Genomic DNA, 230,601 nt, shown 5'->3' with positions numbered 1-230,601 from the left:
AGATAAGAGAAATGTACCAGAAGTCAATAAGTTAGAATACTGCCAATATTTTGAACATTTGCTTTCAAATTACTGGACAATTCATTTTTTTTTGTTACCTGAAGTGTTATGAGTCACATCGTTGTAGGCTGCAGAGTTATTTAGGCACAGCATCGATTTTTTTTTTCCGTAACTCCACAGACAAAAATGTTTTCTTATTTCTACCATAATTACTAGAGAACGACAGTGCAGTGGATCAATAATAACAAAACTGAGCTTCTGATACTTCGTAGATACTCGTTGCCTGAACTTTGAGCATTTATAAAGTAAAGTTCTAGAGACCGACGGTTTCGAAACGATGATTACGCTTTTTTTTGTGTCGTCAAATTCGATTATAAACTTCGGTGGCGGGGGGGAAGAAATAACAATGCGAATGAAATTGAGACCAGACGCAAAATTTGTGAGCCTTTATATCGCTCAACAATGACTTGACTCGATTGGAAAGTCATCGATCACGAATTATAATCGCGGAAAAGGGACGACCGATCGTCTTGTCACAGATACGAGAAGAGAGGAACATACACGAGCGATATCGTTGTAAAATTTCAAGGAGTGATCGATGGCCTTTGCCGCAATGAAATTGGCCTGCGCATCCGTCAATATCGACCGTACATACGACCGCGTGACCTCTCCGACTTATGGTCCGCCAAATGTAACCAAAATTTTCATTTTTTCTCCTTACCTTTTACCTTCATATTTGAATTTCCGAAAAACTGCAATAAACCATTTTCACGATCCACGCAAAAATATTATTTTAAGGTAAAAATAATATCAATTGAGTTTTTATCAGAAATTGAATTCTGCCATCTTTTTTGTCCGAATGCGTGCGAAATTTTGTTATTTATTTTTCACTAACATTTTTATTTTTTTTCCTGCATGTAAATAAAAATGAAATTAATGAGGAATATTTCAATGAATTATGATAATTTTATAAAAGAGAAAATGAATAAATTCGAGTTCGATTCGGTTGGATTTCTGACCTTTTGAAATTGGCAAACGAGAAGCTCAAAAAAACTTATAGTTCATTAGAACTCGGGCAATACTTTGACGAGTGAAAATTGATGAATTTTACGGTTTGACCGAGCCCCGAAATTACGTGCAATTGAGCTGTACGCAAACGTAACGCTCTGTCAAACATTCTTGACAGACGTCACTCATTAAAATCAAAAGTGAATAAAAATAAAAGTAAAAAAAAAGATTTTGCGCCGAGGGGAAGTCCAGACCGCGAGCGGGCTCTTCACACTTTGTGTATTGCTCACTTGCTTGTCCGCCGAGTTTTTTAGTGTGTCGAATCGCCATGACGATTGAGGGTCGTTGGATTTAAAATGCGTCGCGCCTGTGAGGGAGCAAATATACGCGATTTCAATAGTCTGCACAATTCCCAGGCTCGAATAGACTTCGACTATTGTCGGAACACTTTTTTTCAACTTCACTATTTTCCAGAAAAAAATGCCATTTCGATTGTGCGAGTTGAGGGTTCGTGTTAATCGACTTAAAAAAAAGTCATAAAAGTGGAGGAGCAAGTAGACGTCGTAAGAATTGAAAAACTATTTTCCTACCACTGCGTACGCTTGGAATATGATTCATTCAGGACATCGTTTCGCAAAAATCCAATAATTTGAGCACAATAGTTGCAACTTAACCGATTCATATATAAACAAAGCGAATTTTTAGATTCTTTAATGAAAAAAATCTATTTCCGCATATTTATCTGAATTACTAAAACAAATAAAATTAATCACCGTTTACTTGGGGTACTCGAAATACGAAAAGCTATTGTTGCGAAAATAAAGTACATTATACCATTGTTCACTTGACAACGGTTTAAGAGTATGTGGGTCAGTCGATATCCTCCCGCTGCCGTGGGTGTGAAAGGAATAGCTGCAAATTTTGGAAGTGAAATGTTTCGACAGGGTTCGATCGATTACTGCAGCTGTCATTGATTTTTTGTGATCGCCCTGGGCGGGCTGGCAGAGCTTTTTTATCGCGGGTCAAGTTGTGTCGAAAAACTTGAACTTCAAAAATTCGACGTGGGTCAATCCAAGTCTCAAAGTAAGGTTACTATTTCATGGGAAACTTGCTAACAGTCTCTGATTAAAAGGGCGTGAAAAAAGGAATTTCGTCACGTTTTCAGTCTTAATTTAATGTGCAATCAAGATTTAATTGAAGGACTAATGCGAGGGAGTTGCATATTTGAGGTTAGGAGATTTGAGAACGCGCACGAAAAATTGGGCAGAGCAACGGATCAGACCGTTCGGAGGTTCAATTCATTCGATGGACTAAGAGCAAAGGCACTCACAGATGGTCGAACAGCAAAGTTGAGGTTTTCCCCTCGAGGAAATTGGTGACTTGACGAATCTCGGAAGCTCGAGTATCCAGGGAAAATCATTGGCACGTACAAAATCACTTAATTGGAAGCAATCGACGTAGGAAAACGTTATTGTGTATTTTTCCGATCGTTTGTTTGAAATCAGCTTCGCCACGCCCACGGATCATGAAACGTACTTTTTTCTATAATCCAACAATGAACTTTGCACGAACTTTCAATAACCGAACAATTCAGAAAAATTGACTCACGATAATTCGTTAGGAGATGATACTTTTTTCTTGAACTTTCACTTTCTATCGAAATAGAACAAAACTGAAAGTCATGTTCGCCCGAAAAAAAATCAGCACTCGAATTCCCGGCGATTTAATGGCGGAACAGATACAACTATTATTACGAACTCGAGATAATCATCGACGATTCTTTTTATGGATATTATGAACAGATCAACGCGAATATCACATATTCGCGGCTCCTGCGTTTTTATTTATTATGAAAATTCACTTCGTGCTTGTTTCGACAATAAAAACCGCGGGCCGTTGTGAGAGGTGACACTCATTTTACCGTTTCGCACGCCACCTGCTTGTTTATCTCTGAACTTTCGTTGCACACTCTTTACATACTTGGCGCTCTCGTCACTAAGGCAGTAGAAAAGTGAAATAACATTATTTTTGTCGGAGAAGCAAAAGTTCGTATCGCACGAATATAGTCGTATGTTCGATTCATTGACTCTCGTATATCTTGAAAAATGGCTATTCCATGACCAAATGGTCATTTTCGTAACACTTTGGCGAATTTACGATGGACAACACGAGCAGAGCACAGATGAGAGTGACCATTGGGAATAAAATCGAAATATGTATATATAAAGATAATCGCACACGCGAGAGTCCGGAGATAAAATATCGAGTAGCAAGTAACATAATCGGTGATAAATTCATATTTGCGATTGTGAGGCGTCGGCGTGATCGAGAGAAACAAATCGTAAAGTACGAACATAAGTGTATCGCGGTTACTGGTACGCGAAAGAAAATGGGAAACTGTCCGGCATGTTCTCTGAGGACAATAGCCCAATTATCGCGAAGAATTGTGTTCCCACCAACTGTCGATAGGGGTCAAGCGAGAGTTTTTGTGCGTAAGAGTGACCAGTGGACGTTCATCCGAACGAAAAACTTGTGTATCTATCTATATCTATATACTGTTATGTCCACTGACTACTTTGGCCCTTCCTCACGCCCTGACCAAATGTTTTCGTAAGAAATGGTGCAAACGCTCTGCGGAACTGGTCGTCACGTGTTGTATCATGCGCACCTACACTGCAGACCTAATTCTCGCCGTCTCTTTTCATTATTCGGACCCCAATTCTTTCGAAGTCGAACACAGAATGGCGGAGTGACATTTCTCGTGAATTGAATCCCAAAAATTCATTACAGTAATTTAACATACGCGTTTTATTATATTTGTATGGATAAAATTCGAATTTTTGAATACGAAAAGTGGGTCGAATTGAATTTTCTTTTGCATTTTTATGTTTTCTATTTCGGGCACTTCGGCCAAACTTAAATCCTTATTTGCACCGCTTTACGATCGTCGTCAAATCGAATTAAGCTGCAGACTTCGTTGTCGTCGATCTGGATCTGTGGCGGCCATGTACTCCCACAATTTTTATGCTTGTTGGACGAAATCGAGCTGTCAGTGTCGGTGCCGCAGAATCGGAACCCCGATATTTACGATTGTGAATACGTAATGTACGCGTGTTTACTTTATCCATACTGGGGCGTCGATATATGCAACGGTACTTCAGAGATCGACGATAGATATATCCACACACATATCGAGAGAAACAAGCCTCAGCAGTATGTTTGTCCAGAAACGGACAACCGGTGCGACAAACGCGCTCACTTGACCACGAATTCATACGCGTTGCTTGCATAATCGAATAGGGATTATGAATAAATATTTGCAATTCGTTTATTCAAGGATTCGTCCACTTTCACAAATACGAATAGGGCAGTGCGTGAAAAAAAAAAAACAAACGATGGTGATGCGTACAACAAAAGCATCGACAAACGAGGATTAGCGGTGTGAGGTTAGAAAATATATAACGCGCGATGATATCGCGGATTGTGAATCATTTCAAGGCAGATAATGGGTTATTTGTGATTAAAAAAAGCTGAACTTTTGCTCTTTTCATGATCAAAGAAACGATTCAAATTTATTTTCAAAATTATTGAAGTTGTGTGTAACTTATTTGTTGAGATTGAAAAATTTTTAATACTTTCGTAGTAAAATCGTCAAGCAAAATGTGACAACAGCCAATTTATATTCATACGCGTATAACCTCAAATAAGTGTTGTTCTTTTTCCATTCCCAAGTGTTTTTCACCGGTAACAAGGGTGTCTCAAGACATCATTTATATTTAAAAACATTATATTTTCTTATTCTCGTTTTTGGCTCAAGTGAGCCAGCCATAAGAGCCTATGTGTAGGGCTTCAAAAAATGTGATTTTCGTTAATTGTTTTCTCGACAACGGCAGATACTTCAATAATTCCGGGAATAGATGCACGGTGTATATTTTTATTAGCATATTTCAAAATTTCAACTCTTAAAGTCGGAATCTTCGATTTCCATTAGTCTGACTCAGTTCGACCGATTAAAAAAAGGCTCTGACAGCCGATTTTTGCCATCGTCCTGCGTAGGCTGTCAGAGCCTTTTTGGATCGATCGAACAGTGCGTCGAAGAATTTCGATTTCGGAAATTGCAAGTGAGATTAGTCGACCGATTCATACTCTTAAGTTACTTTCCAATTCTTTTCGTCCCCGTTGCGACGATATTACCACGATTTAAATATAAAATCCGCCAAAACGAGTGTAAATATTTTTTAGCATTTTTGAGCCTCGACGATCGATCGTACGCGAAGCCAAAGCTGTACTTGGCTTTGTCTCGAGCTTTTTATCGTCGATGCGCTCTCATATTATTGCGTTTCGTGTTTATTTATACCGGAAGTCCCTATAAAAAGTGTGACCCGACTAAAACTCGATGGCGTCGTCATTTATTTCCTCGATTGGATCCACCGACGGAGCCATTTTTAAACTTATATATGTACGCACGTATCTTTTATTTGTACAAAGAAAACCGAAGTGGGTATGAAGTATTATAATAAAACGCAACTCCGCGTGCGTAGATCCACGAAACGTGTGGTCACACGCTTTGCACACGTCATTTCGGCGCGATTGCCACGTGACTTCACGTGCATAAGTCGCGTGCGGACCGGAAGTGCGACGCCGGATGACTTAACGCCGTCCCGTCCTCGTTCTCAGCCAAGCCCGCGAATCATCCATTTTCATCGGATAACTTTTCATTTTTTCCCCTCCCTATTTTCTTTTCCACTCCTTTATTCTTTCCTATTTCTTTCCAATCCGTACAAATAAAACAACGAGAAAAATCAACTTCTCGCATTCTGACGAAATTTTTTTATTCCCCTAGGAAATTGTCTTGAAAAATTCCTCGAACTTTTAACAATCCAAATATCGATTTGTTTATTTGATAATGTATCGTATGTCTACATATTGATTGCTGATTCCATTTCTGAACTTAATTTTTATCTTGCTGCCCTTGAAAGGGGTGAAAATCGAGGGTTGAGGGTGAAATTGTTAGATTTTACAATGGAAACTTTTGTTGCTACATTACATAAAAAATGCATGTTTTTTAGGGCACGAAACTCTTTTATCGACGTAAAACAAAATTCGCTAGCCCCAGAGATGTGAAAACTGCATATTTTTCGTGTCGTTTACCAATTTCTGTCAAAATCGATCGACAATTGATTAAGTTTTTTCAATTTGTACATTGTACAATACAGATTAACTGACTGAAGAGGGAATTGATTTTTTTCTCTGAATAAAAGTGTCCAGTACTTTAAAAAACGAAGAGATTCTATGAAAAATTGCACAAAACCTTCCCATTGATAAAACAACCCATTTAACCAATTTTAAATTTAACATAATATTTAGTCATTAAATTATATTATGTATAATAATATAATAATGAAAATTATAATACAATAAAATAAAAAATAAAATACAAATCTTCATTTTTCATCCCTTGGAGAGCGACGAATTTATGATTTTTCGGAAAAATGAGTCCAGTATGACAAAAAATTTAGATATTTTATGAAAAATAGCATATATTTTTATTTTTCACCCGTTTGAGGATAGCAAATTTCGTTTAATTTCGATAAAAGAATTTAGTATTCTAAAAAACTTGGAATTTTTGTCCATCACGACATAAAAACGTGCTATTGAAAAATCTGAAACTTTCACTTTCAACAACTGTCATTTTGCCCCCTCTCAAGGGTGGCTAAGTGAAAACTAAGTTTGAGAATGGAATCAGCAACCTCGAAAATCGGGAGAAACAAATTTTCGTGTATTTCAGTAACTGGTTGGCTCGTACCAGTGTTGGCACGAAAACTGAAAATAAGCTTATCAGGCAACCGATTAAAACTCTGTTGGAATATTTTGTTATCGCAATTCGTAGCAATATGACATTATTTCCCTTTACAAATCGTTTAATCAATACAAAAAAGTGTGAAAAAAATGATGAGCCAAAAAATAAAAATCGAAAAGTGTCGAAATACGAGTTGCTCGTTGAATATGAAAAAGCGTATGAAAAATTCGCATAATTCGAGACTACAGAAATCGAAGTACGCAGATGGTGGCGTAAGAGAGTCACGCTCCAGGAGAAATGTCGGCGTTCTCAAACAAGCATAAATAAGGGTCTTGACTCAGTGTCCAGGTGTACTGCTGACTTTTAATATGAAAAATTTGCATTTTTTTCCGAATAAAATTGACGACAAGCGTGTCTCCTGAGGTCTGTAAAAAGGGGTCCGTTCGGGAACGGTCAGCTTCGATAAATGCTCGAGAAGTTTGAAAACCCGGAAAATTCGATAACTCGCAGATTTTTAATCGAGTCGAAGGAGATTTTCCGCACCCCCTGATCAGTTTTGGCCTCGGTAAATCGACTCATTTTTCGTTATTCCTGCGTGGCGTACACGGAGAGACTTTTATACGAATATTTCGGATGTTTTGTAGCACCGCTGTTCTGTATCGCCATTCTATTACATTTCACAAAAGTGCATAGTAATTTTGATGCCGAAAGCAGTTCTCTCAAATTTTACTATGTACGACAGGCAAAATTTAGGTCTGCGACATTCTTACATCGAACGATGTATCGATATCCGAATGTCACTCGTGTCTTTGGCGAAATGTTAAAAATTGGTGAATTCGACTGGACAAATTGCTGGAAATTTTACTATGTGCGACTGGTTAATTTTCGTGTTTATACTCGCAACGCCCCATATAATTTTTCTATGTTATTGAGCAAAGTTCAGTGCGGTAAAAGGGAAAATACGAAACTATGCAATTTTTCGTACAGCACAGAGAAACGACTGCTATGTTATCTCCTAAATTTTCATCAAATCATTTCACTATTTACTATCTTTTTGATGAAAATTCGCTCGGTGTTAATTTTTGATATAGTACACAGCGCGTTATTTACCACGAACCGTGGTAATGGTTCCCCAAACTTTAGCACTATTTGACACACTCTGTAGCGATTATTATTATAATTATCGATGTGGTCCGACGTTACTATAAACACAGTAATTTTTGCTATAAAAGTCTCTCCGTGTACGGAGCTCCACGTGTCTCAGGTGCCACAGCACTCGCTAATGCTCTCCACGGGTGCAAAGTCTTATTGATTGTTCGTGAATCTGCGTGCAGATGCTCGACTCGCTTTTAGCCACGATCCTTCTACATATATACAAACACGTATTCGGGCCGCCGGGAGGTTCTCTTTCTTCGGCTCTGAATGAAGCTCCTGCAGGCTGGGGAGGGTTCGAGTTCTCTTCATCCCTCGTGTTCGCTCTCGGGGAAGCTCCTACCTGTGGGAACTTGTGACCCCGAGAAAAAAAGACGAGAAAACAGTGTTTTTCTCGCTCTCGCTTCGGTCCTTTTGTTTCCTCTTTCTCTCGCCTCGTGGAGATCGACGAGGCACCGCGCTCGCGGAGCTACGAGAAGGCCGAGGGAGACCGGGACGAAAGAGATGGAGAACAAAAGAGTCAGAAGGAGATTGCATCGTTTCAAGGTCAATTACATGCGAGCAGCGACGGAGGAATCGAATCGTAGATTTTTCCGTCTCAACTTGTTTTTCAAGCGACGTTTTTTGGCCTGCTGTTGCTGCTGCTGCTCGAACGTGTGGCGGACGTGTGTACGCGCTCTTGAAATCTCTTGCAGCCGAGGATCGTACTCGCTTCACAATGATGCGTGTCGTCAGCGAGCATCCTCCGTTAGGATTCTTATCTTTTTATTCCAATTTGCGCGCCAAGAAGGGGAATTTTTGTTGAACATTATTTTTCAAGGGAGCGTCGAATCGCGAGGAACGAAATTGACTCTGTCGACTAGACAAAATTTCGAATCACTCAATTTTCGTTTTGATTTTAAAAATTGGTGAATAGCCGACGGAAGAACGATCGAACAACCAAATCTCATTTCGTTCTTCACCGTTCGTTAGCGAGACAAACATTTTATTGAATCAACGATTTTTAGTCGGCGTGAGAAAAAGGAACGAAGCTCGATCGTCGCGGTCGCACAATCGGATCAAATTTCCTCGCTAAAAACGCAAAAATGATAAGCAAAGGCAGATGGTCGCGCAGGTTCATGGGAAAGGTGGTGCCTTTGAAAGGAAAAAGTAGCGGGCGATTTGGCGAGTAATCTCGAGCGGTTAATCAAGGCTGAAAAGTTAACAATTCGATTAGTCAGAGCCAATGTAGGACAAAGTTTCCCAGGCTCGCGGGAGCAGGGCACGCACGTCGATAATCGTGTGAGCGCGTGCTACGAGCGATTCCTGTGTGAATTTTATTGTGTACACACCCCCACGACGAGCGACACCCCCCAACTTCAAACTTCCAACTCCCTCGCCCCAAACTTTCGTCCTCTCATTCCCCCCTGCACTTTCACTCGTTTTTTTACTCACTCCAATCGTCCACCCTCCATTTATCGACGTGTACTACATACCCGCGTGTACGTACATCCACGCGTCAAAATATACGTAGAAATGATTCGAGCGAGGGTGGTAGGAGTGGTTTAAGCCTCGTTTCATGGTGGCCTATGGGCTCGAGCTTCACATACGACTTCATCAATCCCAAGAATCTGATACGCGCCCAAAAACGAGCTTACAAAAGACCTTTGCAAATTACGTGCACGAAATTCAACAATACTTTCATATTTTCTATTCCAACTTTAAGTTTCAATTAATCAAGAGTTGTAATTTGCATATTATTATTATTATTATTATTATTATTATTATTATTATTATTATTATAACAATTGTTATTATTGTACAATTATTATAACAATCAATTAATAATGATAAATTCTGAATTCATAAAAAGTTGTTATTTTCATCAGAATTTATAATTCTGATGAATTGAAACTTGATGAATGAAAAAAGTTGGAATAGAAAATATAAAAGTATTGTTGAATTCGAGCAATTGAAAAAAATTTCTAACAATTATTTTCTAAGACGAGCGAATGATATTGAAAAAAAGCGAAAAATTGAACTTTTATTTTGCAATTAATAAAAAGATAATCAAAAAAAGTGGTGTTCCGGGCGCGGCAGAATTTCTGGCCAATTGGACTTTGATCGGACCGATAAATGGCCTCTAATCGGAGTTGGAAAAACAAAGATTGGTGAGGGTTTTTCGAGGACGAGCGGGAGATGATTGAAACGGGGCAGAAATTCTTGTCGGGGCGATCCGAGCGGTGTCTCTTGGAAGACTTCGCCCCGGCGAGTATCAATCTTGGTCTCTTTTAGTCAGATCACAAGTTCATTCGCTGTTTCTTTCCGGTCGCCTCGGGGGGTCTTTTTGCCGAGTACGGAGGAGAATCATCCCCGAACAATGAGCAGCGTACCGAGTACACACGACCAGTAGCAGTGCCTCAATAAAGTATCATGTATGCGTTCCATACTCCGGATAAAAACGGCCGCGTGTGTGCGTCTACACGGGGAAGCGCACACATCCATTCGTGCCTTGGTATTATAACAGAGCGACACGCGTTCCCACGGAAATGTTTCGGCGCCCTCCTCGCGCTTCGATTCCGCGTGTGCTGCAATGGCCCTTCCATCCCCTTCGCACCATCGGCCAAATCTCCCCCAGTCGAGCTTACCAGTAACGGAGCGGAATAATATCTCCATCTTTTTTACACGACTGTCGATGACCACTCGTTGGCTGCTCCACCCTCGCGCTTCACAGAACGAGATCGAGGAAAGCTAATCACTCGATCTTCGCTCCTTGCCCTGTGATTCGGCTGAACGGAATTTTTTATTCTACTATTCTTGCTCCTCTCATGGTCATCATTACTATTAGTCTGTTTTCACTACGATAATTATAAACTCGGTAAATCCGAGGCTATTCGTCGTGGATCACGAAAATGTTAAATTTCCTTTATGAAAACTTAATTCTCCGAAGCATTTTTTCGGTTCTTTAACAAAATTGGAGCACCGAATTCATCCGAGAAATGGGAGTTCATCGTTGAACAGTTGTTCCTTCGTTAAAAATAGACCCGAGTCGAAATTTTGAGGCTATTTTAAGGAGGCTGGATCGCGCAATCAAAATAATAAGAATTTATAATCAAATTTGGTGATAAAATTCTTTGGCATCGAGTATACAAATACAATTTTTTTCAAAATTTTCTTACCACATGCGGCTATCGAATAATTGAGCGTTAAATCAAAGTTCTTATGCGCGAGATGTACAACTGTTTATATGTAAACTGTATGCTTATACGCGTGAACTTTAATGTTCAATTACTCGAGAGCTACGTGATAGAAAAATCTAAAAAAATGTATACATTTTTAAAGAATACATTTACCAATTTTTATTAAATTCTACGACGCTGAAGTTTGCAACGTTGGAGTTCAACGTAATGAACGACAAAAAGATTTATAATTCATTATTTTTTTATTTCACGAATTATTGATGTGGCTTGAAAAATGACGAATTGGAAATTCGGCAGGGAACAAGATTGGAGATTTACTGGAATTATTTGAGAGTTTTTTTAGATCATTTCGTTGGACTCCAACGTTGGAAACTTCAGCGTCATTAAATTCTTATAATTCAAATTCTTAATATTTTCAACATGGTTTAGCATGGCAACATTGTATCATCGTGATCCATCCTCCTTAAAGACATTTGACTTCATTTAAGGAGTTCGGTACAGGCGATACAATGTTACCATGCTAAACCATGCTAAAAACATAATAAATTTCAAAAAGTTCAGAATTTTATAAAATTTGGTGAACATATTCTTTATTGCCAAATTTGACAATACACATTTTTTAAGATTTTTCTTTTACACTGTTATCGAATAATTGATCACTAAAGTTGACGTGTATAAGCATATACATTCCGGGCATAAGAAATCTGCTTTAATGCGTAATTACTCGATAACTGAGTAGAAGAAAATTTTGAAAAAATTTGTGTTTTCGCACTTGATGTTGAAGAACATTATCACCAAATTTCATCAATTTCTTAATATTTAGACTTCTGTATCGAAACTCCTTAAAAGTGTCGCCCGGATAAACTTCTCCTCCTCCTCAAGCGAGGCCTGCCTCCTCTGCAAAACCTTATTCTCCTCTGGACTGAGTTTTTGAGTAGCCCCAAATCCAATTTTGATTGCATTTAAATCTACAGAGCGCACGTATGTTTCCTCATCCACAACACTTAAAGTTTATTTCTCAGGACGATTTTAGGTGTGGCAAAAATCAGCCAGAGGACTACGCGGAGCGCTCTTGCACCAGCGGAGCACCGCCTTTCGGCTTATAAGCCTCTCAGTCTTTCTCTTCTTTTTCTCCTTACTAATAAAGGAGCACATAAATTATTGCTCAACAATCAAGGTTTCTTTTATCGAAGCACACTTTTGCGAGGCCTCGCCTGATTGCATTACGATAAAGAAATGCTTATAACGAGTATTTTTAAATTCAACGATCGTCATAAAAAAACATTATTAATAAATGGCTCCATTGATGTGTGCTGTCATCTGAGCAGGCATGAAGCGGAGAAAAGGGAAAGTTGGCCCTGTATTGGGCGTTAAAAAGGAGTCCATTTTACATTATTTCACGTCCTTTTACTTCCTACCAGAGGAGCATCGAAATAGTCTCAAAATTTCGACTCGGCAACAATAGAAAGTATTTCGCAGAATGATTTTCGAGTTTTTTTAAATAAAGTATGAACCGATGGTGGCAAAAGAAAAATTTGGCATCGTTAATTCCAGCGAGTTGAGTGATCGTCGGATAATTTTCTTCAGATAATTTTTTATGCAATCTCTTAGTTTTTTGTACACTCAAAGAAAAAAATGGTTATTTCAACGAAATCTGTGCGACGATGAGAAGACTTGTTGATCCAACAAGAGCCAGAAAATTAAGTGATCGAACGAATCGAGTGTTGAGACAACAAACTTCCTTCGATTGCCACGATATTCCTCAGTTGAACAATCTTCTTACTTATTTAGTGCACGGAGAGACTTTTATAGCAAAAATTTCTGTGTTTTTACAGTGACGTCGGACCATATCGATATTATAATAATAATCACTACAAAGTGTGTCAAATAATGCAAAAGTTTGCATTAAAAAAAAAAAAAAATATAAAAAATGAACACCGATCGAATTTTGATTAAAAACATAGTAAATAATGAAATGGTTTGATGAAAATTTTAGATTTGAAAAATTGCATAGTTTCGTATTTTCCTTTTTACCGTACTGAATTTTGCTCAATAACATAGCAAAATTCATGCGCCCACCAATTGTATGAGGCGTTGGGAGTATAAACGTGAAAATTAACCAGTCGCACATAGTAAAATTTCAAGCAATCGCTTCGTTCATAAGCGGACTTTGTCAAGTAAATCTTTGTCGAAAATTTACTTCTTTTCGGACTGTGCGACTGAACGATACAAAAATTTTCGACATTTCACCAATTTGTCCAGTCCAATCCCCCAATTTTTAACGTTTCACCATGCAAAGACATGCACGAGTGACATTCGGATGTCGATGCAGCGTTCGATGTAAGAATGTCACAGTCCTAAATTTTAAATTAGAAAGTACTGCTTTCGGCATCAAAATTACTAAGCACTTTGGTTAAATGTAATAGAATGGCGATATGGAACAGCGCTGCTACAAAACATAGCAAATTTTTCGAATTTTTCTATGCATTCATCCGAAATATTCGTATAAAAGTATCTCCGTGTGCAAAGCCAAAGTTTCTTTGATCGTTCAGGTGAAACAATTTCTTCCTGGGAATGGAGTTTGACCGGTGAACGTGAGACGCGAGCTCGGGATCCTGATGCATTTACAGGCGCACACATTTACTCGTGCTGGGGTTGATGGGGGGCTACTGGGACTGTGCGCCCCACTACGAGGACCACGTGGCGGCAGGCCTCGTTCTCCCTCCACCAGGCTTCGAGACTTAACAAAACGGATAGGTCGTGTGTCGTGTTCGTCCTCCCGCACACGACATACGTTCGCCGCCACGCGACCAGTGCACACGCATCGAGAGCGGAGCATCGGGGATCTGCACTTTTGTATCGGAGCATTAAAAATCGTCGGAGATATCTGAGGAGACTCGGAGTGTTCGATAACGCGGGCTGTACTTATGTATTTATTGATGTGATTGCGACGCACGTCCAAGAGAAAGAGAGAAGCGCGGTTGGGTCGGCCATTTCCTTTTTTCCTTCCGGACGACGAGGACGGTTATCCGGAAACGGTGCGTGAGCCAAGTGTCCGTTGGGTTGTTCAGAGTCCGGATTTCAGCGTTGCTTCGAAGTGTCGATCTTTTTTTATTGCTCCGCGGGGATAATCCTCGGAATGGATTTTTCAATTTTTTCCATTTCCCAAGTGTTCGTGCTCAGTGATACGCTCTTCGGATGACGATAATCGGCAGCTTACCGGCTCCCTCGATCGTCGAAAACTTGGATAGTTCGCGAGGAGTTTCCTCCTCGTCGTGAGAGCGGTTGATTTTCGAGGCAGTTTCGAGCAATCGAGCCGCTCTTTGGAGTTTCATTATTCAAAGTGAGTTAGGAATAAATAATTGAAAATGTGGCGCGTCGTCGTTGCGAGGAGCGACGAAAACAGCACTCTCTTGTCGTCGGAAATAACTCCGAGCGGTGTCGGCCCCGCCGGTGGTCACATTTCGACTCTCACTGCTCCGGCGACTTCCCATCACTGGGGTTATCCTCCGCCTCCTCATCATCACTCTCCCTATCAAGCTCCCCCCGGCCCGCATCAACATCCGGATATGCGCCATCACCACGACATGCGTGGACCGGACTTGAGACACGCCGATTTGAGAACGAGCGGCGCGATCGTCGAGCTCAGACACGACATGCAACGAACCGATTTACGCGTCCACCAGCCTGATATGCAGAGACCGGAAGTTCGCCACGCTGAGATGCAGCGAGCGGAGTTGAGACACCCGGAGATGCACCGATCCGAAATGACCACCAGGCAACAGCAGCAGCAGCAACAACAGCAGCAACAACAGCAGCATCCTGAACTGAGACATCAGGAGATGAGTCACCAGGACATGAGCGTCATGAGACCGGACCTCGCCGAGTTGAGACCCAGCCACGAACTTCCTGAGCTCAAAATCGACGGTGCCGAACTTCGGACCCGCGAAAATCAGCAGCAGCAGCAGCAGCAGCAGCAACAACAGTCGAGCAGCCATCAACGCGCCAGCCTCAAAAGAGCGATGAGCGACTCTGACTGCGATGACGTTTTCTCCGAAGAGAGCGGCAAGGAACCGTTAGTACACTTTTCCAAATACCAAAATCGAGTCGATTTCGTAATGGCACGTTGACAAAGATGTCATTTTATCCGAGCGTTTAGGAAAATCTTCCTTCTGCCAAGGGACAAAATTACTTTATTTATTCTCGATTGAACTATTCACTCGTAACACTTTCATCGAAATCTATGCGAAACGTTGTGGAAGGTAAGGCGTGCGATCCTCCGATTCGAGTTGGACCTTGATTGAGCCTACTTTGCTCTTGGAAGAGCATCGATGTGTCCGCAGCCATGGAAGTATAGATTCGACGACATTGAGATTCAAATTAAGGAGGCTGGATAGTGACGATGCCATGCTAAACCATGTTAAATACATTTAAAATTTCAAAATGATAAGAATTTAATCAAATTTGGCGAACATATTCTTTAGTGCCAAATTTGACAATATATTTTTTTTAACATTTTTCTTCTGTACAGTTATCGAGTAATTGATCTCTAAAGTTCACGTGTACAAGCATAGCGTTTCCATGTATACATTCCGAGCATAAGAAATCTGCTTTAATGCGTAATTACTCGATAACTAAGCAGAAGAAAATTTTGAAAAAATTGTGTTTTCGCACTTGATGTTGAAGAACATTATCACCAAATTTCATAAATTTCTAATTATTTAGACTTTTGTATCCAGCCTCCTTAAGATGATGGATCAGTCGGTAATCACACCTCGAATTTTTGAAATTGAAACTTCTTTGACGTCGTTCGTCCGATAAAAATAATAAAAATGTCATCGTACGCAGCATGATCGCAAAAATCCGATGACATTTTTATTTTCTCGATCAGACGAACGATGTGGAAAAATTTCCTTTTCAAAATTTGCGGCTATCTCTCTCGCACTCACGGTTGTGATTACCGACTGATCCATCATCTTAAGGTAGATCATGCCTAAAGGATCGTATTTATGGGTGTCTAAATTGTATCGAGTTTACTCCTTAATTAAAGATATAATCACTCTAAATTAATGTCAGAGTTATCAATTCGAAATAGTAAATACATTTTTTCAACTTATATTTTGGCGAATGAAATTACAAGCCATTGATTGATCGGGGATCCATCACTGACCGAACCCCAAATTTCATTCGTCCCTGCCTCCGAAATACTGTAGTTTTTAGTGTGAAAAATCGCATTAGAGAGCGCAAAAGGAAAAACACAAAGAGAAATGGATCAAGAAAAGAGTATTAATAAAAAGACAGAAGGCTACGACGGGAATGGGCCAAGCCAAGAAGAAACGAAATTCCGAAATAAGCTAATGTTAGGTTATACGAGTGCTCATTACCAATTTCGTTCAATCTTTAACGTAATATATCTTTATGACTAGTAAGATAATCTTCTCGAGTTTTTTGCTAAACCTTCGTTACATACTTCATTGTAATCGTGTACTTTTTCATGAATTTCGTAAGAAACGTTCATTCGTCATATGGAAAGATAAACGATTTTTTACGCGCAGCCCCGTGTATTTTCTTCACATTTAAGCACGTTTATCTCAATAACCAATGAAACGAACCATTTAAACGCTTTATAAATTTCAAGACGTTTTTAAAAACATCGTTTCGTGCATAAACTACCTTAAAATAACATATTTTTGCCATTTTTCTCTCATCAGGCTATAAATAATGATAATTAGTGAGGAGAAACTGAGATTCAATAATTATCCTGTTTCACAACTATTGGGACACTTCCCGAGCCCTTTTTTGAGTCTTTTCTTAGACAACGAAATCCCTCCTAGATACGTTCGAAAAAAACACTTTTGATAAATCATTCACAAAATTGCCTATTTTATAAGTTTATTTGTATCCGAATCGTGGGGTCGTCAATCAGAGACATTCGTTCAATTAAAAAAAATAATAATAATTATAACTCATGAATGAATAATAATTGGATGGAAAGAAATGAGTCATTTTGTACGTTTCATGGCACACACAGGTATGATTCGATTGTTCAGTACAAATCCGATTGAATTTGACCGGTATAAACATTCGTGTTGTTGCTGTGGAAGTTGGGCTCATTGAAACCGATGAATATTCATGATTTTATTGGAGCGGGTACGACGGCACGATCCTTCGAATGCCCAGGCACATGCCGTTTGTGCCCTTAGTCCTGACAGTTGCTGAGCTCGATTGAGTCGCCATTTTAAATAATTTGTGAGCCTTGTTTCGTTTTTCTATACCGCTCAATTCATCAGAGAGCGTGCAAAACTGAGCGTTAAAAGCGTACGAGAGAAGAACAATAGGATTAATTGAAAGAAAGTTCGAGCAGCAAACGTATTTATTCGTTTTTAAGAGAAAGAGTTTGCTTTCGGTGTCGAAAAATGACTGCAATTGCCGAAAAATCGTATCGCAAACTCACGAAATTTTCCGAAACTCAGGCGACCGTGCGTGTTTTGTAATCGTTACAGGTGCAACTCCCCAGGCGGTGACTCTTGTCAACACGCTTCGAGGAAACGTCGAAGAGGAATGATCGAGAAAAAACGACGAGACAGAATAAACGCATCTCTCGGTGAACTCCGGAGGCTGGTACCAGCCGCAGCGAGAGATCCTCACAGTGGCAAACTCGAGAAAGCCGAAATCCTTCAACTTACCGTCGAGCATCTACGAACCCTCCGTAACAAGGGTAAGTCGGATTCTCTAAAGTTTTCCCCAGTTTCTCGTGTAAATATGAGTCATTCGGCGAGATTTATTTATCGAGATTCGTTCCCGGGAATGACTATATGATGGAGTATTTTACACAATGTAAGAAAAAATATAAAAATGCGCGTCTATGATAGAATTGGTAAAAAGTAAACGAGAAACGTCAGTATTTATTCATAAAAATGGAATTTTAATTTTATAACTCAATTTTAAAAATCGTCTTTTTTCATCTGTTTTTCAAATGTCTCGTGTCGCCATCCGCCATATTGGATTCCAACGTGACGTCACTCCTATAGTGAACAATCTAGATTTTTTCGTGCGCTTTTTGTTATCTCGAAATTTTACAAATTATCATCACGTTTGTGGACTTTTATCATTTATTTTATTAAAATCGCATCGTCGAAGACAGTTTTGTGCGAAAGCGGAAGGTACAAATCTGCGAATGATAAACGCGTCTCATTATTTTCACAAATCGTGTTACTTGGTCTTTCGCAGTCGCATTGTTTACCAACGGAGTGACGTCACAAACCGAAACAGCACGGCGGGCTAGCTTTTCCGCACGAAAATTCAAACTCACAAATAAAAAATAGTTTTTAAGACACTTTTCGGTCTTATAAAATGAAAATAAAAATTCTACCGGTTCATTACGATCTGAGGATTATTTTAAAAGAGTTTCCAACGAAAAGGTGCAATATTGTACGTGAACTTTTGGGAGCATCCAATTTCTCACCATTTGAGCGAAAAATATAACAAAAAAGGAAGAAAAGCGAGGAAGAACGCAACGAATAACGAGAGCGCTTTCATTTTTCATTCGTTTGTTTTTAAATTCAACTTTCCTCGGAGAAAATTTCTTGTTCAAACCGTTAGTGAAAGCTTTTCAACAACATTTCATGAGCTTTCAATCGAGCGTTATCATATGCAACATTGCAATAAATTCCATGCATTTTAGCGATGTTATTGTTTCGTAAACAAGTTTGGAGCTGGTGTCACGAAAGATCGGAACAGATGCGAGGATTTAAGGGGAGAGAGTGGAAATTCGTAACGGTCAGCGTGAAGATCCGTTCTCGTGAGAAAAGAAGCGGAAGTAACATTCCGCACATACATCCGTTAAGTGCCTCAAGCCTCAAATTTCTTACGCATTTCGTGCAACTTCCTCGAGTCGCACGATGGGAATTCTCGCGTCCTGTTTTGCTCCGGACCTTCGTACACAGATCCTTTCGCAGTCTCGGAGACTCGAGCTTTACAAACAAACCCAGCACGTAACCCTTTTCCCAGCTAAGGGAATGCGGAGAGAGAAAGATGTTCAGGAATTACGCAATCCTCGAACGGAAGTAGGCGGCTCTGGAGCCGAAACGGGACCCGGTGACTCATCGGCTGAGTTTTTTTTTTTTTTTTTTTTTTTCCATACATCGGTCTTCCTGCTCCAAAATAAAAGTGCGAAAGAACGTTTGAAAGAATCAGCCCGATACCGAACGTACATTTGTGAACGTTTTTTTTCATTCATCGAAATTTTTTAATATCATTTTCTGAGCGTCGGAAAAAAATGAAGAAAAATCTTGTTTCTTCGTTCGACGTCGACTCGCTTCACGATCGTCCTCGGATTTTTGGCTTCGCGTCAATAATTTCATGATTTTTCGACGAATTTTCGTCGAAGATTTCAAAGTGTGACGATAACACCTGATTCCTCGTTTCGGAAAAAAGTCGTTGAAAATTCCATTCTATCCGGATTTTTTCCTCCGCGCGGATTGAATTTTAATCTGTTTTGATGATCAAGGCTCCATCGAGCTCCATTCGAGATTCAAAGGGACGAACGAACTCTCATATTCATTCTCGTTTTCACGTTCACTCTCGATCGTTGACTTTCGCGCCCGGAAGACACCTGTTGACCGCAAGGCTGGCAAGGGTGCATGCAGCATGGCTAACTAACTGTAACCTAATAACCGAAGGCCCATCTGTTGCGAGCCCGGACACCGAGGATCACACTTTTCCTTCGAACCTTCCACGCTGTTTACCTCCAAATATTTAACGTCGTTCGAGATTCGTTCTTCCACGGCTGTCGACTCCCTTCGTTTCACTTTTGCTGTCGAAAAAAAGTGTCGCGCAAGCGAATGCGGACGGATGAGGAAACGAAGGATTTGGTCGGATGTAAAACCCTTGACGTTGGAGCCAATCCTGGCAAGATAACAAACAAAGTGTCATTGACAGGTTTTTCTATTAAAGTAGTTCGGCCGTTCGATAAAGCACGGTGAAGGTCCACTTTTTTGTGGTAAATGATAGTTTAAGGTCCCCTGATAACGATGAGCACGTTCCGGGGCCTCTTACGACGCAAAATTGTGAATTATTTCATCTACAATTTTGAGTTTTTAACACGGTGCCCTAGGAGAGAACTCACAGTAATATTAATTATATTACTTAAGGGGCTTTTAAGAAAGAAAACATGAAAAAACTTGAGTTTTTGACGTGTCGGAAACGGATGTCAGTCATTACTCTGGACTGCTGCTAACAGCTGATTGAGCTTCGGGCAAATTCGGGAATCGCGGGAATTTCATCAAATTTCTTTTAGAGACTGACTCGCGTGCTTTTATTCGTCTAGTAGCTTCGCTTTTTATTAACGAATTTACCACTCCTTTTTCTCGGTGCCGTTACACCGATATAAACTTTCTTTCGCACAATAAAAATGTTTCCTCGGTTGTGTGTATTTAAAGTGTCACCGCGCTACCGACTCAGTCATCAACTATTCAAGTTGAAGTACAAATTTCATCTTTTATGATATTTTTAAAGCATTTTATTATTTTTATTAAAATATTCTCAATGCAAGTGTTTATTAATGTTATTAATAACTTAGAGTTAAATTTAACCAGCATAAAGTAATTGCAAACTTGACTGGTCATAGAACGACCGAAAGCTGTGAAAGACCACAAATTTGGTTCAATCAACGAATTCCTTTTCTGACTGGATCGATGACAAAGTCGGACGAGCGAATGATATTTGTGGAATGATACGACCAGATGAATATTGAAAGTTCGTAGGTTTTCTCGAAAATCACATCAGCAAGAATTCTTTCATACGGATTTTGTTTCGAGCCTAGACGTAGGAGAGGGAAAGAAAGAGAGAGAGAGAGAGCGAGGAAGAAAGGCTGGTGCAGGAAAAATAGAACGAGGCAATACCGCTAAGCTGGGTGATGAAGCAGGTGGCTGTGGACCCAGCTGAGATCCTGTGGGAAGCTCACAGGAAGTCAACAACTCTTCCGAGTAGAGTTCCCACGATTGACGTGGATTGGCAGGGGAAGGATATTTCCAGAGAGCGAGACAGAGATGAATAATTTCGAAATGTTTCGAGGATCCTCGAGGGTCCCTACGCCTGTGTTCACCCCTCGTCGCGAAGAGTTCCCGCAAGAGAGCGAGCGAGAGAGAGGAAGCATAGGAGCGCCATGAGGCAGATGTGAAGCTCTGTGGGAAACCAGCAAGGATATTCCTCCCGAATTTCACCACTGATTTCCATCTGGTTGTGCCTGTTTGTCCATAAAAATTAATCTTTTGGACGGGTCTGGAAGGGGAAGCGGTTCATCCTGGAGCTGGGGATGGGTGGACACCCAATTTTCCTTCGCTGTTCGCACGAGGTCAGCGAACAGAGAAATCTCATCGGAGAAAGATGTTGAACAAAAATTTCTACCGAATGCGAAAAAATTTTGTCTGCTTATCTAAAAATCTTGTTTTTCAAAGGAACTGTAAGGACGTGAAAAAGCAATTTTAAAACAAAATCTCGAGCAATTTTAGACGATTCTCTACCAAGAAAATCACTCCTCAGCGTACCACCCGGAGAAAAGAAATTCGTTCACGTCCCCGATAATGACTCAACGAATCAAAGTAGAACCGACTGAAATGCGTCGCGATTAGATCAAACTTTTATTGACCCAAGAAACCGCAAGTGCTTGAATCCTTCGAATTTCTCGATTGCGAGATCGAATTTCATTTATTTCGTCGTGATTTCTTCGTCCAACTAAAAATTCTCTCCAACGAGGTCATTTCTTCTCTCGTCCCAGTCCGTTGCAACAGTTTTCATAAATTTTCACAAGATTTTGGTTTTCGTGGCAAAAAACTGGCCCCGCTCCAAGCGATGGTCCTCGTCGTCCCGGAGAGAGTCAATCCCGCCACGGGAATTTCCTCGTGGAGGGGTGAAATTCGCATAATATTACGTGACATTGTAAGCCACACTGCACCCTCGTGATTCTACACACATGGATCCATAAAAATAGACACAGACGTACAGCGATATATATAAAGGCGTGTGGTGAACGATGGACGCACAAACACGGGGCTTTACGGGGGTCTAAACGGTTCCCACGCTACCTGTCCCGTTCATGGTGTTTATGCACACGCATATACACGTCCCATGAATTTCACTGTTGAAGCTGACGGCTCGTGCAGTGTGAGAGGCCCCTCCCGAGCCGGCTGTCGGTGAGCCACCTTGCCAGGAACACACGCACCACGGACCCGACATCGATAACTTTCGCTCTCATTTATTATCTCGACTCTAATTACTCGTTTTGCTAAAAACGAGTGAAAAAATTCTGGAAATGAACATTTGCAAATTGCTTCCTCAAGATGGTCAAGATGCACGATGCTCAAAGCTTACTTTATGAGGTGCTTTATTTTTCATTTTGGCTTCCTCGTAGAGGAAGCTTCAAGCACTGTTCTAAAAGTTTGAGAAAGCAATTTGTTACTTTTCATTTTTTTTTTTTCAATCAAATTTTCACTTGTTTATCGACTTTTAACTTTTCCAAATTAATTTCCAAAAGTTAAAGCGGATTTTTCGAAAAACTCGTATTTTCGTAAAATTCCAAAAATCATAAAATTTAAACCGCTCAACCGATATTTCTCAAATTCAATACCAACCTTCCTGTTATGATAATCTATTTGTTGAAAAAAAAAAATTAGTAATAAATCTTAAAATTTCCGGAAGTTAGAGCGTCGACACCCTTTTTTTAAAATTTCAAAACGTCGTAGGATTCGTATCTTTTTTCAACTACTGACAAAATTATCAGAGAATGAAGAGCTTGTTCAGATTAACATCTATGCAAAACGGTAGCCCTGTATCTCAAATCGTTTTCGAGTTATAAGCGTTTTAACTTTGCAGTGCCATAACACACACACACACATACACGCACACATCCGGACATTTTTTCTAGATATGATTTTTCGATGTTTTGGACATTTTGAGCACATTGACATTGAAAACTGGAAAAAAAAAATTTCATCGTCACATAGCTTCCTCTGTGAGGAAGTAAAAATGAGGAAAACAAATTTTGTTGCCTCTCGTCGAGCGGCCTTCGTGAGGGTCAGTGTTGAAAAGATTTATCGTTGTCATTGGACGAGAGCAGGGATTCGACCGTATTCGACGCAGTCGACAGAAACGTTTCATTTTTCTTCTTTGCGTTGCGCGCATTTGACACACATTTTGAGAATAATTTGCAACTTTCTTGGTCAAAAAAACAATTAGGCAGAAGAATTCGCTTTTTTATTTTGTTGTATTTTTTCAAATGTTTGTCTTCCTCGTCGCTTCTCTGGGTTGGTGCTATACGTGCCCGGGTACCAGCGAGCCTGCTGCGAATTGTCGCAAAGCTAACGGCAACGAAATTGGAGCTCAGGAAATGAGGATCTTGAATGAAAAACAAACGAAATATTTTTCTGAAGGGAGAATAATTGATTTTCAAAAAAACCAGCTCGAATGCGGGCCTTAATTTTGTTTGTGAAATTTTTCTCGCCGAAACACTTTGACGTTTAGTCAACGAATTAATTCGTTGTGCCTGTTTAAACAGTATTTTTTTTATACACAGAAATGAACTAATTTGTTGAATATTTTTTATTTTGTTCAAGGACCCGAAGGTTACGACAGCACAAAATTAGCAATGGATTATCACGCGGTTGGCTGGGGCGAGTGCGCAGCCGAAGTCGGACGCTATTTGGTGACTATGGAAGGTCTGGACGAGCGTGATCCTCTCCGATTGCGTTTGTTGTCACATTTGCAGAGTTTCCATCGAGAGCACCCTACCAGCGGTCCAGGAGGGGGGGCCCTCGGCACGTCCACGTCTTTGGCCTCGTCCTCACCAGCAACGAGCTACGAACCACCCCCGAGTTCCGTTTCCGGGGGTATGGGACCCGGTACCGGAAGTATGCCACCAATATTGGGTGGCAGTGCTCTCGGCTGGAGCCAATATCCAGGACAATATCCTCAGCAACAACACGGAAAACCGTATCGACCGTGGGGTGCCGAATTAGCCTACTGATGATAACTTTCATTTAAAAAAACAAAGAAAATTATCATTTTTCACATTTCCGCTCTCAGAGTTCCACAACCCAATGAAAAACTTGGCTTTGCTTTTGGAATTATTGAATTTTACGAAAAACATGCTCACCCTAAAATTTCGCAGGTTTAAAGTCAAGTGTTTTCCACAGCTTTTACTATTCTCGTAAAATTTTCTCCTCTCGATTATTTTGCGAGTATTTTCGAGCAGTTAAACTCTGACCCAGTCCCATTCTTGGCTGTTGGTTTCAGTTTTGTTGAAAATAACCTGAAATGTGAGGAATCAAAGAAAGTTTGAGGGCCGCGGAAGTGAGAAAACGACAAAAAATATTTACGAGTGATACAAAAGCAAAATAGTCATCAACCGAGTACCTTATTAAAAAGAATGAAGATACATTTATTTATTTCATCGTGAATATACGAAACATTAAGTTATTTCTTACTTTTGTAATTTGTAGTACGTGACGAATCGAATCGCAGACTATTATTATGTGTACAGTGTAAATATTCTCTTTCTGTAAATAATGTGATCACATACTTTGATAAAAAATGAATGATAAATGGAAATAATGCGACGAAAACGACGTGCCATCGACATATCGAAGTTTATGCGTGTGGAAAGAACGTTCGATTGACCAGTAAGGAAGCAAACGTTCGAATATTTTTGCAATACGAATAAAAAATTAATGAATAAAATTTATAATTCTCTTACACGAAACTCGTTGTGTATTTTTCTTCGTTTGGTTTACCACCTCTTTTTATTATTTTATCGCGAAAGTTAGCATATTTATTTGAAAAATATGCAAATCTACCCACTCAAATATTTTTCCAACTCCGAGAGGTTTTGCCACACCTTTCATGTGCACGATTCTTTTCAAAAATTTAGCGAAACCCTTGACGCGTCGGTCCCGTTCAGCGCGGGGCTGCAGGCAGCAGGAAAACTGGTTTTTTCTCCTCTTTCACACTTTCGTTTTTCTGGTGACTCATAAGAATGCTAAACTCGCTTCATTGTTCTGGACTTTGAAAAATATTGCAGCTGCCACCAATTATTCTCTTTTTTACATAATTGACGGGCCTTTTCGACAAAAAACATTCTTTTTGGACACGTGTACTTCAGGATTTGTACGAAACATCATTTTTTCACGTTTTTAATTTCACTTTTAACCCCGGCTCAACGAACATCACGAGAACTCAAGTATCGTAGGAATAATGTGCCGGAAATATAGAGAAGGAAAAAAAATCGTACTCGATTTTCTTGATTTTCGACTAAAAGCTGGGCAAATATTTACAATACTTACTTTTGCTAAAAATGGGCCTAACATTTTTTTGCAGCATTATCATCAATAAAAAATCTTATGGGACTGCATTTTAGAGAGCAGGAAAGTACAAAAACCAAAAAAAAATAGAAAAAATCCTAATGAAATTTCAGTTTCTTCGCTATTGTCATCAATGAAAAATGGTCCAAAAATTTTTGGTAACGTCTAATAATGCAAAAAAATATATTACCATTAATTTTAACAATGGGGAAGGTAAAGAAAAGACAATTTTATTTTTATGAACGAAATTTCAATTTCTTAGCCACTGTAATCATTCATTATTTCAGTATAAGACGTAGAAGTGGTTGAATGGGTCTGGAGAATCTTTCGATGCGTGTGCGGAATCGTTGGACGGGTCCGGCCGGAACATACATCTTCCTTATTTCGTATTTTGATTTTCTTACCGTCCCCTTCGTAATTTTTTTAGCTTTAATAAAAAGAAAATTTTCAACAAAGTTTTTACCTTCTCTCTTCCTAAAATCAATCGCGGCATCATTTTTCATCATTGATAATACTCAAAAAATAATTTGACATGCTTTCTAGCACAAGTAAGGATTGCAAATATTTACCAAAAGCTGTAACGGTCCCCTGGCACGATTTCTGGTTTCACGAAAGTCTGCCAGAGGGCTTCGGATGGAGCGCTCTCGCGTCAGCGAAGCACCACCCGTAAGCCGATAAACCTCCGAACCTTTCCTCACTCCTCCCCCTTATTCTTACCAAAATTGTACAAAAACAAAGAAATAACGAAGCTAAAACAGGCTTTGCCCGGTCGCGTCACAATAATGCAAAAGTGAGCGCTGGATGCTTCCATACAAAACGACGAAAGTATCTGTTCTTGAAGGGTTGAAGGGTCGAGCAAAATCCACCGGTCAGTGCACGGACCTGCACACTTGACACGTGAGAAAGAGAATCTAAAAATCCTAAGTTTTTCCAATATTTGGAAAATTTAACCACCTCTCGAATATCGTCGCGAAACGTTTCAAAACATAAATTCGATTACAGCAATATAATTTCCGGAGCGAATTTTAATAATTGCAACGCGATGATAACGAATTTGATGTTCGTCATTTCAATAATAATTGGTAGAGTCATTGTTGTTTCAACGAGTCGGGATTTGGGGATTTCTGAAGGTTATTTTTTCGATGGAATGTTGTCGTCGATTAATGTAGAGTCTGATTTTTTGATAGAATCGTTTTTCTTTATTATCGTGTGCCACTCGAATAATTCGCGACTCACTTATTCACAGCCTTAACTTAATCGTTACACTTTCGTAGCATTTTTCATTTTGAAATATATTTAAATAGAAATCTGGATCCCGCAGAGTTGATCATATGCTCTTATTTACAAAATGCCCATCACGAAGAAATTCTTCTGTCAGTTACAGCCCTTTTTCCTCGTTCATATCTCTCTCTCTCCCTTGCTCTCATTCTTTCAAAAAAGCTCACTATTTTCATTCGTTTTTCATCAGCGTCGTTCGTAAAAGAAATAAATGTTTGAGCAAAGATCGGCACTTTTAATAATTCGTGCACGTATAAATCCATGTAAATGTCAAGAAACTTGCGATTTAGTTCCAAAGTACAAATTAAGTCGATTATTTCGTTGGACGTCATCTTAGTTTTTATTGCTCGCGTTACTTTTTTTCCCCCACTCATTCCGAAGTTACTAGGAGCGAGTTGTCGAATTGACCTGGTTCGTTGTGTCTCGATGAAGGATAAGCAATGAATAAGAAAACATCGAGAATGCTCATAACGAACGTAAAATACTAGAAAAAACTTTTCAGTTTCAATCTACGACAAATCAATAGTTCGAATCAATTTGAACTGGATCTCCAGCTACGAATATTGACATAAATATCTCTGATTGAAATTTTAAATGAAAAAAAAAATAAACCATCACGAATCATCATGAATCGAATGCAAAAATAATCATTTTTCTTGATCTTTCAAACGGTACGATAATAAAAATGCAACTCGATCGATTACTTCTCGAGATAAAAACAATCGTTTGTCTCCGAAGAGACGAGCCTCTCAGCCAGGACGATATTTCTTGAAACTTCTTCTTACAAGAGAATACGTCACTAATCCGAGATAAAAATGTCTTCCGAGCCTACTCGGAAATAAGGAAGACTACGAATGGAATTTCGTTATAGTTTCTACACGCGTTGCAACCTAACGATCGATCGTAATAGTGAGTCCGCTAATGCTATAATTAGTGTATAAATTTGATGTGTACTCGTAAATGAATTGAGCCACGCTGACTAGAATGAGATTCCGATGAGAAAATCAGACGAAATAAACGTGCTAGGTTAAAATAAAAATATCATTGAAGATAAAAAATCTAAACACCATTTACACTCACGATATCGTATATAAATACGTGTACATTCAGAGTATCGAAAATAATGAAAACTAGAGTATTTCCTTTGATGCCGCGGCCTCGGTGCTTTATCGCGATTTCTTTTCTCCGTAAATAAGCAAATGATTTGCAACCTGCGCATTCACTCTCGTTAGATAATCATCTCGTTTTCGCGGTTTTCATTTCGCTGATTCTCATCGTGCTCGCGACAGTAACAACACATCGAAGAACACTCGTCCGTGCTTTCGGTCACATAGGTCAAATAAGTGTCGACGCTTCTCGTATCGAGGGAGGGCAGCGACCAGGACAACGAGACGGAATCCGGGTCCGGATAACTGGGTGTCCAGTTGTTCGTCGCTCTCAGTGGACTCTGCTCGTAACTCGATATTTCCTGAGACTTTTTCACCACCCTACTCCGAGTCGAGAGCTTCTTTATCGCCTGAAATAAAAGAAAAAATGCTCCAATAATTGATTTGCTAAACAAGAAAAAAAGTTTTCGCTCAAAATGAGCGGAACGAAGAGGGAGCGCTGACGATGAATCTTCGTTCGAGTCTGTCAAACGAAACCGGAAAGTAATAACGAGCTCAAAGAACGTAAAACTCGTGATTCGTAATTCTTCACAGATACTTCATTGCCCTGGAAGTCCATAATGAAAATGCTGCCATACGAGCCACGAGATGTTTCCAAAGTAAAAAAATAATGAAAGACCGTGCGTACCTTCAGTATTCGCCTGCCAGACTTGGTCAGCACTTCCCTGAACATTTTTCCCCCGTGGTGGCAAAGGGATTGAGGAAAGAAACCGAGAAATTTCGAGGGCACCGCGTCTCCGAATAATTCGAGGTTGTTCCGAAGCGGAGTTCGAACGAGGGACCAATTTTTTCCGGCGTTTCGAGAACCGCGTGGAAAAAGTTGATGAAACGGTGTGCTCGCGGTGAGGTTCTGGTTCGCGATAATCGCAGGGAGCTCGTCGCGTACTTGGGAAATCGATTCGAGGTCGTCGTTGTCGACTACGTCGACGGTGAGTCGTGGAAAACCGTCGCGCTTTTTCCCTTTTTTCCACGCTCTCCCCCTCGCCCCTTTTCTACGTCTCGTCAAATTTCGTCTTGCGCGTTGCCGTTTCGCTCTCCACTTCGACGTTGCTTCCTCCGAAGCAGACGATGTTCGACCCGCAATGTCTCGACTCGCAATGCTGCCAGCACGTCTGGTGCACCCCCTATTTATAACTTCTCCCACCCCCGCGCTATCCTGGCTTATCAAAAGGCACCAAGGGAGGTCGTAGTACTAGTCGATACAGTTATAAAGCCCCGGCAACCCTTGGAGAAAAGGGCGGAGGGGGGGGGGGGTGGGGGCTGTGTAGTCGACCCAACACACACTGCGTACACATACGGGCGATTCATGCAAAACAACATCAATCGCTATAGAAACTTTTCCCTCGGTTGTAGTCAAAAGCAGAGTAAACGAGCCGCCGTTTTTCTCGACAAACTTTGCAACGCGACTGATCATTGAATGATTTTTCATGGTTTTTTTTATTATAGAAAACAAATGAATTTCCGGCTCGAATCGTTGGCTCGCGATGCAGCGGAACGTTCCCGTATATTGCATGCAACTTTCGCACCGAGTTCCTCGAGTCCAGAACCGATGTCTGTGTCGTTGCCTTGGCTAAATTTTGTTCCCGATGTCCAGAAGAGAACTGCACGTGAAATCGAAGAAATTGCGATCCCGAGAGTTCCGAATTATTGCGAAAAGCATCCGTGACCAAACATCGGTCTCGGGCACAATGGGCAGAATAACAACCGTCCTCTTTACGTCCCTACTCAAAAACAACTCCGCTTCTAAAATCTTCACTCCGAAATTCATAACAACTCTACGTCCACTCATGTTGTATAATCCACGATTTCGATATCTCTACTCACGATGAGACATGATCTGAAATCATCATGAGTAGAGATATTGGGGATTGAGGAGGGTGGATCGCGACGATACAATGTTGCCATGCTAAACCATGTTAAATACATTAAGGAGTTTCGGTACAGGCAATACAATGTTGCCATGCTAAACCATGCTAAAAACATAAAGAAATTCAAAAAGTTTAGAATTTTATAAAATTTGGTGAACATATTCTTTAGTGCCAAATTTGGCAATACAAATTTTTTAAGATTTTTCTTCTACACAGTTATCGAGCAATTGATCACTAAAGTTCACGTGTATAAGCATAGCGTTTTCATATATATAGGTATACATTCCGGGCATAAGAAATCTGCTTTAATGCGTAATTACTGGATAACTAAGTAGAAGAAAATTTTGAAAAAAATTGTGTTTTTGCACTTGATGTTGAACAACATTATCACCAAGTTTGATCAGTTTCTTAATATTTAGACTTTTGTACCGAAACGCCTTAAATATTTCAAAATGATAAGAATTTTATAAAATTTGGTAAACGTATTCTTTAAAAGGATATAAAAAAATATCAATCTTTTTAGATTTTTCTACCACATAGCTCTCGAGTATTTGAACACTAAAGTTCACGTGTATAAGCATAGAGTTTACATATATACGGTTGTACATCTCGTGCATAAGAACTTCGATTGGACGCTCAATTATTCGATAACCGTGTGGTAAAAAAATTAAAAAAAAATTGTATTTGTATGCTTGATGCCAAAGAGTGTTATCACCAAATTTTATAAAATTCTCATTATTTTGATTTCGTGATCCATCCTCCTTAAACACGTATTTAGAAGAGAACTGTTCTTGAATACATTCACCGAGAGTATAATTGTTGACTTGCTGCAACATAACTCGACTCTTAAAAATTAACTCGATAACATTTCCACTCTAAAGATATTTATTTTATGCATGAATAACGTCTCTACTCTTTAACACGTCTAGACGGATATCAGAGATTATTATTAATGACAAAATAGGAGACATTGCATTGTGTTGGTTTTGCAAATTTGAGAGCAGGGCTGTTTGGAGCAGCGTTGTTTTTAAGCAGAGCCGTAAAGAGGACGGTTGTTACTCTGCCGCCCAATGAGCATGGAACGCCTCGTGCACGATGATTTATATATTCAGTGGCAGACGAGAAGACACTCCACGGTAGACTAGGGGAGGCGATCCGGTCCAAGATCTGTGCGAGTCCGAGGCTCGATGAAATGAGTTGTATCTGCGATTGAAAGAAAAAAACAATCTTTTCATGAGTGCAAGATCGCTTGAGCGTGGATTTTGTAAATGGACTGGAGAGGAATATCTGTGCGACGATTCGTCGCTTTTCGAGCCTATTATTTCTATCTGCATCATCCAAAGCCCAAATATTTTCGATAAATTGATTATATTAAATAGCGCGTTGTATAATTAGAGAAAAAAAAGGAATGAAGTGGAGGAAAATCGAGGAGGAAAGGGCAGTGAAAATAATCGCGATAATAAAACGAACAATCGAGGAAAATGAATGATTTCGATCCGCAGCCAGTGAGTGTGTCGAGCTTTCATTTCATCTCCATTGTCGGACGGCGTGCACTCGATCATTTTTAATTAACCATAGTGGTAGAAAGTTTACATCGAAATTGCCACAATTCCATTATTTCCATTAGCTCCATGAAAAGTTTCGCGAGGCAGAGGCATATTCATATGTGCGCATGGGTTCATGGTGAAGTGGAACATTATTTCGCCTCCCCTTCGCCCTGATTCTCCGCGTCCAGGGGTCGATTTAATATTTCTGAGTGAATTTACTACAACTTATAGTCCATTCTAACATACGACAATACAAAACGAATTGCTGTCTGTAAATGCGATCTGGACGAGCGCACAAAGACGCTCGTGTGTGAGGGAGCTCTGCAAATGTGTCGAGCCCCTCACGCGAGTCGCGTGTCGAGGTGAAAGATGAATAAGTGACAGGGTGAACTGTCGCGAATTGTCCCACACTCCACGCCGCCGCAGCATCGCTTTAATATCCTCTCTAGCAATAACAATAATAATACTAATAATAATCGCTTATAATAATACGCATCAGAGACACAAGTACTTTCCCAAGCTCTCTTGTTCCTCCGGGACTTGGAGACAGTCCTCAACCACAGGAACGGCTTCATTTTTGTGTCGATTCAATCGCGACGTTGTACCGAAGTTAGTTCAACTTGGTCGAAACACATTGTTATTGCATTGTGAGTAACCTGACAGCAAACACGCGGTCACTTTCTGCATGTGTTTGGACGATTTTAATTCGTGTCGTTGATTCATAGGTGAGCGTTTCACCGCAGGAGAACTTCAGAACTTTTGATAGTAGTGAGACGATTCTGAAGGACTCTGCCCTTTTTTAGCATACCCCCCCTTAATGGGTCTCCAGGGAATACTCCAATCTCTTGTTTCGTCGATGAAACACGTTCATACGTTGGGAGGAAATCGGGATTGAATTGGGAAACGGAGTCGATTCGATCCAGTACCATCCAATTGATCGTTTTTTTCCAATAACTGGGACCAGTTATTTCCAGGGAGAAAACACATTGTGCAACAGTCAGTGGATAATCGAGAATACGAGGGGAAAACGAGGCTGTAATTCGTGAGAATTATGCAGCGAATGCAACACTGCTCGCGGCGAACGAGGGTCGCGCTTCTAATCGAACGCCCGTTACTCATTGATTTATTAGCGCTCTGGGACTGCAGGTTATTCGGAAAGTGTATGCATGGAGTCTCGACAAAAAGAATCATCGGTTTTTCGACAGGAAACCACCCTGCCATCATCGTCTTTGCTGTTTTGATATTCAACGCCAAATTTAATCAAACCAGCTCAGGCGCGCGCGTTCTAGTCGAGTTTTCTAGACAAATATATAATCACGTTTGTCAAATTGTTAAGAAATAAAAATTCAGTCGAACTTACACCAGGTGATTTTTATAAGAATCCTCGTGGAATTTCAATCAATAAATGCTGCTTTTTAATGTATTTTTATTATCGTTTAACGAAGTTTCTGACGAAACAATTTAAATAAATTAAGTCATAGATTGCATCCAACTGATTGTACATCAAATAAGCTCTCGAATGAAATGGAAGTTTATGATCGTATGAGGGAACCATTAGAAACAATTTTCTAATGAATACATACCATGAAAATTATAATTAATATGTGGTTGTTTTAATATTGAAAAACTATTTTATTCCCGTTAGCTGTACTTTTCGGGCACTTTAAGGAAGTTGAGGCATTAGAATGAAAATGATGTCACCGCTTTCAAACCTATTGCATCTTATAAAGTGAAGTGTAAAAAAAAATCAGTTAAATTTTCAGACAGTTTAGGAGCGTCGTTGCTGAGAAAAATCAATAACAATTTCGGCCAAATAACACGTAATCTTATGGAAGTCAAGACACATTCAGTGATATCTCCGTTAAAAATGATGCTAAAAATATGAAATTTTTTGGGTAACATGAGCAAGGCTTGCCGAATAATGTCAATTCTTTTCAGATTTATTAGGAGATTTGCTGAGATTATATTAATAATAATCTGTTTTCCCTGCAGTTTTTTGAGGCTAGGATCGTCACTGTTCGTGTTTTCGACTGAGCTTTCACCAGTTTTTCGTCTTTTTTTCCCCAACTTTTCTTTAAAGTGTATGCAACATTGCCAAACTGTAAACTGGCCTAACTTTTGAAAGGTACAGGTCATCACTTTTGGGTAAAAAAATGACTGTACAGCCTCAACTTCCTTAAAAGACGAAAAATAATTTCATTACGATGACTAAATGTTGGTTTTTTCCCACGTGTCTGTCATTTTCGAATAAGCGTATGGAATTTTACAGGTTATTAAGGATCACACATTTTTCAATGTGTCTATGTTTATCCAGAATTTTCGAATCACCAATTAATAAAATTCCAATCGAATCCAGTGAAAAGTTGGGGACTGAGATTCTATGTTTAAAGTACTTTTTAAACAACATTAACCAATAAAATAACCTTTCGTATCGATATGTAAGAGTATAAGGATCAAATGAAATGAATGTTTACAAATCATGCTGACTTTAATGATAATGAACCGTCACTTGTGACCTTCAGTGTAGAATTGATATATTATTTAAATATTCTGTAGGCATCAACGCGTTATCGTCTAAAAAGTTAATTCCATGCCGAAGAAATAATAAAAATCATTTTAATAAGAACGTCATTGACAAGTTTGGTGTTGAGATTACCTAAAAGTTTAAATCTGAAATAATATTTTCACCGAGAATAAAACAAACGACTCCGTAATTGCCCTTCGACTACGGGGATTCTGTGCCGTCGCTTTCTTACACAATTTAATGTGATATCGGCCAGCCAAATTCGATTTCGCAAAATTCTTCTCTTCAAGTCGTATTTGAAGTTAATGGAAACAAGCTCCCCTCACTTTCAATTTTTTACGAACTTGCATATTTGTTTCTAAGTTGGAATCGTGGTTAGGGAAGCTGTGGTTGGTTACAATTCCAAGCATAAAAATTATAATTCGACCAGATATATTTTCAGTTACTATGCCGTCATTAGTACACATGTGATCATCAAAAGTCCAAAGCTATATGTAAATAACAGCATATTCAAATTATATTCATATACGACAAAATAAAACTCGCAAAATTCGATATTGCGCACACGGATGTTTTTAGTCAGGAGACCTTTTGCTCGTTTTCGAGAACGAAGGCTCGGGAACTGGAGGGAGGAATCAAACCGGTTACTTTTCCATTTTCTTCAACGTTTCTATTGAGTTATTTTTCACTTTTTTGAAGTCGAATACAAACACTGATATTACAATCGTTCGAGCAAGGAATGGGATTCGAATTAAAGAAACTTCCGCGTCCAATTCGCGCCTCCATTACGTGCTCTCCAAAACTGTTACAAACTCAGAGAATCGTCAAATGCGGTTTTACAGAAATATTGAAATTAAATCAGCAGATTTGATGGCTTTCAGTGTCGATTCTGGTCCCGGCGATTCCAATGATTTTCGATTTCCTCAGCCAAGCGTACATTTTGGTTCATCGCACGTCTAGCCGCTTCTCGGGCCTCGGCCCTTTGTCTTGTCGGTTCGTTAGTTTGTCTCGCAACATTAAGATTCCTTGTGGCCTGCTGTCCTATCGCTCCTTTTTCGGGAGGAGTCATCATTCTTTCTCTCTTCACCCTGTTGTTGTTCTCGCCGCAATTGACCATTTCAGTATATGGATCATAGAGTGGCTTCGACTCCTCGAGGGTGCTCTGAGCGTAGACCTCATTGCTTTCCTGAAAAAGTTGTTCGGAGAATCGAAACATAAAGAGAGAATCGTAAGCGAATGTATCGTCATTCAAATCGTTTTGTCTTGGATTCCCACCTGATTTTGACCCACGACTTTGACTGACTCGACCACCGGGGACGCTTCTCTTCCATCGGGCTGCGAGGAAAAAAGTTTAAGTTTCGATCGATCGGAGAGAGATTAAAATATGGAAAGATTTTGCGCACTTACTTCGGTTCCTCGCACATACGCGTTCGCTGCGGCAGCGAATCCAAAAATCAAGAGCAAAATCGCCAGGCAATGACTCTTCTCCATCGTAGCTGTCGGCGAAAAACGGATTCTTCAAGTCACTCGGTATTTTGGGTGAGTTCTGTCGAATATACGAGAGCCCGGTGCTTTTATATACCGACTGGAAGCGTTAAGATTTTATATAACTGGTGTTAAATACGCAATCATCAACCTGGTCAGAATGCTCCTTCTGCATCATTGACATCACACAGTTTACTGAGAAAAAAATATGAATTTCTGGAAACTTTTATATACTAGTAATTAAGCTCTTGTCTCTCACTCCACACCGCTTTTTATCGGGGACTTCGAGCATTCGATTAAGGTGATCTATCAGTTGCGTCAATGCGAGAGAGATGGCTCCAAAATGACGTTGTACGGTTTACTCGACAGCCTTGATTTTTTGAGAAAAATACAAGCTACGCCTTGTTCTTTGATAAAAAGTGAATAGCGTGTAACTTCTCTTTTCTTTCGAATACTAAGCTACTCGGAATAAACCGTGCAGCAGGATTATTCTTACACTGAGAAAAAAATGTATTGATTCAATAGAAATTGATGCTATTGGAAGAGTTTTCTTCGTTCGCAACTGCAATGTTTTCGAAGAGAATGAATCTGTAGTTTGAGCTAAAACAATTTGGTCATTCAATCATTTTCAATCTTGTAATGATTAAATATTTCATTGGCACTCCGTAATGCCACATTTCGTTGTTGCAATGACTTTTTTCTCTCAGTATGTATCGGCTGATAGATCACCTTAAAATAGGAACATTCGGTTTGAGGAACTGGAAAATCCGTGTTTAATTCAACCGGAATGAATTAATGAATGAAATCCGCAGCTGTTGAATTTTTGTTGCACAGAAAATCTGCTGGATCGTGAAAAGAAAAACAGCTGTGCACACAGTAATTTGAGCGTCTATGCCCGATGATTATTCCACTCGTTATGTCAAACCATTCGAATTTACATATCTGAACAGTCCGATTTTTGAATCGTCTCGATTACGAATTCTTAACAAAAAGATCATCTTCGCAAAATTCATCGTTTCATTGATATCGCAAAGAGTCCTCTTTCAACGTTTCGCAGTAATCAAGATTCTTTATTTTTTTTATACATAGGGATAAAAGAATTCAAAACTGTCATTCTTTGCACGAAGAGTCGCGAAAGTGGCTCGACGCGAAGTACTAAAATAACTGAATACTTTTGGTTCGTTAAAATCGATTCTTACAGGAAAATGTCTCTCGTTTTTTTTTCTTTTTTTTTTATTCATTTATTTTTCATTAAGGTTAATGGGTGACGGCTACGTGATTTTTGCAACAACTATATTTTTTGAAAATTTCACAAGACGAAACTTCCTTGAAAACAATAATTTTATTATTTTAGAAATATAATTGGTAAAGAGCCAACATTTTTATACAATTTTATTATTAAAAAAACGTTTGTAGAATTCATTTTGACTAGCGTGGTGCAGCAGCTGCCGCTGCTGTTGATGTCACGCTGTCAGTTTTATTTACAAATTTTATAGGTTATGAAGTGAGTTTACTGTCCAAAGTAGTATTGAAGTGGAGAAAAATGAAAAAATGAACGATGAAAAAGTTTACCGGGATAAAAATCGTCGTTTTGTAAAAATTTACAAACAAAACGTGGCGAACCTAACGAACGACGAAATATGACCAAAAGGTCGAACTGACTTGACATGCGAACGTATATTGAATGCAGCGTTGTCAAACGTTACTGATCCATTTGTCGTGTAATCCGAATGATTTCTTATCAAATATTTTTTCATATTTCAGCCGATTTTCAATGGTAAAGTTTAAAAACTAAAATACTCATGTATTCTTGAATCTCCACGAAAAACAACGATCGATTTTTTTTTTGCGAAATCTTGGATATAACTAACGAAAAAATTCAATAACTTTCAATGTGTGTACGGCTTTCATATGCCGGAGTGATAAGTGTCAGAGAAAAGTCGATATTCAATAATTCATTTGCTGCTAAATCATATCATTTATCATTTTCATTAGCGACGTCAAATATTTTTCGAATAAACCAGCTGTCATTACATCGTATTCTGTTTTTCGATTGTTGCCATTGCGCGTGGATCGATGAATTCGATACTTTTTTTTTTCTCTTTATTAATTTCTTTGTCGAAAAATGATAGGTTTCCTTAAGGTATTCCTTTCGTATGAGCATATTTTTTGGTGGCGCAGATTGGGGCGCTCAAAAATTGCCTAACCTTTGAGAAGTCCGGTTATATTGAAAAAGCTTCTGTTTTTGTCCCATTTTTCCAACTTCTATCGTTAACGTCTCTTTTAAGGATTCGGTAACCCTTTATTTTTATCGTCACATTGGATTCCTTACATTTTTTTTTCTATCTGTGAGACAGTTTGTAGCAGGAATTTAGAATTATTTAATATATGAAGTATTAAATGTAAATGTGGTGACGATGGAATCTTCATAAATTCTCGTATAAATTTTACGATTTTTCAAGTTTTCATTCTTTATTAAATGTTCGATAACCTGACCTTAAATTGCTCATCTAATCTATTCGCATGCACTTTTACTTTACTGTAATTTAAAATCAGTTATTTGTATTCCTCTCGGGTTCGTGAGAGGAATACCTTAAATTTTCCCAACGATTCCGTGAAGAGTTTGGACACAAACTTTAATGTCCGGAGTGTCCAAGAGTCTCAACTGATTTTGGGTATTAGATGGGACTGTAGAAAAGGAATGGACGCAGTAAAATATGAAACCAATAATTCATGATTATCCGTCTCGTTGGTTGAAGCCTCAAGTTTCTCTCAGACTTATACTTTTGTGCAGGTTTCAAATATTGAAAATTTTGATGTTTTTTAATTTATTGATTTTTGATTTATTGATACTATTATTGATATTATGATAATATTATTGAAGTACACGTCGTAAAGAGACTTGAATTTAAATGATGATGACGAACGCGATCGCTAAAGTTATCTATAACGCCAGGTTATTCTAGCAAAATGAAGAGCAAATTTTCGGGAAAATGTGTCAATTGAATCGGGAACATTAGACGACAATTTGAGCTTTGTAATGGACTTGAATTTTTCAACCGTTTTGACACATATGTCGACGAAATAATGCCAACATTTTCTACGGTCACCATTAGTGTTTTGCAGATTTCAATCTATAGATTATTATTAAGGAGTTTCGGTACAGAAGTCTATATATTAAGAAATTGATCAAATTTGGTGATAATGTTCTTCAACATCAAGTGCGAAAACACACATTTTTTCAAAATTTTCTTCTACTTAGTTATCGAGTAATTACTCATTAAAGCAGATTTCTTACGCCCGGAATGTATGGAAACGCTATGCTTATACACGTGAACTTTAGTGATCAATTACTCGATAACGGTGTAGAAGAAAAATCTTAAAAAATTTGTATTCCCAAATTTGGCACTAAAGAATATGTTCATCAAATTTTATAAAATTCTGAACTTTTTGAAGTTTTTTGTGTTTTTAGCATGGTTTAGCACGGTAACATTGTATCGCCTGTACCGAAACTCCTTTGCAAATTTTTTGCAAAGTAGAAAAATCGATTTCAAGCACACGAAGGAATACGAGGGAGAGGAGTCGAAGGGACGAGAGAAGTATTTTGGACGAAGGTTGGACAATAACAAAAAAGACAAAAAGAATCATTTTTGTTGCTAAAACAATCGAATCTCTTTAATAATTTCAGGCTGAAGAAAAATTTCCTCAGTACATCAGAAAGTCAACGTTCACCAACAGCTTATTTAAAACGAAGATTTTTGCGGACAGCAGTTACAACATTTCTGTAATCGCTGCTTCGAGGTTGCGAGTTCGGGAGGTTTTTATTCTCGAATTAAACTGGTTGATCCCTCATAATGCGCCAAACCGTCGCTTACGCTGTTTAAAAATATATGAAATTTTCAATATTTTTCTGATACCACGACATATGAAATTGACAAACTTTAGGCGTACGAACCTCTGCGGAGTGTCGGGCAAGCCTTCCCGGTCATGAGATCTAACGAAGTCTCGAAATTGGTCCCTTTGCTCTCGATGTCGTTCCAGTTCTCTTTGCCTTGGAGCGTGAGCTTTGTCTTGTCTGTGGTTCAAGTGCAAAATCTCTTTCTCGCTCAGACATTTTCACCGACGAATCGCCATAAGCATCAGGTTTCGCATCTTTACTTATTCTTCCGTCTTTTTTTTTCCAATGTAATTCCAAATCCGAATAATCGTTTTGTGTATTGCGAATATACGTGGGTCGGATCGAAAAAGCATTTAACTAAATAAAAAGAGTGATTGAATTATCGAATTTCATAGAAAGGAGAGAGACACATGTTCCGTCAATTATTGTTCTGCTCAAAAAATCATCGGGTTCGGTTGGAATGGTCGGAGGGATTGGAACGACCTTACACGATTTGACAATCTCGAACGTACGATCGACTCTAACGACTCTTAATTTATTTATTTTTTCAACCCTCATTTCCTGATGAATTGCGGGATAACTCACTTCTTCGTATTCAAAATCCCGATGAAACTCGAGCCCTGGGAACGTATCTGCAAACTGGAAAAACGACTTGGATGTAGGATGATGAGTTTTTCTGCGAGATAATTAAAGAGAATAATTCCCATTGGCGAAATAAAAACCAGGTATACAATCTCACATGTTCGCTGCACAAAGTGTCATAGTTTTCGTTGAAATGGAATCGAAAATTTCTCGCATTATGTAGGGGAGACCAAACGGGAAACCCGAAAAATTCGGGATATTTTTTTGACTTTTTTTCAGCTTTCATATTGTCCCGAAATGAACAAAAAACATCTTTTTTTCCAGAACATGTTTTTTTTTTTTAATGTTGGATAAAAAAAAAACATTCATTTTTTCAAAATTTTTTTCAAAAATTCTCTTTTTTATATAATTTTCAAAATGAAACAGTATTTGTACGGAAATTTATGTATTTTCATTACTGTCCACGAAAGTAATCGCAGATTTTTTTACCGAAGATTTTTAATTCCGAAAATTCAACATTAATTACCGGTTTCCATTGTTCTAATGCTTATTTTGACCTCTCAATTTTTTTCCTCTAATCACATAAATTTCGTGGTTCCATGTAAATAGGAGTATTCATATTGACATTTCAAAAGTGTAGGAAAGATCAATGAAGTTCAATATAAATCCATTCGTTCCATAAAATTCCAGACTTACTTTGTTCAGTTGAGGGTAAGAATAACCCTCGATGATCCCGAAAATGGTTAATAAAGTTGCGACGTAGTTAAGTCTCCACATAATTGACGCGTTCATTAAAAAGCAAGTCAGTGCTGAACGCTCGATATCTGATCACTGGATGATATCGGTGATAACTGCTAAGAGCTGGTAGAAAAAATCAAGAGACACGGTAGCGGCAGGAGAGTGTAAAGCCGGCCATACACGCTACGGTACACCTGACAGGTTTGCCTGTGCAGTTGTGCCTTGTGCCTGTACAGGTAAACCTGACGTCGTAGCGTGTACGGGGCACCGAAAGACATCCACACAAGCTCAGGCAGCGCGAGCCCTGCCGCACTCTTATATAAGCGAATATATCGATTTATGACGTCATAACGTTTTTCGAACCGTTCTCACGGACAAACCATTGCAGTTAAAAATCTGATAATCGGTGATGATTTTTTTTCGATTTTTCTCTTTCAATTGATCCCTGTTGCAAGTAAATCCGTTCATTCGACCCCGAGCGGGAGAGACTGGCTTAAATATTTCGATGCAACAAGACGCATTTTGAAAGGAAGGCATTTTAGCTTTACTTCGGTGTATTCGAAAAGTCTCTATGACTTTTATTACGGGTACTACGTCGTTTCGAAGAACATTGCATGATATTTTGGTTCGTTTGATTTCTTTTTCAACTGGGCCGCAGGTTCAGATAAAACATTTTGTCCCCTCAATTTTCCGATATATTTTTATTTTTATTTATTTTTCAGCGGAACCTCGAGTACATTGATCGTGGTAACTGCAGTAAAACAATGGGGTTTTTTGAAAAATTTGGAGAGAAACATTTTTTACTTCTTCAATTCCAACACATTCAAATTTTACCAGATTTTTTGCAAATTTTTGTCAACCAAAAATTTCTACTTTGAACGTTGATAAATTGATCTGGGATTTTCGAGAACTATGGAGCCGTGTTAGAATATACAGAGTGAAAAACGTTTCATTTTTACATTCGATTTTTTTTTCATTATTAACCGCTTGACTGATAAGGTTTTTTTTGGTTTCCGTGCCAAAACTGGTACGAAAACTAAAAACTACTTGTCTACATATTCATATACTGGTTCATTACAAGTATTTTGTATCCCATTCGTTGATGTATTTGTCAGATTATCCATTTCTTTTATTCATAAAACCATGCTTTCTCCACATTCTATTCGTTTGTTGATTCAATAATTTAATCCATTCGCCTGATAATGATTCTTACAATTTGTACCATTTTAATAAAAATCTTCATGGAATTCGGTTGAGCGAAAATACGGTTGGATTCAACTCGATTTTTCGTCGCAATGACAAATTATTGAGTTTATTATAAAAACAATCCGAGTCTGTTTCGATATTGATAGAGGTTCGATCTTGTTGACCAAAGTCAATAACGATTTATGCTGTATCGAAGTAGTTGACCTGCCAGAACTGGATTCTCTGCAATAGTGCGGTCAATAGCTGCAGCTCTGCTTAGTCCTTGCCTCAAGAAACCGTCAATAATACGTTGGTACTCGCGCGTGACATTCTGACGATCCGCTATTTCCCGTTGTCTTGCCTCATTCGCGATTCTCGCAGCATTGGCAGCTCGCAATTCGTCAACTGTGCGGGTTCTCGGTTGGTGTTTTCCTTTTATGGCCTCCTTGTCAAGTTTATTTTCTCTTTTTTTCCTTCCAGAACGCTCTTGGTCGGATAACACCAGTGGCGAATGGGACTCACGAAGCTTGAAATTTTTGGCGGTTTCTATAGCAACTTGAAAATTGGCCTGTTATGAAAGAATCAGCCGAACGTTAGTACCGTAAAATTTGGTAAAAGTAAGGTAATTTTTAAATGAAATCATCGGTAACGTTCAAAATATATTTTGATCTTTACAAAACATGAATAATTCCGTTCAAATATAGACAAAGAATTATGAATTGTTTAGTTTCTGGAGAAGATTCTCGTGCACTTTCGAAAATTTATTACTTCTAAATTCACCTCAACTTCGTCAAAAGTTGAAACTGATCCGAGCGACGGAAGCCTTGCGCTTGTCTAAAAATAAAGACACGTATTCGATACAAAATTTATTGAACGATGAAAAACGCCACGAAGGGGTGAAATTCATGGTCGATTCAAATGAATCAAGTTCTCTTTGAGTTTTAGTAGAAAACTATTGACGAAAGTTTGATGAAATTCGAGCGAAACTACAAGTGTTTATTAAAACCGAACTTACCCGATCTGTTTCAGGATCACAGTAAACTCCAACGACCCCAAAAACACAAAGTAAAATCGCTGCACAATTACGCTTATCCATAACTGATTTATTAGAAGAAAATCAAGCACGGAACGAAACGCAATTTCTTGTAGGCGAACGGTACGTTGAACTGAAGACAAATCGGAAGAAATGCTGCCTTTATATGTTGTTAAAAATCTTGCTACCAAAAGTGTTCGATACTTTTCAACACTCGCGATCGTTGAGTCGATAAAAGTATGCTAATGAAGAATGGAATGCATTCATTCGGAAGGGATTTTTCTTCTTCAGTGGACGCAGCACGTTCGAAGAATCAGCAAAGTGAACTAGACGTAAGCCAATCTGGGGCGGGTACAAAATTTCGAACTTAAAATAACCAGAAAGCTCAAAATTCAGTTCAGTTCGATTCGAGTATCATTTATTGCACACGCAACGTTCTCAACTTAAAAAGTTCTTATTAATATTCGTTTTTAATATAATCAACTCCACACCCATTCATTCAACTATTATTATACAAATAAAACAACAATTTCAATAGAAATTGTATTCAAACACGACAGCGATCGGTCTGGCCAGCCGATCCGAAGCCCGAGGTCTGACCCTCGATAAGAGCCACTTCAAAAGTCCATAAGAATCGAGAATCATCTCCTCCTCGCAATCACTAAAGTAGTCGAAACTAATTTCCTCCTAATCTACATCGAATATCTCGACCACATTATTATTCACACCACTTATAATTTTCAATTTATTCATTCTTGTTGTATTTAAACTGGTTTAAATAAATTGCATTTTTTATGCCTTTAAAGGCTTTTTCCCAAACATTGACTTTATTATCTCATTTAGAGAGAGTGAAATAGTATGCTATATATGTTACCCCGATGCGACGTTACCACGGTTTTGTGAGCTGTCGTGGATTACGAATTTCGTGCAATCTTTACGTAAGATATCCTTAAGAGTACGGATCAATCGACTAACCTCACTTAAAATTTTTGAAATTGAAATTCTCTGACACGGTTTGACCGATTAAAAAAGGCTTTGTCAGCCTACGCAGAACGCAGAACGATGGCAAAAATCGTCTGACAGAGTCTGTTTTTAATCGGTCAAACTGTGTCAAAGAATTTTGATTTCGAAATTTTCAGCTATCTCTCTCGCACTCACGGTTGCGATATACCGACTGGTCCATCCTCTTAATATAGCATATTTCTGCTGAGTGTACTGATGCGCGGCACAGTCAAAATTTCACTGTATCAACGCAGTAATACGAGTTCAGAAAGACAGCAGGTCACTTTTTAATATTTAATAGACCGAGCCGAAGTCAATTGGCCAAATAATGATTGTTCTAAGTTAAAACGAAAGTTCGATGGGGTACTGCAATCAAATCTCATTCCACGCGTCGCTGGTCCATGTGTTAACAATCTTCGAATATGATTTTTCGTCCAACCCTATCGAGCTATTTTGATTCGGAAAAGCAGAAAACTCGGCCTTGCAATAATGTTGACGCTGATTACCGTTGCACAGTACACTTAACACAGTAAACTGTTAGCTTTGTCTCACAGAAGCAACATTGTTGCGAGGTCTGATTTTTCTTCTTTTTCTAATCAACAATTTGGAGATTTTCAAGAATTTCGCAAAGGGCGAATATCTCGGAAACTATGAGATTTTTACTAAGGCCATATTTGGTTTTTCTGCATCTCTATGACCTGCCCTGTCACCAGCAGCAATATCATCGTTGGTTTTTGGGACACCCTGTATACTCAACAATTGTTATTGAGCACTTTTTTATAAATTCCGTAAGGCTCATTCATTCGTTCGATCGAAAGATAAACAATGTTTTACGCGCATAATCCCGTTTATCTCAATAACCAATAAGCGAACCCTTTAAAATTTGGTATACGTGCGAGTCGACTAGCCATTTGAAATCCTGTCGAAATTTTAAAACTTTCCGAAGAAAATCGTTTCGGGCATGAACTACCTTAGTAGCTATACAAATCAACACAGTCTTCGTTATATTTTTTCACTACTTTATTTATTTATTTATTTTTTTCTTGCATCACAAGTTCAATGGATGAAGAAAATACAAGAACTATTGAATGATCATTTTTGGCACATTCAATGGCTTCCAGGATACGTCGATATTGACACGAATATGGCATCAAATGGATCGCATTAAAAAAAAGCTCTGCTTCATTTGTGAGTCCGATTCTTCGGTTTGTTCTGATCTGCCTGAATTGTATTCTGCTGGTTAATCGACTGTTCTTTTATCCGGCGTATATAAACTCCTGTTCTAATTCATATTAAAAACGAGAGGCTTATGGGTAGTCACGTCATTCAATTCTCCTTGTTCATAAGCGTCGTGCAAATCGTCCAAAGTTCCATCGAAGCCGGATTTTATAAGCTGAAATTTGTACACACATGTTCCGAGTATTTTCATTCGAACCTTGTGAAAGGGAAGAAGAAACTCGTACACGAAAGAATAATTTGTTTCCAACGTTGTTAATATTTCTTGGAAACTCGATATTTTCTAGGATCGTTCAGCATTAGATTAGTCATTATTGCAATAATTTTGGTTTATGAAAAAGTGAAAAAAAATCACTGTGAAAAAATGTTTTTATCCAAGATTTTGGGAAAGACTCGCATGGACCGCTCTGATTTCTGAACTCGTGATATTTGTTTTCCTAGCGACGTACGTTTTCCATGTCGAAATTCTCTGCGAATCGTGTAGCTGGAGGTCGCCTTCCGAACGCGGATACCTGCGCAAAAAAAGTCGTTCAAACATCAACCAATGACCTCCTGAGATACTTTACAAGTTTTTCATTGTTTCCACGATAAATTATACTAAAAGTTTGACGTTTCTTACCCCGACAATGGCGACGATGAGGAACCAAACGGCGACGTACCGAAGTTTCTGCATTTTGTGTTTTTTTTTCTCGATTGAATACTTTCACAATGAAATAATAACTGAAAGTACTTGGTGCCAGCAATGAGTGATTCAAGTCTGTTGAGAAAGACGAAAAGTTCTTTCCTTTATACCCACCGATTGCTTCACAAAAAATTCTTCAGAGACTAACGTCGAACAATTTTTCGAAAAGATTACACCATCAGAACGAAAAACAACTTTCTGCGTGTACGAAAAGTTTTTTTCTACGCACCTGTGTAGATATTTGATCAGAGTTCGGTCTTAATCTAACGAGACGGAATAGAGCTATTGCGGACGATCTTTATTGTCGCAAACAGCGAAGAACGATCGCGATATAACGATAAAATTTAGAAAATACTTTTCGAATATTAGCGATTTATCGAATAAACGAAATTGTGAGTTTTTTTGTCCCGCGAATAAAATTTTACGGATCTCATGGGAAATATGAAAAAAAATTCATTGTTCGCTGATTATCAATTCTGTAGAATGTTTGATTTTAGCCAACGTAAAAAGTGCGTTTTGTTGAAGCATTATTTATTGTTCTAACGCGGCATCTAAAATGCTGAATAAAATCCATTTTTTCACAAATCAATTGGGATCAATTTGGGCGATTCCCATGAACAACTAACTGGTTGGCCAGATCAGGGTTTTCGTCGATGGCGCGTCGAATCGCTGCGCCTCTGGCAAGACCTTGCTGCTGTAAATTCTCAACGTAGCTTCGAAAGCGCTCTACTCGTTGACGATTCTCTTCGATCCGTCGTCTAGTTGCAGCGTCTGCCTGTGCCGCTGCCCGCCCGAGTTCGGTGATTTTCGCATTTTTATCAATCATTTTTCTCAATATGTCCGAACTTTCGTCTCTCTTAACCCTTCCGCGTTCGAAGACCGCAGCAACGTCACGCGAGTCAGAACTGTCGTTCTCACCCACCAGGTCGGAATTTCCCAAAACTCGATCATTGCTCAACTAGAAAGAAAGATAAAAACTTCAAGATGGCGGATGCAGAAATACTCGAATTAATTTCTCATTAATATCTTTTGTCGTCGCACATTCTCACATTTTGTGAATGCTGCAAACAAATTGTTGTTTGTTTCTACAAAAATGCAGTACACTGGGGAAAAAAATCGTTGCAATAACTAAATGTCTTTAGTTGATATTTTTGTTGCTTGATTTAATATCCGCTTGCGATAAATATAAATAAGTTCATTTATTCGAATCACTAAATTGTTGTTTACGTGAATTAACCAAACGAGTGAAACCAAATCCTTTGTTCGAAGAACTCGAAACATTTGTTTATTTCTTCTTAATTCACATACACTTTTATGATATATTGATTCGAATATGAAGTATCGAATTATCTAAACGGCGTTGTTGAGAATAATAAATATTTTGTAAATCAAATCATACTGGTCAGTTCAATATAACTCAAAATTCGTTGAAATTTATTGTTACTTTATCCAACATGATTTGTGGAAAATAACAAATAATTTTGATAGTCGGATTTTTTCTTCACGTATCAAACCAAATCAATTGTCTATACATTGTTGTGGAATATGAATTTTCGTTTCGATTAACAAGTTTGCTATCATCCAAGAATCATGTTACTCGAAGTAGCCGAACTGTGAGAGAGATTCAGTTCTTCTCATTGAAATGAAAATGAATTTTCACGTCAACGAAGGTTTCGATTAAGCAACGTTTAAAAACTGCAGTTTCGAAGGATCTTGACGCGGTGGACTTACTGCTGATATTCCATCAGGCCTGGAATGAACTGCAACGATCCCGAAAACGAGAAGAGCAGCGACGGTGGCCAAACGCTTTACCATGCTCGATGAATAGGTTGAAATATGTATGACAAACGAATTGAAACACGATCGAACAATTCTTCGGATTCTTTGCTAATATCCCAAACTGATACTGTATCTGAACGTTATTTTGCTTTTATACCTTTCCGAGAGTCTCAGTTTGGGATTGGACCATCCCTTCATCACGTGCTCGCTGAAATTTCGCATTTGGCGTTGTTACACCTCATTAATTGTAATTGTGTTTCGAATTCGAATGATCGATTATTTCCACTTTATTAATCACGAGGAACATCATTTCTAATTGTCAGCTTCGCGGTGACTTCAGCTTCGCATTTTCGACAATAAACTATCTTGATAACGAGAGCGATTTCACACCGCTATGACATGAAGCAGAACATAATTGAGGGAGCAGAAAAGTTGTGGAGCTGGAATCAAAAGCGAAATCATGAGACAAAAGTTTTAACTATTTGCTTTGTGTTTTCTAGAGCAATCTGATGTCGGAGTCACTGCGAGTCTGATCGCTTGCCTTCCATTCGGTTTTTCACTGCACTTTGGAATTCTCCACTGAAATATCGGCTGTTGGATGAAAAATCACACGTTTGTCTTACGTCCCAATAGAAGATATAGAATTAGTAAGGAACGCAACACGGTATTGACTCTCTTCTTTCGGGTCAAGACACTCAAATCCTTTACCCAGAGACGAGAGCCACGTCTGTTGAACATGGGAGCGCGAGAATGATTTTTCCGAGTTTTATTGATGTAGACCCCGATGGCAGGCAGATGAATCTTCTGAGGTGTGGTGATATATATTTTTATAGATATTTTGAATGTATGTGTTCTCACAAGATATTGATTGGTCAATGATTGTGGATTATTTATTGAGTGGATCTCTTTGTTCCCTCTTTATTTCCTTTATTCCTCTTGTTTGCTTTCGAAACGTCGTCGTAGGTGGAGAAATTTCGTTGCGATTCGAGCGGTTACGATAGCTCGTTCCAAGATAAGTTACAATAGTAGTTGTAATATATTAATGTTTATATTGATTTTAATCATAATAGGTTTTGGAGTTTGCTTTCGTTGGGTTAGATTTTATGAGTTCGTGATTACTTCTCGAAATGTTCCGAGTTTGGATTGAGCGATGGGAGTCCGATGTGAATTCTGACATTCTGACAAGGTCTTTTTATTTAATTATTCGCGAAATAATTGAACGTAGGCTTCAGAAAGACTGCGTAAAGTGGCGACGTAAAAGAACGACAATGTCTGTCCAGCTTAAGGAGGGTGGCTAGCGACGATACAATAATGTTGCCATGCTAAACCATGTTAAATACATGAAAAATTTCAAAATTATAAGAATTTAATCAAATTTGGTGAACATATTCTTTAGTGCCAAATTTAACAATACAAATTTTTTAAGATTTTTCTTCTGTACAGTTATCGAGTAATTGATCACTAAAGTTCACGTCTATAAGCATAGCGTTCATATTCCAGGCATAGAAATCTGCTTTAATGCGTAATTACTCGATAACTAAGCAGAAGAAAATTTTGAAAAAATAGTGTCTTCGCACTTGATGTTGAAGAACATTATCACCAAATTCGATCAATTTCTTATCGTTTTGACGAGTGTAGCCACCCTCCTTAAATAGTGCTTCCCACGTCTACTTCCTTTCTTTCGATTGGTTAAATCAACTCATGAGATCAAATGCCGTGGTTTTGTACTTAATGAGATTGCGCTTAAAAGACGGATTTAAGGTTCCTCGGTCACTTCTTCGACCTATCCGGGAATGATCGTCGTCGTCGTTGATCACGCAAAATGCTGTTGTAGGTGCCCGTGATGTCCATTGCTTCGGTTACGATAAGATTAATTTTATGTCTTTACCGAGAAATCTCCGCCGTGCATTTTTCTTCTTATATTCATGATCCGCAAATTTTACTGCGGTGGTCCGTCTGACGAAAGCATGAGGCCTCCATATTGCGTGGTATCCATTGCTCTCTTGTGATTGGTTCTATGGTCTGTGTGAAATCTTTGTTACGTATTGGGGAGTAATCAGGTCACGTGGCTCTGCTGCTCAGTATGATGGAACAAGATGTCTCTATAGTTATAATGTGCAGTGTCCGCTATTCGTGAATTGTGAGTTTTATTGCGTTGAATTTTTTTATGCTAGCCTCTCCGCTCCGATAATTTTTTTATAAATTCGTCCCCCAACATTGTATTAACTTGACAAGAGTCTTATTTTTACGTTTACTGTATTTTCTTTTACCTTGTGGTTACTAATTTTTTTTCTATTATGTCAAAGGTTACTGATCAAGATGTAACAAGTGACTTAAAGAACGCGTATTATTCGGTAACGATAGACCAAGATAGTCAAATACTGGTACGATTCAATTTTAAGGAAAAGCTATACGAATTCACATGCTCGCCAAACGGGTCATCTACAGCCCGCACATATTTAGTAAGATTTGAAAACCGGTGGCTAGTCCTTTAAGAGGATGGATCAGCCGGGTATCGCAATCGTGAGTGCGAGAAAAATAGCTGCAAGTTTCGAAATCGAAATTCTGTGAGAGGGTTCGCTCAGTTGAAAAAGGCTCTGTCAGCCTTTTAATTTTTGCCATCGTCCTCCGTAGGCTGACAAAGCCTTCTTTCAATCGGTCAAACTGTCTCAAGGAATTTCGACTTCGAAATTTGCAAGTGAGGTTAGTCGACTGATCCATACTCTTTAAGAGAAAGAGCTTTAGTATTGTACGCGTTAGTCAAATTAATTGAGTCTTTTTTACAAAAGGTTTTGTTTCAAATTATGAAAAAAGCATTTTAAAACCAACACAAGTTTGCTCCTTTTTGGAATTTAACTCTGATACAATTGAGATGACGTTAGAACTCCCAGACGAAAAGAGGGACAGTGCGAGAACATTAGCTCAATCATTTTCACAAAAAACTGTATGCAAAATTCGAGAATTGTCACGTTTTGTGGGAACGCTTGTTGCATATAGCCCAGCTTTAATATATCGGTGCATATCTCAAAGCTTTCCAAAGGGAAATTTATCAAGCGTTATTAAAATGCGGACAGAAAAATTACAATGATCGAAAAGATCCATTGCGAGTCCCGAACATTGTTGTGAGATTTTTTTTTATCTATCTCTGGTTGGGGAGCTTATCGCAATGGCAAAGGAACGCGCGACTTTTGGTAAGAAAGTGAGAAATTTTAACACGTCAATTTACCTGGAGCTCACAGTGGCATTCGTGTCTTTTCTCCGATGTCTTTGCTCTGAATTATTGCACGGGGGGGTTCAAGTTCTTACGCGTCGGTAACGCGACCGCGATTTCATAGATTAATTGTACAGGCGGGGTTCGACACCCAAAATTAATTAGTCGTGCTAAAGAATTATGGAAATGGTGCGAGGCACGAGAAATTCGAGTTTTTGCATCATACGTCAAGTCAGAAAATAATGAGAACGCGGATCGGGAATCTAGGAATCGGAGCGTAGACACAAAATGCTGGGAACTAGCGAAATTAGCATTCGAATAAATTGTTAGAGAATTCCGTCTTCCCTCGATAGGATCTTTTCGCGTCAAGAGCCAGTGCAAAATGCGAGGTTTTCTGTGCCTAGCACAGTGATCCCGAGGCAATATCTGATGTCACGTTCTACATATGTAATCTCGAGAACGAGACATCAGATATAATTACGATAGAACTTCACAACAGGTAAGTTCGTTTAATCAGTTAACGATTGACATAATTATAGTTGAAATATTCATTGAGAATTTCTTCAAATAAAAAAACCGAAATTTTGATGGAGTATAGTTTTGTTATTAATTATTTTCTTGTTTATCCACTTTTTTCTGTATATACGAGTTCCCGTTTTGCTTTGGGAAAATTTGTTTAAAACAATTTTGAAAAAATCGAAGTTTAGCGGCCAATTCTGCGTGTTCGAGATAAAGATTTCGTGGAACCAAAAAACTTGTCGTCACACTTCAAGGCATTTGATGTGAGTGGCTGAAAAGTGTCTATAAGAAATATCACAGAGATACTAAGATTCATACTCATCGAAGTAAGGAGAGGATTTGAATAAGATCTTGGAACGAACGTTGGTGAAGATCGCTGAATTGGCAGCTGTATCCAAAACTCTTTTATTCACGTTAAATATTAAGAAATTGATCAAATTTGGTGACAATGTTTTTCACCATCAAGTGCGAGAACACAAATTTTTTCAAAATTTTTTTCTACATAGTTATCGAGTAATTACGCATTAAAGCAGATTTCTTATGCCCGGAATGTATACCTATATATATGGAAACGCTATGCTTATACACGTGAACTTTAGTGATCAATTACTCGATAACTGTGTAGAAGAAAAATCTTAAAAAAATTGTATTGTCAAATTTGGCACTAAAGAATATGTTGACGAAATTTTATAAAATTCTGAACTTTTTGAAATTTTTTATGTATTTAGCATGGTTTAGCATGGCAACATTGTATCGCCTGTACCGAAACTCCTTAATTCGAATTTTTTAAAAAATTTAATACGAGCTGAAAGATTTGCAGGCTTCAATATTTCGGCGCGAACGTCCTTTCTCCTGTTCTTCAAAGACGTTGGAAAAAAGGTGAGAGAGTTGAGTGAGGTCATTGAAACGAAATAGTACAATATTCGTAAGCAAATTTGATTTTATTATGCAAACAATTTTCCTGGTTCGACATAGTGCACAACGGTGACTTGTTTTTCTAATCTTTCTTTTACCAGCTCGAACGTTTATGAGGGATTTGTGACTCAGTGACGACGAGCATTGTTTCCATGGCGCATGATATTTACAGTCGCCTCTGGATTCTGCATTATCACACGCTCCGTTGCGTTTCGCAAATTCATGCCTTGTCTTTGAAAATTCATTACTTGATTCACAAATTGATGGGCTTGCTGTACTGCGCGGTCGTGATTAGCATCCGCCTGCCTAGCAGCCAGCCCTATGGTTGTGCGCCGATCATTTTGCTCCTGTTTTTTTCTTCTTTCTTCCATAGTCATGGCTTTGTCTCTTTTCACTCTGTCGTTCAGGATTACGATAGCATTGTACGGATCTCTCGTTTCTTGCAGGTTTGGCAGTCCTTTTATTTGTTCACCAACCGTGTTAGGCTCTGGCTGTGAAATAAACAAATAATTGTTTCATTATTCATCAATATTCAGGTTATATTATTCGTTTTTATATCGCCCTTTGGACACTCAACTCTTCGTTCTCTAATCATCAATTCAACTTGCTTTTATTTCTTGTTACTTACCCCTTGCCCATCGAGACTTCCGACGACGTTTACTCCCTGCAACAAAAGAAACAAAAAACTGCAGTTCCAATACTCGTTCAACGAGATATATTTCGTCGGAGGAAAGAAAAGTTGGATCCTTTCAAAAAATTGCAGTATGAAGAAACTTGGTTATTATTCGTTGATTCTTCAACAAAATTCCTGGCTCAGTGTTAGCAAAGTGTGATCGATCGAGTACAAAAAAATTAATTAACCTCGAGGTTTTGTGGGAACGAGAATGCCCCAACGATCCCAAGTGCCAGAATCCAAATTGCGGAATAACCGAATTTGCTCATTTTCCAAGTTAAATTACGATTATGTTACGATGAAATAGAAACAACAGAAATGGAGTTCTCTATCGAACGAAACTTGACAGGAGCTGTTGAAAACCCAAACGTAAAGATGAGTCGGATGGTTCGAGCTTTTATACGAAAAGTATGGCCTCATTAAAAATTCAGCACACTCTTGTCAAATAAAATTTGTCGAATATTTATTAGTATCCAGATCATTAGTTAGCTTTCTCGGTTTTATTTGTATAGCCAGCACACTCGTCTGCGATCGATCAAAGTAGCTTCATTCTTCGAATGGAATAATTTTAAATAAATTCAAAAAGAATATATTCAAACCCTCCAAATCCCCGAGCAAAATCGAGCGGGAGTTTAGCTCGGATAATATAGCCCGGAGCTGATAAAAAAAAATGTCTATCTTATTTCTCGATGAGCTACATACTTGAAAAAAATACTGAAATCGAAAGAGGACCGTGCTCAAAATAAAATTTAGCATTTCAAGGCTGTTTTGCTCCCTTAATTCTTTTGATCCAAGGAAAACCCAGAAACACGTCAATTTTATTTTTTCCACTCTACAAAATGGCGTTTGTTTTATTAAAGTCAGATCGTAAGTTGTTGTTGTTATACGAAAAAATTCTGAATGTTCGGAGTCGGTTCACCCCTGTGCAGTAAGGGTGCACAAGAAGTTGGACACGTCATATAGGTGATTTGACATGCAGAACATTTTGCAATTGGTTTCGTTTCGATCGGTCGAGTGCTTCTATACGAAACGATCTACCAGACGCGAAGCATGCCCAACTTTGGGGGCTGATTTCACCCCTTAAAAATAACTTTCGGCCGATAAAAAAAATACCTGTCTCTTATTTTTCGATGGACTGTAACATATAAAAAATTATCAAATAATCGGAGGCGGACACTAAAGTACCTTTCCTTGTGAGTGCACACGATTTAATGGAACCCAACGACATTTCAATCCAGAATAAATCAATCGAATCAAAGTGTCATTAAATTGTGGAATTTTTCATTATTATTATTATTCCATTATCCACACGACAGCCGAAAGTACAAACGCATATATCTGTAGACACGAGTCCCGAGTGTGTGTGCGCACACGCCGCATGCGTATGGACGTCGTTTCACGTGCGTGTGACGCGTGTGAGCGACGCCGTTCTCACGCGGCGCCACGCGCCGCCCTCCCGGTCTCCTCATCCCCGTTCCGTCCGCGCGCAGCCGATCGCCCCTCTCGCCGAAATGCAGCTCAATGTGTACAGCGAACGACGTCACTGCGGCTTCGTATGTGTTCGTGTATACGTACAGCGAACAGTGAGTACGAGATCATAGCACGTGCCGTTTCATGTACCCCCGGAAAACTTATAATTGTCATAACATCTCCCTGTAGATATAAAATAAACTCGACCACTTTCTACCATTCTGTGGATGCGCGTGTGCACTATAGATTTCCAGAGACGCAAAATACTTTTTCCGGAATGATTTCACGGCTCCGAAGCTTCTAGTCTTTTCCTCCAAACCGCACTTGGCATTTTTTTCGACTAGAAAAGAGGGATTAGAATCGTCGGAAGTGTGTTCATCCACTGAATTCGACGAACGAATCTGCTTTGCTGGGACCGGAACTTGTTGAAATATTCAAATATTTATAGTGGCACTTCATCGACGAAACAAACGATTTGTTCGAATATGACGCAACGGCTATTCTCATCGGTCTTTGAAACTATAAATGAATCGAATATGCGACAGCGAAGCTGTTAGAAACGAAAGTTCATTGGAACGATGAAACGAAGAAGTTTCGTCCAGCGTATTAAAAAAAAAAATGTTTCTATATTTTTTACACACATTTTGGGACAATTCGTCTATCGGAGTGTAGACACGTTTTTCGAGCGAATACACTTTTGGATGTTTACCCAAGTGTCTCATCGTATGGGCACACGAACGTTGATCTTCGGCTTCTGTCCTTCTTTCCTGTCAAGAGTAAAAGGTGAAAAACTAAGTGAAAAAGAATGAGAGACGATGTGAGAGTGTTTCATAATGGAATACAAATACGGAGGTTATCAAGGGCAAATAAAGAAACTCCATTCGCCATCGCTAAAACTGTATCTTTCTGGATATTCACGAGTTTTCCATATTTCTTGCTGTTTTTTTTTCACGTTTTACTAGTTTCGAGCCGCTTCGTTTTTTTCACAATTAACGAAAAGAAAAATAATTCTTTCATCTTCGCTAGTTCCGTTTCACTACTCGTTTTGTTGTTCTAATTGTTTCTTCGAGTTGCAAAATTATGTACATTTTCGTCGCACCCCAAGTCCGAGCTCTCACCGTGCTCCTCGTTTTACCACGCGTCTCTTTTTTCTCCTCTTTTCATCTCGAGCAAGCTCGGTAACCTGAGTAACTAAGTCGACGTGGCACGTGCGTTCCTCTTACCACGCCACAATGCCTCGTTGTATACTGTTTGAAAAAGCAGCCGAGTTTTGTCCAGTTTTTAACGAGTTGAGTCACCGTCGCGCTTGAAATAGTTTTTTCCATCGCCACGCGTCCCTCGCGACGCTGATCATTAAAACAAAAATGAAATAACCGAGTATCCATTTTTGACGTTTCTTTACTCGGGAAAGCTCCTCGTGCACGACGTTCTCGCACGAGAAAATAAATCCTCTTTCAACATTATTGATCATCGTAGTTGTCAGCTCGGATAGCGCCTTCACTTTTACATTTGCAGCGTAAATCGTTTCCCGGCCAGTTCGTTTCTGCGCAGTCCCATTCACTCAAAAACACCCTCGAAATTTGGCGGAGCAGACCCAGAAGGGGAGCATGAAAAAGTAGCGCCAATCGATCGAAGCTTTGGCAAAAGTTTTGAGCTTTTCCGTATTTTTTTATCAGCACTCTCGATCGAATTTAAAGGGATGAGAGCACACGAATGGTTTCCGTCAACTACAGTATTTCCCGTGGGTTCTCCGAGAAGCCACTTTTCGAGGAACTTTCGAAAGTTTCATTAAAAACCAGAACGAATGGAGCAGGCTTCTCATCGCGATGTAATTCGTTCGAATAAAAGACCGCGAGTTGTGTGAAACTCATAAAGCAGTTGAATATTGCAACGATCGATAAGCTCCTTAATAATGCAATGAATCATTCGAAAACGTGCAACAAATAAAGCAAATAGAGTGCGGCGAGGAGGTATTGACGATTGAGAAAATAGTTCTCCGCTATAACCGAGCCAGTGCACTTGTAATATAATTTTTCAAGGGAAACAATTGCCACTGGCGATGAAGTAACGATCGACGCGTGGCGTTCACGTGGCCAAAATGCGTTCAAACATCGCGAGCCGAAAGAGAGAAGGAGGCAACTGCGGAGACAAGGGATGAAGCGGCTTTCTGGACGCTCCAGTTATATCGTTCTCCTCTTTCTTCTCTCCTACTTGGCTATTCAAACAGAGAATAAGCCTCGCCTAATTGCGTTGGAAGACCCCGTTCCATTAGAGATTAAACTTCAAAAGAGAAGCTCCGAGTAAACGGGACCGACTGCGCGAGAGGGAGAATAAACAGGGAGGGAAAAGAGGCCTCTCGACACGAGTAAAAGCGACGTCGTATCAAGTGTTCTTTAATTAATGCACGCAGAATAATACTCGAACATTATCTCGAGAGTCTAATCATATATCCAATAGGATCACCAGTTTTTCCAACTTCAATGGATTCATTTATACTTCTATGAACACCAAAATCAATCGAAGATTTTCAATAAAAAATCGAATGGTTTTCATTGATATTTTTCGTTCTTCGCATCATTGAAAACCGCATCTTTCGCTTTCGGATTTTCCGCCACGGTTTTAGTGTCTCTACACTGGGAAAGAAAATTGATTGAAACACTTGTAAAATGTTCAATTTAACTAGAATATTTAGATAATGATTCAGATAGCGATTTGGATTAACGTCATATTTTGTTGCTACGAAAATAATTGTATACCGAATCTCCGTAGATTGTGTTGTGATAAGAAAACGTTTCGTCATCGCGATAGGTTTCGCTCATGCTACGCGAAGAAAAAATCCGACGACCAAAATCATTTTCCACAAATCGTGTTGGCTAATGTAATAATAAATTTCAACAAACTTTGGATTATATTGAACCGACCAGTATGATTCGATTTACAAAATATTTATCATTCTCAACAAAACCGTTTAGATACTTCAGTACTTGATATTCAAATAAATATATATCATAAAAGTGTACGTGAATTAAGCAGAAATAATAAGCAAATGTTTCGAGTTGTTCGAACAAAAGATTTGGTTTCGCTCATTTAATTAATTCACATGAACAAAAATTTGGTGATTCGCATGAATGAACTATTATTTATTTATCGCAAGCGAATGTTAGTTAGATCGAGCAACAAAAATATCAGCTAAAGACATTTAGTTGTTACAACGTTTTTTTTATTAGTGCATTTTGAGAACGGGATCAAGATTCATGTGCTCGGACCATGACAATATTCACCGTTCAACGCGTCGTCGGTAGCTCAAAGATTTTTCGACGGTTTATCAACAGAGAGTATCAATATGGGATAAAATGGATTGTCATTTACTGCGATATCGAAGACGGACAAGCAATATGAATAATTTCGATAATTAGTCGCAGCTTTGCAACGATTTTTGAATCGGAGTCTCCGCACCGTCGAATCGAGGCAAAAAAAGTGTTGAAATTTCTACTTCTGTTCTAAAGTGCTGCGAGAAAAGGGAGAAATGGGAGGCAGAGAGTTTGCCCTCCGGTACAAACCACAGCTTGAGTCCGTTGAAAGTGCGCAGAGTCTTGAATGGTCCGAACAAGCCACTTTCGTATTCGTGTGCGGGTGAGATTGCCGACGGGGGAGAGCTCGCGTTAATCCTTCGGAGTGTCAAACGCGTGGGAATCACTTGGAGCCGGGCCTCACACGCGACCTCCGCGCGTGTGTATTGCTCGAGTGGCGGGGGAATCGTTTCGAGACCCCACTCCGGACGGGGTTTGCAGTTATTTGGGAAGGGTGGCGCGAGGGAAAGAGAGAATATAATAGAAAAGGGATAATAAGGGATGGAGCAAAAATGGACTATTTTTCTGCCACAAAACGTTGCTCCGGAGCTCGTAAAATCCAAACTTTGTTACTATTTTTTTTCCTCATTCTTTTTTACAGCATTGAGAATCGTAAAAGATTCCTTATAATATTTTTAACGTTGCTCAATCAGTTATGAAGAGCATGAATTTCATTGAAAAAGAAAACGTAAAAAAGTACTTTACAAATAAAAAAGTCTGAGCTCATCAAAAGAATGAAGCGGATGAAAAAAATTAATGAAAAAAACAACACAGTCGAGAGCAGAAACGAATTCAATTGTCGTCGTAAATGTGAACGTCGAACGTCACTGGAAAATCTCGACGGTTTCTGACATTGAGATGCGATCCGACACAAAAGAGCAATAAAATTAGCGCGCTCTACCACATCGGTAGGTCCCGTTTACGTCCATTAATCCAACCCCCAGAATACAATTGATCTCGATTCTCAACAGTCGATACAAGAGAAATAGCATCGGGCGGTACATGCCAGTTACCGACTGGTGGTAAGTTTTGTCAGCTGCTGGACAGATGGCACCAACGAATGGTAACCCCGAGTTCGAGAGTCTCCGATGATGAAGTTGAACTTGAAATGCCGAAAATTTGATATTCAAATGAAAAGAAATTTTGGTCGAACAATGTAGAACGAAACAAAGTGACAGATTTCTGTTCTTCGGTGAAATCTTGCACTTATTTGACCTCGTCTCTTGCGAGCGTGAAACGATGATCGAGATATTTTCATGGTGTTCAAAGGCGAACCGCAGCTGCTAAATGAGTCGAAAAATACTGAAAACAAAATATTTTTTCAGGTCTAATATGTTGACGGGAAAAAGTTTCGTGTCCCGAGGAATTTGCTTCAATTGTCATTCTCCTCGAGATAAAATGAAGATAACGCTCTTGAATAATGGAAGAGGTAGAGCGACACGCTTAAAAAGAAGTTCGAAGAGGAGAAAAAAATAGTGGAAATTTAGCGGTGCACACGTGTTACGAATGACCGATGGAAAACGTCATTACACTATTAATCATTCTTAAAAGCTTCGTGGTTCGTTGGGTCGAAGGATGAAACGCTAAATAATTGATCGTCTAATATCGATTTTCGCGTTAATAATTGGGTCAGACATTAAAATAACCGATCCATATGTACATGAAGCTGTCTCTTTGGAATGTTTTATTATTAACGAATACGTGGCCGCGGGAACTCCTCGAGGGTGTCGTCAAGTCTCTTTTGTCGAGGTGCACGAGTGACGCCAATAGATCGAGCGTAATTCAACAAAATGAGGGAACAGTACGATCGGTGAGGCAATTAAAGCAAGCCTAATAAATGAGAATTTATAAAAATGGCCCATGCGAACGGCGCTTAGGTGGAAACAATCCAGTTGCATTATAGCGCATTTTATAAAAAATAATCGCTCGTCGAGTCGATATATCGAGCGATCACGGCTTCGCGATCAGCCACCTCGAGCGCAACTGTAACTGTTACAAAGAATTTCCCCAGTGACGAATTACCATTAAATTAACTTGGGCGACACGGTGCGCGCGTAAATGTGTTAGCACATTTACGATATGCCTCCGAAGCATGGCTAAAACGATAATTGACTTTGGTAGCTATACCTTGGAATAATAGACTGAGTGAAAGATTATGAGATGTGAAAGAAACGGGGGAAAAAGCAAAAAAAAAAAAGAAAAAAGGGAGTGTTAATGAATAATTAACGGATGGGGGCGATTACTTATCCGAGATGGATAATAGCCGATAAGAAAATGATGCATCGATCGATAATAGGAATAAGAAACGACTCGCGTGTTTATAAGGAAGATCTTGCGTTACTTTTGTGATTCAAAAAAGCAACTGAACTTTTTTACTCTCTTGATGATAAAAAAAAAACGATGAAAATTTATTCTCCCAATTATTAAAATTTTGTGTAACTCATTTGTTAAGATTGATAAATATTGAATATTATATGATAGCGGTTAAAATACTTTCGTAGTAAAATCGTCAAGCAAAGTGTGACAACAGCCATCTTCCATTTACATACGTACGCACATCTATATTTTAAACCAGCTGGCTCATGGGATTGTCGAAAGTTGCGCTGTTTATGCCGTTATTACTCGTTAACCTCAAAAAGTGTTTTTTCTTTTTCCATTCCCAAGTTATTTTCAACGTTAACAAGGGTTTTTTAAGACATCATTGGTCTCTAAAAACATTCCACTTTCTTATTTTCGTTTTTGGCTCTTCAAAGTTGGGAGGATCCTGTTACATTAAATTCAAATCATCACACAGGGAGTGTACCCGTCATAAGGGCCTACACTGTAAATCCAAGTATGTTATTGCCAACACACGTAAAGTGTGTTCTGTACTTAATGCCGTAAGCAAATTGTAGATTTCTTGTGGTCACTTTTTACACGTTTTATGGTGTGTTAAAAATCTATAGTTTCCTTATGGCGCTAAGTACAGAACACACTTAATGTGTGTTAGCAATAACACACTTGGATTTAGAGTGTATGACCCTTCGAAAAATGTGATTTTTGTTGATTGATTTCTCGATAACTAGACATTAGATCCTCTAATAATACCGATAATAGACGCATCGTGTATATTTCTAGCGTATTTCAAAATGTCAAGTCTTGAAGTTGGAATTTTCGATTTCCATTAGATTCGCGTTAACTTCCTTAAGGGAGTTCATCTGGTACCGAGTTAGTCGAAAGAAAAATTATTGCGACTAGCGTAGTCGATCCAGTGAGTTTGACAACGCCGCGACCTCGTAATCTGCTGTACTGTCAGCTGTTAATGACAGAATTTTTCACCCGCGTTCACGTGACAATCGGTGATCGAACGTTTGGCATAATTATAACATGGCAGAAACGTCTAAAAAAACAAGTTTTTATTATTTACATCAATATTTTCACACCCATCTTTCATATTTTATTGGAAGTCCCTAGTGTGAGTTGCGTCGACAGGAAAACGTCGTCTCCGGTTTCAAAAAGCGCGCGGTTGCAACGTTGCCATCGTGAAAGTGACACATGGATTATCCTCGAAATAATCACGATTTTTGGAGAAAAAAAATAAAGACGGGAAAACCACTGAAACCCGTAAGAGGCCGTGCTAATTTGGAGAATCCGTTTGAATTGTTTTCTCACGAACAAAGTACCTTATTCGGGCCTTAAAATTTTGACAGGAAATCTTTTTATTATTCGTTGCGCTGTGCTCAAATTTTTAAATCTCAATCTCTTTTCTATTATCGGATGAACTTCCCCAATTGCGGAGCTAACTACCCGAAGAGAAGTTTGCAAAGTACAAAGAAGCGTGCATATAACTGAAAAATGGGCTGACAAGATTTGTGATTCACTTGGTGTAGGAATGAAAATTTAATATACGAATCTCCATATTTGGAAATACACAATGGTGAAATCGTATTAAGGAGTACACGCGAGGACGCTTTATGCGCCAGCTTTTGGTGTCCTTCTGGCTCGGTGACTGCCTGCAAGAGGATATCGTGACACGGATGAATAATCCTCAGAGCATTCAACCGGTTCGCCCTCGAAGCTCTCGCCATTATCATCTTTTCCTTTCTCTCTCGCTCTCGGTCTTACAGTCTCGGATGTTCGTTATATACGCGGGAGTGCGAGTGTACGTCGGAGAAGCGTTCGAGCACGTGCTGTGCATAGGAGCAATGGATCTTCTCGGTTCATGACGCTCCGCTGGCTATTCAAATACTCCGGTTATTGGCCAGCTTTTGATAATCGAATTCCTGGTTGGAGGGCTCAATGCCGGGGATTAGAAAAGTTTGGTCGCGATGAGGAAGCAGAGCCGGAAGCTTTATCTTCCGGTTTGGCAGAGCCAATTATCAGTTTTGTGGGCTCAGTAGCCCGGGGCGCTCAACGATTTCTCACAATCAGTGATTTTCTTGCTTTCCTATAGCTGAGCAAACGTTTTTGCGGAACTGGAACGAGGGAAGGATCTCTTCATTTTTTCCGATATTCCTAGAATCAGTATCCCGCTTTCGCTGTGAGGAAAAGCTGTACTTCGAGTCAGTGGCGCGTCGGATAAAGGTGTCGTTCGCAATTGCCGCTACGTGGCAACCTTTCACCAGGATCAAAAGAAACTTGAAAAGGCAGAAACGGTTGAGATGAAGAGGCATTCAGGCGAAAGGGTGGAGCGGTGGCTCGACGAGAAAGCTGCAACCGGGGAGGCAGACGAAGAAGAGGCCGTCGTCGGGGTCGCCGAGGCGCCGAGCACTCGCTTTCTCTCTTCTTCTGCCTCCCTCTCGCGCCCCCCACCCTCGCCGGGCTCCCTCTGACCCGCGCGCGCTCCTTCTCCGTCGACGAACACCGGCGTTGAACTCGAACTTTGGCGCGCGCGTTCGTTCGACCAAGAAGAGGGCGGCAGTGGTGGCGGCGGCGCGCGTTCTCCCGAGAGGCTTAGTGCGCCGGGCCGAATGATCGTGGGCTTGGTTTCGATATAGCGATCGCAATTGAGAGTAGCCGCGACGACGGAGCGACGAGCGAAAGGATGGGCCAAAGTGGAGCGATCTCAATCGACAGCCAGCCAACGTTTCTCCCAGCATGAAGTCCCATTTTAGTCGTCGCGGTTCGAGCCGCCCCGAGACGCACGCGCGATCGACTCCCGACCTCGCGAGTCCTTCGTTAGGAGACCCTTTGAACCGAGCTTAAACAGACAATTGCACTCCCTCGAGTTTCTTCCTGCTCTCGGCAAATACGATTGGCCATTTTACAAGAGCCATTGCCTACTCGCTAAAACGATTTCTGGCCCTGTCGCACTGTTCCGACGAAAAGATTAAAAAAGCGCTGAACCGTGCGAGCCGCGGACTCCAGTTCCGAGCAATAATCTCCAGCGAGGCTCCACACCGGATGCCGAGCCAACAAAACATCGTCGTCCCAACTGAGCCTGACATAATCGACGTCGCGTTTGAGAGGAAGAAAGTGTCCTTGGTCGAGGAACCCGCGGGTATATCGGAGCGGGTCCCCGAGTGCCGGAACACGAACGCGCGTTCAGTCTCCTGCGCTTCGTCAATTCGGCCCGATTTTCCGCGCTACAGTAGCGCGCAGGGCGGCTGGCGGATAGCGAGGAAAAGCGACTGGGTAGTGACCGACGTGGAGTGCGGGAAAATCCAGCGAGTGAGAGAGACGCCCGGGAGCAGGGGGATAAAGCGACGGCGGAAACGTCGTTCCGTGTTCACTGGAAAACGAGAAACAAGGAAAGTCATCGGAGTCTGCGCGAGATGAAAGCAGAGAGAGACGAGTTTATAAGAGGGTTTTGAGAACGCGGGAGCAGAGCACGGGGCTTTGGGGAGAAGATGAAGGAGGATGAGGAGGAGATGGAAGCTTGGAGATATGTGAATGGAGGGGCTGAGAGGAGAAGGGAGGTTGATAGATCGAGAGGATAGAAAGAGCGCGATACGATGAGAGGGTAGGTTCGCTCGGGTGGCCGGCCGGCCAGCCAGTCGTGCTCTGGCGGCAACGACTCTCGGCTGGCTCTTGAAGCTTCGCCGTTGCCGTTGCGCGTTTCGCGTCTCTTCTTTCATCCCCCACCTGTCAGCCCCCTTGACTCGGAAGGTGCTCTCGCGATGTTGGCAAACAGAAAACGCTCACGTTTCTCAAGACCATTACCGCTGGGGCCAATCCTTAACTTCCGATTGTCACGTGTGCAACTTTCGTCGCGAGCCAATTGAACGGCGAGTCGAGTGCGAGAGAAGCAACGATCGCGTGCCACATTTTCGACACTCTCGATCGCTAAAGAAACGAGAGATTAACAAATACGTTTACGACAGCGTACCAATTGGCATTCGCGACGAATCTCGGTCCGACGTCTTCGCCGTCATGATCGAATTATGAGGGCTCATCTTTTCGCTTGGAAAAAAACGAGAGTTAGAGATGCACGTAAGTTCGAACATCCTCTTTAACGGGACAGCTATCGCTTCACCCACTTTTATTTCCTCCTCATAATTAAGGGCTAATTGTGTTCGGAGCGTGATCTCTTCAGCTCTTGCTCCTTCCCTCCCCCATCTTCCTTGTATTCTCAGGAGATAATAATTTCTTGGCTACCCCCAATCCCATTGTGTTCTCCCGTTTATGAGATTCCTCGGGGCATTTATTCACCGCAAAACCGCCTGGTTTTCGTCCAATTTTATCTCCGCGGGCCTCCTCCTCGCTTTCTCCAGATATATTTAATTAACTAAAAGTGCGGGAATACCGAGCGGAGGAGGTGGGGAAGCGGCAGTTATCGATTCGATATTAGCAACGATATCTTCTCGGCTCAGCTGCTCAACCCAGTCTTCCGACGTGTTTCCTTCCTCCGTGTGCACGCGTTTCATCCATGTGTCCGTGCCGGGGCTTCCTGCTTCCTCATTCTCCGCGCAATGTTTGTACGGAGATATTTAAAAGCGCCGAGGAACCCCGCGCTCCGTCCTCGAGCTGGCTCCGTCCTCCCCATTAATTCGTAATACCCGTTTAATATTTAAGTCGAGCAATGAGCCGTCCAAGCTCAGCATGAAAAAGCTCAAGAATGTCGTCACCACTCGCTCCCGACCGAGACTTTTTCGAGGGTGAAGATTTTCCGCTTCCCTCTCACGTTTCGCACGAAAAGCCAACATTTTCGCGCTCGTCCCTTCGCTCCTACTCGCCTCTCACTTTTCCCTCAAAAAGCAACCGGTATGGGAGGCGAAAGTACAAAAAGAAAAGACCGAGAGCCTGCTCACCAAGCCGGCTCGCCAACTCCAATTTCCCTAAGTGATCCTCGTGCTGCATCTTCCCAGATACGTTGTGCACCGCACAACCTCGTTTCCCCTCAACGTTCGTCCGGATCCCTCGTGCTGTAACTCTCCGAAATATTTACTCGTCCCTCCTCCATACCTCCCCGATCCCTTTTTATCCCCTTTTCTCACGATATTATTCGTGACAAATTACCAGCGAGGAAACACTCGGAGCTTCGGACCAAATATAATCAGCAGCTTCGCCAGGGAACAGTGATTCAATTGCCATGAACAATGCCAAATCGTTATAATAAACTAGCATGAAATAATTGATGAACTTGCATGAATCGAGATTTAACGAATGTGCGAGAAAGCCGAACGGCGCTGGAAAAAAAAAACCGATGGAAATACACCGGTCACGTTCACCTTGCGAATTCGTACGAAAGAGCCAATTATTTTTTAATGAAAGTTTAATGGAAGGTAAATCAACGTGAACCGAGAACTTTCCGAGAAGCATAAATGAATAATGCAATTAAATGGATTCCTCTAAATATTTTCTTTCCACGTTCATAACTGGACGACAAAGTTTTCGTACTCTGCACCAGCGAACGAAAAAATAGGATTAATCAGTCCGAAGCTGGATGAGTCACTGTTGAGCTTTAAGGGTGAATGATACAAAAGTCGAAATAATTAGAAATTGATCAAATTTGGTGATAATGTTCTTCAACATCAAGTGCGAAAACACAAATTTTTCCAAAATTTTCTTCTACTTAGTTATCGAGTAATTACGCATTAAAGCAGATTTCTAATGCCCGGAATGTATACCTATATATATGGAAACGCTATGCTTATACACGTGAACTTTAGTGATCAATTACTCGATAACTGTACAGAAGAAAAATCTTAAAAAACTTGTATTGTCAAATTTGGCACTAAAGAATATGTTCACCAAATTTTATAAAATTCTGATCATTTTGAATTTTTTTTATGTTTTTAGCACGGTTTAGCATAGCAACATTGTATCGTCTGTGCAATATATCCTTAAATAAATTGTTCTTGTACTGCGAATGCCCGAGTTTTCTTTATAAGCGAAACAGACTAACAGCCTATTTTACGTTGCACACGTATGTGCTGGGAGAAAGTGCATTTAATGATCCTGAAATGGCGTGTATGCGAGCCATTCCGATAAGGGAGGGATCGTCGTTTGTAAGGTCGTTACAACGCGTCTAATGGATCGTGTCGTCGACACGAGTCATTGCGACGAGAAACTCGACGGAAATTTTCAAAACGCACCGAAAGAAAATCGTCGAAATTCGCCATCGGGCGAGTTCTCAGATCAGAGGATTCCACAGACTTACATTTCCTCTATACTCGAGCAAAAAATCCCTTCTTTCTGACAATTAGTCGAATTCACGAAGCAACAACGGCAAAGATTTACTCCCAGCTCGAAACGCTTTTCAGTGGCTTCGGGCCCGAAGAATAAATTTCCCGGTTATGGCATCGCGGCCACGCCGCAAATTTGGAGCTGCGGGCTCCCAAACGTTGTTCACGAAATCTCGATAACCACTGAATTGATTCGAATGGAGATTCAAGGGGAGATACACGAGATTCTCATTCGCAGATCGCAACAGCCGATTCTTTGCAACGATTACTTTTGCTTGCAAATCGATACCGAGAATTGCCTCGAAATAATTGCACTCGGTTTTTACAAACTTCGATCGAAATAAAAATCCGGCTTCAGCTGACCCCCCCCCCCCCTTGAAAAGCGTCCATCGCATCTTCCCTTAAGGAGGGTGGAGAGCGACGATACAATGTTGCCATGCTAAGCCATGTTAAATAGATTTAAAATTTCAAAATGATAAGAATTTTATAAAATTTGGTGATCTTTAGTGCTAAATTTGACAGTACAAATTTTTTAAGATTTTTCTTCTGTACAGTTTTCGATTAATTGATCACTAAAGTTCACGTGTATAAGCATAACGTTTCCATATATATAGGCATACATTCCGGGCATAAGAAATCTGCTTTAATGCGTAATTACTCGATAACTAAGCAGAAGAAAATTTTGAAAAAAATTGAAGAAAATTTTGACAAAAGTCTAAATAATTATAAATTGATCAAATTTGGTGATAATGTTCTTCAACATCGAGTGCGAAAACACAATTTTTTTCAAAATTTTCTTCTGCTTAGTTATCGAGTAATTACGCATTAAAGCAGATTTCTTATGTCCAGAATGTATACGCTATGCTTATCGACGTGAACTTTAGTGATCAATTACTCGATAACTGTATAGAAGAAAAATCTTAAAAATTTGTATTGTCAAATTTGGCACTAAAGAATATGTTCACCAAATTTTATAAAATTCTCATCATTTTGAAATTTTTTATGTTTTTAGTATGGTTTTTAGCATGGCAACATTGTATCGCCTGTACCAAATATCCTTCATTTTTTACTCAAATTAACCAGCAGCGATTTTTAGGGTTTCGTAAGCTTCGTGCCTAAATTCGTATTTTACATAATGAGATAAGAATAAAGAAAAATATGAATATTTAATATTGAGTTGGGTTCTATATCGTAATATTTATGAATTCTTACGAACACACATAGCGATTTTTTTAAAGCGAGAACTCGATGAATATTTCTGAGTTCCTTAAGTCTGACTACGTTCAACTGTAAATTTCGTTTGTGAAAACAGTACTAACCACAGCAAAAGGGCATTAATAATTCTGCTTTACGCAGTTCGTCATCGAATAAACGTGAATTTTACAATGTCCCTCAGGGAACTACGTAGGAAAAAATGGCACAGTTTAAACCTTTGTCAGAGCAAAATATGCAATTTGAAAGTTTTTGGTGTGACAGTAATTTTTACGATTTTTTTTTCTCCGTGTAAATATTCAAGCGGAAATGAAATTCTGCTATGTACTCAACTGTGAAATAAGCAATTCAGAAATTTGAATTTGGAAATGACACGAAAATTGCAACGTTTTTGGTAAAAATCTCCAAAATGAGGGACATAGAACCCTAACGCTATGGTGGCACAGTAATGTTTACTATTTTTTTCTCTCCGTGTAGCAAAAAAGAGAGAGTTGAGAAAAAATTCGTCGTGAAACTCAGCAAAAGCGAAGTCACTCGCGACGCACCAGCATCAAATTCGAATCGATCCGTTTGGCAGTCTCATCTCCGTTGCGATTTAGTAAGCACGTCATCGCACAACGTAAACTCAGTTACATATGAAAACGTCGAAATAGCGTATCAGCGAGCTCGCGTGTCGCGGATAAAAATCAGATTGTGGATCGCCCGTCGCTCGTTCCTGTGGCAATTGAGCGACCGCGAAGTGAGTTTCCCTCTAGCTCAACTTATTGATACTTTTACGACTTATTTGACCAAGTTTTTATGCCCGATAATAGACTGAAAAAGAATAAAAAATTAAAAAAGTTGAGAGAAAAGTATCGTTGAAAAAAAGGCGTCCGAAGCTCGTTACTCGTATTGAGAAACGTTATTCCGTTTGTGTAGATTCTTCTCACTGAAATTTCCTCGTCGCATGTGTGTTCTGAAAAGGGACATTGGCAGCGCAGCTCTCGAACGTCATTCGATTAGTCGTCACCGACGTTTGCTCTTTCCACTAACCGACGAGTAGCTCGCTGCAACGAAGTTCCATTTCTCCCAATCCAAATTACTCGTTCTCCTTATTTCCACTGAAAACTCACGAAAAGTTATTTCAAAGTTGAAGCATCTAAAATCTCATGAAGTCGCATGTAAAAGGTACAAATTTTCGTCGTCGAACTGACCTTTGTACCTACTCGAAAAACGAAATGAACGACGACGAATTGGACGCCAAATTTCGTAAAATCTTCGTACGAGCTCGCTAATTGATTCCCCATCGAACAAGACGTGGAAAAATAAGTCTTTATTCACAGAAGAAATGGTATGCACGAAAAAGGAACACCCTCAAAGTGCCTTTGCGTGCTTTCACGATTAAATATTTGTAGCGACACTATTTTCCTGTACTGTCAGCCCCTGTTCGGTCTCTCCGCCTCGCTCCCGGCGAAGGAGTCGATCAATTTGTTTTCGTTACCCACGAGACCGACTGGTCTTGTGGGTTAGGCGAATTTGAGCGAGGACTCGTCATTGTCATAGTGGGCCATGGCTTCCGGTGACGAGGAAGAAGGATCAAGCACCCTCTGTTCTGCCACAACATTCTCGAGTCGGTCTCCTGCCCCGGTCGAACCGCAGTAATCGAATCATAAGATTGCTTGACATCTTTTTTCCTCGTGTTTTATAAAAGGATTATCCATTTTTCTGTTATGTGATTACCTTGTTTCACAAGTATACATTCACCCCGAGATATGTTCCGAAGGGAGGGCCAGTCTCGAGACAAAAATAGGAATTGAGCAAGCAGAATTTACAATGAACTCACGTGTTTGAGCTTCAAATAGAATTCACAAACGTCTACAAGCACTCTGTCAATACTCACTGCATGGATACGAACAACCTCGAATCATCTTGAAAACACCAGCGTCGGTGCGATACGAGATGATGGGTTACTGAAAGTGTTCGTGTCTCATAAAAATAATCGTTAAAAAATAAAAATTTAACCGAACTTACAGCAGGTGATTTTGACAAGAATGCTCGTGGAATTTCAATCAATAAATGCTGCTTTTTAATGTATTTTTATTATCGTTTAACGAAGTTTCTGACGAAACAATTTAAATAAATTAAGTCGTAGATTGCGTCCGACTGATTGTACATGAAATAAGCTCTGGAATGAAACGTAAGATTATGATCGTATGAGGGAACCATTAGAAACAATTTTCTAATGAATACATACCATGAAAATTACAATTAATATGTGGTTGTTTTAATATTGAAAAACAATTTTATTCCTGTTAGCTGTACTTTTCGGGCACTTTAAAAGACGAAAAATAATTTCATTGCGATGACTAAATGTTGGTTTTTTCCCACGTGTCTGTCATTTTCGAACAAGCGTATGGAATTTTACAGATTATTAAGGATCAAACATTTTCCAATGTGTCTACGTTTGTCCAGAATTTTTGGATCACCAATTATTAAAATACCAATCGAATCCAGTAAAAAATTGGGAGTATATAAAATATGTAAGAGTATAAGGATCAAATGAAATGGATGCTTACAAATAATGCTGACTTCAAGGCTAATGAACCGTCACTTGTGACGTTCAGTGTAGAATTGATATATTATTTAAATATTCTGCAGGCATCACCACATTGTCGTCTAAAAAGTGAATTCCATGCCGAAAAAATAATAAAAATTATTTTAATAAGAACGTTATTGACAAGTTTGGTGTTGAGATTACCTAAAAGCTTACATCTGAAATAATATTTTCACCGAGAATAAAACAAACGACTCCGTAATTGCCCTTCGACTACGGGGCTTCTGTTCCGTCGATTTCTTACACAATTTAATGTGATACCGGCTAGCCAAATTCGATTTCGCAAAATTCCTCTCTTCAAGTCGTATTTGAAGTTAATGGAAACAAGCTCCCCTCGCATATCCGCTTCTAAGCTGAAGTCATCCTTAGGAAAGCTGTGGTTGGTTAGACATGTGGCACTTCCAAGCATAAAAATTATAATTCGACCAGAAATATTGCCAGTTAACTTCATATCTGTCAGGTACACTGTCAGGTACACTGTAATATGTGATCATTAAAAGTCAAAAGTTATGTATAAAAAACAGATTAGAGGCCAATCAGAATACCAATAAAACGACACCACAATGAAACTCGCGAAATTCGATATTGCTCAGAGGGATTTTTTTAGTTAGGAATCCAAATAGTTTCGATTAATTCGCTGTTCGTTCTTTCTATGGATGTGGAGCGTGAAAAGGGTCCATTCTAAATATACGAATTCGCTATAATTGCTTCGATAAAATTGAGGCAATTGGGCGATTCGATGATCCGAAGAGTTTGAGAATAAAACGACTGGAGTTGAGCTCCGATTGTGCCGGAGGAATCCCAAAATATCGAATGGTGCCTTGATAGCGAGGTCTCGTTTGGATCTATTCGTGAAACAAGGCGGTTGCTCGTACGCGTGAACGTTATACGAAGTAAATTCGGTGCACAAACGCGTTGAGAGCTTTTGTAAGCAGAGAAGGCCATGCTCGAACTTGGATAAAGTTTATGGAAACTTGCCGAAAAATAGTTGAGCAACACTCGAGCGAAACAAGTAATCGAATATATAACGTGGTCGAACTAAAGCGAGGAACAATGTTTCCCTGGAATAATGAGTCGTTGAGATATCCTCGGTCCCACGCGCTTGCTGAATCTTCACATTTATTTATTCAATGAAAAATGCATTGTTTTAGTCAAAATGAAAAGAGTTAGCATTGCATCCTCTAGGAAAAAAGTGCACGGAGAGTCGTCAAACGAGAGCATTATGCTTGGCCTCGTTTTTCTTTTGCAATATTTCCTTTCTTTCTTTCTCCGCTCTATCCTCATTACGTGTATGGAAGCTAACACGAGTGAGTTTTTTACGATCCTAGCATAACTCCGAAGAGTTCAACTCGTCTTGAGATTCGCACGATTTTTCGTGGAGCCGGTGGTCGGCTCTAATTCTCCCTGTCGCGCTTACAACACCTCGAGACTTTTTAATCAACGTGGCAATTTAAAGTGAATTAAGTGAACAAAGAAGGTATATCGTAGGCAAGGTAAAAGCCTCGGTAACGGAACGCGCTACTCGAGCCCCACCGGAAGTAGAAACTCGCGGGGGCTTCAGCCAGAATCATATTCCCTCCCCCTAGAAATATAACATCGTAGATGGATTTAGCGAGCAAAATGAACGAGAAACGCAGAGTTCCTCGGAGAACCGGGAGCAGGAAAAAACTCGGGAAGAAAAGGCCGCGGAATGGCGCGACGACGAGGAATACCCAGGAAAATCGAGACATTTATTTAGCGCTCGAAGCGACTAAATAAACGGCGAAGCAGTCGAGGCTCGAATTAATAAGCCGCATCGATACGAGCAATTTGGAATTTGCATAAAGAGGCGATGCTTAAGTCGAGGGTGAAAAAAGGAGGAGGGCGAGAGCTACAGCGGCTCACGGGGAGGCTGAGTTGAAACATCCTCGTTTAGTAGAGTGTCGAACGCTGGATGTCGGAGTACTCGCGGGGTGATACTTTCCCCGAGTATACACACCAAGGTTAGCGAGGGGTGGTGAGCTCCCTCATCCTCGAGGCTTGGGGCCAACAAAGGGAAGGGGTCGGAGGAAGAAACAAGGAAGGCAATTGGCATAAATGACTCCGCATGCTGCTGGCGTGACCTTAATTTTTCCTTTTCTCTCATCCCGAAGACACGTACGCGCGCAAACTGACACAGGCTCGTGAACAAAGTGACCCGACACATTTTACCTTCCGAATTGTCCGGCTTCAGGCCCTTCTTTATTCACCAACAACATTCGCGACGCCCTTAATCTATATCCGCCCACGACGTGTACGACGTATCTATATATATAATATATACGCGGTATTGACGATGCTCAAGCGGAGCGAATACCCCGTGCAAAATTTGAATACTTCTTCTACTTTTGCTTCTTCTCCGGGAGTCAGAGTTGTGAAGGACTTTCGAGTGGATCCTGAAGCACTCTCGAGGATTCTCCCACGTTTGATTTCTTCCGGTTCCCCGTTACGGTGGCTTCGCTCTTTTCATTCCCTGTGCCCAGAGATATTTTGCGTCTCTATAGATACATTTTATCCGGATCTCTATACCTCGACGCGTACATACAGAGGTGGAAATACGCGCGCGCGCGCGAGGGAAGAAAGGAAATCTGGCGATGGAGCGGGCACAGGGAAAAACGCTTGGGCGAATTCCACCTTTGATTAATAAAAGTGGTCGCATTATCATTCCTTTGAACCCGGGAATATACCCAACTTGTATATAAAGACCGTTAAGCACTCTGAAAAGAGACCAAAATAATAGCTCCGGACGAAATAAAAATCGAGGCGCACTCTCCCCGAGCTGAAATTCCGCAGTCGTCGGCTCACGCCCATCAATCATTTCTCTCGTTCCTCTTCCCCATTTTTTCCCTGCTTGATCAATAAAACATTTATAATCTCGATTACATGCTATTGGAAAGCGGGAATTAACTTTGAGATTAAAATGGCGAACACGTGTTCGGCGTCCCCTCTGTCGAGGTCACTCGGATGGCTCCGTGGAATAATGTATTAAATGTCGTAACGTACCGCATGCCTTCAGCCGTCATTTAATCCCTGCTACGCGTACAAAAAGCAGCCAATTTTCGGAGGCTCACCTCCGGAGGTTCGGGCGCGTGTTCACGCCCCGGACGAGCTTATATCGCTAACAAAATGTGCAGGTTGAAACTGAAGAGAATTCAGATCTTTGTGGCTCTGTAATCTCGGGATCAGGGCAGAAATCTTCTTTATGCGTTCTGGGAAGATTCGGGATTTCTGGGAAAAAGATGTGTTTTTTTTTATGAAGAAAACTTTTGCGATCGAGCAAGCCTGCAAATATGTATGAGAACAAATGCGTTTTCGCATAAAGCTTCATTTACCTTCGTGCGTGTGTGTATTGGTAAAACTCGGCAGTGGGATAAATGTGGAGAGATAAAAATAGAGCGAATGAAAGGCACATTCGGTTGGGAAAGCTCGGGGAAACTGGGATGATCGATTTAGCAAAAGCTCGGGGCCTGAACGAGGCACGGTTTCCGGTCTGTGATTACAGGAAATGCGAGTGATAATCGAAGAGGCGCTAGCTAAATACTCTCGCAATCCGTCGAGTTCTCGTCTCATCTCGGTCTCGCCTTTTCTCCCTCTTCCTCGGAAATCCAGCAGCGTCGCGCAGTCGAGCGTGGACGTTTATATTCCCCAAAGATTCAAACGAAATATATCCCGATTAGTGTGAGTATCAGCGCTACTTTCTCCCCAACTGGACGGATCAAAAAGCTTCACAGCATAAAAGCTTCGCCTCGAGAGAGCGTACAAAGCACCCGCGGAGAATGTGAAAGATTCAGCAAAAAGAATTCGAGATATTTATACCTTAAAATGCAACAAGAACCCAGATAGAGGAAACAGAGAAGAGTGAACACACGTCTCTGGATGGCAGCTCGAGCTGAAACAGAAAAAAAACCAACAAACATCAATAAAAGATTCCGCACCGTCTCACCCTCGGATTAGAATAAAACAACGAGAGTTCTCGTTACAACAGTCCCATGAATCTTCCGGCCAGGGGAGAATTAACTGCGAGCCGCGGAGTTGCGGCAGAGCAAAAGGTGAGCCGCGACCGATCGTTGCTCTTATGGTTTCGTAGCATTATTTTTGAAAACGTTCTGACAAGCGCATTTCCTCGCGAAGTGAATTTCGCGAGAAAAGCGTTTTCGAATAATTTCGGAAGAGAGCAGATCGATGGGCACTTTCGATCACTCGAATCGGTAAAACCCCCTTGTTTTTTTAATCCGTCAACGAACCCGAGAGACGAGGAGTAACAATTGGGGGAATAAAGAATAGTGAGGAGCCCTCGTTAAATATTATGAAGGTGCGATATATTGTGAAAAAGGAGAATGAAAGCTTCGCGACGAGAGCACTCTTCCCTTGACGCGTCGCGGAGGACTTTTGTTCGTCACTACATCAGGACGTGTGACACTGACGAGGAGAGCGCGTTCCTCCGATCTCTGTAAATGATGAATGAACCGCGCGAACAAATTCTTCCTCCTCGATTTTTATGTCGTTGTCGCCGCGGCGTCGTTCGAGTTTATTTCCAGGGCTCGACACAGCGCGCGGCTATCGAAGAGAAAAAAAGGTGTGACACGGATAGAATGGACGTTCAATCCCTTCTATTTCTATATGTGTACGGGGGAGAATGAAGAAACCGTAACATTGTAAAGCTGGGATTGTTTCAAGTTTATTTGCGTGGGCAGGCAAAGGACGCTTTTGCTATCGAACGAGTGAAAGCCGAAGCCTCGGTTTTTAGTCCTCCCGGGCCTCGTAAAAATGTCCAGAAGTTTATCTACTTTTGCTTCTCGCTGAGTTCTCGTGTTAAGTCGAGCTTTTCCGTTAAGTTTTTACATTCAAAACGCCGAGGGCCCTCGCCTCTGCTCCCGTTCCTCCGACTGCTGCTGCTGCTGCTCTCATCCCTTTTTCTCTCTCGGCGTAATTTAGTACGCGCTCTCCTCGCGGCAAAGCTGGGCACAATAATGATTAAGCGAATTTAATGCTCCCGCAGCTGAGCTTTTCGAAGCATTTAAAACCACCAGTTTTATCACGCTCCCGGGGAGTTTCACCAACTTTGAAATCGTGCTTAAATCAACGGTCAAAGCTCGCCCCTCTCACCCTCGTTCAATTCACGGCTCGTCGCATGCGCGTTTCGTCAACCTCGCAGAGTTACATTATTACTCGTTGGAAGCATGTAATTAAATCGCCAAACACAGTTTTATGAAATGAGGGAATTTCCCAGGGCCTTTCTCTCCCGAAAGTAGGTGACCGCAACTGCGCTTGTTGCTATCGCCGCTCTATCTCACGTCCAATTTAATCGTTTTTTATTCGGTGAAGTTCCAACAACTAGATTTTCCGATTTCACAACTCCTCCGGAGATCCATGGCCCTGGGGATAAAACGCGAATTTCAAAATTTCCGGATTGCCTCCTCGGAATTCGGTACACATCTTCGGCCGCGAATGTTTTTCAGCAGCCGAGACGAGATTCGATTTGAACGCAGTAGTCAGTTTTTTGTTACGGCCCGTAAGAGCGCGATGATCGGAAACACCGAACGCTCCCATTTTTCTGCTGGTTTTGGCTCACTTTTTCGCGTTATTGATGTACGAACAAGGATACTTTTGGTCTTTTTCGGATGTCTGGAAGACCCGAAAGGACCACACCGCGATTCTTTTTCCGCGCAAGAATCAATAAACCGGCGTGAAAATTGTTAAGTTTCGTTCCATTTAGCCATGGCTCAAGTCCGTACTTTCTTTCATCTTTTCTACGCGCTGATAAAGAATTTTCAAATAATTCAACCCGCGTCGCACTCTCTGTGGCGATCAGCTGCTAAACTTTTCGTCCGAATTTCGGTTTAATTGAAAATTTCGTTCAAACATTATTCCTAATGCACATGAATATTCCACAAAAACGTGACGTATCCATAAAAGTGAAGAAAAATAAATAACGCCAGCGTGCGTTTACGTAATTGCTGCTCGCTGTGCGTTGATATAATCTCGCAATGCAAATATTATTCCGTGCTGGAAAACGCGATGCTGCTGCTGGCAAGAGTCCTCGTGGCATTGAACAGTCGTATTTAAAACTTTGTGCTTCGCATTTCATGCGTTTTCATACGTTTCTTCATTTTTCAGTATTTCCGGATGATTTGTTGAATTTCCCGACTGATTTGTCTAGCAAACATCATGTTCCATCGGATGATTAAACCGAATTGAGAAAGCTTTTAAGGGGTCTACCCTAATCAGAATTTTCAAAAGATCGATTTTTTTTATTCCATCTTTCCAAAGTATACATATTTATTAGTATTATAATAAAATTTTATAAAGATCCGAGCAGTCTATGTGCACTTTTGAGCGACGTTTACTTGGCTGAGCGCGGTATACGCACTGCGCAGTGCAGTACCGCGTACCATCCGTTCTTTAGACGCGTTTTTCTCAAAATTACGTTTTTCGACGGCTCGTTGATAAAATCTCCGAAACTATTCAACCGATCCTTACCAAAATTTCAGCGCATGTTCTTCGGGACTATAGCGATAGCGCGTATCATACCAATTTTCTTTTTTTCTCGAAAAAACGATTTAAAAAAACGTGCTTTTTCGTAGTTCCTGGAAAAGCGACCGCCATTTTGTCGTTTTTGAAAAAATAAAAATCGTGTGGTATGCTCCGACCATTCCAGAGATTTTATCAGCGGCGCATCTTTTTTTGGACCTTTCTTCGCCATTTTTCCGTATACGAAGCTGAGTAAAATAAATATAAAAAATATTTTAAAAAATATTAAGTATTCGGTTAATTTACGAAGTAACACGACGCACTGATTACGAGTAAAAAAAATGTCGATCAACAAACAAAAGTTCGTTTGGTTCGCCGAAAACAAGGTCGATTCAACTGTGTTCGCTCCGAATGAACTAAATATTTGAAGGAAAAAAAAAAAAAAAAAAAACAATAGTTCAATCCACCACAATTTCGTCGAACCGAACGCATTTAGTTCGCCGCGAACGATATTATTTCCTCTCATCGTTGGGTATTTGATGGAGAGGCGGGAATGAAAAGTAATGGCAATTGGCGAAAGTGTGTACGAGAAGAATATAAAACGTCATGATGTATGGGTAATTGCTATTGTGCGGATTGATATTATTACGAATGCAAATGTGATAGTGGGTGAGAACGTGACGCTGAAATAGCAAGCTTTCGAAACGAGTCTCCCACTGCGGCATGTGCATTCTCGTCGGGGAAGTAAAATGGTCGATACTTTAGTGCGGCTAGTCCGGTTAGAGTGTCTTATCCGTTATACCGGAGGAACATTTGAGCGAGTAAAAAAGGCGGGAATGGAGGAGTTCAAATTCATCCGTATAAAAAAACAAGGACAATGGAGAAGAAACAAAAGAATTTTGTCTCCGTTAGACGAGCAGGAGAGAGGAAAAGTTCTTTTGGAAAATACTGGATAAAAGTATATTCGAGAGAATTCTTTAGAACGCATGTAACTTTTGAAGCTCGTCGAAAATCACTGAAGGGAGCCTCCCTTTTGGAGGCTCGTTCGTGTAGAACGACAATAAATCTCGGTCGCGTGTCGAATTTGTTATTCCTCTCATTTTAATATTATTTTTTCGGTGGAAACAAGGGCACCATTAATCATAATGATGATGATAATAATAATAATAATAATAATAATAATAATAATAATAATAATAATAATAATAATAGCAACAACAATGAGAATAATGCTCGAGCTGATAATTCGTCGGTTCATTTATCCGGAGGGTTGTAAGATGAGTACGAGGGTGATAAAAATGCCAGAGTGCCTCGCATTATGAGGCTTACAATGAGAAATTGGAGGCAGATAGTGAAAACCTTGAGAGGGATTTATGCAATCTCATGACACGCGGAAGAATAACACGGAGGATAGTTTATCCGAGGGAGCTTCGTTTCAACCCTTGCAGGGAGCGAGAGAGGAATGGGAAAACAGAAGGAGAGAGAAGAGTGCTGGTTGCCGGTGAAAGAAGGAGAGAAGAAAGAGGAACGAAGCCAGACGAAGCCGAGTGGGAGCAGAGCAGCCGTCACACTCCCAGCCTCTTAATGGCCCGGGCGTTTCTGCTCGATGTCAGTGTATCGGAAACTAAAGCTTCGAAACTCTCTCCGGAGCTTCCATCATGAGGGAGCAACCGCACCATCGCGAAAAGCCAATCTTTCGCGACGGCGAAAGCTCCGTTGTATCCAGCAGCGGAACGTCACATCTTTCCATCGCTCGGGGACCGCTTCGCATTTCTTTCTGCCTCGGAAAGCCGGCCTTCCACGATTCGGCCCTAGAAAGTCGCCATAATTTGCCCTCGAGCCCGGAGCGTGTCCTCCGAATCGCGCTCGATTTTCAAGCGTCAAAGAAAAACTTAAAAACATTCCCGGGTCCGCGCGGCTACACTCCCCTTTTCTAGGTCACTCGTTTAGGCACAGCCATTTATTTTTCTCGCTCACAACTTCCCGCCCTCTCATACGGACAGCACTGGCGCGACTTTCCGTCCGCCGATTCTTTTAAAACTGCTGGACGCAATTGTGCCTTCGCTTTGGGACATGTCTCTATGGCCGCGAGAAAAAAATCTCCGAGGGTTATATGCACACTCTGCGCACACATTATGTCCTCCCCGCTTTTTTCATCAGTCGCATACGCGCTTTTTTCTCTGCTCTCATTCACTCCGAGCCCAGCAGCAGTCCTTCCACTCCTCCGGCCTCTCTGTGCCTCCCTTTCTCCCCCTCTCCTCAAATGCATTTATATATAAATACACATACGCCCGTGTACATTTGGCCACGCGAGCGAGTTTCAATCGATAACGCTAATGTCAGCTTTTTTATTTTCTCCGTTTAAAAAACGCGTGCGGGCGAACAAAAGTGGCGTTACAAATGCGGCATTATTGCGCGTACGGAAGGAGGAATTCGAGGCGTTCGGATTCGAGGAAAAATCATTGTTTCTAAATCGATGTCGGTGTAACCGTGCTAGCTTTAATTCGACGAGGATACTGGAGCTTTCTTCCTCCGAGTGGATGAATTAATGTCGAAATAATTGACGCCCAATCGCACCAATTATACGTTCGATCCGGAGCAAGATAAAAGTAGTCCTTGTCGAGGGCGCGGAGAGAACGAGAATCGATAAAGCACCAAAGAATAAAAGTCATCGGGAATGCTCGGGGGTTGCGCACACATCGATCCACGTTATTGTCGTTGAGAGATGTCTGATCGAGCGTTTTTCAATGTATGTGTATACAGCGGTACGTGCCCCTGGCTGTATGTTTATATGAGAACCTCTGAAAGTCCACTATTGGGGGAGTAATGGAGCGATGCTGTTTACGAGGATGTTTTGGTGAACGTGATTCTTCCGCGATTTCATCGAAGACGACATTTACCGTTCTCTTCGCCCCTTCCCTCTCCAGCTCTCTGCTCCGCTCTTTCCTCCCGGTTATATATACACTTCACCCGAGGGAAAAATATCCGATATATAGCTTGAGAACCTCTGCGGAGCACGGGGTAGTAACGCGACCAACGATATTGAGCGTGTCCTAACGGTTTTGGCCTAAAAAAAATCTCCGTCGGCTTTCCCCTCTCCGTTTACCAGCCACCTAATGTTTTGGGAAATGCATAAAAACCAGCCACTCTGCGCATCTTCCACTCTTGATGCCAAAATATTTTTATCTTCTATCGTAAAACATTCCACGGTCTATACAAAGATTAGTGGAGCTATTCGATCTCCCCTGCGAAGGATTTTATCAGTTTTTTGTGAGTGTTCAATTCGAAAACTGCGAATGCTCGGGAGCCGCGGCATTCTTTACGGATTAGCGAGCCCCGAAAGAGTCCCGATGGAGACTCGAACTGCTTTTGAGAGACGCATAATGTAAAGGCCCAAGTTGAGTACCAACGGGGACTTTTTTCCTTGGACAGTTTGGGTCGGATGTGGTGACGTTGTGCGCGGATCCCAAATGAGGACTTTGAAATTGTGACACATTCCGCGCATGTGATCTCGAATTCGGTTGGAAACGGAGCAAATAAAAAATGGCCACGCGCTTGGGAATCAATTTGCAGATCTCTGTCGTCCACTTTTTAGCCTGAGTCGATGAAACAAGTTTGTTGATTGAATAACTTTTCGTTGTTGGAAGATACCTGCGATTGGAGCCTCCCAACGATTCATAAATGTGCAGTTTGATAACAAACAATTTTCGGTATACGAGCTTAAGGAGGGTGGCTACATTCGTCAAAATGATAAGAAATTGATCAAATTTGGTGATAATGTTCTTCGACATCAAGTGCGAAGACACCATTTTTTTCAAAATTTTCTTCTGCTTAGTTATCGAGTAATTACCCATTAAAGCAGATTTCTTATGCCCGGAATGTATGAGGAAACGCTATGCTTTATACACGTGAACTTTAGTGATCAATTACTCGATAACTGTACACAAGAAAAATCTTTAAAAATTTGTATTGTCAAATTTGGCACTAAAGATCACCAAATTTTATTAAATTCTTATCATTTTGAAATTTTAAATGTATTTAACATGGTTTAGCATGGCAACATCGTATCGTCACTAGCCACCCTCCTTAAAGTTTTGGTCCGCAGACACGGTAAGTGGATTCAATCCAACGGTCAGCAACAGTCACGAGCGCGAAAAATCGCATGAAAATCCAATATAGTTAAGGATGTATACAAGGTCGATTCACTATTTTTTTTTTTAAGGTTATGTCTTATGTTAAAATGTCAATGGCGAATCATTTCTGTTTGCATTTTATAATTTTTAATGAAAAAACTATGTCATTTTGAATCATAATTTACGATTTTTACTAAAATTAATATCCAATTTGATAACTGTGGTTGATCGAGCACAAGCGAGCCAATCAAATTACATGTCCAATATGACGGACGTACTAACTACCTGGAATGCCGCTGAAACGTAAAAAGTTAACCCCAAATATCTCCGCAACGACATCGGAAACAGTGGTTTTTTTTTGCGTCAAAAAATCGATAAAAGTTTAAGTTTCTAATATACTTTTTTATCATTTTACTTTGATTTTGTCAACTTCCGGTACAAATGACACGGAGTTAAATGCGGCTTTAATTCTTAAATGTTTCCTTTTAACCATCGGCTAAGTACCTTTTTCTTTTTTTCAATCGATGCAGTGTGACCAACTCTGTTAAGTATTTCAAATTCATGGAAAATTTGACACGCCGATATTTTTTACGTACACCCTTAATCTGGTTCAGAATTAGTTAAAAGAAAAATTATTGCGACTAGTCGATCCAGTGAGTTTGGCAACAGCTGTTATTGACAGAATTTTTCACCCGCGTTCATGTCACAATCGCAGTGATCGAACGTTTGGCATAATTATAACGTGACAAAAACTTCTAAAAAACAAGTTTTATTATTTACATCAATATTTTCACACCCGACCTTCATATGTTATTGGAAGTCTCTAGTGCGAGTTGCTTCCATAGGAAAACGTGGTCTGCTCCGGTTTCAAAAAGCGCGCGGTTGCAACGTTGCCATCGTGAAAGTGGCACATGGATTAACCTCCCAACAATCACCATTTTTAAAGAAAAAACTCATCAATTGCAAACTTTATAAGTAGTGAATGGATTTCACGAAGCTGTAAACATATTCTTCAGATATTTTTCTATCACTTGTGGAAGTTTCTGGGAGAATAACTGTTTGTGAATGCCTGCAACAAATTTGATGTATAAAGACGGGAAAACCACTGAAACACGTAAGAGACCGTGTTATTATTTTGGAGGATCCGTTTGAATTGTTTTCTCACGAACAAAGTATCCTCGGGCCTCAAAATTTGGACAGGACATTTGTTTATTATTCATTCCTCTATTTAAATTTTTTTATCTCAATCTCTTTGTTAATTCGATTATGGGATGAACTTTCTTAAGAAAAAACGCAACCGTGCGAGGCATCGAAATCTCATTCACATTTGCGCATTTCATATATGAAAACTTATAATATAACAAATAATAATCTTTAGAAAGCCTCAACGCGCGGTAACATTTTCCCTCCAGCAAAAGATTCTTCTTATTGTTCAGGGAAAATAATTGAAATGAAAAAAATAATTGTAATGGCCAGACTTCGATTTAAAGATCGACAGACTGATTCACCGGTACAGAGAAATGTTGATATTTGTTAATGGTAGGAGACCTACAACTGTTATGGAAATTGTCGTTTCTGCTTGCAGGATTACGTCCAGGCGACTGGCAGCAACTAATACGATGATAACGAGGAAGGACGTTAAATTAATTAGAGCACGGATGGGATTAGGGTGACATCTCACCCTGCGTTATAATGCTCTGTTCCGGAGAAAAAGCTTCAACTCGTCGAGCCAACTGTCCCAAGGTTTGATAAGAAGAAAATTTCATGAAAAGCAACGAGCATGAGGAAGACAATGACGGAGACGAAGACGACGAGGCCGATGAATTCGAGGACACCGGAAATGACGGAGATGAAGAAGGAACGAGAGTTGATTCAAAATTTCATCGATTCCCTTCGGAATAAGCCGCGATCCGGAAGCTCGTACAGATGAGAAGCGGCGAATAAGATCCGGAATCGAACATTACGAGCGGTCTCCAAGTTCGATACTAGAAAAAAGTAACACGCACCTAGGAGGAATATAAAGTTGCTTAAAAATTCGTAAAAAACTAGCCCGCATCTGTATTATACGACAAACAAACCCGACGAGATCAAGAGCACCAAAAACATAATAAAAAATAGGTTGAAAACGCGCGACGATGGAGATGAAAAATGTCTCTACGAGCGAACACCTCCCAGCAGGATCGAGACTTGAGAAATTGTTGAAAGTGTATATCTCCGTGGTGCACCGTAATACGCGGAGGAACCGACCGATCTCTCAAGCTCCGGATATAAAAGACGGCATACGCGTGTGTAGTTGAGAAACGATCTCGATTCTCGATGGATAATAGCCAAGGATTCTGAAGTTGAACGATTCCTCAACGTCATCACCAGCCCAAGAAAATCGAGCGCAAGAAGAGCAGAGAGAGAGGGAGAGGCGCGGGGCAGAGAAAGGGGTAAAATCGTTTTCCTCAACTCTACTGAAGAAGGTATACGCTTATATATATATATATATATATGTAAGCAGATCGTAGACGAAATATACGAAGCTCTCTGGAGAAGACGTCCCACCGGGTTTGAGTCTTTCCACTCCTGTGTCTATGGAGTATAGATGTATATATGTATATCGATAAAACGCTGGTCAAACTATAAAGTGGTTGCGCAGTCTTGGGGGACTTTGGTCAGCAGGAAGAGCCGACAAGCCGCATCGTCATAGCGTCCGTGAAGATGACTCGAGCTTCGTTTCTTATGGTCCCGTTCCTCAATCTGTTGCTGACGATTCAAATGACTTTTTACAATTACGGTGGGATCGGTAGCTCGATCTTGGTCGGATCGAGCAAATCTCCGGTGGAACGGGAGGCGATTTTGATACCCGGAGACATCGTTCTCGGCGGCTTGTTTCCCGTACACGAAAAAGGCGACTCTACCTGCGGCCCGAAAATTTATAATCGTGGCGTTCAGAGACTCGAGGCCATGCTCTTCGCGATCGATCGCATCAACCACGAACAGACATTGCTGCCCGGAATCTCCCTCGGTGTTCACATACTCGACACCTGCAGCCGCGACACTTACGCCCTTAATCAAAGCCTCCATTTCGTCAGAGCCTCCCTCTCCAATCTTGACATCAGCATCCTCGAATGCACCGATCAGTCTCCACCCAGGATCCGGAAAACTGCGAGCGCCGGACCCATCTTCGGAGTCATTGGAGGATCCTACAGCTCGGTTTCCCTTCAGGTTCGTTCATTTCACCAGCGCTTTTTCGAAAACGACTTTACGACGACGTGACTACACTTATGTAGCTACTATTGATGCTTCGATCAAAGCTTCATCCTACTCGAACGTTTTATCACCGCGATTCGAACGATCGACGAAAATTGGAAGGGAAAACTCCTTATTTCCTTCGGAAACTTACGCGCTGTCAATAAACAGGCTATACGAAACTAGAAGAATAAAGTGGAATTCGGTCTATTTCGCAGTCGGGGTAGGCCTCGATATGTCAAATAACCAATTTGTAGAGCGGTCGATATTTCGATATTTTGAAAGTTGTCAGATTGGAGAAAAATAAGTAATTCAAAATTCTCATTTCCAATCGACTATTTAGCAGATTACGTTTTTAACCGAATGTTCCTTCTCTGAACTCGTGTTTACTCGAAAATATATATTTCGATAGTTTTCATTTCGAATGCAATTTTAACAGACCATACGAACGTCGAAAGCTCATATTTTCGAATTCAAAATGGAGAGTAGTTGTTTTATAGGCAGACTAGAATATAGAGTAAAAAAAATCTAAAGTGAATTTTTCGAGCCTATAAAACTTAGATATGCAGAATAGAGCCGTGGCTCAAAAAGACGAAAGCTATTTTCGTCTTTTTGAAAGTATTCTGAGCTCCGTTGCATTTCTTTATTTTGATCGGTCGACTTTCTAACGTTTCGCCATTCGGCGACCGTTCGACTTTTTGGTCTTTCAGTATTTCAATCTCAGTAACATTAAGTCTTTCGTTATTATATTTTCGAAATTGTGAATATTCGCAGTATTGCTTATCGCAGTAATTTATGAATCGAAAGAGGCGATAGTCGAATTTTCGGAAAAAACGATATTTTAGTCGTCCTTCTATGGGCGATTGTTACACTCTATTTTAGTTGTAAACCTGCTTCGAACCTTGAAGTTTTTACTTCATTTATTTTCACCATTCAAAGCTCTAGTCGAATCGATCTGTCACCACGTTATCATTCGAAGTTTATAAACTCGAGATTTGAGTTGTTCGAAAATTAAGTTATTCTAACATTTTATCGAAGAATCCTCCACGAAAACTGCATCTCGAATAATAATAAACACGAGCCCTCTAAATATTTATCAGTGTCTTCCGCATATGCCGATCCCAATTCGAAGTGCCAATTTCCCTAGCCGATAAATTAACACTCCGGGTGTAGAGTTCAGACGCAAGCCCAGACGCTTGGCTGGTACACATACGCGTGACCCTTTCGAGGGCATAAAAATTCAAGGCCGCAACGCCCACGGGCTAGATCGTAAGGAGCGCTCTTTCATTCAACGGACGGATGCACTGGCACATTTCCAGAGTGGCCTCGTGTAACTTTGTCTTGTAGTTTTATTTACGTTTTTTTTTTTTTTTCCATTTTTTGTATGTTTACCAGAATATAAACATCGCTCGCTTTTTCCCAATAGTATTTACCGTTTCTGCATGTGCAACTCGCGCGTTCGGCTGCCATACGAGAATGAAAAGTTTGGCTCCTTTCCAAATCGCCACAGCTATATACCGACTTTTCCCATTTTCAGAAGAATCACCGAGTGCACAGTTATCTCAATCAAACTCGAAATAAAGAGAGCCTCGCCGACCTTTTCATTCGATTATTTACCCCTTTCCCCGCTACCCAGCACAGTAAATCCTCAGCTCCTCGCGTATCGATGTTTTCAACGATGATCAATCACTTTAACCGCATTTTTTATTCCCTCAGGTTGCCAATCTCCTAAGACTCTTTCACATACCGCAAATATCACCAGCCTCAACGGCCAAGGCGCTCAGCGACAAGACGAGATTCGATTACTTCGCGAGAACCGTGCCACCCGATACTTTTCAATCAATCGCTCTAGTCGATGTTGTTAAGAGTGCCAACTGGTCGTACGTGTCGACCGTATACTCCGAGGGATCCTACGGCGAGTACGGCATCGAGGTGCGTCTATGTTTATATATTTTTCTATCCATATGTATCAACGAATCTCTCTCACTCAAATGAAATCGAAGTTAAGGATTGAAGTATTGAGGGAATCGCCTCGGTTTATTTCGTTTTCTTTTACGGATTTTATCACGTTGAAGTTTTGGCGATTACACCAAATCTGCACTAAAATTCCAGCGTAACATTTACCTTTTTCGTTACACGTTTCAACAACTTCTTTCGACGTTTTTGTCAGTGAATGAAAAACAAAGATTTGAATAAGGGCGCAAGTCGCGTTCGTTCAACGCTCGCGCCGATCGTGAGACTTCTGGTGATCCGAAACTTCACAATTGCGAGAGGACGAAAATTTGTTTTTCTTCAAATATATCTTTGGGAATGGATCGCAACTTGTTTTTGTAACTTGGATATAGTTTTTATTGAAATATTTCGACGCTAAAAGTAGAGTTGAAAATGATCGGAATGACGCGCAGTAGGAAGAAATATCGTTTGAACTTGTTCGAGGGATTATTTTGGTTATTCTCGAAACGATTTGGGGCCGTGGTAACAAGCAGGTTTTCACGAGAGAGGCCACGGACAGGAACGTGTGTATAGCAGCAGCGGAAAAGGTCCCGAGTGCCGCGGACGACAAGGTGTTCGACAGCATAATTCAGAAGCTGTCAAAAAAGGCGAATGCACGCGCGGTCGTGTTGTTCACGAGGGCGGAAGACGCGAGAAGAATTTTGGAGGCTGCGAGGAGATCGAATCTGAGCCAGCCGTTCCAATGGATCGCGAGCGACGGCTGGGGCCGGCAAAACAAACTGGTTGAGGGCCTCGAGGACGAGGCCGAGGGAGCCATCACCGTGGAATTACAGTCGGAAAATATTCCCGGTTTTGATGATTACATGACGTCACTCACGCCCGAAACTAATCGGCGTAATCCATGGTTCGGCGAGTACTGGGAGGAAGTATTTGGATGTACATTACGCACGAATGTACCTCTCGTTACCAACAAATCCCTGACTGTGTGCTCGCCCAAACTACGCCTAAGCCCTGCCACCGGTTACGAACAGGAATCAAAGGTCCAGTTCGTCGTTGATGCCGTATACGCTTTCGCCCTCGCCCTTCATAATCTCCAGAGGGATTTGTGCGGAAAGGCTCAATCTCTCTGTACCGCTATGATTAATTACGACAAGGGCACATTCTACAAGAAATATCTCCTCAACGTCTCTTTCACCGGTGAGAATAAAATGCACTTATTCAATCAAACTCTCGCCATGTAGCTTCATTTAAAGTAGTTCGGCCATTCGATTAAGTACGGTAAAGGTCCACTTGAGTTGCGGTAAATGGTAGTTTAAGGCCCCTGATAACGATGAGCACGGTTCCGGGGCCTCTTAAGGGGCGACATTTTTGATTATTTTATTTAAAATTTTGACTTTTTTATACGGTATCCTATGGGAGGGAACTCACAATAATATTAATTGTGAAAATATTGTACGGTGTTGGAGGCTCAGAAAAGTTTGCCTTACGGGACTTTTAACAAGGAAAACATTAAAAAAGTGTGAAAAATAAAAAAAATAAATGAACAATACTTTCATTCGTCTTGCAGCTTCGCTTTTTTTTAATAAGTTGACCATTCCTTTTTCTCGGTAACATTGCACCGATATAAACTTTCTTTCGCACTATAAAAATGTTCCCTACGTTGTGTGTATATATTTAAAGTGTCGCCGGTACCGACTCAATCATTAACTAGTCAAATCGAAGTATAAATTTCATCTTTTACGTAAGATTATTAGTGGTTATCGTGTAGTTTTTGAATGTTTCTATAATTGAGTGTTGAACGAGTCGTTTTGAATAAAAAAAGAAGTTGAATTTCAGCTTGAATGACGAAAAGACACATCTTATTAATTGTCAATAATCATTATTAATTGTTTTCTTATCATTCACCCTCTTTCTCTTAATTCAATAACATATTAACATCAAAAAAATCTATATTTATGATATTTTTAAGGCATTTTATAACACTCTTACGATAAAAATACTCTCAACGTGTTCATTAATTTTGTTAATAATTTATACTTGAAATAAATCAACACAAAGCAGTTGCAAGCTTGACTAGTCATAGAACGGCCGAACTACTTTAATCATCCGATCAGTTATTACAGAAAGGTGGGGTTCAATATGACGAATAACTGAATTGTAGAACGGTCGATATTTCGAAATTTTAAAAGTTGTGCATGTCAGTTTGGAGAAAAATAAGTAATTTGAAATTCTTATTCCCGATCGACTATTCAGCAGATTGCGTGTTTAATCAAAAATTCCTTCTTTGAATTCGTATTTACCCGAAAATATATATTTCAATAGTTTTCATTTCGAATGCAATTTTAACAGACCATCCGAATGTCAAAAGTTCATATTTTCGAATTCAAAATGGACAGTAATTGTTTTACAGACAGACCTGAATATAGAGTAGCAAAAAATCGAAAGTGAATTTTTCGAGCCTATGAAACTTAAATATGCAGAATAGCGATGGCTCAAAAAGGCGAAAGTCAAAATGACGATGTTTAAAATTGGAGATCACCGGTCTGAGTAAGTGAGTGAGTGAGACGCGTGTATTTGGAGCTCCACTGCATTTCTTTATTTTGATCGATCGACTTTCTAACGTTTCGCTATTTTGACTGTTCGACTTTTTGGTCTTTCAGTATTTTAACCTCAGTAATATTTGGTCTTTCGTAATTATATTTTCAAAATTGTGAATTTTCACAGTATCGCTGACTGTAGTAATTTATGAATCGAAAGAGTGATAGTCGAATTTTCGAAAAATCGATATTTCAGTCATCGTCCTATGGGCGATTGTTACATTCTATTTTCGATGTAAACGTGCTTCGAACCTTGCAGTTTCTGCTTTATTTATTTTAGGCATTCAAAGCTCCAGTCGAATCTATTTGTCTCCATATTATATCATTCGAATTTTATAAACTCGAGATTTTAGCTGTTCGAAATTTGAGTCATTCCAATATTTGATCCCCACCCGTTACAGAAGTATTTACATATTTATTGCTCCTCGCGACCCACCGCGAGTTGCACCATTGACCGATAGAAATGTTCCCATTTAGGTTCCTGCGTGTCGTCCTGTGCTGGAAGATCGATTCTAATGATTTTTCTCCAGATCGATTTGCTCTCGTAAATAATGTAAGGAGAGAATAAACTCTCGCGAAATGACTTTGTTTCTGGGACCGGCTGTTACGGCGGTCTGTGAGCGAGTAACAGAGAAAAGTAGGAAGAATCATTAAACCGGAGGGAATTTGCTTATTAGTTGAAATTGCTGGGGGTCGAGCGGGAAGAAGGCATTAAAAAAGCAATTTTGGCTGATTACCTCATTAGAATTTGCGAGCTTCGTTTCACCGTAAAAAGAGAAATATTGAGGAAGCAGTGGCAGCGGAAGTCGTGTCGGTCGTAACCAATTTCATTTGATTCGTTTATCGAATTTCCGCGGGCCCAAAAGCGACGAGGGTGGTTGAAACGTAGCCGAAAGATATCAGGTTTCGGGGCAGTCGAGCCGCGTATTAAGTTGCTCGCGACGCAGTAGATTCGGGCGGGAGTAAACAAACCACTGTTTTCAACGCCTTTCGTGTGAAAGTCCGGGATGCTTCTGATGGGTAATTGATGAGAGGGAATCGAGGTAAATTATGTGGCGAGAAGAATTGAGAAAAAATAGGGAGAAATAAATGGGCGGGAGAAAAAGGAAATAAAAAAGGAAAGAGAGAAAAATAATGGAGTTGTATCAAGGACAGAAATATGAGCTTTCATAAAGTACAGTCACACTACAGGCAATATCCGAAGGAAGGATATCGATCCTCGAGCTTTGCACGTCTCGCAAATTGCTGTTTCCACCAAACGAAAAGTCCTTCGTACAGATACACGTGTATAGTTATATTCCCGGATAAAGAATCTCGGGGAAAAGCGTCTCGTCTCAATTCACCTGACGTCGCGAGAGCCTCCTTTCGATAACTTATTCCCTGCTGTACAGCCTCGTGTCAACGTTTCATGCGAAGAGAGGCTAAAAAGATCTGAGAAAAAAATCTGAATATTGGCTCGGGCTGCATATAAATATGAGCGCGCCTCGATGAGCGTGTACGCCATTTTCTTCGGAGACCAAAACATAAAGCTCTTCGACGATGGCCTCTGCTGGCATTGGCCTGACTATTGATGGGGAATAAAAATATGAGACACTAAACTCAGCGACTGTCATTAAAACTTGCTCATTTTCGTATCGTAGCTAAATCTTATTTGCCCTCTTCGAAAATAAGAATGCTCGTTGGGTAATTTCTCTGTAGGCTGATTTCGAAATTGTTCGCTGCCTTAATTGAGGCTACCGGCATCGAGTCCCCCGGAGACTAATCCGCCCCGAGAAAATTGGCAGGAACTTTCTTTCGAATGCTCGACTGCTTTCGAGAAATATGCTTTTTGCAGTTTTGCAGTGGGAGGGCGCGGAAAAATGGAGAAAGTACAACTGTTTCTTCGGGGCCTATTAAGCACGCGAACTCGCGCGGGCTGCTAAGACCGAGCGCCAAGGCAGTAATAACCGGAGCTGTAAAAGCTACGGTGAGCTTCCGTTATTAAACCGAAGTAATTGCGAGATTAATGAAGCTTTCTTCATGAATTTATTCGAGAATTAATCGCGGGCAAGAACAAATGAATTTGTGTACGAGCGCAGCCTGTTATTAGAAATATCACACGTTACAGCGTCGCTCCGTATACTGAAAAGTGGAGGCGTGATAATAATTTATCGCTCTGGAGGGGGGCGGCTCGAGGCTCGAGGGAAATCGGAAACGAGGTCGCTTCGTGCGGCGGCTATACCGAAATCATTTCTAACGTTCATTCCGGCAGTTTGCTTCATCGCTCCCGCAGCCGTGCACCTATATGCACCTTCATAAAGTACATGTATAAATTCATGGAGCAATATCAAACGTCTCGCGCGTATCCTTCGTCGCATAAATCACACTTGGATTTTCGTCCGGCCATAATTATCAAGAACGTTCTATTCCTGGTTTAATCTTGAAATTCCCTTTGTTCCCGATCGCCCGCTATATTGTTTCACTCAAAATGTCAAGTAGCGTGCTCTCGCTCTCGCGTGTTTTAATTCGTCATCAAGATTCCTCGTTCTTTCATTAAAAGCCGTTTGTCTCGGGACTGAATCACGTTTCCGATGACTTTCAATCACAAAGGAACGTTCACCTTAATGATTAAAACGATAATGATTTACGCCGCTTCTCGCTCACGCACACGCACGCACACACGTATTTTCAACGCCTCTCTTCGCGCCTCATCTTTGTACAGATCTCGCTGGAAGCGAAGTCAAATTCGATCAACACGGCGACGGATTAGCGCGGTATGAAATCCTCAATTTCCAGAAGGCCAATCAAAGCGGAACAAACGGATATTACTATCGGGTAAGTCGCAACCAAATGTCCTTGGTTTTCCTCAAAAGTGGATCTTCCATTGTCCCCGAATCTACGACGCTCCAGTTTGCAACGTTGGAGTCCAACGAGATGAACGAAAAAAAAATTTGTAATTCACCAATTATTTATTTCACGAGTCATTGGTGTAGGTAGAAAAACCACGAATTGCAAATTCAGCAAAAAACAAAATTGGAGATTGACCGGAATTATTCGAGAGTTTTTTCACATCATTTCGTTGGACTCCATAACGTCGCAAACCTCAGCGTCATTCTGAATCTTTATTCCCGCAATGTCGAATCCAAAAGAAAACCTTTTTTTTCGTTCACGGCCCCTCTGGCTCGAGTTCAATTACGTTCGGCAACGTCAAATTTTCCGCAGTCAGTTTAACTCATTCGAGAAAGCTTTCTTATTAATGAACAATTTTACTATTAGTGAAACTCTTTCGTAGCGTGAGAGGAAACATTGAGCGCAGAAGGAGCTTCTAGTACCGAAGAAATTTCGTCAATTATTTATTAACGCACTCGGTCAGTTGACCGTTCGAGCCAGCTGACCGAAACTCTTATTCTCCGTGGCCTGAAAGTTGTCGAAGAATGGACGAAACTTTTTCGCTCCCCTCGCGGTCAGTGTTTCCTCGAAAACTTGGGAACGTTCCGAGGGTGAAAGAATCCCGGGAAAATCGAAAGAAAAGTCCTCCGATGCGCGATCGAAAAAAGTAAAGTCCATCGAAGGCGATAAATGCACGAGAAAAACTTAGTTCTCTGGATTTTGGCAGGTGGTTGGAAAATGGTACAACCGTTTGGACCTGAGCACGGAGGAGCTCATCTGGGCGAAGGGGACGGAGGAGATACCGATTTCAGCGTGCTCGTTGCCATGCGAGCCTGGAATGATCCGGAAGCAACAGGGTGACACCTGTTGCTGGGTTTGCGATCGTTGCGAGGAATACGAGTACGTTTACGACGAGAAAACGTGTAAGGACTGTCAGCCGGGATATTGGCCGCACGAGGATAAGCGCGGTTGTTACGCGTTGCCGATAAAGCATATTAAATGGACGAGTGGATTCGCGATCGCACCGGCGGCGATCTCGTGTTTGGGGATTGTCGTGACGTTGGTAGTTGCGGGACTGATGTTCAAGCATCGTGATACCCCGGTCGTTCGTGCCTCCGGACGTGAATTGACGATAATATTATTAGCCGGAGTTCTCTTCTGTTATTTGAACACTTTTCTCTTGCTGGCTACGCCGACGACGATCACCTGTGTTCTCCAGCGGTTCGGCGTCGGGGTAAGTTTCAGCGCGGTCTACGGCGCCCTTTTGACCAAGACGAATAGAATCGCCCGGATCTTCGATTCCGCATCGAGGTCGGCGGTCCGACCGCGTTACATAAGCCCGACCTCGCAAGTTTGCATCGCAGCCGCCCTCATCGCCTTCCAAGTGGTCCTCACCCTGGTCTGGATGATCGTCGAGCCCCCTGGAACGAGGCACTTTTATCCGGACCGACGACAAGTAATCCTCAAGTGCAACATCCAAGACATGAGTTTTCTATTCTCTCAACTCTACAACGCCTTCCTCATCGCCGTCTCGACCATCTACGCGGTTAAAACTCGCAAAATACCCGAAAACTTTAACGAGAGCAAGTTCATCGGCTTCACCATGTATACCACCTGCATCATCTGGCTCGCTTTCGTACCCATCTACTTCGGCACCGGCAACGCCCACGAAACCCAAATCACCACCCTCTGCGTCGCCATCAGCTTAAGTGCTTCCGTTACTCTCGTTTGTTTATACTCACCCAAAGTCTATATTATAGTCTTCCAGCCCGATAAAAATATACGAGGCAAGGTCACCATGGGTGGCAGCACCTTTAAGAAACCTGGCAGCAGCGTCGGCACCTCCTCCGTCACCAGATGTGAGTCCTGCTATTTTCTTTTTTACGATATTCATTATTTTCGATAAAACAAAACTCCTGCTCCCTTCTTATTCTACTGATAACTGATTTTAAATTACAGTTAAGTGCATGCGAATGGATTGGCGAAATTTCGGGTCAGGTTATCGAACATAATAAAGAATTAAAACCTCAAAAGTCGTCAAATTTATACGGGCGGAGCTTATGGAGATTCCATCATCGCTACATTTCTATTCAACAATTCATATACTAAATAATTCCAAGTTCCCGATACAAGCTGTCTCATAGATAGAAATAAATTCAAGGAATCTATAGCGACGATAAAAATAAAGGGTTACCGAATGTTTAAGGAGGGTGGATCGCGACGATACAATGTTGCTAAAGCATGTTAAAAATATTGAGAATTTTAAAATGATAAAAATTCATAAAATTTGGTAAATGCATTCTTTAAAATATGTAAGACAATATAATTTTTTTTAGATTTTTCTACCACATAGCTCTCGAGTAATTGAACACTAAAGTTCACGTGTATGAGCATACAGTTTACATACATATACACAGTTATACATCTTGCGCATAAGAACTTTGATTTAACGCTCAATAATGCGATAACCATGTGGCAAAAAAATTAGAAAAAAATTGTATTTGTGTACTTGATGCCAAAGAATGGTATCACGAAATTTGATCAAATTCTGATTATTTTGATTTCGTGATTCACCCTCCTTAACAGCGACTTCTCAGAGGTTAGGAATCAATCCAAATTTCGAGTGCCCTGGTTTGCGTCACCAAAAAATACGGTCACGCGAAAGGAATACTTTCGGAAACCGTTTGTTCAATTGGAACAAAATACGTCTGAATCTTTGTAGAATAACGAAATAAATGATTCGATCAAAATAATCCGACAAAATTGAACAGTTAAACAAAACTACCTGTAGGTGAAGCTCAACTTTTTCAGAGTTTCAGAGTAGAAGTATTCTTTAGAGTTACTTATTGAAAATTTATTCATCTCTGGGGAAGGGAAAAAAGGTCTAAGACCGGGTGGGAATGAAATCATCTCGAACGAGTCTCTTCGTATAATTGCAGTTGCTGAAATATATATAAATATATGCTGATATAAATTGTCCCATTTCCGGTTCGCAAGGTTCAATTGCACTTTTCTGTAATTATTTTAGTATAGCAATTTCCATTGCGATCGAGTTAAGGAGGGTGGATCACGAAATCAGAATAATCAAAATTTGATCAAATTTGGTGATAACATTCTTTGGCATCTTGTGTAAAAATACAATTTTTTTCAAATTTTTTTACCACATGGTTATGCATAATTGAGCGTTAAATCGAAGTTCTTATGCACGAGGTGTATAACTGTATATATGTAAACTCTATGCTTATACACGTGAACTTTAGTGTTCAATTACTCGAGAGCTATGTGGTAGAAAAATATAAAGATATTTAGATCGTCTTATATGTTTTTAAAGAATACATTTACCAAATTTTATGAAATTCTTATCATTTTGAAATTCTCAATATTTTTAACATGCTTTAGTATGGCAACATTGTATCGTCGCGATCCACCCTCCTTAAATTAACACTAGTTCATTCGGTATTTTGTATTGAAAAAGTGAAACTTTGAACGGTATTGTATATCCATTGATGAATCTTGATATGGAAAGATCCGTTGTTATGGATTCTCACTCCCTTTTAACCGGTTGACTGGTATTGGATCATATATGTACAAAAAAAAGTCGGGCCCATTCTGGTTTTGTATCATATGTGTACATATTAAAATAACTTTTTAAATTTTCAACCGATTTGGACAAAAATTGGTATACAATGGTTTTTTGGGTCGCTGAGTCGATTTTTGAACTTAATTTTCACCCCACTACCCTTGGAAATGGGGAAAATCGAAGGTTGAGGGTAAAATTTTTCGTTTTTTCAATGGATTTTCATGCTATATGACATGAAAATTTTTAGTTTTTTAGCACACTTAACTCTTTCATCGATATCAAACAAAATTCGGTACCCCCAAAAATGTGAAAAATAGGGGTTCAGGGTGAAATTTGTTAATTTTTCACTGCGAAAATTTCATGCTTTATCACATGAAAATGGAATCGGCAAACTCGGAAACCCTCAGAAATAAATTATCGTGATTTTCGGTAGCGTATTGGCTCGTACCATTTTGGCACAAAAACTGGTAAAAAGCTCACCAGTCAACCGGTTAAAATGCTTTAATCTGCATGCAAGTTTCACCTCTAAACCTCTTCCTGTTCGAGTTCCATGCTGGTCGATATCCTGGTTGGGATTTCCAATTCGTTGATTTCGGTTGATGCTTTCTCTTGTTGAGAATGAGATCTTTTTGGATAAGACGAATTGTTGTACCGATTGCCCGTTTGTGCGCTGGTATGCTCTCTATTCGACAAACGGGCGTTTCCAATTTAAATTCCTTGCCGGCTTTACCGTCCGCTCTTTGTTGATTATCGGCTGTGCCTTCATTTCCTTGCTGACCTTGGTAATAGTTTAGGCTTCTTTAACTTTATTAGTTAAATTCTCGCCATACAGAAAAGTGTCTATTTCTGCCTTGTCTAGAACTACTTTAACGTCTAATTATTCTTCATGATAAATCTATTTAATTTTGCCTCTCAAAGAAATGTGCATCTCTCTTTAAAGCCAATTCATTTATTGTTGCTGCCACTTCGACGTTAAGCTTTGGTGCCTCTAAATCGCAGTTTTCTGGTCGTGGCTATTTTTTTTTGTGAATCCTGCTGCGTGTGACTTTCGTAGGGTCCTTTCCAAGTTTTCCAAGCGTATCGAGATCAGCTGACTCGACCCCTGCATCTTTATTGTGAAATGTTTTTTCGACATGCAAATCCTCTGTCATAGCGATATCTGTTTTCTCCATCTCATGCGATTAAAGGGGTGAAAAAAGAAAAATGAAATTGTCGTAAGAAAAACAATAGATTTTTATTATTTTATACGAATAAGTTGGATGTTATTTATTAATCGATATTTTTCATATCTTGTCTCCAGAATTCTCACTCTTTCAACCTTGTTATTCATTCGTTTCCATGACTTCCGATATCTCCAATCCAAAAGTCTTTAAACAACGAAACTACATTTTATATGCCCTTTTTCTACTGAACAGACAAAAACTGTAAATCCATCATAATGATAATTTTCTACTTCAAAATCGTAAATGGTAATAAAATGTTCAATTCCCTGTGTGATTTTCTCTTATAAATCAAGTTTTTCCCTAGTGTCTCATCGTATGATCGGGCTCTATCCGTTTAGATTTCTGTTTGGCGTCCTATCGTACAAAAATAAGCTCTACCAATCATTTGATTGAGCTCTGTCGATCAAAAACAGGACAGTTACCTTCGTTGGCACGATCTTCATTGACAATCTTTTCTTGCCGGATTGGGCTAATTTCGCCATCTCTTTTAGATTTTCTATTTCCTTTTTCAATTTTTACATCTTTGCAAATATTTTCAGTCTCTTGTATTCTGCTTTTCTCTCTTCACGCGCTACACTTCTTTTCGTTTATCCCATTTTTTCATATTTTTTATCTTTCAAACTTTCTGAAAACACACAAAGTGACATTGACCAGAGTAAATGCAACGACATACGAGGGAAGTTGGTGTCCAATACTTTTACTCTGAAACATGTGGTGACTTTTGGCAGTACAAAACTGTACTACGTAATTATCATCGAAAGCGAGAGTCTCGAAGGATGATTCCTTCGGGGATCCCCAAAAGAATGTTTCCTTAAGGAGGATTTCTTGGTACATAAATATATAAGAAAAAATCGTGATTGTTTTCTCTCTCTCTCTTTTTCTCTCTGGTGTCGCTCTCGATATGGTAAGGAAACGTGGTAAAAAAGTGTGTAAGCAAGCGGAGGGCTGACTAAACGATCGGATGTAATATTTCATTTGAATTCCAATATGTAAATGAGGCGGAGGTTCGACGGGGAAAAAAGTAGTGGGATTTGGAAGATTGGATTTTGAATGATGGAGGTTGTAAATTCAGGAATGGTACATTGTTTATTCCCAGCTCGGAAGGCCAAGGCTCGCATGATCAATAAACGGAACATTACTCTGCTGGCTTGTACAGGCCAAAGGAAAGTTTAAGGAGTTGCCATAAAACACAGGTTGTCGGGTGTGTCTGAGCGCAATCCTGATCGAGTACGGTCAACCCTTCTTACATGAGATCCGGGCTCGATAAAGCTTGACTGATGTCAGGACGACGTGCCGGTTAAACTAGACGCGGGAGTTTGGAAGCTCGGATCTTTCGCGTTTGCGAGGAAAATCCTGGCCGATAGGAGGCGTTAACATATTATCGCGTTTTGTTAATCCTTAATGGGTCGTTAAGTACGCTTCGGGACGAAGGGCGCCGTGATTTCGAACGGTTCAAGGTCGCTTATTCCCTACTGACGACCCTCCGGTAGGTGAAAAAATAGGAAACTCGAGTAAAAGCGATACGCGCGATAAGAAAAACACTGACGAGCTGAGCGCCTGTCACATTCCGCTAATTTGGCGCCCTCCTTGCCCACTTCGGTATCGAGGAGCGTCTGAGAAGCTTGACGCGATCAATAATCCTTTCAACTATTATTACTGCTTATTGATTTCATCCGAAAAGCCTTTTATTCATAGCCGACCCAAGCTGATCCTGGCTTTGAGGTCATTTCGCGATGCCTCTTTGACATTGACGACCCTGACCTCCTTCCCCATCTCGTGATCGATGCAACCCTCCGAGAGTCTCTCCTTCAAATAACACGCAAACAAAACTCTCTACCGACTCTTAGCAACGACAATAAGACGCCAACCTCCTCCTCCCATCCTCCCCTTTTTCTCTTCCTTTCCCAAAGGGATCGCACCATTTTCAAACAACCCACTGCTTGTATTATTTTCCTTACCTCAGTTTCATAGCTGCTAGCTCAATCGATTCCCTCGAAAAAAACTCGTTATTCAGCTCGAACAAACCTCCGGTTAACAAATTTCTTGTCACAAGAACTTTCGTCGCATCCTCCTGGAGCTGGACATCAAGTTTTTTTGCCTTCCAATCATTTGGACCCAGGATCTTGTACTGCCATTAAACTTTTCTACTTGCAGCTTTTTCATATAATTATTTTCTCTCATTTTTTATTTCCAATCTTTTGAACGGTTCCCATCCCAAATAACCTCGCTCAAAATAACCATGAACAGAATAACTCTGATATCCCAAAACAAACAAAAACACACGTGCACGACGTACCAATGCGGGGGAAGAAAAATTGCGGGGTGGGTGTTGTCGAGACATCTCGAGATGTTGAATATGTTAAAAACAATAGACAGTAAATTTATAACGAAGCATTTCGAATCTAGTAATAAAAATATCGCATTACTGAGTTAAATAAGCTCACTTCAAATGACGATTATTATTCTCGTGGTTGTCCCGTCCATGGGTTATATTGTTCATGGTTATTATTTCGTTCGTTGGTTATTTTACCAGGTTATTTAGAGCGTGGTTATTTCGAGGGAGGTTATTTAGGCCGGACGCCGTTTTGAACGAACACATCATGTCGTTCGATGAAATTTTTGTGCTATTTCAACAATTTGTCAAAACCGACGATTGTTTTTGTATCTGATCTCCGATTATTTTGCTTTCATTTTCTGTTTTATCGCGTTTCGATGTTTATGTGGCTTTCCGAGGTAAAAATGTCTCGTGATTTAATTTAAAGTTGTTCGATTATCGAGCGATTCGAAAGAAGGAAATTTGATTTTTGTTTTGTTTTCACAGACACTGGATGCGAAACGGGAAGTGAACACGTGCCCCTTCGAAGTGCCCTTTGCGCGGTGGTGCAAACGTCCGTCGGCGTTACGGAGATTTCTTTAGCTTCGAACGCTTCGAATCAGACGAATAACGAGCAAGTTGCCCAGCTCTAAACTTCGCTGAACTTAGCGTGATTAAATTTGTACGATGTCGGTGTCTGCGTAAGCTCGCGTATGTGTGTGTCTGCGTGCGAATGTTGGCGTATCTGTTCGAGAGGAAAAAAGGTGAGAGCTGGAGCAATACAAGCTCGGAGGAAAGGCCAAAGAGGAGGAATCTCGTCGTTCAAGTTCCTGAAAAAGAAACGAGCGCTCAAGGACGTCGAGGGAGGGAGGGAGGGAGAATTGGCCGGCGAATAACTTCGTGAAAAATGCATCAAATCGATTATCCGAACTCGCGATCGAGCTCGCTACGGACGCGAAAATTTAAACAGCCGAGATTAAAGGAAGAGAGAGAGAGAGAGAGAAGCGAAGGGAAAACTGTAAATGTGTTTGCTAACATTCATCAATCTTCGTCGTTTCGAATCCCGCAAGATTGTGCGCCATGTTGAACGTCGCGGGGAGTGGAAGTCGCCTTGATTGAGTGCGACAAATCCGATTTGTATACCACGACATACGCCGCGCTCGTCCGTTTTTCAGTTTCTTCTTTCCGAATCATCGACTTGCCGAGAAAAAATATCAATCGATCAAGACGATTATAATCTCTCCAGCATTTTACAAGAACCGCCTCAATTTCCGTCTCCCTTTGCATCCCTCTTTCTCGTAATTTCTCATCATCAAAGAGGAAACCTCAAACTGGCTCACCCCGATAGACAAATATATATATATTAATATTAGAGATTATTTATGACAAATGGATGAGAGTAAACGAGTTAATGATGTTGATTAGTTCGATATACGAGAGAAAATATTTAGATCGACGAACATGAGGGCCTGTCGATATACTTCGCCCTCGATAAATAAACATCATCGTCTAGCAATAAGTTACATAATAAATATATATAGAGAGAGAAACCAAAGTCGTTTCTGCACGGTTGGGTCCAAAACGAGTGGAGCAAAATCACCTTTTTCGGAGGTCTCTTAAAATTTGGAGGATTTCCAAATGAACTCTTCAAATTCGTGGCTAATATTGTCAGCTTCTGAATGAGAATGGGATTGGTGCTGGCTGATCGAGGAAAGTTGGCCCTTAGAAAAGCCTCATCGTGTTTCACTTGTTTTGGTCGCGACTCGTTCACGTGTATATTGAAAAAATGTGTCACGGCAACTGTCTGTATCGGCCTCATCGTTCGCACATTATTCGAATAAGGTACAACAAGGTGGAAGATAAAAAGGAGGAGAATTGTATATCGATCACCCGTCATTATTGTCGTTGCCTAATATTGTTACCGCTCGAACGTGTGAATGTATTTTTTCGTGGACAACATTTATTCATAGAGAGAAAAAGAAGCTCGCGCGACCTAAAAACATGTTTTACTCGCTTGCTTTATTGCCGAGTCATTTATTTCAATTCCCAACCCCACGCGTGGCAGGGGTTGTTGTGCTTACGAGCGATAAGCGACGCGGAGCGAAACGTCGAAGGGTGACGGTGGAATCGAAGATAATTCACCCTCGAGAGCCTAAACGCATCTTCGCTGTTCGCATCGTGCGCCTCTTCTTCGGTCATTAATCCGTTTTTTAATCACTCCTAAGACGGACTAAATGCAGTCAACGATCGATACACATATTTACAAAGTATAACGAGCGCCAAATGCGGAAAACGGAATCGTACAGGCGTGCATATATTTTTTCAAAATTCATCATCTGTCCCGGGACAATCGCACTCGTTTGTAAAACGGCGCTATCCACCAAGCTCTGTCGAAGCCTGTCGCGCAACGCCATCCACTCATCGCCGGGTTTCACCCCAGAGCGATTCTCGTTTTCCAAATTTTTCAAATTTCACAACCGAAAACTTGAATTATTTGACGATAAACTACGGAATAACGAGACAGTAAAAACTCGACATTCGATACCCGCTTTCGGTGCTTCGTTCATTCGTTTTTCTCCTGCCTACAAGCCCATTGGTCGCGACGATATATTACTAGTAATTAAGTTTAACGAGCGCAATATCGATATCACTGTTGTGATTTTAATATTAATTCAATATCATTAAGCAGAGAGATGGTTGTTGTTATATACTCGAACGTTGAATTCCATTGAAAGTTCTATTCGAGGCACTGGAAGAATCGCAGGAAATATAAGAAATTCGAAAAAACGATGAGATTTCGTTTCACTCGTCATTCGCACGATCGCCTCTCCTGCTGCCTCGTCCGCTCCTCGTTCCCTTCTATTTATGTTGCATTTTATTTTGTTTTTACTCCCTTTTTTTAGAGGAATTTCGTGGCCATTAGCGAAAATACAATCGTGTGTTATTTTCTACCTCGGCGTGTTTACATTTACGAACTAATTACCTCGACAGCAATATAAATAGGGAAAAAAAACAAGTGGCCAGAGGTAAAAGCAGGTCGGTTTGTTTTTCTTATCAGAGCTTGGTATCCCACACGAAGCAAATGTTTAAACTCAAATTCCTAGCCAAACGAACATAAAATAACGTCGATTATCTTCGTTCGTGAAATTTCAAAACCGAAAAAAAATTCGTTCGCACATTGTTCGTTGCCCGTGCGGCTCAAAATAAGTTTGCGGATAAATGTCTCTCCGTCGGGGTCATGATCTCGATTTTCATTACGCCATACGACCGAGGAGAGCTGAACACCGGACGCTGGATTTTAATTCAACGAATTTCATTTGATTACAGTAATCAAGAGTCGTGATTTTATAAATTACCGAGTTTGCGGCCGGTGGAACAACGAAACTCTGTTCTCAGGCTGAACCAGTTTTTTGCTTATCGATTCCCAGGCCAGACTAGTTATTCCTGGCCGACTTTTTCGACTCTTAGGATAAACTAGTTCTCCTGTAAATTGGTTTTGATGGGCTAATTCTTCAAATAAGCGAATCTGCTTTTTCATTTTGCTCATTTGCCCAATTTCCTAATAAATTATTACTTTTTTTGCCCGGTTTTCCAATTTGACTAGTTTAGACTGCCCAAGTTGTAGGAAAAACTAGTTTAGACTGCCCAATTTTTAGGGAAAACTAGTTTAGACTGCCCAAGTTGCAGGAAAAACTAGTTGGGCGCAGTTAGTTTGAAGGAAAAACTAGTTTACCCGCCCCCTTAGGAAGATAAACTAGTTTTGCCTGACGATTTTGCCAGTTAAACTAGTTTTGCCGGCCCAAGGCCTGAGCCTGCGCATCGAGTAGTCCGAACTAGTTTGGCCTCCGAAGCTTAAAGGATAACCTGGTTCGGCCGGTCCCAGTGAGTGGGCTGAACTAGTTTGGTCGATAGAGTTTTCAACATAAAGTAGTGCACGGAGCCTCAAAAGCTGAGTGATTGAGAATTATTAGAATTTCAATATCTCGAAAAACTGGTTGCGCCATCAGTGTATTGCAGAGAGCGGAACGAGAACGGAGACTACGTGTGCGTGCGCCACATGTTGTTCCGTCTTACTTCTTATCAGTGTTATTGACACGTTGGCTACGTAATCATGAATTTCTTTCTGGTATGGATTATAATACGAGAATTATTCACAATAAAAATCACGCAGTGAAAAGACATACGATCGTGCTATAGTGAAGCGAATAACATGTTGAACTTTCATTGAGAAAACACTCACTATTGTTAACAGTACGAAACATTATTTCATTTGAAATCTGTGTGCTTATAAATTTTCTGGTAATTATTCGAGTGAAGAATCATTTCGTCGGGCGTAAACAGCAATCGGAGAATGGCTTTGCGTGTTTCAGCGTTCGTGCGACTGGTAATTGTTACAAATACCTCGTTTTTTTTCCATTATCCAATGTATTTTTATATTTTGTAGATTTTTTTTCAGAAGTTTGGAATTTATTTGTTAAATGTATGGATAAAATTCGAGTGAGATAGAATTCTGGATCGATTTGTTTAGATCGAATTATTCAACTTATTCGAGCAGCTTCGTATTCCATTTTTTGACAGGGCAAAGTCGCCTGTGCTGGAAGTGGTCGGTTTCTCTCGCTCAGCTCGGCCAAATATGGGACTGTCGTACCTTTCAAATTGTCCGACATCGGCGAGGGAATACGCGAAGTTACCATTAAAGAATGGTGACGTATTTTATCTCATGGACGTGAAATATTTCGTATAAACATTCAGCTCCATTTTCTGTCATGCAGCATTGCTCTTATCGACCCATGACCAATTCAGTTTTGTGCTCAATTTCATGAAACTCCCAGCATAACGTATCTCTTGCGGTTGCGCTAGACGAAATTTATTTATTCGAAAATTATTCAAACGATGCTCGGTAACATACTAAAACAATGACACAATTTCCAATTCATTTCACAAAACTGGAATATTCGAAGGGAAATGAGTGAAGTGAAAAGAGTTCAGTTCAACCGGTCAGCGGTCGTGCTTCCAGTACTTTCAACGTTAGTCTCGCGACGAGAGATTTTCTCACCGGTATAGATTCAACTGCTGAATTCGATAAATGCAAACCTGAAAATAATAACGCGCCGCGATTGTGACTTTAAACGATGAAATGAAAATTCATAAAATCTGTATTTTTCACCTCGACAATTACTCGGTAAGAATAAATTTGGTGAAGATAGTTAAAAAATTGAAATAACGATCGCATTTGAATATCTCGAGTTATCATTATTTTCATAAAAGTGTTAGAAAGTCCGACAGCACGACAGCTGCGACGAGTGGAATAAAAGGAATGGCAATTGCTGAATAAAACTTTGTTAGTTTTTTGTGAAAAAAGAAAAGTGAGCCTCGGATATAAAAAATCTCTTTTTCGATTAGTTCCCTCAAATGTTATCAAGTTTATGCATGAAAGTGTGAAAGGACGAATAAATTTGCAGGTTCGTATCACCAGGCGACAAGGTAGCCCAATTCGATCAAATCTGCGAAGTGCAAAGTGACAAAGCATCGGTAACGATAACGAGTCGCTACGACGGTCATGTTCGAACGCTTCATTACAAGATCGATGAAACAGCGTTGGTGGGTGATTCCCTCGTGGATATCGAGTTATTGGACGATATTCCGGGTGTAACGACGGACGATCAGATAAGAGCGGAAGCCGGTGAAAATTTGGCCGCGAGTGCACCGCCGAATGTTCATCTCGCGCACGTCAATCACGACGACACGAATGTTGAATCGATTAAAAAATTCCTCACCACGCCGGCGGTGCGGCGAATCGCTTGGGAGAATAATATCGATCTCGGCGAGGTCACTGCGACCGGTAAAAATGGCAGAGTTCTCAAGGAAGATTTACTTGGCTATTTGGAAAAAAAATCCCCCGGGAAGAGCTCGACGGCGACAGGATTTCGTGCCAATTTCGTTACAAGCCCTGATCAATCTGCTAGCGGAATTGTCTCTCTCAAAGGCTACGAAAAATCCATGTGGAAATCCATGACTCAGTCTCTCGTAAGCCTGAAACAAAATTCTGCATTTATAAATATCTTATTTTTCACAAACTTATTATTTTTATCATTGTTCTCCCAATAGTTGATCGAAATTATTTGTTTATTCGATAATTTATAACAATTTTCGAGAAACGCGTTTGTTACTATAATGATGAAAAATTTTATGTTCACAAAACGTTTGAATCTGACGAAAATAGATAGAAATATTTCAATAAAATATATTCACATTCTGATGAAAATATGATTTAAGGTAACTCCTGTACTGTATGCTAGTCAAACGAGTGCTAAATTTTCAAAACGTTTTTAGACCAAGTTCAACGTACCGATTAAACTTATTCTTAGTAGATATGTATTCAAGCATATTTTATTAACGTGAAAAAATATTTAAAATGATAGTTTTGCAAAACTATCAACTGATAGATGCAAATTTCCATGATGACACATTTTCACAGGTATTTTTCAAAGAATCGTCTGTATTTTTTAACCGATTTTATTGCACCAAGTCTCATTTTGTTCCTCAACTGATCCTCTACGAATTTACCGCGTAGATTTTCCTTTAAACTCATTCCTGAGAGAGAAATTATGAATGAAAAAGTTTTTTCACTTAATGAACAATTGGCTGCAACAGTGAAACGATCAAGTTAAAAAAACAACTACACGGTGGATTCACAGAGGACCGGTTGACGAACAAAATAATGAGACTTGTTGCAATGAAGTCGATCAAAAAATGCAGATAATTCTTTGAAAAATACCAGTGAAAATGTGTCATCATGAAAATTTGCATTTATCAGTTGATGCTTTTGCAAAACTATCCTTTTTTATATTTTTACATCTTAATGAGATATGCTGTTAATACAAATCCACTAACAATACATTTAATCGGTACGTTAAACTTGGTCTAAAAGCGTTTTGAAAATTTAGCACTCATTTGACTAGCATGCAGTACAGGAGTTAAAAATTAAAAAAGTAAATGAAAAAAAAAAATCATATTTTTTCGTATCAATTGAAGCAAAACTGACGAAGAGACCGAACGAACCAATGTAACGTGAAATCGCATTTGTTTTTCAGAACATACCTCATTTCGTCTACAGCGATGAGTGTGACGTGACGAAACTCGTGCTTTACAGAAGTGAGGTAAAGGATCACATGAAGGAGCAAGGAATCTCGTTGTCATTTATGCCATTTTTCATAAAAGCAGCATCGCGGGCATTGCACGAATTTCCTCGATTGAATTCTTGGCTGGACGAAAGTTCCCAAACGCTTAAACTCCTCAAAGAACACAATATAAGTATTGCAATGGATACACCGGATGGTTTGGTCGTTCCGAACATAAAAAACGTGGAGAATCTCAGTATTTCCGAGATCGCTAAAGAATTGAATAGACTTCAAGAACTTGGGAAAAAATGTAGCATTCCTTTGGGTGACATTTGTGGAGGAACATTTTCTCTGTCGAATATTGGCGTCGTGAGTTTAATTTCTACAATTTGAAAATAATTTTACCAAAATTTACAAAAAAGAAAAAAAAAAAAGAAAAAACAATTTTGACAAAATAAGTTCAGAGAATGACATTTTTGAGCGTTATTCGTTCAATGATTCACAGGTTGGAGGGACTTACACGAAACCAGTGATTCTCCAGCCCCAGGTGGTGATCGGTGCAATAGGAAAAGTCCAAAAACTGCCGAGGTTTGACAAGCTACAAAACGTGATTGCGGCGGATATATTGACGGTGAGCTGGGCGGCGGATCATCGAGTGGTGGACGGCGTGACGATGGCCAAATTCTCAAACCGTTGGCGACACTTCGTGGAGAATCCTTCTCATTTACTTTTATAAGATAAAACACAAATAAAATCAAATAAATTAAATAATTGAATGTAACGTACAAATAATGTTTCGCCGTTCAAATGATTTTTCTTGAGCGAGAGGAAAAAAACATTTTTTTTTATATGCCAATGTTGAGAATAAAAAGAGTGGAGGATCATACGCATTGGTCCTTGTATCCTGCTTATATATTTACATTTATATTTATTTTGTATTTTTCCATTTCACAAATTTCACATGCGGTTCTTTCAACGTTTTTCAGTGGATTTTAGTCATTTTATTTTCAGATAGTATGATCTTTTCGGTTTAGTTTTTCCATCAAACACTACGTTATATTATTACGATAATACAAATCATCGAAAAACGTATATAGTCAGTCTGTTTAGTTGGAGTAGGAGAAGTAGAAACGGTGTACGTTCATTTTTTTTGTTATTTTAAAATTTTTTTCATATTCGTGGTCCTTGGATAGTCATTATTTTATTTACAATCTAATCCGTCATTTGACTTGAGATCTCACTGTTCTCTCTCCCCCTCTTTCTCTCGGCCCCGACGACCGAGATATTCTGACACTTTAAAAAATCTCCGCTTCATTGAAAACTTATTCGTTACAATTATTATTATTGTTGTTATAATTATTATTTTGTTATATTTTTTATTCTTTCTTCCATTTGTCCTTATAATAAGTTTTAACTGGGCACGATCGAAACACCAAAGTTTAATGAAACATCAGTGTCATTGAGAGTATTATTCATAACGTCAATTCGAATGAAATTTTCAACGACGAAAAAATATATATTCACATATATCACCTTTCACATTCTTGCCTCAGTTGATCACGAGTGCTCTCGACTTTTAACTCCGATTTGCCAAAAGAAAATCCCGTTAAAAAATTCTCATGGAAAGAAACCCTCGGAGATGTATTTTTCGAAAACAAACCCGATGCTTTTGAAAACGACCCCATTCTCAATTGAATTTCATCGTTTGATCATCGGGTTAGACAAATTTTCAATAATTCCCTTGCTAGAATTTTCATACGAGTTTCTTTTCGCAGTTAAAAAATGACATTTTTTTCGTAGAGCAGAATCTGGTATGAGAATATGCATAATAAATATATATATTCATATATATGTATACGTTCACACATTACAGTCGGACTTGGCAAAAAATCTTCCAATATGACTAGGGCGCTAAATTGAACTTGACGTATATATACGAGCGTGTCCGTGTGATTTCTTAAATACGTTTTAGTGAAAAATAGCAACCGATGAACTGATTATTATTGCTCGAGTGCTCATGATTTTTCTCGCCGCATTTTTCTTAGATATTCAGGAAATCGATTGGTTACTTTAATCCTTCAAAATTACCGAGATAATGTCATGAAATTCAGCTGTTGCAACGATTCCCGAATCTTACTTCGCTCTCGCAAAATCTTAAATCCAGAGGCGATGAACTTCGAAATGATTCATTTCGTGACACGAAGAAATTGCTCTTTTTCGCTTCTTCCCTCTCTATTGTAATGCTATAACGATAATAATTTTTGTGTGTCCACTTGTTTCAATGTTTTATGTATTTATCACTCGAAGTCTTCGCTCGCAGAAGGATCTTACGTGCTAGTGAATCCATGGAAGAAGACGACAAAAAAATAGAGTCGATGGTTGATTATCGATGGAAAAACTAGAGATTCGCTGTTCCGACAAGCTCCCATTTCACAGGTCCAAACCCTGAAGCATTAGATTAGAAAACAACGCGAAAAATAATTCAGTCAACTTGTTGTACCAAGTTCTGTTCCTTCAAATTCACAAATTCACGAAAAAAAAGCGTATGAAAATTTTTAAAAAATAGGAAATCCATGATTTACCGAATTGAGCCTGTCGAATCGCAGCAAATCTCAATTTTCGAGTTAAACATAGTCGCAGTTCAACTGCATTTGTGTGTGCTTTATTCGTGTTGAGAATTTTTTTTTTTATATATCGCAAAGAGAAGCGTAAAAACTCCATTTAATTTTTAGTCCAAAGATGGGTACGAGAAATTATTTCTTCATTTTCATCCGCGTATATAATTTTTGAATAACAATCTTATAGATATATGAATACCGAAATTTGTGAGAAAAATTTTGCACTTTTTTTGAAGACCAGTAGAAATATGAAACATAGAAAAATACGATATTGAATCTGTTCGTGTTTCGTTCACGAAAGATCGTAAGTGAGAAAAAAGTGATACAACGCAACCATCTCTGGTTTAGTCTCATAGTGTCGCGTCACAGGACGTCTTACGTGTTATTAAATATCGAAGGTACTGCCGTAATAAAGAAATCTACGGTCGGAGGGTACATTTGTCGAAAGAGGTTTGGAATTTACATTTTCTTCAATTTCGAGTAAATATCGATGCAATCGCACTTACGATAAATGAGTGCTCGACATGTTCTACACGACTCTTCCAACGTCAGTCGGTTGCTGAGAAGAAGAACAGAGGAGTTGCCACGAAACGTCGAATAGAAATAAATGCAAGTACGATAATACGAACAAGAACGATACAATATTTTTCTTTCGAATGGCAGTATTTCTGTTCACTAATAACACTCATGCAAAGTGGTCCTAACGCGTCTATAATCCTCCGAGACAATAATTCTAACAACGCTCATAAAAAGCCACGAGCTTTGTGAACTAGAGAAAAAACACGTCGCAAAACTACAACAAATGCACAGGGAAAGAAAGCTTTTTTCAAATGGCGGTTTCACAAGTTATAACAAATTAAAAAATTCATGAAAAAATAGAAGAATCGAAAGTTATGAACGATCTAACAAATTCAGCCCGTAAATATGCCTCTTTCGAAATTATTCTCGCCTCAACTTTATTTCGCTTCTCATCATTTGCCAATGGAACAAAAATCAGGAGATATCGAACAAAAATACACGACCTAATGACCTCAATCAGTCGGAAACATGAAACGATGAGCATGAAAAAAAAGAGATTATCTATCCACGAAAACGATCTTTTTTAAGCAAAGAAAAACGACCAAGCAGACAACATCGGGCTGTGAATTTCTAAATTATTGTAACCAGTCATAGAGTATCCTATACCGTTGATAACAGTGCGATACGTGTATATATATAACATTATATCCGATAAAAGTACGGCACATAGAAGAATATCTTTCCTTTCTTTTCTACGTCTTAATCCGAATAACTATATCATATAAATTTTTGTTGTGTATAATATATATGTATAATACATAAACATATATACATATTTATTGATATATATGTATATATGTGCATATATTTTTATGTTTGTAATATGCGTGTATATCGTTAATAAATATTTGTTTGTTTTGTTTGTGGCACATTGTCAGTACGGTAAAACAGAACGAACGAGTGTCGAGTCAAATTCACGTTTGTTTTTCACGAAACTCACTCTTCGTTCGATCTCTTTTCCCTTTTACTGTTGAATACGCGTTTGTGCTCAGGAAGAGGGAAAAATGTGCGTAAACATTACATCGCGACTCGATTGAACAACGAAAAACACAGTCCTCATGATTCAAAAGAAATTTTCTAACAACCATTTTTTCCTCCTCCAATCATTATTATAATTGAACTCTTCGAAATAGATATTACTCAACGAATTTGAAGCTCGTATACAAAATGTAAAAACAACATTATTTCCGCTCTCATTTTTCTGCCAATCTTTGGCTTCGCGGGATGTTCATTTTGATGAAAAATAAATTGAATCTCTCTTCGAAACGTTTTCGAAAGTACGTTTAACGCTCCTGTTCTTCTAGTTTGATCCCGTCGGATCAAATTAAACGATCAACCCCTTCACTGTGAGTGACACGCATAGGGGCAAAAAAAAGTTGTGCCATTTTTGTGTCACGACACGCATAAGGGCATTTGAAAAACAACATATTTCTACTGCATCGATTCGATTGTACATCGTGGTTTAATTTATGAGAATTTTTGTTCAACCCGAAAATGGCACGAAAATCTCATTTTCACCACACTGCGAAGGGGTCAAGCGAATTTCTTTATTCTACTCAGTCTAGACAGAAAAAAGTGCATTTGTGCTTCTTGGCGTGCATGATTTTGTTTTTGTATAGGTTTCCACTGGAATTACGAACTTTCTCAAACGTAAATTTAGACTCTTTGAAATGATGAAAAATTCGTTTTCCCATAAGATTCATGAAGAAATTTGTTCATTGATGTCTGCTGATTAGCATCGACACTATTGCTCCTGTTGATCGCAACACTGCTACGGCGGTATTGTGATCCGACTTTGTGAAATCTATTCCATCGACTTCCAGTATTTTGTCACCTGGACGTAAAGTCCCCTGGGCGGGTCCATCAGGATTCACCTTCGTCACAATTATGCCCTGGTGAAACAATCATTTTTTGTATTTTTTTAGTCACTCGTCATCGTAGTTTAAACGGTATCAACAGTGGGAGGCAGATACAGGCCAACTTTGAACGATCGAGAATTGACAGAAATTCCTGACAAATTTCACATAAATCTACGCATACCGATCAAGCTGAGAATGTTATTTTTCACAAATGTCGAAATTCGATCGAAGCTCATGCTGCGATTCAACTATAAATGTTCTAATATTTGAGGCATTATTGATCGATAGTTTCCTCCAAGTCATCAAACATCAACATACCGTTTCGGCGCCTGCTATTCCTCCCGCAATGCTGAATCCGAGCCCCGGATTTTTTCTCACTTGAACAGATAACTGAAAAAGACAACGATTAAGGAAAAATTAAAATACAAGCTATTTTAGTTTTTGATATACGAAAACGTAAGTCACGCATCAATAAGGACATAATATTGAATTCAATTTTTTTTTAAATCGATTTTTGGATGATTTTTTGAGGGTCACTCCTTCGACGAATAATGGACGCTTTGATAATTAACGTACCACGTTAACGTTTTTGTGCGGACCAAACATCCATCGATGCCTCGGTCTTCTATCCGGATTGTCATTGTCGTCGTGATCGTATTTGTTGGTGTCGATCGAGTCAAGATCATTGGAAGTTTCATACGACGAGTTCATGACTGAGGCGTTGTTTCTTTCCAAGTTGTTGGAATTGAGTTCATCAACGAAGCAATTATTGGCAAACGTTGATGAGAACGAGTGGGAATTTGTACTTTCTATATTGTCATCTCTGCGCGTATCTTTGCCGGGAGTTTTTAACCCGGAACCGTTGTTGCAGGACTCGAAAGATCCATTCGGACTTCCACGACAGTTTGTTTCTTCGAGAGAGAAATTTCCATTGTTCGTTTGACGTTTCAACGAGCGATCGGATAAACGTGTTTGCAGAGACAGCGGACTACGATATTTTTTGCCTGTCACTGGCGAAGTCGGTATTTCCGAAGGATCCAGCCTCAACCTCTCGAAATCTTCCCCCGAGGCATACTTTTCTGGTGAATCAATTTCCAAATTCGAACCCTCAGGATTTTTCGTACGAAAAATAGGGATTCTGCTCGGTTTTAATCCCAGCCGATCACCCTCCAAATGATTCTCCGTAATATTCGGCGATGTTTCTAACGCCGCGTTCCCACGTGCACGATCTTTCGCTTCGTGCGTGTCTCCACGTCCTGGAACGTCACCATTCGCCAATGAATTTTGTGACTCGTTTTCGCGCTCGTTTATCGATCCGGGATGCAAAGATTTTTCTAGTTTTTCGGGCGTTTTCGAGGAATTTTGCAGATGCTGGGGAGAAGCCACTTCATGATTCGTACATACTGTTGGTAACGGTGAAGATGAGTTGTTTGATCGTAGAGCTGAAAACCATTTTTTTAATATTTACACAAATTATAATCAACAGATCTACGCATACGTTGAATTTTAATTGAAGTTTCATCAGAATTTCGATTCGAACAAAAACATTCTAATGGAAATTTAAAGCTGTTTTCATCTCACCATGATTAAATTGTTGAAAAAGGGCAGCTTTTTTAGAAAAGGCAGCAGCTATGTGATAAGGCGGAGGAGCAGGAGGAACTTCGTTCGTTTTTCCCGTAGGCAAACTCGACCGATCCGAGATTCTCGTATTAAACGATGTGTTTTTGTACGGTTCAGCAAGTTTTTCCGATTCAACGATTTTCGCGGTATTTGTTTTTGAATATTCTTCTGGTTTCCACGTCGAGTTGACGTAATCCGCAATAGTCGGCGTTCTTGCGAGACAATCCGACGTTGGATTACGTACGCATTTCGCTTCTCGTATCTCCGGGCTCATTTCCTTCGCGATTACGGTGCATTTTCCTTCCTCGTTCGTGTCCTCATTTTTATCGAACCTTTTATCCCGACTCACCGAACCGTTCGCGCTGTTAATTTTCTCCGACTGCTTTTCACCAGTTGTGGAAGATATGTAGGAAGAATTCTGTTCAAAGAAATGCATTGAAATTCATAACAACGAAAGTGAGTCCCTTCACTAGGATTTCCACGTCGAAATGTCTCAAATTCAATTACTTTTTCAGAACCTTCATCAGGAAAATTAAGTTTGTCTCTATTTTTGGAAAAAAATCCACTGTATCGCGTGCGGAGACCATTTTTTGTACCTTATTGCTTTTAGTTTGTGCGGGGCAGGTCCCAGTAATGGAAGCAACACCAAGAACGGAGGTAGCTTTAGCGACAACGGCTTCTTTAATCAAAGTCTCACGTTCCGCTTGGACCTACGAACAAATAGTGTTCATTGACCACGATGTAATATTTTTTGTGCTTCCCTGTTAACGTGTGTGCTCGATTAACACGCTTGAATAAATTCAATCAATTAATACCCTCTGATCGTGCGCAGTCTGATGTTGAAGGTTGCGGGCGTGTCTGGCAAGATTTCGGAGCTCTTTAGGATACGGGGTTGGTGCACGATGTAATTGTCTGGGTACTTCGGTTTCAACTTCGGCGGCAAAACATATTCTCCTTCCGGTGCCAACGATCGAACCGGAAATGGGACCCACGGCTTGCTCCACTTCTTAAAAAAAAAAAAAAAATTCAATTGTCAGTTGAAACTTCATAAAATATCGATTTTTCGCTCTTCATTCAACACTCAATTCAACAGACATGAAGATAACAAACTGTACATAAAAATGTAGGGATATTGTTACAAAATATAATGTAAAACTTTATCAAATAATTGGTAAATCATTCTTGGGCATGTACTAAAATGCATCAAATGTAAATAAACGTTTTCCGAGCTCTCATAAGATGATAATGATTTTACATCGCTTAAACTTTCAATTCAATCAAACGAAGGAACAGAAAATATTTTGTTTGGGAGGGAAATAAATTTTCAAAATCGATTATATCATGGTTATTTTTTTATCGCAGCGCTACCTTACCATCTCATTCCTCCTCCACCTCCGCTTCTTCGTTCTCCACTTTATGCAGCATGCATAAAATGAACTCATGATGTAGGGGTATTTCAATATTGCAATTAATCGATACATTATCGAGTTTTATTGGAGGAATATGCCAATTGCAAAAAAGTATTTGAAGAACGGAATGCACTCAATATTTTCGCAATTCGTCTACATTATTTAATGAGCATTCGAGTAGAAAAGTAAGAATTTTTTTTAAATAGAATCCTATTGAAAATTGATTCATTTTGATGAATTTGAAGATGTAAGGAAAACATGGAATAAAGTTATGGAGGAAGGAGAGCAAGAGTTCAACTTACGTTCGAGTTCCTGTCGCTGTTTTTGCGGCAACATAAAACAACTGAGAACCATCATATCCTCCTCCGTATTAAATTCTTGTTGTAATGGTACAAGAGGCTGGCTCTGATTGTCGCTGAGCCATAGAGCTTTCAAATTGGTAAGATTGAGCATAGAAACGGGCAAAAATTGTATGCAGTTATTGACGAGATTGAGAACTCTGAGTGAGGACAAATGTCCTAACTCGGGTGGTACACTCGATAGATTGTTGGACCTCAATGAGAGCAGTGAGAGAGCGGTGCAGCTACCGATTTCGGGTGGAAGGCTACGTAAATAATTATTGTCAGCGTTCAAGCAATGAAGCTTGCGCAAAAGTCCTATTGACGATGGCAGGTACTCGAGAAAATTCTTAGTAACTATAAGCTCCTCCAAGTTTGACATTTGTCCAATATCAACTGGCAGTGAGTTCAATTGATTGTCATCAATTTTAAGGGTAACTATTGTGCGCAAATAGCACAGAGAATCCGGAAGCTGATATATCTCGTTTGACGAGAAATTCATTATTGATATGTCGCGCCAGCCTTGAATCTCAGCAGGTACCAAATGTACGGCGTTCATTGTACAATCGAAGTGATTCAAACGATACAACTGCTCGATATTAACTGGTATCCGTCTTATGTCGTTACCGTCGATCCACAGCTCCGTCAAATTTGTCAAATCACCCACGACTTCCGGCTGCGAAAGAAAGTTAAACAAAAAAACAAATTTTCCATTAGATATACTATTCAATTGTCAAAAATACGAATAACAATAATTCATCATTCATAATTTTTATACGGTTCATTTTTTTCGCGCGATCGTCTGATGATAAAACGACCATTCGGTGTCGAGCATATAAAAGAAAATTATCAAATGCAAAAAGCGACACGGAAAATCGTTTCGATTCTAAGCACGCGGTTTGTTGCTGATTTTTGTTCTAAAAAAAAAATTGAGTAATCATGCAAAATGATACACGAGAAAACGTGCCAATAGTATCATGAAGTTCAAATCTCTGATCGATTGACTTATGTAACGGAAAATCATTACGACTTTTGCAAATTTTTCTATTTCTATGAATGGATTTGTTGACTCTCAAAGTCCTAATGTCATAATGATCGAAGGTCACATACCAATTCCGTGAAGTCGTTATTTCCGATATCCAGCCTCTGCAGATTAACCAACCGGCTCATACTCTTAGGTAAAGTCATCATATTGTTTTCGCGCAATTCTAGAGTTCTGAGGGCTGATAAACGCCCAAAATTAGCTGGCAAATATTCTATGTAAGCGTCGTTTATGTACAACTCTCGAAGACCAACGATATATGTGATAGCATCGGGAAAGCGTTCGAATGGATTAACACTAATGTCGATTGAACGTAAATTTTTGCACTCTTTTATACTGTCCGGCAATTCCTTTATACCTGCAAGTAGAGCAAACGAATTACATCAAAAAGAAAACATCAATAGAACGGTTCGTGCAGAGACCGAAGAATCATTCGTCATTGAGCTTACTGTTTTTACTGAGGTCCAGATGTTCCAAATTAATCAGCGAAGCTATGGCGGGTGGTAGATTAGTAATTTCATTGTCACTGAGCGATAGAACACGCAACTCATGGCATTGAAACAACGGCCTCGGCAAATCTTTTATCTACAAAAAAAACATTATCAAGTTAGCCAATCCTTGTACCGACAACTGTATTATTTCTTGTAAAAAATAAAGACGAAACTTCTTTTTCGTACGCTCTTATATTGTAGAAGGAAATTTGTTGTTTCAATAGTATTCAATAGTTTTTTTACTAGATTACTCAAGAATGATTTTTACCCTATTAGCGTCAAGATAAAGCTTCTCCAATGTTCTCTCATAGATGAACACGTCCGGCGGTACGTCATAGAGATTACAGTGATTCAACTGTAATTCACAAATGTCTTCTTCCTGAGCTCTCAGGCATGCGGTACACTGCCACCAAGAACTACCCATTTCAGGTTGAACTGAAAATTAATAACACAATTCAATACTTTTTCATACCCAAATATGAATTGAAAATCTTCTTTCAACCATTATTTCTGGTCCTCTTATAGTGATATATGAAATGAGACACCATAAAAATGAATTCTTTGGAATGATTTTTTTTTCAAATATCTCTAGAAAAAGAATAAAAAAATACGAAACTACCAATTCTTCATTTTCCTCACCACAAAAATGAATCTACGTTGTTTTGAAAAATTTTTCTTTTGACAACAAAAAAATTGTAACTATTAGTTGAATTATTAATTACAGATCAATCATTTTTGAAACACTATCAAGTTCTTAACATTTAAAAATTAGTGTAACTTTTTGCACGAATGTAAAAATGAGAAAGTGCAAAAAAATCTTTGGCAAAGCTTACCCTTGATCTGTCAGGAATGATCCATGAACGAGCGCGTCTGTACAATTTAAGGACAATAATCCGAGGGGTTTTCTCGAGCGAATACGCACGGCGAAGAATAAAACGTGAACGATTTGGCTGAGAGTATGAAAACCGTTTCCACAACACAATCGAGTGAGAGCGTGTGAAATTTAATTCATTAGCCGCGTCGATGCGATCTCTGTTGCTTTTTATTTTTTATTTTATTCTTATTGTAACACGGGAAAAATGCAAAAAGCCGAAAGAAAAAATAAATAAAAGTAAAGCTAATAAAGAGCCTATCTCTAATCTACCATTTTGACTGGATAATAATCACGTTTTCTTCGAGTTGGTCTCGCGATCTCGAGGATTCCTTGGACCATTGTAAACACTCGAAGCCTCAGACCCGGTAGAACCACGATAATCACGATAATAATAATAGTAGTATAATAATTTTTAAATGAAATAATGAAAGGGTAACGAAGATTTCGGCTTAAAAAAACTTCAGTGCACAATTTTATATTCAGACATATGCTGGTCGCTATGTAACAAAGTTTTTTCCTCCTTTTTCCTTTTTTCTCCCCTGACGTTCTCGCGAAACGAGCGTTTCAGTCAAAATGACAAAGACGTCGGATCCTTTCGCAATAATCGCCGCAGACCGGCCCAACGGAACGACGCTTTATCGACCGCGTGACAACGCGCCGCGGATTATCTTTCGCGGAAAGATGAATGAATTTTTATGACTTCGAACGCGTGAAGTTAATATCCCACCCAGATATCGGAGGGGGGCGCATACAAACGGCAAAAGAACCTTCGCGGATCGCCTACTGATCCATCACTGAACCAACGGCAATCGAAGAAAAAGCCTCGTTTGCAATGAGACGGCACGGCAGAAGAATTTCTATTTTTAGCGAGATACTCGTATATTACGACAAATAAATTAAAATTGAGTTATCGACAGTTGGCAGAAAAGAAATTGCTACCTGATGTAAAACCGCACGGAAAAAACAAATATATATTGAATCAAAATTTCAATCAATATTCAAAATAATGTGATGGAGGATAAAATATCTTTATAGAATAATAGATAGTGTAGTCAGTTGTTGATAATATTGCCATTCACTTTGGAAATAAATCACATTTTCCGCTCACACAACCCGCCTTGAGGTCGAGTCCATGAAAAAGTTGCTTTTTATAGAATTAATAAATATTTATAAAATACCGAAATGTATTAACTTGTTCATTTAACAAATTATAACGAAACGGTTTTTTTCAGTTGCTCATATTTGACCAAAACCCGATTTTTACCGACCGAACATATTTCACGTGATATCAAATGTAACCATATTTTTCTCCTCCCAAACCCAAAAGACGTAAATTGTCCCTAGGAGTATAACGAACGAAAAAATTTTTTTCGTTCACCGCCGCCGAGAGCGGATGGCAGTGGTTGGCCCTTTACAAATGGCGACTCACGTTGCAGCACGCCGACTTGTATAACCGCGTATCGTGGTGTGTGTCGTACGGCGGTGAGGATAGAGATTATCTCGTGTAAATATATATTAAAAAGAAAAGTCTAAACGAGAAACCTCGTGACAAGAGGAGTAAAAGAATTCCTCGAATAATCGGTTAAACGAGCTGTCGAACAATCGGAATCAATCAAAGAGGCATTTAACGAAGAGCCCATAGAGAAATTACAAAATTGTGAGAATGGGAAACGTTTTAGCAGCGTCCGCGCCACCTCCACCGCCGCCTCCATCCACGGCTTATCCACCAAATTTAGGAAAACCTGAGATATCGAGCGGTAATTTAGCACCTCAGGAAACAAGCGCTCGTCTCGAAAATCCTGGTACTATTGACGAACTCCACAAACTCTGCAAAGGTAAAATTTTCACAAAAGCCGGGCTTTTCTTTTTTATTTTCCTCCTTCCATCATAACCCCTCTCCTTTTTTTAAGCTACTCACTCCTTTTTTCAAACGAAACATCAATTAGAACTTTGACCTTTTCATTCATTTTCTATCGCGAGGTAAGACAAATGATTTTTTCCATACAGTAAAGACGATTTTGGGTGCTGTATGTCGTGATTATCGTTTGAAAATGAATTATCCGTTATATGACGAATTGCGTATTTTCTATAGTATCTCGCCCATGTTTTCAGTGTTCCGAATATTTTTACACCCTTAAGCTATAACAATTCATCTGAAAACTTTTAGAACAAACTTCAAACGAAATTTGACTGAAGCAAAATAGATTTTTTATGTGCTGCAGAAAAATAAATTCAATTCTACTTTTCTGAATCCAAAAATATGATCTTTTGAGTGATTCCAATTTTTTTCAATTTAAACCAACGCGGATGAACGTGGATAAATTTTGATGAATTTCCTTAAGCCATCAAAGTTCCATCAATTTGAATTTAGCCTGGTTCAAAACGAATCATGGCGGAAAGTGACATTTGCGTGAACTATAATTGTTTTTTTTTTCCAGATGTATTCCCAATGAATTTTGAGGGCGCAAGGCTGCTACTCAATAGAGGGCTCAGCAATCATTTTCAAATTTCGCACACACTCACGCTCAGTTCGGCGATACAATCTGGATACAAGTATGACATTTTTTTATTTTTCATTCATCGAAACACCATTTATTAGTTACTCGTTGATTTCTATTGAATTTGTTATCAACCTATCGTTTTCCTAGATTCGGAGCTACGTACGTAGGTACCAAACAAACCGGACCAACGGAAGCCTATCCAGTTTTTCTGGGCGATATCGATCCTTCAGGCAATTTGAATGCCAACATTCTCCATCAACTTGCTCCTAGACTCAAGGGTAAATTAGCCACCCAAGTTCAAAACAATAAATTTACTGCAGTGCAATTGACCACCGATTACCGAGGAGATTCTTACACGGCTTCTCTCACACTTGGAAATCCTGACATCACAAATGGCACAGGTATGGAGTAAAAAAAAATGAATTCATTGCAGTAAAAATGTTTCAAATGGTCAAACTCGCAGTCACAATTTGAACGAATTGCTCAATTCAAAGTAATTTCAGAAGTTCCAACGTAATCCAAAGTATTATAATTCTTAACTAATCTGTTTGATATTCTGCTCAAATCATTTGAAATCGAGTAATCTATTGAAACAATGATGATGAATTTAAAAATTTTCAATTTTAACACAAAAGTTGGACACGTTTGGTACCAAAAACTTGAAATTCAGGCAAGATTAGTTGTATTTTCCAAAATAACGAGTAAATGGATGTTTTCATTTCCTTTCACCATATAAATTTCGGTAAAATTTGTTAATATCACAAATTGAACGAAGAAAAATATAAGTAACTGATAGTCCGCTTTTAAAGTAGAAAAAACAATATACGGCCGAAATTGAAAAAAAAATTGTTCCTATAGAAATAACCTGTCCCAAACTCCCATGGTTTTTTGAAATTTTTCCAAATTTTCATAAAAATTCGACGATTTTTATTTTAAAATGAATTTTCAATGATTCTAGGATTAATGGTGGGCCATTATCTCCAAACCATAACTCCGTCATTAGCTCTCGGTACTGAAATAGCACATCAACGAAGTCCCGTGCCCGGTGGACAGATCACTGTCGTTTCAGCAGTCGGTCGTTATACGAGTGGCGAGTCAACCGTAAGCGCGAGTGTCGGTAAGTAAACACACACACAAGCATATATTTCTAAATATTTTTTTTTATTCCCTGCCGATCGCTTACTCGAATTTTGCAGCCTTTTCTAAAATTTCTGTCCGATTAATTTCTGTAATTACCGTTATACCATTTATTTTTGTGAAATTCCCGCACTAAGACTTCAATCTTTTATAGGCCTGACCGGTGTTCACTTGTGTTTCCATCAAAAAGTCAATACGGAGCTCCAAGTATCGGCGGAGCTTGAAGTGAACGCGAGGGTACAAGAGTCGACCGCAACTGTAGCTTATCAATACGATCTTCCCAAGGCAGATTTAGTTTTTAAAGGTCAGTTAAATAATTTAATAATTTTCTTGATTTTTGTACGTCTTTATCTAAAATTGGACTCTTTTGGAAAACTCCAGATGTGATTCATTGTCAGTACGCAATGTATAGAGATGAAGCGAGAAATAAGTAGTGAAATAATGATTGAATCGATTGATCGATTGAACGAAAAATTGGATCTCGGTTACGGGCTAGAACCATGAAAATGAAAAAAAATGTGATTATGACACGGAAATGAAATTTTCAGGAAGCGTTGATTCGAATTGGACGGTGGCAGCGGTCCTGGAGAAGAAATTGCAGCCATTGCCATTCACGCTAGCGCTGAGCGGCGTATTGAATCACTCGAAGCCAGACTTTAAGCTCGGTTGTGGTCTGATGATCGGTTAAAGTCGATCAAAATTCGTCGCATAGCTCATGTTTTTCTTTCTCTTTATTTCGTACTCTCCTTTTTTTTACCCGTGGTGCAAACGAATTTTGTTCGTACTCGCGTTACACCGAGATCGCAAGAAGAGCCCGAAACCAAAAAATGAACGTATTTCCAACTTTCTTACTTCGGAGCGTGATCTCAAGTCGTTGATTCCGCACTCCGTCACTGAAAGTGTAAACAACGCGCGTTTCCTTATTAAAGAAATCATTCGATAAATCAACGCATTTCCTTCGTCCACGTTTCTCTTATTTTTCTACATTTTTCGTTACGTCTTATATGAGTCACTCATTTTTATCTCTTTCTCTTCTCGTGTCCCACACATCGTCCAGCTTCTCTCGTTGCTAATTAATTTTGATTGTATATATCCTAAAATGAGCATTATATTTGGAAACAAAATTTCGTTTGATCGCACAATTTTTATTTATTTTTTTTCTTGAATAATCCGTGGCTCCGGTTACTCTCGGATTCCGTTGCTGTATTATGCAAGAAATCTGAAAAATTCAGCTTTGATTTTGCCATTGAATTTTTATCGATTTTCAGCATGTGCAATATAATTAACTCGCGTCTTTAATCAAAATATTGGTAAAGTTGAATACTGAAAGAAAATTGGTTTTAAAAAATGTTTAAATAAGAAAATAGTCGTTTGAAAAGTGGAAGAAAAATGTAAAAATCGAATGAATTACAATACAAAATCATTGTTGTTACGTTTCATGGCCCAAACGGCATCGATGCATCAACGTTCTCTCAGTCTAAGTAGAATTTCTGGGATGAGAAGAAAAAACGATAAAAATAATTGAGAAGTGAGTGAACGCGGATAACTTTTCGTTTATTTTTTTTAAATCCCTCATTTTTGTCATATTTTCGGAATTTTCGGCGAAATACCCGAACGAACATTCGTTTGCGAAAGCCGTGTACAGATTTTGCTTCGATTCACGTCCGACAAAGTTTCCTCATGTGTTTTTTTTTTTTTTTTTATTTAGTAATTTTGCTTCTATGATAGATCTCATTATTTCTACGACGCTTATACCGATGAAGAATATTCTTCGAGTCTGAATGAACGAAAAGAAAACGTAAAGCTAGCGATCGATTTAAAATCTACGGAGAGAAACACGAAGAAGGAGAACAAATCAGTGCAGTTGTGTAACGATTATATTTATGAAAATGCATTTCAGACTATCGACATCGACGAGACAATGTTAAACAGAGAATATATTGTTAAAGTTCTTTCGTGTTATCCCTGTTGTAGATATTCGAAATACGTAGGTCGTATTTCCTCTCCCCTACACACAATCCCCAGCCAGTGAGAGTGTATTTTACCAAAAAAAAAAAAAAAAACAAGGCCATATACATATAAATCTTGCTATATCACGATCTCAGCTGTTTTTCATAATGAAACATCGCCGTTTCTCCTCCAAATTTTCCCTCTTATAATTTATTTAGAGTCGTGGTAGTCAGCCGGAGACAAGTACATTTCTTCGAACGAAATATTTTCATCGGCGTTTTCGATTATCGTACGGGTGGGGATCAAATGTTGGAATGACTAGAGTTTCGAGTTTATAAACTTCGAATGATAATATGGAGACAGATATATTCGACTAGAGCTTTGAATGCCGAAAATAAATAAAGCAGAAACTGCAAGGTTCGAAGCACGTTTGCATCGAAAATAGAATGTAACAATCGCCCATAGGACGATGACTAAAATATCGATTTTTCGAAAATTCGACTATCACTCTTTCGATTCATAAATTACTACAATCAGCGATACTGTGAAAATTCACAATTTTGAAAATGTTATAACGAAAGACCAAAAATATTACTGAGGTTGAAATACTGAAAGACCAAAAAGTCGAACAGTCAAAATAGCGAAACGTTAGAAAGTCGATCGATCAAAATAAAGAAATGCAGTGGAGCTCCAAATACACGCGTCTCACTCACTCACTTACTCAGACCGGTGATTTCCAATTTTAAACCCTTTCCGCATATCTAAGTTTTATAGGCTCGAAAAATTCACTCTCGATTTTTTGCTACTCTACATTCTGGTCTGTCTGTAAAACAATTACTCTCCATTTTAAATTCGAAAATATGAACTTTGGGCATTCGGATGGTCTGTTAATATTGCATTCGAAATGCAAACTATTGAAATATATATTTTCGGGTAAATACGAATTCAAAGAAGGAATTTTTGATTAAACACGCAATCTGCTGAATAGTCGATCGGGAATAAGAATTTCGTATTACTTATTTTTCTCCAAACTGATATCACAACTTTAAAAATTTCGAAATATCGACTGTTCTACAATTCAGTTATTCGACATGTGGAACCCCACCCTATCGTGCGAAGATCAAAGACATTTTATTACGAGGATCATGCGTTACTTGTGATTCAAAAAAGCAACTTAACTTTTTGCTCTTTTCATTATCAAAGAAACGTTAAAATTTATTATCGCAATTATTAAAATTATGTGTAACTTATTTCTTGAGATTGATAAATTTTTAATATTATTATAGCGGTTAAAATACTTTCGTAGTAAAATCGTCAAGGAAAATGTGACAACAGCCATTTTCCATTTATATATGCGAATGCATATCTATATTTTAAACCAGCTGGCTCATCGTGGTGTCAAAGCTTCCGCCGTTTGGGTCTTTATTACTCGTTAACCTCAAATAAGTGTTTTTCTTTTTCCATTCCCAGGTGATTTTCACCGGTAACAAGACTTTCTCAAGACATCATTCTCAGGGTCCTATTTCATTAAGTCCAAATGGTCACGCAGGAAAAGTGTGCCTGCCATAAGAGCCTGTGTATAACTCTTCAAAAAATGCTATTTATTTCGTTAATTGTTTTTTCGCGACCATTAGACGGTAGATCCCATAATAATTCCAGGAATCGATGCACCGTTTACATTTCCAGCATATTTCCAAATTTCAACTTTTGAAGTTGAAATTTTCGATTTCCATTAAATCCGCGTTTAAGCGGAGTAAAAAAAATGGATTTTTCAAAATTTTTTTGACCTCTCCTTTTCAATAACTCCGACACTTCGACCGGTGAATACGAAGCTACAATTTTATTGGCATTTCAAATTTCATAATACAGCGATTGGGATATTTGTCGTTGTTGAAAAATTCGATGCTGGAATTGTGGTGGCATAATGATGGTTGATCACGAGATGAATGAGCGATCGATCGCCCGATTGAATGAATGGACAGCCTTGTCCTTGGTGACCGACAGGCTACAACAGCAACGTCTCTTTCTGTAACCTGGCACTCTCTTTGATACCAAACACATCGAGCTAAACCTCACTTATCTCTCTCTCTCTCTCTCTTTTGCTCTTTCCATACGTACGTCCCTCGTCTCATCGCACTTCTCAAATATGATTCAGACTTTCGATATTCTATCAACAACGGCTGTTCTCTTTATTTTTCTTTCCATCGCGCTCTCCCGTCAGCCCCATGCCCCATCACTCTCCCTGTGACACGTGCACTCTCGAACTGCATTTGATGAAATCATTGACGATTAAAATTACAACAAAAGATTCGAAGATGGATAAATTTTTTCGTTGCCTACCCTATGAGAATGGAATGTCCTTCGCTGTAAACTTTTCGTATCGAAAACTTATAGGCGATTAAGAGATTTTATGGAATTGAAAACTTTGAAGGCTGGACGTTTTATTAAAACTACGAGAATCGTAAAATTTTTTCGCCTCAAATGCTGAAAGAAAAATTACAACTTATTTCCGGGTGCAATCTTTCCGAAGGGTATTCAGAAATTTCATTGACCTGAAATTGCACGCTCTTACCTCTTACCCTCGGATTTGCGCCCTAACCTCATTCCCGGGATGACTCGCTTGCACCCTGCTGCGACGATACCTTTCCGTGCTCAAGTCCAAGTGAGATTTCACCCAACAAAAGGATTTGTTTACTTATTCCGACGGCGTAGATGAGTCAGAAAATAAAAAAAGGTTTTCTTACTCCGCTGCGAAAAAATCCAGTATCACAAAACAGTTTCGTATGACAGGATGAAGAAAAAGGTTAAGTTATAATGTTGACTGTTCATTTCGTCGCGACGGTCAAGCAAGAAATGAGGGTGACTCAGATTCGAATTTATAAGCAAAAAAAAACGATGCTGAATTGTCATTGACAGTATGAATATTCGAAGACATTGGAAAACGGGAAAATGGCTTTAAATCTTTGTGTTTTTGTCTTATTTACATTTAATAATTCAACTCATTAATAACTGATTATATCACCACACAAATTGAAAGAATGTCCAATTCGAAGAATTTTTGAGAAATCGAGTCGAGCAAAACGATATCGACGAATGTCAAAGATGGTTTGAATTCCAAGCTGTCATTTTGACGGGATGAATGAACGTTGTTTGTTTTTTTCGGATGAATTTAGCCCCACAATGGTTGTGTTTCAAGAACCAGTCGGAATCGCGAAAAAGCGATGACAATGAACAGCTAATTCACATGTCACAACCTTACTTTATAAAAAAGGAAATGAGTCCCTGTCATATTCCGAACGTAAAATCGAAGGCGTTGATCGGAGGGGATACGAGCTTGAGTGGGTAGAAAATGGAAGTGAAAAGTACGAAATTTTCTACCGCGAGCAGCCGCACAGTATCAAGAAAGAGCCACTAATATATCGCACCGTCATGCATGGGCGTCACTCGATAATCACTATTCTTTTCATATACTTGCCCGAAACCCCGGTTAAATTCACACCGTAAATTACACAGAACTGAAAAAGGTCAATTGTGATTGTCAATATTATAGAAATGAGGAGAAAATTATTCGATCTTTTTCCTGTTCTTTCGTCGGTACGAATTTAGAAAAAGATTACTCTGATCATAATATTTTCTTGTGTGGATCCGTAAAGTGAGGTTATGCGGTCGATTCGCAGATTTTTGAAGATTTCGCAAATCGAATGTATTCGATCGAATTCAGTATTCTCATGGGTGACTGCTCAGCACCGGCTTGCGTATTCATTGCCGCGAGCCGGAGTCCGTTTTTGAGAGCTTCTAAACGCTGCTGGCCGAACGAATGTCGGCTCAAATGATGCGGTGTTGTTCAGAGTTTATAGTTTAGTAAAGCTCGACTCCGGGCAGACTTTTGAGGGGTCTCGCAGGAAAGTGGTGAAATTGAAAAAGTAAAAAAAAAACATGAAAAATATCAAAATTCAACTGAGGATTGTGTGCGTCACCCACCAGTCGAGCACGTCAAAAGGACGTTTTATCAGAAAATAGCTCTCGACGAGATTTTTGTTTACAAACCCATTTTTAAGAGGTTATGGAACACCCTGCGCGATTCTGCATACCCTGAGCGTATCGAACCGCGCTGACGTCGCTGTTCATCAACCGATTGAGATTTAGGGACAAAAACTAATAGTCTGCCCGGGATAAGCGATTTCAATTTATACTTTCAGCAAAGGAGCGAAAATTCGCAAGAGACTTCAATTTCAGAATCGACGGAGTTGGCAAGAACGACGAGAAAAGAGAGCAATATGAAAGGCAGAAATGACTCCCACCATTGGGTCATACGAGGGGCAAAGCTAACGTAACCTCCCCCTACTCAAAGGCTTCGGTAGTGCGTTCGCGATATATCGTGTGTCTCACTCCTTCTCGTCCCTGCTTGTTTGGAGCTCGCGAGCGTTTCTCGATCGCTCACTTCGTACAGAAACGTTTTGCCCCGCTTTTATGACCAAAGGCATCGAGGCAAAAGAAAAACTTGAAGAGAGAGAGAGAGAGACTTGGGTGACTTCGCCGGCAGTACGAGCGCTGTCGCTCTATGTACATAATAACTAAACACGAGTGCGCACACCGAGCTCTTTCTCTCTCGATCATAGAAGCTCAACGAGACTCTTTCGTACACACTTTATCGTTAGTTACAACGAAACCATCGACAGAACGCGAAACTACGAAACACCGTACTCACTCATTCTTCGTATTTGTATTTGTTTTTATTTCTGTAACAATCTATCAAGCCAATTAACCTAAAAATAAAAATATCTCTCGCGAAAGGATCGTTCGGAGGCAGTATTTTTCCCTGGGGCGTACACCGATCAGCGGCGAGTGCTTCGTCAAAAAAATCTTAAAAAATTGTGTCGTCGGGTTTTCGTCACGATGAATCGTTGTAAATGAGATCGATGGACTTTCCACTGAATGTTTTCGAGCAGCAATAACTTCTGAACAAGTAACAAGTGCACCGATCTGGAAATCCGAGCAAGTGGGCTGCGACAGAAAAAGCTGAAACTCCTGGCGGCTCTTGATCGTTACGAGAGACATCTTTCGTAAAAATATGAAGCGGCGAAGAAGCTCGGAGGATAAACAAAAGACGAAGTATCGGCATCGTGATTACGGTGAGAACAATCTTCCATGGAATCATTCATTTTGCGAAAATACTTTTTATTCAACACTTTATGGACGATCGTTGCACCCACAAAAATTAGCACTTTTTTAAAAATACTTTTCTCAATCTATCAGCAGCGCTCATTCTTTATTCAATTTTCGAACAGTTGCTTATTCTTGGAGGGGAGTTTACTCTTGTTGAGAACGGGGCTTTTCCAATGACCTGTGGACCGTATAGGTCATCCGTATATCAACAAACACCCCCTTTCCAGACGATCTTTCGCCCAAGATCGCTCACTCGTGGAGTATTTATCCTCCTTTTTGTTTAAATTCAATGTTTTTTCTCTATTTTCGTCAATATTCTTGCAACTAATGACTTATAACTGGGCCGGTGGTCCGCGAGTTACTGGAGACCAGAGGCCGCTAGTGTTGGATGTATATATGTTCGATATCAGAGTGATAACGCCGCCCCTGCCTCGCGATAACGGAATATAGCATACTTGGAAGCTCTATAAACGAGCGTTTTCATTTACCGTCATTTTTACATATTAAAATGTCACCGTGCTTCTAAAAGGGCGTTCAACTGTACCCGAAGCTTGTAATTTCCTACTACCAATAAATTTTAACCTCCAAATTTTCGTTGAGAATGTCTCCTTCCAATTCTTATTTTCCGATGGGAAAACTCGCTACTCGTCATCTCGGTCCTCTGAAATGTATTTTTCGATCGATAATCACGCACAATTTAATTCGTCGGCGAACTTTCGAAAGGAAATAAAAAACGAAACGGGGGAGTGTCGAAGAATCCTCGCGCATGTCAGTCCTGCTTTCACAAAAAGCAGTGTCGTGGCGCTTCGGGGTGCGCCCTCGAGGCTTGGATTTTTAGATTTCGCCGTTGGACCTTCCGTTTTTGAGAATATAATCGACTGATCCCAAGAAAAAATGATTTTTTGTCGAGAGACTCGCCCCGCTAATGATTTCGTGTTACGAATATAAAATTTCTCGACAAAACTGAACTTTCGGTCGTTCGTATTAAAATATTCCATACATGAGAATTGCACAACTCGACGAACAGACAAAATCGTCCATTTCGTTCAACAAAAAGAATGAAAACAACGGAAAGAATGGTTTTTTTCTTTCATGAAATTTCGAGGAGCATGAAACAGCGCACAAGAATGTATGAATAAAGAAAACGAAATTATGCGATTGGTCAAGGAATATGTCACTTGCAGCGGCAAACCGGCCAAGTGTTTAAGAAATCATTATGCATATTTCGCACAGGCTGGTACTCGAACATCAATTTCTACGTGGCTCGAACTTTCGCACACGCAGCCACGCGCGTCGGACGTTTATATATGAATACATACATACAAAGCGTTAAATATTATCGCTAGTACTGATCGCTTCAGGGTCGTCATTATTTTGCTATCCGCGCGCGCGTTCCAGCTGCGTCACACTTTGTCCCGGTCTTAGCTGACTCATTAACGAAGTGCAACAATTTGGTGTTTTTTCTTTTTTCAGTTTCTCCTTAATTACCATTCTTCGGTTCGGATGCACCGTTCGATCGAAGGTTGTAGACTAATTGAGCCAGAATCAAAACCCAGTTAAAAAACCCTTTGGAAAGTGACACGATTAAAAAGTCCTTATTATTCGTATTCGATGAAATTAATAACTTTCGTCCAATTGACTTTATTTTAATCAATAATTTTTCAAGTTTGTAGAGATTCGGGATCCTTCGGGCTCGTTGAATCCCTCAAACTCGACTTGTTTCGACCGTTGCGACTCGTACGATTTTTTGAGGTTAAGGGACGCGAAAACGTGCCTCGTTCCTCATAAAGATCAAGTGTGAATTTATGAATGACCGAAAGAGCACGTGTCTAGAACTGTCATCGTCGAAAAAGAAAATAAAGAGGCTTGTCGATCGTTTAATACTTATATATATATATGACAAGTGTGTTTATGAAGTGTGTGTGTATATTACACAAGTGGCTGGACCGGTGCAAGATCGTTTGTTTTTGGTAGTGGCGAGTCAGGGCAGCGAAATAAAAAACACCGGAAATCACTTGACCATTTATACGATATGCGTGCACGTATATGTATATCGTCGTTCGACGAAATCATTAATCCACGAATTATTAAACACTCGAGGACCGAAGAAAGAGGCGAGAAGGGCGGGGGGGGGGGGGGGGCATTCGTATAAACTCGCCGAGAAAAGTCGTAACGAAAGTATCGCTCTCGGAGAATTTTTCAACAATGGCGGAGCGAAATATTCAGGAATTGGAAGTGAACGATTTGTGCGGGGAATTCGATTGTTTAAGGTCGAAAAATAAATATTTTTTTGCACCGATTCATACGCGTACATACAATCCTATTTGCTCGAATTTTGTATCAACTGTCAAAGTGAAAACACAGCCTGAAAATAACCTTCGTATATTTTGCACTGCTCGCTGTGGTTGACTTCAAAATCGATTATTCTCAGTGTAATATGATCTCGGCGACCTCACCGATCTAATTGAGACTACAAAAATACTGCAGCTTCAAATCGACCGGTTTTTTCACAGTTTTTCTCACTTAACCTCAATGTCTCCGCGCGATCAATGTCGCAACATCTTGTTTGCTCGAACTGTAATGCGACAGTCAGCAAATGTCGATCTTTTTCGTGGACTGAAGCGATCTCATTGAGACGAGAAACGGATGTTGGATAAAAAAACTTTATTTGATCCCAACGTGCGAATTTTTTTCCGAAATTCGTTGTTCTTCACGAAACTTTGTTGTTTTTCGAACTCAAACTCTTCGTTTGTCATCACGAAAAAATTCACACTTTTCTTTTTTTTTCTAATTTTCTGCCGAAGAATTTATATATTTCAATGATATTTTTCGATGAAGTGAGACACAAGGAATAAGTTCAGATGCTATTTTCACGAGCGACATAAAATTGGAACGATTGGTCGGTTCGTGCGAGTTCAGTGATCCGGACGCTCTCTGTCGGTTCGCTCGCGCGATGGTGGGAATCGCCATTTTTTTCCATCGCTCGATTCATCATTGTGACGATTTTATGATCGCGGTTAGTTATTGGATATTTCCGATCCCGGTTTCGCAAGCTTCGTGCATTCGAGCTTGTGCATACAGCTCATATAATTGCGTGTAAACATAATAATGTATTTATGCGAATAAATGAGTGGAGAAAATGGTGATAGAAATGCTGAAAAGCAGAAACATCGGAGCTGTGTGAGGATAATGAACGAGGCTTATCAGCTATCGCTCGAGAGCATGGAAAAACGTTCGGACGGATTTTTTAAAGTGCCGGTGCCTGGTTCGTTACTTTCAAAGACGAGAAACGTCCGAAAGGGTCAAATTGCCGGGTCGAATATCGCGCACGAGTCAGGGTTCGCGTGAACTCGCCATTAAATCATCGTCACAAGCGCATTTCCCCTTCTTCCAGTGCAAAGGAGCTTCGAAAATTTTTCTTCCAACATTTTTTCCAGCGAGCGATCATCGCTCGACTTTTTTTTATTTCCATCGAATTCCTCCGAAACCGAGAAATAAGAAGGACAAATAATGAATCGGGATGAAGTTCGTCGGGCCGAAAGTTGCATTAAAACTGAACGCGAATTGTGCTCGAATTTCGAAGTTCGAAAACACGAATTTTTAACGAGTGAGCATAACCTTTTTTTTGTCGTGACCGACGCGACCGGATCTCGCTTCGACCGCATCCAGATACTTTGAAGCTTCGATAATTCCCTTTGTTTTTTTTTCTTCCTCTTACGATGTTGATTTCGACAGCGATTCGAAATTATTTTCGGACGAATATCGAACGGTTTTGACGACCGATTTCTCGTTGTCGCTTCGACTGTTCGAGCGGCTCTGGGTGATTCAATTTTTTACAATTACTCAGAAAAATGTTGTTGTTGTGACGAATCTCGTGTTTTTATAGTGAGCGATGGATTTATTATTTCGTGGATAATACAAGAGTGAAGCGAGACACGTCCAAAGTCCACAGAAGGGAGAATACACTTGTTTGTCTTGGGATGACTCGATCCCGGGGTTCAAGTCCACTGGAGAGCAGAATCCTCTAAAACTTTCCATAAATCTTCGACTTTCTCTCTGGAACGCGAAAACAAATTTCCTCGTACCGGACAACGGATCAAGGAAAACGAAACGCTATCTAGAACACAGTGTTTTTTATTCACGCCATTCGACTTGACATTTTTTTTTCTCTCATTTTCCAACTATGATCTGTTATAAATAATAACAATAAATAGCTCTGTGTGTTTCGCGGTAGGAAGGAATACAGCTGGAGATCCATTGATTCTCCACTATAGTTGAGGGTTGTATTAAGGTAACTCCTGTACTGCATGCTAGTCAAATGAGTGCTAAATTTTCAAAACGCTTTTAGACCAAGTTCAACGTACCGATTAAACTTATTGTTAGTAGATTTGCATTCAAGCATACTTTATTAACGTGAAAAAATATTTAAAATGATAGTTTTGCAAAACTATCAACTGATAGATGCAAATTTCCATGATGACACATTTTCACAGGTATTTTTCAAAGAATCATCTGTATTTTTTAACCTATTTTACTGCACCAAGTCTCATTTTGTTCCTCAACTGATCCTCTACGAATTCATCACGTAGATTTTCCTTTAAACTCATTCCTGAGAGAAATTATGAATGAAAATGTTTTTTCACTCAATGAACAATTGGCTGCAACAGTGAAACGATCAAGTTAAAAAAACAACTGCACGGTGGATTCATAGAGGACCGGTTGACGAACAAAATGAGACTTGTTGCAATAAAATTGATGAAAAAAGGCGGATAATTCTTTGAAAAATACCAGTGAAAATGTGTCAGCGTGGAAATACGACGCTGAAGTTTCCAACGTTGGAGTTCAACGAAATGAACGAAAAAAACGTTTTTAATTCACCAATTTTTTATTTCACGAATCGTTGGTGCAGCTTGCAAAGCTAAGAATCGCAAATTTGGCAGGGAACAAAATAGGAGAATTACTGGAATTATTGGAGAGTTTTTTCGATCATTTCGTTGGACTCCAACGTTGGAAACTTCAGCGTCATCGTGGAAATTTGCATTTATCAGTTGATGCTTTTGCAATACTAGCGTTTTTTATATTTTTACATCGTAATAAGATATGCTGTAATACAAATCCACTAACAATAGATTTAATCGGTACGTTAAACTTGGTCTAAAAGCGTTTTGAAAATTTAGCACTCATTTGACTAGCACGCAGTACAGGAGTTACCTTAACTGCGGAGGTTTGCTATCTAATTTTGCAATACGAATGAAGTATTTAGATCGAGAACCCAGAAATTTGAATGAAGAATATAAATTTAGATGAAAAATCAAAACTCTCGTATTAAAAATCAAAATTTTGTTATCGCGAACTCAAATTTTGGTCGAAAATATTAATTTTTCAATATTTTTTCTTCCATTTGAAGTTTTGACTGAAAAGAATGTACAATCATCGAAATGATAGTCGAAGTGATGTTTTACAACTTCGAGAAAACTTTTACGTTTCTTTTAATTCAAATCTGTGTTTAAAGACCGAATGCACATAATCGCCTCAAGCGAACGTTTCGTTTGAATCGAGAAAGTGTTGTGGATTTTCAATCGCGTTATTTAATTTTTATTGAAAAAAAAAAAAAAAAAAAACTCGGACTAATAATCGAAAGACTAGAAAAGCAGCGTGATAAATCGAAGCGACGTATGGACTGAGAACCCCGGCGGAAAAGGCGTGTCTAAAGCGTTCGATTCTATCTGCCATGATGGTGAAGAAATAACAAAGATTGTGATTATCTAGCGTATCGGAATAACGAGATAACGAGGCGGGGTTGTCCATGAATTTCTCGCGGAAAGCGAGCCTCGAATGCGGGGCTCGTACACGACGAGTCGGACCCCTCGATGCTTAAACGATTTTTCTCAAAATAAAAAATGGCGGATGAGGATTGAGCACGTCGTGAGAAAAAAAGATGGTAAATTATGGGAGATGCAGCTGAAGCGCATACGCGAATTTCGGCACTTTTTTCTCTCCGGAGACTCCGCCCATCGCACGAGAACCTGATCCGATGGTTCTCAACTGCGTAATTCACTGGCAATCGAAAACAGCCCGGGGCCCGCGTTTATCGATTATTTCGTTGTTTTCTCGTTTCTTGAAACTTTTCAATTTCTCAAATACTTAAGTTTTTGAAGGCAACGTCAAAGATTGTAGTTTCCTAGTTTCCTTTATTTAATTAAGGTAGGTCATGCCCGCAGGATCATATTTTATGGGCGTCTAAATTGTGTCGATTTTTACTTCCTAATTAAAGATATTATCAATCCAAATGAACGTCAGAGTTATTAATTCGATATTGTAAATACATTTTTTCAATTTTTTATTTTTTGGCGAACGAAATTACGGATCCATCACCGACTGAACCCAAAATTTCCTTCGCCCCCGAGCTAAAATACGATAGTTTTTTCAATGTAAAAATCACTTTAAGGGGGTCCTCTAGTTTCTCGGCTGTTTTTGACGGCTTTTTCAATAATTTTTTACGGGCAAACCGTCGAAATAATCAATCTCATTGTTTTTGCATTATCTTTACTAACATTGAAATAAGCTTTAAAAATTTTTAGAAATAAAAGTTATAGTGGCCGACAGGACGACATCAAGCAAAAGAGGTGCTTGACGGTGAGCAAGATTGCGGCTGCTCTGCTTATCTGAAATAAAAAAACCAAACGGCATTTTATTCTTCATATTTAAGACTAGCGATTGAACTAGAGTCAATTCTAAATAACAAAAATTGACTTTTTTTATACACTTTCGAAAGTTACATTCTACTTTTTACTCATTTTTTCTCAAGTTTTTCGCTCTTGCAAAAAAAACTATCAAAGCAAAGTGTTAATAAAAAAATAGAAGGCTGTCACAGGAATAGGCCGAGCCAAGAAGAAACAAAATGCCGAAATAAGCAAATGTGAAGTTGCTCATTTTACCAATTTCGTTCAACCTTTAACGTAATATATTTTTATTACTAGTAAGACAATCGTCTCGAATTTTTTCCCAGACCTTCGTTACATACTTCATTGTAATTGTGTACGTTTTTCATAAACTTCGTAAGAGGCGTTCATTCGTTGCATGAAAAGATAAACGATTTTTTACGCAAAGTCCTGTGAATTTTTCTTAACATTTAAAGACGTTTATCTAAATAATCAATAAGATGAAACCTTTAAAATTTGATATCCGTTTCAGTCGACTGCCCATTGAAACTCCGTGCAAATTTCAAGATTTTCTTAAGAAAACAGTTTCGTGCACGAACTACCTTAAATATCATGAAACAAAAAATATCCATAATTTTCAACTTTTTGACGCACCATTGAAATCAATAACGCTGAATCACCGTTGAATCATTGAATTTTCGAATTCACCAAAATATTCATGCTTTTTATTCTACATTTCGTAAAAATGTCTAAAAATAAAAGTTTTTCTACATCTTCGTAAAATGTTGAGCGTTTATGGACAAAAGAATATATATTTATCTAATTTATCAAATCAACAAGTGAATTCCCTTGATTTAAAGAAGAAAAAAAAAACAAATTTTTAGTCAATCTTTTCCATAAAAATCATAACTACAATCGAGTCGAAAAATCGTCGACCTCGGTCTAAAAGTTCCGCAGGTTTTATTTGTCTTCGGGTATATTATAATCTTCGCGGTTGCGGTGGGATTAAATGTATGAGGCCAAGGATGAGTTTGTGCATTGGATGAGCTCCCGGCTCCCGTCGCTGCACTCGCGAGGCCCTGCCCGCTCGACAGACGCACGATTGTAGCTGAAATGTAAAGAAAAAACGAGGGAATGATGAGCATACGTGGGCATGCGTAGGGACGAGGAGGGAGGCAAGCGAAAGGATGCGAGCTCGAAAAATGGCGCTGGTTATTCACGCTCGGAGCGAATCGCTTTCGAACAACTGATCAATGTCAGCCTCGAGTCTTTCCTACTACACGTGCATGGATATTTATGATCGCCGAGACTCGTTAATGCATATGGAAATGTATAAATATATAAATGTATTGCTCCCGAAGCCAAGTCAGTTAACGAGGAGTTCCGAATTGCGATTATCGCGAGCGATACCACGCAGTGACTCTCAATTTTTCGGCGCTTATTTCAATAAATATATATGGAGGGCAAATGAGTTTCAATCTGTTCGAAAGAAAGTCTTTTTTCCCCTTTTTTTATAAAGGGCTATGAACAGCGTAAACGTTTGAATTTTAGGGGCTTTTTGTTTATTTTATAAATATAAAAATTCGTTGGACAAATAAAACATTTTTTGACACATCTTTACATATTTTTTTTTTACACGTCTTTTACGTACAAAGAAGTACTGGAAACATTTTTTTCCCATTTTTTTTCATGCTATTTTTTGTGGAATGGTCCGTTGAAAATGGCACCCCCTGAATTGGCGTTGACAGCGAATCTCAAAAATGGAACATCTCGGGACAAAAAACCAAAAAGATTCTTATATGCTATTAGCTTTCGCACGACGTAGGGAATTTTTGAAATATTGTTTAGAAACAAAAGTGGCGAGCTATTGAAGAAAAAAAATCACAATTTTTGTGGATTTCTCAGTAGAAAATTTGATCATGAAAGAAAAGAAAAACAGTTGTCAAAAAACGGTTACGTCGTGCTGAAAACAAGTTTTCCCTACAAAATGTAATTTGAATCAAGTCACTGGGATAAAAAAACTTCGTTTTGCTGAAACGCCGGGTGCCATTTTCAATACACCATTCTACAAAAATGTACCATTGAGAAGAGAATAATAACAATTTTCCAGTACCTCTGTAATTTTTATTTATCCAACTAATTTTTATTTATGAAAGAAATGAAAAACACCTGAAATTCCAACGTTTGCACTGTTCATGGCTTTCGATTCTTCAAAAATTCATTAAACAAAACGATCGAAGGAATAATCAATTTTTGTCGAACTTTAAATCTTCCTTTTTCCATCATTTTCGATTTTTCATCACAACGATGAAAGCAAAAGTTTTTTTGCACTATTTCGTTTATACTAAATTTATAACCTTCCTGTTTCGATTATTTCTCGTGACTCATCATAGTGTTGATGAACGAAAACATTTTTTTGCTCATCATTTCGTCTATCACAACAGAGGGTTCATCATCGCAATAATGAACGTAAAGGTTTTCTCGCTTCCTTTCGTTTCCATTAAATATTTAAGAGACTTTTCTTTCACCATGGCAACGTCGCGCGCTCGAACACAATTTCCAGGCGAGTTTCATTGTTTAAGAAAAAAAATTTGGAATCGCTGAGCGCATCGGAATTGAGGATTTAATCGACTTCTTTTCAAAAGTTTTCGCTAAAAAAGAGTAAAAACTAAGGAAACTCAGCATCTCGACACGAAATGATGTCTTTTTTTTTAGAATGTACGTTTTTGGAAACCACTGTGAATTTTTTCCACCAGCTCTCACTCATCTCGTTGCCCGAACGCCTGCGAATCGGAATTGCACTAAAAATGGTGATTCGTCGTCGAAAAACAGCAGGCGATTGAAAAAGAATCGCGGTCCCTGAGTGATTTGTTGAATATTTTTGGTCGAAGCCCAACTACTTTTGGTTCACAGTGCGCGCGAGCACGCACGCATTCGTATGATAGCTCGTGCTCGCTCGCGGCGTTTAGGGACAGTCGTGAGCGTGTTCTAACTCCGTTCTTATCTTCCTTCGAAGTGAATAATGTTCGTTCGTTCTGCGGCAACGTTATTCGAGGAGAAGACGTGCCTTGTGCGTTGCAGTTGTCCGGTTAGCATACGCGATTGCCCTTTGGAACGAGATAATAATTGGACTTTCTCCGAAAAACTGAAATCGAAATTCCAGAAGAAGCTTAGAGTTTGGGGAGCGCTTGGAAGCCGGGGAACTTTGAGCGGGGAAGGAGCGACAAAATTGGAGCAAATTCTAAGTCAGATGGGGAAAAAGACTCGAAAAGGTGGAGAATAAAGGGCAAACTTGGACGAAAAAACTGTCGAGTTCCCTCGCATATCGGTCTTTAGTTCCATACGACGAAAAATAATTCCGAAACACACCTTTGTTCGCTGGAAACCTCGCGAATCGATCTCGAATTCGAACGCGCTCGCAAACGACGTTTCTTCCTCGTATAGCTTCTCGGCCAACAATTATTCTCGTGGGTAATGTAGCTCAGGCTTTCTAGGGAGTTTTACGTTTGCGGCTCTCGGGAACAGCCCATAATCCTCGGAGGTGAAACAAGACGACGACGACGACGCGTCGTTCTTCGAGCGACCCGCGCCACGGGAGCTCTCTTTCTCTCTTTTTCTCTCATTGTTTTCACGCTTTAACCGGATTGTTTACACGGACCCGGTAGCAAATGAAAGCCTCACTTGTGTACCACGACGGCCTTTTAACCGATCGCCACGTGAGCTTGCCTTACTCCGTCCAGAGGAACACGATTACTTCCGGCTCGCAGAAAATTCCTGGTTCGTCTTTCTCTCTCTCTCTTCCCCCTCTATTAGTATCACAATGTAATCGATATTCCAACTGCGTACGCGCATTAAACCTATTTTTATAAGCCATCAAAGTTGATTGAGTAGAAAAATCGTAGACCAATTAATAGTGCATTTATGTTCTTGACCGAGAAATAATGAATTATTTAACGAAAAAATCCATCGAATTGTACGAAAATCTAGTGGACTCGGCCACTAGATTTTTCAAGTCAATACCGTTTTAGTTCATTCGACGAAATAACCACTCAATTCACCACGCATTTCCGGTTATTTCTATTTTTTTTATTATATCATTCCATCTTAGTTGGAGGAATCCAGCATAGTCGTGCTGGGCAACTCATCATCAAGGATTGCTCAATTTAACTCTCCAAATACGATAAACAAAGTTGTTTTGAAATTTATCAAATTTAATTAAACTTGAACACGTAATAGTTGATCCAATAACACCAATTTGCTTAAAGCAACTACATTGTTGTATCAATTAATTGCTTCATATTTTTTCAACTCAATCGCATTTCGTCGATTGCTAAAATCAATTTTATTTCTCTGCACTTGATAACCGATACACTGAAGTATTCTGTTTAAGGAGTTTCGGTACAAAAGTCTAAATGTTAAGAAATTGATGAAATTTGGTGATAATGTTCTTCAACATCAAGTGCGAAAACACAAATTTTTTCAAAATTTTCTTCTACTTAGTTATCGAGTAATTACGCAATAAAGCAGATTTCTTATGCCCGGAATGTACACCAATATATGTGGAAACGCTATGCTTATACACGTGAACTTTAGTGATCAATTACTCGATAACTGTGTAGAAGAAAAATCTTAAAAAATTTGTATAGTCAAATTTGGCACTAAAGAATATGTTCACCAAATTTTATAAAATTCTGAACTTTTTGAATTTTTGAATTTTTTTTAGCATGGATTAGCATGGCAACATTGTATCGCCTGTACCGAAACTCCTTAAGTGAATTACCACCAGTTGCGATTGTGCGTTAGATGGCGGACAAAAAAAAAGAAAGTGGATCTATGCTCGTAAAAATGATTACTCTGTTAGGATTTTTGAACCACGGAGAGGTTACAGACACTGATCCAATATTTTTTTGTTTGCTTTTTTTTCATAAAAAATTATCGACACCAGTTTTGTGAACAGTGGCCCCGTAAAAGTTGGAGTGGTAATTTTTTCAAGTGCAAATGAACTTATCCAGTTTTTGTCCCCCATATTGAAACTGTCTATTTGAATTTTGAAAATTTTACATTGGGCTCGTCATCAGGCCAAAGCCCATGTGCGCAGGTAGGAATTTTTCTTCGATTGAAGTGATTGCGCAGAGGTAGCGCAAAGTGTGATGACCATCACGAGCAGTAAAAAATAATTTAGCGATTGATAAAATAATATGTTTTCTGTCGTTTTTTTAGCTAAATCAACAACAACAAAAATAGGAGAATATAGGAAAAAATATAGGAGAATTATCATTATTATGGTTGAAAGTACAAATCAAAGAATCAAATTTAATTAATGTTTTGTTGGATTAATCAAATGTGAATGCAAATTTAAAAAATCCGACGTTTTCAAATCAATAAAATTGGTGAGTCGAAACAATTCCATGTTTGTTTCGCCACACGTCATCGTAGTTTTGCGTTGAAACGATTCAATTTTTTTTTAAAAAAGAGTGCATGCTGAAACCAAATCTCTACTTTGTTTATTCATTTCGTTTATTTTATTAACAATGATACACATAAAGTTCAATAAAAATCGATGAGATCGCATGGAACGCTCACGAATTTAGTTCACCAAATAAATCATTGGTCACTGGTGTTCCTATTTTCTGAAAATATTATCGATTGGCTTGATTCATCAAATAATTTGAACTCGATCAACAATAAAATTTGATTGTTCGTTGTAATCGTGAAGGCAGCGAAGGAAAACTCGAGCGATTTTTCAATATTTTACAGTTTTTTGTGCTCATTGATATTTGCACATAATTTTGAACGCAGCGAATAGCACGTGAGTGTTTCAGATCGTATTTTTTTCGATTTTCGAGTGTTTTTTCCATTTGCGTTACGGTGTGACGTGCCAACGTTTTTTCCCCGCTGCTCCATCTGTTATGCTGCCGGGATTCATCGAACCCGGATAAAACGTTGGAGATTTAAGTTGAAAGAAGCTCCGAGGTGGGAAGACGTGGAAAAATCCGGTATTTTCGTCGACAGAAATCGAGACGATTTTCACGAAGAACAAACAATACGAGAAGAAATAAAAGTCCAATGAATCGGCTCAAGGCTCGCCGAGGCCCCGAGTTTTATACGCGGGCGAGTCGCCGAGCGCGCGTTGCAGTGCTCACAGTTTGCCTCCGAGCGTTACGTCATCCCGGCCATGATGTATCGAGCAGCATGCTGACTTTTCAAGTAACTTCTATAACCGCGTGCTGCGCTACTAAAATAATAGCGCAAGATTTATGCTCGTGCGTCTATGAAAGAGAAAATTAAAAACAATCATGAAAATCTCTCTTTCCGAGGAATCTCATGACTCCGAGAACGAAACCCACTCGAATTTTTGAACCCACAGGATACCTGTCACAACTTCATACTTTACGATGCCTGTCGATCGAATGATCGATCTTTCGACCATGCACACAATCCCCCCACGCTGCTAAAGCCTCCGCCTTATTTTCGATTGAAACGCGCTCGACGCGATGAGAACGCGGCGTTCGTTTCGCTTCTCAATTTGTTCGTGAACAATTCATCGGCCGGACACGACGTTCGGACACATAATAATGACTTTTCAGTTGATGATGTTTTTCATCGATTTTTATTTATTTATTCGTGTGTGTGTGTGTGTGTGTGTTTTTTTTTTGTTTTTTTTTAATTTTACGTTCTTCAATTGCTCGATCGAATATAAACGTATATAGAACGTATTTTTAGAAGCTGTAATTATTTACGTCGTAGAAAAGAAAATCGAGCTAAGGAAAAAGCACGAGAAGATAATATAAAACAGAGGGAAGAAAAAATAGCGGAAATTGTGAAAAAGGAACAGAGATGCAGAAAATTGGGTAAATGTTTCGAATCGGGGCTCCAAAAAATGCATTTTTTACAGCACTGAAGTCCCTTCGCCTTCTTAAAATTACATGGAATATTATTTTTTAATGATAAGAAATGTGAGAAAAAAATTTGGAACAATTCTGAGGTGGAGCCCCGATTAGAAAAAATTGCTGAGAACCGTTGTTTTGCTGCTTATTCTCCGAATTTGAGACCGTTAGAATTGTGCATGCACTTTGAAAGCAAAGTTGATATTGAGATCGAGAAATCGTGGAATGAATACGCCGAATACGAAATTACCATAATAAATGCACGGAGAGAAAATTTCAGGAAAATCCACCATGATGCCATGAACATACATAGTAATTTTTTGTGAAACGAAAACTCGACGAAAATTGATGTGTGATGCCAAAAAATGAAATTCTGCCACTTTGATCGTCGATGCTTGTGTTCGGGCTCCTCAAATTTGATTATGTTAAACTGTAAATTTCGATTGTGAAAACAGTACTATAACCATAGCAAAAGGGCATTAATTAAATTCTACGTTACAGATCGTCATCGAGTCAGAGAAACCTTTGTCAGAGCAAAATACGCAGATTAAAAGTTTTCATTCGAAATTTACTTGAAAATTACAAAGTTTTTGGTAAGAACCTCCAAAACGTAAAAGTTGTAGCGGTACGATTTTGTCAGAACACGCCACTACGCGTAGATATAGACCTAGGAAAAAAAAGGTTGGGACAAGTACATTGATGGTCCCTCGTTTCCTGATAATTCCATCCATAAAAAAAACTTTAAAAATATTTTCTTTTTAAATTGTCAAAAAAATGATTTTATAAAAAAAAATACAGAACAATTCGAAAAATTTTCACAAATCTTGAAATTCCAGCTTATCAATGATAGGATATTTTACAGCATGTAAGAAAATATATAAAAATGTATTTTTATGATAGATTTCGTAAAAAGTAAACGAGAAACGTCAATATTTATTCATAAAAATGCAATGTAAATTTTATAATTCAATTTAAAAAATCGTCTTTTTCCATTCGTTTTTCAAATGTCTAAAACGCCATCCGCCATATTGGATTCCAACGTGACGTCACTCCGACAGTAAACAATCTAGATTCTTATCGTGTGCTCTGTGTTATTTGGAAATTTTACATGTTATTGTGCGCATTATTTTACATTATTGCATTCAGGCACAAGGCACCAACGATATTATGATTATAACTCATTATTTTAACAAATCTTGTTACTTGATCTTTCGCAATCGTATTGTTTATTAACGGAGTGACGTCACAGCCCGAAACAACATGGCGGCCAGCGTTTCCGCGCCAAATTTGAAAATGATAAATAAAAAATAGTTTTTGGTCTTATGAAATTGAAATAAAAATTCTACTGGTTCATTATGATCTCAGGATTATTTGAAAACAGTTTTCAAAAAAAGGTGTAATACCCTATTGAAGGAGCAGGCATGAAAGAAAAACAAGAGTGAGGCCAGAATCGCTGTGGAAAGTAACAAAGCTTTTATTCAATTCTGAACGTTGTGTGTGTTTTTTATTGACAAAAACAGAGTGTTGAAATGTTTGGTCTCTTACTTTATTGTATTTCCGATATTTCTCATTATAAATAACAATTCACGAGTTTATTTATTTATAGAGAGCACAAAACTTAAGGAAGTTGAGGCATTAGAATGAAAACGATGTCATCGCTTTTAAACCGATTGCATCTTATAAAGTGAAGTGTAAAAAAAATCAGTTAAATTTTTAGACAGTTTAGGAGCGTCGTTGCTGAGAAAAATCAATAACAATTTGGGCCAAATAACATGTAATCTTATCGAAGTCAAGACACATTCAGTGATATCTCCGTTAAAAATGATGCTAAAAATATGAAATTTTTTGGGCAACATGAGCAAGGTTTGCCGAACAATGTCAATTTTTTTCAGATTTATTAGGAGATTTGCTGAGATCATATTAATAATAATCTGTTTTCCGTGCAGTTTTTTGAGGCTAGGATCGTCACCGTTCGTGTTTTCGATTGAGCTTTCACCAGTTTTTCGTCTTATTTTCCCCAACTTTTCTTTAAAGTGTATGCAACATTGCCAAACTGTAAACTGGCCTAACTTTTGAAAGGTACAGGTCATAACTTTTGGGTAAAAAAAATGACTGTACAGCCTCAACTTCCTTAAATGAAATTTCGCAAAAATAATAAAAAAGGAACACGCGTTTGTCTCGTAATAATGACAATATCTCACAGACTCTAATTTCTTAATAATTTCGGCATGTAACAAACTGCGTACTCGTTGACTCCCAAGAATTTATTTCCCCCATTTTAGGACCTCGAATAATTTTCATTAAAAGGAAACTTGCTGGTTGACTAGCCTTGCTTAACTTTTGCAATGCCTGTCCACGTTGGGCGCCAAATGTAGAGCCCTAACGTTATGACGACGATTGTAATTCTTACTATTTTTGTCTCCCCGTGTACGTCAATAATGCCAGAATTATAATTAATTGATCAAGATTCAAGGGGAAAGACGCGAAAAAAAAAAGAAAAAAAAAAAATAATGCAGCCAAGCGTGTTCAATGTCACGAAGAACAAACGTCAAAAGATATTATTTATGGATGGTTCGAAGAGCATTGGAGGATCGAATCGGTGTTAGCGGCCACTTGAGATTGAGTTGGGTTCATAGAAAAGCGGAGCGCAAGGGTATTGTGCCCGGTGTAAAGGAGTCGGAGTGATCAGTGCAGGTGCACGTATCGGCTCGGAGAGCTGCGATAAAAAGTTGCCGCGATGCCTCGGTCTGCGCGGGCTCTCGGTGAATTTTTGCAATTATTCCTTTCCGTTGGAGGTCGCCGAGCGAGAAAAACAATGCTCGATAAACGGTGGCTCACGTGATCGCGGGACAATTGTGGGTGTAACACGATTAGCCGAACTCGTTGGACGCCGAGAACACTCGCTGGAACTTTAATGCTCGCCGAAGCCGGCGCGGAAGAAAGAATTTGGTCGATCGCGAACTCGTTGGAGGAATGAACTCGCATGACAGGACTCGCGGCAGCGGGTCGCGAAACGCGCGTCCGTGACTCGCGATCGCTCCTCCGTCGATGTCCGGAAGCCTCCGGAGCGTTCTGGACCCCGTGGTCGAGCAGGAAAAACGAAAACGGAAACACTCTGCGTGAGATGCCCGGTTCAGTGAAGTCTCGAAGTAGTCGCATGGCCAACTGAGCCCGAGCACGCTCCGAGCCGCCTCCGCTGCTTCTATCTCGCATCGTGCAATCGCGAAGCATTCGCGGCGTGCCCATTTTCTTCAGTATGCTCCCACTGGACGGTTCGCATTTTTTTCTCGTGCACGAGCTCAACCGATAGGAGTTATCTGGCCAAGGAACGACACCGTTCCAAGCGCTCACTCCGTTTTCACACCGCGTCTAATCGCAATCGGTCGTTCGACAATCTTCTTCGTTCTAATTACACTCGACTTTGCACACCAATTTCTTCCGGCCTCAGGAGCTTCGTGGCTGGAATAGTAAGAGTAAGAGAGGCACGTTTCGCATAATTTGGGCACGAAAAGATCGGGCAGCGATCGCTCCATGTTTGGAGTTGGAGAACTTGGACGTTCGAAGAGCTGGAGGGACACGACGACGACGAGGACGAATCGAAAAATCGATCTTTCATTCACAAGTTTATCTGGCACACTCCAACGGAAAAAGACTCGAATGACAACGATACGAAACACTTTCCAATCCTCTCATTGTAGTAACGCGATTAAAGCAATCTGCAGCAGCGGCGTCGTTGAAGAATCGCGAATGAATGAACGAACGCGTACCCGATTCCAGCGTAAACATTCCCATGTTCGATGTACATTGCGAATGAGAGAATATCGCCTTAAGAGGCGTTCGATACGGGGGAGGGAAGCTCCGGAAATTCGAAACTCACTTCGATCCACTGGCTCATTGCGAAACGAATATCGGAACCCGCGACAACTCGCTCACTTGCAGCTGCTTGGAACGATGCGCTCACGCTTCGAGATTCGAGATGTTGTTGATAAAATGGATTTAGAAATCCTCAAAAACTTGGCTCGCACGCGAACCTGAAGAAAATGCACGCTGACGAGGCGGAGCGTTGAAAAAAGTTGAGAAAATCGAGCCCAACGTTTGGTCGAGCTGTTTTCATCCTCAGTGAAAATCCTTCCGCTCGATCGTCGTGAACCTCCGGCCAAAAGCGAATGAACGATCGAAGAAACATCCGACATAATCACTTTTGACTAAAAGTGTGACGGGGCGCCCAGTGCTCGCAGCTAAGTACGGTCAGCTATGTAAATAAAAACAAAATAAATGCGTACAAGGCTGCATCACTCGTTGAGAATCACTGGCGCGCAACTATACGTTGGTGCGGAGATAAGGTATCGCTCCGGAGTCGAGCAGACTCGAGGCGATAGCGCTTCGCGCAACGCATACTTAACATTTTCAACGTCAGACTAAAATATGATGAAAAAACGCCTCCCCGAGAGCCAATAACAAATGCGAAAATAGCGACTCGTCCGGATTCGCTGAGCAAATCTTCCCTTTGACCTGCCGGTCAAAGGCTTGGAGTTTGGACCCTGGAAAGCGAGCGATTCGGACGATCGATCCGTGTCGAAAATTCTCCGAGCCTCGAGTGAAGCCGACGGTTCCGGATAAAAATAAAAATCGCAATTTTTCGAGCCTCCCTCGAGAATTCTTTTACGATTATTTCCAATGGCAATTTCCTCGGTTGTCGAACAACTCCGTCAGTGGGACTCCAGTCGATGACAGATCCGAGGCTCGAGCACCGAAAACGTTAACGGAATGTTGGCAGCTTCGAGGCCGACCGGCCGAATTAGCGTGCGATGTTTATTAGCCGAAGCTCCTCTCGATAGGCACGCAGAGATATGAGCGTACATAGCAAAGTGTGCAATGACTCCGCATTGATATGGTAATCTCTGTGGCCGGAGATTAGCCAAGGACGCTGAGATAAACTAACTCCGATAGTGAGAGACAGGAGTGGAGCGTTATAAAACCCGAGTATTTATATACACATTGGTGCCCGCGTGTATCGCGACGCACGGTCTTTAGTATCAAAATTTTCCCCACCAGCAGCCTTCATTTTCCGCAGAGGGAAGCTCGGAACCGTCATTCGGAGTCGGGCGCCCTCGCAGCCCCGAATCTCTGCGGAACACTCAATAAAACTGTCTCAAGTTCGTCTCGAAACTCTTTCGTCGTCATATCGACTTCCGATAAGTGACGTCACATGGACATTCACACCGAATAATCAGTGACTATTTAGATAAGAGAGGATCGATGCACCTTGTGCACTCCGTCGACGGCGCGGGCCACCCTCGCCATCGAGTCGCCAATTGCATGTGTTCCGTTCGAACTTATTCGAGCAGGCAAGATTTCAAAGTGGCGACAAAGTTTGCTCAGTCCAACTGTCATTTTTATCGAATCGACGGAGGTCCCATTTTCATAAACAAAATCCAATCGCGATTATGGTTTCGCAGAATTTTTTCAAACTGTGAGACGAAATGTGGTGAAATATGCCAAGGTCATCCTGATCATGCTTCATTTTGGACCAGGACTTTTTCCGACCCAGTTCTATTGAGACTCGAGTGAATATATTGTGAAGAAAATTAGTTGTAACAAATGACGAATTTGAAAATGCACACGGAGAGAATTAAGGAAGGTCAAGCGTATCTTATGGAAAAATTATTCTCCAACTTTACACAATCAAAATTTTTAAACAGAAAGCTTAAGACAGTATTAAACTTTTGGCGGAATATGCCGATGATTTACCGTCTCGAAATTGAGATATTTGTTGTTAAAGTTCGCAGCTTTTTGAAAGCTTCCGAAAGAGCCCATAATGAATATCTCGATTACCAGGCGGTGAAACCTCCAAATTTTTCACACATATTTAAGCGCTGTTCAACAAGATTCGCACAAATTTTCAATTCGTCAACTTGGAATAATAAAATCTAATGTATTTTTCGTATGATATCCTTTAGATATCGCTTGAACTTCCTTAAAGAGGAAAAATTACCGTCCAGTAACGGATAGTGCGGTGACGAGTCGGAATTGATGATAGTATTATGGAAAAAAACTTAAATTTTCCTATAAACTAAATAATATTCATTGTTCAAGGTAGCAAATTTTACCAGTGTTTAGTAAATTTTGATGTCCTGTAAAACGTCTCAAACACGAGCTTATACAAATTGTGTGAAATCAGTGATATTTTACCGAATACTCCATTATTTTATATGTAAAAGGAATGTCCAGTAAAAGGTGCCGTACCTTTGAAAATGATTTCAATATTTATATTGAAATATTGCATGAGCGTCGCGGTGAATTTTACCGCGCTGCACTGTAAAAATTTCGACGATAGTGCTCAGCCCTTTATTTTCATACTTTGGGACAAGGACATTTTACCGTGATGCACGCTAAAATTCACTACACGTCTTGTAAATTTTAGTATTTGCAATATTTACTGATATGAAACTGAAAATTCCGTCACATATTTAAAATTTTACAGTACGGTACAGGAATAAATATTTTTTCGTCAACTTGTCACCGCAGTCATTACTTTTTAATAAATATTACTTTTTAATTATCTCCGTCCAAATGAATGAAGTAATTGGTAAATTTCTGAATTTACGATTAATTTTTAGTATAAATATTTGAAGTTATATCTACGTCGACGATCAGGTTCACGAAAAAAATGCTGGATTTTAGCGTTGGAAATGAGGTTTGCATTGGGAAACAGGAATTTGCTTGACTTTTCGCCCCACAGCGTCGTTTCTTCAGGTTCTTGGAGCCAAGAAAGCTTTCATTTTATTGGCTCTCTTCGGGGGCTCGGGGCCCGGAGCAGCTGAACAACTCGCGTGTAAAATGAATTGTTTTTTTTTTTTTTTTTTTTTTTAATTCTTTTGATAAGAACTAGCATTTTCCCAGGAGCGCCGAAGCGGAAACGAGCACCCACGATATATTTCCGACGTTGTGCTCACGAGCTACCAGCCCGCCCTTTATGCGGGCGCGTTATCGCTGCTCACAAAAAAGACGAGAAAAAGAAAGAAAAAAAAAAATGGGCAAACGCTGCGAAACGGCCCACTTTAGCCGCAAACGTTTTTTCAAAGCGTTCGCGTTCATACTAATTACTATGCTCGCTTAGGTGTCACTGCGCAAGTCCACTTTTTTCACTTTAATCTCCACTTTCCCGTTTGTGTAAACTCGTTCCGGACTCGCTTCTCCCGGCACGGAATACAAATTTCTCAGGGGCCTCAAATGCTTATGCATTTTTCATGGCACTTGGTACGCTTTTTTTTTTTTTTTTTTTTCAAATTTCGCTAATCAAACGAAGTGGAAACGATCGCATGGATCCGCTCGAATTGCCTCAGATTCTGCTCGGATCAGAGCAAAGCTTCGTCGAATCTTCGGCTCTTTGAAACGCACCATTCACCTGGATCTGTGCGGTCTTTTTGGGTCAAGATTCGACCAGGAAATGCTAGATTTATCGCTCCAAAGATACATAACATTGAGTGAAATTCTTTTAGGAATATGTCCAATTGTTTTTTTAACGTTTCGTTGCGACTCAATACCGCGTTGCCAGCTCTAGCTTCATCCTCGGTTTCGTCCTGCCTATGCGAGCTTTAAGGAGGGTGGCTACGTTCGTCAAATTGATAAGAAATTGATCAAATTTGGTGATAATGTTCTTCAACATCAAGTGCGAAGGCACAATGTTTTTCAAAATTTTCTTCTGCTTAGTTATCGAGTAATTACGCATTAAAGCAGATTTCTTATGCCCGGAATGTATACCTATATATATGGAAACGCTATGCTTATACACGTGAACTTTATTGATCAATTACTCGATAACTGTACAGAAGAAAAATGTTAAAAAATTTGTATTGTCAAATTTAACTCTAAAGAATATGTTCACCAAATTTTATTAAATTCTTATCATTTTGAAATTTTTAATGTATTTAACATGGTTTAGCATGGCAACATTGTATCGTCCCTAGCCACCCTCCTTAAGGAAGTTCAGGCCGCACAGTCATTTTTTTACCCAAAAGTTATGACCTCTATCTTTCAAAAGTCAGGCCAGTTTAGAGTTGGGAAAAAAAGACGAAAAACTGTTGAAAGCTCAGTCGAAAACACGGACGGTGACGATCCCAGCCTCAAAGAACTGCACGGGAAACAGATTATTATTAATATAATTTCAGCAAATCTCCTAATAAATCTGAAAAAAATTGACATTATTCGGCAAGCCTTGTTCACGTGGCCCAAAAAATTTCATATTTTTGGAATCACTTTTAACCAACCGGTTGACTGGTATTGGATCATATATGTACAAAAAAAGTCGGGCCCATTCTGATTTTGTATCATATGTGTACATATTGATATAACTTTTTAAATTTTCAACCGATTTGGACAAAAATTGGTATACAATGGTTTTTTGGGTCGCTGAGTCGATTTTTGAACTTAATTTTCACCTCACAACCCTTGGAAATGGGGTAAATCGAAGATTGAAGGTGAAATTTTTCGTTTTTTCAATGGATTTTCATGCTATATGACATGAAAATTTTTAGTTTTTTATCACACTCGACTCTTTCATCGAAATCAAACAAAATTCGCTACCTCCAAAAATGTGAAAAATAAGGGTTCAGGGTGAAATTTGTTGATTTTTCACTGCGAAAACTTCATGCTTTATCACGGGAAAATGGAATCAGCAACCTTGAAAATCCTCAGAAATAAATTATCGTGATTTTCGGTCGAGGGGATCTGTCATCCCCGAGGGTTGTAAAAACGTCGTTTTTTTTCTTTGGAAGAGGATTCAGAAAAAATTCGATCAAAGATTGAGTCGAGTTTCGTTCATTTATCGGAAAAGTTGGGAGGAATGAGCTTCCGAATTTTGGGACGAAGTGATTGGGCTTTCGTATGAGTGATTGAAGGGCCTCGTCATTATTTTGACGTCGCAGGAACTCGCGATGGAAGTACCGGGACAGGAGATTTCAGTTATTGGAAAAGTCAATGGAGAGACGTTTTTCACGGGGATGACTGCGGATAAAAGTACTAAATATGGAGCCCACATTGTACTGCGACGCTTGGGATCGCAGGATTGTCCACTAATGTGAAATTTCACAGTAACAAAAGGGACAATTAACCGGGCACGAGGCTGCGTAGGATGGAGTTACTGCGGATGATCCCTCGGGTGTAATTTGGACGTGGGGGAGCCGGAAACGCGAGGGTCACGCCTACCAAGTTCCGAAAGTGGCGGTAGCGAAAATTTGTTGTTTCGTGTTTATTTTGGCTAATGAATTTTGCTCGGATGGCAAAAGCTTTTGAAGGAGGGTCCTACGGAGGCGTTGAAAGGGGGAAGTTTTTTCTGGAGAAGTCTCCGAAGAGCGTTGAGATTATTTCATCGGTTAGGAAGCAGCGCAACTCGTTCTCCATCCCCCCGAGTCTCACAATCTCTCCGAGGGGCGCATGGACAGTGGGATCGATCAGCTGGACCGTTTGTCACGAAGATACGTTTGTGCACGAAGAAAACGGTAGATCGAAGAGAAGATACAGCGAAAAAGCGTGCCGAGCATTTTTTCCCCGAGGAACCGACGAAAAAAGGAAAGAAAACGCCCCGTGCACGCGTGCGTTTACGCCCCCACGATTCTCCATGGATCCTCGCTCCATGCACATGATATTCTTCAACGAGAAACGAATTATCTATCATACTCGAGTCGGCGAGGAGCCAGATTTCCAGACCTCCGTTCGTAACCGCCTGTCAAAACAAATAATCAATGTGCGCTGCCTTTCCCATGGCTACTGCACTTTTCCACGGAACATTGTTTCCCAAAACATTTTCCCGTTACGCCCTCTTCCCTTTGTTCCAAGATTCGTCCTCGCCGAACATATCCGAATCATTAATAAAAAGCGCGCTTTTTCATGGCAAACCGATCCAAACGGGGCATTAGACCTTTTTTTTTAAACTGTTTTAAATTAATCCTGAGATCGTAATGAACCAGTAGAATTTTTATTTTACAAGACCGAAAAGTGTCTTGAAAACTATTTTTTATTAAAGAAAGAGCAGGTAACAAGATTTGTGAAAATAATGAGTTATAATGCGTATCATTGGAGTCTTGTGCCCGAATGCAATAATACGAGTGTAAAAACCCCACGAAAATTGTCGATTCATCGACACCATCGACGTAATTGTTATTGATAGGTTTGTATTTTCTGCTCCCACAAAACCGTCTTCCAAGATGCGATTTTAATAAAATATATGATAAAGGTCCACAAACGTGATCATAACTTGTAAAATTTCAAAATAACGCAGAGCGCACGATAAAAATCTTGATTTTTTACCATCGGAGTGTGACGTCACGTTGGAATCCAATAAGGCGGACGGCGTTTTAGACATTTGAAGAACAGATGAAAAAAGAGGATTTTTAAAATTGACTTATAAAATTAACATTGCATTTTTATGGATATTTATGAAATTATGAAATTTTTGAATTTATTATTATTTATTATTAATTTAATTAATTTAAAATATTAAATTAATAATTGTATGAATTATGAATCGAAATGATGAATTTATGAGATTGACGTTTCTCGTTTACTTTTTACAAAATCTATCATAAACATGAATTTTTACATTTTTTCTTGCATGCTGTAAAATACCCCACTTGTCTCTGAGCTTTCAATTTTCGCTTGGCAACTCATCATCAAAGTTCGAATCTAAAGAATGACATTTCAAAATCACAATAAAAACCTCTCAAAATTATAATCCACGTGTTTTTCTTCTCTATAAAACTCGAGAAAAATCAATGGCTGAAAGCGATGCACTGGAAGCTTCAACAAGCAGCTTCCATGGTTTTACTTTGTGGTTCATTCCACCATACACCGAACTACCTGAATTGCTTCTCGGATCGAAGGAAAATAATGAGAGAAAAAAACATGCTGTGCATATTTATATGCACGTTACGAAGGCGCATAGTTGTAGCGCATAGACGTGAATATATGCACAATAACCGAGTCACAACCATCATAACGAACGGCCGTGCAATGTTTTACGAGTTCCATAAGGAAACGTCGCGTTTCCTCCCTCCCTCTCTCTCTCTCTTTCTCTCTGCTTCTCCTTCTCTCGCGATTGTTCTGCATTTGCAGAGCAAAAAAATCATTGGAGTAATTGCTCGAGAGAAGTTATACACGAATGTGCTCACTTAATACCTGTGCACGTGTGGATTGTTCGCTAGCGAAGGAAGGGCCGGACCGGAGTCCCTTTGCGTTGGCAACAGTGCGAGTTACGCCTTTCTGTCTCCGACCGATGAATCCAGGCAAAATGTACCGTAACGAGATCGAGCGTTCGATGCGTCTCACGATCCTGCGAGGTCGTTAAGATAATCGACGTTATAGGTTCTCGCGATCGAATCTCGCGGTTCGAATCCAAGAATTGAAAAGTTGAAAAACATTTTTTATTATCAATTCACTCTTGAATATAATGATTAGACAAAAAGTTGAAACTGCAGGATTTTCCAAAATTTTCTTGCCGCAATTTTCGCATTTTTTGCACACGTGGTAGCGAGAAAAAAAAGATAAAATTGAATTTAATTTCTTTGTGGAAATTCATGAAAAAATACAGCAATTCAGCACTCCTAGAGGGCTTCGATTCTTTTCTGTCCTTTCAATTTTCTAACGGTGCGTTATAGAAACGAATGGAACAATGCTCGTAACTGGGTTGCGCTTTTGTTTTATGTTTTTTTTTTCTTTCGTTATTCGCGCATAGCTCTTGGAACGAGCACGAGCTTTGCCGCCCTCTGCGAAGTCGTTGGTCGAGCACGTTGCCATCATCAAGTGGTTTCACGTTCTCCGCGATGCTATAGCTCACCCAGGAAATGTTTAAACAGTGCGCTGCGGGAGTCGTGCTCGCTGTTACTCGTCGATAACAACTGTAACCCAAAAAACTATGCTGCTTAACGAACGTGACGGAATAACGAGGGTTTTCCGTTTTCCATTGAAATATTCACAAAGGCACGAAAAAGAATGTAAAATTTCCAAAAATTTCTTTGAAATCTTTGCAAAACAAAATATTTCCTTGGACATTTATTCAAACATTATTTTGATTCGAAATTCTCATTATTTTCCGTAACTTTTTTGAGCCTGCGGAAGCTTAAGGTAGTTCATGCACGAAACGATTTTCTTAATAAAGTTTTGAAATTTACACAGAGTTTCAATGGCTAGACTGACGCGCATGTCAAATTCTAAAGATTTCATTTTATTGATTATTTAGATAAACGTCTTTAAATATGAAGAAAAATTCACAGGAATTTGCGTAAAAAATCGTTTATTTTTTTCATCTAACGAATGAACGCTTCTTACGAAGTTTAGGAAAAACGTACACGATTATAATAAAGTGTATAACGAAGGTCTGGGAAAAAATTCGAGACGATTGTCTTACTAGCAATAAAAATATATTACGTTAAAGATTGAACGAAATTGGTAAAATGAGCAACTTCACATTTGCTTATTTCGGCATTTTGTTTCTTCTTGGCTCGGTCCATTCCTGTCACAGCGTTCTGTCTTTTATTAACACTTTTTTCTTCATCCATTTCCCTTTGTGTTTACCCATTCCGCTCTCCAAAGCGATTTTTACACAAAGAACGATAGTAAACATTTATAATTCATCATTTATTTATTTCACGAATGATTGAAGTGGCTTGAAAAATGACGAATTGGAAATTCGGCAGGGAACAAAATTGGAGATTTACTGGAATTATTCGAGAGTTTTTTCATACCGTTTCGTCGGACTCCGACGTTGGAAACTTCAGCGTCATATTTTATAGCCAGGGACGAATGAAATTTTGGGTTCAGTCAGTGATGGATCCCCGTTCAATTAATCGCTTGTAATTCCATTCGCCAAAAAATAAGCTGAAAAAATGTACAATTTTGAATGAATAACTCTGACATTAATTTAGAGTGATAATATCTTTAAAATTTTTCTTTTCTTTCTGAATCGCAGTGGAAAAGAAAAAAAAACATGAAATTCAAAGATTTCCACGGGGGACTTTGGACGTTAGCTCGACGTTGGAGGGTCTCGGAAAAAGGTTGGCTGCAATCGCATCGGTTACACTACTCTCGGTACAGAGTGTGCGAGTCCGTGACGAAACTGGGGCGAAGTCGCGAGGGGGCAGAAAGTGAAGTGTAAATGAGCGCGCGCGAGTTCGAAATGACGATTCTGCGGGCTCATGCCATCTGTGTTTCTTGCATAGAACTGCGTCCCCTTTTTCCCTCCCGGGAGCGAATGTTGAGCAATCGCGTTGATTACGTAATTGCTGAATGTTTGATTGACTCGTCGCTACGCCGTTATTCCCCGGTCTGTGTTCTCACTTCGCCGAAACGCTGATCGATTTTATCTGTGAAAAATGAGATCGCGTTCGATACGGTTTGGAAGCTGGTGGCGAAAAACTTGGTCAATTTTCCCGCAGCACGACGTCTTGCGTTCTCGCCCCCCCCGGTGGACACTTTCGGCATTCGTATTTAAAGAAAATATTGCGGATGGTCAAGATTCCATGGGATTTCATCATTGCGCAACCGCCCGTACAGATGTTTTGGTTTAGCGATGCGCCAGAAGAGGGAAATTAAAATGCAAATCCTCTCAAAGTATCGCGAGAAAGGGATCGTCGAAAAGGTTTTATGGTCCAACTGCGTCCCTCGATTTCGTGTCCACATTCATATACGCGACACACCGAATAGAGCGTCTTCGATTCTCAACCTCGTCCTCTTCGCTCCGCAGACACTCGGCCCGAAATCCGGTGGTTTCGCGTCCTGTACATCGCGTTGTCACAGCGAAGAGCGTTCCTCTCCCTCGCTGTCGCTCACTTTCCTCTTGCCTCCCTCGCTGCTACCCCGGGCACCGGGTCATAAACTCGTAATCCCGTGCAACACAAAGCAACCGCCGTAAAATAATAACGAGGCAAATATTTGGCGTCGTCCTTTGGCGGAAAGTGTGGCGCGTCTCTCGCTTCACTCGCGTTGCGTCGAACCGCCGCCGCTGCCCAATCCTACGCTCTTCCTTCCCTTCGCTCGCCATTCATCCATTCGAAGCTAGCGTGCTACCTCCGAGAAGCCCTGGAAAGCCTAAATCGACCAGGCGATCACAGGATTTTGCAGTACTCCGAAAAACTTTGCTTCTTTGCTGCCACCTTAAATGGGGCTTTCTCGAACGACTCAGGATCACGCAAAACAACATTTTTCGAATCTCGATTTTCCGTTTCTTTGCAACGATTCATTCGAGTCCAAAGGTTTCTCGTTTCTCTCACACGGAGAGAATTAAACGGTAATATTTAACGTGAAATTCACTGTAAAATTGACCGGATATATTTGACTGCGGGGATAAGTTAACAAAAAATATTTATTCCAGTATCGCACTGTAAAGTTTTTAATATTTTCCGGAATTTTCAGTTTTATCATAGCGAATATTGCAGACAGTGAAATTTACGGTGCTATACGGAAATTAAGGAAACGTTTGGTACATTTTACGGCGCATCACGGTTAAATGTCTTTGCTCCAACGTAGCTGTCGATCACTCGCGCTTCCGAATTCCGTAGCACACTAAATCGGCGATTTACACACTTCAACTTCATGCAATATCGTTACTGGGCGGTAATTTTTCAAATTTCATTCTCTCCGTACACGAATTGCTGGTTCGAGGTTCATTTCCATCTGTGTGTCAACATGCAGCTCGTCCTGGCCTTGAGCTCGATACGATGTTCGAGTGAGGCGATCGCATCGGTCCCTGGGACCGTTTTAATCCCTCGCATCGATCGCGGGAATCCCCCAGATCGTACTCTTAGGGAATAATAAAAAGATTCCATTAGACGGGCAAACATTTCAACAAAGTTTATTTCGAGACACGTGAGTCTTGTTAGATTTCGCATCACACTTTTCATGCTCGGCTCGAACTGACGAGAGCGTTCGACCAATCTTGACAATAAGTCTGCCTCGGACTTCGATTTACGCTGCCGGATAACGATCGATTATATATACGTATGATGATTTGTTTCTTGCTGCTTAAATTTACCTTTTACTTTTTAAAAACCTTCGCAAGCCCGCCAGGGGTTTCATGTTAGCTTCCCAGACTCCACTGTAAGGCCTCTGCGTGGCTTGGAAATTTTCTACGTCGTTAAGGAGGGTGGCTACACTCGTCAAAATGATAAGAAATTGATCAAATTTGGTTATAATGTTCTTCAACATCAAGTCCGGAGACACAATTTTTTTCAAAATTTTCTTCTGCTTAGTTATCGAGTAATTACGCATTAAAGCAGATTTCTTATGCCCGGAATGTATACCTATATGTATGGAAACGCTATGCTTATACACTTGAACTTTAGTGATCAATTACTCGATAACTGTACAGAAGAAAAATCTTTAAAAATTTGTATCGTCAAATTTGGCCCTAAAGAATATGTTCACCAAATTTTATTAAATTCTTATCATTTTGAAATTTTTAATGTATTTAACATGGTTTAGCATGGCAACCTTGTATCGTCGGTAGCCACCCTCCTTAACAACGTATCGGTCATTTCTCAGTGATTTTATAACTCGGCAAGGTCCTTTAAACTCGGGGATGACTTTTTTGAAACTCCGAGTGTACTCTCGAAATTCTTAATAGCAACGTACATGGAAAGACTTTTATAGCAAAAATTACTATGTTTTTATAGGAACGTCGGAGCACATCGATATTATAATAATAATCGCTACAGAATGTGTCAAATAATTGTAAAGTTTGGGGAACCATTACCATAGTTCGTAGTAAATGACGCGCTGTACCGTATCAAAAATGAACACCGAGGAAATTTCGATCAAAAACATAGTAAATAATGAAATGATTTGATGAAAATTTAGTAGTTAACATAGCAGTCGTTTCTTTGTGCATAGTTTCGTATTTTCTTTTTACCGCACTGAATTTTGCTCAATAACATAGCCAAAATTCATGTGCACACCAATTATACGAGGCGTTGCGCGTATAAACATGAAAATTAACCAGTCGCACATAGTCAAATTTCGAGCAATTTGTCCAGTCGAATTCACCAATTTTTAACATTTCGCCAAAGGCACGAGTGACATTCGGACATCGATGAATCGTTCGATGTAAGAATGTCGCAGACCTAAATTTTGCCTGTCGCACATAGTAAAATCTGAGAGAACTGCTTTCGGCATCGCAATTACTATGCACTTTGGTGAAATGTAATAGAATGGCGATACAGAACAGCAAATTTTTCTGTGTATTCATCCGAAATATTCGTATAAAAGTCTCTCCGTGGAATCACCCTTCTGATAAACATGTGGGTCTTTTCGTTTATTATCGTGGTGTTTCCTGGGCTTTGTTTATGTTTATCTCCGTTTCGGCGCGGCTTAATCCGGGTGGGGTTCAATATGTCGAATAACTTAATTGTAGAACGGTCGATATTTCGAAATTTTTAAAGTTGTAATATCAGTTTGGAGAAAAATAAGTAATTCGAAATTCTTATTCCCGATCGACTATTCAGCAGATTGCGTGTTTAATCAAAAATTCCTTCTCTGAATTCGTATTTATCTGAAAATATATATTTCAATAGTTTTCATTTCGAATGCAATTTTAACAGACCATCCGAATGTCAAAAGTTCATATTTTTCAATTCAAAATGGAGAGTAATTGTTTTACAGACAGACCAGAATATAGAGTAGCAAAAAATCGAAAGTGAATTTTTCGAGCCTATAAAACTTAGATATGCGGAATAGCGATAGCTCGAAAAGGCGAAAGTCAAAATGGCGATGTTTCAAATTGGAGATCACCGGTCTGAGTAAGTGAGTGAGTGAGACGCGTATATTTGGAGCTCCACTGCATTTCTTTATTTTGATCGATCGACTTTTTAACGTTTCACTATTTGGACTGTTCGACTTTTTGGTGTTTCAGTATTTCGATTTCAGTAATATTTGGTCTTTCGTTATTATATTTTCAAAATTGTGAATTTTCACAGTATCGCTGACTGATAGTAATTTATGAATCGACAGAGTGATAGTCGAATTTTTGAAAAATCGATATTTTAGTCATCGTCCTATGGGCGATTATTACATTCTATTTTCGATGTAAACGTGCTTCGAACCTTACAGTTTCTGCTTTATTTATTTTCGGCATTCAAAGCTCTAGTCGAATCCATCTGTCTCCATATTATCATTCGAAGATTATAAACTCGAGATTTTAGCTGTTCGAAATTTTAGCCATTCCAACATTTGATCCCCACCCCTTAATCCAAAATTTCTGTGCTTGCCCTCAACATTTTCTTCGACACAATTTTGGACTTAATCTGATACTTTTCCGCGTTGGTTTACCCCGAATAGGAGCTTGCTCGTCGTTTCGCCAGTGGCCTTGTTAATCGAGTTGTTAATCGCGTACTCTACATCATCTATCACTTTGTGCAAATAGCGCCCGTACGAGTCGTCAATAAGTTTACCAAGCATCGGCCCGATTACTTTATTCACGCGCTCCGTTTGCCTGTTCGCTTTCGGGAAGTCCGTCGCAATTTTCATATGCTGTATGTCGCGTTCCTCAATAAACTCGGCAAATTCGTTAGAGGTGAAGCTTGTTCCACTGTCGGACACAATGACCTTGGGGCGAGTATAGTTAGCAAAGTGCTGTCGCCCAGACAATTTACAACTTCCCGAGTGGCTGTCGTTTTCGCGTGGCGTACAATTTTAAGAACTTCGAAAAAGAATCTGTCACGACGAGAATGTACTTCTTGACAAGGTGTCTGTTGTCCACCGGGCCACAATGATCGATATGAAAAGTTGCGAACGGGGGACGTTCCCCTTTGGAACAGAATGCAAATAGCTCTCGTGTTTCCCGGTTACGGGGTTGAACGCAGTGCACTTTAGGCAGTCCTGTATGTAAAATTTTACGCGCTCTCTCATCGCTGGAAACCAGCACGTTGCTTGAGTAGCCTCGCACGTTTTTTCTACGGCCACATGGCCCATTTCGTCGGGAACGTAGCAAATCGTCGTTGCGCTTGCGGCGGACTAGCCCATTCCGCATTTCGCAATTCTTATCCTCGCGTTATTCTAGTTTTGCTTTAAATTCTTTGATCGTCGGATCGCGATTTTGGCTCAACGATAAATTTAGTACTAGAGTCCACAATGCGTGCGTTTGTCTTTTTTGTCAAGGGACATCTTCAAAGAATCGCAGTCAGTGACGACGATTTTAAACTCGATTCCCTGAAGATAAATCCTGAATCGTCTCAAAGCATAAATGATGGACGGTGTTTCCAATTCGACAATTACTCTTGTTTATTCCGCAAAATCGATCACGTGATTCATCCGGAGGGTCGATGGCATCGCCTGGGACGTATTTTAATTTGATGTGGCTCACCGCACTCCCCGTGTCCACCAACGTTCCTATCGACCATTTCTTTTGAATGTCGTACGAAGAAGTCTTGTACGTAACCGAACGAAAAAACGCGTTATGTTCGAACCTCTACGATATTGACTCGGTGTTGCGTCATGGGCAATCTTTCGCTCGGTGACTCGCTTCGTGACAAACGGAGCACGACGAGTCCTTTTTGTTTCTGGGCAACGGGCAGTTCGGCATATTAGGCGATCCTCTGAGTTGCAGTTGTAACATTTTCTCGTAGTCTCGCCCTCTGCTGATGGTTTTGATGATCCTCCCTCAGTTTTTCCTTTGGCCCCTTCGATCGATTTTTCGTATCTGAACGCAGCGAAATCTTTTCGAGAGCCTCGAAAAGAGATTTTTGCGAGTCAAAGTTTTGCAAGCGAGCTTGACTCTGTAAATGAACGTCGGGAATTCCTTCGATGAGATAATCGATGACTTCGTCGTCGGCTATTGGGAGCCGGTTCGCCAATACAACGTTTTCGTGTTAGCATGCGCTGAACGCGATTGGGGCGCACGCCATTGTCTTCCCTCGAACTGCCTACGGGGCGACACCTTATTCCCTCGATGCTGGTCAAACATTTTCCGTAATTCGTTAACAATTCCGACAAACGTGAGCTGGATGTTTTCGGGCTTGGAGTGAAACCATCTCAAGGCCTTGTCTTTTTATTTGGAGACCGCATGAGGATCCGCGCGGTAGTGGCGTCACCTGGGTCGTGTGTGTCTTCAATGAATTCCAATTCTTTCTACCATTGCGAAAAAGTATCATTTGCGCCCTTAAAATCACTCAAAAGATTCCCCAGCATCTTTGTATCAACGCCGGATCGCTCGGCGTTTATTCCGGCATTCCCGCGCTCTCTTGCTCGTAGTTGATCGTTTTCGTTACGAGCCAGCTCCAGTTCTCGTTGTAATACGGCTCGTTCTCGACGCAATAGTTACAGCTCTCGTTGCACTATAGATCTTCCCCGTTATCCGCGCATTATTGCCTCGACGTCCATCGTCGTTGTTTCGAGCCGCTTCACTCCCCTGATCCGAGCCTCCGTTGCGTTCGGTATTCGCAACCACCCGCCACTCGGCTCAGCATTTTGTATCCTCAATATTAATTCAGGTTTTGTGCCACTCCTTGTCCGAGATCCCGGAGGATCTCTCTCAATTCGGCGACTTGAAAAGCACTCGGTTCTTCATAACTCGGTTATGCTTCATAAAATCCGTCTCGCAGTCACTCACTCTCTGTACTGGATATTCTTTGGCCTTTAATTCTTGCGTCTTTAGTGCTTTTGCGTTTTTTTGCGTCTTGAAAACTGCAAATTATTGTTCCACCACGGATTCTCTTTTATTTTTATTTTTTTATCTTTTTTGCTTTCTTTTACTGCCAAACTCTATTTTTGTTTATTTTATATGATTTATAATATTTTATTTCTGTTATTTTTCTTTTAAGTTTATTTCAAGTTTATCTTAAGTTTATTTTACTTGTATAGCCCTTTGTCACTTTTTGTGCTTTGTTTGCCTTCCGTAGGCATTTTGTTTTGTTATTGCTTTTGCCCAATGGTTTTTCCGTGGCATAATAAAACTCTGAATCAATCAATCTATTGAGACCTGTGTTGTACACTCTCTCGACTGTCCCGCGAGTAAACAACAAATACACCGTTTTGCTTAGCCGCGAATTTTCGACACTCGAATATTCTCCAAGTGGAACTCTTACCGAGTTCTACTTGGTTTTCTATTTCGATTTTCGCAATCTTTGATTTTCATTTTTTTCCCAATCCGTCCGATTTAACCGAACTCGTAAAACGTCTACCGCGTATCTCTTAAATCGTAAGATCGATTTTTCGTCGCGAGTTTATTTATTGGCGAAGCGTAAAACGCACGTCTATATCTCGGGCTGACGCGCGATATTCGCGCGATCCGAAAACATACGCGAAACAATAATACCGTTGGTTACTCATTTTTCGCACTACTTTTCGGGACTCGAGAGCCACGCCCATTCAACGGTTTTGCCACGGAATAGACGCCATCTTTACTTTCCCGACTCGCGAACTTTCGACTTGATTTCAATTATTACGTATATTATAGAAATACCGAGGTAAGTTTATCAGCTCGATCCCACTTCTGATATATTGTTAGGGAATAAAAAGATTCCATTAGACGGGCAAACATTTCAACAAAGTTTATTTCGAGATATGCGAGACTTAGATTTCGAATCTACACACTTTCCATGCTCGGGTCGAACTGATGAGAGCGTTCCTCGTCAACCGTCGTTAATCCCAATTCGAATCGGAGCAATACTCTTTCTTACGATATTTACCATTCGGTACCTTCACGCATACCACTCACAATCAGATGCGCAACGCACATACATACATTCGCAGCACTTTACGTGCGAATTAAGCCTGTCGAGGGTAAACCAGCCGATCTTTATACATTGGGTGTTTACTCACGCGCATATCAACCGTAAACATGCGTTAAGCGTGTTTGTATCGCGGGGAAAATCTCCGAGTTTGAAAACTTGGAGATTTGGGCAATTCCGCAGCTCGTGCTGTATTTGCTCGTTTAGATTTGCGGCTTGCCGGAAATCATGGCGCTAAATCTGCCCTACGAAAACACAGATTTTTCTCTAAAATTGAAACAAAGGACTTTTGGAGAATTTTGCGATGGTGGAGCTCGCGCCTCGAAAACAACTCGCTGCGAATTTAGCCGATAAAAAAACTTTATTTTTCGGGAGCATCTCGATCGTTTATCATTATATTTTTACGCGAGTTGGAATTTCTACACGTCCCAGTACAACGAGATTATTGTGGATTCGTCGCGCGCGAAAAAAGGCACGTACTTTCGCGAAAGACAAAAGAATCGGCAAGTCGAGGGAAAACAACGTGCCTTGAACGTGTTTTCGAGAAAAATATTTGTCGTTGCACTGAATTCTTCAAAAATTCATCAACAAACGCGATTATTGATATAATCACAAATTCCCTCGATCGATAATGCAAAGAATTAATGTCGGCGGATGTGGCGAGCGTAGCGATCGAATGGCCAACTAGCGTTACCACCATGCCAACGAATGGGGGCTGTTTAAACAGTTATTTGAAAACGTTATCAACCATTTTCGTATTCTTTCATTCAATAAAGAACAAAATCTGTGGAAACGTCCTCAGTTCATAAGAATCATTATTTATAACAAAATTTCGGATCGAATTCGAACGCAGGTTTTCCCGCTTCCATTGTTCCTCCATAATTCCATAAATCTTCATTTCCAGCTACTTTGGACTCTCGCAGGGGTTGTATAAGACCGGGGGGAGGGAGGACGTGCCAAGAGCCGCGTAGATTTCTCGTTATCAGACTCGAGCAGGTCCCAGCGCAGCGAAACCGGACGTCCGCCTTCTCAGGATGTGACGTCACTCCAATGGCAACTCCGCGCGAGTCGAACAAGCGAATGGAAGAAGAAAGAGAGTGGGAGACGTCCGCAGAGTCGTGAGCCATCGAGTCGAATGTTTGTAGTAACCGTAGCGAAGAGTCTCGCAGTCATTCGAGATTCTCGATCTTGTGAGGCTGCGGTGCGAACATTCCATGGCTGCGATCGATGTCACGCGACCCCGATGATATCCTTCGTTAGTTTATCTTCTCGTCCCCTCTTTTCGTTGGAAATTCGTCGCCCATTCTCCCTTTTCTCTCTCCTGCCAATCATTCCCATTGCGTTATTTTTAAGGCTCAACTTGTTCAGCCGTACGAATCACATAAGTGGACTTGTTCAACTTCTTCGCGTAGTTGCCATTCCTCGCGATGAAACGAAATCCGAGAGTTTCAACAACAGGGAGAGAACGCTCGTTTATTCTTCGCGGGCGTTCGAAAACGCTCGAAAAATTAACTCTCCAAAGAATTGGCACAGTCGAACACAAATTTTTTTATTCACGAGTGCACGCAGTCGTCTGACCAAATTCTGCCAAGGTTCGATTCGAGTTTTCGAGTCTCTTTAGCCTTTGTATAGCCAAATAGTGGCTGATGTTGGATTTTCGTTTGTCTTGATGGAGAAAAGCCAGCGGATTGAGATGATCTGAATATTTTTATTGACTCGGCGTTTATTCCTGTTTGACTTTTGAACCCTCCGACGGAATTATTGTCTTTTCTACTTTCTTGCGTTTTTCCCCATTGACTTTCCGACTTCTTGACTCGCGTCGCCAGTGAATTTGAGACCTCGTCTCTATTTTCGGAGTCTCTCGAGTGTCAAAAGTCACCCGCAACTTCGAGTTGGCCAAACATCTTAACTCGCCTTTTTCTTACCTGCTTGCGCAGCGCCCAAACAATGTCGAGTCGAAAAGTCACTTCGCAAATGTCATCCAACCGTACTCGGAAACTTCAGAATTTGTGGTCACCCTCTTTTCGTTATTTCGCTCTCATGCTCTCATGAAATAAGCTCATTTTTTCATACTAAAGTGACTTCGATCTCGTTTTTCGAGGATAAAAGATTCGTGGGAATTAGAATTCTTTAACGATACGGATCGGTGTAAAAAACGGTTGAAGCCCAAGCTTTAAGGGACATTGAATTTTTTCGTTGTTTTCATGAGATCAAGTGCAGCGTGAAAGATCGCGAGGTAATAAATAAAAAATATAATTGAGGGATGAAAAAGGGGGCTCAGGAAAGATGGAGGGGCGCGATGTGTTTATTGGATTCTCTGTCTTATTTTTTGTTTTCCGTGCTCCGGGGCGTTTCGACAAAAAGCATTTTATTAGGGTAAATGGGCCTCAGAGAACTAATGGGATCGTCAACCGGCTGCGCTCCTTCGAGTGCTCAGGTTGTTGGAAAAAAGCGTCTCGCTTCGGGTCGAACGAAGGAATATTGCTGGTGCATATCACGCGACTTTTTCTCGTTAATTCTCGGCTCTCCCTTTTTCTGTCTTTTTCTTCTCGTTTCTCTCAAGACCGAAATTTTCGACCCCTGACCTACGCTCCTCTGATTTACTGCTCCGCTCGTCTCGCCCCGTCGTCCCTTCGTTTCCCAGTGTCTCTTTCTTCCTCGTTTTTTTTCTTCCAAAATTTGCTTCTCTCGTGTCAAACCGCGAGCGCGCTCTTGAATAACCGATCTTTTTCGTGTTTTTTTCTCGAATGAAGTAACGCACGATTTACGGTTGATCGTTATTTAAATCTCCACTTGGCGCGATCTCCGTCGACGAAGACGAACGCGGAAAAGCGGCGAGGGTCGTGCGACCGGGAGTCGAGCGAGCGGCGAGCTCCATCCCGCGATCTAATTTGTGGCCAATGAACCGTCGAGCTTTTCAATTATTTATGACCCGGAACAAGGAATCGGCACCGAAAGCCGCTCGAGTCGGTCTCCCCTCCGAGCGATCGAGAATTCCTTCATTTCTCTAGAAACTCGAAGAAATTGCTCAATTTTGTACCTTCGATAAATCTCGGAGAATCTTTCAATAAGTTACAAAAAAACACGATTCCAAGCAGGCGGCTGGTCCAAGCGCGACGCGCAACGACGATCGTAGCTCAACAGCAGCCCGCGTTGATAGTCGCACACCGATCGGGGGGTGTGTTGAGAGTCTTCCCTTTGAGGAGCGGCGCCAAAATTGCCGAAAAATCTGTGTCAAGCGTGTAAAAAAGGCGAGATAAAGCGAAAATCGTGGTGGAAGGAAGACCACACTTGTTGTTCGAGGTTTGAGCGAGCGGTGAAAAGAGGCAACGCGAGGCATCGAGAGAGATTGCGCCCCGCTGTGGGTTTCGACTCTCAATCGTACGTCGTGCACGGACCGCTGCAACATCTTCTCGAATTACGCCACGCAGTCTGTGTTGCGTTCTTCGCGGCTGAACCAGCACGAAAAAAACAAACCTTCGGTTGCTATCGAGCCTCGAATGGCACTAAATTCATCTTGCGCTGTCGGCAAACACTCGGAATCTTCGGAACAATATAAAGAGATGCTCAAAAGATTATTGTCAATGGTTCTCGGCCCATGACTCGCCCTCGTGGCAAAGCTATCGCAGGATTTATCTGGGGCACTATTTTCCCAACATTTTGTGCTCAAGCTCGGATCATCGGGACGTTAAACTCTGCGTTTATTCCATGTTCCCGTTCAGGAAGTTCACGCGAATCTAATAGAAATCGAAAATCCCAACAATAAGAGCTGAAATTTGGAAATATGCTAGAAATATTCCCAGAATTATTATAGGATTCGCCGTCTAGTTGTCGAGAAAACACTTAACGAAAATCACATTTTTTTAAGGGCAGACACACTTTTATTTATTTATGATTTAATGAAATAGGTTCCTCCCAACTTTAAAGAGCCGAAAACGAGAATAAGATAATATAATGTTTTTAGATATATCAATGATGTCTCGAGAAAGCCTTGTTATCGGTGAAAATCACTTATTGGGAATGGAAAAAGAAAAACACTTATTTGAGGTTAACGAGTAATAACGACATAAACGGTGGAAAATTTGACAAGACGATGAGCCAGCTGGTTTGAGACATGGATATGCATACGCATATATAAATAGAAAATGACTGTTGTCACGTTTTGGTTGACGATTTAACTACGCAAGTATTCCAACCGCTACAATTATATTAAAAATTTATCAATCTCAAGAAATAAGTTACACATAATTTTAATAATTGTTAAAAGAGCAAAAAAGTTCAGTTGCTTTTATGAATCACAAGTAACGCATGATCTTCCTTAAGGAAGTTGAGGCTGTACAGTCATTTTTTTTACCCAAAAGTGATGACCTGTACCTTTCAAAAGCTAGGCCAGTTTACAGTTTCGCAATGTTGCATGCACTTTAAAGAAAAGTTGGGGAAAAAAAGACGAAAAACTGGTGAAAGCTCAGTCGAAAACACGAACAGTGACGATCCTAGCCTCAAAAAACTGCACGGAAAACAGATTATTATTAATATAATCTCAGCAAATCTCCTAATAAATTTGAAAAAAATTGACATTATTCGGCAAGCCTTGCTCATGTTGCCCAAAAAATTTCATATTTTTAGTATCATTTTTAACGGAGATATCACTGAATGTGTCTTGACTTCCATAAGATTACATGTTATTTGGCCCAAATTGTTATTGATTTTTCTCAGCAAAGACGCTCCTAAACTGTCTGAAAATTTGACTGATTTTTTTTTACACTTCACTTTATAAGATGCAATCGGTTTAAAAGCGGTGACGCTAAACCATGTTAAGAATATTAAGAATTTTAAAATGATAAGAATTTCATAAAATTTGCTAAATGTGTTCTTTAAAAATATATAAGACAGCTTAATTTTTTTTAGATAACATTATTTGGCAAGTATACAAACACAATTTAAAAAAAATTTTTTTACCACTTGGTTATCGAATAATTGAGCGTTAAATCGAACCTCTTATGCATGAGATGTATAACTGTACATATGTAAACTCTAATTGCTTATACACGTGAACTTTAGTGTTCAATTACGCGAGAGCTATGTGGTAGAAAAGTCTAAAAAGATTGATATTTTTTAATATCCTATTAAAGAATGCAATTACCAAATTTTATTAAATTCTTATAATTTTGAAATTTTTAATGTATTTAACATGGTTTAGCATGGAACATTTTATCGTCGCGATCCACCCTCCTGAACGCTCAACTATACGAAAACCATGTGGTAAAAAAATTTGAAAAAACATTGTATTTGTGTACTCGATGCCAAAGAATGGTATCACGAAATTTGATGAAATTCTGATTATTTTGATTTCGTGATCCACCCTCCTTAACTGCGTGTGGCGAATGAGTTGAGAACTGAGCTCGTCGCTGCATACGATTCTTGGTCGCGGATCCGACTGTGAGAACTCGGTGATTATTCCATTTTCGTCGATTAGTGGCAAAAAACATATTTAAATAAGGCCCAAAGAGAGCACCCTCGAAGTTAATCACAAGAAGTTTGGTAAAAAAGGCAATAAACCGATCACAACTGAGGCCTTAATGGCCGATTTTGAAGAGGCGTTTTTTCACCGCGTCGAGTTGCTTTTCCGAAGGGCTCGGTAGTCCGTGCTTATCGATTCTTCATAGCTCGTATATTATTCGATAAAAATGGAGAGCGAGATCTGGAGATGGACGAGTTCCGATGATAAGTAGGCTCCGAGACGACGTTCCTGCCTTCTTTTTTCCCGATGTCTTTACCCTCTCATTCCGAAGATCATGCAAGAGAAACGAGGATCGGAGAGCTGAGAGGAACTAATGGGCCACGACGAAGCCGTCGAGAGCAGCGTACATTTCCTACAGCTTCGCTTCGAGTCGTCGGATGAAAAAAATCGTAATCCGACACTCCGGGCCCGAGCTCTCGACACTCTTCGTCTCGAGTTCACGCCTCGACGTGCCTTTCGAGTGTCCCCGAATGCACGCAATTCCCGACTTTGATCGATCGCGAAATCCCTAAAGTAATCGACCTCCAGCATCTTCAATGACGAACCACGAATCGTTAGTACGATCCGCAGAGCAGGGACGCGCGCCGTCGCACCGTTCCACATTGACGTCGCATCAACGATACTTTCGGAGAAACAAACGCCAAGAACATTTTTCCTATCCCGAACTTTACGATTCTTTGGAACCCCATTCTCCGAGCCACTTCTAGGACCGCATGCATGCTATCAGTCTCCAATTGCGTCTCAAAAATCCACGCACCAGTTCCATCCTGCTTCGGCATTCGATGCGTGTGTCGGCACTTCGCAGTCTTCTTTTCCCTTTTATTTATTCGACGTTTTACGTGTTAATGGGAGAGTTTTTAATGCCTGATCTGTGGCAATTACTGCGACGAATTTTCATCCAATTTTTGCCTATACATTAAATCTATTGAACTGCGGGATAAACGGTTTCAATGTTATTTTAAAAAATAATTTAATATCCTTATTCCATACAAGAATCCCTAACGCAGTTCCAACTTCGCTTACCCTACTGTTTTTTAGTTATTAATTAATTTGTGAAATTTCGTACTTTGGGGTCATTTCGAACTTGTTTGGGGGAATTCCAGACGTTCTGCTCTCACCCCATATCGATTGAGTTTTACAAATTTCGTATGATATTGAGTGGAAGGAATGAACAACGACGTGGAGACAAAAAAGTTTTTTGTTTTAAAAAATATGAAAGCTCACCATTCGAAGACTGGATTACGTGAATCGAGTGTGAAATGTGGACTCACAAAGTCGCGCAAGCGAAAGTACGAGTCTCGAAAATATGTTTGCGATATTTTTAGCAATTTCTAGTGCAATATAGATTCAGCCCAGTCCGGAATTAGCCCGGAAGTTCAGGGTAAATCCGAATTTTACGGAGTGTTGCTTTTTTTCTAAATATCGAGCAATTTTTTCATCTATTTGTTAAAACCTACATCGGAAATTGTGAACAAGATATCGATGCGTAAAATAGATCGAAAATTTATTTTGAAGTTTCATCATGTCGTTGGTTTTTAATCAATTTTCTTTTTAGGCCGTCGGAATTACCCCAATTTCCCCTAAATTTAAAATTTCGTTGGATTTTCATCGGAATATGAGGTCACAAAATCGCTTTTAGGCGACAAAATCAAATCGATCGAGAATGTTTGTTGGAAATGTTTGAAAAAGTGGATTCTTTTCATTCGTTCCCTTTTTTCGGATTTTCCGGAAAAGGATGTGAATGCGTGAACGAGGATCTACCTGACTCAGGGGAGAAGGGGCGGCGGGAAAAGGGAAAGCAAAGTGAAATTTTCCGAAACGTTTAATTCTTCTTTCTTGGGTTGTTTCTTTGACCTTTATACACAGACTACTTCCGGTATAAATCTCCGTTATTTATATTTGCACCCTTTCGTTTTCGAGCCCCGTGCTAATGAGCCCCTCGACGCGTTGCCCTCCGATTCGTCGCCCCTTTAATATTTGCTTTTTCAATCAAGTTTCACCCACTGTGAAGCTCGCTCTGTTTTATTCTCATGTACGATGCACTCGTATAAAAGAGAACTTTTGTGTTTATGATGCTCCGAGAGTGAGAATTCAAATACGAGGGATGAAGAATAAATATTTTTTCTACATCCACGAGCACCGAGTGTGGGAAATCGGCGAACTTTATTTTTCTCACAACGAGTCATAGAAAAAAGCTACGTCGACCGATCAGTTCGGCTGAAAGTTCTTGCGGAATGTTTTCGAAGACAAAATGCGAATCGAAAATGGGCTTGAAGTCCTGCTCGAGCAGAAATGCAGAAACGTCGATCGTTTTCGAATCTTCTGCTTGCTCGGAGAGATCATTTGTTTATGACGAAATATGTAAAGCAGAGACAACACACTGGAACGAGCGAAAGAAAGCGAGAGAGCTGTGATGATAAATGGGGGTTGGTGACCTCGCTCCGGTGACTCGAGCTTATATTTCCTCCTCGAGCCAACACAGAACTGCTGCTGCTGGTCTACGAAACGTCATAAATCGATCGCTTCGCCAGTCTCAACACACTATCTGCCGATTTTTATGTATCGTTTCTCATTATTTACTTCACCGCCGTTTCTCAAAAACGGATATTCCACCGGATCGAATATTCGATCGAAATAATCCGGGAAACAAACATTTTTTAATGGAGTTTGGTTGCTCAAGAGCCAAAAACGGTTTTTGGCTCCTTTTTTCGTGAACGTGACCACATAAAATTTATGAATCTTTGAATAACCGGCAAGTTTTTGTACAAAGTGATACAAAAACGAGAGAGTGTGAAAAGAAGGGAAAATTTTTAATTTTTCTTCTTTAAAAAGTAAACGGCCGTAAAGAGTGTCTCACAAAACTTAATGACTCGTACGAAGAGAAATCATTGTGTGAGGCCTCGACGATCCGGGGCGAACAAAAATGGTGGTTTAAATGGTTAAATCTCATGTAAATTTTATTTCCAAGCGATTTTAATACTTTGTGTACGTGAACTGTTTCGGTGCCTCCACGCTGAAGGGGGCCTTAGTTCGAATATAATGGGGCCAAAGTATTTTTTAAACACCAGGCAGCCTCTTTTTTGCCCGGGTTTTTAATGCTTTTCTGAGAGTCAGTTTTTCCTCTACGCTCGCTGCAGTAGACGTTCGATCCGAGCTATAAATCTTTATTAATGGCGTATATAAAGTCGAGGACGAGGTGACAAACTCGAGGGTCCTCGATTCGTGCGCAACTGCGGCGAGCCCCGAGAAAAGTGGGCGCGAAGTGGACCGACTGGAAAAAAGGAAAATCGTTAAGTTTTTGGGAGACGAAGAATTTTCACAGACGCGCTCGATCCTCGCAACTCGACGGGTTCTTCGTGCACTCGCTTCAATCGTTCTCTCTCCCTCGCGCATATATTCTCTTCAGAAAGAAACGAAAAAACGTTTCCCTCATTTTTCGTACTCACACGTCAGAAAAAGCGAACACCCCTCTCTGAAGAGGGTTAAAAGTCTTCGTCGCCATATGGGTAGTCTCTTTCTCGAGATGCGAAGAACGCCGGAGGGCAGTCAAGACGAAAAAAATTTGGGCCACTGAAATCCTGCTCAGTAATCCGTCTTCGTTTCCCTTGATACTTTGCATATTGGCAAGAAATCTCTCTTTTCTTGCTCCGAGCACCGCTTCGAGAATGAATTCATCCGATCGTTCACTCGATAAATAACGACCACGAAATACAACGTTTGGGAGGAAAAAATTTCATCATTTTTCAACGTTCTCCTCAGTGTTTTTCCACTTCTTCATTATTTTATATTTCATGGTTGTTTTTTCATCGTTCTTTCTCGAAAATAACTCCGAAATGAATAAAACTTGTAATTCTTTCATCCACTTTGAGTTTGAAAATCTCCTGAAGGACGGCAACAATTGTCGAATGTTCAAACATTTGTGAAAAATCTTTGGTCACGATTAATTTGCAGTTGATTTCGCAAAGTTTCTATATCCGCTTGCGAGCAGCGGTTAAATATAGTCCCGAAGTTTTATTATTATTATTATTATTATTAAACACGATCGAGCGATCTTAACCATGGAGCTTGAGGAATAATGAAAATAATATTAAAATTAAAAATACGAGGGGAATGTAGCGGAGGAACCCGCGATCGGGGTTCATAGGTCCCGACGGGTCAGCGGTGTTGTGGCGGTAAAAGCAGCTCGAAAGCAGCAAATATCTTGGTCGTATACGGCTCCGTGTAAATGGATTTTTAAAATAATGTACTTTGCTACAAATCCCTCATAATTATCACGAAAAATTCAGTTTTGAAAATTTATAAAATATTGAAAACTCAACAAATAAATGGTTGTTTGGCGAAAACTTGAAGTTTTCTCCTCTCTCATAATCAACACCGAAAAGCCGCTTCGAGGTCCATCAAATTTGAAAAAATTTACCAAAAAAATGGTTTTTATTGGTGAAAACGTTTTTTCCCTCATTTCCTTTCGGAGAGAGCGGAAAAGATTTTCCTTCCGGAGAAAATGACAAGTTTTCTCGCCCGTTGAGACTCCGTTGACATAGCGCGGACTCGAAATTTGGCTGTCGAAAGAAATCTTGGCTCGACGAAAGGAATCTCGAAAGAATTTTATTTATTACTGATTACGAAGATCGAGCAGGCGACGGACGAGGAATGGAGCGGTTGCCGCGGTTGGACGGCGCGTTAGGAGAGCGCTTCGAGGAGAATGTGTGGGTACTAAAAACAGGGGAGATGAATGTGTACCGAGAAGAAAATCCGCCATTTCTATGTGAATGCGTGTCTTATCGTACGAAGCATTTAGACGATAAGAGTCGAATCGTTCGAAAATTTGAAGAGCGGTCCCAAGGCGATCGCTACAAAATGAGGCAATATCTTCGTTGACCCTTGACGGGGTTGCAAGTCGTGCTTGACGAGCGCACACTCTGAGGCAACGTTTGGTCACTGAAGGGGAGTCGCTGCTTCGCAGAATCCAGAGAAAAAGAGACTCATCAAGTTTTATTATTCTCAATAATCTCTCTAAAACTTGTCTCGTCTGCAAAAATACGAATACAAAAGCAACTTCAGATAAAGCGAAGTGCGAAGCCCGCAAGACGTGCGATTTCTCGACGCAGTTTAACCGAGCTATCGGAGAATCAGGAGCCACGTATATTTTCTCATGCTCGTTTCCATTCATTTTCCTAATCACTGTTCAGACAAAAAAATCGTAAACAAGGTAATCAGGAGCGTGTCGCACGAGACTGTGGGTCGCGTGGCAGGCTCCCAACGTTACTATCGTTCATCCACCTTATCGTACCCTTTTGTGTGAAATAATGCCGTGCTAATCGCAGCTTAGGATTACTCTTCCGGGATGTTATTCCGGCGGCGATAGATTCGATTCAACCTCGGATTCAACGGTTTCTTTGCGTCTCCGCTCGTTTCGAAAGATCGTGAGCAAGGAAGAGGAGCGCTGTCCGTATTTTTGGAGAAATCGAGGATGCGGGGAGCCCTTGGAGTGTGACAACATCGGGCGCTCCGTCTGGCAGAGTGACGCGCGGGCGAAGCGGAGTCTTTGCAGCCGTCTCTCGCAAACACGTGCGAGGAAAGCCCTCGGCAAGGGGGTGTTTGCATGTTTTACGAGCCGACCGCGTCTCGCGTGGCTCGGAATACAACGGAGAATCTCACCGGGCTGCTGTGGCGAGGGGAAGACACCTCGCGGCTTGTGTACACGCGCGTGTATGCACACCTCCGCGGCTTCGGGCTTGGCTCGAAGAGCCGGAACGAGGGTCGGCCGGACGGGCGGTGCGGGGGCGGGAAAAAAGGTGGAAACGACTCCGGAAGGCGATAGCGTTCTCCGGGATTGAAAATAACGTTTTCTGCCGGAATTTCGGGGCGAAAGTTCGCAAGTCGTCGTGAAAATCTCCAAATACGGAGCCAGAAATAATACGTTGGATAAAACCGCGCTGATAAAAGTGCAATCGCAGTCCTGCGATTAGCCAATTGCGCGATAAGGAAAAAACTAGATTCCAATGTTTCCGAACTAGCCGCGCGATGTAATACTTGCTGTTACTTAGTACTCAATTAACCAGAGATAAAGATAAGAAACGTGAAAGAAGATAAGTTCGGAAAGGCGCAGGGGCGCCTAGATAAGCCCGAGGTGAGATTAAATGCGCTGCTTTTCCTCGGTGTCACCGCGCGAGATTGTGCCCCGAGTGACAATTCGTTTTGCCATTATATTCAGAATAAGGTGCATCACCGACGGACGATAAAAACACACGCGATCATGAAGCCTGTACATATAAACACGGCACGAAAAGGAGCGAGAAGATCGACCCGAGCTCGTCGTCGTGAGAATCGAATAGCCGCAGATTAGCCTATCTTATTCTGGCCCGCGCCCGGTCACCGCGATATATACCAGAGACGAGCGAGATGAATGGACTCGTCCATTATTCTCTATAAGCGTCCATACCGGGACTCCAGTGCGTATACACATGAATACGGGTGTGTCTGTAGCTCGCGCGATAGAGCGTATCATAGCTACCGAGCACGCGGTCGTTTTGTAGTAAAATTTGTGATACACAAACCCGTCTGATCCGCGCACCGAGCTCGCTATCAACGCTCGCTTCTTCTCTCTCTCTCTCTCTCTCTCTCTCTCTCTCAGCTACACGTGATTTTATGAACTTTCTACAATCAGCTGAGCTCACACGTTCGCCTAATCTGCTCCTGGCAGACATCGAGGCGACTTTTCTTTTTAGTAATTAACGATATTGCGACGTTATTTCTTTGGATAAGTTCATTATTCTAGAGAATCGTGATGGAAAGTCAAATTTAATCGAAGGTTCGAAAGCACTACGGGAGAGCTCTTCGGGCCTCCGGAAATCCGGGAAATCCTCCCCACTCTTGGCGCGTCCACGAACCTCTCGATCACAGTTTTCCGCCAGCGCGTGTATGCGAGCGAACCGGAGGAAAAAAGGTGAACCGTCCTCGTCGCACGAGCCGCGCGACGGTCCGCACCTTCAAACGCTCCTTTATATATGCGCGCTTGTATTTTACGCGGGTGAAGAAACACCTGGCCTCCGCCTTATCGGAAATACGCACAGCACTCGCAACTATAGGCTCGTATAACTTTGTGCATACATAAACTCCCCGGAGGACTCGGGACGGACCTGGTGCATGCCTCTCGTCTCTTCGACTCTTCTTACACTAGAACGCTTCGGAGTTTGCGATTACTTAACATTAACGACCACTGTAGTTGAGCGCAACGCGCGACTCGGCTACTCATTTTTCCTCCTTCGTCCTCGTGTTATTCTCAAGGATATTTGACATCGCGAGCACAATGCCTGGCTGTGTTTCTCCTCGCATTTCCTGACCCCCGAACGAAAAGGTCGATTCAAGATTTCTTTTCGAGGGAGGACGGCCGGGAGAGCAGGGAGACATTTTTGGGTTTTTTGTAGTTCCATGCGGCTGATTCATCTCCAATGTTACAGCAGGACGTGAGTTCGATCGAACTTTTTACAGACTACGCGGTGACCGGACAGATTTTTTGACGCTGCAAAAGTTTCAGCGGATTGTGCGTGGGAGCGAAGGAAAAAGGTCAATATTTCTGAATGCGATGGCAAAATCAGTGGATTAGCAAAAATTTTGGTTTGTCAAAAACGCTTTTTTATGGCGACGATTTGTTGTTGCAGGTACGAGAAGAGATTTTTGTACGAATAATTAGGTCATCATCGTCAGGAAAAATGATGTTGAAAATATAAGAATTACGAAGCCTCCTTAATGTTTGCAACAGTAATGCAAACATTGAAACACAGAAATTTTTACTCCCAACTACACTGAGAGACTTTTATAGCAAAATTACTATGTTTTTATAGTAACGTCGGACCACATCGATGTTATAATAATAATCGCTACAGAATGTGTCAAATAATTGTAAAGTTTGGGGAACCATTACCATAGTCCGTAGTAAATGACGCGCTGTACCGTATCAAAAATGAACACCGAGGAAATTTCGATCAAGAACATAGTAAATAATGAAATGATTTGATGAAAATTTAGGAGATAACATAGCAGTCGTTTCTCTGTGCTGTACGAAAAATTGCATAGTTTCGTATTTTCCCTTTTATCGTACTGAGTTTTGCTCAATAACCACCAATTATATGAGGCGTTGCGAGTATAAACATGAAAATTAACCAGTCGCACATAGTCAAATTTCAAGCAATTTGTCCAGTCGAATTCACCAATTTTCAACATTTCGCCAAAGACACGAGTGACATTCGGATATCGATCTATCGTTCGATGTAAGAATGTCGCAGACCTAAATTTTGCCTATCGTACACAGTACTGACTCGGAATAGTACTGCGTACAACGCTAGAAAAATCAGAGTGAACATAAGAAAATGTTCAACAATCGTGAACGCATTTGATAATTGCTGCGATTTAGGAGGAAATGTTGTCATTTTAATATTATAATTTTCAGCATCACTTTCGTACTTTTATAATTTCAATGATACTGCGAGACAAATTACAATGGCCCATAGTGACTTACTTTACTATTCTTCCCCCTCCCCACTCGTTTGTAGAACTCTGTTTATTAAGGAGGTTGAAGCGTATCTTATGTTAAAACTATTTTCCAATTTTGCACATTAAAATTTTTTAAACAGAAAGCTTAAGACAGTATTAAACTTCTGGCGTGATATGCCGATGGTTCACCGTCGTGAAATTGAGATATTTATTGTTGAAGTTTGCAATTTTTTGAAAACTTCCACAAGAACCCATGTTTAACCTTGTCATTTTCGACAATGAATATCTCGATTACTAGGCGGTGAAACCTCTTCAAATTTTTCACACATTATTAAGCGCTATTCAAGAAGATAAACGTAAATTTTCAATTAATTATTTTGGAATAATAAAATCTAATGTATTTTTCGTATCATGTCCTATATATATCGCTTCAACTTCCTTAATTAGCAAGCATTCCGTGCAGCGAGCAACGAAAGTGATAGCGTGAGAAACCAGAAGGATTTACGCAGCCGAAATTATTGAGTTTTCGTCTCATGTATAAGTCGCTTTTATAAGAAATTTGTAAGGTAAGCTAATTTTTTATTTTTTATTTTTCTCTCATAATGACTGCACGCAATACGACGCCAGAGTATATTATGTTGCGATGTGATTTTATTCATGAGACGTGATTATGTTGCCAAGTTCGAACATTATAGGGCAAATTATGAAACGGTATTTGCTTATTTCCATCCACGCTCGTTCAATAGAACAATTCTTTGAAACACTGTTAGTATTGATATTTTCATTCGCTTACAGAAATAACTCAATTTATTCCAAAACGAAGTTCATGGTAACTTTTAAAAACCTACCTCAGGGAGAGCAATTAAATGAGTTTGTGCGAGTATGATTATCGAAAGATCGATTTAGCACGATATGATTTGGATGATTTACAAAATCAGAAGGAGATAATTATTTAATCATTTTCTAGGATACCCACTGAAAGATTTTCGTCTCGGGCTAATGAAGTTGTCACGACATTTCCCGGAGAGCCCTCTGAAGTGTATTTCACTGTATCCAAAAGCGTCAAAACTAAAAAAAAAAAAAAAAAAATCGTCAGTTAAATTCGGTTCTAGGTATAAGGATTTTCTGTACACGTACACATTTTTATTGATAAAATATACGATGATTGAAATTATTTAGTATTGTTTCCTTTACATTCTACTTACGAATTACCAAAATAAAAATCACAGCAAAAGTTCGTATAGTTATATAAAAATTTCCGCTTCGACCATAGGACGGAATATCGATAAAGAGCCATAATAAAATTTGGTTCTGGTGCATAGCAAAGTTTTATAAATACGAAAACAGTTAAATTTCCATACGGCGACACGTCAAGTATTTGACTATGTTTAAATAACATGTTTCGTGAACCGTAGGTCACTTCCCCCTCAAATTATGGCTTTTCTATGAATCAATATGTGACGTTAAAAAAATTAATGTAACGTGGACGTGGTATCACGTTAGCACAAACTATAGTAAAAATTACGAAAAATCGAATTGAAAAATTCGTATAATAATAATAATCTTTCCGTGTAGGAATTCTCGGTTCGCATTCGACAGTCGAGGTCAAGCAGGCTGGGTCTCGAAATACGGTTGAGACGTTAACGCATATTATTACAGTTAATGAATTCAGAGGTTGGTCTGAAAGATCGGAATGTTTTGAAGTTCATAAGTCACTGAAGTCTGGAAGAATATTCAAGTGAAATGGTCCACCGTATTATTCGACGTATGGAGATCCGGCATGAACTCGCGATTCTTCTCGGAGCTTCTCGCGTTACATAAACTTTGAATTGGTCTTTCGAGCTACGCCGATAAAACGAAATAATAATAAATGCGTTTTCGCGTACACATGACAATTTGCGATAACCCAATATTTGGTCTTTCGCGCTCTCTCCAATTTCGGTAATTGGCTGTTTTGCAAATTTGATTAAACCGAGCGTAGTAAAATAATCGAGAGTAATCACGAAAATGTTTAAAACTGATGAATTTCGCTTTTTTTCGTTCCCGAAGACGAAACGAATGTGAAGCGAGATTACTGCGGAAATTCCACCCTCCGAAACAACCGACCGTTTTGTGCATCTGTGGAACGCGACGTTTTTGGTGACCCTTCGATGCCAAAACCCCCGACTTTCATCGACGATCGATATTTTCCTCGGTCTCTTTTGCTCGGGATACAACTCGAGATAAATTCACTCCTCAATCGAGAAGAACGATAATGCCACGGAAATAGAGGAGGAAAAAATGTCGGAAGATGTGATCAAATTGTCATTATAACGAAGAAAACAAATTCGTTCCTCCGATCGAGAATATGAAAAGTGTCAAATTGAACAATTTATGAAAAAAGACAGCAAATAATGGAGCGAGGACAAGTGTCTGTTCTGGGTTCGTTTAGACTGATAATAAGGATGGACCTGACCTCTCCAACTCGATTAGGTAACGTCAATAAGGTCGGACCAATGTCGAATTCCCGATAGCGCTAATCAACGCACAAACGCGTGAACCCTGTCAATTAAATATTCGGATATCGGAGCGTATACTTAGTACTCGTTGGGAAGGAAAAAAATACCAAAATTTTTCTCCCCGAAGAGATATTCGCGTTCGTTATCGTCGCCAAACTTCTGCCGCTGTAAATTGGTCCAGCATTCTCGCGAAGATTGTTATATTCGTCGCGATGAGAAAGAACAATAATCGAGGCAGTTATTTCACAGGAATGAGCAGAGCTTCGAAAAATGAGTGCAAAAACGACGATAATCGTCGCCGGAAGATTTTTTCGAGTAATTTTCGCACACCCCGAATGTGGGGTTGAGTGAAGCAATAATTTCATCACGTAAAAGAGAAAAAAACTAGAGAAATAGACAAAAAGCGATCGCGATCGCGAGGATCGTAAAGCTGGACCTGCCATCGGCTCTGACCCTCGACGATCGAAAATAATATTTTTATCTTTCGACCCGAGCAGTAACACACTCACACTCGCTCGGATCGAGTCGCAAGTTCTCGCATCAACGTCACGCACGTCCGGCACACATTAATACAGTTTTCACCGCATTTTTTTCCACGCATCCTCCACTTTTTTCTCCACCTCGGTCTCTCTCTCTCTCCTTCTCTTTTTCTCGCACATTTGTACACGTCGGAATTGATGCTTACGCGATAGTAAATCGACACACGAATGTGCACGTGCACACACTTGGGCACACACGGACGTCCATATAAAAGAACGAGCGAGAGATAAGGGCCCTCGGTTATTTTTGTAACATAGCCAGCTAGCAACAGTTTCCCGTGTGTGTGCGTCTTTCTGCCGGGATATTTACGAATCTTCATTCGTCCCTCGCCCGACGATTCGCTGATTTTTACCCGCACGTTTTGTCACTCGTTTTTCAATCGTGTCCCTCGTCCAGGCTGCTTGGACTATTTCAATTCTATTTGACGACGAACATCAGGGATTCGGATGGCACTTTCGATCCTCGAGGTCGATTCGAATCTGTGGATTTTCGTTTTTGGCAAAACGATTGTTCGCATATTGAAATTTCCTGAACTTAATTATGAAAATATTTTGCTTATAAAGACACGAATCTTCGAAAGCTTCCCCTGGAGAAGTTCGAACGCATCGATGCCCCGCGAGGTCGGAAAATGTTGGCCATTTTTCGAATCCGGAGCGTCGTTGGATGCAATGTCAGTGCTGCACGAATATAGCAATTGTCTGTTGCTTTCTAGGGGTCCTGGGCGAGTACACCGAGAGCGAAGAGGAAGCGCAAATTTTAGTGCTCGAGGGAGAAAATTTGGAGGGCGTTGTCGGGGACAACGTAGAGGGAGAGGTCGTCAGGATAAAAACAGAGAACATAATTGAGCACGAAGTCGTTCTGGGGCATCAGCGTCATCAGCAGCACCAGCAAAACCCCACGATCGGGTATGCAAGCAGCCTCGACGAAGGCGGGGATGGCGTGGGCGTTCTGGAGGCGGGTCGACCGGAAATGAAAAATGGCGTCCTCGTCGAAAGCAACGTCGAGCAGAGCGTCGATCTTAATGTTCCTCCCGACCCCGAGGACGATTCAAACTCAACTTACACGCTTCATCAGCTTGGCTATGCGACCCATCACATCATGCATGACAGGTATCTTGATCGCTCTGCCCGTTCAGTAATTTGCTGCTGCCAAAACAACTTTCGAACTGTCAAAAATCAAGAAATTTATTCAAAAGTTTCGTGGTGCAAAGTTATGGATATCATTTTTCTATTGCACTCGAACCATGCTGTTTTGGCAGCTAATTAGACTCCTCAGACTCCTCAAATCTCAACGACAAACCTTTTCTTAAACACACGAAAATTTTAAGCATATTTAGAAATCGAAGGCAACAGTAGCAGCTTTGAATATCGTGAAATTCAAATAAACAACATTCGGTAGTAAATTCAGTGAAAAAATAAAGTTTCGTTGTCAAACTACCACAATAAAGATAATTGAAAATTCGTATAAAAATACTCGGGCGCTCACAGAAACGAGAAATCATTAAAAACAAGTAAAAATTTAATCAGATATTTCTTTACAATGTAATCACGATAAAAATACTGAAAAAACGAAAACGTTGAAGTTAAAAAAAAACAGGAAATTGACTATTCGCAAACTATATTGTGTCTTCAATATACAGAGACTACATGCCTGGAGAATCTCCCCGTTACGAGGGTGGCCCCGTCGAGTTAAGGGAGGAACAAGAGCAACAGGTCACGAGCGATCAGCACCCCCTCCACGAGGCACACCATCAGCGCGTCAATCAGCAGCACGAGCACCAGCACCAGCACCATCACCAACAAGAACAGCAGTACGGTCAACTCGGGGCGGGAGAGATGCCGATTCCCGAGGGAGGGGATAGCCACCACCGTCTCGACGAGGCTACGCTTCCCTCCGAGGGAAATCAAGTCAGCAGTCACATGCCTCACTCCACGATGCTACGGTACAGTACCGAGACGCTCTCGTCGCCGACGGATCATCACAGTCACCATCACCATCATCAGCAACAATCTCAACAACAACAACAACAACAACAACAACAACATCACTTGTCCAACAGCCAGCACAGTTCGCTCGCAGTTCAAAGGCATTTGGAGGAGGCCCAGCAGGCCCAACATCACCAGGAAGCATCGGAACGTGTCAGTGGAATAGTGGCAGCGATGAGATCCGCTCGGAGTGACTTTACCCTCGGGCAATTTCTGCCTCATCTCGCAAGTGCGACGTCGAGCAGCCAGTCCCCGATCGACGTCACTGTCAACTCTCATCACCACCAGCACCATCAGCAGCAGTCGCATTCCCATCAGCATCAACTGGACGACGTTCTAACCGAGGATCCTTATCTCCAGCATCAGATGAGAACTCCCAGCGCCGGAACCGGAGCTACCAGTGTTGCTAGTGGTGTCGGTGACAACGGTGGTGTTTCCCCGCCTCTGAGAACCGGGAGCTCGCCGGGCTCGAGCAGGAGCCCTCACGACGAGCACTCCCGGAATCTATCCTCCCCGAGCCATCGGCACTCTGCGCACAACGACGACGACTACAGCCCCAACGAGCAGGGACGACTGCAGCAGTCTTTCACCAATCTCACCTCGCTCCAGCCACCCAATTCGGTACAAACTCCTCACAGCCTTCAGGACAACGAGAGAGTCAACGAGCAACTTTATATGGAATCGATTTACGCGCATCACTCCTCCGCTGGCACGCCTCATCACCATCACCAGGAACACGAACAGCCGTCCTCTTCTCCACACTCACCCAGTGGCGCTTTGACCAGGTTAGTCCGACTCGAGCTTCCTTTCTATTTGCTTTTATTACTCCAGCTCTTTCGTCCCCGCTGGGAGAAATGCCCATTCACGGGGTCCGAGAAACGTCAGTGTTTTGGAATGTTAATTGTGTCGTGTGTTTTGTGCGGCTCGTTATTATCGATGGCTCATTGACGAAGTGCCTCGGTGGCATTCTCGCCCCGGTAATCGTGTGAAAAATCGTCGGAACTCAACGATAAAGGCTGCGCTTTCATTTCAACCGGAACCTTTTAATTCGCGGGCTTTTTCGTCTTTTCGGAATATTACTCGACGTCCAAAGACGACAGGTCACGGATCAAGCGATAAGAAAATATTTTCTGTAGCCTCAAAAGAGATCGGTCTGAAAATGGCCACATGAAATTGTCTCCACGATTTTATCTCGTCGCACATCCAAGAGGATTCAGTTCTGAAAACAGTGGATACATTCATTGAGTCTTTGCTCACGACTTTATGTCTTCATCGAATTCATGAACTCGCTAGCAGCAAGCACCCTCCGGAAGCGTCTTCTTCATCTTTTCCTCGATATTATCAAAGCACCGATTCACGCACACCCTCGCGGAGCTTCGAAACAAGAAAATATTCATTGGACAACTGGCAAATGTTTTCGCCCAAAGTCCTCGCGTCAAATTAGTCATTATTCGTGACTTCCTTACGTTCGATCTGCTCTGACTCACTTTCGACTTCGCTTCTATCTACTTTTACTATTTTTAACAATTGTCTTTTCTAACCGTCATTGCCGCTGAGGAAATTCGATGTCTGCACGCTTCACAAATCACTCTCCTTTGCGAATCATTGCGCAGCTCGCACCTTCAATTTTTCTAACCATTTCCGTATCAAAATTAATTAATAATAATAAACTGATAAAAGTGATTTTCGAAGGTTTTCAAAATTTTCAAAAATCATTTATTCAATAATCCCTAAACCCCCCCCCCCCCCCCCCCCTCGAAAAAATTAATTTATCTGTCAACAAAGCCCGCGGAAGCATTTCCATATTCTGCAAACTTATTCCAAATTGAAGGTTCCATCAAAAAATACACGGTGAGAATTTAATTTGAAAAATTACCTTCCAGTGCCGTGACGAGCTCCGATTCGTGGTATTAGGAAGGGGAACAAATTCAATTTTCCTGTACATTAAGGAGGGTGGATCGATACGATACAATGTTGCCATGCTAAACCATGTTAAAAATATGAAGAATTTCAAAACGATAAGAATTTAATCAAATTTGGTAAAGGTATTCTTTAAAAATATATGACAATATACATTTTTTTAGATTTTTCTACCACACAGCTCTCGAGTAATTGAACACTAAAGTTCACGTCTTTGAGCATACAGTTTACATACATGCAGTTATACATCTCGTGCATAAGAACTCCGATTTGACGCTCAATTATTCGATAGCCATGTGGTAAAAAAATTTGAAAAAAATTGTATTTGCATACTCGATGCCAAAGAATGTTATCACGAAATTTAATAAAATTCTGATCATTTCGATTTCGTGATCCACCCTCCTTGAATAATATTCATTGTTCAAAGTAGGAACTTTTGCCGGAGTATCTCTAAAGGAAATGTTTGGTTAAAGGTGCCCTACTTTGGAAGATTATTTCAATATTTATTTCGCAATATTACACGAGCGTCACGGTCAATCTTACTGCGCGGCACTTTAAAAATTTCCGTACCAATGTTCATGCTGATGTTTTTACATGCTCGTTGAGTGTGTAAATCACCGATTTAGTGTGCTACGGAATTCGGAAGCGAGTGATCGATTTTACTGTGATGCACGGTATAAAATGTACCAAAAATAATTTTTTTTTTCGTTAACTTGTCCCCGCAGACAATTTCAAAACATTACCGCGTTTAATTTTCTGCATGTATAAGTCGTTATAATTTTGAGCAAATAAATTCTCATTACAAAACAATGAAAATGGAAAGGAAAAGTGAAAAAACATAAAAATGTAATCTAAAATTCATCTCCATATTTTTACACACACACACGCGCGCGCACACACACACACACACACACACACACACACACACACGCGCGCGCGCACACACACGCACACGCACACACACCAAAACGGAGACGCTCGTTTGTGCAGTGGAGAGAAACGCATCATCGTTTTTCGTCCTCGTAGAATATCCCGCGAAAATATTTGTTCGACAGCTCAAGAGTGGTTACACACGCAGTTTTGACGGGTTTTTGTGTATGCGGAGGCGAGAAAGAGAGAGAAAGAAAGATAAAGAGCGGGAGGGAGGAATACACAAGCGCGGTATTTTCTAGGAGGGATGAAGACGATGCGGCCACTCGTGAATTTTTCGTTTCGAGGTCCTTTCGGTCTCGTCTGCGTTTCGGTTTTGGCCTATGCTAACAAAAATCCGGACTACCTCCGCCCGTATTTACTACGAAAGCTACAAAAACGAGTGAAACGTAAGTGCGCGCGAGTCTGTTTTCCTGTGTTTGTTGTTTCATGCTTTGGAAAACTAAGCGGCTCTCAATATCGCCCGAGCAATTGCGATTCGAGAGTGTCAATAATTTTTCTCGGGTTGCCTCGAGACGAAGAGATTTTTCAAATTCACAACTTTATCCGGAAAGTGTTTTTTCTCAAATTTTCATTCATTACTCGGTCGAAGTTGCTCTCTGAAAATGTTGATAAAAATAATTTTTTCTCTTTTCGAACTTGATCAACGTCAAAGATTCACATTCCTTCGATCCAGCTGCGCCTGTCGTTTTCCCTAAGATTTTTACCGGTTCAATCACATTTTCTACGCTCGGAAAATCGCGTCGATTAAACTCATTGAGTAATTGACCGTAATAGACGCCAATCGGAGAGCGTGCGAGCTCGACGCACGGGATTTCCGATGCATCGGATGCTCTCAATCAAACATCAGTCATCGATTAGATTGCGATCGCAGAGTACGCGAAAGGAAAAACTATTTCGTTATCTTATCGATGAAAATCTTGCGTATATTCCTCTAGAATGGAAATAAATTTTTGTGCAGTTTTTCAATCCGCCGTGCTCGCCAGCCACGTGACAAGTGTTTTTTAAATCCGTTCCAAGTTTTTCCTTTGTTTTTCCGCTCGAAATCGCAGATTCCGAGCACGCTGCTGAGCATTTTCTTTGTTGCCTTCCCTTCGTGAAATGTTTTTAACGTTTCTGAGGACCGCGCGGATTCGAAAGAACCGTGACGACGCTATTCGATCCTCCGTTTCGCCCAGCGACCTCTAACCTCCGAGTATAGTTTCTACGTTTTATAAACCCACCCGCCACGTCAGCATTAATAATCGTGGAAATAATAACACGCTCGAAGAACCGCTGCGGACAGCATCCCATTAGAGTTCCGAGGAATCCTCTGGTCAAATGTCCATTGCGTCGTCGTCGTCTCGCATCCGGTCGAAGGATCAGTCCTTGTTTCGATCACTTGGATCTCGCGCTCGAGGGCCCTCTCGGGGATCATTTTCACTCGACTTTCTCAGCGTTTCTTCTTACAAGAATAATTGTGCTTTTTGATCAATCGAGAGTTTGGGTGGTGAGGAAATTGGGCGACGTTTCGTGTCGCGATCGATCGATTATTCGAGTGAGCGACGCTCGGCCATTCGTTCGTCGTGATTCGCCGAGTTTCCCAACACTTTTGGGAGCGTCGAGTATTCCTCGAGTCGAGAAAAACATCGTAGAACATCGTTCAACAGATTTTCGTACTCAGAATTCCCTCTTGAAATTTGCAAAAGCGAGTTTTCTCAATGCTCCAAATGAAAATAGTCCTTGAATCTCTTTTCGGAGTCTGATGGAAGTCTCGACGCAGCCGGAGCGAAAAGTTCATTGAAAATCGGCCTGCCGGACGGCTCGAAAACGATAAAGCTTCGGGGAACAAAAGTAACGATGCTAAAAGCTGATTTTTCACTGAGAAATACGAGCTTAACAAAGGACATTGATATTCAGAAAATAGTCATTTGAATAAGGTGATTTCGGAAAAAAAGCGTAAACGTTCGTTCACCGAAGATTATTGTTTTCTGCACGTACCAGTAACTCCCCTGTATCCGAGAGCAAAGAGGAGTAGGAGATCGGACGGTGTGGAGTGGGGTGGGAGGGGAGTTGGTCGAGAGCGTAAAAGGAGGGGAGAAGAGTCCTGGTTAATGCCACCTTCGAGGGCCACCACCAGCAGGCTGTTCGTCTTGCAACGTTTCGTCAACTCTCCACCACGCGCGATTCGTAGCTTCAGTTCTTGTTCGCCCGCGGTGACAGATACGGAACGTCGAGTAATCCCGACCTTTGTTTTCCTTCGCTTTTCACTCTTCGTCGCTCCCCCTCCGGATTATCGCGATATCAAACCGGAAGAGGCTGAAAGTACAACGGAGACGACGCGAGAAAGAAAGCGGTCCGGAGTCCGTCGCGTTGGAACCGCGCCGATTTCCGGGAAGAATCTCAGCACCGAGATGATGAAGTGAGTGAAAATTAGCCTCAAAAATTCTTCCATTCGCTCCACTTTTTCTCTCTTTCGAACTCGATCCCCCTCGAGAAAAGCGCTAAACTAACGCGAAGGGGCAACAGAAGAGTCTATTAAAACAGTTTATCTCTCGTTATGAGCATGTGTGCACGACTATCTCGGTCTGTTTGGGCTCGCTCGAGATAAACTCGTGCGCGACTTTGTATTCGCAACTTTGTTGAAACTCGTTTCGCTGTTTCTATGGCGTGCGAATGAGAAATAAACAAATATATGATCGCGACCAAAAATCCGCTTGGTCGCACGCTTTCCCGATGAATCTTCGGCTTTTGTTTTCCGTTGTGCAGTCGCGACGAAAGTTCATCGACTTACGATCATTCCTTCGGTGTTTTCATCAATTATTTATGCGTTTGCTGCCAGTCCATTTTTTAATTTCAATATATTATTCTCAAGTTTTAGGGGAAAACTTGATTCTTCCTTTGCTGGTTGTAAGCACAGGAAAATGCAGCAGAATTTCCAGATCCCTTCATCTCGTTACTGACTCGATGAACACATGTCAAAATACTCCACAATTCTCATGTTGAAAAATAACATTTTTACCATCCCAAGAGCGTCGATTATCTCGGGATAAGTCGCGATGCCTGACTAAGCAAACACAGGAATAGTCGTCCGGTTTATCGCGTGCGTGTGCTGTGAAAACTGCTGATAAATTTTCGGTTTTTCGCTCCCCCCAAATAGTCCCCAAAGTAAATTCGTGTTTTCTATTTTCAAAGATAAACCTCACTTTTCACACCGAATCGATATACTCAGTTTGAGCAATAATATTCCAACGTTGTTCGTTTCATTATTGTGCAAAAAAACATAAATAAATAAGTTGCTACGCGATTGGAACTTTCGAGTAAGAATCGTTTGATTTTATTGAAAAAAAAGTGGACCACTCGAAGAGCCTTTTTTCTTGTCGAACCGAATTTTTTCCATGATTTCTGGGAGTTCGTGGCTCTCGTGAGAAAGGCCTGAGCACCTTATCGCATGTATTTGTATCATACTCGATCTCCACACACATAGGCATACATATTTACACACATATTCGTTGACGCACATCAAAGGCATTAGATTTCGTCGATCGTGCATATTATTCTTCTCGCAGCGTTCGAGCATCTCTCGAGCGATGCCTGCGCCAGCAAACGCTGCGAACTCTCCTCGAAGAAATAAAATTTCACGGTATTCAATTGCCGCACGACTTTTTTAACATCGAAGCCAACATCTCTTCGAACGTGGCGAGCAAACGTCACGGAGATATTTGATGCTGGAACGAAACACTACCTGGAGGGGGGGGCGAGGTATCTCGTGCGGACGCGAAGAGTGCACACTCGCGAGATCCACGACCCTTTTGGAATTTCACTAATTCGCTTGGGATGAGGAAACCAACAAATTTGATGCTCGAAGCAAACTCATCAATGCTCGACTATCCCAGTCGCTTTTTTCTGCTTTTTCGTGTCGTTCGTGCTCGCACCAACCTCACGAATGAGCCGGATCAACTTGAATTAACTTTTGGAAGTTAACGAAATGGAAATTTTTGAACGATTTGCTGAGAATCCCTTAATTTTTTTCCCCCGACGACTCATAATTTTTGGTAATTTTCCAGAAGTCAGGCTCCACCTATAATCGGGCTGATTTTTTGTTTTTACGTTATTGATGAACGAGAGACATTATAACGAGCCATGTTATGTCGGCGCATGACCCTTTTTTTGAAAAAAACAAAATTTTTTCACATTTTTGACCACGACCGATTCTAGGGAGGGGCAAAGTGAAAATTTGCTCTTCAATCTGAAAAAAAAACGCTCAGCGATATCGCACACACGTCGAAAGTGTTTCGGACTCACCCAACGATTCCGCATCCACATAAAAACGAGAAGATTTCCGCTGCAGCCCTGATTCGAGATATTTTTCGGAATTCCCCAATTTCGAATTTATAAAAATATATCGATTATCGTCTCCACCATAAAACACATGTTTCCATGTCACAGTACAGTCCTGAATTCATGAAAAACAGTCTGCCCAGTTACCTCATTGTTCCATGAATTTTCATTGAAAGGGTCCGAAGAGCTGTTTCTTTGAATGAAAATCAGGCGGGAGAAGCAAGAGAAGACTTTACGTTTCGTCATCAATAAAATACGGGCTTGGGATTCTGAGAAGAAATCGGAGATACGCGTTATTGAGACTGGAGTATAGTGTGTTATAGAAATCGAGTATCAGATCACCCTCGCAAAACGCTCACGCACTCTCTCAGCAATTAACACCCACGATATACTGTAAACAGCACCTTCCTCCGGCTCTCTCATTCTCGCTAATGTCCACTGACCCGAGGCTCATGATAATACAGCAAATAAAACACAATAAAAATTATGATTGTTTCGTGAGAGGCTGAAGAAGTTTTGAGCAGTTGCGAGTGTAGGATAAAATGGAGCAGAGTTGAGTTACCTGGTGTTTATTCACTCTCGAGGTTTTCGGAACGAAAGCTTCCTCATTGAGAAAGGATGCATCGCTGCACTTTGCCACGTGCTCAACTCGGCATTCCGGATAAACGGTTTTCTCGTTCTTCACTCTCTTTACTAGTTTCCTTTCCTTCGACCTCTCTCTCTCTTCCTCCGTCAGCATACTTCGGTGTGGCGTACAGGCGGAGCGCTTCTTGGCACGAGTGCGTCAAACTCTCGTAGGATTTCCCGAGCGACTTGACTAGCCGTGTCGGGCATTTACGTTGCTCGCACTCGGACGTAAGACAGTCGCCCCGGTCTCGGGGTCCGGGGGGCTGAGCAGCGGGCCGTTCTTTTCTGCTGGCAGAGGCAAGAAAATACGCCAGCGGCGATTTCAGTCTGGAATGAAAAAATCACATTGTTTTAGGAATTGGAACGAGCGTAATTCGCTCGTTCGTTAATAAACGCGCGCACACACGCGCGTCTCCCTCTCGACTTGTGATATTTTTCACTATCAAACGCGGACCGACCTGTCTCAATGAACATTACGTCAACGTGAATCAGTCCGCGGCTAAGCAGTTTTTCGACGAGGGCACCGACACTCGCCGCGGTGTCAAGTTCGTCGCAAATAAAATGCAAACTTAACACTTTCGCGGTTACGAAACAATAATCAGATCTTTGACTGATGCGGATTTAATGAAAAAGAGAAATAATGAAACTCCGATTACGTTGAACCGATTCACGGCTCAACGTCACTTCAGCATTCAACTTTTCACTTAAACAAGTTTCGCTCTTCGATAAAGTACGGTGAAGGACCACTTTTTTGCGGTAAATTATAGTTCAAGGTCCCCTGATAACTAGAAGCACAGTTCCAGGGCTCCCAGGGGCCAAAATTTTCAATTATTTCATTTACAATTTTGAGTTTTCAACACGGTATCCTATGGGATAACTCACAATAATATTAATTGTGAAAAAGTTGTACGGTCTTAGAGCTTCGGAGAAGTTTATATCGTGAATAAAATTAGTCACAGATTTCGTTTCTTTAGAAAAAAACATTAATCGAAGTTCGGGCAAATTCGGAAATCACGAGGATTTTATCAAATTTTTTATTGAGACTGTCTCACGTACTTTTATTCGTCCAGTAGCTTCGCTTTTTTTAACGAATTGACCGTTCCTTTTTCTCGGTGGCATGACACCGATTTATAAACTTTCTTTCGCACAATAAAAATGTTTCCTGCCGGACTCGATCATTGACTAGTCAAGTTGAAGTACGAATTTGATCTTTTATGATATTTTTACAGCATTTTATTACATTCTTGTGTTAAAAATATTCTCAATGTAAGCGTTTATTAATTTTTTTTAGTAATTTAAACTTCAATTAAGGAGTTTCAACATCAAGTGCGAAAACACGAATTTTTCAAAATTTTCTTCTACTTAGTTATCGAGTAATTACGCATTAAAGCAGATTTCTTATGCCCGGAATGTATATGCTTGTACACGTGAACTTTAGTGATCAATTACTCGATAACTGTGTAGAAGAAAAATCTTAAAAAATGTCTATTGTCAAATTTGGCACTAGAGAATACGTTCACCAAATTTTATAAAATTCTGATCTTTTTGAAATTTTTTATGTTTTTAGCATGGTTTAGCATGGTAAAATTGTGTCGCCTGTACCGAAACTCCTTAAATCAAGATAAATTAGTTGCAAACTTAAGTCATAGAACAGCCGACTTTAAATAGGAGAATGTAAAAATTCGTTTTGTTCTTATGTAAAATTGATAAAAACCTTAGCATATTTGCGTTCGAGAAAAACGTGAACATTTTAAAACGCGATTTTTCTTATCGCTGATTCGTCTCAAGTTGAAGTTTTTCAAATAATTCGGCTCCGAGGCAGTACTTTTCTACGAGAGTTTGCATGAACGTGAGAAAAATAGTCTGACAGTAGTCGGAGGACGCGTTCGTCGCGATAATCGTTGGCGTCTGTCGCACGTGCTGCATTTGCGCTCGAGTCGATGAGCACGTACCCGAGCAACGGAACGTGCCGGATAATTGTATACTTCAAGGCCACATCCGTATTTACATTAGTCGGAATTGTTAGCAATATTTATATTACTGAAGAAATGACGCCTCGCGGTGTGTCTTTCGGACTGGTCACATCGGCTAAACTTTTTTCTCTTGTTAAACTGCCCGATCTTTTCTATTTTGTCAATTTTTTTCGTGGATGAATCGATTCGAGTTTCCTCCGCGGATATAATTACGCTCCGATTAGATATTTGCACGAATGGTTAAATCCGAATTAAATTCCTCATCGAAAACATCAATCGCGAGGAATTCGTCGCCGATAAATATCTCGAGATTCTCGTGACTCGATGAGGACAAAAAACGAGAGCGCTCCCGGCCCCAAATCCCTTGGAAAAAGCCTTCCGAATACCTGAAAATTCTCCCGAATGAGTCACACCGTTTTCTGCCCGACTTTTGGGCCCTTTGCCGGTGAAATGTGCCACGGGGCTTCCCTTATTGCGCCTCGCTCCATGTTTCTTCCTGACGATCTTTTCTCTCGAATCTCAAAACGCTACAGTAGTTCTTACCTACGAGCTTCGGACCTCCGGGCTCTTGGAGATGAAGAAGTTAAGAGACCCCACGGAAATGGAAACCGAGTGTCAATTAAGGGGCTGCGTACAGTGCGTTGCGTTTCTTTTCGAGTTTTTTTTTCTTCCAATCTGAAGCACGGACCGGTAACGATGGTGCAGAGAAATTCAATTTTCGTATTAAAAAAATCATTTTCTTCACAGTAGAAACTTTTACCGGAGTATTTAGTAAATTTTGTCGTCCGCGTGATATTTTACTGCGCTACACTGTAAACATTTCCGTACGAATGTTTATGCTAAAATATGCGCCTTTACTGGGGACGTGGCAGGGCTACGTTGTCGCTATGTAGGCCTGTTTTCCCATTATTTTTATATGCTCAGCCCTCTGTTGAAGTGTGTAAATCACCGATTTAGTGCACTATCTGCAATATTTGCTATTATGAAACTGAAAATTGTGCAAAATATTAAAAATTTTACGGTGCGTTGCAGGAATTAATTTTTTTTCGTTAACCTGTCCCCGCAGTAAAATATGAGCGGTTAATTTTACAGTGAATTTCACGCTAAATATTGCAGTTTAATTATCTCCGCGCAGCGTCACTTTTGCTTATTTTTCAATTACTTTGGATCATTTTGAATGATGAATTTTCATGCCAAAGCTGCGGAGGATTTTGGATAATTTATCGACGCTTCTTCAATCTTTAAGCAAGCGAAAAAGACACGGTTTGGGTGATAGAAACATTCCGAAATTTCTGCGAAACAATCCGAGGCGTTCCCCTCCCTCCCGCCCCTTTCATTGCTTGTTTTTTGTACTTCGTGTCGCTTTTCCCCTCCCATGAATTTTTCGCCGTTAATGGGCCGATCCGGTAATGGATTACTCGTGTCGTCGCGGACGTCGAACGTCCGGCGAGTAAATATCCAGTAAAACAGAAGGTTTTAGAGGACACGAGGAAAAATCTAGCCGCAGGCACGCGCCCGCATTCGCGAGGCTCGAGCTCCGGAGTTCCGGTTAACAAAGGGCTACTTCCGGTCTTGAGCACCGTTCGATTGCGACGTGTGGTCGTCGCCTCCTGACCCCCAGGTGCGTACCGATTTCCAACGTTCCGAGCAGTATTCCCTGCCCTTTCGAATATTTTCAAAATTCGTTTCTTATTTCGATTCATTCATCTCTTTCGGTCAGATTTTTTTTTAGAACTGAGATAAAATTCGCTCAAACAAAAACGTAAGCAAAAAACTGTCCGCATTTTCGATCTTCGGATGAAGAGGAAAAAAAGTGAAACAGGCCGGAGATTTGCTTGAAAATTGGACCGATCATCGCTGACAGGACTTTTGATCGTTCGAGCAGCTTGTCACGTGCTTGGAGGGAGGCGTTACAACGATGCACGAGCTTCGAGCAGCTGAACGACGTCGAGTGTTATTGCAGATCGGTGTTTGTTTGCACGTACACTTGGCGCGCTGTTTTGCGTGAAACCACCATTCCGTTTCCTTCCTCGCGTCGCGCCGCCGGAAAAGTTGGACTCAGGAGGCACGTCTGCACCGTTATAATTGCAGTTTCCACTGTTCCGTGGGGGCGATTGCAACGGAGACATTGCTAAGTAGGAAAATAAAAATAAAAAAATTAAAAAACGAGACCGCTAGCAGCTTTTTTTTGGGTAATCAGCGTTTTTTTTTCCGTCCCAAAAATACTCGACTCGGATCTCTTCGCTGCTCGAGGTCAGTTACGAACGAACAAACGATTGAAACATCAAAATTTCACTCGATTGAGGGCCCCTCGCTGACGAGCGTTTTATCCGCTTCTTTCGACACGCGACGATCCATTAAACGATCGTTCCCATGGGAAGAGGCGTGTTCTTTCCTACCAGATGTTTAAAGCAGTGCGCTAATTCGAAACGATCTCGCGGAGGCTGAAAACACTCGCGGTCCTCCTGCCTCGTCCCCTCGAATATATCGCGCTCTTCGTTGCATTCGTGAAATTGACAAGTTCGATGATTACCGGTGTCGTTTTTACCCGGTTTTCGTCGAAAACTATTTTTCTACTCTTTTTCTTGGGCGTCGGGCGAGGATAAACATCGCCCGGGATGGCTTCTCTAAATTTTTATCGTTTTTGTTGCAGCTCATCTTTGTACAGATCGATAAGCGGCGTTCCCGGGATGAGCGGAGCTGCTCCGAGTGGACCGTACGGGTTGTCCTACATGACCGGAAGTCCGAACGAGCTGACGACTTCGACTCAACAGCTCTGGACTTCGCAAGGTGAATTTTATCGCCTTTTCAACGTTTCTCAACTTGGAACTCTCAGTTCGTTTGACTTCACGTGCTTTGGCATTCGAATCTTCTTTTTTTTCAACTTTTTTCTCCCCGAATCACTCGAGCCCCAAGGATTTATTCATCTTCATTTGTTCTCGCGTCTCGCAGGCTTGGGTGGCGCACTTCCGCCCCTCACCGAGGATTACGGCAACACGAAATCACTCCCGAACGTCAGTCAAGCCTTCTCCCAATCTTTTGGCAGGACCACGAGCTTCCGGAACTACAGTCCACCGTACTCGTCTCAACAGTCCGGAGCCGGAGCTCCAGGAAACCCTGGCCCTGATGCCAACTCCTGGTCTTACCCTCCGCAAGCCAGCGAAGCCCTGACCAGCGCCCCTTACACCGTTGTCGTTCCATCCCGCAGACAAAATTCGAATTCGACGTCCCAGCACCAAATTAGCGCTGCGGCTAGTTTGTCAGCTCGTAAGTCTACCGAAAAACATTCATTTTCCTTCCTCCGGGTTGCGAAAAATCTCGTGTTCACAGCTTCTCAGAACATTTTCTTTTACTGCGATTTATTACGACGGAAATTAGACGAATTTATTGGCAAAACTATTAACCGTGTTGAGCCGCGTTAAAAGCATGAAAATCGAGCCATTCGACGAAATTCACGCTTTCTCTGTCGAAATGTGTACTTGCGAACGCGCATCGATTCGCTCGACATGGAAAAACGAAAAGGAAAAAATCTGCTCTCGCGCCAAAGTGAGCACATTCCCGTCCACGTTAGCCTCGAAATCTCGATGCTTCGACGCCTCGGAGTTGCGATAACGCGGACAATCGTTTCTACCGAGAAAAACTCGCTGCATATTCTCACGTTTGGCGACATTACCGAATTCAGAGATTCGTGACATTTCGCGTTTCGCTTCGGAGATTATCTCAAGACGCTGGAATTTTAGCACGAACGCCCCGAGTCGAAATTCAACGATTTTTTCGTCCTCGGACGGAAAAGCATTATCGTTGTTTTGTTTCGTTGAGGCGTTTCGATCCCCACCGAATATCAATCTCCGAGCCATTGACGAGAAGTTTATTCAGATGAAAAAAATTAGGAAATTTGTGATCTTCAAATGACACTGAATGACACCGAATATATGAGAAATGGAGAACATGCCTGGCGCTTGTAAGGGCTTAGGGGTGGTCTTCAAACAGGCTCAGAACTTGGCGCTAGTGAAAAAAATACGGCGAGAGGATGGAAGAAGAAAGAGGAAAACGTGCGCGTGGAAATTGTCAAGATGCGAGTTCGATGGGCGTGTGCTCTGTCTGCTGCGCTCGTTTCGTCCTCTCGAGCACGTTTCGAAGCGTGTTTCGAGGTTGAGGGATCGCAGACCACCGCACACGAGACCCAGCTTTGGGGACATTAGCGTCGTCCGTCTGTTTGCACTCTCGAGCCTCGCATTTTCAAAGGGACGCCGATTATTGGATGAGCGATGAAAATAATGCATTTTCTTGAGGTTTCATGGCCCGCGAATCACCTCTTTCAGTGCTAATTAATCGGAGGGAAATTATTTATTTACTCCGACCGGTAAAAAATCAAACGGAGCCGAACGTTTATTTTTTATTACCATCATTATTCTTGATTTTTCTTCGAATTTAATCAAATGCCAAAATTCGATTAGTGCGATCAGTTTTTTCCGTACAGTGACGAAAGAGAAGAGATAAATCAGAGGGAATATTGACAAAATCCTTAGAAGTTGGACGGAGAGAAAATTTCACTAAAAACTACTATGGCGCCACAGAAGCAGGGCTCTATATCGGTAATATTTATTAATTCTTACGAACATAGTAATTCTTTGTTAAGCGACTCGATGAAAATTGATGAGTGATGTCAAAATAAATCGGTACACATGTATACCGGTACATTATCGAAATATCGCGAATGAAATTCTGTTATTTACCAAAGTAAATTTCTAAACACTTTGGCTCATGATCGATGCTTGTGTTCGAGCTCCTCAAACTTTACTATGTTCAACTGTAAATTTCAATTGTGAAAACGGTACTAAGTATAGCAAAACGGCATAATAATTCAACTTGACAGAACACCATCGAGTCAACATAAATTTTACAACGTTTCCTTGGTGAACTATGCTAGGAAAAAATAGCACAGTTTGAACCTTTGTCACAGCAAAATACGGGGTTTAAAAATTTTCATTCAGAATTTACTTGGAAATTACAATATTTTTGGTAAAAACCTTCAAAATGGGCGATATAGAACCCCGATCCCATGGCAGCATAGTAATTCTTACTATTTTTTTCTCTCCGCGTGGCCTCGTTTGAAGCTGACACAAAAAAAACTTGTAAGTTTGAGGCTTGCGAGGAGAAAAGTGTTTTGAGTCGGCTCCGGTTTCAGTACACGCGATTTCCATTCTCGTTTCCTTCATTTTCGATTTTTCTTCACATTTTCTCGTTGAGGGAAGACGGTTTACGGGGCCCCGTGTCGTCTTCGGCTTCCAATTGATTAACTATAATACTTGCCAGGCAAGAAATGTGCAATTTTGGCACTCCGTGCGATTCCCAACGCTCGGATTGTTTCGTAACGATTGTGAAAATCTCGTTGATTTAAAAAAAAAGTCGATGAAGATTGAATCGAGAAATGCTCCGATTTTCAAAGCAGGAGAATTTATCGAGGTGATAAAACAAACTTACCTGACGTTTCTCACCGTTCGAGACTCTCAGGTGGTTATCACAAAGTCTGGCAAGAAGGAAAGAAAGCAGTGGCGAAAAGAGAGCGAAGTACGTCCAATGGGAAAACAAAAACGCGAGACGAGAAGGATTCTCGAGACATTTATCGCGAGAGCGAACGAGGAGCGAGGGTGAGCTCGAATGTGCTCCGAGAGTCGCGAAATTTATCTCTCGGTTGGGTCAACCCGGTGGCCGACTTGGTGCGATATATCAACACTCCCTGGAGTTAAAACCTCTCCGGACGATAAGGAGAGTTCAACTTCTTATTTTTCTCGCTTTCGTGTTATCCCCGGACGCCACTGGAGCTGAAATTCGAAAAAAATAGCTTGAACAAATAAAAAATAATCTCGAAAGATTCCTTCTTCGGAATACGAAGCAGAAATGCTCACGATATTTATTTCGATTTTATTTCGCTCTCTAAAAGTTCATTTTTCCTCAAAAAATTTAATATTTCCTACACGAATTCTACGCGATTTGAATCATTGATCGATCCACTCGTTTTTTCATCATATTTTCAGTTCCTGGAACACGAATGCTTAAAAAATGCACACCCGTCAAAAATTGGAAATTCTTTCGAAAATGACGCCTTTAAGATACGTTAAATGCGCTTTTTTCATAATCGAACCACCGATTACGAGAGATACGATTATTCGTCGGTGATGAACCATGACCTAGACATCGTGACTCGATGAAGGTGCAATCGAGTTGTGACTACAAGCGATAGTAACCGAGCTCGCAGGTTCTATAAAAACAATAGGGCGGCTGCGTATCTCCAAACGAGACACTCTACGATTATTTTCGTGTTTTCCCAGTCACAGCAGTCATAAAACTTTCACGTCTATCTAATCGATGTTAGCTCACTTCTACACATTCATGTCACCATTCAAAACGGACTGGAGAGCCTCAGCAGAAATTTTGCAAGTGGTCGAAATTCCGTTTCGTTGAATTCTTAGAAATGATTTTTCATGTCCAATTCATTTTTACATTCATTAAGGGAGTCACCCCGTGTGGGAGCTGGATTTTTTTGGGTTTTCTCGCGATTTTTTTGCGGCGAGGAATAGAAACGTAGACTTTTGAAATTCGAAGGGTTTATTTATTGATATTTCAACTCTGTTATAGAATTTTCTAACCCCGATTTGATGTGTGAAGCAGTGGCTACCGTCTGAAGTAAAATCATACAGAAATATTGAAATCGAAAGATTCTCGTGCTTCGAAACCCACGAGATTTCAATTTTCAAAGATGTTCCCGAAATTGCAATAAACGAATAAAATAATATTCATTGAATCTGAATCTAAGAATTTTAATAAAAAAAATTGAAACGAAAAAAAAGCGTGATTTCGTAAGTATTTACGAAACGCGAGATTTTTCTCTGAGGCGGTAGTCGAATTTCCACGATTTATGAGTTTCCTCCTCGCTCTCTCCACCTTCGTATTCCCGAAGAGACATTTTTCTCTTGACTCTCAAGTGCGGCGGCACGCAGTTGGCCAAAGCCTCTTGCGGTCGTATCCGAAGCCGCCTGCGGCAAGGTTCGTGCACCGATCTTCTAGTGTGCACCACCGATGACGCTCGAGGTTTCACAGAGGAATAAAAATTCTCTTTTTCGTCGGATCAAACTAGCCAGACAGTCTGTCACGAGCACTCGCGTTCTTCCAGCGATCCATTTTAAAGGGCGCGGGTTTTTTTCTTGGATTAAGATCCTTCGCCACGCGTAGGTTCTCCGAGCCGAGAGTTTCTCTCTCAATCCGAATCACCTCACTTTACTATCTTCATTCGTCGAGCTGGCATGTGTCGTTTGTGGCAAAAAAAATGCATTTTATACGAACGACTTTTCCAGACGGGCATAACGAGCAGTGAGTGCACTCACGACCGTTTTCTACCACTCAAAATACGAAGAATTTTAATCGCTCCGAGCCGTCGACGTTCGTCGTCAAGAAAGCATGGAAACGCGGCTCCATTGGAAAAGCACTTTCTCTCTCAGTTTCTAATGGATGGAAACAAATTTGTGAAACTTTTGAAAATTTCGAAGCAACTTCGTCCAGCCGCCGACGCACGACGCTGCGCCGAGGATTATTTGAGCAGGGGGGAATGCTCATTCGATTATTATCTTTTCTGTCAAAATAATCGAAAACAACTTCGAGTCTACTTGCCTCCTGGATCGCTGAAAAAATGCTTCTCGCGTTCATTGAGTGAGTCTCGAGGTCGATGTCCATTTCAAGTATCTCTAAAAAGTGTACACACGCGAATGGGGCGCCCCGTTGACGCGGAGCGCAATCCGAAGCCGAGCGAGAAGAAGCGGCGTTCGGTTGAGAGGTTCCCCGTTGTCAGCATCTCTCACGTGCGATCTTATTAGCTTACATAATATCCGATTGCTCCTCGCAATGCTGAGGACACCGGTGTATCATCTCCCATCACTCAATTCCTATAGGATTACTCGGAGGGAGCATCCGAGGTCAAACACCGGAGAGTAATTCTCAGGATTTTTTTCCCCGGATCAAAACGAATGGCGCGTTTTATTGGTGTGCGGGCAAAAGATCCTGAGAAAAATATCCACGCGGACAAAATGTTCTTGGGACAAAATACCTTAATGACATAATATCGTCGATTTGAAAATATCCTACATTTGTAAGACTGAATGTCTTAGATATTTTTATCTCTATTAAGGAGGGTGAATCACGACATCAAAATAATGAGAATTTGATCAAATTTTGTGATAACATTCTTTGGCATCCAAGTGTACGAATACTATTTTTTTCAAATTTTTTTACCACATGGTTATCGAATAATTGAGCGTAAATCGAAGTTCTTATGCACGAGATGTATAACTATGTAAACTCTATGCTTATACACGTGAACTTGAGTGTTCGATTACTCGAGAGGTATGTGGTAGAAAAATCTAAAAAATCTATATTTTTAAAGAATACATTTACCAAATTTTATGAAATTCTTATCATTTTTAAATTCTTAATATTTTCAACATGGTTCAGCATGGCAACATTGTATAGTCGCGATCCACCCTCCTTAATCAAGGAAATCATTTTTATGTGTGTTTGTATTTTTGTTTGTTTGGATGTTTAAGTTTGTGCGTGCGTTCTGCCCACTTGACATAAATAAATAAAAACAATGAAAAAACAAATAATCATTAAACAAAATTATAGAGGATATTGTGTCTCAAGATATTTTGACCCGGATATATTTTGTCCTGGGATCTATTTTCACGTTTTATTCAAAGATCAGCTGAATCGAGTCGTGCACCAATAAATTTACGTTTTCCCAATGCATTTTTCGATGATCCCTCGCAATTATTCTCATCGACTCATAATAATAATAATAATAATAATAATAATAATAATAATAATTTTGAAATTCGCTCCAAAAAATCTTGAAGTGTAGAAAAGTATTTTTGTCTGTGTCCCGATGAGCCTCGATCACTTTAGCGCAACATTTTTCATAGCTCCAATTGGAAAAATAATTCTCAAGTTTTGCATCGATTTTTAATCAAATATTGTAATGAAATTTATTGATAAAAAACCTCGAACCTCGAAATTCATTTTGAATGAAATTTTCACTGAAAAAGCGGTTCTTCTTGCAATGAAAAAGTGACTGAGGTAAAATTTTCTGTACGAACTAAAAAAATGTTGTTTTCAATAAAACTAATGGGAATATAAAAGCCTCGAGACGCGCAGGACAATTTCATGCATACGCGCGATAGTAATGCGTGCGTGGATACTCCGCAGTCGTCTTAAAATAGCATTTTTTCTGTACCGCATTTAGTGGCATTTAATACTGCGAGCTGCTACAGCGTGCAAGTGTGGGAGGAACGTTGAATTTTCCGGTTCTCGTTCGTATGCGTACATACACCGTTGCTATCGTGGCGGAAGTCCCGATAAAGGAACGTCCGTCTCCTGCAGCCCACCGTGAAATCCCCGCGCGAGTTTTTTCCTTCCCGAGTGAACTCGATTGAACATTAGAAAAAAAATGGTCGTAAAATCAACTCGAGCCTCTCGTTCTCTCAGTCTATAAAAATCGATTCCATTTCGATTCTCGTTTCGAAATATCAATAATTCGAGAAAATTTCAAGAAAAACTCATTTGTAGAGAACTCAGCGAGGGTCATTAAAAACGTATAACGAGGATGGCCCGAGGGAGAGGGTCTGGAAAGATTGGTCATTTCTTCGACGTTTCGTCTCACTTAGTGCTACTGAAATACACAAAATTTACAACGAATAACGAGTACAGTGTCGAAGGCACTGAAATGCTTGCATTTTCGTAGCTCCAACTGGAGATACTCGGCAAAATGACGCTTTCCGTACAAACGCTCACTCGTTTTTCTATTGTCACGATCACTTCCTGTCGTTGACTTATTATCAACTGAAACTTGCTCATTTTGCATAATTGTTACGCTTTTTCTTCCTCCCCTCATTCATTTATTCATTCTCACGTCCGCGAGCGGCGAGAAAAAAGCTTCGAACACTCCGCGCCTCGTTATTGGCATTGTCTTAGAAGCTAAACGTGCGAGCAACAAAAAAGGGGTCAAGCAATGTTTTGAGCACAAAGTGCCAACACTCGTCGAGTTGTTAGCAGTGAGCAAACGAATTGACGCTTATTTTACAATAATTGCCATTATATTTAGGAGTATTCACGAGGAGATCGAGAATGTTTTTCACGATATATTAAGATGTTTAATAATGTTATTAAATCTTGAAAATCAGTCGGTTTGAGCTGCCCCGGCGGTCGCCAACCTGAGAATAATTCATCGAAAATTTAGCTAGAAAATGTTGGGTGAAAAAAAAGAGAAAAATAAGGTTGAAATAAGCTGCTAAGATCGCAAAGAGATTGAAGCAACGAAATAATCTCCGGGGATAAACAGTGCAGCACAACATCGAGGCCGAGTACTTTACGGAGGGTCGAGAGTGCGTCAATTGTGGCGCAATATCGACACCCCTATGGCGAAGGGACGGGACCGGACATTATCTGTGCAATGCGTGCGGCCTCTACCACAAGATGAACGGAATGAATCGGCCACTGGTGAAGCAACCACGGCGCCTGGTAAGCAAGGAGCTAAGGTTACCGCCTCGGTCATACGGGAAACAAAAAATACACACAGACACGTGAATTTTTTTCAATTTTTCAAAAGGGCGAGCAAGAGAGAGGAGAGAGAGAGGGAGAGAGAGAGAGACTAAAATTAGGGACTCATTAAGAAACGAGAAAAAATTGAAACGAATTTTTAAAGCGAGTTGAAGGGCGAAGAGAGAGAGAGTTAAAAAAGTTTGTTGCTCGTTGAATAAATGGAGCTCGTTTGGTTTGAGTGAAAAAGTGAAAAATTTATGATGAAAATGATTGAGTTTGGATCTCGTCTCAATTGAATCTCGTTTCAGTAATATCAAGTCGTGCTGAAAATTCATAACGAAGTAATAATAATACTGAATGCTTATTTCGCGCATGACCGGCGGCTACTTACGCCTTTGAAGGTGACCAGGAGCCAATGTGGAAATTCGCCCGTGGTTTTAGCCAAAAGTATAGAGAGGCCGAGAAATTCAGGCTAAATTTGAGTGATGGAAAGCCATTTTTCCTCTTTCAATTTATAACGAGGCTTGCAAATAAAGTGACGACAGATAAGTCCAGTCTAGTCAGCATCCCTCGAGATTATTTCCAACGAGATCGCTCCCAAAAGGCGGTTTCGTTGGATAATTATTATTCTCTATTTTCATTCGCATATCTCAAGAGATAAAACTAATTGAAATTGAAAAAAGATAGACTATTATTGTACTTGGAACGAGACCCTTAACGTTTGGCCTCCTGTCTGTTTCAGTGGCGGACCAGGGCGAATTCTACAAAAGCTTCTATGAGTGTAGTAGCGCCCGTCGTGTCCTCGAGGAGAAATCGAGCCGCCGCTTGGTAGGTGTCACCTTAACCTTCCAATCAGCATTTTTACGCCCCCCACCCCTCATTGAGTCTTCATTTTTTACCGATAATTATATTTCTCTCTCTCACTCTCTCTCTCTCTCTCTCTCTCGCTCTCTTGCTCTCTTGCTCGCGCTGAAATTTTTCTAATCGTCACGTTTTCTTTTCATCTCTTTTGCCTCTCTCATTTCGACGCTATTTCCTTTTCATCGCTTTGCCTGATCGGTTGTAAATTCCTATTTCTTCCTTTCTTGGTTGCTGATTCCCGTTTCTTTTTTCCGTGCAAAAATCTATGTGCCAACGTTAAAAATGGTGTAGAATCTTGTTTTATCGTCACGCGAAAAATCGACGAGATAATAATTTTAAAGTAGAACATTTTTGGATGAAATTCCGACGAACTTTGTGAAAAATATGCATCGAAAAGACTTTTTTTGCAGACGTCCAAGAGTTGAAATCATTTTTTTTTTTTATCAAAAAGCACTCCCACTTTGTTGGACCGAAAATAAATTAAGCATTCAATGTTCATTTGACAGACGAATGAACGGTAGAGTTAAATTTTCATAAAAATTTCATGTACCCAGAGAGAAATTCGACATTTTATTCCAGAGTTTTATTTCCTTGCTCGTGTGTGACAAAAAGCTTATAATTTTGCTCGTCTCCTGGTGAAAAACACAAATGGCCTCTCTGAATATGGGATTCCTTTATTTTCGTACAGTCGGCATCGAGGCGCATTGGACAAACTTGCAGCAATTGTCAAACGAGTATAACTTCGTTGTGGCGGCGTAACGTCAGCGGGGAACCGGTATGCAACGCTTGCGGTCTCTATTTCAAATTGCACGGAGTAAACAGACCACCTGGAATGAAGAAAGAAGTCATTCAAACACGCAAACGAAAACCCAAGGGTGGGATGAAACAATCTGATACGCCGCTCTCCAACGTTTCCCAATGTTCAATCAACAACAATAACAACAACAACAATAACAACACTAATAACAACAACTTGAAGCTCGAGCCAGGTCAGTTGGGGAATATTTTTTTCTCTACGTTTTCTCGTTCCTTGGAAACTTTTTCATCTGATTAGCTCTGCTTCGTCGCTTCGCCGTTCGAAAGAGACATTTATCGGACTCCCAACGACGGGGGGAAACGTAAAAAATTGAGCACGAAAAATAAAAAAAATTCGAATGTTTTTTCACGCTTTTTATGTTAAAATAAGTTTTCGGTATGAGATTCAAGGTTGTTTTTCGATTTAATAAACTTTTATATTTTCGTTCCAGACAATTACACGAATTTGAGAATGGTCGGGCCTCAATCGATGTATTCGAACGCTCTGTATCTCGACAGCCCACCGGCTTCGAGTTGCATAATATCGTACCGGCAAAATCCATCGAACGCTTATTACGACTCGCTGGCAAATCAGCAGCATCAGCAGCAGCAGCAGCAGCATCAGCAGCATCAACAATTATTGGAGACTCATTCGCCAAAGATAGAGTGTGCCTCGCCGCCGGGTCGCCTCTCACGCTCGCCAGTTCTCGTTTCCGGAAGTCACTCGCCGGATCAACACCATCAGTTGGCATCTCCCCACGTTGCAACACTGAGCAATCTCTCGGTGTCTTCGACCATGAATAAGATTCTTATGGACAATGCTCATCTCGAAAGACCGACCGTCGTCTCGATATCGTCGTAAATTAACGAGAAAAACGGAATATTTCGAAACGAAGGAAAAATAAAAAAGACAGATGAAATGTTAATCAAAATGCTGGCTGAGGTTTTAGAACGATCCGATGCTGGACAATAGTCACGTCTTCGTAATCCCTCGAGCTTGACCTAAAAAACGAGAAAAAAATCCATGACGAGGTGTCTGGGAAAGTATCGAAGTAAGTCCCCCCTCGCCCCCCCCCCCCCCCCCATGATTTATTGAGGATGTTACTAATTTTCCATTTTAAATGAAGATTTTCGCGTCAATCTCCTGTCGAAAAATCGATTTTCTCTTCCCTTCGACATAATAAAAAAAATGTATTTCCAATAGTGTAAATAACCAAGCGATTCTTACACATTTTTCGTTATCCAAATGATAATGTTATTCGAGACAAAAATGAACGAGCGGAAATGTCGGCCGCCGAATGAGAAATGTGATTTTTAAACTGGGAATTCTATGTCTCAGCTATTTTAACATAATTACGATGATTTTAAAAAGTTCTCTCGACCGCATTCAGTTCCAAAAGTACCGCGAAGTAATTCGCCTCCACGAGATATTCTCGTGATCGATAAACACTTTCTGTGTCGACGAAACATTCGTGAAACCCCTCATGAATAAACAATTAATATACATAGCATATTTGTTTACAATCAAATAGACATAATGCAGTGTCAACATGTACAAAATATTGTATGTTTTTAAAACGTAAGCTGCGAGTTACGACTTCCGTTTACCATTATTGTATCTATCGCTGGGATTTACTTCTTGTACATAAACATACTATCATAACGCTAGTAATAATAAAAGTTACGTTGATTAGGAGAATAGGAATGGTAAAGTATAAATATTGCGAGTGAATATACGGATCGGGCGGCGTGGAGAGATCGATTGTTTTATTTATCGTCAAGGTTCAATGGAAAACTCTTGTCGTAACTTTTTTATATTTTCTTTACTTTTAATCGATTATCCAAATCGACATAATATCTTTTAAGATACTTCGTTCTTTTATAATTGACCAAAGACAATGACTCGCTGTCAATTTCCATCGAGCGATGAGCACGATGGTGAACTGTCAATTTTTAAATAGACAAAAAAAAATAAGAAGAAAGACAAGACAGACATTTTTTTTCCTGTAAATAAATCTCGCTAGAGATCATGATTTTAGGTTACGAATGTAGTTCGTGGTTATTATTGCCCTTTACACCATTTCGTGAGGCTCGCAAAGCACGCTTTTTTCCTAAAAAAAAACATAGACGACGAACTATCACAATTTTCATATAACAGATACAAACGTTGCGAAATACATCATTCCCATGATTTTTAAACGCGTCGACGATGTTCCGACGCTTTTATTTTTTTTCTCAACGAAAGCCCCACGACCAAAGCTTGCACCAACTATGTTAACGTATTTCTTTTAATATATTTTCCGAGTATTGTATCCGAGTCATCAAGTTGTTCTAAAAATAAAAAGGGATATTTAACGCTGCGTTATTTCGAATGGCCAACGAGCCTCGATATTTTATTCCACCCCACTTGTTGTCCCACCAGAAAGAAGTCTTGGAAACTTGAGATTTATACTGAAATAATTCAGGACCTCGATAGAAATCTATCAAAACAATCAGTGCAATGGTGCGAGTCCACGGAGGTGGTGCCTCGTGCCGGATAAACGTTGAGAAAAAAATAACGTACCACGTTATCAGCACGGATTCTAGCCTGTGCTTTGTAACGATGACGACGACCCTTGATAAGAAAATTTTCAGGCTGAAGCCACTAGACTAATGTAAACTATCGTTCGCCACTGCGAATAGCTTATTAAAAAGAATCCACGCAATCGTGCGCAGCGTTAATCTACAAATAGCCCGACAACCTTTCGAAGCGGAAAAAATCTCGATCAGTTAAAAAACGAAGAAGCTCGCGAGTGGCGAAGCCAACGGATAACAATTTGTGGGATAAACTTTTCGTTGTTTTCCTCCACTTTTATGCTGCATTTGATTGCTCGAGGATCTAAATAGTACAAGTCACATTTCAACTTGAAATTTCACAGTCGATTCTTTCATACGAAAACTTGAACCGAAGAAGATACACGGAGAGAATTAAATTTGGAAAATTATCGTCCAGCAACGACAGTGCGGAGACGAGCTGCGATTCGTCATATCATGATGGGGAAAAATTGAATTTTCCTGTACATTAAAAAATAATATTCATCCTTCAAGGAAGGAACTTTTATCGGAGTATGTCTAAAAGAAATTTCCGGTCAAAGGTGCCGCACTTTTGAAGATTAGTTCAATATTTATTTCGCAATAATATTACACGAGCGTCACGGTGAATCTTACTGCGCTGCACTATGACGCGCTGAAGTTTCCAACGTTGGAGTCCAACGAAATGATCTAAAAAAACTCTCAAATAATTACAGTAAATCTCCAATCTTGTTCTCTGCTGAATTTCCAATTCGCAATTTTTCAAGCCACTTCAATAATTCATGAAATAAAAAAATAATGAATTATAAATCTTTTTTTCGTTCATTTCGTTGAACTCCAACGTTGCAAATTTCAGCGTCGTGCTGCACTGCAAAAATTTCCGTACTAATGTTTATGCTAATGTTTTCACGTGCTCAGCCCTTAGAACGTTTTATAAATTTAAGTGTACGTGCCGTAAATTCCCTTATCTGCAATATTGATTACCACAAAATTGAAAACTCCGCGCAAAATATTATAAATTTTACAGTGCGTAACAGGAATGAATTTTTTTTCGTTAACTTGTCCCTGCAGTCGCACACATCCGGTAAATTTGACAGTAAATTTTAATTCTCTCCGCGTAGCTAAAAATAACGATGATGAAATTTTTGAATAGCGAAGCAAAAATTTTCAATATTCTTCGTCGTTTCGAAGGGTTCTTCTCGTCATTGGTTCCTTGAAAATGAGCGCGGCAAAGTTTTTTTCACTTGCGTCGCTTCGATAACGAAGATATTTCCGGGGTGGCACTTCCTTCGCAGTTTGTTGCCGAGTCGAAAGTAGCCTAGAAAAAAATGCGGAAAATCACGCTGGATTTGAGCCAGTCGTAAATCTAAGCCGAGAACGCGAGTTCTTCTCCCTGGGACCAAAATGGCGGCCGAGTCTGTCGCCCTGCAGCGCCGCCGGTTCGGGGAGCCGAAGGAGAGGAAGGCCAGGATCCGTTCTCCGATCTCGCGCGAGGGTGGCGACCTTATAAATATTTTAGGAAAGGTCCGAAAGAACGAAGAAAAGCACGAAGAAGCGTAACGACGGGAAAGGAAGGTTCGCGGCGACGCTACCAGGCGGCAGCATTGACGTGTTCACACCTTGGGGCACACCTGTGTCAAGCGCCGTTCGCTTTCGGTTAGATTCTGTCGCGCGAGCTCGGTGGATCTTGTTCTGGCTCGCGAGTCGCCTCGCTCCTCGCGACGTATAACAAACATCGAGCGGGAGCGAAACGTAACGAGAGCGCGAGTTGTGGGAGTAATAAGCCGCGCGCGGTGGGTGAACACGCGAGACTCGATTCACGTCGACGTCCGAGCGCGTGTCTCGGTAAACTTTCCTTCTTTATTATTTATTCGAATCGCCATAAACGCGCACGCTCACTCGTACCAAAGTATTTGTACACGAGCGTACAAAAGTCCGCGTTCTCGGGTGCAAAAGGCGACGAAATACTGAACAAAATCATCGCGAAATACTTGAGGAACGATTCGCTCGGAGTTGGGTGAGTAAATACCAAATCATTTCACCTTCGGTTCAAACGAATATGAAACTTGCCCACTTTTTTACAAACTTATTTCTCACTTTTCCATCGAATTAAAAATCATTTCGATCGCTTTTGCGAGCGACCGAATCGAACGAACGATCGATGCTGCCACGAGAAGCATAAAAATCGTCAAATCCGGATAATGCGCGGTGAGAAACGACGAGGAACTGTGCGAAAAAACATTTAAAAATAAGTTGTTTAACTCACGGAAGACTTGAAAAATGGGCTCCCACTGCGTACCTTAAGGTCGTCATAATAAATTTGCACGTACGCGTCTTTCCACTCTGCTTCGTCGCTTGGCCATATGTATATATACGCATATATTTGTATCAACGTACATCGATATCATGTAGAATCGTATATATTCCGTATTTATTAGAGTTTTGAGTCAGTGCTACCATGAAAAATAGTCGTAGGGGAGGCACAATGGGAAGAGGAATAGACAGAAATAGCGCTGGCTCGGCTCCGATGACAGACGTACAGACGATCTGTACAGCCTGCTGAAATTCGATATTTCTTTTTCGTATTTTAATTGACGCGAAGGTGAATAACTCGGTGAGTAATTAATTCGTAATGCTGCTCGTAAGAAAGTGAAAGAAATAAAAAATGGTCTCTCCCAGGCTCAACGTGAGTCCGGATCGTCCTTGAGAGTTGATGTTGTCACACGTGTTTTTGTGTTTTATTGTATTTCTTTCGCTTTTCGCCAATAATTCAGGCGGTAGCTGCTGCGGGGGCCTCGGGAAATAGGAGAATTCGGGGAGCTTCGTGTTCGAATGTGTGTCGCTGTGAGAAAAGAGCGGGAAGAAAGATGTCATCGTTCCATCTGTTATCGAGGATTTTGAGGGGGTTTGGCCAATTTTTAAATCCTCTAATACGCTCGTTGGAGTGTGCTGAACGTCCGTAAATGTAGATTCGACCTTTCCGTGCGTTATTCCCGTTCGGAGAGAAGAAAATTGCGAGGAACCTCACGCCTTTATTTCGCGGGGCGTTTGATGGAGAAATTCGAAAATTTGGGCACTCGGTTGCCTCTGGATACACGCGCGGACTCGAAACTCGTGTATAGAGCGACGGAACGTGTTGCTCGGGTTCCGAGGTGCTGTCGTAACAATTATTGCGCTGCTCGTTTCGATCGCAGTCTGCTTCTACACCTTTTTTCTCCCCTCCCTCCTCTCTCTTTCCCCAACTTGTTCCTTCTCGTTTTCTCTTCCTCTCTTCGTTGAATTTTCTCAACAATTTCTCCTCCTCGTTCTCGTAAATTTTCAGCATTTTTCCTCTCGCCTTGGCGATGCATTTTCGTACCCGAGCATTATTATTTATTTAGTATTTGTTTAGTGGTTCCCCTTTCCCCGGGGTCTTTTAATCGTGAGCAGGGAAGGCTCGGGTGAAACAGCGTTGGATGAGCGAAGAGACAATGATTTGGGGCGAATCGCTGTTCAGCAAACATTCCTCAATAGTTGTCAACGCTTTTTCAAACTGTCACCCAACTTCGTAAGGTTACAAAGCGACACCGAAGCCTCGTTGCGTGAAAAACCTCGCGTACTTCCCCAACTAAATTTCCTACCCAACCTTTGTTTTTTTCGTTATTAAAAATATAATAGCCGTCCTTCGAAGGGGCAATGAGAGAGCCATATTTGTTCAAGAGTCGTTATTACACAGGAATACACAGGCTGTGCGCCTGGATTACGAGAAATATGCTGAGGCGTGCGGCTAAAAAAAGAAGAAAAAGAAACGAAAAAAAAAAAAAAAAAAACAGACGATGAAACGTGTCACATGTGAATATATATAATATATATGTATTCAGAAACGTACGCGGGACGCACACCTTTCGGCTCGAGGCTGTGGCCCACCGCGATCGACCAAATGTTTTAACCCGTTCTTGCGTATGTTTGCCGTCTGATCCCCAAAGTTCGAGCGAGAATGAGAGAGAGAGAGGAAGAGCGAGGTAAAATTCACTGACACAGAGACCAGCCAACGGAGTCAAGTGTCACTTTAATAACACGAGTTCAATAAACCCAGCGATCCGACATGAAAAAGTGATAAATATCGTTTCTACGCGAGTACTTTTTCATCGGTTGGCTCGCTCCCGAAGGAAAAAATCCCGAAAAGCTCCCCGGCCTTCGAGCCCTGGACGCGAGAGCCGTGCGATTCTCACTGACACTTAAAAATTAAGGGGAATCGAGACCCGCTCTTTCATGGCACCGAATATTTGGTAATTTTCAAACATTCACACTCGAACTCGCCCGCGCGTACACTCACTACTCGCGCCTCGGTTTCTTTCGGTTTCTACGCTCTTTCGGCTGCCACGCGTGACACCGCCGCGGGCACGTACGCGCACTCCCGATCCCTCGAGACCGCTTTCAATCGCTTTTTCCTCCTTATGTTTTTCCGAATTTTTCCCCTTCGATGCACCACTCGAAAATGATCTTCCGCGCTTTTCGGAAGCTCCGCGGATCATCGATCATATCGAATCGAACTCGCTGCTCCGCCAGTCGCTTCGACTGCGTCTGGCACGAAACTATCCGTCGTCAGGGCGGAGATAGCCCCTCTGGATGTAGATAATATTTTATTAATCATTAAGCACATAGCCGAGACTCGTGGGCTGTATACATATGAGATAATGAAAATAATATATATGAGGCAATACTCCGCGATAATGTCGCACGTTTATCATACGCACCGTTAATTAATTTTTTCCTACGCTCGAAAACCGCGACCGCGAGCGACGGCTAAACTTTGTCCATCTTTCCCCCATATTTTAGTAATTTCCCGTCGCTCCTTTTAAACGGTCGTGGAAACTCGAGACTCGCCGAACGATGACGAAACGAGAGGACTTTTCAGATTTTTCAAACTTTCATTTTCAGGCACAGTTCACGGGGCGATTAATGTTTGGTTCGCTCGGCATTTTCGATGTTTGGAAAAGGGGGGCGCAGAAAATCTTCGTTTTCTCAATTATCTCAGCTTCGAAGCTTGAACGCACCTTCGAAATTTGAACTTAATGGGCATCGCTCGTCACAGAGCCTCGAGTGTCTCCACCTTCATCCACGTCGACATGTTTTCCGGAGTTTTCATTTCTCGATTCACCTGTGCAATATATTTCCTGCTGACTAGCAACGACGAAGGGATCGAAGGAAAAAAATTGTTGAAAAGTTTCGGATTTAGTGCACATATGTTTTCATCTCTGCGAAAAGACAATTTTTTTCAAGTCGGTTCCATTGAAAAATGCTCCAATTTTCTCATGCCATGGAAAAAGCGACTGGCGCGCTCAGGAAACTCATAACCGATAAATTCCAAAAGCCATTAAACCGATTTCTAACTATTCGTCACGGTTTTTCTACCGCTCTTTCCTATGCTCGACAGAAATCCAAAAAATGTGCACGTCGACGAACAATATTTACTGTTCGAAGCGCGTCGTCTGGTTGGAAAAAGTTTTCTTAATGTTTCTCCAAATTTACGAGTTTATTTGCAGAAATCTTTCAGTCCATTGCTATTTTTTTAAAAACTGGGAACTCTTTTTGAATAATTTATTTTATTTACTGATTTTTCAGACTTTCCAAGTCTTCGGGTTCTTATTCGAAAAAAGAATTGAACGTTTTGTCTTTCACAGATTCATTTTTATGGTAAAACGAAACTTCGTAGTGGACTTTTTTGGATTAATTTCCAAAATACATTTACAGAATTTCACTTACTCATGCCGATGAAATGATATAAATACAACGTTGAAAAAAAGTATTTTTTTATTGGAAAATAACGCCAATTTCTTATGGAAAAATCGCCTGGGTTTTTGCGTCTACGAGATACCCGAGTCGAATGAGTATTCACAATGAATAAGCTCAGTTTATCTGAGACTGAAAAGCAGCATAAGGCAAAACGCAATCTGACATTGGAAGCCTTGAATTTACCAGCGGAATAACTCGGTCCGTCGAAAAAATTTCGTTGAAAAAAGTGCCTCGCTCCGATGAAAATGACAAAATTTTTTGGAATTTCGAAGATTCTTAAGTTTTCTTTTTCAAGTTTTGAAAAAGTTTCTTCAATATCTGAGCAACCGATCGACGTAACAAAAATCTCGATCATCGGGTTGGTAATTTGCTTTCGCTTTGCCTCTCCTTCCTTTTCGAATTCCACTTTAAAATGTATTTCGAAGTATTAGGGGGTTCTGCTTTAGAAAGTAAAAAAATCGATAGTTTTCGGAAATGTTTTTAGGATAGCGAACTTTTCGGTATGAAACAATAAAAATCCGAAAAAATTGCGAAATTCAATATTTTTAGCGAGTTTGAAAAAAAAATGCTTCTAAAGAACGACACTTCAACGTGCTGTAAATATAGAATTTCGCCATTTTTTCGGGCTCCTGCAGGTTCATATGGATGAAAAATATATGAAAATGGAAAAAAATGTGGAATTTTCGTTTCAGACAATAATTACGATCTCCACATTGTACACAGCTGAGAAATTTCGACAATCCGACTTTGCCCATAAACTATGTACAAATAAGTATTTCTCACATTAAAAAAATGTTTTTGTACTCTTGAAATATTCTTGAAACTATATCGAAAAGTTCGCTAGGGTCAGTTATTTCCATCCATCTTAAAAATATTCACGAAAAAATCGTTTTTTTTTTTTTTTTTACTTTCCAAAGCAAAAACCCCCCTCAAATTTAAACCAAAACTTATTCGTTAGTGAACTTGGATTCGAGTCTTCTCTCGTTTTACTTCCTTGTTATTCCTCGTTTTATACAGAATCACAGGTAATTCAAGAAAAAATATTAAATTGACATTACTCACGTTCAAGTTTGTATAGTTCTTTTCTTTCGTTCCCCTTTGATATTTACGTTAAACTTTATTGTGTTATGACGATTCTCCGAATTGTTCATCTTGGAATCGTCATCGGTCCAATAACCGTCTTGCGTCGTATGTGCTCGACGAATGAGAAATAATAAAACAATGAAAAAAGGAAGAATAAAGGTGTTCTTGTTTGCTCGTAACTTGCTCCGTTTCGTTGTTAATCACAGTCTCGCGAGCGAGCGAGGCGAGAAAGGCCTCGTTGTAAATTTTCAGTAATATGATTGGGCTGTAAAAGTTTAACAAGCGGGAATGCTTGTATGCTCTCAAAAAAATCCTTTCGAGAATCGGTACCCGAGAAAGAGAGTGTCGAGAGACTGCGAGAGAAAAGAATGAAGACGAATCACGAGAAGCGGCGAGAATCGCACTTGATAAACTTGCGTTACTCGCGTAGGAATTTTTTCGTCGCTCCTTCCTCGTCCCTCGCTTGATCAAACAATAGAACGTTTCAATCGCGAAGCTCCCCACTGATTTTCCACATCGTGTTTTCCTCAAACAATCGCAACGTCAATCTCCGCATTAGTTTTCATTGGTATTTTAATGGCAGTTATTTTTCAAGTATTCCCGCGATTTTCGGATCGATCCCGAGCTGCGTTCGCGGCTTTGCATCAGTTTCGCATTTCCGGACTGAAAGTCGCCAGGGAAATTTGAAATTGAGGCAAAAAAAGATGTTCGAATAAAAAGAAGGGAACGTTGAGAATTTGTGATTTTGCTAGAGAAAATATGTGAAATTCTTTGGTAAATGCCACCGACCAGAGTGAAATGATATTTCAATAACAAATGTTGAATTCGATTTAAAAGAATCAAAAAACCACAACGATTTATTAGCTCCGAAACGATAACGCTCGCCGGGAACCCGCCGTTGGGGTCTCGGGGATCGCATTTTTTCGAAACTCGCTCACACAAAATGGAGTTTTCGAAAGTCTATTTACTTTGGAACGCACTTCGGTCGACGCGACTGCGATAAACGATAGAAAAAAACGAAGGAAATTATTGAAGAATTTAATTTCGTGGTCAAGCACTTATCTCGTCGATTGATCGTCGCGAAGAGGCAGAGATAAGCGGGCGTTTGGTGCACGTGTTATTTCAACCGATAAAAATCTTCCCCTTCGCGTATAGGATTTTATTCGTTGCAGCCTGCTTGAGCGTTGCGCAATGACCGCCTCTTTTTGTCCTTCGAGCGTCGACGCTTTTCTGTTTCACGACTTCTTAATCCGTCAGAGACGAAAAAAACGAAAGAGAACGTGCCCACAACGCAAGGAGAAATAAATTTAAAGAAATAAAATAAAAACAAAAATGGTGGAAAAGTACGAAAAACACCGACTCCGCCGCTCCGGTATCTATGATAACGCGATCCACTCGAGATGATCAGTGTCTCCTATCTTTTAATACACACGCACACACACACACACGCGCGCGGAAGCTTTGCCGGAGAGCCTGATAAGCTGACAATAAAATGGCGGAGGAGGCGCGTAACGAACACGAACCCGATGATCAGGCTTTTAAATCGAGCGGTGACGCATTCTCCGCAAATTCCTTCCTGCGCCAATAATGTAGAATCATTTTTTTTTCTTTATATGTTTTTCCAAAGTAAAACTCAAACTGATAAATCGATAACGATGTTCAATACACTTGATGCAATTCGTAGAAACGCTTTCGGCCATTTTGCCATGAGATTGCCTCGGCAACGATTCTCCGACCCGTTTCTCAAGAATTTATAAAGAATCTGTAAACAAAAATCGGGTCGTATGAAGCCGATTATATTCTCGGATTCGTTTGTTCTTAAATAAACAATTTCGGCTGAAAGCAGACAAAAATGATTGGAAACGAGCTTTATTTCGTCGTGATTTGTGCAATATTGAGTTGAGATTGTCGAGGCTGTACAGATCAGTTCTGAAATCGACTTTTCCCCTTAAAAAAATATCCGGATATACTTGTGAATGGAAAAAATGGGGGCACCGGAGAAAAAATCGTGAGCTTGCGCACTTCCCGAGAAAAAGCATTGAAACATTTCGATGAACGGTTGTGTTCCAATACCTGCGACGATTTCCGGGTCACTAAAATCGGCCGAGCAGCATCACGAGAGCTAGTTTTATAACTCGAGGAAGTCGCGACGCACGTGGAGAGAGGATTTGTCACGACGTGTGATCACTTTGAAAAGTTCACGACGAAACACGGAGCGCGAATCTGGTGGAAAATGGCGCTCGCCGGCAGGATCGAAAGCAGGTCGATCGCGTCGATCGCCAACCGGACAGGAAGAATGGCTCAGCCCTACGCGTTCCTGGCCGTTCCGTCGACTGAAATTATCATTTTAGCTGATACTAGCTAATGTAATGATGCAGTTTTATCTCTTATTATCATGGGAAACGAGATAAATTGCGATAGTGCCGTTTATTTTGACAACGCTTTGTGCCTCACGACCTATCGTTGCGAGCCTCTTTCTCAAGCTCTATATTTCATGTACACATGTATACACATACCCGAGTGATTAAGCACAGGTATAAACGCTTTTTAAGAGAACGACGAGAGAGACCGTATCAGCCCTCGTATCTCAAGATTCTCGCTGCGAAGCGCTCCTGTAACATTTCTTTCCTTCTGGCCTTTAGCCAGCAGCAGGACTTATTTCAGAGGTTCTCGAACTCCCCGAAGACGTTGACCCGATTTTTTGGAGCGTTGCTGCAGCTCTTCGGCTCCGGAGAACTCGGAGGAGCTCTGTTTTTCGTAACGCGCGTTTTCGGACCCATTTTTCTTGCTTCGAACATGTCGGGGGTGTGCAAAAAGTTTGAAGTGACGATCCGACAGTTTTTCATGAACGAAAGTTGGAAAAGCTTCGGCGAACTCGGAGGAGCATATCTTGTTCTTAATTATGAAGTTGATAAATTCAGGGAAATAAGTACGGTGGAAGTACGAATAAGAAAACGGTGAATCGAAGGCGCCAGGTTCGAGCGAATTTTCGCGTTCGAGCGTTGCACCAGCGGCGTTTCATGCAATGATTCAAAGAACGGAATGACTCAGTGCTTATTGTAAAGCTCGCGCGTCATCGCAAGAGTTCTCGAGAAATTGGCATCACCGGAAGTGCGACTATTCGACGAGCAAATACATCTGGAAAGCCTCCAAACTCGATCGCCCGTTGTTCAGGAAATTTTTCATTCAAAAACGACGAAGACTCGTGCAGGGAGGGCCAAAATAGAGTTTTCTCGATGACTCAGTGCCTCCACTCGATTCGCAACGGAACCTTCGTTGTCCTGGTGTACACGCGCGGGTGGAAAATCTTTGCCCTGTCAACGTCCACGGATGACGTATACGAAGGAGAAGTCTGTTTGCGCGTCGATCTTCACGGGGGAGCGGTCAATAGATCGAGGATGACTCACGACCCCTCGAGAGTGCTGCAATTTTGGCAGGGAGCGACGACGCTCCGCGAGGCAAAAGGGAGAAGAAAAAGCGTCCATCCGGACGACCGGTTCGTCAGGAAAAAGGAAAATAGGAATGTCAACATTCGTCAATGTGCATTTACAGATCCTGTGAAATCGAAAGAAACAAAATGGCGCCGGCGCGCCCAGGGAAACCCCGCACTTTTGCTCACCGAGCAGCATGGCCGCTCGGCGCGTTTCTTTACTCGTAATATGTATTTTATACGGACACACGGCAGCCGTTTAACGTCGCAACGTTATCTCGAACTCTCCTCGTTTGTCGCTCGTTCTCTCGCCTCGCAACCTTATCGTAGAACAAACAGCGGATCCCTCCACTCTCTGCACCCCGAACGTGGCACTCTCGAGCCTCCCTCTCAGCCCCGACTTTATACTGTCAATCACGAGGCGAGCTTCGCTAACTTTATAAAAGAGAAAAAGAGGAGAATACGAAATTCACGGTTGTATATATATCCGTTTATTGCCACACACCATCGCTTTGGGGTTAAAAAAGTGCTTTCCCACCCCTTTTTTCGGGGGCCTCTGGAGCTGCTGGCCAGAAGCCTTTTTTCGGACTGTTTCGGTGACAAGGGCGCTGATATTGAGCATTTTTATCTGCACTGAGAACGGAACTTTAGTTGAGATATTTGTTGCTTGCCAACACTTGCAATAAATAAGCTCATTTATACGAATCACTAAATTTTTTTTTAAGGAATCCGAACGGTCTTTTTGAGAATGATAAATATTTTGTAAATCCAATCATACTGGTCAGCTCGATGCAACTCAACATTTGTTGAAACGTATTGTTAATTTGGCCAACACGATTTGTGGAAAATAACAAATAATTTTGGTAGTCGGATTCGTTTTTCATGTAACTTAAAAAAATCTTATCGATGACGAACCCGATCAATTGACTATACGAATGTCTACCTCGAAAGAAAGTTCAGTATATTTTTATTTGGTTAGAAAGATTTGCTTATTTCTTAACTGACCAACTAAATTTCTGCTCGATCAAATACTTCATTTGATTTATTTCGATTGCTGCTGGTTGAAGAGTTTTAAATATATTTATAACGATTTCAAGGGTGACGAATAACGGTTTGGATGAAAGCGAAAAATCGGGGAACATTCTTTTCACGTTTATCGTGAAGTTGTCTTTTCCGAGCGGTCATATTTATTTGGGAAACTTTTCCAGTTACTCGGGAGACGATTTTTTTATGACTCTCTCTGTTTTTCTAAGTTCACAAATATTGTCTGCTCGATAAGATCTGGGCTCCTTCAGGTACATGGAGAACGGATCTATCAATTATCGAAAATATTTTTCGAATATTTCCGCTGAGAAAGTTTACAATTAACAAAATCATTTACAGATCAATTTTCTTATTTATTTGTCCCTCGAAGGCTCTCCTACGATGCATTCGGTTGATGATAGTTTTTTTCTATTTTTCACCGCAGAGTTTGCGTATGAACAATCGATTTGGAGGGTGAAAAATGAATCATGAATTCGAAGGTAGAAATTTATGAAGAAATCTTTCAAGGGACTTGGGAAAATGTACTTTTTATCTCGAATTTTTTATAGCAATAAATAAATCGATAGGATCCTGCATCGAGTTCTCGGTGTAATTAGAGTGATTTTTGTTGTAAAAACTGCAATTTTAGTGCTCTCAGCCCTCGGAGTATTCTCGTCCGGGTTGCATGTATTCTCCTGAAAGTAAACAAGAGTAGGGATGACCAGCACGATCGTTGTTATAGGTATATCTGTCCAGAACGAGGCTCCTCTATAATTATCATAGCTGAGAATGACCGAGGAAACGTGTATAAAGTTGACCAATGAGGAACGAGAGGGGCGTCATCCAACCGGCTCTCGTTTCGTCGTTCCATCGTCGTTGGGTTCTTGCACGCGGCTCGTGCGACCTGAGAATCATTCGCACCTCACTGTTCCGAGCACTTTATTCGATCCTCTCGGTCGTTGCTTTCGTGCGGGCTCGAGTGAGCATTTGAAAGGAGGAAACTCGCGAGGAATCGCCGAAATAAAAACTCGCGATCGAAAGCAGCTTGATTCGTGATTTCCCTCACTTAATTTCTCGTCACATGTTGTCGGAAGTAATTTCATCGGAAAATCGAGCGTGACATCTCGCGCGTGTGTGCGTGTGTGTGTTATTTTCTATTTTAGTGAATTTATCGCAATTGCGGTTGAGGAAAAAGGACTTTTTGAAAGACAGCGCCGTCGTTGCACTTTCCACCTCTTCTCGATGCAGCTGGGCGTTGCAACGAGATTTCTTGACGCTTCTACACACGTCTTCGTTCGCGCGTTCATTATTCGAAGCTCGACGGGAAGCCAGTCATCGAGAAGGGAACGCGCGTGATTCCTCTCTCTCTCTCTCTCTTCCATTTTTTTGTTTCTTTTTCGCGAGTGCATTCATCAGTCGCGCTGCATCGTCGCCGAGGAGAGATTCAAGAGCTACGAAACTCTTCATTTCGCTCCGTTCTCATAGTCGTTACACTTAACCTGAGGATTAAAAAAATCTTGGTGAAAAAAAGAAAACAGAATTTATTTGAACTGCTCTGGATACCACCGAAATTCGTAGTTCATTTTGAAAAACCAACTATTCCGGCGCACCAACATATTTTCTCGGCTAAATCCGTTGTTTAACTCGTTGACTAAGCTCCGAGACACAACAATACGCTGGCACTCGTCTAAATGAGGCACGCAGCCATGGAGGTAATTAATGAGATAATATTTGAACAATCAACTTCGAGATATGCAATGATACGCCCATGTGGACGGTCGTGTATATCTTCGCTAGTCGAATCGTTTCTTTACTTTTATCCCATTTGAAAATAGAGCAGGAATTCCAGTGATTTAAGGGGTATTTTCTTAGGGAAATTGATTAATAACGAACCATATTATGAAATTGCAAAATACATTTTCAATGTATTTTACTCTTTGATATTTTTGTTTACGATTTCCGATGTAAATTTTGACTGATGGATAAAAAAAACTTGCTAGATATTTAGCAAAAACAAATTGACATAATCCAGTCTTCGGATGGTGGATCTTCATATTTTTTAAAACGGAAATAACTTTTTTATTTTCACATCGTCACAGAAGTTGGTGTTTTTTTTTTCACATTTATTTACGAGGTATCTGAAATTTGAAAAAATTAAATTGATACGGGGTAGGAGCAGAACGTCCGGAATTCCTCTAAACAAGCCATTCGGAATTACCCGAAACTGCGAAATTTCACAAATTAATAATTAAAAAAACGATAGGGTAATCCCAAGTTTGAATCGCGTTAAGGAAGTTGAGGCTGTACAGTCATTTTTTTTACCCAAAAGTGATGACCTGTACCTTTCAAAAGTTAGGCCAGTTTACAGTTTGGCAATGTTGCATACACTTTAAAGAAAAGTTGGGGAAAAAAAGACGAAAAACTGGTGAAAGCTCAGTCGAAAACACGAACAGTGACGATCCTAGCCTCAAAAAACTGCACGGAAAACAGATTATTATTAATATAATCTCAGAAAATCTCCTAATAAATCTGTAAAAAATTGACATTATTCGGCAAGCCTTGCTCATGTTGCCCAAAAAATTTCATATTTTTAGCATCATTTTTAACGGAGATATCACTGAATGTGTCTTGACTTCCATAAGATTACGTGTTATTTGGCCCAAATTGTTATTGATTTTTCTCAGCAACGACGCTCCTAAACTGTCTGAAAATTTAACTGATTTTTTTTGACACTTCACTTTATAAGATGCAATCGGTTTAAAAGCGGTGACATCATTTTCATTCTAATGCCTCAACTTCCTTAATGATTCTTCTGTGGAATAAGGATATTGAACCCAAATTTACGAAATTTAAATCGGTCGCACCTCGACGAAAATATATCAATTGACGCCTCGTACAATGTAAGTTTATTAAACATCGATAGGACGTGAACGTGGGGGTTTCGGAATATAAAGATATTGCGGTGTCCATATTTACCCCGTATCCCGAATTACCCCACTGCCCCTACTATTTTGGGAGAGTACTTGGGGAATCCAATAGGGATCCAATGGCATTGCCGTACATTAATTTTAAAATCGAAAAAGTATGGTTCAAAATACTTAAGAAAAGGGATCACAAATTTGTATCTTTCTGAATAGAACTTGAAATTTTTTTTGTTTTTCGAACTTCATATTGACTGACACAGCCGATTTGATAAATCACTAGGATTAGTCGATAAAAATAACCGTAAAGCGCACATTTGACGGGATTTTCCGTCTTTCAAAGTGCACGTGCGAAGAGCACGAGTGAACCCATGAGTTTTGGGATATTCGAAAAAAAAAGACGAGGCGAGATGAGAAGAATGAAAAAGTGAAAAGAGATGGAAAAGAAATATCCTTTATTTGGGGAATGTCGAGCTCGCGGACGAGTTTGCTCCGCGCGTTTCAACCACCGACTCGCCGGAAGTCGAAACTTGACATTGCCGAGCGGAAGTGACGCGTGTTCGGCAAACAATCGTTTCGTTTTTTTCTCTCGTATTATTTTTCATTCTTTCTCGGGAGACGAAAGAGGTGTGCCTTCTCGTTGCCGCGCGGCGTTTATAGCCAGTGGACACAAGAAGGCCGACGACTCTCGGTTCTTCGTTGTGTGCTTTGGTCGCGTGCCCTCGCTCACAACCGACACGATCTTTCAGTCACGATTTTTCGTCCCGAAATTTTCTCGAGTACGACCGGAAGTGTAGTTCTTATTCTTTTAAAGAACCCCAGCAACGGTTCGACATTAATTGAGAAAAAAACCAACCGGCAGGGTCGTCGAGCTATTCATCAGGGTCGAACGAGAAACGTCGCGGGGGTCTTTGACTCGTCACATTGCAATCAGTTAAAAGAAGTACGATACGCACGATAATCGAGTAAATAAAAACAGCGCAGATGACAAAATTCACTGAAATAAATCTCAATTGCAACAACAAATTTTCAATGGCTCACGATTTTTCTCAAACTGGCCTCGCACAATCCATAACACGAAACGAGTGACGATAATGTCAACGCGAGATCAAAGAAAAGCAAAAGTCTTTTCGTCCACTTAACGACGTTGTAGTTAAACTGAGAGGAGGGCGCGTTCCGTCAGTTCCTAAAAACGCTGACCTAGACACCGATTTGCAACACGAGCGTGTTTCTTATCCGGAAAGCTAGCAGAGCGATGAGTGCTCTCCCGGAAGTCACAGCTAGATTTGTAACGCGTTACGAGAGAGCCGATCACCGTTGCAATTTGGAAAAAGAAATCTTATCTTTGTTCCTGTTCTACTTTCCCAAATTTCTATGAGGTTTCGCCGATTGGCGCAAAGCGTTTGGCGGACCGGTTGCCATTGCCAAAGCTGCCGAGGTTAATTGATCAGAAAGTAAACTCTGTCACACATCTCGAGAACAAGGAGCCAGTTCACACGGCTCTGAACGTGCTCGAATCGGCGCCTCCTATATCCGAGCGACCGGGCTGGCTACTAATCGCGGTTAGATTAAGAATTTTACAATGAGCCACGATAAGAGTATAATTCGTCGGAGGCGCTAATCAACAATAATTACAATTCATTATTTCAGCGAAGATGTTAAAAAAACAGATAAGACATTTCGGAACAACCGCATGCCCAGATTTTCATGTTCCAGGAGGCGATGAAGGAGAGTCTGATGAAACAGGAAGTCAAGATGGAGTGGGAGGGTCGCCGTCCGGGGGATAGTTCGCCTCAGGTGCCGCGCACAGCTGAAGAGCAGGCCGGCGGTAGTCCCCAAAGTGTTATAACGACGCGTAGACACGTTAGAACGATAACGACGGCAGGACACATAACGGAATCGATTGCGGACGCAGAGCCGGAGTCCCCGGAGCCGAGTCCACCTTCGGTCAAGCAAGCAGCGCACAACAATAATAACAACATTAAATTGTTGCAACCGGTTGTTCATCAGCAGCAGCAGCAGCAGTCCCTGCAACAGCAAACTGAACGAGAACAGCAAGGTCAACAACAAGACTCTCAGCAGCAGCAACAGCAGCAGGATCCGCCGCAGGAACAGACGAATCGCTACCAGGAAAACAATCATCAGTCGCATCAACATCAGCAGCAGCATTACATCAATATATCACAGGCAAACAGCCCTAAAGATCAGCAACGCGGCGTTGAACAGCACCATCAGGTTGTCTATGCGAGCACCAACGGCGAGGATATGCAACTGGAGGGTCACGACTCCAGTGAGGGAACTATAACGATCGGGTATGTTTGAATTTCCATAAATCATTTTATTCAGAAGGTTCGAGATCCGATCAGGTCTCGATGGGATTTGAATTCGATGAGGTTTCTCCATCCAAATGACGACGACGACGACGCTGAAGTTTGCAACGTTCGAGTCCAACGAAATGAACGATAAAAACATTTGTAATTCACCTATTTTTGACGTAACGAAGTATCGCAGTGCAGATTGAAAAACTACGAATTGCGAATTGGACAAGAAATGAAATTGGAGAATTACTCGAATTATTGGAGGTTTTTTAAAATCATTTCGTTGGACTCCAACGTTGCAAACTTCAGCGTCATGAATGATGGTAGTTCTTCGAAGCCACCGTACTCGTTAATGTCATTGCCACTGCCATCGCATCATCTCTCTTCTCATTGGTTCTCTTCAGGTATGATACACCGGGGCCTGGTGAGAGGGCGGAAGTAGAACGGGTGTTTGTTTACGCGGAGGATAGCGGAGACGTCAGGCGAACCGGGCACGTCATAGCCGTCCAGGTCCAAGAGCACAGACGTCATCACAGCCAGCATCATCATCAGCAGCAGCAACAGCAGCCCAATCAACACCAACGGTTCAGTCCCCACCACGAGAATGGCCACGTTCCCAGATACCAGAATTCCCCTGTTGCTCAGCCGGAAGAGTACGAGCCAAGCGCGATGACGACGTCGCAGGCTGGAACGGTCCAATTGCCTTCTCCAACCCCCACGTACTCGCCGCCCGTCGATGCCATCCGGACCACACAGCACCAACTGGTCGCGACCGGATACACGGAAAGCGGTAGTCCGACTGTTAAATACGAAACGATTGCAACGGTACCTGCGGACGCTATCAAATCCACAGGCACTTACACTACACTGGAGACCGTGGCGTTGTCCTCTTCACAACCTGTTCAGTACACCCAATACGTTACGGACACTTTCCAACATGCGAGCTACACGTACGCCAAGCCGGGGGAGATCGCCTACCACGCGTATCCCAATAACCAACCCAGCAGCCGAGTTTCTGAGGTGAGTTGTCCTCCCCTGCGATCGTAACTTCTTCCAACTCGTTCTGCAATTTAACGGGGTAATGGTTTAGCAAATTGACTGGGAATGAGCGTCCATTTTTGATGTACATGGTTATAGGAAAAGCTCAGGCAGCGACTGCTTTTGAGCAGTTGAATATTTGGCCATCAGAAGTCAGGCTGGTGACACTTGTGGGTTCTCAATACGAACCGATCGCTAATGATGGAGTATCCATCGGTGGCTGGTCGACTTTGGCCTTGAGCGATGCTGCCCAAGTTTAACGATTCCAATTTGGCTCGTCCGACTGGGAAGTTGAGAGTAGTTTTGAAACTTGATTTTCAGGTCGAGTCCCCAGCTGGGATCTTCATCAAGAGCGATCCAACTCTGACATCGACCTCGTTGCTGGTCCCCGGTAGAACGGCCCCGCTGCACTACGAGCAGCCGGGTTCACCGAGTTCCCAAGTGGCGATTTACGGCACAGCGACGGGGCCGACCTTCCAGTTCGTCAAGTCGACCGGCGACCAGTATTGGCATCCCAGCGGATCAGCTTCCCCGACGACCCTCGAGTACGTTCCCGCGTACTCGGGGATGCCAGCTATCTCGACGAGCGACGCGACCAGCATGCTCTATTCCGGAGGCAACTACAGTGTCTCGGGCACCGGAAACGGGTCCCCGTCCACGTGGCCAATCCAATTGGCGGGAGCGGAGGAGAGCTTCGACGGGCAAATGTCCAACCCTCAGTCCAAGGAGTGCGTCAACTGCGCGGCCAGTTTTACGCCGCTCTGGCGTCGCGATGGTACCGGACATTATCTGTGCAACGCTTGCGGGATTTACAGCAGAATGAACGGCGCTAATCGACCACCGGTCAAGTCCTGCGGTGGCAAAATAAAGCACACTGTCGCACCGGTGAGTCCAGCAAACTCTTCGCAGTCGTCCCTCGCACAATCGCGCCCCTCAATCGGCTCGCTCGCTCAACTCCAACTTCCGTCTCTCAAACTAACGTGTCTAAAAATCCTACAAACGCTATTCCAACGACCCTCCTCCCTCGACGAATTGCCCAAAAGCCACCGATCCCCCGAGCTCGGACACCGCGAAAACGGATCAACTACTCCAGTCCTAAAATTTGTCCATCTTGCTGACAAACGAGGCCAGTTGGCGTCCCGTCTATTTGCCCTCTGATAACGTCCGACCGCAGGCTGCTAAAGGGAGGCGAAGAGCAGTAATCTAGAGAAGGGGCGCGCTGCTCTCATACCAAGCGAACAGCGCGCTAACGCGACACGACTTCGATATTAAGTAATGTTTGTGCTCTCGAGAAAAGACCGTTGTTATCTTTCGCGCTTCGAGCAAATAATATATGTGTGTGTGTGTGTGTGTGTGTGTGTGTGCGTGTGTGTGTGTGTGTGCGTGTTTGTATCGTACATACCTGGTATGTGTATATACGGCAAAGACTGCACGAGGGTCGGAGGGACAACGGCGAGACCCTGTTTGCTCTAGTTTGTTCTTGTACCTGACGCTCTCGCGCGTTACCGCCCATTTTTCTTCGCCTTTGCTTCCTCCTTCTTCTTGTACGCGTTTGCTCTCTCCACTTTTTTACCTTCCCTTCTCCTATCTTCGGAGTACCGATGTACTCGAATGTCGAAAAGGCGTTTCGACTGAGAGATACCTGCGATTCCAATCACGTGCTTCGAAGACGTATTCAAAGTACAGCTAAATCTGTGGTCGTCTTACTGCGGTCGCGACACTTGAATATCATTGTTGCAATCTGCAAATCTCTTCGATTCGGAAACGATGGATTAACGCTCGATTTTGCCCATGCTTTTGCTCTCGTTCTTCCAGCCCCGCAAAATAAATTCGGTGCTAAAGTTGCGCTTCGTGTTTTCAATCGACCCCTCGAACGAGCCGATCGGAGGTTTTTGTGGATTCGAATTTCAAGGAATTTCAATCCCTTTTCTCATTTTTTTTTTCTTTTTTTTTTTTATCTCCTTGTCTCGCAGTCTGGACGGAGGACGGGGGTCCAGTGCGCTAATTGCAGAACCAGCAATACCACGCTGTGGCGAAGGAACAACAATGGCGAACCCGTGTGCAACGCTTGTGGTCTTTACTTCAAACTTCACAACGTAAGTAGATTCTCGCTGCTCGCGAGCATTCCGAATCAACGGAATATTTGGGAAAAGGTACGTTCTGTCACGGTGCCTTAAACCGTTCGGCAAATTCTGGTGGACTTGAAATTTCGTATTTTTATACACAAGGATTTTGTGAACTTTCTGATATTCCTGAATTCTTCGAAGCAAGAGCTATGAGAAAAGTCGTGAGAAAATGTGAGTTGAAGTGGGACTAAAATGAACAAACAAAAATGATGAATTATTGAGTCAAGAGAATTACATGCAAGTGTAAAAAAACGAGACAGTGAGAAACGGGTTAAAACAAATGCAGTAAAGCCCGCAAACAAGCAGGCTCGTTGAGCTGCAGTGGTTTTTCTCGTGTCGACAGTTTTATATGCGGTCGAAGTTTTTTCTCGAGTTCTTCCGTTCTTGGAAGTTCAAAGGCTCATTTTTTTCTCCTTTTCTTCTCTCCGGTACACTCTGTACCGGGGGTCATGGACTTGCGAGCGAGAACAACGACACCTTGAGAAACAAGGAACAAACGAGTCTCTCACCTTTCTCCTTTTTTTGTGCGATCGAGAGTGAAGTAGACGTTGATGAATAATAATTCAAATTATCGTCTACTTGATTATGGAACTATTTACTGTGAATGAACTCTTGAAGAAATATTAAAAACTTAATGCTCTCTAGAAACACCTGAATAATTCAAAAAAATCTATTTTCACTTTTAATACATCGTGGCTCAAACGGCTCATGAAGAAAAAAATCAAAAATGAAACCGCAGGTGACATTCGATACGATCTATTAAGAGCGATAAAAATGAATGGAGCGTCCGAGGAACTTTTCATATTTCTTCCTCCACGAATCTCTCGTTCAATTTCGGTAAATGAGGATTTTTTTCCTCCTCTTTATAATAACTGTGCCGAGAAGGTCTAGGAACGGGCAATCTTTATTGTTGAATCGATACCAATCTGAAGACCGGGTCTCTCGATCGCGGCTAATAAGATATTGGTAGCTCGGTGTCCATTGCGGCTATTGCTCGGCTTATCAGTCCTCGATTCTGATAAGAGATGGAGCGCCGGAGTAACTCGTTTTTTAAAATACACATTTATTTGTTTTCTTATATTTCTCGAGAGTTACGAGTTCTCATGGTTTTTCGACGAGCTTTTTTTATCGGGTCCCAAACGCTTTTTCATTTCGCATCCATCAGCACATGGGGCAAATTGAGCTTGAAAAGAAGAATTTGTTGAAACTCGAAGTTTCGCAGGTAAATTTTTGTCCATCGAACAAAATCCTATGCGGAATTGTACGAAAATAGAATGGATTGAAAAATGGGAAATGATTTTGTTCAGTAGCCCAAAAAGAGGCTTGGATCCACCATTTTTTTGGCCGAGTTGATGTCCGAGTTCGATGAATAAAATTTTGTTTTTGGCCGTCGTGCTACAAGCGTTTCAACAAACACATTTTTTCGAATTCAATGTTCCTTGCTCCGAGAATTTACCGACGCTTATTCGTTTTATTCAATCTTCGATCGAAATCCTTAATTTTATTATTTTTACAGGTGAACAGGCCAATGAGCATGAAGAAAGAAGGCATACAAACGAGGAAGCGGAAACCAAAAAACCACTCGGGCATGGGAAGTGGAGGAATGGCAGGACCGAGCGGGCACCACAAAAACGAGATGAAGTCGAATTTGCTCGGTGAGTTTTATCGGGATTTCCAGTTTTTTCTCTCAGTCTGCTCATGATTGAGTGAAAAAAATGATAGAAACAGTCAAACGGGTGACAACGTTGCCGTCAAACTCGCGCTCAAACTGCCTGCGGTAGTTGAAAAAAATTCCATGCTCTTTTTTATTCGTACACCTTCTCGATGACACAGATTCCGATTGAATAAAGAGTCTCGATCCGTGTCCAGTATCGCGGTGAAGCGAGAAATCACCGTTTCCGTATCAGTCGCGTCTATCGGGGTTTCCCAACATCTTTCAATCTGCTCCGCGACAATAGTCAACAGTACGATAATAAACAAACCCGGACATTCCAAGCGAAAACTTCTATCGCTAAATATTTATCGTCTGGAATGTTGATAGTCGAGTCCAACAAAATCGCGTCACAAGAATTAAAAGCGAGAAGAGATGCAACTGGATAGAAGAAATCCCACAATTCGGCGAGCCACAAAATATCACTTTTCATTGAGACAAAACCGTAAAAGTTCGTTGATCAATAAAAAAAAAAAAAAAAAAAAAAAACACAAATCGATCAATTCGCAACGTTAAATTGACTTTTTACTCGAAAGATCATTTAAGGAAGTTGAGGCATTAGAATGAAAATGATGTCGCCGCTTTTAAACCGATTGCATCTTATAAAGTGAAGTGTAAAAAAAAAATCAGTTAAATTTTCAGACAGTTTAGGAGCATCGTTGCTGATAAAAATCAATAACAATTTGGGCCAAATAACATGTAATCTTATGGAAATCAAGACACATTCAGTGATATCTCCGTTAAAAATGATGCTAAAAATATGAAATTTATTGGGCAACATGAGCAAGGCTTGCCGAATAATGTCAATTTTTTTCAGATTTATTAGATTTGCTGAGATTATATTAATAATAATCTGTTTTCCGTGCAGTTTTTTGAAGCTAGGATCGTCACCGTTCGTGTTTTTGACTGAGCTTTCACCAGTTTTTCGTCTTTTTTTCCCCAACTTTTCTTTAAAGTGTATGCAACATTGCCAAACTGTAAACTGGCCTAACTTTTGAAAGGTACAGGTCATCACTTTTGGGTAAAAAAAATGACTGTACAGCCTCAACTTCCTTAAAAAATATCCCAATTGTAAACTGGACTTTTTCATTATAATCGCAATAAAGGGATTGAGTTAATTAAAAATTCGAAGGCATCGATGTATTTTCGTCGTTGTGGATCATCGATCAAAGTCCCAAAGCGAAGATCTCTGTGATCGATTAAAAAATAGGCCTGATAAGAAAGCTTCTTCGCTCACGTATCCCACGCGCCAAAATTGTGCCGAGTTCTTTGTGTTATTTTTTCTTCCTCTTGCTAACGTCGAAGAATGTTTGTTCGCCTCTTTCGAATTTTCGTTCTCGCTTATTCGCAGAACTTAAGTTGGCTCCCCGATAATGATTTTTTTTAACGAATTGCAGTGGACTCGAAGCTGCCATTGAACATGTTCACGAGCGGTGGTGGGGGTGACGGGGGCGAAGAACAACACTATCTAGGCACACTGACAACCGCACAATTAGGACACGCACACTCACCCCTTGCGTTACCCTCTGCCGCGGTCCTTAATCGGCAGACAACCCTTACGTAAGTCATCGATGACGTTTCGCCTCCAGTTCTCTTCTTCGTTCGCCAAATCAAATGTCAGTAGGAAATCGATCGATGGCAGAGGCGATCGAGAATTCATCGCGTTTGATCCTGGCTCTACGAAACTTTTGTATTTCAACGAAATTCACGTTCAATTATTTCAGTAACGATAGTCTTTGCCAAAGTTTAAAATAATGGCATGCAAAGTCAGAGACTTCGTCATAAGAATGCAGCGAAAGCAAATCGAAAGTCGTTTGCTCCCTTCTGATTCATTTTTAATAATGGTTTTTCTGCTTTCCAGCGTGCCCCCATTAGAGCCAATAACGAGTAGATCGGCTGGTGATTTGGCAACCGTTATTACCTCGACGAGTGCCGCCCACACCGACCGAACGTGAGCGGCTCGAAGAATTTCCCTCGTTACGTTACATCGCCATCACCGCAACGAACTCTGTCGGTTGATTTTCGAAGATGTTTGAAGCCGAGCGTACTGCTCGGCCTGCTCGGCCATGGGAATATCGATCGTTGTCCGACTTGCCGATCGGGATCTGCTGTACCGACGTTCACGGAGCAATCGAGGCGAGCTGCTTGGCAGGGACTGAAGTTTCCTGCCCTCTACGATGGCCGAAAGCTCGTCGAGTCGTGACTCACCGTGATCTTCGAAGGCTCGAGAGACGATTTATAAATCGAGAGAGTCTGTTTCGGGGATTGGGAAATCGAATGGGAGCACGGCGAGTCAACGTTTTGGGAAAATCGAAAAGGCACCGATCGGTAAAAAAGCTTACCGATCGTTCGATTTCCCCTGCCACGCTCAAACTTTCGGCAAATTTTACCTCCGAGAGTGCGCCCGTAACCGAGGGGGCATTGATGAAAATCGCCACGAGAAGTTACAGCCGCGCCTCTTGCGCCCGGCACAACGGCCAACAAAATCGGATCGATCGATCACCTTTTTTCAAATTCATTTTCCCACGAAGCACCCCCTTCGAGATGACGGGCTATTCTTACTTGCTTTTTTATAAATAGTTTTTATACAACGTCGTCCAAAGATTCGTGTGTTTAGAATTGTATACACAGATTTTTACCCCAAAGAGTAATATATTTGTAACTAAGCCTCTAATAGGTAGTTTTTAGTAAATTGCATTCATGAATACGACGAAAAATACGTTTTTTTTTAAAAAACAATTTGAGCACTCGAATTAGGTCGCTCTCGGTATATTGATGTTCATATTTGTATGTGAATTCTTACTCCGTAAACGACCACAAACAAGGCAATTCCCTCGATTCCAACGTGTTTTGTGTAGTAACACATTGTACGTATAAAGTGTTTATTAAGGTAGATGGGTGACGGCTACGCGACCTTTGCACCAACTATATTTTTCGATAATATCAAAAGACGATATGTACTTTAAAATAATAATTTTATTATTTTATAAATATAATCGGTAGAGAACCAACATTTTTGTACAATTTTATTATTTAAAAAACGCTGTCAGTTTTGTTTACAAATTTTATAGGTTATGGAGTGTGAGTTTACTGTCAAAAGTAGTATTGCAGTGGAGGAAAATGAAAAAATGAACGATTAAAAAGTTAGCTGGTATAAAAATGATCGTTTTGTAAAAACTGAGAAAAAACGTGGCGAAGCTAACGAACGACAAAATATGGCTGAGCTGACGTCACATTTTAACATATATTGAATGCAGCGTTGCCAAACGTTACTAATCCATTTGTCCTGTAATCTGAATGATTTCTCATCAGATATTTATTAATATTTCAGCAGATTTTCAACGGTAAGGTTGAAAAACAAAAATACGCATGTATTCTTGAATATATCCACGAAATAAAACGATCGATATTTTTTTGCGAAATCTTGGATATAACTAATGAAAAAATTCAATAACTTTTCACGCGTGTACGATTTTCATGTGCTGAAGTGACGAGGGTCAGACAAAGTCGATATTCAACAATTAATTTGCTGCTAAACTGCATGATAACTAGCATCCAAATTTTGCAAATCTATCTAGTACATACTCATTTTTGCCTACGAAGAATATCATCGCGTAACCTTGGATAGCGAATATTCACCCTTCTACCTTAATTAGCGAATAAACTTTTTTGTTACGATTTAAGTGATTGAGCATCGAGTATTTAGTTCAATTTAAAACGATGACAAATTGTAAAAATAAATAAATTATGTCTATAAAAATTTGTGTCTCGCTTTAACTATATCGAGCTCATTTACTGAACTCATTTTCGCTCCTCGAACTTATTATATTCTTGAATATTTTATCGAACGACAATTGTTTTGGATTGCGATTCCAAAAGCATTTGACACGATGCCGAGATCGTTGAGAAATAACTGTTGAATTTTTTGCTGTGTGGAATTTGACTATTTTTTTCTGTGCCATGAGTTTCATCGCATATGTTGGTGGTTATCTGCGGTTAATAGAATTGTCAAGATCGTAGGAGAACGATAAGCCATTCTGGTCAACTATATGAATATGTAAGAAAAAAAACGCGTCGCAATGATTGATTTTCATATCAGCTGAGTCTTACTCAAAGATAAATCGTTCGAATAGTTGTTAAATTTTTGCAGC

At 40.6% G+C, this 230,601-nt stretch overlaps 9 protein-coding genes and 3 long non-coding RNA genes across 19 annotated transcripts; 7 read left to right on the top strand and 5 right to left on the bottom strand.

Moving 5' to 3' along the window:
* The first annotated feature begins 14,367 nt into the window (after positions 1-14,367).
* LOC122415811 (hairy/enhancer-of-split related with YRPW motif protein 1-like) lies at positions 14,368-24,815 on the top strand. Its single transcript, XM_043428301.1, has 4 exons — positions 14,368-14,777; positions 14,838-15,214; positions 17,643-17,857; positions 23,751-24,815. The coding sequence occupies exons 1-4, from the start codon at positions 14,508-14,510 to the stop codon at positions 24,158-24,160; spliced, it is 1,272 nt and encodes a 423-aa protein (XP_043284236.1). The 5' UTR covers positions 14,368-14,507; the 3' UTR covers positions 24,161-24,815.
* Positions 24,816-26,669: 1,854 nt separating this feature from the next.
* Positions 26,670-29,029, bottom strand: LOC122415626 (uncharacterized). The gene is made up of 2 exons (XM_043427911.1): positions 28,566-29,029; positions 26,670-28,287 (listed from the first exon to the last, which is right to left on the bottom strand). The coding sequence occupies exons 1-2, from the start codon at positions 28,608-28,610 to the stop codon at positions 28,000-28,002; spliced, it is 333 nt and encodes a 110-aa protein (XP_043283846.1). The 5' UTR covers positions 28,611-29,029; the 3' UTR covers positions 26,670-27,999.
* A 9,993-nt stretch (positions 29,030-39,022) lies between these two features.
* On the bottom strand, positions 39,023-40,676 carry LOC122416090 (uncharacterized). Its single transcript, XR_006262057.1, has 4 exons — positions 40,538-40,676; positions 39,845-39,898; positions 39,317-39,616; positions 39,023-39,237 (listed from the first exon to the last, which is right to left on the bottom strand). It is a non-coding gene; the product is annotated as an uncharacterized lncRNA (long non-coding RNA).
* Positions 40,677-52,218: 11,542 nt separating this feature from the next.
* On the bottom strand, positions 52,219-64,912 carry LOC122416586 (uncharacterized). Its single transcript, XM_043429651.1, has 4 exons — positions 64,864-64,912; positions 58,648-58,736; positions 52,770-52,805; positions 52,219-52,632 (listed from the first exon to the last, which is right to left on the bottom strand). Exons 1-4 carry the CDS (start codon positions 64,910-64,912, stop codon positions 52,270-52,272), a joined length of 537 nt encoding a protein of 178 aa, XP_043285586.1. The 3' UTR covers positions 52,219-52,269.
* On the top strand, positions 63,593-101,226 carry mGluR (metabotropic Glutamate Receptor). 2 transcript variants are annotated; one of them, XM_043427710.1, is made up of 7 exons: positions 63,593-64,045; positions 82,253-83,877; positions 85,618-85,833; positions 86,388-87,051; positions 91,153-91,265; positions 92,047-93,178; positions 98,944-101,226. In XM_043427710.1, exons 2-7 carry the CDS (start codon positions 83,371-83,373, stop codon positions 99,087-99,089), a joined length of 2,778 nt encoding a protein of 925 aa, XP_043283645.1. In that variant the 5' UTR covers positions 63,593-64,045; positions 82,253-83,370; the 3' UTR covers positions 99,090-101,226. The 2 variants fall into 2 exon arrangements, with proteins under 2 accessions (XP_043283645.1, XP_043283646.1); XM_043427711.1 differs by lacking the exon at positions 63,593-64,045 and adding an exon at positions 74,074-74,112.
* A 97-nt stretch (positions 101,227-101,323) lies between these two features.
* On the top strand, positions 101,324-106,470 carry Dbct (Dihydrolipoamide branched chain transacylase E2). Its single transcript, XM_043427712.1, has 5 exons — positions 101,324-102,820; positions 103,015-103,139; positions 103,899-104,463; positions 105,531-105,926; positions 106,063-106,470. Exons 1-5 carry the CDS (start codon positions 102,788-102,790, stop codon positions 106,291-106,293), a joined length of 1,350 nt encoding a protein of 449 aa, XP_043283647.1. The 5' UTR covers positions 101,324-102,787; the 3' UTR covers positions 106,294-106,470.
* On the bottom strand, positions 106,469-117,172 carry Lap1 (leucine rich repeat containing protein 7 lap1). Of its 2 annotated transcripts, none has more exons than XM_043427707.1 (11): positions 116,347-117,172; positions 115,782-115,948; positions 115,472-115,607; positions 115,091-115,380; positions 113,945-114,656; positions 113,049-113,239; positions 112,830-112,943; positions 112,195-112,651; positions 111,190-112,055; positions 110,932-111,003; positions 106,469-110,646 (listed from the first exon to the last, which is right to left on the bottom strand). In XM_043427707.1, the coding sequence occupies exons 2-11, from the start codon at positions 115,935-115,937 to the stop codon at positions 110,470-110,472; spliced, it is 3,171 nt and encodes a 1,056-aa protein (XP_043283642.1). In that variant the 5' UTR covers positions 115,938-115,948; positions 116,347-117,172; the 3' UTR covers positions 106,469-110,469. The 2 variants fall into 2 exon arrangements, with proteins under 2 accessions (XP_043283642.1, XP_043283644.1); XM_043427709.1 differs by having other exon boundaries at positions 113,049-113,236.
* LOC122415533 (uncharacterized) lies at positions 112,571-113,570 on the top strand. Its single transcript, XR_006261941.1, has 2 exons — positions 112,571-112,974; positions 113,066-113,570. It is a non-coding gene; the product is annotated as an uncharacterized lncRNA (long non-coding RNA).
* A 610-nt stretch (positions 117,173-117,782) lies between the features above and the next one.
* On the top strand, positions 117,783-122,124 carry Tom40 (Translocase of outer membrane 40). The gene is made up of 6 exons (XM_043428771.1): positions 117,783-118,222; positions 118,826-118,940; positions 119,036-119,289; positions 119,847-120,005; positions 120,180-120,329; positions 120,574-122,124. The coding sequence occupies exons 1-6, from the start codon at positions 118,051-118,053 to the stop codon at positions 120,711-120,713; spliced, it is 990 nt and encodes a 329-aa protein (XP_043284706.1). The 5' UTR covers positions 117,783-118,050; the 3' UTR covers positions 120,714-122,124.
* Positions 122,125-123,800: 1,676 nt separating this feature from the next.
* LOC122415883 (uncharacterized) lies at positions 123,801-125,004 on the bottom strand. Its single transcript, XR_006261997.1, has 3 exons — positions 124,548-125,004; positions 124,316-124,459; positions 123,801-124,239 (listed from the first exon to the last, which is right to left on the bottom strand). It is a non-coding gene; the product is annotated as an uncharacterized lncRNA (long non-coding RNA).
* Positions 125,005-126,510: 1,506 nt separating this feature from the next.
* Positions 126,511-204,809, top strand: LOC122415653 (box A-binding factor-like). 3 transcript variants are annotated; one of them, XM_043427966.1, is made up of 8 exons: positions 126,511-127,107; positions 179,169-179,565; positions 180,096-181,226; positions 192,865-193,001; positions 193,164-193,478; positions 200,599-200,777; positions 201,541-201,626; positions 202,348-202,543. In XM_043427966.1, exons 1-8 carry the CDS (start codon positions 127,047-127,049, stop codon positions 202,397-202,399), a joined length of 2,358 nt encoding a protein of 785 aa, XP_043283901.1. In that variant the 5' UTR covers positions 126,511-127,046; the 3' UTR covers positions 202,400-202,543. The 3 variants fall into 3 exon arrangements, with proteins under 3 accessions (XP_043283901.1, XP_043283899.1, XP_043283900.1); XM_043427964.1 differs by lacking the exon at positions 201,541-201,626 and adding an exon at positions 202,907-204,809 and having other exon boundaries at positions 126,549-127,107; positions 202,348-202,648; XM_043427965.1 differs by lacking the exon at positions 200,599-200,777 and adding an exon at positions 202,907-204,809 and having other exon boundaries at positions 126,553-127,107; positions 202,348-202,648.
* A 1,202-nt stretch (positions 204,810-206,011) lies between these two features.
* LOC122415654 (box A-binding factor-like) lies at positions 206,012-230,190 on the top strand. Of its 4 annotated transcripts, none has more exons than XM_043427969.1 (8): positions 206,012-207,042; positions 220,974-221,569; positions 221,980-222,595; positions 222,935-223,498; positions 224,587-224,709; positions 226,256-226,394; positions 227,848-228,010; positions 228,312-230,190. In XM_043427969.1, exons 2-8 carry the CDS (start codon positions 220,980-220,982, stop codon positions 228,403-228,405), a joined length of 2,289 nt encoding a protein of 762 aa, XP_043283904.1. In that variant the 5' UTR covers positions 206,012-207,042; positions 220,974-220,979; the 3' UTR covers positions 228,406-230,190. The 4 variants fall into 4 exon arrangements, with proteins under 4 accessions (XP_043283904.1, XP_043283903.1, XP_043283906.1 ...); XM_043427968.1 differs by having other exon boundaries at positions 220,959-221,569; XM_043427967.1 differs by lacking the exon at positions 206,012-207,042 and adding an exon at positions 217,516-218,048.
* The last annotated feature ends 411 nt before the right edge of the window (positions 230,191-230,601 follow it).

Source organism: Venturia canescens, chromosome 9 (genome assembly GCF_019457755.1).
Source record: "Venturia canescens isolate UGA chromosome 9, ASM1945775v1, whole genome shotgun sequence".
In the NCBI taxonomy this organism is placed as follows: Eukaryota; Metazoa; Arthropoda; class Insecta; order Hymenoptera; family Ichneumonidae; genus Venturia; species Venturia canescens.
The sequence above is the reverse complement of the archived record's forward strand: the minus strand, read 5'-3'. Positions and strand labels throughout refer to the sequence as shown.

Bases quoted from the DNA above. Each gene is read 5' to 3' on its own strand.
- mGluR (XM_043427710.1), top strand. From the start codon at position 83,371: ATGACTCGAGCTTCGTTTCTTATGGTCCCGTTCCTCAATCTGTTGCTG. The intron at 87,052-91,152 runs GTGAGAATAAAA...ATCTTTGTACAG, and splicing joins CCTCAACGTCTCTTTCACCG to ATCTCGCTGGAAGCGAAGTC. The intron at 91,266-92,046 runs GTAAGTCGCAAC...GGATTTTGGCAG, and splicing joins CAAACGGATATTACTATCGG to GTGGTTGGAAAATGGTACAA.
- LOC122415654 (XM_043427967.1), top strand. From the start codon at position 218,028: ATGAGGCACGCAGCCATGGAG. The intron at 221,570-221,979 runs GTATGTTTGAAT...GGTTCTCTTCAG, and splicing joins GAGGGAACTATAACGATCGG to GTATGATACACCGGGGCCTG. The intron at 228,011-228,311 runs GTAAGTCATCGA...TCTGCTTTCCAG, and splicing joins AATCGGCAGACAACCCTTAC to CGTGCCCCCATTAGAGCCAA.
- LOC122415653 (XM_043427964.1), top strand. From the start codon at position 127,047: ATGAAGCGGCGAAGAAGCTCGGAGGATAAACAAAAGACGAAGTATCGG. The intron at 193,479-200,598 runs GTAAGTCTACCG...GGGGATAAACAG, and splicing joins TGCGGCTAGTTTGTCAGCTC to TGCAGCACAACATCGAGGCC. The intron at 200,778-202,347 runs GTAAGCAAGGAG...ATTTTCGTACAG, and splicing joins TGAAGCAACCACGGCGCCTG to TCGGCATCGAGGCGCATTGG.
- Tom40 (XM_043428771.1), top strand. From the start codon at position 118,051: ATGGGAAACGTTTTAGCAGCGTCCGCGCCACCTCCACCGCCGCCTCCA. The intron at 119,290-119,846 runs GTATGGAGTAAA...CAATGATTCTAG, and splicing joins TGACATCACAAATGGCACAG to GATTAATGGTGGGCCATTAT. The intron at 120,330-120,573 runs GTCAGTTAAATA...TGAAATTTTCAG, and splicing joins GGCAGATTTAGTTTTTAAAG to GAAGCGTTGATTCGAATTGG.
- LOC122416586 (XM_043429651.1), bottom strand. From the start codon at position 64,912: ATGCAGCACGAGGATCACTTAGGGAAATTGGAGTTGGCGAGCCGGCTT. The intron at 58,737-64,863 runs GTGAGCAGGCTC...CGGCATTTCAAG, and splicing joins GGAGTTGGCGAGCCGGCTTG to TTCAACTTCATCATCGGAGA. The intron at 52,806-58,647 runs GTAACTGGCATG...CTTTTGTTGCAG, and splicing joins ACAAAACTTACCACCAGTCG to GGAGTAAACGTCGTCGGAAG.
- LOC122415626 (XM_043427911.1), bottom strand. From the start codon at position 28,610: ATGTTCAGGGAAGTGCTGACCAAGTCTGGCAGGCGAATACTGAAG. The intron at 28,288-28,565 runs GTACGCACGGTC...CTTTTATTTCAG, and splicing joins CTGGCAGGCGAATACTGAAG to GCGATAAAGAAGCTCTCGAC.
- LOC122415811 (XM_043428301.1), top strand. From the start codon at position 14,508: ATGTGGCGCGTCGTCGTTGCGAGGAGCGACGAAAACAGCACTCTCTTG. The intron at 14,778-14,837 runs GTCGAGCTCAGA...CCTGATATGCAG, and splicing joins TGAGAACGAGCGGCGCGATC to AGACCGGAAGTTCGCCACGC. The intron at 15,215-17,642 runs GTTAGTACACTT...TAATCGTTACAG, and splicing joins GAAGAGAGCGGCAAGGAACC to GTGCAACTCCCCAGGCGGTG.
- Dbct (XM_043427712.1), top strand. From the start codon at position 102,788: ATGGCTTTGCGTGTTTCAGCGTTCGTGCGACTG. The intron at 104,464-105,530 runs GTAAGCCTGAAA...TTTGTTTTTCAG, and splicing joins AATCCATGACTCAGTCTCTC to AACATACCTCATTTCGTCTA. The intron at 105,927-106,062 runs GTGAGTTTAATT...AATGATTCACAG, and splicing joins CTCTGTCGAATATTGGCGTC to GTTGGAGGGACTTACACGAA.
- Lap1 (XM_043427707.1), bottom strand. From the start codon at position 115,937: ATGGGTAGTTCTTGGTGGCAGTGTACCGCATGCCTGAGAGCTCAGGAA. The intron at 114,657-115,090 runs GTATGTGACCTT...TTTCTTTCGCAG, and splicing joins ATAACGACTTCACGGAATTG to CCGGAAGTCGTGGGTGATTT. The intron at 112,944-113,048 runs GTATTAATTGAT...ATTTGTTCGTAG, and splicing joins AGACTGCGCACGATCAGAGG to GTCCAAGCGGAACGTGAGAC.